General features: G+C 41.5%; 4 protein-coding genes and 1 long non-coding RNA gene across 8 annotated transcripts; 4 read left to right on the top strand and 1 right to left on the bottom strand.

Moving 5' to 3' along the window:
• Positions 1 to 14,042: 14,042 nt before the first annotated feature.
• LOC121295823 lies at positions 14,043 to 19,839 on the top strand. 2 transcript variants are annotated; one of them, XR_005946978.1, is made up of 2 exons: positions 14,043 to 14,417; positions 14,529 to 14,890. XR_005946978.1 is itself a non-coding variant. In XM_041220907.1 (2 exons), exons 1-2 carry the CDS (start codon positions 14,171 to 14,173, stop codon positions 19,048 to 19,050), a joined length of 615 nt encoding a protein of 204 aa, XP_041076841.1. In that variant the 5' UTR covers positions 14,043 to 14,170; the 3' UTR covers positions 19,051 to 19,839. The 2 variants fall into 2 exon arrangements, 1 of the variants encoding a protein (XP_041076841.1); XM_041220907.1 differs by lacking the exon at positions 14,529 to 14,890 and adding an exon at positions 18,683 to 19,839.
• Positions 19,840 to 27,019: 7,180 nt separating this feature from the next.
• LOC121295198 lies at positions 27,020 to 28,545 on the bottom strand. Its single transcript, XR_005946884.1, has 3 exons — positions 28,391 to 28,545; positions 27,479 to 27,509; positions 27,020 to 27,289 (listed from the first exon to the last, which is right to left on the bottom strand). It is a non-coding gene; the product is annotated as an uncharacterized LOC121295198 (long non-coding RNA).
• A 9,044-nt stretch (positions 28,546 to 37,589) lies between these two features.
• Positions 37,590 to 40,210, top strand: si:dkey-243k1.3 (endonuclease domain-containing 1 protein-like). Its single transcript, XM_041220797.1, has 2 exons — positions 37,590 to 37,719; positions 38,746 to 40,210. The coding sequence occupies exons 1-2, from the start codon at positions 37,590 to 37,592 to the stop codon at positions 39,120 to 39,122; spliced, it is 507 nt and encodes a 168-aa protein (XP_041076731.1). The 3' UTR covers positions 39,123 to 40,210.
• An 11,939-nt stretch (positions 40,211 to 52,149) lies between these two features.
• Positions 52,150 to 140,452, top strand: pkd1b (polycystic kidney disease 1b). Of its 2 annotated transcripts, XM_041219816.1 has the most exons (47): positions 52,150 to 53,135; positions 64,473 to 64,544; positions 67,072 to 67,143; positions 68,081 to 68,250; positions 71,641 to 71,936; positions 72,956 to 73,337; positions 89,865 to 90,045; positions 90,684 to 90,889; positions 92,107 to 92,225; positions 93,216 to 93,363; positions 93,909 to 94,159; positions 94,536 to 95,300; positions 97,486 to 97,617; positions 98,482 to 98,657; positions 101,506 to 101,642; positions 103,340 to 106,995; positions 107,774 to 107,923; positions 108,216 to 108,353; positions 109,697 to 109,982; positions 110,539 to 110,761; positions 110,927 to 111,086; positions 114,620 to 114,754; positions 115,366 to 115,510; positions 115,936 to 116,511; positions 117,608 to 117,758; positions 118,426 to 118,678; positions 119,531 to 119,726; positions 120,774 to 120,941; positions 122,343 to 122,486; positions 123,361 to 123,571; positions 123,997 to 124,120; positions 124,256 to 124,405; positions 124,854 to 124,918; positions 125,793 to 125,995; positions 126,763 to 126,880; positions 127,788 to 127,957; positions 128,575 to 128,777; positions 129,657 to 129,851; positions 130,583 to 130,737; positions 131,711 to 131,823; positions 132,275 to 132,401; positions 133,574 to 133,699; positions 133,780 to 133,954; positions 134,808 to 135,095; positions 135,732 to 135,866; positions 136,294 to 136,608; positions 137,159 to 140,452. In XM_041219816.1, exons 1-47 carry the CDS (start codon positions 52,507 to 52,509, stop codon positions 137,906 to 137,908), a joined length of 13,740 nt encoding a protein of 4,579 aa, XP_041075750.1. In that variant the 5' UTR covers positions 52,150 to 52,506; the 3' UTR covers positions 137,909 to 140,452. The 2 variants fall into 2 exon arrangements, with proteins under 2 accessions (XP_041075750.1, XP_041075751.1); XM_041219817.1 differs by lacking the exons at positions 52,150 to 53,135; positions 64,473 to 64,544; positions 67,072 to 67,143; ... (1 more) ...; positions 71,641 to 71,936; positions 72,956 to 73,337 and adding an exon at positions 80,786 to 81,277.
• A 1,632-nt stretch (positions 140,453 to 142,084) lies between these two features.
• spata20 (spermatogenesis associated 20) lies at positions 142,085 to 263,426 on the top strand. Of its 2 annotated transcripts, XM_041220361.1 has the most exons (17): positions 142,344 to 142,430; positions 142,506 to 142,588; positions 150,250 to 150,381; positions 151,646 to 151,710; positions 152,097 to 152,251; positions 152,461 to 152,604; positions 154,204 to 154,405; positions 154,660 to 154,790; positions 155,871 to 155,975; positions 160,119 to 160,193; positions 160,335 to 160,547; positions 164,115 to 164,307; positions 173,465 to 173,633; positions 187,841 to 188,049; positions 209,863 to 210,062; positions 217,372 to 217,452; positions 262,737 to 263,426. In XM_041220361.1, exons 3-17 carry the CDS (start codon positions 150,278 to 150,280, stop codon positions 262,905 to 262,907), a joined length of 2,217 nt encoding a protein of 738 aa, XP_041076295.1. In that variant the 5' UTR covers positions 142,344 to 142,430; positions 142,506 to 142,588; positions 150,250 to 150,277; the 3' UTR covers positions 262,908 to 263,426. The 2 variants fall into 2 exon arrangements, with proteins under 2 accessions (XP_041076294.1, XP_041076295.1); XM_041220360.1 differs by lacking the exon at positions 142,506 to 142,588 and having other exon boundaries at positions 142,085 to 142,430.
• Positions 263,427 to 288,358: the final 24,932 nt, after the last annotated feature.

Here is a 288,358-nt window from a genome sequence, read left to right as displayed (position 1 = left end):
CTGCCAATTGGAGGTGGTGGAGGCAGCTCCTGCTGCTCTGCTCCTGGCGCTGGAAGCAGTGGAGGTGGGAGCAGCGTGTAGTCTCCTGGCGATGGAGGTGGGAGCAGCATGTGGCTTTCCCTCACGTGCAGGGGATTGGTGTGACTCTCCCTCACTTGCAGGGGACTGGTGCAGCTCTTCCTCACATGCAGGGGACTGGTGCGGCTCTTCCTCACATGCAGGGGAATGGTGCAGCTCTTCCTAACTTGCAGGGGGCTGGTGCGGCTCTCCCTCACTTGCAGGGGACGGATGCGGCCCTCCCACTGACGGGGCTTCTCCCACCAATGCTGGACACTTGAGAGCTGACGGCAGGAGGGGACCCTGGAGAGGCAATTGCAGGTACTCCTCCCATGGTGGTGGAGGTGAAAGCAGCAGGCATTCTCCCTTGCTGGTGGAGATGGGAACAGCAGATATTCTTCCTCTGCTAGTGGAGACTTGGGCTGTGGATGCTCTGCATTCCTCTTCTGGGGCTGTGGACACACCAACTCCCCCTTTGTGGGCTGTAGTTGTCTGTGCTCCCCCCATCTGGGTGCTAGATTCAGGCGTAGGATGACTGGGATCCTCATCCTTGGCTCCTTCTGCTTCCTCCTTACCTTTCCCCCTCTCTGCCTCCTTCTCTTCACCTTCCTCTCCCTCTTGGTAGGGACAGTGCACCACCTTGTGCCCGAACTCCCCATAGGCAAGGCACCAGACCACCGAGGAGGTCCTCCAGTTCCTGGCAGCCATCTCTCCAACTCCAGCCTTCCATTTCTTTATTATAGTTTTTTAATTTTATTATTTCTTTTTCTTCTCTCCAAAAACGAACCCCAAAAAATCACTTCAAAAAAACAAACAAAAAACGCACTTTCCCCGGTCTGACTTGGAGGCTGTGGTTTGTCCCATGCAGGACACCATATGTGACAGGATGGTTGCATTGCGCATGTGCGTGGTGATGTCACAGACCAGGAAGAAACGAGACAACACACAGAGACGTAGAGTTTTGGTGAAGCTGAGTGCTTGCTTGCGCACAGCATTTAATAAATGAAAAAACAGATAATAAAAGGTTGAACAAAACAAAATACAGGACACGGCACTGGTAGCCAAAATAAATAGACAAACAAAATGTACAATCACTAAACAAAACAGACACTGACACACAGGGTCGAATCCTAAACTTACAATTTATTTTAATTCTCCTTCTCCACACCCGTTCCTTTGCCCTGAACACACAACCCAGAGTGAGTGAAAACATGCTGCTTTTATGCAGCTGTACCAAGACTCGATTGCTAATCAATCATTCAGTTGGAGTCTCGGTACAACTGCACATGAATTAATGAAGTGCAATTTCCTGTGCTCACATATTATTACATTTTACCTGCACATGAAGTGCTGTGCAATCCTTGTGCCAAATACAAATATACATTTTAAACACTTGTGTACATAACCTATATTATATCCCGTGTACCAACTACCATACACCAACATTAACACACTACATGCAACATAAAACACAGAAATACTCACAGGGGCGGGGCAACATTGCCACAGGCAATTTAAAACAACATAAGAAACTTTACAAACGAGAGGAGGCCATTCGGCCCATCTTGCTCATTTGGATGTTAGTAGCTTATTGATCCCAGAAACTCATCAAGCAGCTTCTTGAAGGATCCCGTGTATCAGCTTCAATAACATTACTGGGAAGTTGCTTCCAGACCCTCACAATTCTCTGTGTAAAAAAGTACCTCCTATTTTCTGTTCTGAATGCCCCTTTGTCTAATCTCCATTTGTGACCTGTTTCTTTTTTCAGCTTGAAAAGGTCAATACCTTTTAGAATTTTGAATGCTTGAATCAGATCGCCGCATAGTCTTCATTGTTCAAGACTGAATAGATTCAATTATTTTAGCCTGCCTGCATATGATATGCCTTTTAAACCCAGAATAATTCTGATCACTCTTCTTTGCACTCTTTCTAAAGCAGCAATATCATTTTTGTAAAGAGGTGATCAGAACTGAACATAATATTTTAGATGAGGTCTTACTAATTCATTGTACAGTTTTAATATTACTTATCTTGATTTAAATTCAACATTTTCACACTATATCCGAGCATCTTGTTGGCATTTTTTTTATAGCTTCCCTACATTGTCTAGATAAAGACATTTCTGAGTCAACATAAACTCCTAGGTCTTTTTCATAGATTCCTTCTTCAATTTCAGTATCTCCCATATGATATTTATAATGCACATTTTTATTTCCTGTGTGCAGTACCTTATCCTTTTCTCTATTAAATGTCATTTGCCATGTGTCTGCCCAGTTCTGAATCTTGTCTAGATCATTTTGAATGACCTTTGCTGCTGCAACAGTGTTTGCCACTCTTTCTATTTTTGTGTCATCTGTGAATTTAATAAGTTTGCTTACTATACCAGAATCTAAGCCATTAATGTAGATTAGGAATAGCAGAGGACCTAATACTGATCCCTGTGGTACACCACTGGTTACCTCGCTCCTTTTTGAGGTTTCTCCTCTAATCAGTACTTTCTGTTTTCTACATGTTAACCACAACCTAATCCATGTACATGCATTTCCTTGAATCCCTACTGCGTTCAGTTTGAGAATTCATCTTTTATGCATGACTTTGTCAAAAGCTTTCTGGAAATCTAAATAAACCATGCCATATGCTTTGCAATTATCCATTGTCGATGCTGCATTGTAACAGGGCGAGCAGCCCTGTACAGTGTTTATTTTAGAACGGGGTCTCCCCCTCTGCCCCTGTGTTATTTGGTATTTGTTTATTGATTTATATTTGTAGTTATAGATGACGGCGAACCGCTGTGTGTTTTGTTTGTTTATTATTTTGTATGACGGCACAGCCGTGCATTTTTGTGTTATTGTTTTAAAAATGTATTTATTATAAATGACGACGGAGCTGTACTTTAGTTTTGTTATTATTTTGCAGCGTGGATGGGAAGCCCCATCCACATTATAAAACTAGTGCAGATGGTGGCCATCTCCCGAATTAGTTACGTGAATAATTAGTTGCTAATAAAGAGATGGTCACCTGTATAAATACCTGCAGCTCTCCAGGTTCGCTGTGGGTGTTCAGAAGTGGAGAAAGGGAAAGAGAAAGGGAAAGGGAGAGGGAGAGGGAGAGGCGAGAGGCGAGAGGCGAGAGGAGAGAGCTAGTTAAAAAGAATATAAGGATCAGTGAAGGCAGCTGCTCAGCCTGACCTTAGCGTTTATTTTTATTTTTGTGTTTGAGATTTGATTTATTTCAAACCTTTATTTTGCTCTGTGAGTAAGTGTTTATTTTTGTTCAAATATTTTGTTTATTTTTGTTTTTTAGTAAAACGGCGCACGCGCCACTGCATCGTACCACTGTTTTGGTTGTGCTTTCTTCTGGTCTGGGTCACCGCAATGCCATTTTCTGCCACATGCATCCTCAAAAAAATCAAGCAGGTTAGTTAGACACAATTTCCCTTTACTAAAACCATGTTGACTGTCTCCCAGAATACTGTTACCATATTGGTAATTTTCCATTTTGGATCAAAAGTCAAGCTTACTGGTCTGTAGTTACCTAGTTCAGTTTTCTTTCCCTTTTTTTGGATCAGTATTACGTTTGCAATTCTCCAGTCTGTCGGTACAACCCCTGTGTCAAGAGACTGTTGCATGATCTTAGTTAGCAGTTTGTAAATAACTTAAATTCTTTGAGTACTATTGGGAGGCTCTCATCTGGCCCAGGGGATTTGTTTATTTTAAGAGTTTCTAGTCCCTTTAACACTTCTGCTTTGGTTGTGCTAAAGTTATTTAAAACTGAATTGGAAAAGGTTGACATGTGGGGCATGTTGTCCATATCCTCCTTTGAAAAGTAATCATTTAATATTTGCTGTTTTTTTTCCTACAGTTATGACTTTGCTATTTGTATTTCTTAGACATTTAATCTCCTCTCTGAATGTTCTCTTGCTGTTATAATATTGGAAAAAATATTTTGGAATTGGTTTTAGCCCCCTTAGCAATGTTCATTTCTATCTCTCTCTTGTCCTTTCTAACTTCCTTTTTGACTTGTATTTGCAGTTCCAAGTACTCTTTTTGTGTACTTTGTTTTTGGTCCCTTTTAAACGATCTGTAAAGTGCCTTTTTTTGCTGAATATTTTTTTTAATTGATCTATTAAACCATTTTGGTAATTTTGTTTTAGATTTAGATTTGTCTACTTTTGGGATGTAATTGTTTTGCGCCTCTAGTACTACATTTTTTAAAAAAACAGCCATCTTTTTTCTGTGGATGTTTTCTCTATTTTACTCCAATCTACTTCTGTTAGTCTCTGTTTCATACCTTCATAGTTTGCCTTTCTAAAATTGTAAACCTTAGCTTTAGTCATTACTTTGTTTTGCCAATAGTTCTCTGACCTCTGTTTTATTTATTCTGTCTTTGTTATTTGAAAAGACTAAATCAAGGCATGCCTCCCCTCTAGTCTGTGCCTTGACAAATTGCGTTAGGAAGCAGTCTTTTGTCATTTCCACCATTTCAGTTTTGTCCGTCGTGCTCCTCACCGAGTTTTCCCATTATATATGAGGGACGTTGAAATTCCCCATTAGTATGGCTTCTCCTTTGCTACACACATTTCTAATGTCATTGAAATTTGGCAGTCTATATTATGCTGCTATTATTATGCCCTTTGATTTTTTGTCCATTATTCTGACCCATATTGTATTGGTGTTGTTTTCTTCATCCAGATTTAACACCTGGGCTTCAAGACTGTTCCTTATGTATAGCGCTACCCCTCCTCCTCTTCCGTCCTGCCTGTCTTTCCTATACAGTGTATACCCACTAATATATTTGTCTCCATCACTCTCAGACAACGAAGTTTCTGTAACACTGCTTCATTCTTCATTAACGGTCCATTGACAGGTGTATTCCTTGCTAAAGTGTGGGAGCACTTCAATTCAGGAGATCCAGTGCGCTCCCCTACAGGTCTATTTGGCATTTCCCAACTTCTCTTTGGCTTGTGTAAAACGCCTTGATACTTCTTTAGGGTTGCTGGGGACCACAGACCTTGTAGCCCATCTTCCCAGACTGGTAACAATAAATGTCATCACTCCATGGTGATGGTCTCCTGTGACAAAGTGGCTGAGTGGGAGCAGGTGCAGGAGTGATGCAGTGCGTGAAAGAAGCAAACAGAGATAATTGTAATCCGGTTTGGACATGTTTTATGTTGGAGATTTCAGGTCAAACAATAATTCCCCAGCAATACACCCCAATGTGTGCAGCACGGGGTATATAACAAGAACAGACAGTCCCAAATAATAAACAATAACCATCTCACAATAATACAAACATGGTCACCAGTCCTGGGTGCATGCAATACTGCTCATGGTGGGTGATACAAGTTTATATTATAATGGTGCAGTGTTGTCTGGTTTAGTGCTGGCCCTTGACAACAGCTCCGGAACTGTGTTAGCTATCTAGTAATGTGCAAGCCAAGACAAGACAATACAAACAAACAAACAAAACACAACACTCACGATTTACTTTCTGTGCTTACTTTTACTGTCCTTCTCGGTTCTACTCACATTAAACCAAAATGAAGGGACTGATTACGATCCTCTGTCCCCTGTTATGCTATCACACATGACCCCTTGGTAAACAAGTGCAACCGGTTCTCCAATCTGAGTCTGCAATGTCGTTTCCCTTCTGGGTCAATACCCTTCCAGGCTGGCTGACTTCCCTTGAACCCTGGGAAAGAACTGTCAGACCAGCCATCCAAGGAACTCTGTTCTCACTGCTTAGTGGCCTCACAGGTTTTGCATTTTCATCATCTGAGCTTCTATATCCTGTAGCTGTTGCATCACCCGCTGCTCGAACGAAGTGCTTTCCTTCTCCCGAATATTGGCTCCCAATGGGTCAGTGGTGGTTATCGGCACTTAAGAGGCCTTGCATACTGCCTCCCCCTCTTCCTCTTCCTGCACTTCCTTTAATAGGTCAGGAAAAGAAGGTAGTTTTTACCACAGCTCCAGGAGACATAAACTGTCTACTAAAAAACATCATATATAACTTCTTTGATTAACTGCGGAGTGTCCCGCCCCTTTGTTTATTTTGTATTATTTCTATTTTTAAAAACCTTGTGAGGATGCGTGACTGATCAGCTACTGATTACACCGTGTAACAATTTTTTTTTTTTGGTTCCTGGGTAGTAAGTGTTTTTTCGTAATTGCTTATGCCTCAAAAGTATAGAAAATGGCTATTATTCCCCACAAACTTTGCTTTTGTGACCAGGACAGTGATATTTTGAAATTTACCTATTTTCCAGAACGTTCCAGATAGATTCAGTGCTGAGTAAACTTGGAGTAACTTCTAGAACTTTCTAGAATTTTCCAGTAATATAAATAACAATATAAATACAGGGGCCTTAAGCCCACCAGTTCAGTTTAGTTCCAGCTGCCTAAGTGGATACATATCTGCATTTTTCTGAGATGGCATCAAGAGGCTGCAATGGTGGCATTCCTGATGGGTCTCCAAGGCGGTTTTACCAAGTTTCCCTGTTATCTTTGCCTTTGAGACAGCAGGGACACCAAGGCGCACTACCACAGGCGGGACTGGCCACAGTGGACCGAGTTCTCTGTGGGGAGGAACAACGTCAAGTCGGAGCCACTGGTGGACCCCCGGAAGGTGCTGATGCCACCACTGCACATCAAATTGGGCCTTATGAAACAATTTGTCAGAGCTCTAGATAAGGAGTCGGCAGCCTTCAAGTACCTTCAAGACTTCTTCCCTAAGCTGTCTGAGGCAAAGGTCAAAGCCGGTGTCTTCGTCGGACCACAGATAAAGAAGATCCTGGAGTGTAATGAATTCCCCAAGAAGCTCACCAGTAAGGAGAAAGCTTGGAACAGCTTTGTTGCAGTAGATCGGGGCTTCCTGGGCAATCACAAGGCCAAAACTATGTGGAGCTGGTTGAGACTCTGGTGAAGAACTACGGCACAATGGGCTGTAGGATGTCCCTCAAAGTCCATATCCTTGATGCTCATCTTGATAAATTCAAGGAGAACATGGGAGCGTACTCGGAGGATCAAGGCGAGCGCTTCCACCAGGATATACTGGACTTTGAATGCCACTACCAAGGACAGTATAACGAGAACATGATGGGAGACTACATTTGGGGGCTGATTTGTGAAAGTGATTTACAGTATAATCGTAAATCTCGAAAAACTACTACTTCTAAATCATTTGTAGTCATTTTTGTATTACTGTAGTATAAATGCATGTTAATTTGGATTCATATGTTATTTTTTTCTGACTTTATGTGAACGAAAAGACACATTCGCCCGTTTTCTCATTGGAAATAGGTAAATTTCAAAATATCACTGTCCTGGTCACAAAAGCAAAGTTTGTGGGGAATAATAGCCATTTTCTATACTTTTGAGGCATAAGCAATTAGGAAATAACACTTACTACCCAGGAACAAAAATTATGTTACATAGTGTTATTTAACTAGCTGACAGTTACGCATCCTTATTAATCTCGTGCAGACTATGGCAGAATATAAAAGCCTGCAGCTGTCTGCGCTCAAGGTTGAGGATTGTCAGAGGAGAGACGTCAGTCTGGAGTAAACAATTGCTATACGTGCTGGCTAAAAACCAGCACAATACTTATTATTTGTTTGTCCGACGCGCCTTTTGTTTTGTGTGTATTTGTGTTTCATCTGTTTATTTTGTTAAATAAATATACTGAGCGCCACGGCTCAGTTTTCACCCTCCAGCAAAAATGTGTTTTGGAGCCTGTTTCTGGGCTGGCGTCACCCCTGCAAAGCCATCCTGTTCACAGGGAGTCATTTCTTTTCTGCTCCTCCATAGGTAGCCACCTTCTGGAGTAACTTCTGCAAGCGTAGGATGAAGTCAGACACTTTTACAAAGTTTTGTTTCAAACCGTTGAACTTAAAGTAGAGGTCTTCTCCAGTGTCAGCAGTGCCATACTTTTTCTCAAGGATCTCTAAATAAGCAGTCACTAGGGCATCAGGGCAACTGACTCTCAGAGCACTGGCCAATTCAGTAGCAGGAGGCTTCAGGCTCTCAACTAGCCGCTTTAGTTTTTCTTGGTCTGAGCACTGCCACTCGGGTAACATCTGAGTTGCATAGTCTAACCAGGAGTCGAAATCATCTTCACCTGCAGGGGTGGGAACAGTTCCACAGGATGGTCGCAGTCTTTTATATGGACTGGTTTCTCAATGAGGGTTTCCGGCATGGAGGTGGTTCCAACAGGTGGAGCAGCTAATCACTGTACATCTTCCACTGTTTAGCCTAAAGATGCAAGGAAGACATGTAATTTAAAATCATTAGAATGGGCTGGAGTTTCAATGCTGGAGCTGCAGTTTCCATCAAAGAGTAGATCAGATTTGAGTAGACGGGTTACAATGAACAAAATCCAAACTGACACATAACTCAGATCATATGATGTTTAATCAGATTGTTATTGTAAGAACCCTTATAATATTTAACCCTTTAGCGCCGGGGCGCTCCAATATCAGTGTTAAACACTGATGAAGCTATCTCTTTTCCAGGATGTCTCACTGCAATAATAAGCCGTGGGTCAATCAAATCAGTCTTTCTGAGTGTGACAAAGAGAGAATGGATTCTTGTTTTAGATCTCCCTTCCGACTAGTGAGGATGTTAGGGAGGAGGAGCAGTCACCCCCAGGGGAGGTGGAAGTGGGCCACCTGGAAAGGGGGCGGAGCCGCGGTGCATAACGTCATCGACCCGGTCAGGAAGCACGGTGGCAATCAGGGATTGGTGGACGGTGGTTGCCCTCGCTGACCAATCGGGACGGGACGGAGTGTACAAATGGGGGCGTGGCCCACGGCTCTGTTCCTTCTGGCAAGGTACTGTGCGTGAGAGAGAGAGCGAGAGAGAAACTGAGAGAGAGAGAGAGAGAAACGAGCAGGGAGTTGAAAGACTGAACGTCTTTGTTGTGGGCTCACCTGCTAACCCATCTCCTTCTGTATTTTCAAGCACTAATGGGACTCTCCGGGAATACATTGGAAGGGCGACAACCCAGAAGTGCTGGATTATTACCCCACATGTTTTCCCGATTCGCGGAGTACAAAGGGAAGACGGACTGTTTTTGTTTGTTTATTTTGGGACTGCAACCCCGTTTTACTTTCTTTTGTCGGGTTACACATTGTTGTGTACCCTGGCTTGCTTATTTGCTTATTGTTATTATTATTTCTTTTGAATGCATTGTTGGTGACCTTGGAAAAGGATAATAAAACCAGGCACATAAACCACTGGAGTCTGTTGTTTTCACCACCACTACGCTCATTCTGCCACATGTGGAGTCAGAAGCGGGAGATGGATCCAGCCACTTTGGAGGCTCTGGACAGCCGGAGGGAGGCTGAGGAACGGAGGAGGGAGGGGCGGTACACAGCTCTCATTGAGAGGGTCGGGATAGGGATGACGTCGGTAGCGGGCTCCGGGATGGTGGCCCCAAAGGCCCGGGCCCAGAAAATGACGACGGAGGATGACCCAGAAGCCTATCTCATGGCGTTTGAGAGGTTAGCCATCACCGCAGCATAGCCCCGGGAGTACTGGGCGAACCAAGTTGGCCCCTGCTAAATTAGGGAGGCACAAGCAACGTACCGGGCCATGACGGACGATGACGCTGCCCAGTACGACCTGGTGAAACAGGCTATCCTCCGTGGCCTTAACATCACGTGAGAGACCCAGCGGGAGTTCCAGCGGCAACCAAACACCCTGCCCAGGGCGATGGCCCAGCAGCTATGCGACCACATGGCACAATGGCTGGACCCTAGCCAGAAAACCGGGGTTCAGATAGGGGAGACCATTGTCATGGAGCAGTTCTGCCATGTGGTCGGGGCTGAAACGCAGGCCTGGATTTGCCGGCACAACCCCACTACCCTGTACCAGGCCGTGGCGTTGGCCGAAAATTGAGGATGCCCGCATGTCCGCCCAGACCACTCTTCTGAACTGCTCCTTACCGAGGGACCACCATCAACAGCCCCCCCGGACCAAGACCTGCCTGACCACCGACCCGTTCGGGCCAACCGGCCCCCTTACCATGGCGGCAGAGGTTGGCCCCGAGCTGGGGTAGAATGGTGTCCTCCGCCCCGCTGTCATACCAACAGCGGGACAAATATGTACCACCCTTGTCCTCTGCCACACCAGTCTGTTTTAGGTGCCAGCAGCCGGGACACATCGTCAGATACTGCCCGGCAGCCATGGATTGCGACGTGGCTGCGTGTCATCTGGCATCGGAGACAGGTAAGAAATGGGGAAATGGTTGGGATGGTCCGTGTATAGTTGATGTAGTGCTGGGGAATGTGAAAACCCACGCATTAGTGGACACAGGGTGTGAGCAAACTTTTATTCAGACAGCTCTCCTCGGCGGTGTGTCGTGGCAGCCACAAGGACAGGTGGCGATCTCCTGTATCCATGGAGACACGGCGACATACCCCACCCTAAAAGTATATCTATCAGTAGGTCCGATAAAGAGCCACCTGGTAGTGGGGGTGGCCGAAAAGTCTGTGGGTCGAGACTGGCCGCAATATAAGGATTTAGTAAAAGTATCGGTAGCCTCGACCATACGTGTAGACATGGCAGACCCCCGGGGAAGGGAAGTAATTGGCACCATTTTCCCTTTCCATGCAGAACTGTTTTCTCCACTTTTTTGTCCTAGGAAAACACAGAAGGAGAGACGGAGGGAAAAGTGGGAAGGCGCATCGATTCAACACGGTTGGGGCCTGACGGGGAAAGTGTCTGGTGGTCCCAAATGACAATCGAAGGGAGTGGGAACTCAGTGTGACCGGGCGGGCGAGGTTACTGGACCCTTGAGGGTGGAGACTGCTCCAGCCCCTGTCAATATCCCGGACGTGTGGGCTTCAAGTGTGGACCTAGTGTGGGAGCAGAACAACGACCCCACACTGGTGCACGCTTGGGAGCAGGTTCGGTCTATTGAGGGTAAGGATGTTGACAGCATCGGGACGCTGGTATATCCCCACTTTATTGTAGAGGGGCACTTATTATAAAGGCTAAATCTAGCCCCGGGCACAGGGCAGCCTGTCAAACAGTTGATGGTTCCCCCGTCCTGTCGGCTAGAGGTCATGAGGCTGGCGCATGATGTCCCCTTTGCAGGACACCTTGGTGTTGACAAGACAAGGGACCGAATACTGGCTAAGGCTAGGCATTAGGAACAAAAAAAATGGTATCCCTGCATGCCAGTTTTGATGACACACTTCAAAAACACATACACAGAAAACGCGTCTACCAACGCATACTTTGAAGTGGACGAGGCAGACAAGCTTGAGAGGAGGCTTGCACTTGGCAGTACTTACATCATTTTATTTATTTGTTTGTTTGTTTGTTTGTTTGTTTGCTTGCTTACAGTGGTGGCCACAATTATTGCATCACCCCATTATTTTTATGATTTCTCTTTATGATAACCATAGTTTGTTTTTCTATAGTTTTTTTTTGTTATTGTTAATTTGCTTTTCGTGGTCATATTGAATTCTATGGGCCTGTGACAAAGACGCCTGTAGTGGGGACGTCAGACCATGAGAAACACACAGTACTGCTAGATGAAATGATAAATGGATGCGCTGCTGCGTGGTTTATTATTATAAAATAAAACAGGACAAAAAAAACAGGACACGGCCCTGGCAGCCAAAACAAAGAGACAAACAAAAACGAACTACACAGACAAACACGGTGAGCTTCTATTAACTATTAACTATTCTTATTACCTCCGTCTCCAATCCCGCTCTCCACTCACCGAACACACAATCATGAGTGAGTGAAAATATGCTGCTTTTATGCAGCTGTACCGAGACTCGATTGCTAATCAATCATTCAATTGGAGTCGTGGTACAACTGCACGTGAATTAATAAAGTGCAATTCCCTGTGCTCACATATTATTACTTTTTACTTGCATGTGAAGTGCTGTGCAATCCTCATGCCTAAATACAAATATACATTTTAAACATTTGTGTTACACAGACCTGTTTATATCCCGTGTACCAATGACTATACACCAACATTAACATACAACGTACAACACAAATACACACAGGGGCGGGCACTTTGCCACAGGGCCTCATTCACTAAACAGTGGTAAATGACCAGAATTACCGCGTTGCAGGAGAAGCCACACTGCGCACAAAAACAAAGCCACAGTCGCTCTATTCACAAAGCTAATGATATGCACAAATAAAGTGAGCTAAATGATTCATTTGCAAATTGTCACATCGCGCTGAATTATGCATGAGGGTTACACACACTTTATTATAGTATATCAGGGCTTTGGAAAGAAAAGTTATGGACTGTTCTGAGTTTGTCATAATGACAGTGACCCAGAGGGACAGACTGACGGATCAAAAGTTTACAGACCAGGAGCTAAAAGTTGCAGCAGAAGTGGTGGGGAATTATGAAAGGCTTTTCGGTGCTGAATCAACGAGAACATTAACTTCAAAAGATTAAGGACAAAATAATGTTTTATAATGATAAAATAATAATGTTTAACTCTGCAAATCAAATAAATATTTGTTTTTTCAACTTGATCTCAATCTGATTTATTTTGTAATATTAATCAAATGTTAGCGAACACTCGCACGGTCAATTAAAAGTTCAATTTTTACATTTCAAAAAGGCGAAATGTCACTTTTTTATGTTAAAGTGATGTTGTTTGATTGACTGCACTCTGTACATTCATTTATTGGACCTTTACAATTTACATACTTGTGTTTATTTTAAAGCTATTTTAAGCATAACCCACTTAAATATCACACCTACATGGTAACTATATAAATATATTAACATAGCTGAAATTGATTTATAGGACAAGAGGCCAACCAGATCCATATACACCTGCCTCGTAATCTTCATATATCCTGGACTGTCTGAGGATGTACAAGTCGTGTGCTGCACCAGGATAGCTGACGACCACATCAATAATCCTCAGTTTCATACAACATTTGTACATTATGGAGTGCTAATGCTTGCTATCATGAAACATATATTTTATATCTTGGGGTGTGACAGTGCCATGTGGGTCAAATCGATAACCACAATACATTTGGGAAAACAGACCCTTTGAAAAGGCCACTTTTATATCATGGAGAGTATCTGTCTCTCTGGGATAATAGATGTAATTCCCAGTGCATTTCAACAGGGCATTCAGTACCTGCTGTAAACACCAGAAAAACGTGGGTTGGGATACACTACCAAGTTTTTGACAGTGTCTGAAAAGACCCAGATGCTAAATGATGTTCCTTGCACAGTAATGTCACTAGACCTGGCGCTGCAAGTCTCCTATCTGTAAGTGGCTCTAGATCAGATTTGATCTCATATAAGGCAAGTATGATCTCTGCTAACTCTGTATCTAGTTATTACCTCCTCCTAACACAGCCCTAGTAACGTCTGCCTGGTCCAAAATCTCCCTGACTTCTTGCTCTCCTGTGCAGATCTTCTGCTTGAATAATTTAATAAAAACAACAGCATTTTTACTTGTATTTTTTATATTAAGGTTAAACATTTTGAAATATTATTTAATAATTATTATGAATTTTGTTATTAAATCTATTTTCCCACACTGAATAGGGTGTGACTTATGTTGTATATATATTATATATATATATATATATATATATATATATATATATATATATATATATATATATATATATATATATATATATATACAACAAAATCCACAACAAAATACATTATATTGTATACAGCTAAATAATGCCTTTCTGTTGGTATATTGGGTTTTAATTTCCGATATAAAGTTGCCAAACTGCAAGTGCTAAAACACAAATATATAATCATTCTGCTTAGGTGTCAAAGGGTTAAACCTGATTACCCTCTCGTCTTAATTCCAACACCCACTTGAAAACAAGACCAGGTTTCTCAATGTAATTCTTCTCATTCGTGAACTTGTCAGATTTGAAGCTAAACTTAGAACGTTATTTGGCAGTGAGCCTAATATCAGAGTTCAAGAAAGTCTTAGAAGGAGGAGTGGCACTGCTGAGCAGAGAAGAAGGCTTAGAAACAAGGATCACTGTTGGTTTTGAAGAATAAAAAGGATTTAAGATATTGCCGTGGCTATATTAATTGGCTAATTTTCTGTCTCCATTCTTTATGTTCAAGCAGGATGCTGGTTTCCATGTCGTTTGGGGTATCCTGTTGCCTCCTGTTGTCTCTTTCCTTGAATCTGGGAGGAGTTCTGTTGGCATCAGGCAATGACAGGCTCTGCCAAGAGGGGGAACAATTGTTGACCAGAGGGGTAAAGAAAGTGGACACTCCAAGTGAATGCATGCTGAAGTGTACACTCCAGACCTACCTGTGGATGACTGGTAGAAGGGACAGAGTGACAGTCCGTCTGCACAAAACAATCCCTGGTAAGGATGGAAATAGTATGCAAGTAAATCAGGTGGCAAACTGATTGTGAAAAGAGGAATGCAATGATGAAACCAAAAGGCACATTAACTTGTATTTCTTTCTTGAAACAGGAATAACAACGTTACACTTGAACGTAATGTCTACTCAAGAAACGTCTGTCTAGATACAAGTTTAAAAACAACTGGCAGCTGGCGAACCGACGAGATAACAATTCAGAATGGGTTAATAAAAGAACAACGAATGAAAATATTAAAATGTCTTATTTGGGTCTCCAAATCACTGTACAGCATGTGTTTAAACTGCTCAACAAGCAGTTCCTGTATACATCTGATGCAGCCATCTCTGCATCAGATGGAAATGATGTTAAATTAAAATGAGCTTTGCTGTTGAATTATTCTTATTTACTCATATTCATGTATTATAAGACATATAGTACTGGGTACAGTGTGAAACACAAGCTGGTTTTCACCTACTCAAGGGGACCCACTCTGACCTCTCATGGAGTGAAAACCCCCTTGTATTCTATATACAGAAAGTCTACACCCCCTTGAACTTTTTTGTTGTGTTGTGACACATTTTGTTGTGTCAGTGCCTCAGAGTTTCATGCATTTAAATGAGGATTTTTCTTCCAAAAAAATTATGTATTAAAAACACAAAACTGAAAGATCATAATTTGATAAGTCTCCACCCCCAGTGAGTTTATACTTGGTGGAAGCACCTTTGGCAGCAATTACAGCTGTGAGTCTGTTGGGATAGGTCTTACCAACTTTGCACACCTAGATGTGGCAATATTTGACGATTCTTCTTTACAAAACTGTTCAAGCTCTGTCAAGTTCCTTGGGGAGCGTTGATGGACGGCAATCTTCAAGTCATGCCACAAGTTTTCGATTTGATTTAGGTCGGGGCTCTGACTAGGCCACTCAAGGACATTTACCTTTTTGTTTCTTAACCACTCCAGTGTAGCTTTGGCTGTGTGCTTTGGGTCATTGTCATGCTGAAAGGTAAACTTCTGACCCAGTTTCAGCTTTTTTGCAGAGGGCTGCAGGTTTTCCTCAAGGACTTATCTGTACTTTGCTCCATTCATTTTCCCTTTTATCCTAACAAGTGCCTCAGTCCCTGCCGATGAGAAACATCCCCATAACATGGTGCTGCCACCACCATGCTTCACAGTAGGGGTGGTGTTCTTTGGGTGATGCGCTGTGTTGGGTTTGCGCCAAACAATGCTTTGCATTTAGACCAAAAAGTTCCATTTTAGTTCCACATTTTTTTGCGACTTCAAATGGGATTCAAGGTGGGCTTTCTTGAGTAATGGCTTCCTTCTTGCCACCCTACCATACAGGCCAGATTTGTGGAGTGCTTGGGATATTGATGTCACATGCACACTTTGACCAGTCTTGGCCATAAAAGCTTGTAGCTATTGCAAAGGTTGCCATTGGCCTCTTGGTAGCCTTTCTGATCAGTCGTCTTCTTGCTCGGTCATCCAGTTTGGAGGGACAGCCTGATCTAGGCAGGGTGTTGGCGGTGCCGTACACCTTCTACTTCTTAATGATCGTCTTGACTGTGCTCCAAGGGATATTCAAGGCCTTTGATATTTTTTATACTCTTCCCCTGATTTGTGCCTTTCAACAACATTGTTCTTTTGAAAGTACCTTGGTGCTCATGGTTGAGTCTTTGCTTTGAAATGCACTACCCAGCAGACGGAATCTACAGGAACTGCTGAATTTATCCTGAAATCATGTGAATCACTACAATTTAATGCAGGTGGAGGCCACTTAACTTGGTGTGTGATTTTGAAGGAAACTGGTTACACCTGAGCTAATTTAGGATTGTTATTACAAGGGGGTTGGAAAATTATCCAACCAAGCTCTGTTTTCAGAATCACATGGCACTATTCATGAAATTTTGACTACAATTTCAAATATATTGAGCCTTCATAGATTTGTAGAGGTTTACATTTTCCACCACATATCTTTTAACCTGTTAATATTTATGACATGGAACTTAGTCATTGTTATAAGTATCTGAAAAAGTATAACATTATTCAAAAGTACCAGAAAAGTGTTATATACTGTACATATCTAAAGACCGTACAAATCTCAAATCTGTACATATTCAAAATTTTACACATCTCAAAATGGTACATATTAAAAACTGTACACATATCAAAACTGTACATGTCTAAAAACTGTACATATTCAAAACTGTACACATCTCAAAACTGTACATATTCAAAACTGTACCTCTTGTATGACAGGTTACATGACAAGCTATGTCACTTAAACCTGCTTCACCATTGGTTGACACCCTTATGACTAATCGGTCTCAGTCAGTCTTGGTCGGCAAGACAGACAGACAGACAGACTGATCACTGAAAAAGATTCAACATGTTCAGTCTTCAAATCTGAAGATATCCTGACTGAAATTTGCATAATCTTGCTTTTAAGGGCACGCACAATGCTAAGATTCATCCAGACTCTGTACGGCCAGTTGAGATGAGATGAGTCGTGATGGCTTGAGTCGGGCTGTGTGCGGATGGCTTAAGAGTCATAATCTAAGAAAATTGTATGTACTTCTAAGATGTTGACTCTGTAACCGCATAGAAATTGTTGATCGCTCACTTCAACAAGCTAGTGGTTCTGCTGGAGCAGTGGGAGGGGGGAGTTTATGAATGTTACACTTCAATTATTGACAATAGACTGCGAAAGCCATGTCATGTTTTAAAAAAATAGTTTTCTTGTTTTGTGAAGTCAGAGTGATATGCAAAAGCAACAGTAGTAAATGTTTGAGATTGAAATTGCAATGTAATATAGAGTGAGATGTAGGTCAGATTGTTAAACTGTGTCACATTTTTAACATGGCATCTATTGGGCATGATGAGATTGGGGTTTCATTAGCCTGTAGAATAATTTAACATACAACCCCTGTTGGTACGAAAATACAAGTCACAAGCCAGTGTTTATTAAATTAATAAGAACAAGGGAACGAGAACTGGGAGCAAATCAAAGACTAAGGCAGCTAATGAACAATGCTATTCATAAACACCAGCGGCCACCACAAAGCCCAATAATAAACACCCCAGATAACCCCCACAATCACACTCCACACTCGTGCTCGCAACATCCGGCCATTCACTAATTGCTCCCTGCTAAGACCCCTTTCCCACCTGGACATAATTGACATTTACCCCTCTCCATTGCCCAAAAAATCAACAATACCCCCAACACAACAGGCCCCCTGCCAAAAAACACCTCCTCCTCCTCCTCCTATTGCATAAGTAAATGTGCTTGCTCTGCACAGAAAATATTACAGGCTACAGTGTGATTATTGAAAACTACAAAATACAGCTAAAACATGTAGCGATCATTGTCATTTTAATCAACATAAATTAAAAAAATGACGTAGAACAACATATCTTTACCAAAAATGCAGTATTTACTAAAGTATAAGTTATATAATTTCCAATCAATACTTTTTACAAATGCTGATAGCTATTTGTGACTTCAACTACTGATACTGAAACTGTAAACGGACGTTAAAAAAGTGTTTCTATATATGATTTTTATTGGTTTATTATTATACTTGTTAAGAAAACCAGAACACTTTAAAAATGACACATCCAAAATTCAGAACATTTCAGACTGACATCTGTCACCATGAATGGTGCGGTTTTCAGATTACTCCAGTTTGTGCCATTCTTCTTTTGATTATCTAATAATTGAATCCAGTCTGGTTAACTTCACAAAACAAGAAAACTATTTAAAAAAACATGGCATGGAGACGAATTGTCATGGAAACGAATTGTCGGGGGGATGGGACGGGATGGGACGGGACGACAAACTGTCGGGGTTCAATTGTCAGAGACAAATTGTCAAGGACCCCCACAAAACTGTACATATCTCAAAACAGGATCACAATGGCTGGAAACTTTATAGTTTAATAAAGAAGCTCAGGGCACAATTAATTTAATTTTTAACAGGGAGCAAATGTATTTTAGGAAAATTTAAATACAAGCAATGAATGAAGAGCAATATTTATTCTTTGATTGGCATGGTATTGATAATCAATCAAAATTAAAATCTACAGTCCTTACTAAAAAATTAAAAGTTAAACAAAAAAATCTTTAAAGAGTTTATCCGCATTGAAATATCTCTAACCCAAAATATCTCTAATGCAATGCACACTGTCCTGTCTCATTGGACAGTCTCAGCAGGAAATTACAATTGCGAGACTGCTGTGTGGTTTTGACACTGCGTCTTCTCCACAGGGAAGGAGGGTGAGCTCTGCTGGTCCTTGCAGCTGGGATGTGGGAAAGGGGTGCTCCTCCAAAAGGCCTTCGTGCTGCTGCCTCTCCGAGATGGGGCGCTGGATTTAACTGCTGCTCTGGAACTGCGCCCCACATTCCCTGCTGAGCCAGATCTCCTGAGCTCTCTCTCTGACCAGGCGGCCCTGAGCCAAGAGTGCGGGCTACGCTTCGACATCACCAAGGCCTTCACTGCCTCCAAGAGCACAGTGCAGTTCTGTGTGGAGCCCCTCCTGAGTGGCCAGCCAGCACCCAGATTCCTCAAAGGGGCCCTCGAGTGCCCGCCTTTCCTGGCCACAGTGTGGCAAAGGCATCACCAGCCCCCAGGCTAGCTAAAAGAAACAGGATGGAAACTGAGCTGCTGCTTTGTTTATGCTTTTTTACATTTTTACATTTAGGGCCATTCATAAAAGTAAAAATTAGAAGGACTGTCCAACAGGGGAGACTCGCTGATGGAATATTACATTTTCAATAAGTGGGGGTGAATCCCTTTGTTGTGAATGCAAGGAAGTGGCAGAAAAACACACCTTTACACAACACCAATTTTAAAGTGATCAAAAAAGACTAAGGGCCTCATTCACTAAACTACGGTAAATGAGCAGAATTACCATGTGGCAGGGGGAAGCCACACCGCTTACTAAGCTAATTATATGCACAAATGGTTCATTTGCAAGTTGTCATAATGCCTGGAATTTAGCACGCAGAATTCAACATGTGGAATTATGCATGAAGTTTACACACACAGCTTGTTATAGCATATAAGAGCGCTCGAAAGAATTGTGTCGTTGTGACAAGTTTGTCACAATGACAGCGACCAAGGAGAATTATGAAAGGCTTTTTGGTGCTGAATCAGAGAGAGCATTAACTTCAATTAAACATTAAGGACAAAATAAATGCACTCCGTAGGAGCAGGGAGGGGGTGTAGTGCCAAATCACAGCATCCTGCAAAACAGTCAAAGCAGAGAAAGTAATTGTTAATTGAACATTTATGCTTAACTCTGCACACTTGCCCCGTAATCTTCATATATCCCGGACTGTCTGAGGATGTACGAGTACATTGTAACATCGGAACTCGAGTCGCTTTGAAACAATCTTTAAAATTGTCATTTAAAATGGTCTGTGTTGGCTGCAAAAAAAGTAACAAGTAGATGAAATAGATTTAAAAAAAAAAAAACCTTGAATGACATATTCAGCAACATTTTTTAGTTTTGTAAACCTTAAAAATGTATGTTGACACAATGAGCGTGTTCCCATAGACTATTTTAATCCCAAAATATTAAACACTGGAGAAACGTTACTGCAAACCTGAATTGACAAAACTGAGGCGTTTGTGTTTGTCTTTATAAAAGACACTTTAGGGAAATACTCTTGTGTGTTAGTGAGTGTGTTAGGCACGGCTCCCGATTTCATTAAAAAAGGCCGCACAAAGGCTTCATCTAATTTTAAACAATCCTGTGACCAGCTTGTTCGGTAATCGTTTAGCCTGAACTTCAAGTTTATTTTTCTCGTATGCAACGTCCCCTTTTCTTAGCTCTGAACGCGATCTTCTGTCGTAATGAATTTAGATTTGTTTATTTGTCAGCTGTCTCCATGTTTTTATGTTAATCATACATTGCAAACTAATGCATCAACAATATCTAAACAACCACTTTAAACTTCACACCTCTGACTCACATGTTACATCATTGTACAGTATGAGGAATTCACCAGGTGGTATTTGCTTGACCCTGTTGTCATAGTAACCACATACAACCACATGTACAGCTACTGTAGTGCTGCTTCTACTTGATAAAAGTATTAAATGAACAGGGGATGTGAAGAGTAATGTAAAATACTATAAGGAAAATACGTTAGGTAGGCACATTTTTCTTTGAAACTCGTGATATCATTAATTTTCTGGGGGCCTACATATAAGTCTAGTACGATCTGTTCTCAATCAGTTCTTACCTCCACCTCACACAGCCCTAGTTGTGTCTGCCTGATCTGAAATACTCTCTCCCTGACTCTCTATGACAAGCCAAATTATCATTTAGAGATATCTCAAATTGCATTTTAAGATATCTTCAAATATTTAAAGATATCTGTAAAACATTTCAAGATATTTCAAATTGAATTCCAGATATCTTTAATTGTGCAGTTTGTAAGATATCTACAACTAATTTGAAGATATCTGTAAATCAATTTGAGATATCTTAAAATGAGAGTTTTAAAGATATCTCTAAACCATTTAGAGATATCTCGAAATAACTTCCTGTTCATTTATAGATATCTCTAAATGATTTAAAGATATCTCAAAATAGCTTCCTGTCCATTTAGAGATATCTCTAAATAACTTCCTGTTCATTTGAAGATATCTTTAAATGGACAGGAAGTCCATTGAAAACACAGAACATTTTCACAGGAAGTCATTTCGAGATATCTTTAAATGGCTTCCTGTTCATTTGAAGATATCTTCAAATGATTTACAGATATCTCTAAATGAACAGAAAGTTATTACGAGATATCTCTAAATGATTTAAAGATATCTCTAAATGAACAGGAAGTTATCTGAAGATATCTTCAAATGATTTACATTTATCTTTAAATGAACAGGACGTTATTTAGAGATATCTGAAAAGTATTTAAAGATATATAAAAAACATTTGGAGATATCTTAAAATGATTTAAAGATATCTAAAAATACATTTTAGATATCTAATTTAAAGCTCCATTTAAAGATATCTGTAAATCATTTTGAGATATCTCCAAATGTACTTTAGATATCTGGAAATGATTTAGAGATATCTTCAAATATTTAAAGATATCTCTAAATAACGTCCTGTTCATTTAAAGATAAATGTAAATCATTTGAAGATATCTTCAAATAACTTCCTGTTCATTTAGAGATATCTTTAAATCATTTAGAGATATCTCGAAATAACTTTCTGTTCGTTTAGAGATATCTGTAAATCATTTGAAGATATCTTCAAATGAACAGGAAGCCATTTCAAGATATCTCGAAATGACTTCCTGTGAAAATGTTCTGTGTTTTCAATGGACTTCCTGTCCATTTAAAGATATCTTCAAATGAACAGGAAGTTATTTTATCTATAAATTAATTTGAGATATCTCTAAATTACAATTTGGCTTGCCATGACTCTCCTTCTTGCTTTCCTGTGCAGCTCTTCTGCTGCTTCTGTGACACCGCCTGGTTTCAATCAGAGGTACTTTTAACACACGCTGAGGCACCTAGTAAAGTTAGTGCCCTTAAATGAATATGGTTTGCATATCAAATACCTCCCTTGCGGTATTTTGTGACTTTGCATATATTTTGGGATTTGCATACATTTCCACACATTAAGATTATTATTAATATATATTATTACATTAAAATGACTCGAATGCTGTACTTTTTCCACACGCTTTTTTCCACACATTAGGTTGCCTGCGACTGGTTAGTGAATACAGCAGGTGTGCAAAGCACGCAGTAAAGGGGCTTACTGTGTGCAAAACACGTTACCGCTGTTTAGCGAATGAAGCTCTTATGTGGCAATAGTGCAAGCTACCAGGCAGTGTGTAAATTGCATGCAGTGTGTCCATGTCTCTATGCATGCCTTAATCTCTGGACTAAATGGAAATGTAATCAAGTGTGCAGCGGTGCCAAAACATGCTCTGATTACTTACAGAGAAGCGCACATTATAACTGCTCAGCTTATCGTTGTTTCGTGGAACTTTTCTTATTTCCTAACAATATTGTTGCTAAGGTTTTAAAATGAATTGTCTTACCTCTGTCACTGCTCCCTTGATCATTGAATGCTACCTGCCCATCACATCTCAATATCTCTGCTAAAAGCCTCACCTGGATGCAGCTGAGCTATGAGTGGGATGGAATTTCCTGACTTTTATGGCTTCAAGCTGCACCGTTGAAGTTAATTGCCATTTTTTGTGAGGAAGTTCCTGACCTTTGTGGCTACAAACTTAAGCCATAAGTGTTATTTAGCAATGAATAAAAGCAATGGTTTGCTTGTGAACTTGGACTTTGTGTATTGTGTGCAAGACTATGAAAAAGGGTTGTTTTATTTCTGTATTTGAATTGCTGTTTTTATTCGTGTATTATTGTTAGTTTATCTTTTTGCTGGGGCCTGTGTATTGAGTTAATATTGTGTGGGTTCAAGCCTTGAATGAGTTGCTGCTACAAATTCTGTGAATTAATTATAAATAATTGATAGAATTCTCAATTAGCACGTTGCCGCTTTGATTCTTATGAATAGATTATAAATAGGGCTTTTGATTTTTGGTTTTAACTGATAAAAAAAACCCTGCGATACAAAAAAGAAAGAAAAACACTGGGAATGGTTACTCAATTCATGTTGACTTGACCCCTTTCCTAGTGAAAAAAATAAATAAAATACCCCCCCAAAAAAACATTCCCGGTGCAGTTGTGCAATGTCCCTCCTTCCTAACTTGTATCTTGCATTGATACATTCTAAATACTTAAAACCACCGAATACTGAGTGGCAGCAAACTCCTATAGTTCTGTTGGAGGGGTGTAACACCGCTCAATTTAAAACGAGATTACAATTAAAAACAGAGCACTGTTCTTGCTCATGAGATTTAAAGATTTATTACAGTTTGATAGTATTTACACGCTCGTGGAATTTAAAACAGAACTGCAAATTGAGGCGAAATGTAAAAAATTCCTTAACACACAAAACCCCAGAAGAATATGTCTGTGACCATAAGGATTTTGTTGTGTAAAACACCAAAGGAAAGTAGGAAAATTGAAGTAGCATCAAATAGTGCTATACATATTGTAACAGAAAAAACTGAAAGTAACCGAAAACAATATATAAAAAAAACGTGAATAGCTAAAAATAAGTACAGAAAAATAAAATTAATAAAACAAAACAAAAAAAACCACGAATCTCTAATTATAAATTACTGATATCATTTGATTAAACTAACATTGCTGCTAAAACCCTATGAATAGTTTCTTAAATACTGGAGGCTCCCAAGTGGCACATCCAGTAAAAGCGCTCTGTGTGCCTGGAGGTCGTCGGTTTGACACCAGGTTATTCCACTGCCGAGCGTTGCCCAAGTGGGGAGGGCACTGTGCATCAGCAACCCCTGTAGGCTGTCCTGGTGGCTGTGGGCTTGCCTGTAAACTACCAATCTAATCCAATATTGATAAAAAGTATTGCTGCTATTTTACCCCAAAAATGACTGATTGCTGCTGAATCAGTTTTTTTTTTTTTTTTTACTTGATGCTTTTTATACTGTTCTGTATTAAACGTTACGGTTTTGACTTTAAGATTTGTGTGGCTTAATTACTGTGGTTTATCTGTGTGACTTTATTTATTTATATTAGTAGTTTATGTTCCCTTGTGTAGATCGGTCACCTTTGTAAATTATATATTGATCTACCTGCACTTTTGACCTCTTGTATTGATTCTTCTGTTTATTTACTGAAGTCAAATTTACTATAATGGTAAAAGTAACTGAATTGAAATACAACTATTAATGAATCCTGAATATTGCAACTATTACTGCACAGTTGTTGTATGTCTTTACTGAATACCCAGTCTTGTGTTTTGGACTTTTTAAAGTATATCTGTTTTCCTGGAGCTTTGCTGTGTTCCCTAGCTACCATAATTTATTCTATTTTGGTCCCTGGGTTTATTAGCCTGGACCTTCCCGGACTATTAAAGGTGTCTCGGGTAAGGTTTGGCTGTAGTATGTTAACCTTGCTCCAACAATAGCAAGCTCCCTTTGATACCAGTGGAACCCTTTATTTAACATTAGCTCTGCGCTCTATACAAGGCAGCTCCATGGTTCTCAAGCCCACTGCCCACCCCACAAACACATACATCCTTGAATTGAACTCACTTCAGCAAAGGCCTGTCAATGAGAGAGAGCTGGACAAGAACAGATTCCATCCTCTTAATCGGTTTTGTGTGTATCTAACTGTCGAGACTTGATTTAAAATCAGTTATCAATAAAAATTTCCACTGGATTGGCTTTGTTTCTTTATGCCAAAGTAGTTGTGTCCATAATTTACAAAGCGATGCCTTTTACACGCACACTTTATTAACAAAAACAAAACAATAGTGTGATAGGGGTTGTGGATAATCCCCTGTCAGAGAGGGAGAGACATGAGAACTGACATGGAAACGCCTTGCTATGGTGTGAGTATAGCAGCAGAATATAACGTGGTATCTCACAGGCAACCACATATCAACACAGCTGACAAAGCAACCCGGGAGGAGGGTCTGACTCCAAACAAAAATACACCTCCTTCATGTGCATGACCTCAGCCTTGCCACACACCATACCCCTCAGAACGGCACCCCAGGTCCACTCGAGATACAACCCCCCTAAATAAATTGTGACATGGCTGGCTAGAATTCTGTTAAAGGGGACCTTGACAAAATGCAGGGATTCAAACTAAAACCCCTGCCCCTGTAGAAGTATATACAATATTTACAAACCATACAAACCTCTCCTCGATTAAATGAATAGACAATTACAAAGACACACAAGTGTTCTGCTGAGTAAACTCAAAGCCCCACTGCTGCCACATCATTGTAATAACACTGTACATTGTGTACCAGCATTCAAGGTCATTTCAATGTTTAATTTGCTGCTGTCACCCCAGAACTGCACTTAAAATCTATTACGACACCACAAACTAGGAACAGGCTTCATATGGTACATTGTGTCACAGGGCCACCAAGTGGAGATGGATGATAGTGCATCTCATTTAGCACCAGTCAATAACATACTAATATTATCTTCCACAGAACAAGAATTGGCGAAAACAACTTTTTTCAAAACATTTTTTCTGTTAAGTTATTGTGAGGGCAGCACAAGACATTTCAACACATCAGAAGAGAATATAATTATTACTGTGAATATTTATTTGCTTAAACTGGTTACATCTGATGCTTCCTGATTGAATCACAAAGGGATGATTATTTAATCATTCCATTACACCAGGAAAGGGCAAGAGAGATGAAGTCCCAGGAACGTGGTATAAAGGGAAGGCAAATCCTACGTTTAGGGAGAGTTCAGTGAAAGCTAATGCCCAGCCTGAACAGGAGGAGTCTGGTGGAAAAGAACAGTCAGTGTGTTTCCGCTGTTTGTTTTGTTTGAACCTTTTATTTGTTGCCCCTGTGGCTTGCTGCATGTTTTTGGTTTTGTTTGTTCCTGTTTGTAAATAACCATGCTTCCTGTGCAGCTCCCTGACCGAGTCTCATTCACAGAGATCACAGGCAAATTAGAAACAGATCACAGACCTTGTATTCACTGTACATCACAAATACAAGGTTGCTGTAGTTAAGATTTTATCTTGTTTTTAAAAGGTCTTTAATGTCTATTCTATTTGTATTAGACTAGTCGGATTTCTTGAAATTAGGGCATATTTAGGAAGCTTGAGGAATTTCTTGTTTCAAGTAACCACTGGGTCTGAACCTGCTGATTTAAAAAATGTATGTTACCAAATTGAATCTTGAGTTTGAAAAACTCTAACCCTGAGTACTAATCACGCATAGTGCATCTTCCAAAATGTCTAATCCAGAGCAGCGGTAGTTTTCATTTGAATGAAGTGGTAAACAAAGCAGCACTCTGATCACAATATCACATGACTTTTAAGAAACAATAGTTTGGCACAAATATGTAAATATAATTTTAAATATTTATATTTCCCTGTTTTAAAACTTTTGAAACTTTCAATTGGAATTCCCATAATAGCAGAATAGACATTGGAGTCTATGTTCTTGTTCATTTCATTATTCTAAAAACCTGGATCCATGTAGAAATATATTAAATGTTAGTAACAATTTTGTATGGTACTTTACAAAAAAATAAATAAAATATATGCATAAGTTAGTGGATAGTGAAACCAGACCGGTACAGGGAAACATAAATTTATATAAGTTGTAAAACAGTGTATGGTCACGTTCTGAGTGAAAATAAGGGTCAGAAATGGATTTCTCCGGTAGTTCCGGAGCTGGCCCCGCGCACTTTCACCTGAGTAAATTCGAGTAAACAATTAGTTTCTGAATATAAATAAGGGTAATGTGTTCTCTGAACTCCCCTAGCAGAAATACAGAAAAATAGACCCATCTCTACTAGTGAGACTCAAACACAGGCATTTAAAAAGCAACAATTATGAAAATGAATAATATATTGTGCTCTAAGCCTCTATGTTTCTAAAGTAGAGATCACAGTGCTCTTAAAGGGCAAGTCGATTAGTCAGGTGAGTTGCAGTTTTAGTGCTAATGTGATTGCTATGATAACACACTACCCATAACCATGTGAAAGTAATGATGCAGCAATAAACTTTATTTATCCTGGTATACACAGAAACAATTCATCAGAATACCAAGGCAGTCTCATTCGAACAATGCATTACATTAAATGCAAAGCCAAGGCCTCTCTGCACTCCCACTCGAGGTCATTTCCTGCAGTTTAATGGGAGCAGCTCTGTCTCATCTTCTCGAATGGTGACTGGGTTGAAGGTGGACTCTTCTGTATTTTGCTGAGAACGGCTCTGCCATAGGGTTGCTTGTACATCTTCAGAACACGCCTCTTCTGTACACATTATATATATATATATATATATATATATAAATATAGATATAGATATAATATATATATAAATTTTAATTGAGTCAAAAGACAGTTTTAACTTCCAGTGAGATATGGGGAATAAATATATACATAAAATGAACCACTTATCAAAACTCACAGGAAGAAACCAAACAAAAAAACAGGAGCTACCTTCAAGACAATCTTCTGACAAAGCTGGTGCCTAAAATGAAAATAAAAAAGAGAGTAAAAAATATGGCACAGCTACAGCACATCCCTGCTTTCCAGAATGATTTTCAACATACTCTCGTTATCCGCACACCCCTGCTTTCCAGAATGATTTTCAATATACTCTCATTATCCTGTTCATTCCTGTGTGAATTCCAAGCCTGACAGATCTGTGGGTGTGCACTGGTAATGTATTCCCCCCTGAAACAGTAAGATTTTATTTGGGAAAACAAACTCACAGTTCCCAGGTGAAAGGTTTTATCGATGCACACCCTTGGATGTCATTTTTATACTGACCTCATTATAGAATGCTCAGAGACGGCCCCACATGTAAAATATACTGGTGACTTTATAAAACATATATCCAGAGGCGCAGAAACAGTAATACATGAGGAGTAAGTACATCTATCATAGGAAACAGTACTACATGATGATTAAGAGCACATATGAAACTAAACTATAGCAAATGTACTATTATGCACATTCAGTGTATAAAGTAATTACAACCACAAACTTTTAAAGAAGTGCAAGCCATTTCCCACAGTTACATAAATGCACTTCCAGTGGTTTTTACAGAGCCTGCTTAGCACTAATCTTGGACTACCTTACCCGAGGTAACATAGATAGTTCAAAACTGGTGCAAATCGGGGTCTGTGAATTTTTTCTAACCTAAACCATGTGCATTAAATGAAATAAAAATTAAACCAAAGACTTTCTCTAGGTCATCCAAGACATGTTAACAGGTTCATATTATCATCAGTGGGTATTTAAATATCCAGTAAGGAAAAACATATCTAACTAAACCCTAAGCAATCATCAAGATTTTATCCCTCAGCTACGCATGGGCAGCCTGGGAGAACAAGCTGTAATACTTACAGATGCTGCTCTTTGCAAAAGCAGGCTCCCAGTAACCAGAACCAGCATCACACGGACACTGAACATGCAGCTCAACTCCACAGGTGCCATTCTTCTGTTGAAGTTACCTTGGGAGACTAAATGGATATCTGCAGCAGGTAGATTTGCTTCTCCTGGGCCAGTGTTGTACAGTGTGGCGACAGACACACATATTTATACTCCAGAGTGCAAGAGCAGCACAGCTCCTCGTGTTTTGTAAATGCAAGGTTTGTTGTGCACACCCTGGATTTAGGACAGTTAATGAAATGACACACCTTGTCATGCTGCTGTGGCTGTTTGTCTTTCCTATCAGTAGAACTTAAATAGTATTACAATCGCTTTATTAACTTCAATACCCCCGGACCTCTTACTGTGGTGTGGTGCAGCTTTTCATTCATAAATGCATTTCTGAAAAAGTAATAAGGGTTGTCAGTTGAGCAGCCTTGTCCTGTGTTGAGCACACCCTTTCTAGTTACAATTTAGCACATACTGGGCTGTATGTCCCTGTGACGGAGAGCGAATGAATCCGAATCAAAAATCTCCCTCTCGACCAGTGAGGGCACTGTACAACAGGAGCTGCGGGCTTCCTATTGAATGGTTGGGCAGTTCATCCCGGGGACAGTCGGGAGCCGGCCATTCAGGAAGAGAGCGGCGTTACGGTACCTGGAGTCACCAACCTAGTACGGTGAGCGAAGTTTCAGTCATGAATTGGAGGAGACATGATTGAACCAGCTATTGGAGGGGGCGGGGCTTAGGGTACTTTAGGGGGACGTGACGCCGTAATCGGCTCCTTTGTTGTGGTTAATGGGAGGAGACAAGGACGGAATCTTGAATGAAGTGTGGGTTCATTGAGGAGTATTGTGTTTGTTTTGCCAGACGGCTGATACGAAGCTGGAGCTGCAGCAAGAAGCCCGGACCTGAACGCGCACGAGCACCAGCACTCAGAGCACCGCACCTGCACCAGAGCACCCAGTTTGGAGACGTGTTTTTGTGTTTATTATTTCAGGACTGCAACCCCTTTGTTTTGTAGCTGGTAATACCCATTGCTGGGTAGAACCAGATTTATTATTCTGGGTCCAGTTTTCACTGGCAATACCCATTGCTAGGTAGAGCCAGCTTTATTATTTGAAACCCGGTTTAAAAAGGGCATTAAAAGAAACCTGAGCGGTAGACTTTGTGTTTGTCCTTTGTTGGAGCACCTCAACTCACCTATACACCAGAGCACTACAAACCACTTTGCCACAGTCCCTTATAAAAGTTTACCACAGTACATTTTCACTGTCATTTTGCAGTTTTCCCCTTATGGATCTATTATGCATCTACCATAGTGTAGCATTCCCAAGTCTCGGTAGCCAAGGAGACACACAGGAGGCAAGAAGACTGCCCCTTGTTATCATTATATTTCAAGCATCAAAAGCATTTATTTTTCAAAAAAACATAAGGTATATAAATGATGGGTATTTACAAAATGTTTTTGGTTTCATTTTAATCACCCGATCATTCATCCTTGACCATGAAATGCTTGAGTAACTGTGACTGAAGCATCTGTACTTAATCACCTAATTAGTGAGACAGCTGATTGGACACTGGATATGGAGTGATTTCAGCTGTTGAATTGCAAGCTTGAACAAAAGCAATAATTACAGAAAAAAAAAAAAAACCATATGCCACGTCTGTCAAGAAAACAGCGCCTTCGTGCAATCGGCTGGAGGCTGGACTAAGGCAGCGTGCTGTAGCTCACCGTCTTGGGTGCTCACAGCCAGCAATTTCAAACCTGGCGAGACGGTATAACCAGACACTATCAATGACAGGCCACAAACTGGGAGACCAAGACTCGCAACATCTGCCCAATATCTACAGATCATTTTGCAACATCTTCATGCTGTCAGTTGTTAATCAGCACTATAAAAAGTCACTGCACCTGCTCTAAAACAGAGTTTGTCATTTTTCGATCACATCTAGTGAATTTTATCCAAATTAGGGATGCAACGAATCCAAGTTTTTGGGATTCGGCCGAATACCGAATCCATTTCAAAAGACTCATCCGAATACCAAATCTACAAAAACTGTCAAGAAAACTGAAGGAAACTGTTGAATGAAAAACAGACTAGCAGCTACTAACAAGGGACGTGCACAATCCAGTTTTTAGCCTTTCAGTTATAGTATTTTTAATACTAAATGGAAATATATCCCTGAATAAGATTTCAGTTTAAAACTTACACAATTTGCAGCTAGCTAGCCCCCTCCCCCCACAATAGAAACATCAAAATACAGAACCGTTTACTTTACATTTACAAGAAAGCACAGCTGCATCTTTGCCGTAACCCACTATTTTTTTTAAAGACTGTTCAACCTGTGTCACCTGATCTGACAGCAGGGCTGCCAACAGGCTCCAGACTCTCAGGACACTAAGGAAAGTCAGGTTTTGTAACTCACCTGTCTAAACGGCAATGTGTTCAGTAAAGTGAGTGTGAATTGTGCGAACTGTCGCTAAATTAACTGAATTGTTTTACTTAGTTGTTACCAAAAACACACACGCCTGCGAAAATCGTTTCCATCAATCACTCAGACCTATACAGCAGCTGATTTGTTTTCTTAGCGGGATTGTGAAGAAAGAAATATTAAACAAATAGAAACTTTATAAAGTTAAATGAAAGAGTGCAGGTGAGTGCAAAGTTATCGATAATAATGGTGTTGTATTATTTTGATAGACATTATTTACTGTATAAAAAAATTCAAGCAATACAATTAATCGTTGTTACGAGGCTCTCCGGAAAGAATCACCACCACAATTAAACAATTAAATACATTTACTAAACTGCTCAAGCAATTCACGCTCACTTTAACGTCGAATACATTGCAGTTTAGAGTTGCAAAAAACCTGACCTGCCTTAGTGTCCTGAACTTCTGGAGCCTGTTGACAACCCTATCTTAGAGTTATGAGGAAAAAACTACCGTGATCAGGGACCTGAATCTCCCTGCGAAATAAAACCCAGGTTGATTTAAATACACCGTGTGCACAATATCAAATAGCCTACGAAGGTTTTAAAAATATTTTAAAAAAACACAGCAGTTCCCAAATAAATCAAGTTGCATTGGCACATTACAATAACATAATTTAATTTACTAACGCGTACTGTTCAACAAAGTCTTGCACATCTGACAGTTATAAAGTTACAAAATATATTTCTGTGCACCGATTACACTATGTAACACAATTTTTGTTCCTGGGTAGCAAGCGTTATTTCCTAATTGCTTATGCCTCAAAAGTATAGAAAATGGCTATTATTCCCCACAAACTTTTCTTTTGTGACCAGGACAGTGATCTTTTCGTTCACATAAAGTCAGAAAAAAACATATGAATCCAAATGAACATATATTTATACTAAAGTAATACAAAAATGACTACAAAAGATTTAGAAGAGAGTAGTTTTTCAGGATTTACGATTATACTGTAAATCACTTTCATGAAATGTAGTCTCCCATCATGTTCTCGTTATACTGTCCTTGGCAGCGTCGTTCAAAGTCCAGTATATCCTGGTGGAAGCGCTCGCCTTGCTCCTCTGAGTACGCTCCCATGTTCTCCTTGAATTTATCAAGATGAGCATCAAGGATATGGACTTTGAGGGACATCCTACAGCCCATTGTGCCGCAGTTCTTCACCAGAGTCTCAACCAGCTCCATATAGTTTTCAGCCTTGTGACTGCCCAGGAAGCCCCGAACCACTGCAACAAAGCTGTTCCAAGCCACTTTCTCCTTACTAGTGAGCTTCTTGGGGAATTCATTGCACTCCAGGATCTTCTTTATCTGTGGTCCGACGAAGACACCGGCTTTGACCTTTGCCTCAGACAACTTAGGGAAGAAGTCTTGAAGGTACTTGAAGGCTGCCGACTCCTTATCTAGAGCTCTGACAAATTGTTTCATAAGGCCCAATTTGATGTGCTGTGGTGGCATCAGCACCTTCCGGGGGTCCACCAGTGGCTCCCATTTGACGTTGTTCCTCCTCACAGAGAACTCGGTCTGCTGTGGCCAGTCCTGCCTGTGGTAGTGCGCCTTGGTGTCCCTGCTGTCCCAAAGGCAAAGATAGCAGGGAAACTTGGTAAAACCGCCTTGGAAACCCATCAGGAATGCCACCATTGCAGCCTCTTGATGCCATCTCAGAAAAATGCAGATATGTATCCACTTAGGCAGCTGGAACAAAACTGAACTGGTGGGCTTAAGGCCCCTGTATTTATACTACTATTTATATTACTGGAAAGTTCTGGAAGTTACTCCAAGTTTACTCAGCACTGAATCTATCTGGAACGTTCTGGAAAATAGGTACATTTCAAAATATCACTGTCCTGGTCACAAAAGCAAAGTTTGGGGGGAATAATAGCCAGTTTCTATACTTTTGAGGCATAAGCAATTAGGAAATAACACTTACTACCCAGGAACCAAAAAAAAAAAATTGTTACATGGTGTTATTATTATTATTATTTATCTCAGTATGATCTCTAGAACACGTTTGACAGACAAAGCAACAAAGCACAAAAGCCTACAACAGTTTGCCGTTACTATACATTACAGGTTTACTGCATAACTTTACTCGATGAAGAGTGTGATGTGCTGTTCCATATGAGGGTATGTTTGCATTCAGCTGCTGTATGACGTGTTTAGTGCGTGCGCCACCAGTAATTTAGAGAGTTAAGAGCTGTGACAGAGTGAGGTATGACACAGGCCCGGTTTTGGGATGGAACCGCATAACACACACACACACACACACACGAACAGTACTTAAATCACAAAGTTAGTCAGATACCCCAAGTTAGTAATACTTAAACTGCTTCCACAAAAATGATCCAAAAACAAGGATGATGTCAATTCAAATGGGTCTCATACCAGCATTTCAAACCTGCAGATTAGTCATAGTTAGCAACAAATAGTGCTTTCCACTGGAGCAACCCAACCAGAAATAAAGCACTGTGGTACTTTAAACAGTGCGTTTCAATCCTAAAAAATACAAATAGTGAATTTTACAGAATATAAATAAAATATCAATTTTAAATACAACACTTCAAACTAGCAAATACTGACTAATAAAAATGGTACAAATAAAAAGCACAATGTAGCTATAAATACAACACTTCAAAACCACAACAAGCAATGAACTACAAACAAAATACTATAAGCAAAACACCATGTACTTTTAAATACTTAATTGCATAAAAACACTCCAATGAACACCATCGCATTCATATAAATCAATGTTTGAATACCTTAATAGAAATCTGGTATTCCATAAAAAAAAGCAGCTGTAAACACACTACTTCACAAGACTACACAATCTTCATCAAGCAGGTATTTCACGTAGATCAAAATACACACTTTAATTTAACTTATTTTTTTAGATTTGTGTTCAGTGTGTTTTTTTTTATTTAGGTAAGTGTTAAGTGTGGGTATTATGTTATTCAAACGGACCGCATGGTGAGGTACAACAAATTATCGAATATGAAAGAAACAGGCTTCTACCCTAATTGGTACGAAGTGATACGAATTGTGTTATAGTCGATGAAATAAAATGTGAAACAACAACTCGAAAATGGCATTACCTGTGAAAACAGTCTTCCGATCTTTTATAAAGTTAATGTTAAAAATATCGTACACTCCGATACACATATGGAATAACCAAGTCGCTTCATATGGCTTTAGTACCACACTGTACATGCCTTCCAGGATCACCGTGTGTCTTTTTTTTATTTTTTGTAGGCCTTGAAATATGTATCCTGAAGGCATGAGTAGTCTATTGTAATGCTTTCACAAGTTATATAGAGTACGGGAAAATGCTGGGCGAATATAGAGGACCTAACACTGTAATCTTGATTCACGACAACCTCTGGTTACGAGCTTTAATTGTATAATAGAGCTTTACTAAGTAGATTGTGATATACCACACAGGAGACTGGAATGGTTGTAGTATTATGCTGGTGTATCCTGAAAGTCTGGTTCCACATCCCTTATTCGTAAACACAAAATCAGACGGCAAATGAAAGGATCGTATTTCGATACACAAGTCGATTGTATAATATATTCACATATTATATTTGTACAGACAAATTCTGTTTAGAGCTCTATTAATCCACCTTTATTCATGTCATGAGCAGTACACTTAGACATCGTAGCATGCACTTAGTAAAATTGTATGTAACATTTGATTAGACTAGTGATCATATGTAGAGTTATAGTCGGAGAGGTTTGAGTCCAAAAAGAACTTCGGGTTTGGCGATTTGATCATAACACTAAGGAGAACTCTAAGGTGGTGGGAGATGGAGCAGGACCCCTTGTGGTTTTCGGAGCCACCATTGGAAGCTGGGGAGAGAGAAGATGAGAGTCGTGTTAGATCTTGTGACGTGCGAGGGACAATCTCAAAAGAGTGCGTCCTGTATGTTATTAAATAGTAATTAATTTGGATTCGTGTAACTGAACATAAGATGGACCGAGGCCGAGGTGTAATGGCCTTGGATATATTCGGCGTCAATTGTTAATAAAGTTCTATTTCAGTGGTCTAAACATTACTGACAATTGTTTTTTAAATATGTTTTGCACTAGATTTCTTGTGTGATAAATAGCCATGTGACTATAAAAAATCGTTACAAATCATTCCACTTAATCTTTTTTGGTTTGGTACCCTTTCAGTCATCAACGACTTTCCGATGGCCTACAAGATAGCAGGGTGCACCATCCGTGATTCTGATTGTAGCACATGTCACGTGTTCGTTATAAGTCCTGTCTTAGTAAGTTTCGGTAGGCCCGTGTGAATGAACAACTGAGCCTGTTGGAGATTCAGACAGAATCATTTACGAAATCGGGCTCAGAAGGTGGTTGAATTGAAGGGTACACTGTACAAATGTGTTTCTTTATTATATCCAAAAGTGCGTTTCCAACAACTTAAAAGCCACCGGATACCTGAGAGGTGAACGGGCGTCTAACCAAAAGAATGTTAAATATCCATCAACCCAACCAGAAATAAAGCACTGTGGTACTTTAAACAGTGCGTTTCAATCCTAAAAAATACAAATAGTGAATTTTACAGAATATAAATAAAATATCAATTTTAAATACAACACTTCAAACTAGCAAATACTGACTAATAAAAATGGTACAAATAAAAAGCACAATGTAGCTATAAATACAACACTTCAAAACCACAACAAGCAATGAACTACAAACAAAATACTATAAGCAAAACACCATGTACTTTTAAATACTTAATTGCATAAAAACACTCCAATGAACACCATCGCATTCATATAAATCAATGTTTGAATACCTTAATAGAAATCTGGTATTCCATAAAAAAAAGCAGCTGTAAACACACTACTTCACAAGACTACACAATCTTCATCAAGCAGGTATTTAAAACCCTGGCCAAGAGTTGTGTATGATTTTATACGGTTTTTTTAAGTTGTTGATCCATACTGTTTTGTTTTTCGTAGGGAGAGATAAGACGAGGCACAAAAAGTCTTCTCGTTCACGTAGATCAAAATAATTAAAAAAAAAAAAAAAAAACTACCGTGTGGTATATGTGAATTTAAACCTAAAAGAGAGAACTAAAATAGAGGCATTAAGACAGTACATTCAAAATCTAAAAATTCGCTCAGTTTATTTTACTTGAGTAAACCGGGCTTTTCACCCAATGTCATGCAAATGTATGGGAAAGGTGGGGGTTCATATGTAAATTAGCTATGTGTAAAGTACTCATGCTGTTTTTGAAGATTACTAGTGAAATTTTGTGAAAAAGTGGTTTCCATATGCAGAGAACTGTAATAAAGCAAAATACCTTGTGTCTGGTTAATTAATCATGTGTTTTACTACTGCCCTTGGTCAAATTGCTTTTCAAATGTCATTAGTGGGGTGAAATGTCATTGTAGTGAATACTGTTTCAACGAATTTATCCTACGACTCATTAATTAAAAATAAAGCTTTATGACAAATTGTGCTTTCAATCCTAGCTGACAGAATTAATTTTTTACTTTAAAAAACCTCCATATTTTACTTTTCTGGTGAGTATCGGAGGTACCGAGACATCGGCGTGTCTCTGTTAGAGATCACCATATAGATTATATATATATTGATATCTATATATATATATATATATATATATATATATATATATATCTATGCTATCTATTATCTAAAGGGCCAGCTGCCTTTTAAGTGCCCACTACCTGTATTTGCACTAGCGTTGTGTTGAATGCTTCCTCAGCAGCTGTCAGCCATCTGGACAGGTAGGGTTTCTAAGCCAGAGTAGTATACGCAGCATCACCTGATCCCCTATATGCTGTATTGCCTGAATGAAAGAGAAATATATATAACGTCTCCGCCGGTTTTCGGCCATGGTGATCTGCAATACGTGTTGGTTAGTTTCATTTTATACCTTTTTTAATTAATGAGTCGTAACATACATTAGTTGAAACAGTATTCATTACTAACGACATGACACCCAACTAATGACATTTGAAAAACAATTTGGGCAAGAGCAGTAAAACACATTATTAACCAGCCAGGCACGAGGTATTTTGCTTTATTAGAGCAGCTTAGATTCACTTGTGTACCAGTTCTCTGCGCATGGAAACCACATTTCCTGATTTCACTAGTAATCTTCAAAAACAGCACGAGTACTTTACTCATAGTTAATTTACATATCATTATTCAGCAGGTTTCATTTAACTTTATAAAGCAAAATTTGTTAATTATATAGGGTGATGCAAAACTTTTGGCTATAACTGTAGACACTTGATTATCTCCATGACTCTTGCTTATCTAAATGTACCAAGGTTTCTAAAATAAAAAAAACAACATTAAAATACAGCAGTACCACATATGAGGTAAAAATCCTATCCTGAATAAGTGGAAGCTCCATGGCTCTTGTGGCTCTGGGGCTCCCTTCTCCTTATTCACTAGGTGGTTTGTACAAACGTCAACAGCAGTGATTGTAGCTTTAACCAGGTGTGAAATGTATTGACCATCACTGCTGTGTGAACCAAGCTGAACTGGGCATATAACGACTACAGCGTGATTTCCAGATATTTCTCAATGTTGGTGTCTACTGCATTATGTTTATCCCATTCCAAGAGTTGTAAATCATGGGATTAATATCAGGATTATATTGCAGCTTGTTAACAACAACTGGCAGGGTGGGATGCAAGATGAATATCGCCTCAGTAAGGAGCACCCCAATGTGTACCTGGGTATGGATCAAGCTCTGAATGAAGATTATAAATCTACAGGCTTTGACCGTGGACACCTTAACCCCAATGGTCACCACGCAGGTGAGAAACACCTTGGAAAGATATTATAATGCAGTGTTATTTAAGGTAAATGAAAGTGTCACAGGTTGTATTAAACTGTGTAACTGTCACTGGTAATTGTTTCACATAACGCCATGTTTTATACAGCAGAAGCACACAGCCCAGAGTTGCAAGTCGGGAGTCGCGGGGTGGGGGGGTGGGGGTTGACTTCCATCCATGGTGGGGTTGAGCCCAAGGCTGTAACAGCATGAAGTATTTATTAAAAAGTTGTCTTGAAACTCACTCCAGTATACCCTGCCTCACTCTTATAAAACCCACTCCAATATACCCTGCCTCACATTTATCAAACTTTCTCCCAGTAAATGCATAGCATAGTGAAAGCATGGTACAGTAAAGGTAAGGATTGTAAAACCCAGAGAAGTAATGTAAAGTGTATAAAAAAAAACACGATAAACCATGGTAGTCTGTGGTATCACCATGGGAAAAGAAAGATTATCATGCAAATTTACCGTGCTTAACTTCAATGAGGGTTCACCCGATAACAACTGAGATAATAATAAAGGCTTTATTGTAGCATGGTGTCTCCTCCCACTGCCACAGCAACCAAAAACAATATACATGTCAAGGCAATGCTATCGGTGTGGCTGTAATGCATGGATCTTATTCACTTTCAGGCAATCCCAGTCTGCAATAGCTGGGGTTATTTACCATGGAGGTAAAATGAACACTGACATTCGTGCTCCTTTTGCATTACCCTTTTGCATTAAGTATTACCCTAATTCAGTGGCTGCCTTAAAAACGTGGGTGTTCTTTACCTGTCAGCACTAACGATTGTCTTTAATTGACCGAAATGTTTGCACTTTTTCACTCCGGCACTGTCTGTCTGGCACTTTTGAGCCTGCACTTCTGTATAAAACAAACAACTCAGTATTTTTGTATAAAACTGGCAATTTAGTGTTCATTTTGCGGATCTAGCATATGACTAAAATGTTTGACCCATTGAGTTCAGCAAAATGAATTGACATGCTCATTCTTTTGCTTTGTCAGGTGACAGCCGGAATGCCACTTTTAGCCTCACTAACATTGTGCCTCAGAATCCAATATTAAACCAGGGGGCGTGGAGACTGTACGAAGAAGAACTCGCCAGGATGTTCAGCTCAGACTGTGCTACAGCCTTTGTTGTGGTTGGGACTGTCCCATCACAAAACAACAAGCTGAAGGATCGTGTGAACATACCGGACTGGGTCTGGAATGCGTACTGCTGTGTTAATAACAACGGGCTGCCACTGAATAGTGGGGCAGTAACATCTTTAAACACAGACCAGAACAAGGTTAACAGGCTTACTTTGAGAGGGCTTCAAATGTTTTTACAGGACCAAATGTACACAGAATCTGTTCACATTTTTACTGATCAATGCATGTGACCCTAGTCTGTGTATGTACTGTACTGTAAAATGCTGGGGCAAAATAAACTTAGATGAACTTAACATGTCCCCTATCTTCTCACAGACTGTTTCTATCTCCCTACAACATACGCTTCCTTCCATGAGAGCCGTGGGGCAGCAAAATGTGCATTGAGTCCTGGAAAATAACAGCACCACATTGACTAAACAGTAAACAGCCCCGCATAGGTCCTTTGCACACTTTCACCCCTAATTTCTGATCGGTTCAGAGCTGTAGATAATAAATGGTGTTTTCCCAGTGACACTGCCAGTGATAGGCAAATTTGAATCTGTACATGGCCTAGCTCAATAATTCGAACAAAACCAGTCTCATTTCCTTTAATAAACATTTTTTTGAAAAGGACCTACCATTTCTTATTTTACAACCTCTCAATGTCTCTGGGGACATTTCTGTCATCTGAACCAGAGATGTTTGGTAAGGCTTGAACATGTAGGGCTGCAAAGCACCTGCCTCGAATTCCTGGTTGTCAGATGCTCGTGTCTGATCAAACTCGGTACACGATAGTTAAAAAAATCTCTAAAAATTCACCGTCGCTCTCCATTGTTTTCCATACAGTAAAATAGAAATACTGCCGGCAGCCTACCACCACTGACATCATCAAAAATCGCCGGGGTTTTGTGTCAGACGAAGTGTTTACACTGTAATGCCTGAATTTCAACACAGACTATAAACATTTAAAATTTGTTTTTACATGTCTTTCTTGGTCAGAATGACTTAAAATAATACAAAGATCACTTTCCATGAATAAAAAGTGGGGGTCCAATTCAATGATTTGTGGTCTTTAATGGTAGTGTATGGTTTATGGATTTTCTAAATGTTTATTACCAGTAAACTAATGGGAGGAGTTTAAAGGTGGCAGATTTATTAGCTATTTTACTTGAAGAACAATCTTGATATTTAAAGTGTTTGTGTTCACTAGAAACTGTAACCCCCTGCTGTTGGAAATTCAGTTCATTCTAAATGAGCTGTTATATTCCTTCAGTGAAACTCTTTGACAATGCTGCAAATCTGATTGCAATTTTGGGACACAGTTTATTAAAAGCTTTGCACTGATCTGATGCTTAAGTTGAAAAAAAATCCTTTCTGTTTAATTTCTGTTATGACAGTCATAATTAATCATTTGTATATAGCTGTGCTTTTACTTAGGTGTAAATTTGTTTGCAACATGTAGTGCTCAGCTGGGAAACCAATGGTCCAGCTTCATCTGAAAGAGCAGCACATTTCTTTTAGACCACTGGTAACGTGGTTGGTCTGTTGAACATTACCCAGTGTATCCAGTGTCCCAGAGCCACTGTCCATTTAGGGTTACCAGACATACCAAGGAAACTGGAAGTTTTCAGCCTTCAGAAAAAGAAAAAATGTTGAATCGTCCTGGTTTTGCTACTGTATTCTCGGTGTGATCAGCGAGTTAACAGCAAAGTAATTTAATAGGTTGTGTTAGTGCCTGTCACAAAGACGGCCTACCAGAAACAGGAAAATAAACAAAGAGCGAGGTGGAGTTTGGTGGAGCTGAACGAATGGCTTCACTCAGCATTTAATGAGTGCTCACATATTAACTAATTTAAATGCACATGAAGTGATGTACAATCCCGTGCCTAAATACAATTATACATTTTTAAACACACGTGAAACACAGACCTGTTTATATCCTGTGTAACAATGCCTATACACCAACATTTAACACACCACACGCAACATATACAGAAAATACACACAGGGGTGGGCATTTTGTCACAGTGCCATTCAAAAATAAATATTTTTTCTGATACAGAGTGGGGAAATGCAATGAAGAGACAAACCAGTCACAACAGAGATAGGTCCAATTCAGGATTTCCAAGGTGAAAAGTCAACCAAGCAGGGAATCAAATTAGTCTCTCACTGATGATGCTGTAGGGGTAAACAAAGGTTAAACAAATATTGTGAGCACACTTGAGAACACTGTGCTCACGCACAGCTGTAAAATAAGCAGATGTGGAAAGAGATTTTTCAACGCAACCAGCTCATGACACAAAGGGGTACACTGGACCTTGTGTGGAACAGAGGTGTGTTCTGTGTCTGGAACAACATTGTAACAAATGCCAAGAAATTGATAGTGTTGCTAGTGTTTAGATATTGTTACTAAAACAGAGTATAAGTAGAGTTCACAAAGTTCAGTTTCACACACACACAGTTAGGTAAGATATATAAGACAGGCACTTGAGAAATCAAGCGAGACAAGCTTACCTGAATTCTCTCCTGATGACAAACCATCTCCATACCTGAGCTATGTCGAGAATTAGGTAACTAATCCTTATCTGATTTCTATTTAAAACAAGGTACCACATTTGTTTTGCTATAGCTGTGTAACTTTTTTTTATATTGCAATCAATAAATAGCAACTTACTAACATTGCAATTTGTATTGTGTGCACTCATTTGCAGGAATCAAATTAATTAATTTCTTTACAATGCAAAAAACCATTCTGGGATTAAATCCCTGAAAGCTCTCTGTCACACTCTGCTGAATAAAGTGTTACATTTACACGCAAAGCACCAAAGCAGGATCACCGCGGGTACCCTGTGATTTCATGCATTACCAGGGCTCTTCCTTATGGGAACCACTGTAGGTCATTTCCAAACTTCCAAAGAAGCAGTTTGGGTGAATCACATGTGATAGGTAGACACAGATTTTCAGATAACTGAATTGGCAGGTTTTAAGGTATATTGACAACAGCTGTTCAGAGGTCCATGTGGGTTTTCCCATATAAACAAAGTATAACCCGACTTTTATGTAATTATGGTACCGGATACTGTAAAATGAGCCTGCCTGCACTCACAATAAATATGAATTCAAAATGAACAGGCAGCACCTGAAATGTTTAACACAATTGAAATACAAAGGTAGTAGATTTTTTCAGATCAGGAAAACAGAAAGAAAAGGGTGTCTTCTACAGATTACATTAACACCACCTACATCTTTAAAACATATGAGGAAGAAAGCTGATTCATTCAAAGAAAATTTGGACAGGCATGTAAATGGTGTTTTTGATAGGTAAAATCCATTAGTCTGAAGAGGGAGAGCAAAGACAACTGAGCACAGTAGGATCGGAAGTATGGATGCACAGCCCTGTACAGCTGGCGCCTCGCTGGAAAAGGTTTCTATCAAATCCAGGAATAAAGGTAGATCACAGCTGCTGCATTGTTCCAATGAAGCTCTCTGGAACTGAGACTGTTTGTGGCTGGGGGCTTCAAGAATCCAAACGAAGCCAATCAACCATATGCCATTCTCAGTGAAGAACTATCCTGCACACACAAATAAACAGTCACCCATGGGCCTCCCCGCCCCCCCCCCCCCCCCCCCCCCCCCTTTCGTTTCAAATGTCAAAATATTGTTTACTTTAACGGTATATTTCATATCAGGTATCTCCCCTTGATGACAGTCTGGATCTGCCCCCTGCCCCATGCCAAAGATGGAGCCCTCTCTGCATCCAAAGTGATTGTGTGCAGACCAGACACTAATGTCTCTGTCTTCTGTCACATCATTCAAGCAGAGTTATGGATGAAATCAGGATGCAGGAAAACACTTACACTTCATATCTATCAACAAGATAAATGAAAAACCTGCAACCTGTCAATTTTTACCTGCGTGTCTTGCCATCACATGTTGGGATGCAGTAATCCCTATATTTCGTATTGGCAAGTCAAAAGCATTGATAGTCAAGGGCCCAAACATGAAAAGAGGCTTATTTCAAGACTTTTACCCCTGATATTTTTCCTGTCAACCTTAGAGAAGTTCAAAATGAGGCAGGGTGTCAGTAGCAGGTCAGTGGCAGAGCTGAGCTATACAGGGTGTCTGTCTGTCTGTACGTTGGCATGTCACCCTTACATGTTCATGTATCTGGAGAACTGTTTCTCTAATTGTCATTAAACTTCACATGGCAAGACCATTCTTTAGTCATTAAGAGTATCCGATTCTGGAGGTATCAGGGGTGCCAGTCTGTCCGTTCATCTGTCTGTGTGTCACATTTTTACATATATATGGATAATTGCTTATCAAATTGGAATGAAACTGAAATATAATTAATTTTCTACCCTATTCTGTGCATACTGATATATGCCATGGCCAACTTTTTCTTCATACTGATAGCTCTTATTGTGAATTTACAGCTATGGCAGGGTGTATGATACTGACACGTGTGTTTACTTCTCTTTCTTCTTTACGAGTCACTGTTAAGTTGCACACTTGTATGCAAACACAGCAATTTATTTCACAAATACTTGAAAAAACAAATACATGTGTGTAGGACACAAAAATAAATTTGATGTGTCTCATGAACAAGTATTTGTAAAGGTACTGTGTCCTGACATAAAGAAACTTCATTCACTAGATGGCGCTGGCTGCTAATCCTATTCAGTCACCATTCTAGTTCAGCCTGTGTCTACTATGGTGAAAGAGAATCTGGAAAGTACAACTCAAGAACCGCTCTGGAACTCATGTTAGCCCTCATAGAAGTTTACAGCCATTTTTCTGGGTCATTTTGTAGTTTGCCCATGATATACTCATGGTTATGCATTTACCATAGTTTCCCATTGTTTGCTATGGGATAGGTTTTTTAATTATGATTGTTTCTCTACTTTACAAAACAAACACATATACTGATGCACAAAAGAATCGCAACACTCTCTCTAATGGATTTAACCAAATATTTTAAACATAGATATCAAACAAAATCATGGAAGATTCCTCCCCACATCACCACACAATAGTCAGCATAACGCTCACCACAACGTCTCCACACATGTTATCTTCCGTGAGGTCTGTAAAGGCAAAACGACATTCATCTGTGAATAAAACACTCTTTCTGCCGCTACCGCAGACGTTTTCTGGCCCACAGAAGACGGCTATTTTGTAGCTATCAATAGTGGCAACATAATGTGACTGACCGCCATTGCTGGAGTGGTTATAGTTTGTTCATAGAAATAGAGTGCCATTTCAAAGTTTTTTTAGTCCTGTGTAGATCATGTTACCATAATAGTAATAACTTAACAAGTGCTTTGCATCGAACACACCATTATTCAGCTCAAGATATTGAAGGACAGGTTTGAAGCACTTTGTTAACAAGTACAGTTGACAGAGGTCTGCATGAATTGAGGTAAGCTGGTTTGTATTCATCTGCATTTTATCAATGGCTTGCTTCAGAATGCCAACACCCCTTAGTGGCTGTTTCTGTTCTACAAGAGAATTGTCAACTGATGGCAAAGGCCAGCAAACGGGTCTGTTGCATATCCTCCATTACAAGTGCTTATGAAGAGCTGAACCTGTGAGAATAATGTTTCAAAGTCGGGGAAATAAGCCTTGGAGGAGACCTTACACAGAACACACCAGTGTTGCTCTCTCCCCGCACTCCCGCGTGGGGCAGGTCAAACCGCTGGCAAGCTCCTCAGACTGTCACCAGGACACGGCTCCGCTGGATGACTAAGGCATCGCCTGCAGGGCACACCAGCAGCAAACAACTGGTCCCACCCTGCAGCCAGAGGGAATGCACGACGTGGCCAGCCCACACACCGGCATCCTAGAAGGCGTTCCCAGGGCCAGCGCCCTAAACAGCCACCCCAAACTGCACCGCCTCAGCCTCAGCAGCCTTAGCAAGGTCCCTGAAGGCTGGCAGCCTCAGACCCCCTTTTCGGCACAACAGCTACAGTACTGGCGCACTTGCACCTCAGACTCCTGGGTGCTCTTCACCGTGCAAAATGGCTACGAGCTTCATTTCCGAATAGAACCTTCTCCCTTTTGAGGTATCACAAATACTTTCATGACAGACCCTCTCCAGGCCTTGGTACTTCAGAAAGAAGTGGCCACCTTGATGTGCAAGTGAGCCATTCGTCTCGTAGACCCCACCTCCCACGGAGAGGGGTACTACTTGAGGTATTTTCTGGTACCCAAAAAAGATGCTGGCTTTCGCCCCATCTGTGCAAAAATACACTTTGAAGGTGTATTTAGCGGCTATGTCTGCATGCCATGCTGCCATAGATTCAATTTCTCCAGGTGCACATTTTTTGGCTACCCAATTTCTTAAAGGGGCTCGGTGATTACGCCCTCCCTGGAGAACTGCTCTCCTCGAATGGAGCCTTAATATTGTACTGGAGGCTCTCATGAAGGCCCTGTTTGAGCCCATACACGCCATAGAGTTGAAGTACCTGTCTATCAGAACAGCCTTCCTCGAGGCTATCACCTCCGCTAAGCGGGTCAGTGAGCTGCAGCTGTCTGTGCAACGCTCCTGCATGCAGATTTGGGAGGATGGCAGCAGGGTGTCTCTGCGCAACAATCCTGCTTTTCTCCTCAAGGTGATCACAGCCTTCCACATGAATCAGTCTGTGGAACTGGTTTCCTAACATCCACCTCTGTTTGCTTCAACAGAGGATGAAATTGAATTTCCTCTGCCCAGTGCGGGCATTGAGATGCTACTTGCATAGGACAAGAGCTCTGTGTCAATCTGACCAGCTCTTCGTCTGTCATGGGACACAGACCCTAGGACAGCCCCTCTCTAAGCAACTTCTGTTGCACTGTATTCTGGACACAGTCTTGACTGTGTATAATGGTGCTGGCTTGCCCCCACCTGGTAGGGTAGCCACACACTACACTAGAAGGTTGGCTACATTTTGGCCCCCCTTCAGAGGGGCCTTGTTTTCTTATATTTGTACTGCCACTAGCTGGGCTACGGCGCATACCTTCTCCAGGTTGTACTGTCTTAACACTAGAATCACCGTGGCAGTCATTTTTGCAATTTTTTGTTTTAAAATGTAATTTTCTCCAATCGTGTAACACATATGGGGCTGTGTGTTCATGCACCTTTCTGTTCCTATGTATTAAATAGTCTCACAAAGCATGAAACGTGGGAGTGCCGAAATAAAGGAGATATATTACATTATACCCAAAAGCCCCGGGAGAGGTCACATTGACGGCCACACAGAAAACAATTGTATTTTGACTATACAGAATAGTATTCTACTTTATTATTTTTATTTACCAGTCCGCAATGCATTTAGTAATCAGATTAGTCTCTACTCTCTGCCTGAGTGAATGACTGACAATCATTTGTTTTCAATCAGCCTTTTGAAAGGCTGGCGTCTGCTTGTCAGCTGTGTTGCTTTGGTCAGTCGATTAGCACCTACCTAAAACTTTTGCACAGTACTGTGTATATATATATATATATATATATATATATATATATATATATATATATATATATATATATATATGTGTGTGTGTGTGTGTGTGTGTGTGTGTGTGTGTGTGTGTGTGTGTGTGTATTTTGTGTTATATCTTGTGTGTTAATGTTGGTGTATAGTCATTGGTACACAGGATATAAACGGGTCTGTGTAACACGAGTGTTTAAAATGTATATTTGTGTTTAGGCACGAGGATTACACAGCACTTCACGTGCAGGTAAAATGTAATAATATGTGAGCACGGGGAATTGCACTTTATTAATTCACTTGCATTTGTACCGCGACTCCAATTGAATGATTGATTAGCAATCGAGTCTCGGTACAGCTGCATAAAAGCTGCATGTTTTCACCCACTCGGGGTTGTGTGTTCGGTGAGTGGAGAACAGGTGTGGAGACGGAGATAATTTTAATAAGAATAATAACATAAAGTAAAATATCAGCTCACCGTGTTTAGTGTTAGTCTGTTTTGTTCATCTCTTTGTTTTGGTGAATGTGTCGTGTCCTGTGTGTTTTTGTTTGTCTTACAACCGTTTATTTTCTAGCTGTATGTTCATTTATTAAATGCTGAGCGAAATCATTCGCTCAGCTACACCAAACAGACCAGAGCAGGGACCTCAGCTTTTTGGAAAAAAAAAAAAAGTCTTTTTGGATTACAAATAAATAAATAAATAAATAATAAAGAAAAGGGGAGAAGTGGGAGAGGAAAGCAGCAGCAATGACTACATGAGGAGGAAAAACTAGGAAACAGAGCCTTTCCCGTCCTCTGAGGAGATGCTAGACTGGGTGTCGGACCCGGGGTGGAGCAGGGAGGACCTCCCACTGGTTGTTGACCTGCTGTAGGCCAGAGATGGGGAACGTTGGGAACGCTGGGAACACCTTTTCTACCCAGTGCCCTTCGTGAACCCGGCAGCCGTGGTGATTAACTACTAGGCTGCCGATATGGGACTGCCCCAGCAGGTTGCATTCCAATGGGAGGAGCCATGCCTACCTGCATCCTCAATAGGCTGAAGGGAGATGACTTGCAGCTCCCATCTCCACCAGCAGAGGAAGAATGCCTGCTGTTTTTGTCACCAGTGTCAGAGGGAGAGGAGCCGTTGCTGCTGTCTCAAGCACCAGAGGGAGAAATCCCACCACTGTCTCCAAAGCAGTAAGGGAGGGAGAGCCGCACCAGTCCCCTGCAAGTGAGGGAGAGTCACACCAATCCCCTGTAATAAGGGTAGACTACACTGGCTGGTCTGATAGAATACTTGGGGCCCATTTCGATTGCGACGTGGTTGCGACAAGGTTGCATGGACGCTGAGGTTGTCGCTGTGTGCGTTTCATAAAGCACGTCACTCAGGTAATTACTCAATAGCAGGGCTGCAAAGGAAAACATTTTCTTTCAAAGACGAAATTGATACAATTCTAGAAATGGCTGGTCAACACAGATTTGTTCTATTAGGCAAGTGGTCTGGAAATTCAACTAATGAAGACAAGTGGCACATAATCACGGACGCAGTAAATGCTTTAGGGGTGGAGCAGAGAAAGGTACCTGAAATACAACAAATTTGATACATCTAGCAAGTAGAATTAAATTAAAAGGGAAAAGGAGAGAAGAAAAAAGACCTCAAATGAGGAGGAACAAAATATCTAAATATAATTGGTAAAGTAGCTGTTGCTGGTATTGAGAGCAAAAATGAATGCCTGCTGGTATCACTTCCCCCACCAGCAGAGGATGAATATATGCTGGTATCACTTCCCCCACCAGCAGAAGATGAATGCCTGCTGGGTCCCTTTCCACCAGCAGAGGATGAATGCCTGCTGGTATCACTTCCCCCACCAGCAAAGGATGAATTCCTACTGGTATCACTTCCCCCACCAGCAGAGGATGAATGCCTGCTGGTATCACTTCCCCCACCAGCTGAGGATGAATGCCTGCTGGTATCACTTCCCCCACTATCACGAGGAGAGGAGCTGGAGCTGCCTCTGCCTCCATCACCATCAGGGGGAGAGGAGCAGGCTGCTGAGGGAAGCACAGGGAAGAACCGTCTGGCTGCAGTGGCCGAGAAGAGGGCCAAGGAACGCACCCCAGCTTGTCCTGACTCCCTGTCTCGCTTCGTCCAAGGATATCTGTCTCGCTTTGCCCAATGATGCCTGCCTCACTTCGCCCAAGGATGTCTGTCTCGCTTCGCCCAATGATGCCTGCCTCACTTCGCCCAAGGATGCCTGCCTCTCTTCGCCCAAGGATGCCTGCCTGGCATTGCCTGGGGTTGCCAGCCGTTCCACATCGCCTGGGGTTGCCAGCCATTCCACATCGCCTGGGGTTGCCAGCCGTTCCGCATCGCCTCGGTTTGCCATCCATTCCGCATCGCCTGAGGTCACTGGAACTGCTTCGCCAGGGGTTGCAGTGAGCTCTGCTTGGCCGCAGGGGTCAGTGTGGCCGGAGCCCCACCAGATGGAGCTGCCGGCTATGAAAAAGGGGGGAGAGGCCAGGAGACCACCTTTCCCCGCAGCAATTTTGGTGCAGTTCTGGGGGCTGGAGTCCCCCCAGAGGGAGCTGCCGGCTATAAAGGGGGGAGAAGTCAGGAGACCACCTTCCCCCGCAGCAATTTCGCTGCTGGAGATCTTGGGGAAGGTCTGGAGACCACCAACCCCAGCAGCTTTTCCGCTTCTGGACTTGCCCCGGCTGAAGGAGTCACTCTGGGAGCTGTCAGCACGTCTCTTGACAGCCGCACCATTGGCAGCATTTCCGCTGTCAGTGCTAGAGCGGGAGGAGAGATTCGCCCCACTGTCAGCATGCCCAGTAGCAGCCTGGCTACTGGCAACATTGTCACCCATCAACCCCTTAAAGTCCCTGTTCTTAGCCCAGGACTTTGAACGAGACTTTGGGGATTTTAAGGGGGGGGGAGGTGGCCATTGAGGGGGGGTATATGTGGCAAAGTTCCCGCCCCTGTGTGTATTTTGTGTTGTATGTTGTGTGTTAATGTTGGTGTATAGTCATTGGTACACGGGATATAAATGAGTCTGTGTAACACGAGTGTTTAAAATTTATGTTTTTATTTAGGCACAAGGATTACTCAGCACTTCACGTGCAGGTAAAATGTAATATGTGAGCACGGGGAATTGCACTTTATTAATTCACATGCAGTTGTACCGCGACTCCAATTGAATGATTGATTAGCAATCGAGTCTCGGTACAACTACATAAAAGCTGCATGTTTTCACCCACTCAGGGTTGTGCGGAGTGGAGAACAGGTGTGGAGACAGAGGTAATATTAATAAGAATAATAACTTAAAGTAAAATATCAGCTCATCGTGTTTAGTGTTAGTCTGTTTTGTTCATCTCTTTGTTTTGGTGAATGTGTCGTGTCCTGTGTGTGTTTTTGTATGTCTTACAACCGTTTATTTTCTGGCTGTCTGTTCATTTTTTAAATGCTGAGTGAAACCATTCGGTCAGCTCCACCAAACTCCAACTCTCTTTTTGTTTATTTCCTGTTTCTTGTTTGACGTCACCCACTCCGGCCGTCTTTGTGACACATACTCAAAAAAAAAAAAAAAAAAATTACATCCGACTGTTTCTCCTTTCGTTATACTAAATACAGATGTCAGAAAAACTGCTGCGGGGCTTCTAGGTATGAGTATATCTTCGGTCCTTCCAGTGTTAATGTGGTAAACACTGCCCTGCATTCATAAGAGGCGAGGGTCCTTGAGGGTATAAGTTCACACCGTTAACCCCTGGGTTAGGCAGTGCTAGTGCGTCCCTCATATGTTGTCGTTCCTTCTCCCACACGATGGCTCTGGTATACATTATCCCATACATAAAGTCATTGGTGGTCATCTTCGAATTGAAAGGGAACGTTCGGTTACTTACCGTAACCCTGGTTCCATGAAAGAGAAGATGACCACCAACCGGGAGGTCGCATTGGTCGACACACGGGTTCGATGGAAAAGGAGAAATGGCTTCCTCAGGATGAGTTATAGAGAGCTCAGCAATACCTACCCAAAGGGGAGGCATATCCCATAAGTAATGTCATTGGTGGTTGTCTTCTCTTTCAGGGAACCATGGGATTACAGTACGTAATCTAACATTTTATTTAGCTACACTGATGATTACAAATTGAAAGGCAAATAGAACATCTGACATGTTTAATTTGAATGGTTTATATAGTGGGCAACAATATTTGTATTATTTTATTATTTATTTTACACTGTCTTATTAATACTGTTAATCTCTTTGTAAAGCAAATAATAAGAAATGCCTGTATGTCTTTTTATAGGGCCTTGTTTTCGCCGAGCATGCACCCAGACACTTTCTACATGTCGGGGTTAAAAAAAAAATAATAATAATAAAAAATCCTCTACTGCAAAATGCTGACATGAGATCCCGAACAAACATCGAAACATTGAATTTTGTGAGCCTGGTGGAAAATACGTGTCAACTGGCTGTTACAATGTCGATACACCCAGCTATACGGCGGCCGAAAGAGGTAAAAAAAAAAAAAGCAAAATACAGTACGGACAAGCTGGAGTGGATAACGGTATATAGGGGGTTGACACAGAGTCCAGGTTTACCCGAACAAGGAAAGAAAAGGAAAACATTTGGAAAGTTCTGAATTCCTCGCGAAAAGGTTTGAGTGCATGAGGGAGAGAATTATACGGGAGAGATCGCTAGCCTACGGTAGTATATACATTTATTTTGATCGTTATTTGGTTATTTTAACAATGTTATTCAGAACAAAAGAGTTGAGGGTTCAATGGGAATAGTCGTGGTATGTCATTGAATTCCAAGAGTACCAATGCTGTGGATAGCATATTCGTAGTAAGCCCGAGTGATGCGAGACCGACCTAGACAGGACATTGCTGGAGAAAAGTTAATATAAGTCAAACTAACCATTAAACTCCCCCTCCCTCGGAGTGAAATGGAAGTTTCATTTCTCGAGATGAGCAAACATTCGCAGCTGCACGAGGACAGAGAGAGAGCTTTCAGGACACCAGGAGGAAGCACTACGCCATCCAGGACTAAACCAAACTCCTACTGACAACTGGACAAGTCCGCAAGCGGTACCCCCGTTGACGCTGGTAACACAATTGAACTGGATTAAAACTGAGATATCAAAGGGAAACAGGAATAACCAAGGGTTTCTAAAAGTAATGTATACAGCTGTGCTTTTGATGTGAACAGAAAAAAAGACGTTATCAAGTTACAAGATAGAAAAGTGGTTTTAAAAATAGCAGCAGCGAGATTCTAATCACTGTGTAACACATTAATAAGCATAATTGCTGGCATTTTAAATAACAGGTTAGTTCCATTAGCTTAATTTAATTAGTTTTGTAGCCTGCATTCATTAATCATGCATTCCTAATTATTTACTTATTATACATTTGTTTAAATTGAGAATACTTCTTCAACAGCAATACTATCTATATATATATATATAATATATATAATATATATTATATATATAAATATATATATATATATAATCTTGCAAATATAATTTTGGAAAATTAACACCATTACATCGCTGCGACGTACCGAACACACGAACTGCTATATATGTCACGACACAGTGCTGTCTAGAATCGGCACCGTCCCTCCTGACGCTGGTCTGACGGTGCCACTCCATGGGAACCCTTGGTCAAATGTCAGCACTGCCGATCCAAATCTTTTCATTACTAATGATCGATATCACTTAGTGAATTGCATATATATATATATATATATATATATATATATATATATATATATATATATATATATATTATAGATTTAAAATTTCCAAGGTTAAGCTTTAGGTATATTTATATTTAATATATTCTTTAATACTGGTACTAGTCAAAGTATTGCATTTAACTATTTATATATTTTATTGTTAAAATGCACAGCTTCCATGAAAATGACAATAATCTCGCCTCATAACATACTTTTAAGTACATTTGTTTGATTCAATCCTATTTAGTCATAGGGTATGAACATTACTTAGCAGCAATTGCTAAACTGATGTTTCACTCAGAAAGCTTCACTTTGCCACCCGCCCTGTTCATTCTCTGATTTGAATCCTGTTAGACTCTATCTCTACTTCAGCATAGTCGTTATTATTGCTCTGCCTGCTGAGAGGGGGCCTTGTTTGTGAAGGGCTTCAGTCCAGAACTCTGGATGATGGTAGACAGCTGTTCTGGAATCAGGGCAAGCCTGCTCCAGCCTTCCTTCCCACTAAAGCACAGAAACACTGGACTGCAGCAGCCTTGGGGCACGCTGGGAGCTTTCAGTGTGCAGGGCAGGACTGAGCTTATCATCTGTGCTCTACTGCTGGCCATAGCGATTGCCCCTGGCCAGACCAATGTTGGAACCGACAGAACAGAAAGGGTGAAATCCAGGCTCCCCAAAATGCTTGAGGATAAGCAACAGGGGCCTGGACTTGGGGGTGCACACCACCACACAGAAGAAAGGAGCACAGTAGGCTGTGGAGATTGTGTGGTTTCTATGGGGAATTATCGGGGTCCCATCATGGAAGGGAGTGTGGAAAGAGGGTCTGCCACAGGACTGGCACAGGACAGGAAGATTCGGAGTGTCTCGGATATAGGTACCAGGAACAGTCCAAAAGGGGACAACCATAGTGATAAGGGGGCGCCATCTTACCCCACAGAAGATCCCAAGAGCCCTCACTCCCCAGGGGTACCCTGCCCACTAGCCTGTGTGTGCAACAGCAGTGCAGTAAACTGCTCTGGAGCAGGCCTGAGGGAGATCCCATCTGCAGGGAGCTGCCCTCCCCACACCACACTGCTGTAAGTCCTGCTGTTCATTCCTCCTTACTCTAGCACTGTGAGAAACTGCTAAATGTTAAAGCATCCTTAAAGTGAGAACATAATTCTATAAATCTTAGCTGTTGTGCATTAACGTTTGTTATATATTGTCTCAAGTGTAGTTTTAAAAGAAATGCACATTAGAGTAAACACATGTTTTTTATTTTAAAAGAAGGTACTGCACATGATAAAAGAAATCTCGGTTTGCAAGCCATGCCTTCTGCTAGTGTTGTACTTCCTTGGTCATCTGGACAGTGAAATTGTCCCCACCCTTTCAAGAGCTTCTATCCTGCCTTTAGCCAACCAGTTGCTTTCCTTACTGGCTTTAAATTCTTTTGCCCAGAAGATGCTGCCGAGGTACAAGTGTACAGACTTGCTGTAAAACTTGGGGATTGAGAACCAATAACCTAATTTAGTGCCATGTGGTAAAGCGTCATGTTTCAAAGGTGCACATTGAGACACATGTTGGTAATCTAAGTACCAGATTTTTGGAATAATTTTTAGCTGTTACCTGTTTAATATCCTGTTATGTGCATTCTATATCATTATTCCAAACCATAATTTGTACTGTTTCTGGGGTGTGGATGCACCTCCCAACCAGCACCTCCTATCTGCAATCTGTCAAAGGCCGTGTATGACAGAAACAGGGAAACGGGGACATGCAGCGTTTATATAGTATACATTTTTTATATATTGTACAGGGATGCTTTTTCTGCTTTTTTGTACATACCCTAAAAAACACATTCATAGGAATAATATATTATTATATAGATATATATATCTATATATAAGATATATATTATATCTATATATATTATATAGATATAAATATATATCAACTTCTATACCTTTTACAGTACATTACTATTCATTAACTTTAACATAAAATACTATTGATACTCAATGGAGTTGCCGAATTCCTTTTTTTTTTTTCTTTTCAATGCATAAACATGGATTTTATGTACTGTTATATATGAAAAAAGACAAATTCTTAGATCTTTTGAAAGATTGATATAAATTATTTAAATTGTATTGCTCAGAACTATAAAACCTATACCCTCAATAAGGGTACAAACTTACAAGAATAAGTACTTTTAAAAACCTTTTTCACATTCTTGTTTTGCGTCAGGATTTCAAATTGAGACGTTTACACAAAAGCGTACTGAATCAGTACAATATCCCTCCAGAGCAATTTAAACAAGACTCACTGCTACCACACTGAATCAGTACCATATCCCTCCTGAGGAATTTAAACAAGTCTCGCTGCTATCACATTGAATCAGTACTATCCCGTATCCCTCCAGATCAATTTAAACAAGACTCACTGCTGCCACACTGAATCAGTACCGTATCCCTCCTAAGGAATTTAAACAAGACTCGCTGCTATCCACCCCTGCTGTAATTTGGACGATTGCCACTTCATCTACTAAAATCCCTTCTACTATTTTTCAAAAAAACAGACCAATACATAGTGTGTGTTGTTTTTAATGCTGCCACTTGGAGGTATTTCACACAGGAGAGTGTCAACAATCTGTCTGAGAAACATTTCATAAATTCCTTTGGGTGTGATTTTTGCCAAGGGCCAGTAGTGGAAGAATTCTCTGTGTGCTGCAGCTACATTTAGCATATCTGCAATAACGCAGACAGAAATGTAAGTAGGTGCAGAGGCATGATTTTGTTTGTTGTTTTAAAGGGGCTTTCTTGGCTAAGTCTGATGCAGTGATATAAAGCGGCAATGCTCTGATTTTATGTCATTTCCTGTATTAAACCCCAGTTAATGCACTCACACTGGCAGACGGCATTAGCAAAGGGGTTATTGCACAGGGCCCAAGTTTCATCAGCTGGAATGCTGGTCCAGACTATTTGCTGTTGGAGACATTTTTGGAGAGTGATCCATCTGACCTACATTATTAAAATTACAGTTTGAATCAATAAAAGAAAACAACAATATTGGTTAGTTTTAAAATGGTAACATTTGCATCTTGAAATAAGAACCCATCAATGACTGGCTTATACATACCATCATATGTGGATAATGCAAACTTTAGTTTTTTGCATCACCTGAACAGTTTGATCACTTTGTATGTTCATAGGCTTCTTCAGACTCCAGTCTTGCACTGTGCACTGAGGCTGGAAACCAGCCAAGATTGACCCTAAATTCAATCTTACATGGTTTTGTTTTGTGCGTTGTACAGTGACTGTCGCGGGTCTGCAGGTTTTAAAGTAAATTTGCTTAATGCTTGGTTTACTTTTGTATTATTAACCCAGTCAAGCCACGTACCTGAGAAAGGGTGTTTCTAGGCAACTTTTTATTTGATTTAGTTTAAAATAACTTTGTCGTACTGGAGGGAGGTTGAGCCCCCTCAGTTGCTCATCTACACCTATTAACTAAAAAGAAATGTTTGCAAACCCCATTGTGCTTACACACACCCACCACTCTGAGCTCAATGCAGCAGATGAAGCTATGAATGGAACATTAAATACATTAAAAAGTTAACATTTAAAAAAAGTACAAAATCAATTGAAAGTTTTAATGGAAAAAAGTTTTAAAATAAAGAACTTGAATGTAAGTCTGTATGTATGAATTCCCGTTTATGGACATTTAGAATGGTCATACATGCAAGTTTGGCAACAATATTGTTTCATTTCATTTCTGAATAATTTAAAAGAAACCCTGCAACTCGCATATCAAAAAATACTTTGTTTAAAATAAATAAATAAATAGAAACCTGATGTGTTTTGGCATAGCATTGCCTTCATCATATGCCAAGCAGAAACTCATCGATTTTTTTTTTTTTTTTTTTTTTTTTTTTATTGTTTTTTAACCAATAATGGAATTTTTGTTACGTGAGTTGCAGGGTTTTATTTCGATATTGTTTTTAACCACAGTTGACTTTTGTGATGTAGCAAAGTTCTTATCTGTTTTCACTTCATTTCAGGTTGAGGGATTGGCTTGATCAACTTATACCTGCTGGGATAAACCACAATTACATTTAGAGCACTTTACAGCACCAGGGAGTCACCCCAGAGTGCATCATTATCCTGAAACGACACTAGCTGGAATGCCGGGTTCTGTAAAATGCTCTCTATCTGTGATTAAGTTAACACTACATGCACGGAACAACATGTCAAACCTTGTAAGGTTAACAGGTTTTATTGTAGCTCTATATACTGAAGTAAGCTTGATGTAACAATCAAAATACATTTTTTTTGTGTGTAGTTTTACTGTGTAGTCAAGTTGAGTAGGTATTGCCAGTTGTAAGAGTATCAGTTTCAAATAACAAAAACTATGATAACTGTGCAGTTATGTTTTAACTGCAAACATTTCCCAAACCATAATTATTGGTTTTGTTATTTGGTTCATTTTTTAAATGTAGAAAATAAATTGCACTCTATAAACAAATGTTTTTGCTAAGGCTGTACCTCCATCAGTGCCATGTGTGCTTGACTTTATAGCACTGGCAACACAAGGGATTTGGAACAAATGTTGTGCAGTACAGTGGTACTGGAATGGTACAGTGCTGGACTACATTGTAGATGTTCATAACATCAATTGTGAAAATGTTCTCACTGACTTTTGTATCATTCCACCAATGGCAGCCTCATCACATTGTAGCTGTCCTTCTGCTACCATTGCTCCGCAGTATAGAACCATTGCTTTGCCAGTGTAGTTCCACTGTCTGTCTGCATTGCCATTGAAGAGCATTTGTGAAGGGTATAGTTAGAATTCTGTGGTACTATTCTACCAGTGGCTGAACCATTATAGCAGACCATGTACTACCAGTGCCCCCTGCAGTATAGTACAATACCGATGCATTGTCATTGCAATATTACTGGCTGCATTTTCATTGAAGACCATTTAGGTAGGGTATGGTTTGAATACTGTGGTACCATTTTACCAATGGCAGCCTCATGGCTGTCCCTGGGATGACACCATTGGCTCTCAGTGCTGTAAATAACCATTGCATTGCCATTGTAGTGCAAACCACAGTTTTGGGTCTTTGTTACCTTTGTGTGATGGATTGCTTTCATTAGCGTCACTGAAATACCTTTATGCGATTGATCCACTACACAGAGAAGGTTAATAAGTACCAGTCTAATGTTGTAGGGCTAAAGGGTTAATCTGCACTGTAAGTAAATATGGATGCTAAAATGTTTAGACTAACAATGCAGGATCTGAAAGTTAGTAGACTTTTCCCAAATGCTCTTCAGTGGCAAGGGCTGTTCTCTAATAGGCAATGGTAGCTCATGCTGCTATTGGTAGAATAGTACCGCAATGCCATTATCAACCAATACACACTGGTAGTAATCCATTTTAATGGTACCATTTTAGTACCAGACAGACATGTTACTACAAAGTAAGGCTTGTATTATTTGTTTCAAATCCATTGTAGTTCTGATATTGAAGTGCTAATATTTTAATGATTTGCGTGTTCTTAATAAATAAGCCAGACCCTGAATGTGTAACATGTGTTAAACATGTATATTATAAATGGTATGTTAAAAAAAAATATTAAGTCAAGTCAAAGCAGACCTGTCAAGTCTCCATCTTATGGCTGGAGATTCCCATCTTTACGTTGAAATATTGGATGTGTTTTTGTATCTCAACTAAAATCTCCTTTGCTGTTAATATTTAACTTTCTCCTCATTGTTAAACAGTGGAGCTGGGGGCTGGGGGCTGGGGACTGTGTAAGACTGAACTTTATTCAAAGGGAAAACTAAAGGCAAATTAAAGATGTTTTTTGCCCTTTTTTCTGAAAGTCAGCCATTGTGATGACCGGTTCATACCAGTTTATAAAAAGGCCAGCTACGTCTTTCTTGTCCATTGTCATATGTTTGAAGTAAGCAAGCCATTCTCTTGATAACTAATTGCCCCTTTTCCATTCTTGTGTTTATCTGAAAAATCCTGTTGAGAGTCCTTAGCCACAGTACTAGTGGGAGAGGAATGCAGGGTTTGTGCTCATGGAATTCTTATAGCTTTGTAAGTGGAGGCTGGTGGGGGTGATTGTTTAATTAGGCCTCATTGCCACGGAGACCAACTTTACCATTGCTATGCAGGCATTTTATCTCCCCCTAAAATTTTTTGGTTGGAGCGAAGGGGGCAGATTTACTTCAGCTTTTGCTCCAGAGCAAAGTGAAATAAAAAATGTTTCAGATCGATGACAATGTCAGTAAAAAGGCTCGTAATATGTTATGTTATTTCAGAATGGATTCCTTTAAGAATGACTATTGTTCCCAAGAATTAGTTTTTTTTTTTATTCATATTGAGTTTTCTCAGTTTCCAGAGGTTTTGTTTAAAGTGATTATTATGTGAATTATAATGCGGTAGTGGAACTCTTTGTTCTCTCTTCCTTATGTCATTTGTAATTTATATACTGTAATAAACTCTTTAAAACAAATGATAAAAATTCTACTCCTATTATAGAATGCCGTTACATAACTAGATGCACTAAGATGGGCCAGTCACAGTACAAACATAGAGCAGTTTGCATTTTTGTTGCGACAATTCACAAAGTATACATTTTGTTGTATGTACTAAGAGAAAATATGCTAATGAAAAGAGCTGCAATATACTAATTTAAATATTTGTTGCATCTTCTTGGCAAGATCTCTAGCATTGAGAGAGTTGTGTGACATTGTTCAAATAAATAACAAGAGTTGAGTTGTGGTTTGCTGTAGCAGAGTGTGCCCAAAGGATAACGTTTATACATGCAAGGGTGCAAGAATCAAAATAACATTGTTTTTGTTAAATATAAGAGCCATCTGTACAATGCATTCTGTTCCCGCTTCATTTTACCTATTTTAATATTGTTATATATAACAAATGGAAGGCAGTTTAATCCCATCAGATTCTATAGTAGGGCTCCCACCTTCACCCCCAAAAAGCTTTTCATAATCATACAGTAGCCCCTCGCTAAACTGGACATTTTTGTCTGATATAAGGAGGTGTCCCATTTAAAAACAATAAAATAAAATCGCACACACATACGTTTATAGTGCCCAGTGCATTTTAAATGTAAATCGTTGCGCTGAAATAACACTATTGTGTTTTGTGTAGGCTACACATTACATTATGTAAAAATATAAATCTGTACAGTACATGTATACAGTATAGTAATACCTAGCGCACTTTCTTTTTACTTTAGCCTGTAGGCTACCGGTAACACAACATAAATCATTATGCTGCATTGTACATATTGGTGTACAATGTGAATTAAAGATTATTTTAAATTGAAACAATGATTTTAGTGAGTTTTTTTTTTTATTATTATTATTTATAACTTGGCCTGCTTATTAGCCTAGACAATTGGTCCTATGCAGAAGCTCAATGGTTAGTGGCACATGTGTTGCAGTCTATTGCACCCAACACTTTAAGGAAACCAGAAATGTCATAGAAATTAGTTTTCAAGGCTTGCAAGTACACCCTGACTTTAGTGAAAATTAGGTACTTGGGTGTTCGTCTCAAAAATGCATTGAGCACAAATGGCAACGCACGAGAAAAAGTAAACTGGGAAATGCCAGCACCAATTGTGACTGTTTAAAACGTGCTTTCAAAAGTTCTTAACAAATTGATGCGACTGTAAGTGTTAAAATTGCCAGCAGCTTTAGTACATCTCAATACAATATTTGAGAACCCTCATTTGCACTATCTTCACCCTATTTTTGCGAATTTATGCAGGTAGCCCATAATTACATATTCATCTAAGGCTGAACCGCAAAGAATAACTGCTGCTGCAAAGCATTCCCTAAAAAGTCGCTAACAGCATTGCGCATGTTTAATACATTTCACCCAGGACTTCTGACTTGTTTGCAACTGATTTACGATTACTGCGACAGCTGCAACACTTGAGTACTTCTACCCTTTGGTGTAAACAGCCATTTAACTTTTAAAACCCTCACATCCAAAAAAAGTCTTTATTTAGTGTTTTTATATTTTATTTTTGTATTTGTTTTGTTTCAGATTTTACATTGATTTTCACAGTATTGATACTGGAAATGCTAAAACCTTGAAACAATTTACCATTTAAACTTGTTAAACTTTAGCAGTTGTAGTAAATACACTGGCAAGTAGTAGTGCCAGGGTAGCGAGGGATTGTTACACACATCCAGCACTAGCATGATTAATAGTATATTAATACATGTAGTTTTGGGTTGGATTTCTGCTGCTGCTGTGTAAATAAATCGATGGCTCCAATTGGCTGAAGCGTGTAAATAAATAAAAGAATACATAAATATCACCCTGAAATCTTCAATAATATTTTAAACATTGAATCAGTTTCAACAATGGAGAAAACTGTAGGCCATCTTTTTAGGCCAGTGTTTTTATTTGCCAGTGCTGGATTGGTTTCTGCTCTGTTTGCAGCAAACTTCCTGCCTATTGTCTGCTCAGACACAGACATGCTGGGCTTCCTTCAGAAAGCTCTGACCTCCTATAAAAGGGTCCAGTTCAGAACTAACAGGGTGTTTTGTGTTGTTTTTACTGCTGACAAGCTAATTGTGATTTTGGAACATATTAACTAGAAACAAGCGAGCGCTTGTAACTTTTTCTCCAAAAAAGAAGTCTTTTTTTTTTTTTAAAGCATCCCTGTGAGGTGAGCTTATATATAATTGTCATTCAACTGCTCATATCTCATAAACCATCTGCCATGCTGACTTCATATTGTCAGTGTTATGGAAACTCAAGAAAATCAAACTGTACTCTTTCACCTAAAATGGCTGCCATATTGGGGTCATGTGACTTTTTGGTTTTGATAAAGACCTAACTCTTTGAGATATAGACTTCATACTCGGTCCACCATAGGGTGACAAGGTAATCGGTGCCACCCCACCCCTATGCTTATAACTCGATGAAATACATGCTTTGAAGACTACAGGAAATGTCCTCTGGAATGAAATATGTTTTTCACGGAAAAAGTCATTTTTATGCTTTTAATGACTGTTGTGGAGTTATTTGACTATTGAATATTATAAATGAATATTAATCCATCAAAACTGACTTTGAAAAAAACATTCTTTAGATAGTTCATGATGTAAAGCTTTGAGTGTGGATTATATTTTTTGTGGTGAATGTTAGAAAATTCCAATAATAACAATTCAGAAAATACATTCTTAAAGGTGTCCCACATATGCTTTTAAAACTATTTAAGTATTCAAGAAGCTTGTTAACTTACTGTACAGTAAATATGAGCTCTGTAGCAGTAACAAGGCTCTATTCACAAAGCTTTAACTCATGCGTTGTTTGAAGCATGGTTTTTAATGGATAAAATCGAGTTTTATACTACTTAGTGTTCTTTATTCATTAATTAAAGCAGAAATAGTCCACAACAGAGTTGGGGTCAATTCACGTTTAAGTTCCAATTCTTTTTAAAATCAATTCCCAATTCCAGTTACAGTTCCCATTCCTTCGAAGGAATTGGAATTCATATTTTAGAGAAATCATAATTGTTGTGATTGTTCAACTGCTTTCATTTGAAGCCAATTTAATTGATTAACAGGGACTTCAATTGAAGTAATTTGTTTCCACTGTGAGATGCTCATTTGAACAGAATGCTGCAAATTGTACTTGTCAATGTGTTGCAATTGATTAAAAGGGAATTGGAACTGGGAATTGATTTTAAAAAGGAATTGGAAAGCAATGGAAATTTAAAAAAAAAAAAAAAGCAATTGATCCCAACCCTGGTCCAGAACTTTTTAGCAATATTAAACTTGATTTTATTCATAAAAGTAGACTTTGAAGAAAATATTGTTTAAATAACTTGTGACTATGATATAAATGGAGCTCATCGTTTGAAAAAAAAAAAAAAAAAAAACTTCCTTTTTTTCCCTGTTTGTTTGACTTTTGCTTTGCTTTCCTGAGCTATAGCAGAACTTGCGGAAATCTTTGTGGTCAGTGCAGGTGCAATAATATTAGAAGATTGACTTTCTTAAATGTGAGAATTTCAGCAAGAATAAAGTAATTCAATTTCCCAGGAGTTCTGGGAAGGAATGCTGGCTTCAAGTCAGAAGACATTATAATCTTAAAATGACACCGTGTGGTTTGAATATACTATGTTTTGGATGTTTTGAAGAAATTCCAAAACATCATTGATAAAAATTTCCATAAAGTTGACAAAAAATCTGAGACACTCATCCATATGAACTATAAATATATCTGGAATGTATTTAATTATATTGAAGATATTGTTTGAACTGGCCCCTAGAATGTATTCTTCAGACATTATGTACACATATCCAGGATATTAAAGCATTCCTGTGGGGTGCTGTTCACAGAACTGGGGGTGACGAGCACTGGAAGTAAGGGACTATGCACAAATTACAAAGCGGGGTCAGCAAAATGTGTAATATTGAAAATAGGGGAGTGACACATAAGGCTTTCACAGCTTTCGTCTTTGGAGACCTGAATCCCGGACTAAAAAAGGAATGGAGTACAACACTCACCATGTACAGTAAATGGGTTGAATTGACTTGAAATCTTGTTCATCTCAGTGTGCTCAAGAAATTGATCTGAAGTGGCAGAGCAAAGTAGCCTGTTACACGAATCTGTGGAGAGCATCTCCTGAACTCATGTGAAAGCAATTGCTGTAAGAATCCCTCAGAATCATTTCAAACATCCTAAAAAGGTAAGGGGACAGAAGCTAAGAAACTAAAGTTTAAAGATACTTACTCTTTAAAGAACCATTTTCTCTGCAGATAAATGACACATAAAAATGTAATAAGGTCCCATTTATCACCAGCAGTAGGGGGTGAGGAGGGAGGGCAGATTGTTTTCTGAATGCTAAGTAATTAAGCAAGCAAAAGTTGAGGAATGTGCTATAATTAGACACCCACACGGGGAGACTTGGAGCTCATAAGCTAAACCTGCACTAGGAGGGGCGGATCTTCTTTACAGTTTAATGATCCCTGACAGGTGGGCTTATCTGTGGAATGTGCTGGAATATGCTATGAGGCCTCAGGATCAGAGTGCTGGAATCCGCTGTGAGGCCTCATCATCACATAGACCCCCACAGTGCTGGAATCTGCTATCAGGCCTCATCATCACATAGACCCCCACAGTGCTGGAATGCTATCAGGCCTCATCATCACATAGACCCCCACAGTGCTGGAATCCGCTGTGAGGCCTCATCATCACATAGACCCCCACAGTGCTGGAATCTGCTATCAGGCCTCATCATCACATAGACCCCCACAGTGCTGGAATCTGCTATCAGGCCTTACCATCATGCAGACCCTCACAGTGCTGGAATCTGATATCAGGTCTTACCATCATGCAGACCCTCACAGTGCTGGAATCCGATATCATGCATTACCATCACCCTGATTTCACATTTTCTTAAGCAAGTCAGCTTGATGAAGGCCATCTGGCTGAAATGTTGCTCTGTTTTTAACTTTGTTCTTTTTAAATAATAAAGAATGGAAATGTGATCTCTGATCTATATTGTGATGAAATTTGGTATTAACATGATTTATTATGTGTTATTGGGAGGGTGTTCTCTGTCTGTTTCTATGCCACACTTATTTTGAGAACACAAAAAGTTATTGCACATTCTGTCAGTCATTCATTTTAATATACCATGACAATAACACCACATGTGCTTGCCTATTGACAGGTCTTAAATACAACTTACCCAATTTTCATCACACTTACCCAAAATTCACCAACAGCTGGGTCAGATTGTCTCAGTGTGGATTTTAGTGTGAATACATCTTTATTAAGCTGATCCATTTGTACGTATCGTGGCCCTTTTTGTCAATATCACATGATGTCTTTATTTTCCCCTGGCTGGTTTTTACGTTAGCCTGGTTGATTTATTGCCGTATTAAGATATGGAACTGTTTACAAAGGACAAAGGATAATTTTTTATTACAGCATTGAAACATGAAATATAAAAAGGCAATTATGAACAAGCACATTGACTATCACACAATACTTCAAACCGTTGGTAGCGCCCCTTAAAAAAAGTATACCGCAGATAATCTTGCAGTTTTCCCATGCTTTTTTCCCCACAGTTATGCTATGATTTTACCAATATTCTTTACCATTCTTCTCTGGGCTTTACAATGCTTACCTATGCATTAGCATGCTTTCCTGATGCTTTATTACACTTACCCCTTTTATAAGGGGTTCTGTATTACATAATTCTGTTAGGCAATTGCTGCAGGCCAGATCTACAATATTGTATCTGGTTCAAGGAATGATTTCTGGTTAAATAAATGTAGTAGCTAGTCTTCATACAGAACACCTTAACATTGGACAATACATGAGACTGTTGTTTATATATAATATAAAAATTGTCCATACTGTCTTCTCTTTAATTATAGGGATCTGTCCAGGAATAAGATCTCTACTGTGATACCACAGCATTTAGCCGGCTTTAAGGATCTGCGGATATTGTAAGTAGTGTTTCTTTAATTCTCATAACCAACTGCATCTCGTCACTTTATTAGGAACTATAGCATGGAGAAATATAACCGCAAGGCACTGGTATGCGAATAAGTTGTGAACCATGTGATCTGGCACGTTGTAGCCTGCTGTATATAAGCACCAGAGCAGCCAGTTATACCAATAAAAACTCAAGGATCATGCTAAGATCAAGAAATGGATTAACGTTTTAAGCAAGATTAAGGAAGGATATACTGCATGCTTGCAAGAAAGGCTGCAAGAATCACACAAGGAATTTGTAAGATTCAAATTTAGAATGTGACTGCAAGTTATGTGTAAGGCATAAATGAAATCCTCCTCCTTATCTCCTTATCTCATGCATGCATAGTTCTTGCATATTATGGTCTTGCATTTCTTGCTTGATCCTAGCGTAGTCCTTGCTTTTTTCTTGATATAAGCAGTGATGTGTTAGTTGGCACTGAAATGCGCATAAACCTTCAAATAAAAAACTGGGGAAGGTAATTTAAGAGCTCTGAGACACGCCCTGGTTTCTGGCTAGTTCTGTCCTGTGATAATGTTGCTCATGCTAATATAAGATAAGAATAGAGATTTAAAGCCTTGGGTAGCACTTTTTTAAAACGGGGAGGGGGTCAGTGATAAGGTAAGAAAAATTGATTCACCTTGAAATCTCTGAAGGTAAACACATGTTGGCCCACAGATTTAGGTGCCCCTCCAAAAAATGTTTTGCTGACTTTTAGAATGCATTTACTAAGTGTTTATGTTTATTAAATGTCATCATTGTGTTAAATATAAATGTATCAGTAATATTGCAGTACAAATTTTCAATGCTATGTTTCTATAGCCACAAACTGTGCAGTCTCTATTTGGTAGGTTTCATTTTTGATATGCTCATGGGAAAACTTGCATTTTTTAATTTATGTGCTGAGATTTTTATATATTTTTGGGGGCCGGGGTTAAACGTGATGGAAAAAGGGGACTTTAATGTAAGAAGTTTGGAGCCTGCTGGTTTAGAAATGAAATCTTTAAACCTGTGGCTATCACTTGCAGTGTGATGGTATTCTACTAAATCAGATTGATACTGCGTGAGCGGTTTAGAGGAGCACAGCTACTACAGTGCCTGACACACTGTAAAAAAGAGGGGAGGCCCTGCACATTGCCATTCCTTGCTAACTGCTGTTCTAAAAGTGAAGACACATGCCAAACAGTAAAGTGTTTGAAAATAATGCAAGATAATGAAGACATTTGTTCTTAAATGCTGTTAATATAGCATTTTTGACAATCATTAAAATGTATGGCACTACAATCTCCAAGGTCTTCAATCTGTCTATGTCACAATTACATTTTAACATGTATTTAGAGAAGCCCTAGTCCAACTGAGATGAAACTAGGTAAGGACATTGTTTAGTGCAGGATATTGAATGCACTGTAGAGTAGATCATAGTAGTTTAGCCTCTCGTGCTGTGGCTGGAGATAATGTGACTTGCAGCTTGTTTATCAGCCAGCAGCATGCAGTAGCAAGGGAGCTTCACGGACATTGAAAGACATCCACCTGTAGCAAGCAAAGACCAGCTGAAATGACCTAGGACTATAAGCAGATTTCTTTATCTACTGTAGTACCACATCTGCTAAAGCATGTGTCCCTTTAAAAACTGCACTTGAGACCTATATAATGAACGGATACGCATGGCAGAGAAAATTCATGTAGTTATTCTGTTTGCCACAGTCATTTTAGCGATTGTTTCAAAGATATAGGTAGAATGAAAACACTCCCTTCTAGTAAATGAAGAGCTTGCTAAGAGGTCTAAACCCCGCTAACACAGAGCTGCACAGGAAGGCTGCCAACAGACACCTTCATTACATTGTGCCCCCCCCCCATGTAATTGTGATGAGCTTTATAAGGGAGTTATTAGCACTAGATTTAGGAGTATCAGTATCCGGGGATATATGGAGGTGCCTGTCCGTCCATACATAACATACTTCTCTGACATTTTTCTTTGTAAAAATGTACCATGTTAAATGTATAGTAAAACATAGTGAAAGCATTGTAAAGCACACAGAGGTACAGTAAAGCATTTTAGGAACATGGCAAACCATAGCAAAACTGGTAAATGCAGAGTATAAGCATGGGAAAAGCATGAGAAAAGTGCCCAATGTACTGTGGTAAACTGTTGTAAAGGGTACAGTGGATGAAGGTAATCTTTCTCATTATACTGATCTCTCTAATTGTGCATTTACAGACGTGGCAGGAGCTGAAATAGGTGTTTTATATTATAAATTAAGATCTGATGAAACTGTGAGAAATGATGGCTCATAATAAGCGTATTCAATCACAAAACAAAGATTCAGGAAGCACTATAAAAGATAATACAAATGGTTGTTTTGCTAACGTTAGAGTCATACTGTGCGTGCTATGCACGAGATAAAATGTGTTGGAATGTTGACAAATCCAGGATATTGATTGGTTGATGTCTTCTATTTGATTTATAATGACTGTCCTTTCAATTTGACTGTTTTCAGAGATTTAAGCAACAACTTGATTGTCACCTTGGAAGAGAAGACATTTAAAGAGCTGACAAGTCTCCACTCAGTGTAAGAATGTTTAAAAACATAAAATAATACATTGTTATGTAAAGTACATATATTTATAATCGTACAATCGAAAGTAGTTTAAATGAAACGCCAACTGCAGATTTTATCAAATATATTGAAGAACAAATGTATATACTTGTATAGTATTTTTTTTTTTTTTTTTTTTTTACTACTATTCCTATTATATAAATGTGTTACAATCAAATATTAAAGACATATATTATTAAGAAACCAAAGAGCTTGTAATCATTTGTCCATTTGTGATGAAACTTGCTAAGGGTATTATTTTTAACAAGCTATTGATAGAATCAGAATCTGGGGTATATAGAGGCTAATAATTTTACATGTTCTAAGGTGCAAGTAAGTCCACGTCTTAGTCTGTTTGACAAATGTTTCAGCAAAAGGCCTTTTTAAAGTCTGGAGGAGCTGTATTATCAGAAACAGCTCTGCCTGGCTTGTGCTTTGCTGCCTGTTCCAGTGTCTGTAAAGTGAAGTCAAACAAACAGGTTGCTAGGTGCTGAGGGCTGATAAAAGAGCAGTAAAAGAGCCCATTTACCACACAAGTAGCTGGGCCCAGTGCAGCACATAGCAACCGCAGTCTCCATGGCAGCAGGAGCCAGATGGTCAGCTGTGGACTTAGATTCAGCCTGCACTTAACATTGCTTGTGAAGACTGAAAGGCAGTAACATCACCAGCAAACAAAGCATTCTTTTAAAGTGTTTGTGAAAACCACTTGAGTTTGACTGCTTACTCGATCATTGCATGTTTCTTTTTAGGGTGCACATTAGCTTCTGCAGTAATAAGCTAACAGCCTAAGCGTAGTAAAATGGGCACAGGTTATGAACCAGCAAAGGTTTTGTATTTTTGGTTAGTTTTGCGGTGCTGTACTTGTGTGAATTCCTCTCTGGTTATGTTTGGGTACTATCCTCTCTCGTAGAAAGCTTGGCTCCAACAGCTACCTCTGTGACTGTGCACTGTCCTGGCTGAAAGACTGGGTCCAGCAGAACGCAGCTCTGGTGCCAGACAGAGAGGAAATTACCTGCAGCCTGCCCGCCAGCCTCTTCAACACCCCCCTCACTGCACTGGACAGCCCAGCTATCCCCTGCGGTCAGTGTCTCTGGCCAGGCTGGCCAGTCAGATGTGCTTGACTGCTGAAGTGCAGGGAAACGGAGAGAGAAGCATGCATAGCTCAGATATTTTACATGTATTTTATATTTTGCCAAAAATGTTACAAAATTACATCTGTAGGAGAGACAGGTACAGCATTATATAAAATACAGAATCACCAATCAGACATAAGAAATAAAGTAAATGAGCGAATAGTTCAACGCTTTATAAAAAAATGAATGACCTACAATTAGTAGTATTAGAAGAAATAAAATGAGATAATGTACAATACAGAAGGGAAAATAAATAAATAGACTTAATACCACAATGCCTGAAGGTTTAAAAAGAAAGGAGTAGTAGATTGTTACATCATTAATTATGTAATAAATGATATCACAAGCACATTCATACATTTAAATATAAATAAGCGAGTGTAGTTACCATGACATCAAAAGCCTAGAAGTACCTCCACTGTTTGTTTTCAAACACACTTTCCCTTGACAGGTATGTTAAACATAGAGAAACATTGAGAGGATGTAGTAGCATACCTGTGGCATCAATACAGCTCTCAAACAAGTCTTCTCCCAAAATTCAGCTGGTACACCAGAGTGTAACCACTAACCTGTCCTCCTGCAACACTGTCTCCAATGGCAGAAATGCCACATTTGTTCTGCATAGTATATTTATGTATGTATTTATTTGACAGGGACAACATACCATTTTTAATATTTATGACATGTCATAAGTTGCATTGCACCCAGATTTAGCTGTGAGCTCAATTGCCTTGGCAGTCCCTGGACAAACGCAAGAACAGAAAATAATACAAATAAAGTAACATTTACAGATGGGAATAATATCGAGCATCAGATAATTGTATAAAAGAAAATTAGGATTTCGCGGACCTGTTTAAACATTAAATAAACCTAAGTAGACGGTATTTCAGAACAATGTAAAGCCTAACAATAGTGGTACTAGCTTCCTTAATAAAACAGAGTGCTGTCATTTGTTAAAGGCAAGCATGCAGCATCCCCCTGCAGTTGACTTGCCCACACACTGAGACTGCACGTTCTGCATCCACTGAATTGGTTGGAAGTTACAGCAAAGTTTTGCAAAGTTATACAGATGTGGAAATCGATTAGAAACAGCCACAAAAATCGTTTACCCAAGGGCATCTGACATAATTTAATAAAGGCAATGTATGCAGCACGTTCGTTGTCATGTTATTTGTCCCATCCAATAATTTATTTTATTAGTACAGAGTCAAAACAAAGAAAACGTGGCATATTCGGGTCTAAAATTCCAACTGCAAAAAAATAAGCAGCAGGTTGAAGCGAGGTGGCTGCGCTAGATGGTTTTGGTAATGATTTAATTTGCCGGCAGGAATACTTTGTCTGGGCTGACTTTCCAGTTTGGTTTCTGAAAGCTGTTTATTTTACATTTTGTTCAGCAGCCTCTGTAGTAGCCTTTTGTTTAATGTTTGATTCTGAAGGTAAATAGCGCGATCGATTGTATTTTCTCCAGACAAATTAAGATATGCAAAACAATGACCTCAATCTGTATGTACAGTTTCTTTTAGGAAATATCTTGACACGATTAATCATTGAAATATACTTTGCTTTTTTTGCTTTGTCGTCCATTTCTACTGTTTTAGCTCTAAAGTTGAAAACTAGATTTTAGCAACCTAAATCAAAATAATGCACCACTTTGTCCCATCCCCTACTACACAGTACAGTCACAGAAAAGCAGTACACACGCACTAATTGTCTGATTACGTCGTTATCATTTTACTAGTAAACAAGAACGTTAACCGCATTGGAGAATTTTTTTGTAAATGCTATTTGTTTGTTTGTTTTTTGCTTAAGTGCAGTGCACATAGGACGGCGAAGGAATAAAAAAGTGTTATCTACAGAAGGAAGATACGTCGTTTGCGTTGTGCAGTAGTTTATTTAAACGGGGTTTCTTTTTTTCTCTCCTTGTCCGGGTATGCATTGACCCCTAAAAGATGTAAATTTCGCGGTGACCCCTCAATTTCATGTTTTCCTCGAAATCCGTATAGTCACGATTTAGGTAGACCCCTAATTATAAACAATTAAGACACACAACTAATGAAACAATACAACACATAACAACATAGAAACGCCTCACTACAGCCCTAAAACAGTCAGTGTTCTTACACTATCGCCGCACACACTGGCAGGGAAGATGAATCCGTAGCAATACTTAATTGCAGGCAGTAGAAACAGGTGGGTGATGGACACAGGTGAAAATAACAACAACAATCTAGGGCTTGTTGTTCCGTTTTTTTTTTTTTTTTTTTTTTTCAAAAATTAATTTCTTGCTTATTTTAAACTATTTTTTATTTTTATGTATATCGTTTTTTTCTAGGCTTTTGCTTTTTATACACTGTATGAAACTATTATTTTCCAAAATTCTTGAACTTTTTTTCTGTCACAATATGTATAGTAAGTCGACAATACTTCAATTGTACCTTCTTTCCTTTGCTGTGTTCTGCAAAGAAATCCTTATGGTCACAGGAATATTCTTCTGGGGTTTTGTGTGTTTAAGTATTTTTTTTACATTTTGCCACAATTTGCAATTCGGTTTTAAATTCCACGAACGTGTAAATACTCCATACCATAGCTATAAATCTTGCAAGCGAGAACAAGGCTCTGTTTCTAATTGTAATCTTGTTTTAAATCTCGCAATCGTGTTACAATCCTCCAATAGAAACTCAGGAATTTGCTGATACTCTGTAGTTGGGGGTGGGGTTTATGTATTCAGAACGAATAGAAGTCAGGAAGGAGGGTCATTGCCCAACTGCACTGGGGAAAGGTTTTTTTTTTGTTGTAGGTTATTTAATTTTCTTTTTTTTCACAGGGAAAGGGATCAAGTCAAGGTGAATTCAGTAACTATTTCCTGCGTTTTTCCGGTGTTTATTGGGTATACACTGATTAAATTTTTTTTGTATCTGTGTTTTATTGGTTTTTATGGGTTAAAACCGGAAATCAGAAGCCCTAAGTATATCTCACTAATGTGTTTCTAACAACCACCAGGGATAGAATGTGGCAAATAAAATGATACTAAGGGAATCTTAACAAGAAAAAGAGTACAGTACTTAAAATGGCGTCAAAAAACTTGCCAGACCCCTTCATTAATGTTGTGTAATCATTATAAAACACAAAACCAATGAATAAAAAGCATTTACTGTGCTGTGCATTACATTATTTTAACATTGAGTATTTCAGGTTTTTAACAAATTACTAACAGCCAATAAATAAGGAGCACATCTTTCTAGAATGCAATGACACTGCAAGATGAACAAATCGGCTCCTGAGTGGCTCAGCATAGTCTTCCTGTGACTGTTATGAGCCTGTCCCTGTGTCCCTGCAGCTGACAGCTACGTGTCCTGTGTTCAGAGGCCTCAGCAGCAGCAGCAGCATGATGCAGTTTTGCTTTACTCTTCTCTGGACGGGCCTCCTCATACTGCAGCCTCCTGCAATGCGCTGTGTCATCGGCGCACTGAGACCCACTGGAGCCTGGACCCCAAGGAGCGCTGCCTGTGTGGCTCCCTGCCTTCCCCCTCCTCCCCCGGGCCTAGAGCACAGGCCTGCAGGGAGGTGTGCTCCAATGCGGTACGGACCTCCGTATGTGGACGCACTGTCATCCTCAAAGCCTTTCCTGTGCAGGTGAGCGAGACCATGGTACGCACACACTGACACACACTGACACACATACTAACACATACACATACCGACACACTGACACACCGACACACACATTAACACATGCTGACACATACACACACCTATATACACTGACACACACTGACACATACACCAACACACACGCTGACGAGTATTGACCCATACACACACTGACACATACTGACACATATACACACTGTCGCACACACACTGACACGTAGTGACACATACACGCGTTAACACACGCACTGACACACACAGACACCAACACACACACTGACACACTGACATACACACATGCTGACACACAAACACGTTGACACACACTGACACACATAATGACACTCACACACGCACACATTAACACTCACTGATGCACACAGACAAACCTATACACACACTCACACACACACACACACTGACACACACACACACTGTAATAAATAAGAAAGCATAGGAAACTTTTTTTTATGTAGTAGCCGCCAATTCTTTTTTTGTTGTTGTTATTTTCTCCCCAATTTAGTAGTGTCCAGTTGTTTTATTTAGCTCACCTCACCGCTACCACCTCTGCGCTGATTCGGGAGGGGCGAAGACGAACACACGCTGTCCTCCGAAACGTGTGCCGTTAGCCGTCCGCTTTTTTACACACTGCAGACTCGCCATGCAGCCACCTAGAGCTACAGCGTCGAAGGACGGCACAGCCCTGGGCAGCTTATAGGCAAGCCCGCAGGCGCCCGGCCAGACCACAGGGGTCGCTGGTGCACTGTGAGCCGAGGACACCCTGGCCGACCTAACCCTCAAACGTAGGAAACAGCAACATGTAAATTCAGAAAACTTAAATACATTACAGTAACTTACTTACATAGCAACTTTCTAATGTTATGATTTTCTTCCAGAAGTGGTAGTATTACCGGTAGGAAAATTGACTTGTATTCAGTTGTGATGAAAACCTGGTTAGGACTTTAATCCAAGAGAGTGTCAGAATGTTGTCTGTTTTTCAGGTAAACTTGGTGTTACACGCCCTCAGGTATCACAGTGTGTGCCAGCCTGTAGAGCTGAGTGCCAGCACAGCCGTGCCAGGCACTGTGTACCAGTGGGAGTTTGGGGACGGCTCCACACCACACAACTCCAGTGATACACGGACACGCTACAAATATGCCCTGCCAGGGACCTATAGGGTGGGGGTGTGGGCACATACAGGGGCCAGCACGCTGTGGCAGAGCCGCCTCATCACCGTGGTCATGCCAGCCGGCCCGGTGGAGCTGGAGTGCCCCCTGCTGGTGGAACAGAGGCACAGCGTGGAAATCTGGATCAACACCGAGAGAGGGACAGAGATGTCAGCTGTGTGGAGCCTGAGGGACAGCGAGGGCACACAGACCATTGGTAAGCTCCAGGCCATGTTGCTGCACCTGTTTTCATTCATCTGGGCTTCTGAAAAGGCTGATGTTCTGAAGTGTGGTGGTTTGAAAAGTGACCTCTAGTGGGATGCTGGAAGATTCATTTACTTACTCACAATTTCCAAAAGGGAAAAATTACAGCATAACAATTTCCAAGTCCCTTCCCATTCTTCTGTACATGGTTTAGTTTTCACTCTGGAGAAGTCCATTTGACCTTCAAACTGTTTTACTTTATATTGTGTCAACATATTCAGGTTATTAGGTATTATTCTTTTTAAATGATGTAAATCTCTGTTTTGAAAGTGCAGGTCGGTGTCAGTTTCATTGAGTATCTGGAGGCTGAACTGTGCTGAGGTTTAGTAAGTAAAACCTTCCTGATGCTTGTTACATCACACGTTATACGCATTCTGTACTGAGAGGGTATATCGTAGGATGAACTGACTTGAAATCCTTATAGAAGTAAGTGGGGAAGTCCATTCCACTCTATAATTTGCAATGTTTACTGGGCACAGCAGAGGGCAACTGCTGAGCTTTGTATAAAAAAAGCTGCCTACAGGCCACTGTAGTGCACTGACATCAGCACTCTGCCCCCTGCCAGTGCTGGTATCAGGCAGCGTCACTACAGTTCGGTCTCTTTTGCTTTCAGCGCTTGATCGGGAAGGAGCCTAAGTAAGTGTCTTCACAACTTTACTTATTATTAAGCTTTGAGAACGTGGTTTCAAAATGAAGCACTGGGAAGCAGGCGGTTACCCCTTGTCTGGATTATTCATTTTTTTGACCGATTCTCAGCTCCCTGAGCTGCGAGTGCGCCCCGCACATCACTGGGCTCGGTTGATTGTCGCGTCCGTCTGCCAAGTTTATTTTCGGTGTGCCGGCTGGCGCTGCCCCCCTTAGTACTCACTGAGTACTATATTCGAGCAGTTTGCCAGTTTTTTTTCTATCTGCTTACTCTTCAAGTTAGCTCACTGTATATTTATTTGAACATTTACTGCTGTTTCTGTTTTTTGTCTCCCTTTAGGTAGAGCAATAAGAACAACACGAGATTGGTGTTTACTGCGCCCCGGTTCTGCAGCAGCGGCTTCACGTGGGGTTAGCTCTGCTCATCCACACATACTTTATCCAGCGCTGAGATTCCAAAATCTCCTAGCCTGATATAGTAGATTATAGTAGATTACCAACTTTGGTGTTACACCACCTCTGTGCAGCAGTATTGGGCCGCGCTCCGTGGGCCGTGCACTCCCGTGCCTGTACATTTTTTGTGCACTGCTGTACCGGCACCGGGCAGTACGCTCCCGTGCACCCCCCCGTGCCTGTGGTATTGGCACTGACCCGTGCACTTCTGTGAACTCCCGTGTCTGTGCATTTGTTGTGCACTGCCATGATAATGGGGCAGCAGCAGCTCATGCTGTGCGGACTACCAGTCACTGCCCCCACTGTGCCGGCCACAGCTCCTGAAGCTACTATGTCCCTTAGCAGACTGGTCCCTCCACCGGTTCCAGTCATGGACCCAGCTCCTGAGGAGGAGCGGGACTATGATGAGGAAGTCCTCTTCCTGGAGGCTTCCGGGGATGGGGAAGACTTATCTCAGCCCTCAGAGTTCCGCTCTTGCGATTCGCTGAGCGAACTGGACCTGGCTTCGAGGCTCTGATAGAGAGAGCTGCTTGTCGTCTAGGGGTGGAATGGCCACAAGACAAGGAGCTCCAGCGCTCCTAGTTCCCTTTAGCCACACCCATTCGGCACAGGGCCTTGCCTCCCTTCCCCGACTTTGTTCGGGAAGTTCAGTCTACATGGGGGAGCCCTGCTTCAGCACCAGGCTTGCTATGCTCCAAGGAGCAGCTACCGCGGGGTTGGCGGATTTTCCCCCTGTGGACTTAGCCATTGCCGCCCTCGTACGGGCTCCCTGTATTGCTCCGACTAAGGACCTACAATGCCTGAACGGACAATGTAGGACTACTGAAGTCCACCTTAAAAAGGCTTACACTGCTTGTGACCAAGCTACCAGGCTGTGTAATGCCTCCAGTCTGTTGATGATGTATCAGTCGACTCTTATTCAGGAGCTTGGTGACACTGTCACGGTTTAGAAGAAACTGTAGTTACAGCAGATGTCTGAGACACTTACTAGACTGGCACAGTTCACTGCGAGGGCAGAGGGCTGGTGTCTGGCAGCCCTAGTGGTTACCAGATGGCAACTGTGGCTCTCCCAGGCCAGGGTCAAGGAGCAGGACAATTCCTCACTTCTAGATGTGTCTATCACTCCAAGCCACAATTTTGGTCCTGCAGTGGAGGAGATGCTGCAGAGGTATTTTATGACCAGGGAGGCATCCAGATAGTATGTCCAGCTTCTCCTGGGCATAGGGGCCTCCAAGCGGGGCCTGTCGCTTCATCGACTCGTCCGGTGCAGCCTGCTCCTAAACAGCAGCCCCAGCCAGCTCTACTGTCAAGGAGGAGAAGCAATTGGCGGGCCAAGGGGGACGGCAATCGCCGGTGACCTACGGGTCCTGTGACTGCGACCCCCATGAGGCCAAAGGCCCGGAACCCCTGAGGGATCTCTGCAGCCTCAATCCCCCTCCCCCCCCCAGTTACTATACTGGAAACTCAGCACCAACGATTGTTGGGTGCTCTGCGGTCTGGTTACAGCCTTCAATTCCAGTTAAAACTCGAAGTCGTCACTCTTCTTTCAAAGTGGGCCATTCGTGAAGTAGACCCGCCCTCTTGCAGGAAAGGTTTCTATTCAAAATACTTCCTAGTACCCAAGAAGGACGACGGGTTCCATCCTATCTTGGACCTGAGGCTTCTGAGTAAACACCTTCAGGTGTTACTTTTCAAGATGCTCACGCACCGCCAAATCGTTCAGGCAATTCGGCTGGACGACTCATTCACCACTGAGGACTTAAAGGATGTGTATTTTCACATCCCTATCAGGCCAGGGCACTGGAAATATCTCTGCTTCGTGTTCCAGGGCAGGTTTTACGAGTACTGCGTACTCCCCTTTGGCCTGTCCCTTGCTTCCCGCACTTTCTCCAAGTGCATGGACGCCATTCTGGTGCCCTTGCGGGTTCAGGACATTCGACTGATGAACTATCTAGACGACTGGCTCGTCTGTGCTTAGTCACGGGAGCAAGCGTTTGAGCATATGCCGTTGGTCAAGGACCATCTTCATCAGCTCAGTCTCAGGTTGAACCTGCAGAAGTGCCGTCTCACGCTGTCCTAACACTTGTATTTCCTAGGCCTCCATCTGTATTCTGTGTCCATGAAGGCGTCACTGACAACTCCGAGAGTTGCTGCAGTAGAGTCTTGCCTCTCTTTTTTCGGGTTGAGAGAGAGAGTGAGCATGGTGCTGTGTCAGCCCATGCTGGGGTTGATGGCTGCCGCATTGCAGGCCCTTCCCTTGGGCCTACTCAGTCAAAGGCCTTTTCAGGCCTGGTTCAACTCGTTCACACTCCACCCGCAACGAGTCTGGAATGGGTTGGGGACCCATGGAGTGTGGACAGGCCATGGGCCTCAGTCCAGATCAATGTCCTGGAACTCAACGCAGTCGTTCTCGGCCTACGGCATTTTCTTCCGATGATTTGGAACAGATTTATGCTAGTTCTGTCCAACAATACCACAGTGGTGTCGTACATAAACCGACAGGGTGGCTTGAGGTCTCTGAGCCTCCACTGCCTGGCAGTGCAGGTGCTACTGTGGGCGCACTCCAAGCTGACTTCTCTGTGAGCAGTCAACCTGCTGGGTCGGATAAATTATGCAGCGGATCTCCTTTCCAGACAAATAAACAGTAAACAATAAATGATGCTAAGTAATACAGTGGTCTGTATTACTTGAATTGTAATCCCCGGGTTTGTCCTGAAATAATAGTCCCGTTTATTGTAGATCCACACAAAACACAAAACACATACACAAGTCCATTAGTGCATGAATTAGTACTCGTGGTGCAAATACGGTTATTTGTGATACAAGTGAGGTGCTGTTCCGGGTTTGTGCTGGCCCTTGGCGACAGCTCTGGAACTTGTTAACCATCAACTAATAACAAGACACAATTGGAGACAAACAAACAATCATTCACGCTATGGATACACAAAACACAGGCCCTTCCGGGATCTTTTCTCTAACCAAAATGAAGGAACAGATTACATTGCTTCATCCCCTACTTATACCATCACTCATGACCACTTGGTAAACGATTTCTTTTCAAATCCGCGGCTGCCACATCATTTCCCTTCCGGGTCGATGAGTTAGTGTACCAGAGCGCCGTCCCTTTTCTAAATGACAGACTTCCTTTTAATCCTAGCAACGAAGTGTCAGGCCAAGCAATCCGGGGTACTCTGTTCCCGTTACTTAGCACCCTCACAGGTTGGGAGGGAGATTTACCACTAAGAATCATTGTCTTTCTGTCACAGGGACCCTTATATATAATATATACTGTCTGATTGCAGTGGAGCTTCCTGAGATTTCTAATTATTGTAAAAATCAATATTGATTTTTATTACAGAGTATTAAAGTATGGTTGATCAGTGGTCTAGCCTTAGAATGTAACTAAATGAAAGATTTGGGGGGTGGGGGGGGATTTTGTCTCTTTTTTTTCATTTTGCTGTTTGGTCTGTAGTTCGGTCCTGTAGTGTCCTGCAAAGGGCGATAGAGACAGGGATTGCTCTACTCAGGGCTATGTCTTATTTAGTCAGTATTCTGAGACAGCTCAGATAGAATTCTGCATTCTTTAGCACGTTATTGAGTGTGCCAGAATCAAGGGGTATCTGTCACTCTAATGTTTTTCCATAGCATGGCTAGAAGAAACTGGGTAAGAAAATCTGGCGGTGTATGGGAGTGTCTGTGGGTGACAATCAATGTTATATAGTGTAGTCACACTGCTCAAACTGTGCGACATTATGGGTCTTCCAATCAGAGACACCTCCTCCCAGCTTATTAATGTGTTATCAATCACACCACAAAGATTGTACTCAGGAAGCACTATTAAACATAGTGAACATTGTTGTTATTTTGTTAACTTTAGAATAGTGATGTGGAGTGCAGTCAGATAGCTATTTTTGTTGTAAAATGAAGAACACATATCCCACCCAGTCAGTCTGTGTGGAAGGAACATACTTGTGATAGGTGTTGCTTATTAGAATATTAGCCCTATTTTCGAAAGGGATTCGTCCCCCTGTAACACTCCCTTAGTGGACGTATGGAACACCACATCTGTTCTAGAGTGTTACAGGGGGGCTGGTTAATGGTTACTCTTGAAGGTTTGACGTGATTCCCACAGGAGTGCTTCTGAGTTTTAAAAAGTCACTAGGATGTGATGACTGAAATTAGAAAATTATTAATAAAAATTATAAATTATAAAAAATTAATAAATTAGAAGAATACAGTAGGGGTGGTAACTTTGATATTTCATAAAGAAGCACTTTAATAACATGCATGATTTGCACTTAGTCTGAATACAATGCTGTGTTTAGGCAGAAAACTACAATGGTTGTAAAAACTCTAATTGTCTATGTTGTAATCAATGATTACCCCTTGGTAGCATAATTTCACAGGGAAGCAATCAAGCTTGCACTGGCCACACTATGTAATCTATGCTGTGCTCTTGCTGTCCCTGATTTATAGTTCAGGGTGTGTTTTCTAATTGCAGTGAAGAGCAGATTTTTTAAAAACACAGTGTCGAAGATGAAAGGATTAAAGTGAGGGGCTTTTGCTGCTGTGAAACAAACAGAAAATGAGGGAGCATCAGTGTCGTTTGAAGAACAGACTTTAAAAGAAGACAGCACACGAGACCAAGAGATAGGGAGAGCGAGAGAAGAGATGCATCGTGAGGGAGAGAGAGAGAAGAGGCATAGAGAGAGGGAGAGAGAAGAGATGCATAGAGAGAAGAGCTGCATAGAGAGAGGAGAGATGCATCAAGAGAGGGAGAGAAGAGATGCATAGAGAAGGAGGGATAGAGAGAAAAGATGCATAGAGAGGGAGAGAGGAGGCATGAGAGAAGAGATGCATAGGGAGAGGGAGAGAATAGATGCATAGAAAGAGGGTGAGCAAGAGAAGAGATGCATAGGGAGAGGGAGAGAGAAGAGGCATAGAGGGAGAGAAGATGCATAGAGAGAGGCCTCGAAAAAAGAAATGTCAAGCCGATGAAAAATGTTTCAAGGGAAGCAAACAAGAGATGAAAGATAAAAAGAACAAGAGGATTAAGGAGGGAGGACGAGAGAACCTGTAACATCACAAATACATTGATAAAGTGACTGAAGAAAAAGAAATACATTTGGAAAGAATTCTGAGAAAATGCAGAAAGAAGAAACAAACAAACCAAATAAAATCAAGAGAAAGAAAGAATTTCAAGAAAGAGTGGATTCTGAACAAAGTTCAAGAAAAAAGCATATGTGAGAGAGAGTGAAACTAGGCTGTCAGGTTTGATGTTATGTTCTGTATTAGAATCTCACAGCCCCCAGGTCACACAGACAATGGGGGCGTCTCTGGTGCTTAAAGAGCTGGTGTTCAGAGTGTTCAGCATGAGGAAACGTCTAGGACAGAGGAGGACGTCTATCAGAGCAGTGAAGACAGAGGAGTGGAGAGTTACGAGGGGAGTGGGGGGGTGTTCAGAGTGGGGAAACGTCTAGGACAGAGGAGGACATCTATCAAAGCAGAGTGAAGACAGGAGTAGAGCGTTACAAGGGAAGTGGGGGGAACATCTCCAGGACAGAGGAGGATGACTATTCATTGAGCCACAAGAGGACAAAAAGAGAGTGGTTCTCAGAGTTTGAACTTTATTGGAGTCAAGCTGCACTGCACACAGGAGCTATGGAAACAACTGGCGGAGTCGCTGTCATCCTGGCACTTTTTAAACACACCCTTTAAACAGAGCGCGCAGTGATGCACCGGCTAGTCCTTCACTATTTAGACTTGAGATTGGAATCACCAGCCCATCTCCATGTTGACATTGCTCAGCTTCACTGTCCAGTGTGGAATCAGATGTCTAATATCCACAATCAGACGGGACCCTCTGATTTATAGGAGCAGATGGAAACCCAGCACAAGATCAGAAGGACTGAGAGTAATGAGAGCTGAGGTCCTGTTGGGTGTGAATGTATGTGTGGATGCAACAGAAATCGTGATCATATTAAATATTACAGTATCGTGAGGCAAATCTCAGCACTTCAAGAATTCTGAGGAAGGCTTTCTTTAATTAAAATATATACAATACATCTCTACATGTTTTATTAAAGGATTTGATGATTATTAACAGGGAATAACAGTTTATTACAATATCATCTTAATGACACGTTATTATTAAATACTGTAATTACAAGGCTTCTAATAAATGGCTTACATGTTCTTATAGTTACAATAGCGTATTATTATTATGATTATTATTATTATTATTATTAGTAGTAGTAGTAGTAGTATTAAGTGAACTGTATAATATTGTTTATATCATCCTTTATAATGCAGTATCTACATTATTGATTTTTAACATGAACGAAAATGTTTCCAATTGTAATTAGTTATAATGAATAATCAATTGTTAATCATGATTAGCTAATTAATTATTAGCTATTAAACATTATGTGTTAATAATTATTTATATATTTACTAAATCTTTGGACGTTAGAAGCCCATGGCTACTAAGGATTAACCCCGCCTACCATTAAAACTACAAGAATGGCGTTGGATTCTTGCCATAAAATCGACTTTATGAATGACTTGATCAACTAACTGTTACAAGTCACAAGTGGGTCTTTTAAAGTACTGTACACTATAGTTGGATATTTCCTTGTAAAACTTCTCTTATGACCTGTTCCTGTGCTCTGGAAGGCACTATTCCACTGCATGTTTCTTCACATCGGGACTAGCATATTCCCACGCCTGTGGATTTGAAAATGGCAACGTGGCTTCAGCTCTGGATCCTCAGCTTTGTGGTGAATGTCATGTGCGGTAAGGTGGCCCTTCAGCATTTCTAATTATTACAGGAGCTGTTGAAATCGTAATTGCGGTGGAGTCGGTCAGCTCTGTGGGGTACGTAGACAGCAGCTTGTCTGTCATAGTTACATTGTTGCCATGTACTGAATGTTCAGAAGCACTGCTGTGATTAGGATGGGATTTGCTTTCCCTGTTCTTGTTGATCTGCTGATGCGTGAGTTCACACAGTTATATTAATAATGGTTATATCTTAGGAAACATTAGCCTGCATTTTATTCTTATCAACTTCAACTGCATAGACATTTGCTGCAATACATTATTGAAAGTACTGCTATTTACAGGGGTTATAGCCAATCATATTTAAGAAAAACTTCCATTCACCATGTCACCAATGCCATTTTGTATGAAGTGCAAGTGTAGCTGGCTAACTGACAGTGAAGCATGGAAGGCAGGCACTGAGAGCTTTCTGTAGCTGGTACAGTAACCGGATAGCATTATGTAGAATAAGAATACAAGCTTGTGTTTCAAAACTGAACCCTGCAGAGTGAATGGAAGTGAGCACAGAGCATTCTAGTGAAAGTATTGCATTCAATTCTCATTGTTTAACCCTTTCATATGTCATGTGTAGAGTGGCACTTGTTGTAATGTCAACTGCATTGAAAATAAAGCCATGGACATTCAGCCAGTCAGTGATGAGAGCTTTGAAACAAAGTTCAGACCAACAAGATGAACTGAAGAAAAAAAAAAAAAAAACCTTGCTGACATAGGCTTAACTTCTAAGATCCGTATTTGCGCTCAGTGGGAGAACCAAGAAAACTTCTCCAGACAGACAATACAGGGACTTTGATAGACACCGGCTTTGTTTTTTATTATTTTCATTTTAGTTTACCAATTTCATTTCAAGGAGACCTGGTCAACAAAAATGACAAAATAATCACAAACAAATACAAACTATTAAAAAATGTAAAGAAAAACAAAGAAAATGCATATATTGATGATGGAAGAATGTGATCAGGTTATTATAGCTGCTACTTAATCCATAGAAAAACAGAAAAAATATGAAATAACATATTAGTTAGAATATATTATCCTTTAATAATTTGTCTCTCATTGGTTTTTACTGGTAATCACTACCTAAAACCAATTTGTGACGTACTATTGTGTAGTTACTATATCCTGACACACACATCCAGTTATCATATCCATGTATATCACACCTCAGAAACATTACACATTTATAACATCTTATTCTTGACTTGAAGTTTCTCGTTTGGTATAACTTGCACTTTCCAATCTATTCGGCTTATCACTGAAAGTCTTTGGTTTTGTCATAGTTTACCTATCCCTCTCTTGTTTTCTTCTCTTTTGTGGTCTCCCCTGGTAAATTTGCATTAAAAAGGTCACACGTTAAAAGCAGCGATTAAAACTTGGCTGGAGTGTTGAAGCCCCTCCCTGGGTTGGCAAGCAGTTGCTTTCTTTGGGCCAGTCTGTCTGCACTGAGTTTGTTCTTTTTAAAGGTGCAGTGCCACACACAGTTCTAATCATACTTTTAAGAAGACTGTTGCATTTTAAGCTCAAAAGCACTTTTTTTTTAGTTTTTGAATTTTGTGACACAGCAAGCTTTCAGATGATAGCTTTCATTGAACCCCTAGCTCCTTAATAAACAAGTTTTTATCCATTATTTTTATACTTTGGGAAAAGGACTTATTTTGTGATGTTTTCACATTTCTTTTTACTGCGTATGAGTTTAATGGGTGCCAGGGATTGATAAGGCTCTGTGTCCGGTTGCCATAGTGAGGTGATATCGTCTCCATTGGCTCAGGTTTAAGTGCGAGTAGGCCTCAGCTGTCACTAGGCAACCTTTCTGTAACATTGAAAACATCAGCTGCCTTTCTTCTTTTTGGAAAAAGCAATTCTAAGAGAAATAACTTCTCTTTAGGTAAACTTAGTTTCCAACGTCATCTCAGCTTGCTTTTGGAAGTAGTTTTGCGTTGATCTTTTTTCATTTGATCAATTTAGTTTATGTATTTAATCATCAAATGGCTACCCTTAACTCACCCCACTAGAGATTTACATTTATGTAGAAAATAGCACATCCAGTTGAGGTGAAACTTGAGAACTTTTTACCACAAGGTATTGAGAGTGTCAGAATCTGTGCATATAGATGTCTGTCCATCCATATGTCAATGACATTTTCATATGTGTGTAGTGTCTGCAGGGCTTAGTGATCTGTTTTGTCATGCTATTGATGGCTCTAATTTTGAATTGAACGTCGCTGCAGTTTTCTTGGTGGAGATCTATTGTGGCACCAACAATCATGCAAACACAACTTGTTTGAGGAATGAGGACCCTTATGCGCAGATCGTGTGTGTCTGTCCATCCTTACCTCCTGTCTGTCTGTCACACTACATGGTGAACGCCGTAACTGCCATGATTATACACCAATCTTAACTAAACTTTTATCCTGCACTCTATATATATATATATATATATATATATTGTAAGGTACCAGGGAGGGGGTTAAAATCCTTCCCTGCTAAAAACCTTGTGAGAATGCACATTTGGGTGTTATGGGGTTTAATTGTGTAATTGTTTTAATGATTTAGTTAATCCTCGGCACCTGATCGTAATTATAAATTAGACAGGTGCAGGGTATTTGAGAGGCAGCCAGACTGATCGGGGCTGCTGAGTGAAGAGCCCGACTGCATGTGTGTCCAGTCGTATTGAAGAGAGTGCTGAGAGAAGCCCGTTTTGGTGTTTGTCAGGTAAACGGCTTAGCCGTCCTGTGGTTTAGTGAGGAACCAGTCTATGTTTAGTCAGAGCTCCAAGAGGGAGCTAGGCGTTTGTTTTGTTTTCATTTCTGTGTTTATTAAAAAGTGCGCGTCAGCGCCGTAAAAGATCAATTTTTGTGTCCTGGGTCTATCTTAAAGGGGCAACGAACTCCGTGAGTGCGAGGATCGTTTTACTTATGGTACCAGAAGTGTGTGTGGGCGGCCCTATGACCCAGTAAAAATGGAAAGCTTAAAGGAATTGATCGCTATGATCAAAAGAAACACGGCTGCTCAGATTGAGCAGAATAAGAGATGGAGATTGGAACTTGGATTGCCAGAGCCAGAGCCGACGGAGCTGGATCTGCTGCTCCAAAAATGGGAGCAGGCAAGACAAGCCCAGCCGCCGCTCCCAGAGCCCAGAGAAGAGGAGCCGCCGCTCCAGAGAAGGGGAGCCGCCGCTCCCAGAGCCCAGAGAGGAGCCGCCGCTCCCAGAGCCCAGAGAAGAGGAGCCGCCGCTCCCAGAGCCCAGAGAAGAGGAGCCGCCGCTCCCAGAGCCCCGCTCCCAGAGCCCAGAGAGGGAGAAGCGATGAACAAAGAGGAGGAGGTGAGGTGCCCACCTCCATCACCCCAGCGAACCAGTCCGGCACTGCCAGTTGCGGTCCCTTGCCCCTTGCTCCTGGACACCCTGCCGGTCTTCCTAGACCTTCCTGCGCTGGACCTGGAGCCCAGGAGTCTGCAACATTGGCCACAGCTTTTCCCCTGGTTCCCTGCTCCGCTCTTCCCGAGCACCCAGACGTCGCTGGGCTGCTGCCAGACGTCGCTGTTGCTCCCCCTGTTCGCTGCTTCGCTCCCCCTGGGTGATCGGACATCGCTGCGCCGGTCCCCAGTGGAAGATCTCTGTCCACTGCTGCATCCTCCTGTTCCCCGGTCGTCACTTCGGTCGGCCCTGTCATCCCGGTGGGGTCCCTTGTCGCCGGTTCAGGGTCCCTTCCCGGAAGTGCCGGAAGGTTCGACCCACCCTCAAGTCCGCCCGTGGAAGAGGGCGGAAATGGACATTTCGGGACTTGAGTGTGGGTGGTTGTGTTTTAGGGGAGGGGGTGGCCTTGGTATGGCCGATCAGTGTTTCACACTTGAGGGGGAGGATGTGTAAGGTACCAGGGAGGGGGTTAAAATCCTTCCCTGCTAAAAACCTTGTGAGAATGCACATTTGGGTGTTATGGGGTTTAATTGTGTAATTGTTTTAATGATTTAGTTAATCCTCGGCACCTGATCGTAATTATAAATTAGACAGGTGCAGGGTATTTGAGAGGCAGCCAGACTGATCGGGGCTGCTGAGTGAAGAGCCCGACTGCGTGTGTGTCCAGTCGTATTGAAGAGAGTGCTGAGAGAAGCCCGTTTTGGTGTTTGTCAGGTAAACGGCTTAGCCGTCCTGTGGTTTAGTGAGGAACCAGTCTATGTTTAGTCAGAGCTCCAAGAGGGAGCTAGGCGTTTGTTTTGTTTTCATTTCTGTGTTTATTAAAAAGTGCGCGTCAGCGCCGTAAAAGATCAATTTTTGTGTCCTGGGTCTATCTTAAAGGGGCAACGAACTCTGTGAGTGCGAGGATCGTTTTACAATATATATATATATATATATATATATATATATATATATATATATATATATATATATATATATATATATATATATATATATATATATATTTTCGTATGAGCTTAACATGCAGCCTACAGCACTCAGTATTCCAGGTGGTCTACCATCCAAGTACTAACCAAGCCAACATTGCTTTGCTTAAGCGTTGCGTGGTAAGTTCGATTTTAAGAGCTTTTAGCCATCAGACACGTTGCCCAGGGATCACTACAAGGAAGTAGCTCTTCTTGACCCCCTTATCCTGCACTGTTAGCATTCTAATAATGTTTCAGATTGCATTTGGCTATATATTATACTCATGTGCTTAACCGTAATGTGTATGAGGACTCTGTTTTATTTACATATTTGAATAATAATACAGCTATGGCCAAAGGTTTTGCATCACCCTATAGAATTAACTAAGTTTGCTTCATAAAGTCGAATTAAACCTGAATAATGTTACATTAACATATTGAATTACATATACTAACAAAAATTGAAAAATGTTTTTTGCGATATCATTTTGTTTGATTACATGATGTTAAATAAAAAATTATGTCCATATATATATATATATATATATATATATATATATATATATATATATAGATATATATATATATATATATATATATATATATATATATATATATATATATATATATATATATATATATATATGAATATATATATATATATATATATATATATATAAATAATATATACAGTGGCTTGCAAAAGTATTCAGACCCCCTGACCAATTTTCTCATATTACCGAATTACAAATGATACATTGAATTTTTGTTCTGTTTTGATATTTTATTTTTAAACACTGAAACTCAGAATCAATTATTGTAAGGTGACACTGGTTTTATGTTGGGAAATATTTTTAAGAAAAATAAAAAACTGAAATATCTTGCTTCCATAATTATTCAACCCCTGTGCTGTGGAAGCTCCCAGTTTGCACCGATGAAAGAAATTGCCCTAACGAGGACACAATTACCTTACCATTGGCCTCCACCTGTGAACCATTAAAGTTGCTGTCACATTTTCTGGATAAAAACCCCACTGTTGAAGGATCATTGGTAAGGCTGTGAATCTCAAGGAAAATGAAGACCAAAGAGCATTCTACAGAAGTTAGAGATAAAGTAATACAAATGCATAGATTAGGGAAATGGTACAAAATAATATCCAAGTGTTTGGATATCCCAGTGAGCACAGTTGGATCAATAATCAGGAAGTGAAAGCTGCATCACACCACCCAGGCACTGCCAAGAAAAGGCCGTCCCTCAAAACTCAGCACTCAGACAAGAAGGAGACTTGTGAGAGAAGCCACAGAGAGGCCAACAATCACTTTGAAGGAGCTACATAGTTCAGTGGCTGGGAGTGGAGTAATGGTGCCCCAGTCAACCATATCAAGAGCTCTGCATAGCACTGGCCTGTATGGGAGGGTGGCAAGAAAGAAGCCGTTACTCAAAAAGTACTATCTGAAAGCACGTCTGGAGTTTGCCAGAAAGCGTGAGAGTGACCCAGTTGCGATGTGGGAAAAGGTTTTGTGGTCAGATGAGACCAAGCTAGAGCTTTTTGGCCAAAACTCAAAGCGCTATGTGTGGCGCAAACCTAATACTGCCCATGCCTCAAGACACACCATCCCTACAGTGAAGTATGGTGGTGGCAGCATCATGCTGTGAGGATGCTTCTCATCAGCAGGGACTGGGCATCTTGTTACAATTGAAGGAAGAATGGATGGAGCAAAATACAGGAAAATACTGCAAGAGAATCTGCTTCAGTACGCTAAAAAACTGAAGCTTCAGAGGAAATTCACCTTTCAGCAGGACAATGATCCCAAGCACAAGGCCAAAGCAACATTGGAGTGGCTCAAGAACAAAAAGGCGAATGTCCTACAGTGGCCCAGTCAAAGTCCTGATCTCAATCCCATTGAGAATCCGTGGCACTATTTGAAAATTGCTATCCACAAGCGTTGTCCAAACAACCTGGAGCAACTCTGCCAAGAAGAATGGGCCAAAATCACTCCGACACTGTGTGCAAAGCTGGTACATACTTACCCCAAAAGACTTAAAGCTGTTATTGCAGTGAAAGGTGGCTCTACCAAATATTAATGTGCAAGCAAGATATTTCAGTTTTTTTATTTTTCTTTAAAATATTTCCCAACATAAAACCAATGTCACCTTACAGTAATTGATTTTAAGTTTAAGTGTTTTAAAACAAAATGTTGAACAGAACGAAATTTCAATAGACCATTTGTAATTCAGTAATATGAGAGAATTGGTCAGGGGTCTGAATACTTTTGCAAGCCACTGTGTATATATATATATATATATATATATATATATATATATATATATATATAAATATACAGTTAATTCTATAGGGTGATGGAACACTTTTGGCCATAGCGATAAAACTACTGTATTTGGATATTAAAACTTACAGCAACTGTATACATTATTTTTTTGTTTCACTCTCATAAAATGGATGTTATGGAGAGTTCATAAAATTAATGAAAAATGAATAGAAAATTGAAGAAATGTTCTTGTCGATTCAACAGTGAAAGGCTTCTCTGAAAGTCTAGTGGTTCAGTGTTGAGCAGACCCCCAGCTACTTTTTCTGACTGCCATGTTGTATGAAACCCTTGTCTTGTCCTGGTATGATTAATATTCTGACATCCTGGAACACTGTTGCCTAGCAACGCTGTGCAAACGCTCCTCTAGGTTTGCATCACTGGGTATTGTTTAGGAGGATTTGTGTCATCTGCAACACAGTGGTTGTGCAAATATAATGGGGGCGTGTATCCGAGACAGAAGAATGAGAAAACATTTTGATCTGTCATGCTGTTAAACCATGTTCTCCCATGGTTTATAAAGATTGCTGCTGCCTTGAAATATTAACTGTATCAGTGTAGCCATTAACCTGTCCCCCAGGAACACTCTGCCTGCACTTACAGCAAAAGTGTTGCAGGTTACTGGTTACACTCTGGTATACCAGCTGTACCTGGAGGTTAGACTGCTGCTGCCTTATAAACCCATGTTGAAATACCTGCTCTATGTGTTTTAAAAGAGCAAAACAAACCCCATTTAAAATTATATATATATATATATATATATATATATATATATATATATATATATATATATATATATATTCTTGCTCCAGAATTCTCTGTTTAGATGCAACTTTGGTAGGATGGTGAATAGGAGCTCTGTAATTAGCGTGCATGGGTGGAAATCCCATGGCATTAAAAATAAGTTTGCCTGTCTGTCGTCTGGGGTGAATTACACCAGCATGCTACATATTGAAAAGGTACTTTTAGTATTCTGCATACCCACATTTGAAAATGAACTGATCATTTGTGGATTATAGTTTGTTCAACATAAGCATCCTATTTGTAAATGTGCTGATTGAAAGTATCTGAGTGTGGGGATTTACTGTATGGAGGCATGCTTATATGACAACCTGACATGGCATATGGTGGTTCATGGTGATCTGCTTCTTCATGACTGCTCTTATTGGGCTGGGACATGCATGGTCCTGACATGTTCTGAGCTCTAACAGAGTTAGATGATGTCACACTTTTCATCCAGCCCCGAAAATACTCCTCTAGCTGCCGTCTGCATGACCTGGAGCTCACAGTATACATTCAGATCTGTGGTTCCATGTGGTGTACAGCTATTATAACAGGGGCATCATCACCCCAGCAGCCGCACAAAGATTGAGAGCAGCACCTGCTTCTGGTTAATGGATTCCCTTGAAAATCACCAGGAAACAAGTTTGTATCTAGCTGTGTAACTGTACAAAGGGTTATCCAAATTGGCTTGACGTTCTACTTCTGCAGTGAGAAAAACAGAGGACAGGTCTGTTCATGATGGCAGTCCTGGCCTACTTCTGGTTAAGATTCCCTTAAAAATAAATAGAAACTAAGTATGTATCTAATAGTGTTACTGTACAAGATTGGATCCATATTGGATTGTTGCTTCTGCCCCTGCAGTGAAAAACAAAGGATTATGTGACCTTGAGCTGGAGCGCCGAGATATCCCACCATCCTTTTATGTCACTTAGTTGACCTGTGTGTCAATGACCCCTCCATGACTTTGCGAGACACAGAGTGTGAAGGATTGATGAGGTTTGGTTAAGTGTGTGGGGTCTGATAATACAAACTTTTTTTGTCTTTCTATTTTTCTGCCAGATGACTCATCCTGCCCTAGAGGGGGGCGGGTCTTCTTGACAAACCTGCACTGCTATTGGCTGAGCCAGACGCAGGAGTCGTGGCAGGCTGCCAGACAGTCTTGTCAGCTGACTCCAGGGGCAGACCTGGTGGTAGTCAGCAGTGCGGAGGTACAGGGCTTCATTCAACAAACCTTTCCAATGTGAGTTTAAACATTTCAGTGTGATGAGATGTCTCAACATCAATGTATTGTTAAAATGCAATGTCCTAAAGATATATTGCATAATAAAACATTTTTGTGATCTGTTTATTATCGTATCACCCCACTAGTGCCATCTCACATGTGCAGTCATTCTCAAAAAATGTTGTCTATTTTGTAGAAATACAGAATGACGGGGTGGGAAGTGTATTGAGATCTTAATATGAGATCACACATTTATGAGATTTAATATTAGATCACACGTTTCAAGGCACAACTGGACCAAGTTTGTCCCAATTGATTTTTCTTCACCTTTAGTTCCAGTCACTGGAATCTGTGGATTATATTTTCAAAGCATTTAGTACAGTTTTTAATGAGCTCCAATTTTATGAGAAAGGTAAAACACTGGCTATTTCTGAAAATTAAAATAAACCCTCTAAGTAGTATAACCCAGTTCTTGTCAGCTCTCTCAATGTGTTTATCATATTGTTACATCAATATGATTCTTTGTCCTTTCAAAAAAATAGTAGCTCATTAAAGAATGGAGGAAACTCTTTGAAAACATGGCCCTGTATGTCTTGGTGCTGACGGCTGTTTGCTTATGCTGCAGCCCCATGTCTCCTCTGTGTGTGTGTATGCAGGGCTGGAGCCATGTGGCTCGGACTCAGTGAGCACAGCAAGGGGGAGCTCAGATGGGTAGATGGGACTCTTCTGGACTCCTTCCAGAACTGGGGCTCTGTGAATCTGGGTCAGAACTGCATCCAGATGGAGAGCAGTACCGGGGGGCAGTGGAGAGGGATGGGATGTGAGAAGAAGAACCTGTTCATCTGTGAGAAAGCTGTGGCAGGTAGGGGAAGGTGCTGTGAGTGGAAAAACCTGTTCATCTGTGAAAGTGAAGCAAAGTGAGCTCTAGATCAAAATACTTGATAAAAGTAAATATGCCATACAGATTTGTTTCTCCTGTGTGGTTTGTCTCGGAGGTTCAAGTTAGAAATCCTAAGTTCTAATTTAATGAGATTTAATGCAAACACTTCACTAATAATGTTATCCTATGTGTGTGCATGCATGTATTGCTTAAGTTGTGTGATCAAGGAGGGTGTTTTCTGAAAAACACTCATGATGCAGACCCCCTTTCATCAGCTTAGGAGAAAACTATAAATGGCAATATATTCAGTTTTGCCCAAACTTTTCCTCAGTGGTGATCCTTGATCCATTTTAAAATAGTAAACATACACTTAATGCTAGTCAATACAACATCTGCATGATGGTAGCTATGCATTCCTCTGTGTGTGTGTGCTATAATGAACCTGATGACTGAGATTCAGCTGTTAGTCACTCCCTCTTGTGTTATATATATATATATATATATATATATATATATATATATATATATATATATATATATATATATATATATATATATATCTTCCCAGAAGTTCTTCACAGTGTGTGTGTGTATTCTTGTGTATGTCTTCACTAGTTACACAGTAAGCACCATACAGTAGACCGTGCCTCAGTTCTTACATATACAATAACTGGTTGTCCAAACTTCCTTAGGGCTTTATTTAGCACAAATTATTCAATGTAACATAATGTCAGAGTATATAGATGCTGTTTGTATGTCTGTCTGCCTTTCTAAAATTGTGCATTATATGCAGAATGTTTTACCCAATTTTGGTGAAACTTGATAAAGACTTAAACACAAATTATTGAGTTTATCATAATTTATAGTTTTTTAAATGTTTTTATTTTTATATTGTGCCTTTCATAGTGGACCACCGTCACAAAGCGCTTTACAAGATACGAGACTAGGGTGTGTGAACTATGCATCAGCTGCAGAGTCAAGAACAAGAACGTCTCACCCAAAAGATGGAGCACAAGGAGGTTAAGTGACGTGCTCAGGGTCACACAGTGATTCAGTGACTGAGCTGTGAAAACATTGTTTTCATCCTATTCCCTCTCATCTCTTCCCCCCCCCCCCCCCCCCCCCCCCCCCCCCCACCCCTCCTCCCCCCTCTCTCCTGTCCCCTGCCCTCTCGCCCCTCGTGCCCCCTCTCTCTGCAGCCCCCCTTCCCAGTGTAGACAGTTTCCTGACGGGAGTGCCTGTGATGTCGGGGATGTACCCAGTGAGGGAGCTCTCTGTCTTGCCTGCTGCTCCGGCCCCAGGGTCGCTGGGCGTTGAGGTAATAATGGAGAGACCATACTGATTTGGCCAAACATGACCTGCTTACTCTGCATTGGTTAAGACAGTCTCCTATCAAATAGACATTCACAATCCATATTTACAGAACGTTTAGCCTGAATTCCATCAAAAAATACAGCCTAGTGTATGGTGATTTACAATCAAACTGTACTGTTTAAATTAAGAGGTTATTTGGGATAGGGGGAAGACAACCAGGAACTGCATAGTCTAAGGCAATCTGTACCAAATCTCCATCAGGATACATTTTTCATAGTGTGCTGAAATATTATTTCAAAACTACACATCTGAGACCTATATAGTGAATGGATGTGCATGGTGCGGATCATATATGGAATTATTTTATTAGCTAAAATCACTTTATAAGCATATTTGTACTTTGAATTGAATTGAGTACATTTACTTTCCACATTTTGAACATGCCCTCCCAAGTGTTTTGTGGTTCAGCAGAGTGTTCCTGTAAGAGGAAAGCAGTGTGTGTGTGCTCAGTGTGTCAGTGCACAGCATGTATGTGCTCTGTGTCAGTGCTGTTCTCTTCAGCAGTGTTCCTGTAAGAGGAAAGCAGTGTGTGTGTGCTCAGTGTATGTGTGCTGAGAGTGTGTGTGTGCTCAGTGTGTCGGTGCTGTTCTCTTCAGCAGAGTGTTCCTGTAAGAGGAAAGCAGTGTGTGTGTGCCCAGCGTGTGTATGCTCAATGTGTGTGTGTGCTCAATGTGTGTGTGTGCTTATTGTGTGTTTGTGTGCTCAGCATGTGTATTTTTAGCGTGTGTGTGCTCAATGTGTATGTGCTCAATGTGTGTGTGCTGTTCTCTTCAGCAGTGTTCCTGTAAGAGGAAAGCAGCGTGTGTGTGCTCTGTGTGTGTGTGCTCTGTGTGTTGGTACTCAGTGTGTCGGTGCTGTTCTCTTCAAGAGAGTGTTCCTGTAAGAGGAAAGCAACGTGTGTGTGCTCAGTGTGTTGATGTTGTTTTCTTCCCAGATGATGGTGTTCCCCGGGTTGTGGTTCAGCCACGCTGGTCAGCTGGTCTCAGTGGAGTTTGTGATCCAGCCCATCAGCCAGCTCACCGAGGCTCGCATCCAGATCCTGAGGCCCTACTGCAGCCCTGCACAGCACCTCGTCCCCCCAGGTAACAATATCCATACCAGAGCTCTCTGAGAACAAGCCAACGGTACCGCCGCCTTTACACATCTCACCCAGGGCTGTGTTGATCTAGAATATCCATCGTCCAATTGTGATGAAAGTTGGTGAAGACTTTCTTCAGAACAAGTCGAGTTTATCATAGTCTGGGGTTATATGGGGATCTGTTTGTCTGTCTGTACGTCACACTTACATCTGGACAATCTTTTAATCAATTATGATGAAACTTAAATCTGGAGGCATTGTCTGTCTGTCCATTTGTTACACTTGCATATTTACATCTATCTGGAGAATCACTAATTCGATTGTGAATGAATCCTGCTCTGGGCAACTTGAGTGCAAACTTCAGCTCATTTTGCAAGGTCAAAAATTGCATTTGTTTTTATACATGTCCCTGAAACGGGGTTAACTAACTTAAATGTAATTTTCCTGAACTTTAAAGAATATTATAGTGGAAAAAGGCCCTCCTGGCTGTGTTCCTCTGTCGTAATGCCTCCTCTCTTGTTTTTGTTCTCTCTTTGCTCTGTCCCTCAGGCTGCTCGTCTTTGCAGAACCCATTTGCCTGTTGCTCTGATGTGCCCCTGTGTAACACCACAGGGGGCTGTGTGGGAGGGCAGCAGTGGTGCCACCTGAGAGAGAGCTGCCTGCCCGTCACCTCCCCCTGCAGCTCCTACAGCCTGCCCCTGCCCTTGCCCCCACGGCACACTGCCACCCCACCTTTCTACTACCTGGTGGCAGAGCTGCCTCTCAGCCTGGCGCCGTGCACAGAGCCCACTCACATCAACGTGAGTACTTGCTGCCTGCCTGCCTACCTGCTCTGTGTATGATTGTCTCTCTGTCTCTCTCTCTCTACCTGCCTGTCTGTCTGTCTAACAGTACCTCTGTCTGCCTGTCTGTCTATCTGTCTCCCTGTGTGCCTACTTGCCTGTTTGTCAAATTGTCTGTCCATCTGGATGCCTGTCTATCTACCTGCCTGCCCGTTTATAAGTCTTTCTGTCGATCTGTTGTTTGCCTGCTTAATTGACTGTCTGTCTGCCTGTCTGTCAGAATGTGGCATTATGTCTCTTTTTCTATTGTATGCTTTTTCTGATTAAACTAGACCTCTATGACTGTTAAAGCCTTAGCTGTCCCTGTTGACCCAGCCCTGTGCTTGTGTTGCAGGTGCTGCTGTCCGCTCAGGAGATCCACGCCTACCCTGACGACATCCTGGCCCTGCAGCATGATGCGGGGCCGGGCTCCCTCTTGCACTGCCCCCCCTCCCCTGGCTCCCCCTGGCGCCAGAGCTTCCTCACCCTGTGGGGGCCAGGCTGGTGGGAGGGGGGGCTGACCGCACTGGAGCCCTCCCTCGACTGGGTGGATGAGGCTGTGTGTGACCTGCGTGTGCTTTACACAGACAGCATGCGGAGCTATGCAGTCTCCCCCCTTCTAAACACAGCCCCCAGCCAGCCTGGCCCCTACACCTACAGCGTAGCGATCAGCAACCCGGTCAGCAGCACAACTGAGAGCTGCACTGTGGAGATCCACAGCAGAGTGGCGGGCCTACAGATCATCCACCCCCAAACCACCAGGGGAAACATCCATCTGCTTCTGAAGCAGCCAGCTCTGGTTGTTATTAAGATCCTGGCTGGCTCCAATGCCACTGCAACCTGGTCTGCCCCAGTCCTGCTCTCTGCAGCCCCTTTCCAACCCTCCTGCCCCCCGGAGGTCCTGGGACAGGCACCCGGCTGCAAGAGGGACACCTCGGACACCTGGTTCTCCTCTGCCCCTGTCCTCCTGGCCTCTCTGTCCTCCCAGCTCCTCAATATCACTGTGTCCAATCAGATCAGCTCTCAGAGTCTGTCAGTGGCACTGCAGTCTCATGAGGCCGTGGGAGGGCTCCGCATGTCTCCCTCTGGTGCCTATAGGATGCTGGTAGACGTGTCACAGGTACAGTACAGTAAGGGCTCATTGTAGTGTTGAAAAATACATAGAAAAAACATATTCACAAAGCATTTAACACTATGCTGTGGCAAAGTGCCCCGCCCCTGTGTGTATTTTGTGTTGTATGTTGTGTGTTAATTTTGGTGTGTAGTCATTGGTGTAACACAAGTGTTTAAAATGTATATTTGTATTTAGGCACAAGGATTGCACAGCACTTACGTGCAAGTAAAATGTAATATGCATGGGGAATTGTACTTTATTAATTCACGTGCAGTTGTACCGCGACTCCAATTGAATGATTGATTAGTAATCGAGTCTCGGTACAGCTGCATAAAAGCAGCATGTTTTCACTCACTTGGGGTGAGTGGAGAACGGGTGTAGAGAGGAGAAAATAATAACGTAAAGTAAATCATAAATTCAGCTCACCATGTTTGTTTTTGTTTGTCTCTTTGTTTTGGCTGCCAGTGCCGTGTCCTGTTTTTGTCCTGTTTTATTTTATAATAATAAACCATGCAGCAGCGCATCCATTTATCATTCCATCTCGCAGTATTGTGTGTTTCTCATGGTCTGACATCCCCACTACAGCCGTCTTTGTCACATATGCTAATATCTTTTTCATCATAATTGTAATGTTTTGATATATTTGTTAATATATCCCTGGTCATAGTTTTGACTAGCTATTGCTGTTTTGCGTCGGTTCTTACCATCAGAATGTCTTCTGAATTCATAACATCAGCTGTTAAAATCCAACCTGTTCAATCAGAAACATTTCATAGGTTCCTGACTCCTCCACCACCAAAGTTCAGCATTTTCATTGGTTCAGAGGGGTGGGAGCAGGTTTATGAATCTGGATGACAAGCCCCTTATGGCAATGATTTCATTGATTATTTTGTTAGCGTAGGGTATTAACCAGTAATAAAGCCTTAAGCAAGAACTCAACATGCTAAGCAACACAACAGCATTTAGACGGACAGCAGATTTCACTGCCTAGGTTATAAAGTCTTCTGTGTGACAATGTCTTATGCAAACCTTGAGTAATAACATAAATATTGATATTGTTACATACCATGTCCCGCCCCTCCGAATCTGTGCCGGAGCGAGCAGGCAGCTAGTCAAAACTGATTTATCACCAGAGGTATGCTAGTAAAAATATTAAAACAATCAAAATTATGTTAAAATATATTGTAGGAACACGTTCAACAAAGCAGAAAACTAGGGGAAGTAAATCTTTGTGTTTTAAACCAGTAACAGTTTAAGCGCTTGTTTAGTTTTTTTTCCGTTACAAAATCTTAGCAAACTTTAGTCCACATCTGTATTCTATGATTCCCTCAGTAAAGATTCATTAGAGGTGGTGTGTAGTGAAAGTATATCACAGCCACATTGTTTTAACCGCTGGGCAAATCCATGATACGGATCTTTCAAATCCATTTGGCGTCGGGTTTAGACACCATTCAATCTGAATGCTTAGATTATTACCCCGGTATGTTTTGTTTTTGTTCACTAAAGTTAAATATAAAAAAGGATACTTTATATCATCATGTTCTGTTATTTAATTTCTTACCTGTTTAATATCCTGTTGTGTGTTCTGTTTGGTTTTCAGCAAAACATGCTTCTGAAAAGACTCCTCAATGCTGATTATGGAAAGGCGGGTAAGCATATCAGCATTGTGCTGTGCACTGAAGCCTGTGACACACTGATATGATTACCTGCCTCCCCACAGTCAACTGTGAGATTATTTTAGAAGCAATTTAAGCATTGCCACTGTAAGGATCTATTAAGAAACAGCAATGGAGAATAAACTGGAATATTAAACAAGAAAGAAAATAAATGTTAAGCAAAAGTAGATATATAAAGTTTACTTTTAAAGGTTACTTTTCAATAACATAATTTTCTATGACGGTACATAGTACACTACACACACATGCACGAAATAAACCGTATTCTCTAATAATTTAACAGGACCTGTAATGTATACTGGACTAAAAGGACACCTAGTTTATGCACTTACTCTTGTACAATGCTATTTTGTTGTTGTGTTGTTGTGACCCTTTACTGGTGGTGTGTTGAGGGCACGTCCTTTTCCACAGATCTGGAAGTTTGACTGCAGTACGATGACACAGGCAGGGATGTGGCTGGTATAGCTTTGCTGTGTGGTATATGAATTCCTCTCCCTGGTTTGTTCGTCTCAAAGGTTTTCTCTGCGGAGGTGAGCAGGGGCTCCTCAGTCACCTTCAGCTGGGTGATCGATGACCTGACAGTCTTTGCATACACAGGGCAGACATACAACGTGGTGTTCAAGAAGCCTGCACAGTACAAACTGAAGGTGAGTTTTCTTAATCCTATATTGACAAATGCTTTTTCAGGCAACTCACTGCTTTTCTATTTAATAGAAGTTTGTCAAAAACACCCTGGATTGTATCAACCTCCTGTTCGTGGTTGTCTAGTGATTGACGCAAGCTAGGGTGATTCTCCAGTGCTGTGGGGTCTGTTCAATTGGTCTAAACAGTGACTCCGGATCTGCTGATAAATTAGGTAGTAAAGTGCCCCAAGTTAAAAGAAACAAACATCCTGTAATTCATATACGTATTTTAGTTCATTGCTGTCTGTAAAAATAAACTCAGACAAGTTAATATTTTAATGATTTAAATGACGGTGGCATTTAGATATGCTACTGTTTAGGCTCACATCTCGGTGCATTCTGGTACTTGTAGTTCAGCATCTCTGACATGCCTTCACCATCCTTTATTACACTGTGTTGTGCTTTTACAATGGGGACATGGGGCCCAATAGTCACTCTATGTATTGGATCAAAAGATATTCCCATTATAAGGATGAAATGTTGTTGCACCTCAGAACTGGTGTATACTGGAATATATGTTGCGATATGACTTGGATTGTTATGTGTTTTTGTGGTGTTGAAACCCAAATCAAGTTTATCAATAGAGGAAAACAGCAAATTAGAAATTAATTTAACATTGGGCAAATATTCTCTTTTTATAAATCATCATAAGTGTTGTTTTTTCAAGAAATGCACCCATTGAAATAAACAAGTCTGACATTTCATTTAGGAGCTTGTGAGAAGTCAGTCTGGAGCAGGAAACTTTGAGAATGGTGCCTTGTTTTGCATGCTCCTGGTTAGGTAGTTCTGCCCCTTCGTTCCTCAGGAAGGTTTCTCTCTTGGTTTCAGGTCACTGCATGGAATCCTGTGAGCTCAGAGTCTCTGTTGGTGCAGCTCACTGCTGACCTCATGAACCCTCTGGCAGACCCCCATTTTCTATCCGTTGCCAAGGTGATGCCTGTCAATACTCTACAGGAGATCATCTTCCGGGTCAAGGTGGACATCTCCATCGATGTTACTCTCAGGTGAGGTCCCAACTTTACTCTTGTCTTGAAAAACACATGTTATAATGAACATGTAAAGTATTTTAAAACTTTAAATCAAGATGGATGATAATTTTTTCAGTGTTCAGTTTCATGAATATCAAACTGTACCCTTTTAAGTAGGGAATATTAACCATTACAAAATGGGTGTTTTCCTTTAAGACACCTGAACCTGAAAACTTTATACCAAAGACACTCGTCAGAGGAGGGTGATGTAATGCTGCTCCGCCCTTGCGAGCATAAATCCACTACTCACCCTGACATTATTGCCATTTTCCTTTTCAGCCTAACCTGATTAAAATCAAAGAGTTTATGTATATCCTCCTGTATATTTTCACGTTCTTTTTTAGCATTGCTTAGGTTATGTATGGAATCGCTAAAATAATTTCTAAAATGTGTTCTACCGTTCGGTCTCTCTAGCCCCACACGTTTTTACAAAAAGCATGGAGGCTATACAAGCCCCGTTGGAATACTCAACTATGTGGATGACTGGCTCATTTGTGCCAAGTCTCCAGCAAAGGTACACAAATATACAGAGCTCATCACCAGCTATCTACATCGGTTGGGCCTGAAGGTAAACCATGCAAAGAGCCGGCTAACACCCACCCATGTAGTGACCTATCTGGGAGTGTGCCTGGATTCAGGATGCATGTTGTCAACTCTGTCAGATGACAGAGTGCTAAAAGTAACCGCCTGCTTGGAGCTGTTTCAGCTCGGCAGGGCACTACCACTTGTGGTCTTCCAGAGGCTTCTGGACTTAATGCCAGCAGCATCAAACACTGGGTCTTTTGCATATGCGCTCTCTGCAGGCTTGGTTCAATCGCATGGCTTGTCCCGACACTGTCTACAGGTACTCTCTTGGTGGAAACAGATGGCCCATCTATGCCTAAGCGTAGCACTGGGCAGCGTCACCAGAAGAAAGGTTGACATCATCACAGACGCATCAAACTGAGGCTGGGGTGGAGTGTGGGAAGGCAGAGGCGTGCAGGGTGTGTGGCAACCTTGTCTAATCTATGCATTTCTGCCACTTGCACTGCTACCACTGTGCTTGGAGAAGGTCTGACAAGACCAGGATGCTCTTAATAGTCCCATACAGGCCCAAGAGAGTTTAGTACTCCCGTCTAATACAGCTCATGAGCAGCTAGCCATTAGAACACCCCAACCCATATAGCGTGCAGCTCTGGGTCTGGCCTCAAAACAGCTGCATTTGAGCTGTCTGGGGTTATAGTCACACTGGGACGTGTTTCAGACGTGGTGTTTGGCTTGTGGTTTCGAACTTGCACTATGGCAGTTATACTGCAATTTTTACAGGACCTTTTTGATGAGGGGAAATCCCCCAGTACCAGCTTGGTGAGCCATGTAAAAATTGATTCAGTGTCCCCAGGAGCTCATTTCCTGTCAGGACAATTTTTGAAAGGCACCCTGCGGCGTATGCCACCGGTAGAGGACTTAGTTCCTCGCTGGTTAAATGTAGTGCTTAATGCAAAATTTCCCTTTGAGCACATGCATTAGCTGGGCTGGAATTTTTGTCTTTCAGGACAGCTTTCTTGCTTGCATTTCACTCACCCGCTTAGCGGAGGTGATTGCAGGCATTCTCTGTTTCGAAAGTCTGTCTATTTTTTTCAGAGGCCAGAACGAAGGTTACACTTCGTACTAACCCGGCTTTTCTGCCGAAAACAATCTCGGCTTTCCACATTAACCAGTTGGTGGAATTGGAGGCTTTCCATCCCCTTCCTTTTGTGGACAGAAATAAAAGCTAGAGGCAGTCAGAACAATTTTTTGTCTGTTATGGAGCTATGAAAATAAATAATTTTAGTTTTGTATTAAACATTTTAATACATCTAAAGTAGATGTGTCACAGGGACAGGCTCTGTCTAAACAACGTCTATCCAAGTGGATAACAGGCGCAATACAGACTGCGTATGAACTTGCCAATCTGCCCCCTCCTGAGAAGCTCACAGGCCATTCCACCAGGGGTCGGGCGACTTTGTGGGCTCTGTTTCAAGGTGCATCGATCCAGGACATATGTAGTGCAGCAGTTTGGGCTTCCACCCATACGTTTGCCATGTTCTATTGACTGAATGTCGTGGGTTTGTACCACAAAGCAGTGTTTGGTTAGCTTTGTAGCTCAGTGTTATATACCATGTCCTTGTGACAGTTAGTTATACTCATAGAACATTAGGGAGAGTCCAGACTAATGTTTTTATTCCAGCTATGCTGGTATTGATTCAGGCACAAGGTGGCTTCAGCTTATCCCTTGTAGCTGTTTGATGTATGATCCATGCCCTTGCAACAGCTTGGGTATACTCACCCATTTTGTAATGGTTACTATTCCCTAGTTGAAAGGGAATGTTAGGTTATTATCATAACCCTGGTTCCCCGATATAGGAATATTAACCATTAACTTTGAGGTCGAGGCGTCCTTGGTTGCAGTTGTCAGAATAAAATGTGGATACTGTCATGGTGAGTAGTGGGTTTATGTGACTTTCCTCTGACCGGTGTCTTATAAAGTTTTAAGGTTCGGGTGATTTAAAGGGGAACATCCATTTTGTAACGGTTAATATTCCTATTTCAGGGAACCAGGGTTATGTTAATAACCCAACATTTTCAATTCATTATTTGAAATAAACACTAAATAACTCAGGAGCATAGGGTAATACATGATCATTTCTTATCAAGCCTACTATCACATTTGAGGCCTGTGCTTTAAACTCAAACCATTTGTTTTCTTCTTTTAAAAATCAAAGGGGTTTTAATAGTGTGTGTGTGTGTGTGTGTGTGTTTTATATTTCTTAGTGTCTTCTTACTCTTTCTCTCTTCCCTTGAGCAGGTGGGATTTTGGTGATGATAGCCCAGTGGTGGATCATGCACTGATCCCCCCATACAAGGCCAGTCTGCCCCAGCCAGACCCCGGGGTCAAGCAGGTCTACCTGCAGGACTCTGCCAGCCACACCTACACTCAGCCTGGTGAGGAATTCAATGCAGCCAGCCAGTAGCAATGTTGACTGCAAAGGTTATGTGAATAGTGATGTTTCACCTCAGTTATTATTGTTAGCTGGTTTAAAACAATCAGAAGTCAGAAATAGCATTACATTTTCCATGTAAATGTGAGGTGGGGTTTGCATGGGCAGGCCACTATACCCTGGTCAGTACAGTACAGTATATGCCATGAATGGAGGAACAAGCAGCTCTTACGAAGGAACATTCTTGATTTGCTTGTTCTTGTCTAGAGAAGAAGATGCTATTTTGTAACAAGTGAATTGTATTTAACCAGGGTTTGTGTGCCTCAGGAAAGCAGCTTAAACAGTGACTCCGCATTGGGCTTCCTTACACCCACCCAGGTTGCCGGTATTCTCCAATATTTCAGCAGCATTTCTGTGTCCAGATCAAGATGAAAAGCTGCTAGGCTTTCATTTTGATTTGGAGTAGCAATTACTTCCTCTATCTGTAAGACTGGAACCAATGAAATTAACATTATTAAAAAATCAGTTGTGGTGTGATAGGACTGAATGAGAAGATTTTAAAATGCAACGCTGGCTTTAACTTCTTGTAAGTAACTTCACAAATTCTTATTTATTCAAGCAAATGTCTTCATAGTGTTACAGCACATTGAGCATACTGGATACAACTCCATGGTACAGAGGATTACAAGGGAGGTCCCCTTTTCATTTGATATTTGTCCACATGGCAAAATGAGACATTAATTTACATATAGCCATTAGCGCACAGCCTATAACTCGGGCTCCTCCAATGCTCTTATGAAAGTTTACCATGGTGAATTTATCATAGTGTTTTTGCACTTTTCCCATGGTTTTACTTTACTTTTCCCATGGTTTCCTACTATTTTAACATGGTTTCACTGTGCTTTACTATACTGGACCATGGGAATACCATAATAAACATTTCTTAGAAACACTTATTATGGTATATCGTGGTATTCCCATGGTCCAGTATAGTAGAGCACAGTGAAAGTATGTTAAAACAGTAGGAAACCTTGGGAAAAGTAAAGTAAAACCATGGGAAACACGAAAATGCTATGATAAATTCACCATGGTAAACTTTCATAAGGGTGGTTACATACTTATTAACATAGGGGCACATATAGGAAAGACAAGCTTATCCTCTAAAAGACAAGCTTAACCCTACAGACTAGCTACAAAAACACATTAGTCCTTGCCCTAGTCTGATCTGATAACATGTGATGCATCCAACAGAATATTCAAGAACATTGCTATGCCAGTAGAGTAACACACCCCAAGCACCTCTGGCCCGAGCAAACGGGATATAGGTACTCATTTCAACTGTGAGTGGAAACCTACCAATACTAATTTTACCTACACCTGGAATGTTGGGATCTGGTCAGATGTCTCTGTTGTCCTCCCTTAAATCATGCTATGGGCTCATCCATATGGAAATATATATCCACTCCCCTCCAACAATAATTAGGAAAAATGAAATATTGCAGAACGACAGGGGGTGGGGCTCTTGATCACTAAACATCTTGTTATCTGTGAAAATGTTTTAATGAGCAATCAGTTCTAGTGCAAAACAACTGGTCGGGGAATTTGTTCTTTATTTTACCCCCATATTTGTATATTTACTTACTGGTCTACTTTTCCATTATACTGAATGTTAGTGAAATCCTTGTTTCTTGTTCTCTTTAGGTGACTACACAGTGCGAGTTCAAGCATTTAACAAGTACAACCACACTGAGCAGAGTGTTCCTGTGAAGGTTCGAAGTCCTCTGACTGCATTGACCCTTTCCTTGAATCCTTACCATCCTCTGGTCAACCAAAGCCTTGAGATAGAGGCAGTTCCTAGTCCCTCTCCCTACGGAATCAGTTACCGCTGGAACTTCAATGATGGCTCCCTCTTTCTGGAGGGACCCAATTCCACAGTGCATCACAGCTTCACAGCAAGCGGCTTGTACAATCTAACAGTAGTGGCCAATAACACATTGAGCTTTGTGACTTCTTGGCTTCTTGTTGTCGTGGGGGAAAGCATTAGCAACCTCCAACTGACTTCTAATGCTCCTAACGAGCTGGGCTCACCCACAGTGGTCAGCGGAACTGTGTCAGCTGGTACTGGACTGACATGGACCTTCGATATGGGCAGTGGACAGGTTTTTACCAACCTCTCTGGCAACTTTGTCTCCTATGTCTACACTGCAGCTGGGAATTACACGATCAACGTGATTGTGCGCAACTCTGTCAGTAGTGCTTCACAGTCTATAAGAGTGGAGATATACAAACTTATGGTACTTGGGATCCTTCCCTTAAGTTGCCAAGTGACTGGGGAAGAAGTCAGTTTCCAGGCTTTGGTGAACAGAAAGGTGAAGGACCTGAAGTTCTATTGGAGCTTTGGGGATGGAAGGCCTCTCTCCATCGTGGAGGGCAATTCTACGGTGATCCACGACTACTCAAGCCCAGGAAGCTACCCTATGAATCTGACAGTCTTCAGCCAGGTTGGCACGGCTTCCTATCAGAGAACCGTCTGCGTGGAAGACATGATAACAGCATTGACACTGAACTCCTCCAGCTCTGCCGTGGCCATAGATGAGGATGTGTGTTTCATTGCTGATATAGTTCCTCACCCAGATGTCCGGCACACTTACCGTTTCATGTGGAACAGTGGAATCGAGAATGAATCGCCCATCAGTGGCCTGAGAGATTTCTGTTATGCCTTTAGAAAAGAGGGAACCTACCAGGTCTCAGTGGAGGCCAGCAATAATGTCAGTAGCCGGAGTGACAGTGTGTTTGTTCATGTGCAAGAGCTTGTTGGGAAGCTTTGGATCAGGCATGATGGAGAAGATCTTGGGGCTTTGACTGTCAACAGGACTTACCAATTCATGGTGGGAACCACTAGTGGCACAAATATTACCTTTAAATGGGATTTTGGTGATGGCTCACCACCAAGTTTAGGGCAGAACTTTTCTCATACCTATAATACTCCAGGAATGTTTACTGTCACTGCAACTGGAGAGAATGCAGTAAGCTGGACAGTGGCCACCATGAAGATTTCTGTCCTGTCGCCTATTTCAGAATTGATTCTAAGCACCAGCCAGACTGCTGCAGAAGTTGGTCAAGCAGTTATAATAATGGCTAAGGTGAACTTTGAAGGGAATGCCCAATTCTATTGGTCAGTAGACCCATCCATCCTCCTGGAAGAAGGAACGTCAACTTTCCGTTATACATTTCCCAAGCCAGGAGTCTACCGAATCTCTGTATTAGCGCAAAATCTGGTGAGCAAACAACGAGCCTCTATCACGATAGAAGTATTTGAGAGGATCCGTGGACTGAAAATCCTCAGCCAGGATTTGATTTCTGGGAGATATGTCCCCACGAAAGCAAACTTATTTTTAACCGCATTTATCACGCACGGTTCCAATGTAAGCTATACATGGACTGTACATTTGGGGGGAACCCATGCATTGAAAAGCAAAGGGGACTCGTTGACATTCCTTCCTAATTCAGCTGGGGATCTGCAGGTGGATCTTAGAGCCAACAACCCCTTGGGAGTGCTGGATGAGAGAATCATGCTGAGGGCTGTGGAGTGTGTTACTGGAGTTAGGGTCCTAACTACAAGAGACAGTGTGGCTGTGGGCAGGCCTATTAACATCTCTGTTAGTGTGGATTCTGGGACAGACTTGCAGTATACCTGGTATACAGGCTCCGATCAGACTCCTCTGTTTTCCAATGTGTCCTTCCTTTCTCATGTCTACAGTTCCATAGGCTCTGTCATCATCAATGTGACTGTCAGCAATGTCCTGGGCTCTAGTGCTGGCTCAACAGAACTAAGGGTCCAGGAGCCTGTGTTTGATTTGAGCTTTCAGGTCCTAGGCACTTTGAAACCATTGTATGTCCCGTCAAATACAACCGTGAGGCTCCATGGCTTCGCGACAAAAGGGACTGATCTACAGTGGGAGTGGCATTTTCCTGGGACAATAGGACCCATCTTTTTGTACAACCAGGAGATTTCCTATTCCTTCAAGGAAGCATCCATGTACCAGGTGTCCCTCAATGCTTCTAATGACGTGAGCTGGAAGGAGGTATCTCACCAAGTTACAGTTCAGGACACCATTCAGGGTTTGGCTCTGGAGGTCAGTCGTTCTACAGTCTGTGAGGAAGACCAGATAGTTTTTAAGATGAGCGTCTTGAAGGGGACCAACATCACCTATTCCTTGAACTTCACCTCCCTGAACCTCTTGGTGGATCTCCAAAACAACATCTATGAGTGTTCTCACCTCCTGGTCGGCCGTCACAATGTCACAGTGAGGGCCGTGAATGACGTGAGCTCCCAGTCTAAATCCCTGGTGGTAGAAGTGGTGGAGAAGATTCGAGGGCTAAAACTAGTCAACAGGTCTCTTCCGGTCCTTGAAGCTCAGAAAGAGGTGAGCTTCCAAGCCCAGGTCGTCAGTGGCTCCCATGTAAGTTACCAGTGGCTGTTCCAGATTCCTGGATACCCAGATTACCCAGCATTGGGCCAAAAGGTCTTCTATACCCCACCAGGTGATGGAAGCCTTACTGTCAACGTGGTGGCCACCAATGCCTTTTGCTCCAATTCCTTAACGGATGCTCTGATGGTGCAGTCTCCTGTCCTGCAGGCTACGCTTGCTACTAATGGTACTGATGTTTTCACCAACCAGACTGTGACCTTCTGGGTAGTCCTAAGAGGAGGGAGCAATTTGCACTATGAGTGGAACTTTGGCGTCTCTGGGAAAGAAGTAATTTACAGAACCAGGAACAACACAGCTGTCCATATCTTTCAAGAAGCAGGGTCCTATTTAGTTGGAGTGAAAGTCTTTAACCAAGTCAGCTTGTCCACTGCCCAGATGCTCATTACAGTCCGGAGTCTGGAGTGCAGTGTCCCTAAAGTTATTCTGATACAGAGGGAGACCAACATCCTGAAGTCTAGGCCCAGCTACTTCGAAGCCAGTGTACATCTGCAAGGCTGCACCACTTATAGGGCTGGCTACTCCTGGGAGGTCTTCATGGGTCCCAGCTGCCTGGAGCAGGATAGGGTTCCCCTAGGGAGTGCTGACGTCTCCACCCCTTTACTGATCCTCCCCAAGCTGACTCTGGACTTGGGCTCCTACTGCCTGAGATTCACAGCCGCTCTGTTGGGCACCCCTTTGCTGCAGCAACAGACTCTGAATATCACAGTGGTGCAGAGTCGACTGGTGGCCCTCATCAGGGGCGGGTCCCACAGGGTCTGGTCAGCTCACGATGACCTCCTATTGGATGGGACTGACTCCCATGACCCTGACACTGGAGTTGGGGAAGAGGATGAGATGGAGTACCAATGGGACTGCGTCATTCAGGTAAGCAAGGCCTTTCCTTCATGGCTCTGTGAGCAACTAAGCAACATTTCAATTTTCTTCTCTTATTAGCACTGGCAACAGCATTACTGTTCTCTAAAAGCATTGCAACCACTTCAGAATGTATTTTCTTACCTCTCAATAGCACTAACAACATAATCGCTCTCAATACAATGCTTTTAAATTAATTTCTTACCTGTATGTTGTGTATAAGTTAATATGTACAGTTGACCCTGACTCATCGATAATATGTCTTCTTATGAGTACTTTGGTTGACAGAATATCATAACTTAGCTTTGCATTTGCTTTGCTGTCCGGTTGCCCACCCAAAATGCTGACGGAAAGACACTCTTATTGCATAAAAGACAGAGACAACAATGCTAGAGACATGTAGATTCCTTTGAGATCCAGTAGATGTAAATGCCATTTGAACATGTTGTTTATTTAACTGTCCCTTATCCACTCATTTTGTGGAGTTCAGAGTTGAGTTTAGAGATTTGTTTTATTTTGACCTGGCAAAGTGCTTTGAACCATTTTGAAAAGCCCAGCCCCTTCACAAAGATGCAGGAATTAATAAAATGTCTTGCATTTCCTCATTCCAGTGATAGTGACATCACTGTAGAAATCCAGAACAATCAGTCAGTTACTCCTGTATCAGATCTAACAAGTACAATGTGGAGTGGACAGTAAATTAGATTGTATGATAGCACTCATTCAACTATGACACTTGAGCAATACATCTGTAGGAAAAATTGACACTCTCTGCTTGATCTCCCTACAGAACATGTCCGCTCCTTCCTGCATTCCCCAGCACCTGGTCAACCACAGTAGCTTGACCCTGTCCAGTGAGAATCTGTTGCCTGAAAGTGTCTACATCTTCACTGTAACTGTCCGCAAAGCAGGGAAGCAATGTGTCTCCACCATGCAGACCGTGAGTCTCTCTTTCTCTCTCTCTGTGTTTTGCATGGTCACCCTTTATGTCAGTTATTTGAGCCTCGGGTTGTGTTGTGTGCACTTTTGCCCTGTTGTCCTGACTACCCTCCTTCAGCCCTTTACTCCTCGTATTCCTAGACTGTATTGTATGTTGTCCAGGGATTAATGGCTTCAACTAATTCACAGCTTTTTGCCAAGAAGATTTGCTGTTTTATAAGAGTGCTCTTATATCAGTAGTTCTTTCTTTCTCTCTCTTTGTTTGTCACCTACAATCTTTTCTTGTCTCTCAGGTGACAATGAAGCCTGGTCAGGTCTTGCCTGTGTCGATAGCGTGCCTCTCTTGCAGTGCCCTTTCCAGCTATGGAGTGAGTCAGAGTGTCCACGTCACCCTGTCCGGATATTGCCCCTCCTGCAGCAGCCGGGCACAGGTATGTTTGTCGCCACTGCCCTTTTACTGCGGTAAAAGTAATGTAAAGAGTAGTAAGGCATGATGAATTCATGGTACAAGTGCATTCCTTATAACGGACTCCAAAGGACCATGAAAATCTGTACTTTATAATGAAGTGCGTAGTAAACAATTCGAAATGCTGTATGTAACTGCGAACAGAAGAGCATTAAATATAAACAATACAAGAAAGCTTAATTGCCAAAGAACAGGAGTTTGGTATTTGTATAAAACACGTCCCTATGGGCCGTACAATGTAATAAGTATTATAATTTTACAAATACATATTTTCATTAAATGCAATTAAAATTGTATACGTTATTTGTTTAAACTGTATAACGGATGTGCAAAAAAACCCATAGAAGACTAAAAGTAAACATCAACTCTTTTTCCTGCCCGACATCACAGATGCTGCTGTGACTGTCATTTACTGTACCAGATGTACCTTATTTGTGCAAAATATCTACCTGTGGAACAGGAAAACTGTACCTAATAAAACGGTACTGCATGTATTAAACTGTACGTATTAAACGCAAAAGACCTGCCTATGGAACAGGAAAAGTGTATGTACTAAACAGTACTGTATGTTACAAATTAGTCTGTTTTAACCAGGGTAATTCCCCATTAAAACCCATGCTATTTGACAGGGACATGTCTCCTCAATACGTTGAAAATGGAACTGCGTTCTAAGAGGATCCGTTACAAGAATTGCACCTGTATAAGTTGAGTGCATCTGTATATGTGGAGTGCACCTGCATAAGTGGATGCATCTGTACGTGCATGGTAAAAGTATAGAATAGTATAGTTTTATATTGGGAGGAGTATTAAAAATGTGATGAATACAGTTACATATACAGTTACATATATATATATTATATATTGTACGGATACTCATATATATATATATATATATATATATATATACATATATATATATATATATATATATATATATATATATATATATATATATATATATATATATATATATAATATATATATATATATATATATATATATATATTTCATACTGCTAAAATTAGTTGTTTCTGATTTTAATCTCAGATTTTTCTCAATAATATAGGAATACTTTTTCTAAAATAATACAAATTAATTAATTATCTGTCTTGAAAGCTACAAAAAAAGAGCCAGCAAGGGAATTCATTTTACTATTACTTTACTATTATTCTTAGTTTTTCTTATCATAGAAACAAGTCCTGAAATAAACCACATTTTCTTAAAAAGAAAGACATTCTTGATAGCTTGAATTAAAGTACAGTGTAGTAATATACATGAATGAAGCGTTACGGGTCTTACTCCCCTCAGTTCCACTGGGAGGCTGTCGTTCGAGGCGGTGAAGAGGTTTTGGATCTGGACAAAGTGAGCACCTCCACGGGCCCCTTTTTCCCTGACCTGGTGGTGAGGCAGGGGGTGCTGAGGGATGGGGTGAACTACACCTTCACCCTGAACGTGGTTGACCCACAGGGGGCTCTGTGGGGCTCTGCCAGCATCACCTTGGTCCCCAATCACCCCCCTAGTGGAGGAACCTGCACACTGCAGCCTGATACTGCCATCTACCTGCTGGAGACTCCTGTCACATCAAACTGCACTGGTACGTACGTACACTGAGTGTACAGGTACACACACTGCCAAAGACAGCACAGCTACACACAAAATTGTTATTGATTATCGTATCATCTGAAATGATCATGTTTTTGAAAGGATCAGCCCCATTGCAAGTGAGATTTTTTATTTATTTATTTATTTATTTATTTATCTTTCTGTAGACAACAGATTTGTCACTAAAGAGATCTGTTTGTACATTTTTAGTTGTTATTTGATATTTGTAGTTTTAAGGTAGTCAGATGTTTAGTTTAGCTTTGTTACTCTTTGAGTAAAAGGCTCTGTGGATCCCTCAGTTTCTTGTATCATGCTGTGTCGAGTACCTGACCGCCCTATCTCTGTTCCGTTTCTTGTATCATGCTGTGTCGAGTGCCTGACCGCCCTGTCTCTGTTCAGTTTCTTGTATCATGCTGTGTCGAGTGCCTGACCACCCTGTCTGTTCAGTTTCTTGTATCACGCTGTGTAGAGTGCCAGACCGCCCTGTCTCTGTTCAGTTTCTTGTATCACGCTGTGTCGAGTGCCAGACCGCCCTGTCTCCATTGCAGGATGGAGGGATGCAGACAGCACCCCCTCTCAGCTCATCTTCAGCATGGTGGCAGAGCTGTGTCTGGAGGGCTGCAGGCAGTGCCATCGCTTCACCCTCTACAGGGGCACCAAGCCCAGCTTCAGCAGCCTGCTTCCCCTGGGACCACCCGGGGCCTTCAGCACCATCACTGTGCTGATCCAGGTGGAGAACTCCCTGGGGGCCAAGACCACCGCATTCAACAGGTCAGAAACACACACCACACACAGACCCCCCCTGTGTTAAACTGACTTTCCTTACCTCTCCTGTTGTTTCCTCTAGTCTCCTCTCCTCTCATTTCTTTATCTCTTCTCTTCTCCTCTTCCACTCTCTCATGTTTTCAACTCTCTCTCTCTTACTCTCTGTTGCAGGACTCTGTCAGTCTCCATGCCTCTGCTGCCCTCAGGTTTCCAGAGCATCACTGATTGGCTGAAGAACAAGAGCCAATCAGAGCTGTGGGGCGTGGTGCAGCAGGGGAACCCCCAGGAAGTGATCCCTTACTCCATCGCTCTGATCAGCGCACTCAACCAGGTGGGGGCACCAGACTGAGGACCAGCCCCAACACAGAACTTTAACACAGAACAGAAACTCAGAGCTTTAGAACATAAAAACATAAGACATATCTGTCAAGATCCCAGGACACTTGACCAGAAGAGGGGGACCAGAAGAGGGGGCATTTAAATATAGATGCTCAGAAACTAAACTAGAATTCAGTATAAGAGTCCTTTAGTATAGCCTTAGAGATGATGGTGTTGAATCAAGGGTGTGGTTTGGGGTGCATGTTGTCATGGGCGTCCACAGAATTAATTCTTGGGGGGGGGGCAAGGTGTTTAAAAGTAGTCTGGTGACATGGTTTTGTATTGCATAATAATTCTTCTAAGCCTCATTTACATTAACAACTCAGACTTAAAAAAAAATCCGATGAAGACCAATACTGTAAATGTGCCTCCATTAGGGTTGCCCGAAGATTTGTAATTTCATTTCATATAGATGCTCAGAAATCGTATCCTGCGAAGGATATAAATTTAAAAAACAAAAACAAAACCCAAAAAACTTTACACGTGTAGCTTTGAGAGAGTAGCTCATACCCAAACAGCAATGAACAGTGTTAACCCTAGCCTCTATATTGACTCTGATTACTAAATTCAGACTAACGAACAACCAGAAATACTGAGTACAATGATTTAATCTAATTAGTAATAAGGTACCTTAGTGGTCTGGGTTTCTTTGCGCTCCTGGTTGTTTGAATGTGTGAGTTCTTTAACGTCGTGCAGCCTTTCTCTCCCTGTAGTCTGCACACTGACTGCACAAGTCCTGCCAAGGAATCTCTGGACAGCCAGCTTGTTATCCTTTTGGTCAGCTTAGTGTGCCTTCCTATAGCTTTCAAAAACATTATATCATCACCTGAATAGATGACTCCTCTGTACTACTGTGTACCACTATCTGAGAGAGTTAAGGTAGGGCTAAGGAAAGGTTTTAAAAATAACTAACAATTTAATTATTTTTGTTTTCTCAACTATTTATTATTTAAATAAAGTAAATTATTAACAATTAATTAAGATTGGGCCATTTTATATGCATTCTGAGACCAAAAAATGGTCAAAGGTCAAATTGCGTTTTAACAAGACCGATATCTATTTAAATATTTATTAACCAATTTTTTGGTCTGAAAAAGATGACTGTACATTGAATTTTGTTTTGTGAACTTTAGCAAAGACATACCTCATTGGTTGTTGCATAAAAATCTTAGATTTATTTATTTTTTTTAAATATATAAATTCATCTTTCTAGCCTATGGCATACAGGCAAAAAGCAATATGGTGACTTTTCGATTTTAAGCTTTAAAACATTTCTTTACATCTATTCTTTTAAACAATACAAAAAATGCATGTCTTCTGGCAAAATATTAAGACACAATGAATTATATGCAGTAAAAATCACTTGTGAGTAAGGGTCAGTCAGCACACAGATTTCCTACAAGAAATCGGTTTTTAGGAATTCAAAAATGTTCTCTATATCTGTGTGCCTCAGTTTTAGAAGTAGTGTTAGCCCATTCAGTCTGTTTACAGCACATTTCGTGTTGACATCATAGCAGGATTTCTGAGAACTGCTTGCTGTGGAGTGATGTTTTTTCATATACGGGATATGATCACTTGATATGATCAATTCCGCTTCCTCTGCTGGTACATGTGCGATCAAGGTTGTTTTTCTAAACAGAATGAGGTTTAAAAACATTTTAAAGCAAACTTTACTTCACTGTGGGCGCTGGCATCTTCTTCAGGCGCGTTGTCAGAACTGCTGTAAATTATACAAAACACAGTGTAAAACATATGCAAATTAGCAGAATGGTAATGATCCGTCACAAACATGTGACCTTTCCTTATCCCTACCTTAAATTAACGTAATATTCTTTTCAGGAGTCATTTACTCTCCAGCATTGTGGCTTTCGTGGTGTTTGACTGTAACACCCCTTTTAAAATGACCCTGACCATTTTTTAATGTATCTTGGTTTCTAAATTAAATCAGAGAAGCTGTTCATTGTGAAAAAATTCATAAAGGAGAGGTGAAAAGTCAGAAGAAAACACTGAAACCAGAAGTGTGTGTGTGTGTGTGTGTGTGTGTGTGTGTGTGTGTATGTTAACGCGTCTCGACACGTAGGAGAGGGAGGATTCTCTTGTCCACTATCCTTGTCCTCTCTAGTAGTCACCTCCTGCCAATTTCCGAGTCCTGTGGGATTGCTCCATTATTAATAGATTTATTGAATATGAAACATATTGGTTTAAAAATGTGTTCTCTCGTCTCCCTGAGGACTCCTTGGCAGATTCCATCGGGCCCTGGGAATTTGTTTATTTTAAGTGCTGCTAGCTGCATTAGTACTTCATTCTTTTCTATAACAAATTCTGGTAACAATGTTTGTGTACATTCTGTTAACCTTGGTATATTGTATAAACCCTTCTTTGGAAATACTTGTACAAAATACTGATTAAGTGCATCTGCAATTTGGTTGTCTTTAGTCACTAAGTTACCACTGCTGTCATGTGAACTACTGACTTCCTCTTTCAGTTTTCTTTTAGAATTAACATATTTAAGAAATCCTTTTGGATTAAGTTTACTTTTTGCCGCAGTTATCTCTCTAATTCTCTTTTCGCTCACCTAGACTGCTTTTTAAGGTCTCTAGCCTCTCTGTAACTCAGAGCTGTAACTCAGAGCTGTAATTCAGTGCTTTAACACAGAGCATTAACACCGAGCTATAACTCAGAGCTGTAACTGAGAGCTGTAACACAGAGCTGTAATTCAGTGCTTTAACACAGATCTTTACTCAGTAATGTAATTTAGAGGGCTTTTAGCTGATGAGATAAGGAGAGAATTAGGGTCTGGATGGTTAATGATATTGAAAGGGAGGAGAGAATTGCACCCTCCAGGTGAAATGACCTACGAAGCGCAGGACCACCTGAAATAAGGCATGCAAACTGAAAGCTTCCTTTAACCTAGGGTGGTACCAGATAGCCATGTTTTAAATGAAAATACATATTGCTATAATATGTTCAAAACTACAAATGTGAGCTCTATATAGGTAATAAAAGCTGCTATAATCCTTTTGAAGAGAGTTTTTCTATTCCAGACCGCAGGCATCATTAACACTTTAATGGACTGCCAAGTTCTGAAAATGAAAGGATGTGATGATGGTTTGTTTGTAGCTCATGGTAACGAAATGCAGATGTGTTTTTTGTGGTGTCTTTAGTTGTTCAGTCACAATGCTGGGTGTTTTAGAATCTCACAGTATATTTCATGAGCCCATTACCTGCTTTCATATCCTCTAAAGCAGCAACAAGCCTTCTGTAAATCATATATACATTTTATTTATCGGGCAGTTAGTAATTTGGCTTTTTCTTTCTAATCTGCCTATATTATTTGGTAGCAAACTTCTGAAAAGACTCCACAAGGCAGATAATGGTGAAGTGACAGGGAGCAGTCTTGTGGCAGTCCGGTATGAACTGTTGATGAGCTATGGTCAGTGGTGTACAGTAATCAAGGGCTTCATGTTGTTTTTTCTCTGTTTTCAGGACAGGAATGTGAGCGAGGAGGAGCTGGGAGACAGAATCTCAATCCGCAGCAACATCACGCGAGCCCTGACCTCACTCAACATCTCCACCATACAGGATGTGGTGCAGCTCAGCGCTGCCCTGGCACAGTGTGTGGTGAGACTCAGACACTAGCCTCCATATAACCACCATCTCATCTTCTCAATAGAGATAGAAACTGTCTTTACCACAGATGCCAACCTCCATATAACCACCATCCCCACCAAACTTGAAGAATTTGAATGTGTTGCATTGAACAGATTGAGCTGGGAGGCCTAAAAAAGACACAATTTGAATAAGCACTTGAATGTTCTGTACTACCATCTCAGAACAATGAGTTATGAATCTGATATGTCAGATCAGTTCATTGTCTTTTATTGTACATTGGGTTGGCAGATTGGAGTTTCACTTTTTACAGTAAGTAAGTTAGTTTCAAACATGACACTGCCTTGTGCCAGCTAAAAAAAAAAGACAAGACCCTAGTGATTTTACAGATGATTTATATGGTTATATCAGCCTGTGTATGTCTTTATGCCAAACGTGTGATTTCTAGAGAACTGCTGATTCACTTGTCATGAGATTTGCTAAGTTTTCAGAATGTGAGCAGATGAAGAGATTTTTTTTGCCATGTTAATCAAGGTAATAATAGATTTGAATATTTGAACTTTATGTGGGCTTGCCATGGTCCTTTATCAAGTGCGTGTGGTTCTCCTCGCTCCTGTCTGCAGGTTGTCCCCCAGGAGTTTGTGTGTGAGGAGTGCCAGCATAGGACCCTTGAGGTCACCCACAAGATGATCTCCATCATCGGAGAGGAGCTGGTGCGGGGCGACGCCACCCCCACCTCCACTGGCACAAACATCCTGCAGATCCTGGGTGAGCCTCCTCTCTAAACCTGGCTTGAGGACCAGCGAGCCCTGTTAGAACTGGCCAGGGAACATTCCTTTTTAAAAAGTCATTTAGTAAGCCCCAGCACCTTTAGATTGTTCTGGACTGGCTGGTGCATTTCGTTCAGACAGAGTTAGAACAGGGATATATGTTAGCATCAGTACTGCTGTCATGAGCCTTGTTAGGTTTACAGGCTAGCCACCTGGTGAGCTTGAGTAAACACCTGCAGGGCTGGCCTTTGTCTTCCAGGGGCCGGTAGCTCACAGGCACCCACTGAACCTTTTGAGCTGCTGTGGGGATTTCTGGTGGTGAGGCAACATAATTGTATGTGGGGATAAAGTTAGTGGACACATGAATGTGCTAAATGTATGATAGAGCTGACATCAATAACATTTTCCTGTTTACTCTTAAAGGTGGCTCGATGGCCGCAGCAGACTACAACAACACAACAGCAGGCCAGAGCTCTGAACTCACAGTGTCAGCCTTCAGCCTCATGTTGGCGCTCATGAGGTCCCTGATGCGCTCGCGGGTCCCCAGGGAGGAGACACTAAGCCTAGGAGTCCCTGAAATCCAGATCCAGGGCCACAGGGCCGACCCCAGCAACCTGCTCTGCACCAGGCTTTCACAAAACTGCAACTTTTACATCCCCCGGGCACTAAGCAGCCAGTTAGAGCAGAGTAGGGAGGTGGTGCAGATCCTGATGCAGATGGAAGTGAACCCCTTTTCACTTAGCCTGCCGCACGCACACCCCATCTCCACCGGCCTTGCTGCCATGGAGTTCACCACTCCCCAGGGCCAGCCCATTCCCATTGCAAACCTGTCCAATGAAAACGCCATTCAGGTGGTCCTGCCGAATCAGGCTGGGGATGAAAGCGGAGCTAGTGACGTCACAATCCCTCCACAGGGCTCGGTCAATTTCACGGTGAAGGCTGTCAACAGCAACCCGGAGGCTGGCCTGTACATTTCCTTCAGATTCACTCTGCCTCCAGGTACAGAGCACACACTGCAACAATATGTTCATTTGTATTGCTTCTGGGTTAAAAGATCAGGTTAAATTTTAACATATTACATATTAACACTTTGGGGTGGGCAACGATATGAAAATTGTATATCGATATCATGCACGTGTTTTGATATTGATATCGATAATTTCAAAGTCTTCCAAAACACAGAAATATAATAGCACAATTGCAATATCAAACATATAGATGTTAACTGATCTTTCCATATGAAACGGTTGGCCAATGGTGCTTGTGCAGCATGCATGCAAATAACATAGCTACCTCTGTGACTATGAAGGGGAGTTACTATGTTTTTTTATTTAAATTGTACCTGTCTTTTTAAAAACGTGTAATAAGTTTCAGCACTGCTCTATTAAACTGTTTCAATTAGCATATACTGTTTGTGTGTCATAATAATTAGTGCATACTCAGTTTATAAAAGTCCATTTGTATTTTTAGCAGTATTAGCAATAAAAAGTATGTCTCAGCAAGCTTACATACATTTCTTTTTTTTAATCCCACGATATCGCTATATGAAAATTATTATCGATATTGAATGATATTGATATCATATCAAAATATTGATATTGGTGCCCATCCCTACTTTTTCCCCTTTAGCATATTGGACAATTGGGTGGAAATCAGGTGGAACAGGGTATATATTTTGTACTTTCTTATATTTTTTATGTTAATATGCTTGAGGCAGGAGCTGCTGTTTAGTTCTAGTTGCCTGGCTAGTTCAGTAACTGTCAGTGCCATCTAGTGCACAGCTGTATATTGCCAGCAGTAGAAAAAGAATGTAATCCTCAGTGTCTGTTCTTTAGATGGCGCTGGCTCTTAGTTCTATAAAAGGCACTGTCTGATATAGCTTGCATTATAAATTTCTATGACAACTGGAAGGAAGTAGAACAAAAAACAGCACCTAAGCTCAGAGTCAAACCACAATAACACATAACATATGAAAGAAAAGTCTGCAAGTTGCTTTATGAATGCCTAATATATAAATGTAGGTCATTGTAAATTGGTGTTCCCTCAATATCCTAACAGCACTGCCTCTTCACGCAGTTGCTTCTCTCTGTTCCAGGTTCGAAGCAGGAGGGGAATGCCGTTGTACGGATCTACATTGACGCGAGACCGGGCCCCAGTGAATCCCAGCACTCTCTGATGGAGGAAGTCTCCCTCTTCCAGCACTCTGATTGGGCCGCTGGGGAACACACTGTCTTCCTGTCCCCCCTGTGAGTCATACAGCCAGTGCCTTGAAGGGGCTCCAGCTACTACAATGCTGTGCACTTCCATTCACTACACAGCTCTCTAATAGGCAGTTTCAAAGAAACACATGTTATAGTAAACAGTACATAGGGTTAGGTTTAACACTGAATAGTTGAATGGTACTCTGCTAATCCCTCACTTCAATTTCAAAGCAGCATGTTTGTGTATGTTTAAAGTGCTACTTGTAACGAACTAACGAAGTTTATACTTTAATAATAAAGTCTTTGTCGAGTGTGCAGTTTCAGATGGACAGTAGTTCAGTTGTGGTTGCAATCCATTACATATTAATGACATTTTATAACTTTGAAAAGTACGTTTAAAAGACTCCAAGCAGTTTTAAAGCAGTTTACAAAACTGTACACAAATTGAGCACCAGTCATTTTATAATTATATATTTTTTAAAGTGGTTAGTAGTCAACTAGTTGTTTTATCCCAATGATTCGCAGTCATTCTACCAGTCACAGACACTACATCAAGTTAAAGACATCTGTTTGCAAGCCAGGAAGAGTCTAGAACAGCTTCATGAATATCAACCTGTAGTGCAGTGAAGGTTCTGTGACTCGTTCTATCAGCTGCATCAGTAATGCCTCTCTCAATTAGTAATGTGAGTGTTTCTCCCCCTGGTGGTGGCAGGTATAACGACACGGTGCGGCAGTTCTTTGTGAATGTGAGCAGCGTCCTATCTGAGGCACAGGTGCAGGCCAGGGTGACTGTATTCTCATCGCTCTGCCAGTTCTTCAGCCTGGAGGAGAAGCTCTGGAGCACGCAGGGCCTGAGCCCCCTGGAGCGGGCCAGCCTCAAGCAGGCACACTGCCTTACCCAGCACCTCACTGTCTTCGGAGCCAGCCTCTTCATCTACCCAGACGCCCTGGTCTTCCTGCCTCCCGTGAGTAACAGCAGACAGAGCCATCCCACCAAGCTTTACACTCCACTGTTAACTCTTATTAGCACTAACAACATTACCACTGCTTCCCTATAAAGGAACACTAACCAACAAACCCATGTTTTACCTTCTGTTAGCATTAGCAACCTGGTCACTGCCCCCCATAAATGAGTGTTAACCAAGGCTTTAGAATGTATTTATTGCTCTCTCATTAGCACTAGCAACATTATCACTGGTCTTACTTTAAAGGAGTACTAACCATAGCTTTAAAAAAACTCTTTCCTACCTCTAATGAGCACTAGCAACCTTATCACTGGTCCTATATACAAAGGAGTCTTAACCAAGGTTTTAAAATACATTTCTTACCTCTTGTTAGCACTAGCATTGCTTGTATTTTCTCTTCATTTTGGATAAACAGGTCTACACAATAAACAGCTGCCTCTGCTGCTTCCTTTTAGCAAATTAGAACATAAGAACATAAGAAAGTTTACAAACAAGAGGAGGCCATTCAGCCCATCTTGCTCGTTTGGTTGTTAGTAGCTTATTGATCCCAGAATCTCATCAAGCAGCTTCTTGAAGGATCCCAGGGTGTCAGCTTCAACAACATTACTGGGGAGTTGATTCCTGCTGTCTGTCACTCAGTTTAACCCTTACGACTCTGCTAAAGGTCTTTTTAATGTCAGCTTGTCAGACATTTCATGTAGGGGTTTGTGAGTTGTTTCTTATTGTAGTTGCCTTTCAGAAAGCAGATCCAGCTAAAGCAGTAGTGAAGAGGTTAGACAGTCTGTATGTGTTGATGGATGCTGTGTGTTGTGTGTCCAGCTCTGAGCTCATTTCCTGTCCACTCTGTTTCAGGCCCAGGGTCCGGTCCACAGCCACGTGGCAGTCATCACCTGCGCTGTCCTACTGGCCATTTACCTGGCTACAGCACTGATAGCACACAAACTGGACGACATTGACGTGACCCACGTGGGAGTCATTCCACTCTGTGGACAGCCTGGCCGATACCACTACAGGGTCATGGTCAAGACCGGCTGGACCAAGGGCTCAGGTCAGTCACTGCTCAACTAGGCTGCTAAAAAGCTGTCCTACTGTGGCATTCTTCTGTGTTGTTCCTGCACTGAAGCAGGCAGACAGGAAGGTGAGAGCTGGAATGGAGGCACAGAGACACAGAAGTGCAGTGAGACACGCCAGCATGGCGCTCAGTATTTGTTAACACACAAAACAAAAAAACAAGCAATAATGTCATGAGATGCTGTCAGCAACGGTAGCGCACAGAGGACGGTACAAGACTGTAAAAAAAACAAACACTAAAAATAAAACACAATACAACAAACTATAAATCACAGGTGCCGTGAAAACAGCAGGCCCTGCACCAGCCCCGATCATAGTGATCGCTATGCTTTTATACTGACGCTCCTCTGATGAGACACGCCCACCTGCCCACTGGAACAGCTGATTGCTTTCAGCTGCTGCTCTGCGCAGACAGTTAATTTTCCCTGGCACAGCGCCACAGCAGTTAAACAGTTAATTAAATTAATCTATTTACAACAATTAACCCAAAAATATACAATATACATATTTCCCATTACCAATGTTCGGTTAAAATTAGCTTCTCATAGTGGCAGTAAAGTACTTAACTTGAAGACACTGTTAGTCGATTACATTGGCTACAAAGGAATGGAGTTGAACAATCACAACAATTATGAATTGATTTTAAAAAGAATTGGAAAGGTAATGGATTTTGAAAAACAGGAATTGCCCCCGACCCTGAGTTTAATATCCTGTTGTGTGTGATCTCTATCATTCTCTAATGCTGTTTCTGCTTAGATCATTATTTACCAAGCGCACTAAATTTAATGTCCTTTTTCATCCTCAAGGGCCGTTCCTTAAAGCTGAATTTCTGAAGTGAGGTGGTTTTAGAAATGACCGTTAATTTATGTCCCCCATACTGTGGCAATCGCAATACAAAATAATAGAGAGAACAGAAACCAGTGGTCTGTAACCACTTCACAGAATCAGCTTTTAGGAGTCATTTCAGAAGCAGGTCTGTGGGGGTTGAGCAATGGGACAGTGACCCCCTGTACCCTGTCTGTAGGCACGAGCGCCCACGTTGGGATCAGCCTGTACGGGCTCAATAAGAGCGGCTCACGGCACCTGGACAAGGATGGGGCCTTCAACAGGAACAGCCTGGATGAGTTCCAGATCGAGACCGACGCCAATCTGGGAGAGATCTGGAAGATCAGGGTGTGGCATGACAACACTGGTGAGTGCTGAAAAATGCCCCCATGAGTGCTTGAAAAGAAAATTGTCCTCACTATTATGGACTTAACACCTAAGATGGGACTCATAGGGAACAGAGACAAATTAAACTAAAAGGCCAGAGAGACTCTGAAACAATCTCTTCACTGTCGGTTGGTTACAGAGACTCATTTTATTCTTTACTGGACCAAATCCAGAAGAAGCTTTTCAATACATCTACTCATACTGTTATTATATATATACAGCTCTGGAAAAAATTGATGTTGGGTGACTTTATGCCACTCCTGGCGCAAAAATTCAAGCTTTGTTTGATGGCTTGTGACCATCCATCTTCCTCTTGATCACATTCCAGAGGTATTCAACGAGGTTCAGGTCTGGAGATTGGGCTGGCCATGACAGGGTCTTGATCTGGTGGTCCTCCATCCACACCTTGATTGACCTGGCTGTGTGGCATGGAGCATTGTCCTGCTGGAAAAACCAATCCTCAGAGTTGGGGAACATTGTCAGAGCAGAAGGAAGCAAGTTTTCTTCCAGGACAACCTTATACTTGGCTTGATTCATGCGCCCTTCACAAAGACAAATCTGCCCGATTCCAGCAGCACCCCCAGATGAGTTCAATTTTCAGCTTTGCCCAACACCTGGTCGTCTAATGGTTAGATGGAGACCTGGAGAGGCCTACAAGCCACAATGTCTCGCACCCACTGTGAAATGTGGTGGAGAATCGGTGATGATCTGGGGGTGCTTCAGCAAGGCTGGAATCAGACAGCTTTGGCATCAATGTGAAAGACTGGTGGAGAGCATGCCAAGAAGCATGAAAGCTGTGCTTGAAAAATCAGGGTTATTTCACCAAATATTGATTTCTGAACTCTTCCTAAGTTAAAACATTAGTATTGTGTTTAAAAATGAATCTGAACTTATTTTCTTTGCATTATTCGAGGTCTGACAACACTGCATCTTTTTTTGTTATTTTGACCAGTTGTCATTTTCTGCAAATAAATGCTCTAAATGACAATATTTTTATTTGGAATTTGGGAGAAATGTTGTCAGTAGTTTATAGAATAAAACAAAAATGTTCATTTTACCCAAACACATACCTATAAATAGTAAAACCAGAGAAACTGATAATTTTGCAGTGGTCTCTTAATTTTTTCCAGAGCTATATATATATATATATATATATATATATATATATATATATATACACACACACACACACACACACACACACACACACACACACACACGTACGTTCTATATTGCTGTACATGTGGTATATTGAATTTCCCACTGCTTGTCATACCAATAAAGATCATTAGAATGTAATTGAATTGAGTGTCCCTGCCCAGCCTCCAGCCTGGTTTTGAAGCCTGCAGCCTGTGTTGTTATCTGGGTGTTGTGCCCTCAGGTTTGGACCCTTCCTGGTACCTGCAGTATGTCATTGTGTGGGACAGACAGACGGACAACATGTACTTCTTCCTGGTAGAGGACTGGCTGTCTGTGGAGAACGAGAGGAACGAAGGCATGGTGGAAAAGGAGGTGCTCGCTGCCTGTGAGGAACTCTTCTGTTTATATACCTCCCCCCAGGGGTGTGTCCCTGGCCACAGGGACGTAATTGAGCCCAGAGTGTTTAATACAGAGGAACATGCTACAGCAATGCAGTTATCACCAGCATACTACAGCTTTTTAAAGTGATTTATTTACCATTGTCTGAAATAATCACTGTAGCACAGGGGGTCAAGAAGAGCTACTTCCTTGTAGTGACCCCTGGGCAACGTCTCTGACGGCAAAAAGCTCTTCAGATCGAACTTACCATGCAATGCTTAAGCAAAGCAATGTTGGGCTTGGTTAGTACTTGGATGGGAGTCCACCTGGGAATACTGAGTGCTGTAGGCTGCATGTTAAGCTCATATATAGTGTAGCACACTGGGTGTTGGGATCTCAGTGTGTCAGCTTCAACAACATTACTGGAGAACCCCTGGTTCTTGTTTCTTTTTTCAGGTCGAAAAAGTCCCCTGGGTTGACATTGTCAATACCTTTTAGAATTTTGAAAGCTTGAATCTGATCGCCACATAGTCTTCTTTGTTTAGGACTGAATAGATTAAATTCCTTTAGCCTGTCTGCATATGACATGCCTTTTAAACCTAGAATAATTCTGGTTGCTCTTCTTTGCCCTCTTTCTAGAGCAGTAATATCCTTTTTGTAGGAAGGTGAACAGAACTTATGTACCAGTAAGCAGTGATTTTAGAACAGGTGTGATTAATTGGTGTCATGCTTTATTTGCAGTTTCATTGTTGAACAATAACAGAACAGCTGATCGCCACAGTAAACAATGGGAGAGCACTGTCGGGCTATTGTTTAAAACAGACTTTATTCCAGGGGGGTCTGTCCTCACATGTTTCCTGTGTTTGCCGTCTGTCTGATAGGCCCTCAGGAGCTACGTGGGTTCTATCGGATTCTGGGTGCCCAGCTGCTGCGGGGGGTGTGGGATGGGCACCTGTGGGTGTCAGTGTGGGAGCGCCCCCCTCGAAGCCGATTCACCCGGGTGCAAAGAGTCACCTGCTGCGCCCTTCTGCTGTACCTCTACCTGGCAGCAGGGGCACTGTGGTACGGGGCGGTGGGGGACAAACACACCAGGTCAGTCAATGTTCTCTACAATTTCAAGAATTTTACCTGTCGTGCAGTTCTGAAAGTAACACATGTACATTAAACATGTAGTTTCATTTTCAAGCATCTGGTACTACACTAAGTTCAAGAAATCTCTGTTTGAAAGTCTTACTTTCAGGTAGATCTGCATTTACTTGGTTACCTGGAGAATTACATTGTTCCCACCCCTTAAATGCCTTCTTTCCTGACATTAACCAACCAGCTGCTTCCCCTATTGACTGGCATACTTTCAGTCAGTAACATTCTCCAAAAGCACTGCTGAGGTGAAATGACCTAGTACCAGATATCACTTCAGATGAGATTTGTAATGGGTAATAATAATAATAATAATAATAATAATAATAATAATAATAATAATAATAATAGTAGCAGCTATGTTCTCTCTCTTCCTGCAGGAGTCGAGTCTCGGCCCATGTGTTTGTAAACGCAGAGACCATCGCTGTGGGGATGACCATCGCTGTCCTGGTGTGTCCGATCTACCTGCTCTTCATTTTCCTCTTCAGGAGAACACGCAGCAAGGTATCCCACCATCTCCTCTCTCTCTCCTCTCCCTCTTCCCTCCTCTCCCTCTCTTCTTCCCTGCACTCCCCTTCCTCCTCTCCACCACCTGTTCTTTCCCCCTCCCCTCTGTAACCACGCTCTCTGTTCTCTCAGGTAACAGTGGAAGACCCAGAGCCCCAGCCTTCAGAACCCCTCACTGTGGAGATGGATGTGTTCATGGAGCACTCTGAGCTGGGAAGCTCCTCTTTCCTGTCTCTGCCAGGGAGGCTGGACTCCATTATGGACGGGGCCTCTGACTCCTCGGTCAGCCTCATATAGCACGGAGACACACAGGCAGACACACTGACAGATATCACACAGACATGCAGACAGACATACAGATATCACACAGACACACAGATGCGTATAACACAAACACATGCTGATACTCGCAGACACTCTCACTTAGACACATATTACACAGACACGCAGGTGTTTACATTTTTCTGGGTGGATACCACTCCTCAATGATTACCAGCCTCTAAGTCCAGCAGTGAATTTAATTTGTACTGGATCACAAATGAATCATGTGAAGGACTGCTACATATTACAATGACTCTGTACTGAAGGGAAACGGTAGCACAAGGGCATCTACACTGGGATGAGACTGTGATTGCTAGAATGGTACAACAGTGGGATCATTTTATATTTTACCATATCACTGTGCAGGGGTTTTGTAAGGGTGTTAATGATGTTGAGTTGTAATCCTCAGGAATCTTTGGGAAGCAAGAAGCTGGAATCGGCCCTGGGCAATCCCACTAAACTGGACAATGAGAGGTAAACCCAAGTCATGCTGGAGTCTTGCTGTTCCAGTATGTATTTGTAACAGGGTTTGTCATCCTCCCTGGCCACCGGAACAGTCAGGGCATCATATATTTTAGTGTTATAGAGGATCAGGATCCAGGGGGCGTGGAGGTGCCCTGTCCGTCTGTGTGATGTCATGGTGAGGATTCTTTAGCACAAGTTATTGAGGATAGCATTGTCTGGCGGGACAGGGTCTGTGTGCATCTGTAAGTCTGCCACTCTTACATTTACATATATGTAGAGAAGTGCTTTTGCCCAGTTGTGATAAATCTGCACATTCTCTAGCACAATATATTAAGAGATTCAGAATCTGTAGTTTCAAATATCATTTTATTATTTTTTATTTGTCTTAGGGTTATGTCTGGATAAACGTATGTGCCAGTGAATATATGTTTCCCCCCGAATATTTCTTCCCTTCAGGAATGAATATTCGTTCCCCCTAGGAACCCATGTTTGGAAATATTGGTTCTCCTTCCAAATATTTTTACTCCCTTATTTTTTATCAGTATTGGGTAGTGCAGTGTTGATGTGTTTGTATTGATCAGTATTGGGTAGTGCAGTGTTGATGTGTGTGTGTGTGTGTTGATCAGTATTGGGTATGCAGTGTTGATGTGTGTGTGTGTTGATCAGTATTGGGTATGCAGTGTTGATGTGTTTGTGTTGATCAGTATTGGGTATGCAGTGTTGATGTGTTTGTGTTGATCAGTATTGGGTAGTGCAGTGTTGATGTGTTTGTGTTGATCACTATTGGGTATGCAGTGTTGATGTGTTTGGGTGGATCAGTATTGGGTAGTGCAGTGTTGCTCGAGTGCCCCGTGGTGAATGCTCCTGCTCCCTGTCCCTGCAGCTTCTTGAAGCATTGGCCCTCCTGCGACAGTATCTTCGATATCCCTGACCTACTCTCTGCAGAGCCTGCTGTGAGCCGCAGTCGAATCCTCAAGAGGAAGAAAGCGGTACTGAAGCTGGGTTTGGAGTCTCCCTCTAGCTCTGAGGATGACCCTCTGTCTTTCTCCTTATCTGGGTCTGAGCGCTACCACCTCACTCTCTCCGGTAAGGAAATACTGCACTCCCACTCTCAGCAAGTCACAGGCTGGATGTCCCAATGTCCTGTCACATGGAGACTGATCAGTATAAATTTAATGACAAAACCTATTAGAAATAAAGGATTGTATATTTAAAGTGTTTCCTCCTTTCTTTGATTAAAACCTAACTTAAATTATTTTATTTTTAAACAATAACCAACTAATTAAGTAATTTGTTTAGATGCTGCTGCCATAAATGTATAAATGTACCTCATTAATACCTGCCAACAGAAAGCATGTACACTTTGAGGTACTGCCTCAATGTTTGGTTCACCGCTGTATTCTTTGAATTTCTTCATTCAGTTCTATTACCAGTGTGTCCAGTAAAAAATAACCCCTTCACAGCTGCATTGCTTTAGCCTCTGTCCATTTCAATGATGCACACCACATGCTATGATAGAAGGGCTTTTTAGTTGGCACAGAGTTGTGCACTACAGACCTTTACAAGCTGTATTCTATGATTCTCTCTCTTGTTCAGTAGAAATTACCCTTTTCACTGCCACATTCTTTATAACCTCTGAACATATTGATACTTTTTTTACATTTCTATTTAAGTTCATAATTTGACGTACCCCATAGATTATTCTTGCTGTGTTTTTGTACATGGAAACTGCATTTTTTAGTTGACCATGAGGTAACTATAATACTGTTTTTCCTCATTTTCTTGGTTTCCTGATCGTACAGGTTCTATTGTGCGTGTTTTATTATATTGTCCAGTTTCTCGCTGTGTTGCAGAGGAAGACCTGATAAAGTCCATCGCTGCAGATGAGAGGGCAGCAAGCAATTCCTCAGGCCGAGTGACCTCAGACAGCGGTCGCTTCTCCCCTCGAGCTGACACTGACCTCTCCGACCTGTGAGTATCCTGACCCAGGGAGCACAATGGCTAGAGCACTGGACTGCAGTGTTAGATTGTCCTGCTGTATCAACCAGAACTATTAAACACTCAATAGTGTTACGCTTAGAAATACTAAAAGAAACTTCATAAGTAACTTTCCGACTTAAAGGCATTGAAAAAGACATCTAGTTGAAACGGTAGTCGTTACATTTCTTTTAGAAGTTCTGAATGTCCTGCAGTAATAATAATTTAGTGTTTAGTCACTGAAACTGAGAATTTTGTCTGAGATTTTTCATTACAAAGTCACTGTTTCAAGGAAGAACAAAATGGTGCACACCCCTAGTGGTAATTTTTATACCAACCTTATTACAGAAATTCCACCTGGTATCCTGCAGTGCAGACACAGTAATACATGATGGTTAATTAGACTAACAATGGGTCAAATATATAATCACACAATAATATGTTGGTTTTGTGCAGTAATGCATGAGTGGTGCAGCCCAAAACCAACAAGACATGTATTGTTGTAATAATAATATTGTCTGACTCTTATGTAGATACAGTACTCTGCATCTTAAAGCATACACAAGTGAATCGCATTTAATAACAAGCCTCTGCCATTATCATTATTAGTAAAAAAAAAAAATAATCAAAATTCAATGGAGGATAAATAATGCATTCAAAATAAAGTCAGTCTTCCCCATTTCTTCTGTTTTTGGTCTGAACCTCATTGTTTGGTTGAATGTCCACGTCTTCTCCGTTGTACTGTGCTTGTTGTAGCTAGCGTGATAATGGAGATTTCCTTACAGTTAGTAAATGTAAACATGCTCCTCTTAATCAATTCAATCCTTGCAGAGGAGCTATGTTGTAATTAGTGTATGTGCTGCAGGGCTGCTGCTCACAGTGTGCGTCTCATCCTGTCTAGGCTGCAAAGCTCGTGCAGTGGCTGGTCAGACTTGGTTGATGAGAGGAAGCAGTACGGAGGTCAGAGGCACAAATCCATCTCCTGCATCTCAGGGTTTACCTCGGCTAGCAGCTTCTTCCCCAGCCCTGAGCCCCCCTCCCACCCTGGCTCTGCCTTCTCCACTCGCATTGGTCAGTAAACTTGAAATAAAAGATTCTGATTCTCAAAAAAAACTGAGGAATTGAAGACTTTATTATTATTTTTTGTTTAAAGATTGAGTTGTGGCCCTCCCGAGTTGCGCATCTGGTAAAGGCGCTCCGCGTGGAGTGCAGGAGGCACCCTATAGCCTAGACCTCACCGGTTTGAGTCCAGGCTATTCCAGTGCCAACCGTGGATGGGAGCTCCCAGGGGGCTGTGCACAATTGACTGAGCACTGCCTGGTGGGGGCTGTGCTTAGGTCAGCCAGGGTGTCCTCAGCTCACCACACACCAGCGACCCCTATAGTCTGGCCGGCGCCTGTGGGCTTGCCTGTAAGCTGCCCTGAGCTGCGTTGTCCTCCGAAGCTGTAGCTCTGAGGTGGCTGCATGGTGAGTCTGTAGTGTGAAAAACAGCAGTTGGCTGACTGCACATGCTTCGGAGGACAGTGTGTGTTCGTCTTTGCCACTCCTGAGTCAGCACGGGGGTGATAGCGGTAAAAAATAATTGGATATTCTAAACTGGGAGAAAAATACAAAAAATAATTGCTGACTACTAAATTTACAAAAAAAAAAAAGGTTGAGTTGTAATCTTGGTTTGTGTGTTTGTGCAGGCGTGTCTCGCCGGCCCCGCCCCTGGCTTCTCCCCCCCTGGGTGCTGACTGCTACCTATCTGCTGGTCCTGGCAGTGCTGGTGGGTTGCGTGGCTCTCACTGTGCTCTACGGCTCCTCGTTCCACAGCCCGGTCCTCCTCATGTGGCTCGTCTCCTTCCTGTCTGCATTCCTCACTTCCGCACTTATCATCGAGCCGGCCAAGGTGAGATCGCAGTGTGCATGTGTCTCTGTATGTATGTGTCTGTGTCTCTGTATGGGTGTGTGTTTGTGTCGGTATCTCTGTGTCTGCATGTGTGTGTCCGGTCTATGTATAGGTGTGTGTGTCTGTGTCTCTGTATGGGTGTGTGTGTTTGTGTCTGTGTCTCTATATGGGGGTGTGTGTGTTTGGATCTGTGTGTGTGTCTGTATGGGTGTGTGTGTGTGTTTGTGTCTGTATCTTTGTGTGTGTGTGTCTGTCTCTTTATGGGTGTGTGTGGGTGTTTGTGTCTGGATCTCTGTATGGGTGTGTGCGTGTGTCTGGATCTGTGTGTGTGCTTATATATGTGTCTGTATGTGTATGTGGGTATGTTGTATTAGTGTTATACTGTACTCTTTCTTTACCTACTCCTTATCATCCAGTACACCTTGGTAAAAGCATAGTAATAGAATAATGACATCATGGTACAAGCTAGCAAGGTATAGAGAAAAGAAGAGTAAAACATTAGACCAGAGAAATGTAAAGTCATAGTTAACCATAGATAGGCACGATGAATGCATTTAGCACAGGACAAAGAACAGAAAACTCCCAGACTGTACTGTGTGTCTGTGGAGTGTACATAAATGTGATGGTGAAGTCATAGTTACTTAGTACAGTCCTGTGATACAGTTGTAATACTGAAATACCATTGGGAGCCTTAAAGAGCAACTTCATATGTGTTTCTGACAGCACTGTCTGTGTTGGGTCTTTTATAAAAGTTTACCTCTCTCTGTCTCTCTCTATCTCTCTCTCTCTCTCTGTGTGCTGCAGGCTCTGTTAAGGGGTATGACTAGTGTGTGTGGAGTCCTCTGACAGCCCCTCTCTCTTTCTCTCTGCGTGCTGCAGGTGGTGCTGCAGGCTCTGTTCCAGGCCCTGGTTCTGAAGGCTGTGGACCCAGACGAGGGAGATACTCTGGTGGAGGAGCCCCTCATTAAGAGGTCCTCGGAGAGGCTTGGTAAGGTTCGCGCTCCCTATGGATATGGGCTGTTGCACGCCAAGGAGGAGGCGCGCAGGGTCCGAGCCCTGCGCCAGCTCATGAAGGTACTGTACACAATGCAGCACTTTCCAAAGCCCATTACACCAGGCTTCTTTACTTTGTTCAACACTTGGTTATGAACCCGTGTGACAAAGTGCCCGCCCCTGTGTATATTATCTGTTATGTGTTGCGTGTGGTGTGTTTAAATGTTGGTGTATAGACATTGGTACACGGGATATAAATGGGTCTGTGTAACACGAGTGTTTAAAAATGTCTATGTGTATTTAGGCACGAGGATTGCACAGCACTTCACGTGCAAGTAAAATGTAGTAATATGTGAGCACAGGGAATTGCACTTTATTAATTCACGTGCTGGGATTCAAGTGAATAATTAATTGGTAATTGAATCCCAGCACAACAGTATATATAGATGCACGTTGTCACATACTCGGGGTTGGGTGTTCGTGAGTGGAGAACGGGATTGGAGACTGAGGTAATAAGTATAATAATAATAATAATAATAATAATAATAACAACAACAACAACAACAACATAAAGTATCTGCTCACCGTGTTTGTCTGCCTAGTCCGTTTTGTTCTGGCGACGTGTGCCGTGTCCTGTGTTTTCTGTTTGTTTAAACCTTTTATTTTGTAATAAACAGCCGCCAACAGGCGTCTTCATTTCATTTCATACTGTCTGTTGTGTATTCCATTCCTCTTCCTGGTTCTGACGCCGCCCACTTCGGCCATCTCTATGACAACCCGTTATAACCCTAACTTGACCTGTCTCCTCCTAGGATTGTATTGTGCACATGCTGTTCCTGTTGGTGGTTCTGGTGGTGAACTACCAGGGTAGTTTCCATGACAACAACGGTAGGCTGTTGCAGGCAGCTGTCAAGCGTTCCCTCCTCTCCACCCCCCGGGAGGGCCGGAACTTCACTGCACTGAGAGGGTAGGCATGGCATACTATGCCCTCTATAGGAGTCGACATACAGTAGAACCTGTGTTGTGTTGTGTTAGTAATGTGTGTGTGGTGTGTTACTAACGTGCATGCTGTTAGTAATGTTTGTGATGTGTTAATAATGTGTGTGCTGTTAGTACTGTGCTGTGTTATTAATGTGTGTGTTGTGTTAGTAACATGTGTGCTGTTAGTAATGTGAGTGCTGTGTTAGTAAGGTGTGTGCTGTGTTAGTAATGTGTGTGCTGTTAGGAATATTTGTGCGGTGTAAGTAATGTTTGTGCGGTGTTAGTAATGTGTGTGCAGTGTTAGTATTTTTTTCTGCTGTGTTAGTAATGTGTGTGCAGTGTTAGTATTTTTTTCTGCTGTGTTAGTAATGTGTGTGCTGTTTTAGTAACGTGTGTCCTGTTTTAGTAATGTGTTCGGTGTTAGTAATGTGTGTGTTGTGTGCAGTGTTATTAATGTGTGTGTTGTGTTAGTAATGTGTGTGCTGGGAGTAATATGTGTGCGTTGTTAGTACTGTGTTTGCTGTGTTAGTAATGTTTGTGCTGTTATTAGTGTGTGTGTTGTGTTACTAATGAGTTTGCTGTTAATGTGTGTGCTGTGTTAGTTATGTGTGCTGTGTTACTATTGTGTGCGCGGTGTTAGTAATGTTTCTGCTGTATTAGTAATGTGTGTGCTGTGAAAGTAATGTGTGTCTGTTGTGTTAGTAATGTGTTTGCGGTGTTATTAATGTGTGTGTGTTAGTAATGTGTGTGCAGTGTTAGTAATACGTGTGCTGTTTTAGTAATGTGTGTGTTGTGTTAGTAATGTCTATGCCATGTTAGTAATGTGTGTGTGCTGTTATTAATGTGTGTTGTGTTAGTAATGTTTGTGCTGTGTTAACTTGTGCTGTTAGTAATGTGTGTGTTGTGTTAGTAATGTGTGTGCTGTGTTAGTAATGTGTGTGTATTGGTTGTGTCCGCAGGGGTGCGGAGGCATGGCTGTGGATGGACTCTTTGCTGGTGCCTCACCTCTACAGGAACCCCAGCCTCAGTCTGGTAGGAGTGCCTCGACTAAGACAGCTCCGCTCACAGGGAGGTATGACACCCTGCCTGGTATTCAAACTTTGACACAAAACATTGGGTGGGATAGAGGGTGGAGGCGAGAAGGGGAGAGAGTGAGATGAAACATGTGGGGACAGATAGAGGGTTAGGGAAGAGAGTGGGTAGGGGGAGGGTGTGGAAGATAATGTAAGGTTAAAGTGGGTTGGGCTGAGAGAGAAGGGTAGGGAGAAGGTGGGTGTAGAGAAAGTGGTTAGAAGTGGAGGGTGCAGGAGCGGATTAACAGACAGGCCCCAGGGCCCCATGAAATCTTAATCCTCCTCTGGGAGGGTGTAGGAGAGAAGGACAGTGGGAGTGGGGGGGATAGGGAGAGACCTACAAGTGCAGAAGTAATCAGGAAGAGGGAGGGGAGAGAGACTAGCACGACGCCACACCCTCACTGTTCTGCCCATCTTTCTTGCCCTGACTTGAGTGTTGTTGGTTCTCAGGGTGTGGTTCTCATGGCAACATAGGCTTGCTCTCTCAGGATCGCTCCCCCACCCCGTACATCACACAAACACGGAGCAACACCAGCTCCAATCAGAGAGTGCTTCACGTGTCACATGACTCTCCAAGGTAAGTGCCAAAAGGATATCCTCAGTGAGTACTGAAGCAGGACTTGACAGAGGTGAAGAGAGAGAGGGTTTTAATTTCTTCCAGTGCAAAAGTTTAAATCATTACAAAGTGCACAGACATCTTACTACTTCCTGTGTGAACAGCCTGTCCAGGTTATTATACTATCAGTATGTAAATGTGCTAAAGAGTGTCTTGGTCAGGTTTCATTAACTGGATAAGCCATTCTGTAGCTTTATGTAAAAATGCACTCAATGTGTTCTAAAGTATGTCCTTAGTGAGTTTCATAACAGTTGGGCAGGGTTATAAGCATATAGACATATTCTACTATCAATAACACAATCTAAGAAATACTTTTATCATGTTTTATCACAATTGGATAGCCGATTCTCTAGTTGCAGTGCTATAACAAGGGTCTTGGGGGGGGGGGGGGGGGGGGGGACGGACGGACACGTACAGGGGACACACACACACACAACATGAGCGTTCTAACCGCAGAGCGTTATAAACAGGGGAGGAGATGGGGGAAACTGCGGGACACAACACACATCTGACTAAAATACAAAATAAAATAACACCCTCTCTATAATGCACATATAATGAAGCAAAAATTTAACTTTCCTTGAATTAACCATGCATAAAGCACAATGTAATCAACACTATATTTTTTACAAAAAATAAAAACCCTTCTCTTGCATGTCGGAGATTATTTTTAGTTTAAAAACTGATAATTAAAGTAGACTGGCTAAACAGTGGTTGTGAGTTCAGTTCGAAGCAACAGGCAAGCAAACCAAGTGCAAGGAGAGCGGGTCAGGAAAGGGGAAGAGGGAATGGGCTCGCCCCAGTTTTGGCTGCAAAAAAGTAAATGCATTAGGAAAGATAACCATGTAATAGGCCTAATGTTTATTTAGTTATAAAACGAATGCTGAATAAGATGTCTGTGTTGTAAAGTGCCAGTGCAGCTTTTCTTCAGTTCGGATACTGTATCAAAAGGGAGAGACGGAAACAGAAGTTAAACTGTAGAGCGCAAAATGCAAAACTCCTAATTTACTTGAAAAGAACCTGCAACTAATTGTTTTGTTATGGGGATGTGGGCGTGGTTAGTAAAGGATGTGTTATCTTGCCTGGTTGCTGTTCCTGTGCAGTGACGGAGATATCTCTGCTTATGTTGGCAGGCTGTGGTACTGGGGGGAGCTGGGGCTCTATTGCAGCGGGGGAGAGGCAGTGGAGCTGGGGAACAGCTCGGAGACAGCCCTGGAGATTCTGAGACGGCTTCACCAGTCATCATGGATCAACAGAATGTGAGCAACTAACCATCACGCACACATAGCACGGATATTTGTTCTTCATTTGACCCCAGCCTTTCTCCCCTCTCTCTCAGGAGCAGGGGGTTGTTTGTAGAGTTCACGCAGTACCACCGGGACACAGGCCTGTTCTTGGTGGTTACCATGGCGCTGGAGCTGCCTCAGTTTGACTGTGCCGTCCCCTCTGTCAGTATCAGAGTCCTCCGCATGCAGCCCTCTGGTTCGGGGGCAGACCTGCTGCTCGTCATGATGGTGAGCATTACAATGACCCTGACATTGCCTTTGCAGGACACCCCCCCATAAGGAGAAAATGCCACCCCAAGCTTGGTCCACTTGAGCTGCAATGACCAACTGTTACAAAAAAAACCCCAAAAAACAATGGAATTGGGCTAAAACTAAAATTGTGGGTGTCAGTTAAGGCCATGAAATACTAGGCCAAGCCTTTTTCAATGTTGAAATGGATAAACTTGTGTGCTGTGACAGTTAGGTGTAAACTTCGCAAAGTACAACTGCATTCACCACTTTTTTTAAAAAAAATTAATGCATTTATTTTTCCAATATTACCTCTTTTTACCACATCGCATTTTGGAATTTGTCTTGCATTTATTCAAGTTCAGCAACAAATGACTGAATTGCTCTGTCCCAAATTACGTCATGTTGGTAATCAGATGCAGAGCTTGATCTAGGAAAAGTAATTTTCTAAATTTATTTAGGGTTAAACATACTTTATTTTGCTTACATTGTACTTTTATAAACAGGATACTGGAGTGGTTGGTTATTTAAACAAATGTAACAGAAAGGGAAAGAGACAACCCTAAAATGAGCAATGTGCTTTGCCCAGGTCCTGCTAAAATGAGCAATGTGCTTTGCCCAAGTCCTGCTAAAATGAGCAATGTGCTTTGCCCAGGTCCTGCTAAAATGAGCAATGTGCTTTGCCCAGGTCCTGCTAAAATGAGCAATGTGCTTTGCCCAGGTCCTGCTAAAACGAGCAATGTGCTTTGCCCAGGTCCTGCTAAAATGAGCAATGTGCTTTGCCCAGGTCCTGCTAAAATGAGCAATGTGCTTTGCTCAGGTCCTGCTAAAACGAGCAATGTGCTTTTCCTAGGTCCTGCTGCTGGTGTTCAGTGTGTGTTTCCTCTGCTCCGAGTTGCTGGCTCTGTCCAGGGAGAGATGGAGCTACCTCAGGCAGGGCCGGCACTACCTGCAGCTGCTGGTCATCCTACTGTGCCTGGGGGTCTGCAGCCTGCACTTCACCTTCCTCTCACTCTCCGCTAGCCAGCTCCGCCACTACCGGCGTCACCGCCACGCCTTCACTGACTTCCACAAGGTGGCGCTCATCGCAGAGGCTGCATCCAACCTGGCAGCCGTCCTGCTCAGCATCCTCACGATCAAGGTACCAGCACTACCTACTGACCAAAACAAAGGGTGCAGGAGATGGGAAAGAAAATCTGCATATAAGACAATTCAGTCATTCAGTTTTCATTCAGTTTCAGGTACTCAGTTAGTGACTAATTATTAAAATATATTTAGCCTACAACTGAGAAGGTTTTTGAGAGCTTTTAAAATGCTAAAAGGGGTCGACAAGCCTAGTCACTCTTTCAAGCACAGCACAGAGAGCAGGGCTGGAGGACACAGTGAGGAACGGAGTGTTATTACTAGGGTTATTATAGTGAGCATGGTGAGTGTATGGAATGGGTTAGCAAGCCGCGTTGTTGCGGAGTCACTGGGATCCTTTAAGACCTGACTTCCAGTTCCGGGTCAATCAGTTACTAGGTAATGGACAAGCATTAATGGGTCGAATGGCCTCCTCTCGTTCAGAACTTCTCTTATGGTCTTATGTACGTCTTATATGATTTCTACTGGGTTGTGACAAAGCATAGTCCTCTCATGCACATGAAGCCCTCTCATGCACATTGGTTAATGAGGATGCATGGCTTATAATGTGTAAAAGCATTAGTATATGTGTAACTGCAGTACATGTATATTAACAGTGTGACTACAGTGTGTTTATGTGTGCTCCTTTCCTCAGATTGTGCGTCAGCTGCGCTTTGTCAGGAAGTGGTCAGTGTTTGGGAAGACCTTCCAGCTAGCAGGACGAGAACTCACCATGGCAACACTCCTGCTGCTGCTGCTCCTGCTCATCTTCGCACAGAGCGGCTGCCTGGTATTGCCACAGCGCCCCCCAGGGCTGACAACCTACCTTTTTATTTTTTTTTTATTCCCCTTTTCATGTTTTGTCGTCTTTTCTCCTTTTTTTTATTTTACTTTCAATTGTTTCCTTATATATGACTGGCAATGCACTACTGTTAACTTGATAGCTCTAATTCCTACTTCTATACTTAAATATTCAATGTTTTTTTCTTTAAAATTGATATTCATGAAACTGTTCTAGACAACTTAATGAATATTATAAAACTCATATGCGAAATCAACCATCAATCATTAACCTTTTATTATAACACAAATCAAAGCAACCATAGCAACCTCAGTCAGACTGCATGAGACATAATCTCATCACAATTAGACACCATACACATGACATGTAATTTAGTTGTTAACACCCCCCCCCCCCCCCCCCCCTTGTTCTACAGCTCTTCTCCTCCACGGTGCAGGAGTTCCGCTCTCTCGGAGGAGCCTGTGTGCTGCTGCTGTCTGCCCTGCGAGGGAGGGTGCGGCTGGGGCAGGTCTCTCAACAGTGGCCCTTGAGCGGGCCGCTGTACCTGCTGAGCTGTGGGGCCTGTCTGTGCTGGGTGCTGGTCCGCCTGTTCGGGGCTGTGCTGATGCGCAGCTACCGGGCCGTGCAGAACGAGATGTACCGGCCCGCCATGGAGCCCCAGGACTACGAGATGGTGGAGTTCTTCATCAAGAGATTCAGACTGTGGATGGGCCTCAGCAGGACCAAGGAGGTACTGACACTGAGAGCGGATAATGGAATTGACGTTGGAGTTTGTTTTTAATAGAAAAAAGTTTGATTAATTTAAAGAACTTAGAAGGAAGAAACGACAGCATTTTCTTTTTTCCATGTCCTCAATAAGCCACCATACAGTTGTGATGGAAGACTTTGTTTAGCACGAGAATAACAATCTGTGGATACAGTGTGCGGAGGTCCCTGTGTGTCTATCCAGACCTACCTCTATCACACATACTGTAGATGGAGCATCTTCGTGATACTCATAGCTTGTGTAAATCTAGCCATAGTTGGGTCTAACAGGAGCTGTTTTTCACCTATCAGAAGCAGGAGGTAATTAAAGACTGGAGTAAATGCTTTGAGAATATACTTCTTATTAGTTGTAACACTTACAATTGATGGATTGTTGCTTTCACACATTATGCACTTTGTAAGGCCTTGATAATTGTGTCCTCCTGCTTCTAATTGTGACCTTTCTGTCTGTGCATGTGTTTTCTGTCTGTGTGTGCTTCTGACTGTCTGTATGTGTGTGTCCATGTCTCCTCCAGTTCCGTCACAAGGTGAAGTTCGAGGGGATGGAGTCCCTGCCCTCCAGATCCTCTCGGGACTCCGCAGTGCTGTGCCCAGATTCGGACACTCTGGAGCTCCCTCGTGCTGACTCGGCCCTCTCATCAGCCTCTGAGGAGTCCAGCGTGGGTGAAGGCCCTCGACTGGACCCGCGCTCGGATCTCTACGATGTCCAGTTCTATCTAGATCGCCTGCTGCCCACGATCAACAGCCTCCTGACCCAGTTCGACCGCGTCAACAAAGTGACTGGCGACCTCTACCAGATAGAAGTTGATCTGCAGAGAGCGCAGAGCAAGATTGCTGAGAAGCGGAGGCAACAGGCCTCCCCTCCTCCTCCTCCTCCTCCCACTGCCTCCCCCGCTGTCCTCCCCCCTCCCCCTTCCCTCTCCTTCTCCTGCAAACCCCTGGAGCTTCCACGCACCTACACCACATTCTCAGAGCCGGCCCTCCCTCGTCCACAGCCCCACCGCAGCCAGGTCTCTGACTCCAGGGATGCAGAGAGCTGCAGGCCCACTCGCATACCCTCCTTAATGGACGCCGGGACCAGGCGAGTCCCAGGACGAAGGGCCTGGCACTCAGGCCCCCCGCTCTCGGCAGACTTCAGTCAGAGACCCCTGCAGGCCCCAGGGGGAGCGGACGGGAGCCGGCCCAAGAGCGAGGAAGGGAAGGGTAGGCAGGGGAACGATCGGGTCCCTGTGAAGAGGAGGGCCTGGCACAACGAGGGCACCTGAGAGAAGGACAAGCTGCTGGGCCACGGGGAAAGTTAGAACACCTGCTGAAGAAACTACTCTGCTTTTGATGACCACAGCAGGGCCTTTTTGAACCACTAATCTTCTCGATTTTTTTAAAAAAAATTTTATTTTTTTTTCTGTGAAATGTTGGACTATTTGCTCCAGTCATTCAGCTGTATTTGATTTTACACCTGGTCGCTATACCTGATCTGCTATTTATCCCTTGTGGGTTGCAGCACTGAAACATTTGAAAAGACAATGTACTAGTTTAGGGTTGTGGTTAGTCAGTTCGGTTATGGAGGCTTCAGTAAAAAAGTACATTACATACGTAGAGAGACATAATACAGCACATAGGAATCCCCTATTTAATTCTGACTTGCTTAGCCAGTTGTGATTGAAACTTGGTCAGGACATTCTTTATCACACATTGTTGAGAGTATCGGGATAATCAGAGGAGCCTGTCTAAGTTGCACTTGCCAGTCTAAGTTGGGGCTGTAGATCATTGTTTGCTATTGTATTTGCAGCTGTAATGGGGTGTATGGTAATACTATACTTGTTTACTGAATGATGTGGTATTAGTAAATCCTGGAGCACTGATATTGCATAAATAATTTTCATTCCTACTGTGTTATTAATGTCACTACTATGCCACTGTTTACCATGCCATGTTTTGATTGAAGATGCTGTACTTTGACTTGTGTCTCATGACTACTGCTTGTGTGTTGCCATGTATTGTTTTTATGTGTTTAGTATCATATCGTTTTGTACCGAGCTATTGTGAGGTCTTTACCATGATCTTAGTACTGCCATTGCCAATGAACTGTGTAGTAATCCTGCTTGTGTTTCCACAGTTACTGGAGCCAGTGTTGAGGGCTGGCATGGTTTAGATCCTTAAAAAGCATGCCCTGTGTGTGACTAACCCAGAGTTATAGGACCAAAGATTTGTATATGTTCTGTTAATAAACCAGCCCAGTCTTTCTGAGGAGGTCTCAGATAGTGTGTTTACTATGAAGTATGTAAATTGTTAACCATCTGCTATATACCTGCACAGGAGGGGTTTCTCAACCCAACTTCAACTGGATGGTCTGAGTACATTCAGAGCATGCACTTTTTTTTTTTACCTGAATTAGGATTCATCTTTTTCTCCAAGCCCCATGATTGTTATTTTTATGTATGTGATAAATTAATTAAATGACATTGTATCCCCAAAAACAAGATTACCATGTAAAATAAGCAGTCATTTTAAACGGTTTCTGCTCTCAGTATATTGGGCACAGAGTCACATTTGTAATGTGTTAGTACTTCCACTCCCTATGGAAACCAAAGTAAAAGCTGGTATTAAAGTGAGTGCATGCTGATCAGGAGCCCAGATTCACTGGGGACAGACAGCTTTGTTTGGAACTATTCCTTGGAGCGGCAGCTCTTCAGGATGAGAAGCAGGAACAGTGACTGTGTAACAGTGACACTAACTGGTGCAACTTGACATGAAACATGAAAGTACTGTAATAGCACGGTATAACAGCATGATAGTACATTATCAGTTTATGTGACTTACCATTGTCTTACCTCAATTGTTACGTCTCTGAGTTTCCTTCTCATACAACTAAGGTCCAATCTTAAAAGTACATCATATTTCATTTTTAATCCCTTTCATATCATGTTATTTTAATTTTTTACAATTCCCTGTTGCTGCTTTTAACCACTGCTTCTGAAAGCTGAATTTGTGACGCTTGGTTATTTGTTAGAAATCACCACTATGGGTGTAGAACAGCTGTATTTGCTGTGAGTTAGTACAAATCCCATTTTCAAAACCACATTAAAAAACTAGAGCAATCAGCACTGAGGTGTGGTAGAGGAGACACAGAACAGGATATTAAACTGATATTCAAATTAATTACTATGAAGACCGTAGAAAATATCTCTTTCAATAAAAGAAACATTTTAAAAAAAGAAAAATAAATAATGAAATACAAGTCAATACGATTTTTAACGTGGAGAAACTAGAATTATTATTATTATTTACATATAAAAATTTTAGTTTGGTGTTGATCTGTCTAGCTGTTTCTAAAGTGTCAGGTGATTATGGATAACAGTTATTTTTTGTTGTCACTTTATAATACTGAACAAGGTCGTTTTATGACGGTTGTTTGCCAATTCGGGTGCCAGATAGGTAATGCTAAACCAACCACAAATATATAAATGCAGATAGCTACAGGAAACAAGAGTTACTGTGAAATGAGAGCTAGCACAAAATGACAGATAGAGTAAAAGTGAAATGTAAATATGCAACTGTAGTTTGAAGAACATGTTATACAGCAAGGCTATGAGTTTATCACGTACTAACTTTAGTAAGACACCTTGCTACCTCAGTGAGAAAGCAAGGACATATTTATTGCATTGGACGGGTTTGTCTGTATTTGTTTTTTTCTTGCTCGTACTGCTTTGGGAATGAACGTTGGGATGTACTGTAAGACAGCGGTAGTCTTTTTATTAATGAATGAAGTTTACTGTTAACAGACTAATAATAAAATATATCAAATACAATAATGGGATTGTCATGTGAGTTAACAGCTGACAGAACTGTTAAAAAGGCACGTTATTCTTTCCAGTTGTGTTCATCATTTATGGAATCTGTTCCAAATCCTATTACTCTGCTGCTGGGTGATAACACCGCACAGTACAGTTTGGATTAACAAGCGTCACAAAGAACCATTGACAGCACAGCGCCAGCTGGCTGTCACCGAGGTGTAAGACTGACAAAGAGGTAATACTAATCTGACTTTAGAAATTAAAATCCAAGATCTTAAGAAAGGGTTGGAGAAAGTGGTCAAAGATTTATTTTTCAAGAAGTCTCTTGTGTTTGAACTACACTGGATTGAGAGATAACAAATTGTACAGATGTGAATACTGTTGGTAGCTGCGCTGATGGAAAGTTGAGGTGAATGTGGGATGTAGTCTTGTGCATTTTGGTGATTGGTTGCAAGGATTTTCTTGTCAATCAAATGATCACATTTTCAGGTGCATTTAGAGTTTCCTGCCTGCTCTTGGCATAGCTTTCCAGCATGGCTGAAAGTGATAGGCAGAACTGCTGGGTGCAATGCTTATTTAAGCAGTGGACACACTTCAGGTGTGCTGTACACACAACGTTATCCAGCCACGTGGACACAAGTCATGTGCGCTCTAATACACACAATGCTATCCAGCCACGTGGACACGAGTCAGGGGTGCACTAATACACACAACGCTATCCAGCCACATGGACACGAGTCAGGGGTGCACTAATACACACAACGCTATCCAGCCACGTGGACACGAGTCAGGGGTGCACTAATACACACAACGCTATCCAGCCACGTGGACACGAGTCAGGGGTGCACTAATACACACAACGCTATCCAGCCACGTGGACACGAGTCAGGGGTGCACTAATACACACAACGCTATCCAGCCACGTGGACACGAGTCGGGGGTGCACTAATACACACAACGCTATCCAGCCACGTGGACAGGAGTCGGGGGTGCACTAATACACACAACGCTATCCAGCCACGTGGACACGAGTCGGGGGTGCACTAATACACACAACGTTATCCAGCCACGTGGACACGAGTCAGGGGTGCTCTACACACAACGTTATCCAGCCATGTGGACCCACGTCAGGTGTGCTCAGAACACAACGTTATCAAGCCACAGGAGGGCAGTACATTTGTCATAAGAACATAAGAACATAAGAAAGTTTACAAACGAGAGGAGGCCATTCGGCCCATCTTGCTCGTTTGGTTGTTAGTAGCTTATTGATCCCAAAATCTCATCAAGCAGCTTCTTGAATGATCCCAGGGTGTCAGCTTCAACAACATTACTGGGGAGTTGATTCCAGACCCTCACAATTCTCTGTGTAAAAAAGTGTCTCATATTTTCTGTTCTGAATGCCCCTTTTTCTAAACTCCATTTGTGACCCCTGGTCCTTGTTTCTTTTTTCAGTCGATTTCATCTAATTATTTGATAAATATATATTTTATATATATATATAACAAGTCTTTAAAATCAGCAGCATTGTTTTCAAATGTATTCAGTATACTCTCGTGTGGCTAAAAAAAAATGAAGAAAAAAACCAATACTCGTTTGCTGCCCTCTGCTGGTAGAGCGGGCATCCTGTGCACAGTTGCAAGTCTGCTTGTTTTTGTTGGAATTTGAGAGGGGCTTTTTTTCATGTGAGACTTGGCAATACTGGTGCTGTGTTACTGGTGACATTGCAAGAAGTTCCGGAGACAGCGTCAGTACAATGTGGCTTAACCGCGGCTGAGAAGAGCACGGAGTTTAAAAGGGCTAGGATGTTTAAACTGCTTGGCAACTGCGGACAGATTATTAATAGCCGAAACCTGACGTCTTGTTTGACAGCTAAGTTTTCAAGATCGACTGCATCCATTTCGAGCAGGAGAAAGCACGCAGACACGCTCCCACCTCATCAGTTTCAGCACAGGCACTCTGCAGGGAACAGCAAGACATTTGAGAATCAAAGCAGGTAAACTGAACATTGTCATCAAAACACCATTGTGAGAGGCTGCAGTGCAAACACGGTAACGTATTTCTGTTTCAGGAAATGCAGTGTCACGAGACTGTGCAGTGCCTTGTGTGATATCGATCCATAACAAGGTCCAGGTTTATTTCAAATACCAATAGGTAAGGTTGCTTGCATGTGAAAAACATCGATTTTGGAATTTGTAATATAATAGATATATCTATATATCTTATATATCTTATTAGATATATATTATATATAAATATCGTATTATAGACTGCGATCAATACAAGATACACGTCCAACGATTTACTGAACATTCTTGACGCTCAATGTTCTATGTGCATGTCTGCTATTTCTTGTTTATTCTGGCGTAGTTTAAATGTTATCTCTGTCCTTTTCGAATATGTTTTGCAACTCGAGAGCATGTCCAGGTTGTTTTCGTGTGGTGCGTGATGGGAATTGTAGTCCTGAAAGGCCGTTGATAGTTGTCCAAGGCGATTTACAGGTGTTACAGGGTCATGCATACTTAATTTTTTAAATACAGTGTAGTTTACAATAATAGTATTAAAATACAATATGAACTAAGATGCAACAAGTTAGGATTACAACAAGTCATATCTACATATTAGTAGTGCTAGGATAGTAATAATAATATAATAATAATCTTTATTTTTTATAGCGCAATTCATACAACATATCTCAAAGCGCTTTACAGTTTAAAACAATACAGTGATATTAATGGACACAAAGCAGGTTACACCTTAAAACAAGGACTTGCAACAAGTTTAGCCCAGAAACAGAGCACACACAGCACCAGCACTGTACAACACATAAACAGCCAGCCCTACACAGACTCAAATGCCATTAAAAAAAAAAAAAAAAAAAAAAAAAAAAAAAGTGACTTAGTTGCTTTTTGAAAATCTTTTATTTTCTGTAGGAAAGCATTCCAGAGTTTGGGTGCATAGCAATGAAGGCCTTATCTCCCATAGACCGAAGCCTAGATTTTGGGATTTTGGCACCGTTAAGAGCCTAGCATCTGCAGATCTCAGGTTTCGCACAGGAGAATATACAGTTAACAAATCAGAGATTACTAGGAGCCAGACCATTCAAGGCCTTATATGTTAACAGTAGTAATAAACTCAATCCTGAACTTAACAGGAAGCCAATACAGAGATGCCAGGATAGGTGTAATATGTACAAAAGATTTAGATCTAGTTAGGACTCGATGCATAATAATAACACATTTAGAGGCACCAGCAAACAATACATTACAGGAGTCGAGCTGGGAGGAGACGAAGGCCTGCACAAGTCTCCCTGCATCAGGTAGAGAGAGAATAGGTCTTAAGCGGGCTATGTTACGCAGATTGAAAAAAGACACCTTTGTAACATTTCGAGCATGAGCTTCGAAAGAAAGGCGAGGATCAAAAATAACACAGAGATTTCTTATTTCTGAACTCTAGGTCTAAGTCTCTAGGCGCCTAATAAGAATGTCATGGTTGACTGTGTCAAATGTGGCACTAAGGTCCAGGAGTACCAAGATAGATAAGGCTTCAGAATCTGCAGCAATGAACAGATCATTTACCACCTTTACAAGAGCTGTTTCTGTACTGTGCAGTGATCTAAATCCAGATTGAAGGGGGTCATACAGATTATGTTGCAATAGGTGATTAGATAATTGGTTAGCTACTGTATGTTCCAGCATTTTTGCCAAAAATGGCAGATTAGATACAGGCCTATAATTATATAATATCTCCAGATCTAAGGTAGGCTTTTTTTTTTAGCAATGGTGTGACTGATGCATATTTAAATGAAGACGGAACTATGCCAGTGCTTAGAGACACATTGACGATCTTAGCAACAACTGAACTAACGGCTGGAAAATTAGCAACAATATTAGATGTTGTAATAGGATCCAGAGAGCTGGTTGTAGGATTCATTTTAGCCATGATTTTCGTCAGGCATGATGGCGTAACCTCAGCAAAGACTCAGAAAAGAGGCCCCATAAATTCTTGTTACAGGTGACAACACACCAGGCATCGATGAATATACAAGCTCTTGTCTAATGTTGTCTATTTTAGTTAGTTAAAATTCCAGGAACTTATTACATTGCTTTATGGAGCCAGAGGGAGTGGACTGACAGTTTGGCAGCAGCATTCGATTTATTGGTGAAAAAAGACACCTAGGATTATCAGAGCCATCCTTGATAAGGCTGGAAAAAAAGGATGATTGTGCCGAATTTAAAGCAGCCTTATAACTGTGTTCATGCTGCCTCCAAACCTGCAAATGGACAGTTAAGCCAGTATCCATCTGCGTTCAAGTTTGCTGTTTTCATGGAATGTAACTGATCATTATACCAGGGGGAGCAGCGAGTATATGAGACCATGCATGTTTTCTCTGGTGCTAAACTGTCAAGAATGTTTATGCATAGTAGTATTGTAAGAGTTTACAATGTCTTCCAATACGTCAGGTTGTTCAGTAAGCAGGGGTGTAGTTAAAACAGCCTCAGTAAAGGCAGTTTGAGTGATTGACTTAATGTTACGATACTTGACTGATACTTCTTTATTTTATTTCACTGATAAAATTAGAAGTAAAATGAAATGCTTGATAGATAAATCCACACATATTCAAGATGAATAGCATGCATCTTGATTAGAGCGCCTTCAAAACAGACTTACAGCTTTTATATATGCAGGGCTCGGGCAAGATTATTATAACCCACTATTTCATTAAACTAAAGGAGAAGAGTCTACAACAGGGGTGTCCAGTGATGGTCCTAGAGGGCCATTCCACTCCAGGTTTAACAGGTAAAATGAGATCATGAACTACTTCACAGTCTGGACAGAAGTTTAATTGGTTCAATTAAGCAATTACAGGGCTCTACATTTAGATTTTTTACTACTGGCCCCTTGGGCCACTGAGGTACTGTTTTTACTGGCCCTGATACAATTTTAACCTTCCCAATAATAAGTACAAAACTGGGCGCATTGTTTTATTCACCGCTGCAAATGTATTGGTGAGCCAGATGTACAATCACTGGTGACAACAGTTTGGTGACATTAAATATGGCAACTAGTCCTAGAATTGTTCAAACGTTATGTTGGCCTGGTGTCCTCGGCTCACCACGCACCCCTGTAATCCGTCCGGGCGCCTGTGGGCTTGACTGTAAGCTGCTCAGAGCTGCGTTGTCCTCTGACACTAGCTCTGAGGTGGCCGCATGGTGGACCTGCAGTGTGAAAAGAAACTGACGGCACACGCTTCGGAAACTGCTTGTGTTTGTCTTCACCACTCCTGCAGGGGTGGTAGCAGTGAGCTAAGCCTAAAAATAATTGGCTATTCCAAATTGGGAGAAAAAAATGATTAAAACAGTTGGTGACCACTAAATAAGAAAAAACAAAATAACAAAAATCGCTTCAATTTTAAATTTTTGCTATATAATTTGAATACTTAATTTAAAGGTTAAATCAATGGGATTTGTTAGGACTTTTATTACTTCTCAATTTACAGTATTCTTTTCCACTATACATTTAATTTAGTCTTGCCAGGCCTTCACCACACAGCACACAGACTCCTGTCCTGGACGCACAGAAACTTGTGTTCCATCAGGGTAGTTCACCTCCCCGGTCTGGACAACAGGGCAACAGACCTCTTGTCCAGAAGAGCGCCAGACAGCTCAGAGTGGAGGCTGCATCCTCAAGTGGTGAAACAGATTTGGGAGAGGTTTCGACTGGCACAGGTCGACCTCTTTGCCCCAGCCGAGTCCACTCGTTGCCCCATATGATTCTCCATGGAGAGAGACTGGGGCCCCCTGGGAGTAGACACGCTAGCTCACCCCTGGCCACAGGTTTGCCAGATGCAGTAGTAGAGACACTACAGACATTACTCATATAAATGGAATGTTTTCCAAAACTGGTGCCTTGCCGAAGGTCACGATCCTGTGACTTGCCCGATTGAGACGATATTAACCTTCTTACAACACTTGTTTGCCGCAGCGTCCACTTTGAAGGTATACCTGGCAGCAATATCAGTGTGCCATGACAAAATTGACTTGGTGTCCCCTGGGTCACATTTCCTGGCAGTGCAATTTCTTAAAGGGGCTCAGAGGCTTCGTCCTCCCATGAAAAGTATGGTCCCCTAGTGGGATCTAGAACTGGTACTGTGGGCCCTTATGGGTCCCCCATTCGAGCCCATGGCGTCAGCAGAACTGCACTCTATTTCATTGAAAGTGGCATTTTTAGTAGCCATTACGTCTGCTTTCACTGGAAGTGACTCGTGGGTGACATTAAGAACAAATCCATTCTTTTTGCCAAAGGTGGTATCCTCATTCAATATTAACCAATCAATGGTTTTGGAAACTTTCAGAACTCCCCCGCATGAGTCAGAGGAGGACCGTGGACAACACACGCTATGCCCAGTTCAGGCTCTGCGCTGTTATTTGGATAGGACGGTGTCCTGGACACAGTCCAACCAGCTGTTTGTCTGCCATGGGTCCCGCTCTAGAGGTCAGGCCCTATTGAAGCAACGTCGAGTGCACTGGGTGACAGATGCAATATGCTTGGTGTATGAACAGACGGACTCCCCGTTACCGGGGGACATTACGGCCCATTCTACCAGGGGCCAGGTAACTTTGTGGGCTTTCCTTCATGGCACCTCCTCTCATGAATTATGCAATGCTGCTACATGGACAGGTACTCAGACATTTGTGCGTTTTTACCACCTTGATGTGACAAACCGAACGAGACCCTCTCTGGGCTCTAGAGTTTTGCAGGCGGCATGCCCTTAGGTGTCACGTGGTCTCTGAAGCTAGCGATGTGGGGCTGTACTGTCGGTAATCTGGAGCCACGACAGCTTTGGTACAGCTTTCCCATTCGGTAATGGTTGTCATTCGAATTGAAAGGGAACGTTAGGTTATTACCATAACACTGGTTCCCTGAAAGAGAACAACAACCATTACCTTTTGAGGTCGTGTCCCCAGCCGACCTCTGTTTTTGAAAGAAAATGGCGATTTGCTACTGTAAGGACGTCCCTCTTCAACAGGAGGAGGGAGGGACTTCCCCCTCACAGCAGGGCCCTGATATGGCAGTGTGGCAGAGCAAAGCTCTGCCCTTTTTAAATTGGCAGGGATGGGGTTAATTTCCCCTACCTGCCTGGGTTTATTATGTTCAGGTGGCCGGGGTTGATTAGTTGATTAGGTTAATTAATGATCAATCAGCACCCAGCCACATGACATAAAAGGAGGCCTCTGCTTCTCATTTGAGAGGAGGGAATTGAGGAAGCAGGTTTGTTTGTTTGTTTGTTTGTTTGTTTGTTTGTTTGTTTGTTTGTTTGTTTGTTGAAAGTTTTGAATCCAGTGAAGGCATTGCCCAGCCTGGAAACCTTATTTTTTTGTAAGTTTTGTTTTTGCTTTATTTGTGTCTAAAGATCTTTGTTTTGCCCTTGTGCACTTTATTTTTGTGGGTTTTTTTATAATAAAATTAGGATTTTTTGAACTGCAGTCTGTCTCTGGGCCTCTTTCCACTCGCCAGCCTGCCACAGGCAGTTTTTTTTTATATATGGTCAGTGATTGACGGTCAGAGAGGCTCTTCCCATTTGGTAATGGTTGTCATTCTCTTTCAGGGAACCAGGGTTATGGTAATAACCTAACGTTTCACACACCATATAAACGAGCTGAGTGCACTTGCAAACTGCATTATGAACACAAACAGACTCGGTTCTGAAAAAAATCTGAATATTCTTTCATGACAGTTTTTAATTTCCGGATGATTAATAATGTGTACAGTAACCAAAGAGAGCCCACATCTCAAATAAAAAGTGGCTAAGCAAAGCCTTTCAATATATGCTATTGTAGTTATTTCAGCCATTTAACACACACATTGGCGTGCTTGTCAGAAAATCAAAGTACTGTATTCAGTATTTGAAAATGTATGGGTACAAATGATACTCGTTTTTTTACAAGCAAACTCGCAACTGAGCTGTTAGCAACGCTAAAAGGTTAATTATAATAGATTTCAAACTATTACTGTGAGACTGGATATGCGGGCAACTAAATGCTGAATTCCCAACAAAAAAGCTGCTGTTTTATCTGCAAGTCTGGTAACTGACATTTGTTTCACTGTCGTCATGAAGCCAGATTAAGTCTTTCTTCCACTCCACTCTATATTTTCGTCTTTTTTTTGATACTTTGTTTCTTTATCATTACACTGTGTAACAAAAAACATTTTTTTTTTTTGTTCCTGGGTAGTAAGTGTTATTTCCTAATTGCTTATGCCTCAAAAGTATAGAACATGGCTATTATTCTCCACAAACTTTGCTTTTGTGACCAGGACAGTGATATTTCAAAATATCACTATTTCCAATGGGAAAAAGGGCAAATGTGTGTCTTTTCGTTCACATAAAGTCAGAAAAAAACAACATATGAATCCAAATTAACATGTATTTATACTAAAGTAATACAAAGATGACTACAAAAGATTTAGAAGTGAGTAGTTTTTCGAGATTTACAATTATACTGTATTTACAAAAGATTTAGAATTGAGTAGTTTTTCGAGATTTACAATTATACTGTATTTACAAAAGATTTAGAAGTGAGTAGTTTTTCGAGATTTACAATTATACTGTATTTACAGTATAATCTTAAATCTCGAAAAACTACTCACTTCTAAATCTTTTGTAGTCATCTTTGTATTACTTTAGTATAAATACATGTTAATTTGGATTCATATGTTGTTTTTTTCTGACTTTATATGAACGAAAAGACACACGTTTGCCTGTTTTCCCATTGGAAATAGTGATATTTTGAAATATCACTGTCCTGGTCACAAAAGCAAAGTTTGTGGGGAATAATAGCCATTTTCTATACTTTTGAGGCATAAGCAATTAGGAAATAACACTTACTACCCAAGAACAAAAATTGTGTTACATAGTGTTATTGATTTAAATACTTTACTTTTGGCTTATTGGTGCATTTGATTGCCAAGTCGAGGTAACGAGTATTACCAACTGTACTTCAGAACGTAGTCTCAGATGCTGCTGACTGTACAACAAATACGACATGCAGTGGGAAAGTTTGGACGAGTTACGCCGTTATCGATGGTATGTTTTTAAAAATTTTTTTTTTTTCCCAGCTTTTTGGCACACTGACCCATTTTCATGTGTTCACAAAACGGAAGCCATGTGGACTATACTATATACATTATACAGTTAAAAAAATGCTACTGGCCCAGTTGGGCCTGGTAACATTCATAACTACCGGCCAAACTGCACTGGCTACCAGCCCCGGGCCACCGGGCCATGGTTAATGTCGAACCCTGAATTAAGAGCCAGTTTGGAAGACCAGGAGTGGAAGGACAAACTTTGACCACCCCTGGTCTACAAGATGTAAATTTTGCCTATAAGTGAAAACTTGATATGATGTGCCCTATTCACTTACAAATATGTTTTCTTTTTTGAAATATATAAGACTGTTTTTATAAATAACAACATTTTCCTAAAAAGTTCCTAGACTCATTTAAAGCGTATTCTTTAAATGAGTCCTGATTTCCAGCGTTGGGAAGTCTAATAGTTTCTTGATTTGGGTTTCGTTGTATTGCTTTCTTTATTTAGTTGTAAAAGGGTAAAGTGTACATTTTAAACTCAGATTTGTAGTGTAAAACAAGAGGGAGGACACACACTGCTGATGAGTAACAAGGAAGCTCAGAGCGACTTCTGTTTATAAATGCAAAGAATAGTTTACCAAGGGAATCAGTAATATGAAACCAACGCCGAATCCTTTGAGATCTCTCCATCCTGGCCGTTCTTCTAACTAGTGTTTTTCTTGTGCCAGGGCTTCTTTTTCGAAAACCATTGCTGCCATGGCAACAGGAGGAGGAAAGGACAGGAAGCCATCCCACACAAACAGGCTGATTGAGGAGAAGTCTCCCTATCTCCTCCAGCACGCCCACAACCCTGTGGACTGGTGAGTCTGAACAGAGCCACTGTACTGTGCTTTATATTGAGCCATTCCAGGTTTTACCATGAATCTGAAATAACAACAACATGCCCAGTGTATGTTGTGTAATTTAGAGCACATACAAACAAGGTATACGTCAAAGTGCTCTGCAGTAGGAGTCTTGTTGAGCTCACAGAATGTAAAATCTGGACTGATTCTTAACTACTCTTCACATACTCTTGTATCCTATATTTTATTTACATTTTAAACCCAAACTGTGTCATGTGTGAATAATACAATTAAGAGATAACGGCATTGCTGAGAACGAGACAGGAGGTTGCAGTTTTAACAGTTTGCGGTTCTATGTCGGGCCAGGTCCGACATTACAATTTTCCTTTTCTAGTCCGATGTTGGACCCTGTCTGACATCATCAAAAAGACGTAAAGCACAGTCATTTTTTCTCCGGAAAAAGCCGAGAAAACCTTTCAGTGGCTGACTGATACCGATAGGAGCCGAGAGAAGCCAAAAAAAAGGGGTGGTTCTGAGAAATACACACAGTCTCTGCACCACAGAGATAACACAGATACAAACAAAGAAGATAGCTGCTTCCTCATCCAGCGATCAAAGAATATCACAGACATTTGCAGAGCTTTTTGAGATGTTATAGTAATAAAATAATGACTTGGATTGCATTATTGGTGATAAAACGAGTTATCAGGAGAGCATTTATCAGTATGCACGACTGTGAAGAGATATGTGAAAAATACAGTGAACAAGGGGAGGAGCGGGTGTGGAGATGCAATACTGTTGATATGCAGAGCCTTTTAAACCTGATTTCCTGTGAAAATACTTTTAAACACCGCGTGTAAAATAAACAGCGCGTGTGAAAGTTAATTGGACCCGACGCCCCTGACAGGCGCTGAATTAAAGGACTGCAAGAGCTTTTCTCACACTTCTGTTTTCTTACAAAGCATCCAAACTAAAGTAATGAAGCACCCCTGTTAAAGCTATATCTGCACAGGACAGACAGCACAACCTGCTGCTCTCAGTCCTGACTTAAACTACCAACCCCAAGCAAAGAGCCAGGAGACTGGCTTTCAGCTCATACAGGTGGCCATCCCCAAACTTGCAATCCATTGGGAATGGCCACATTCCACAAAACACAATGTAAACATTTTTATATGCACACATACTGACACACACATACACAACAGTGAGACTGGAGCAGTCATAGTTTTAAGTTTGTTCATTTTGTTCAGTCTCTTGTTTTTTTTTCTGAATAACCTGTCAGGTTTCCATGGGGACAGGAAGCGTTTGATAAAGCGAAGGCCGAGGATAAACCCATATTTCTGTCAGGTATTATTTTTTTAATTCTTTTTTTTAAATAAAATATTTCATCGTTTTTAAAGTTAGAATTTCATATGTAACATATTGTTATACAAAAACAGCATTGTAAAGCAGAGAGAGGTGTGGTAAAGCATATTAGAAATGGCAAAGCATGGTAAACTAACCTTTGTAGGTTTCCCACAGTAAAAGCCTAGCAAAGTGTAAATCACTGTGGGAGCATGGTAAAGAATCGGAAAGCATTGTACAGCTTATTAAAAAAACATGGCAACCCGAGGTAATGTATGAGAAATGCAAAATGTAACCATGGGAAAAGTGCAAAAATACAGGGCAAATGGTAAATTTGTGTAAGTGTATGGCAGTGAGACGGTTCAGGACCTTCTTTTCTGTCTCCCCAGTGGGGTACTCCACCTGTCACTGGTGCCATGTGATGGAGCACGAGTCCTTCGAGAACACAGACATCGGGAGGATGCTCAGCGACAACTTTGTGTGCATCAAGGTGGACCGCGAGGAGAGACCCGACGTGGATAAAGTGTACATGACCTTTGTGCAGGTGAGAAGGGGCTGTGGAGCTGGGCTCTGCAGGCGACTCATAATGGATACAGCACAGCACAGAGCAAGAGTTGAGCTTTTTAAAGACAGACGATGTCATTTTTAATTAAGTACAAGTGCAAATTAAAATGCATGTTTTTTTTTTGTTTGACTACCACCACTGTTCTATATACTGTCCAGTATTTCTTTGTTTTTGTTGTGTCTCTCTAGGCTACGACAGGAGGAGGCGGCTGGCCTATGAGTGTGTGGCTGACGCCTGATCTGCACCCCTTCATTGGTGGCACCTACTTCCCCCCTGAGGACAGTGCATACAGACCAGGGTTTAAGACAGTCCTGCTCCGGATCACAAAGCAGGTAGGTGCTACAATGGTGTTGTACAATAATGTCATTTTATAGAAATCAGCTGAAATTCTCTAGTGTATTGCCAGCATGGGGAGTCCAGACCCACTCCAGCCTCCTGCACTTTAGCCAACATGACCAAGATTTCAAACAGTACGCATGCATCTCACGCTTGCTACCAAACCAAGACAGGCAGACAAGGGAGCGACCATCAATAGCACAACTAATAACAGATAGCCTTTTTGAAATTATCGAAATATACTTTTTTTTTACCATCTAAAATAAATTTCCACATTTCACTTTTTGCCTACGTGACCTGCTGTAACCATAATTTTGGTTTTCAGAAGCATAACCTGTTTTTGGACTCGTTTCAGCATACTTATTGGAGTCTAGATTTTGAAATTATTTTACATAGCATTTTTAGTTGGTGCATTTGCACCGTGGCTAACTCATTGTATTTTATTTTGTTTGTTTTTAACAGCAGCTCTCCATTTACAGTACTTAATCTAGTAATTAGAAAAGATCACATGGTTTCTTGTTTTCATAGGTATATTATGACCCTGTCACAAATGGGGGTACCCATGTAGAATAGAGAGAAAAGGGTTATAGGGCCTAAAAAGTATGAAAACCACTGGTCAAATACAAAGCCTATCAGCGCCGTTCAACCATCTGCAATGTATAATGTGTCAATGTGTGTATCTCCTGACAGTGCGGTGTGTCTCTGTGTCAGTGTGTGTATCTCCTGACAGTGTTGTGTGTCTCTGTGTCGGTGTGTGCATCTCTTCACAGTGCTGTGGCGCTCTGTGTCAGTGTGTGTATCTCCTGACGGTGCAGTGTATCTCCTGACAGTACTGTGTTTCTGTGTCGGTGTGTGTATCTCCAGACAGTGTTGTGTGTCTCTGTGTCGGTGTGTTGGTATCTCCTGACAATGTTGTGTTTCTCCTTAGTGCTGTGTGCATCTCTGTCAGTGTGTGTATCTCCTGACAGTTATTTGTATCTCCTCACAGTGCTGTGTATCTGTATCTGTGTGTGTATCTCCTCAGTGTCGTGTGTCTCTAGGTCAGTGTGTATATCTCCTGACAGTGATGTGTCAGTGTCAGTGTGTGTATCTCCTGGCAGTGTTGTGTGTCTCTGTGTCAGTGTGTGCATCTCCTGACAGTTCTGTGTTTCTATGTCGGTGTGTGTATCTCTTCACAGTCATGTGTATCTCCTCACAGTGCTGTGTCTCTGTGTCAATGTGTGTATCATCTGACAGTGATATGCGCCTCTGTGTCAGTGTGTATCTTTTCACAGTGCTGTGTGTCTGTCTCAGTGTGTGTCTCTCCTCACAGTGCTGTGTGTCTCTGTCTCAGTGTGTGTATCTCTTGACAATGTTGTGTCTCTCCTCACTTGGTTGGTTGTCTCTCTGTCAGTATGTGTATCTCTGCACAGTGCTGTGTCTCTGTGGCAGTATGCATATGATGTATATTTTCTCATAGTGCTGTGTGTCTCTTTGTCAGTGATGTGTATCTCCTCACAGTGCTGTATGTCTCTGTGTCAGTCTGTGTATCTTCTGACAGTGATGTGTATCTCCTCACAGTGCTATGTGTCTCCTGACTGGCTGTGTCTCTGCAGTGGCAGTCTCATCGCGAGGATCTGGTGTCGAATGGAGAGCGAATCCTGGCTGCTCTCAAGAAGGGCACTTCCATTTCTGCCAGCCCGGGAGAGACTCCTCCTCCTGGCCCCGATGTGGCGGCGCGATGCCTCCAGCAGCTGGCACATGCCTATGAGGAGGTGTATGGTGGCTTCAGCCAGGCGCCCAAGTTCCCCACACCAGGTACTGCAGTGCAATGGCTGACGTGAAAGGCCTAATCACCCATCACTTGTAAACAAATATACATGTACTAACACTGAGTAGCACACAACTATCTCTGGCTGCTTTGTCACTTGCTCCTCCATGCCCTATCTCTCACTCTCTCTCACCCCCACTCCCTCTGTTGCTACCTCACTCCCCCTCATCTTCTCTATTTGCTTTAAACTGGGGTCTGCACAGGCGCTCTCTTTACCCCCTCTCACCCTGTCTCTCCACAGTGAACCTCAGTTTCTTGTTCAGTCACCAGGCCCTGCACAGGAGCTCTGCGGAGGGGGCCCAGGCTCTCCACATGGCCCTGCATACCCTGCGCATGATGGCTCTCGGGGGGATCCACGACCATGTCGCCCAGGTACTTTCACACGCACACTCAATCACACACACTCACACCTGATGCAGACATTCAGACACACAAATTTGAGTAGCTGAAGGTTAAAGGTTAAAGAATACTGGCAAATAAAAGAAATCAGTGCTGACTTTGAAGTGTTTTTTAATGGTAAGAGGTGTGTGGCAAAGTGGTAATTAGTGCGCAAGTGCAGTAATCCAACAGTGAAAGACAGATAACAAAGTACAAGTGAAATGGTTTCTGTTTTATTTAGTAAATCCAAACGTTCTGATGACCAAACAGTAAACAAAAGGAGGGCTGGCAATACACAGCGATGCGTATTGCACAGTGGATAATTATGGGTTGCAGTCCCATAAATAATAACAATAATCCAGTACATACACACAAAACTCAAACACGGTCACAAGTCCAAAGTGAGTGCTGTAGTTCTTGTGGTGAAGTACAAGTTATCCATGATACAATGTGCAGTGTTGTCCGGTTTTAATGTTGGCCTTAAGCGACAGCTCCGGATCGTGTTTGCCGTCTAATCTAATAACAAACAGTTCTATTAAAGATGACACAGACAAAACAAACAAAACACTGAGGGTACTTTTCTCTACACAGGTCCTTTTCGGTTTAGCATAACCATCACAAGGAACAGGTCACCTCACTACGTCCCCTTTATATACCATAAAACATGACCCCTTGGTTAACGAGCGCACCCGAACCTTCTGTTCACATTTGCAACACCGTTAACCTTCTGGGTCAATGATTTAGTGTACCGTAGCTCTGTCCCGTCTAGGGTACTCTGTTCCCTTTACACAGCACCCTCACAGGTCAGGAAGGAAATCTAACACCAATAATCATTTGATGTCTGTTACAAGGTGTCATTTATTTGATGTCTGTCACAAGGTGTCACTTAGAATAAGGTCATTTTTTGCCCACATGTCTAACAGGAAGAGCAGCAATGTTGCAATGGGTTGTAACTATGGGGCCACTCCATGCGATGTATTGCACAGGAACAAAGTACATATCTGCAGGCATGTACTCTATATATTTATTAATGGAAGGGGTATATAGCGTGTTTAATGGATTTCTCCATGGCAGGGTTTTCACCGCTACTCCACTGATGACTCCTGGCACGTTCCCCACTTTGAGAAGATGCTGTATGACCAGGCCCAGCTCTCTGTGGCCTACATCACTGCCTACCAGGTACAGTGTGTCCTTGAGAAGTGGTGCTGAGCCACTAAACCTGCTATTCACTAAAGGAGTACCAAATCCAAGCTGCAGAGTCACTAACTTTGTATTCACTAAACAGTAAATTATTGCAAGTCCATGTAATTGAGGAGATGCAGATATTTCACACACTGTGCTATAGCAGGAATGTGACTTCCTGTGCTGTACCTCAAGCTCGCTGCAGTGAGACCATGTGACCTCCAGCACGGGTGCCAGGATGCAGAAGAATCTTTTAAATCAATATTTCAATAAATATAAATATTTATATCCAAATTTAACAAAAAAAATCTAAATATTTTCTTATCAATAAAAAAATACATATTTAAGAACAATTTAAAAAGGAAGTGCCACACTAAAGCCACCAGGGGGAGCCCTTTTACTATAAATTTAAGCCAAAAAAATATTTACTGCAGGTTTTTAACCTTTCCCTGCAGTGATTCGTTGTGACCACTAGGCGGCACTGCCTCTCAGTACAGATCTTTCCTCGTGAAGCAGGAGGATTTGCACTTTAAACCCAAGCAGCATCATTTTAGGAGTTAATTGAAATGTTTTTCCTATGACATGAACTCATACGAGGTCACAATGTCACAACGAATTGAACTTGTAGGAATTCTACTACATTATATAACCTGATGCATGAATAAGAGCTGGTCATTACACATTCACATGCTCACCACTGTGCTCAGAATGAAGAGCCCAAGCTAACGATTACACAGTCCTATAGATGGAGGGCATTCTCACCACTGTGCTCGGAATGAAGAACCCGAGCTAACGATTACACAGTCTCACGAGGGAGGGCATCCTCACCACTGTGCTCAGAATGAAGAACCCGAGCTAACGATTACACAGTCTCACGAGGGAGGGCATCCTCACCACAGTCTCATGAGGGAGGGCATCCTCACCACTGTGCTCAGGATGAAGAGCTCGAGCTAACGATTACACAGTCTCACGAGGGAGGGCATCCTCACCACTGTGATCAGAATGAAGAACCCGAGCTAATGATTACACAGTCTCACGAGGGAGGGCATCCTCGCCACTGTGCTCAGAATGAAGAGCTTGAGCTAACGATTACACAGTCTCACGAGGGAGGGCATCCTCACAACTGTGCTCAGAATGAAGAGCTTGAGCTAGCGATTACACAGTCTCACGAGGGAGGGCATCCTCACCACTGTGCTCAGAATGAAGAGCTTGAGCTAACGATTACACAGTCTCACGAGGGAGGGCATCCTCACAACTGTGCTCAGAATGAAGAGCTTGAGCTAGCGATTACACAGTCCCACGAGGGAGGGCATCCTCACCACTGGGCTCAGAATGAAGAGCTTGAGCTAACGATTACACAGTCTCACGAGGGAGGGCATCCTCACCACTGTGCTCAGAATGAAGAACCCGAGCTAACGATTACACAGTCCCGTGAGGGAGGGCATCCTCACCACTGTGATCAGAATGAAGAACCCGAGCTAACGATTACACAGTCTCACGAGGGAGGGCATCCTCACCACAGTCTCACGAGGGAGGGCATCCTCACCACTGTGCTCAGAATGAAGAGCTTGAGCTAACGATTACACAGTCCCACGAGGGAGGGCATCCTCACCACTGTGCTCAGAATGAAGAGCTTGAGCTAACGATTACACAGTCCCACGAGGGAGGGCATCCTCACCACTGTGATCAGAATGAAGAACCCGAGCTAACGATTACACAGTCCCACGAGGGAGGGCATCCTCACCACTGTGATCAGAATGAAGAGCTCGAGCTAACGATTACACAGTCTCACGAGGGAGGGCATCCTCACCACTGTGCTCAGAATGAAGAGCTTGAGCTAACGATTACACAGTCCCACGAGGGAGGGCATCCTCACCACTGTGCTCAGAATGAAGAGCTCGAGCTAACGATTACACAGTCCCACGAGGGAGGGCATCCTCACCACTGTGCTCAGAATGAAGAACCCGAGCTAACGATTACACAGTCCCACGAGGGAGGGCATCCTCACCACTGTGCTCAGAATGAAGAACCCGAGCTAACGATTACACAGTCCCACGAGGGAGGGCATCCTCACCACTGTGCTCAGAATGAAGAACCCGAGCTAACGATTACACAGTCCCGTGAGGGAGGGCATCCTCACCACTGTGATCAGAATGAAGAACCCGAGCTAACTATTACACAGTCTCACGAGGGAGGGCATCCTCACCACTGTGCTCAGAATGAAGAGCCCGAGCAGATTGCACAAAAATTACACAGAAGAAATAACATGGTGCATTTAAGAGCCTTCAAATGACCCTTCTGAGTGATTTATTAGAAGGTTTTTTAACATCAATATTTAGTTTTCTTTGTGGAAACAAAACTGTTGTTAACTTAGCACGATGGTAAGTGCTTTGTGAATAGCCTGGACTAGCACTCCTTTACAGGGGGCAGTTACAATGTTGCCTGTGCCAATAATAGGCAAGACATTCAATTTGAATAAGCCTGGACTAGCACTCTATATACACTGAACAAAAATATAAATGGAGCATATAAAGTGTTGGTCCCATGTTTCATGAGCTGAAATAAAAGATCCCAGAAATTTTCCGTACGCACAAAAAGCTTATTTCTCTCAAATTTTGTGCACAAATTTGTTTACATCCCTGTTAGTGAGCACTTCTCCTTTGCCAAGATAATCCATCCACCTGACAAGTGTAGCATATCATGATTAAACAGCATGATCGTTACACAGGTGCACCTTGTTCTGGGGACAGTAAAAGGCCACTCTGAAATGTGCAGTTTTGTCACACAACACAATGCCACAGATGTCTCAAGTTTTGAGGAAGCGTGCAATTGGCATGCTGACTGCAGGAATGTCCTCCAGAGCTGTTGCCAGAGAATTGAATGTTCATTTCTCTACCATAAGCTGCCTCCAACGTCGTTTTAGAGAATTTGGCAGTACGTCCAACCGGCCTCACAACCGCAGACCATGTGTAACCACGCCAGCCCAGGACCTCCACATCCGGCTTCTTCACCTGCGGGAGCATCTCAGACCAACCACTTGGACAGCTGATGAAACTGTGGATTTGCACAACCGAAGAATTCCTGCACAAACTGTCAGAAACCGTCTCAGGGAAGCTCATCTGCGTGCTCGTCGTCCTCACCAGGGTCTTGACCTGACTGCAGTTCGGCGTCATAACCGACTTCAGTGGGCAAATGCTCACTTTCGATGGCCACTGGCACGCTGGAAAAGTGTGCTTTTCACGGATGAATCCCGGTTTCAACTGTACCAGGCAGATGGCAGACAGCGTGTATGGCGTCATGTGGGTGAGCGGTTTGCTGATGTCAACAGTTACAGTTGTGAACAGAGTCCCCCATGGTGGCGGTGGGGTTATGGTATGGGCAGGCATAAGCTACAGAAACGAACACAATTGAATTTTATCGATGGCAATTTGAATACACAGAGATACCGTGACGAGATCCTAAGGCCCATTGTTATGCCATTCATCCGCTGCCATCACCTCATGTTTGAGCATGATAATGCATGGCCCCATGTTGCAAGGATCTGTACACAATTCTTGGAAGCTGAAATTGTCCCAGTTCTTCCATGGCCTGCATACTCACCAGACATGTCACCCATTGAGCATGTTTGGGATGCTCTGGATCGACGTGTACAACAGTGTGTTCCAGTTCCCGCCAATATCCAGCAACTTCGCACAGCCATTGAAAAAGCGTGGGACAACATTTCACAGGCCACAATCAACAGCCTGATCAACTCTATGCGAAGGAGATGTGTCGCGCTACATGAGGCAAATGGTGGTCACACCAGATACTGACTGGTTTTCTGATCCATGCCCTTCCCTTTTTTTTTTTAAGGCATCTGTGACCAACAGATGCATATCTGTATTCCCAGTCATGTGAAATCCATAGATTAGGGTCTAATGAATTTATTTCAATTGACTGATTTCCTTATATGAACTGTAACTGAGTAAAATCTTTGAAATTGTTGCATTTTGCGTTTATGTTTTTGTTCAGTGTAAGTGATAATGTTGGTAGTGCTAATAAGAAGTAAGATTTTAAAGTCGTGGTTAGTCCCTTAAAGTGGGTCAGTGATCATGTTTCTTGTGCTCATAAGAATTAATGTATATACCTTCCACCCCACAGGTGTCAGGGGATGAGTTCTTTGCAGAGGTAGCCAGAGACATTCTGAGCTACGTCTCCCGTGACCTGAGTGACCAGGTAAGCGAAGGGGCCAATTTTACTCTGTGTTATAGTATTTGTACCCAAAACAGCTTGTTTTTAGAAATAAGAAGCCTCACGTTTCCTCGCAGTCGGATGAGGGGTTCTCTCCATATAATACCTCTCTTGCACCCCCTGCAGTCAGGTGGTTTTTACAGCGCAGAGGATGCTGACTCATACCCCACTGCCGAGGCCACGAAGAAGAAAGAGGGGGCTTTCTGCGTGTGGACTGAACAGCAAATCAGAGAGCTGCTCACCCAGCCTGTTACCGAGGCAACCGGTGGAGCCACTCGGGCAGATATCTTCATCCATCACTACGGAGTGAAGGAGCAGGGCAACGTGAGGCCGGAGCAGGTGGGCAGGTCCTTGTACAGCATGTATCTGAATATGAAGCCAGCTGCTTTGACACACATTACTGTGGTGTACTGTGGTGTGGTGTACTTTAAAGGAGATTCAGGGAGTGACTCCGAACATGTATTGAATTACACAGGGTCTTCACAGTTGCAGCAGAGGTGATATTTTAGAGCATTAAATCAAGATAAAAATGTTTTCATTTTCTTCAGCTCTTCTACGACATTTAATTTCACTAACTTTAACTCTAGGCTACTTGCTTACAGTTGCAGTTTTATCTCAATTTATATAAACTTACTGTATATCTCCAAAGATAAAATGTAATCACTGGATGTTCAAAGATAAGTCTCTAGACCAGGGGTGGTCAACCGGTGGCTCTTTTGTGGTCAAAATACGGCTCTTCGAACTTCCCATATTTTTCATTACACAATAAATAAGTATTTGTTTAATGTTCTTTTTTTATATATGTATTATTTTTACAATAAGTCTCCAATAAGTTTTTTTTTTTTTTTTTTTTTTTTAATCACAAGCCAATCCATTTCTTACCTTAGCCAATCAGCAGCGTGGCAGCAACACTTTTTTGTTACATAGCAACTAACTAGCAAATCATATCCACCCTTACTTTACTGTGCAATCGGGACTCGAGTTACAGAAGCTTGGAAACCGTTAACTTTACTTTGAACAGGACCAGCTTCTGTTTTATTCATAATGGCAGAAAAAAATAGTGAATAAGAAAATCTGAAGATGAATATCGAACCTTTTTGCCGGAGTGGGAGAGTAATGTATTTTTTTGTTGAACGCAGTGGAAAACTCCAGTGGTAAACTTGCCAGTGCCTGATTGCATAAAACATGTTATTATTAAGTATTTCACTTAAATGTATTTTTCACTTAGCTAAGGGAAAAAGTTAAGAGTGTTGCACAAAACATCTTTACCGCTCTCCTTAGCTAAGGGAAAACACTTAAGTATGCATGGACTTTATTTAAGATTTCAACCAGCAGGCGAGTAGCTTACTGTACTCTGTAAATCCTGTCTCCATGGCAACATTTGGGCAGTTAAGGAAAACTACAGAATGGCTGATAAAAAAAAAAGAAACCCAAACTGGACAGAGGAGGAAAATCACAATACTTACGGAGGAATATAATAAAAGAACGCAAACAATAACAAACTATGTCCGAATTTGACAAATGCCATGAAGCAGAAGAAATTGGCAGAAATAACAGAATGTGAATGCAAGAAATGTAATGGTAAATCGCAGCATTCACAAGATTAAAAAAAAAAAAAAAGATATATATTCTGATTTCAGAAGAGCATCACAAAAAACAGGTAAATCTACAAAAAATGTACACTAAACATATTTGTTTTAACAATTTGTGTGGCTGTGTTCGCAACAAAAGTGAGAGCAGTATCTTGTATTAAGCAGAATTAACCATTAATCGCACTTAAGATGTTATGCAACTGGCCAAATGTGTTTTTTTTTAAAGTATACATTTGCCGCTGCCGCTGTATTTGAAGAACAGGGAGCATTGCGTGATTTCTTCTTGTCTGGGGTTGTTAATCTGCTTCCAGCATTATACAGATATCCTAAAAGACAGTATTTCGGTCAAATCAATAGTTGGTTATTAATTGCTTGTCATCCATTATATCCAAAGGATTTTCTCTCTGCAAATCCTTCTGCTAAGTGTGGCTCTGTCCTCTTCAATTTCCAAAAATGCTGCCATTCTGTTTTTTCGATTTAAGGGGCCTCAATAGGACAGTTAAGTATTTTCACTTAGTTATCCCCTAAAGTCGTTTTGTGCAACGGTTAACTGACTTAAGGGAAATACTGAAATACAAATATTACTTAAGTAGAACAGTTGGGAAAACTAAGGGGGGAAATTTCACTTAAGGTGTTATACATGCGGGCACTTGCCTTTATGTCGCAGTTCAAATCTTCAAATCTGCAGCATTACTTCACTACATCCCATGCCCGCGTTGACAAAGAATTTCCAAAAGATTCTGAACTTCTTTCTTTAAAAGTTAACGCTAGAACCGCCATGATAGTCTTGCGTTATGTATGTGCTAATTTCCATTTAAATACGGTGTTTCTGCTGTGCAAATGTTCAATATTATATTCATGAATACATCTTTTGAGTTGTATCTAAAAGTTTGTATTTCATTTTCATATTGGAGCTGATTAAAATGTACCCGTCAAAATGACTTCTGTTGGTAAAAAGTAAATGGATAAACAGACGCAAATGTTGACCAAATTTGCCAAACAATCTGAGACCGCGACTCTAGCCTACTCCTAACAAGTGTCCTGGAACACTGCCCGTGTAAAAAAAACCCTACTCCGAAGGTGAGTTTGTGAAAACTTGCCTTAGGGATGTTATTGCTATGCTATATCAAAACAACAATCAACTGCAAAGCAAATTTCAGACCTGCAGCTGTCACATCACACGGTAGAACGTACCTATCTCGATCTAAATAGTGACATTGAACCACAGCTGCATTCAGAACAATGTGCGTAGTAAAGAATGCCAAAAGTCACACCGAGTACAGATCCTGCCTGTATGTGGTATAAGAAAATAAACGATAGTTATCCAAAACTATGCTTTTATATATAGTGAAAATGTATTTGTTTGGATTGCAATATTACGTATGTACTGGAAAAAATAAAGGTCAGCTTCATTTAATAGTGGGTGTGATTGTAATTGCAGTAAATAAGAAAAAATCAGTGAAATGCTAAATTAAGCACTTTTTAAAGTCTGTGGTTCTTTGTCACTGTACATTTTATTTCCTTGGCTCTTGGTCTGTGAAAGGTTGGCCACCCCTGCTCTAAACCATTGATCTGTACTGGGATCCACTAAAAACTATTGACTAAATATGTAAAATCACAAACGAACACAAGACTTAGTATAAATCCATGCACACAGAGTTTCAAGTATGTTAAAACATGGTCTCATATAGCAAGCATCTATATTCATGTTAATGAAGTGATATCTGGTACCGTGCTAGGTTGAAGAAAGCTCCCAGTTTGCATGTTTCACTTCCCAGGTCATTTTACCCGAGCATTGTCTATGGGGTCAAACTGCTTCACCTGTCAATCAATAAAAGAATCAGCTGATTGGTTAATGACAGGAAAGAAGGGGATGGGGACATTCTGAAATGGAGTGCAAGACTACCTGAAACTAAAGTTTGCAAACACAGCATTCTTTAACCTAATGTGGTACCAGATCTGTAATTAAACTGACCTAACCTTAATAGAACACAGGGCACGACTCTGTAGGAGAATGAATTTTATCAGCAAATGTTATTATTGTGTTGATCCCATGCCCCTCTAGAGTTAGTACATCTACAGTCCATGGGAGTCAATGCAAAGTCCTCATGTGTGTGTTCTTTTTGTGTGTCTGTGTCTGTGTATGTGGTGTTGTGTGTGTGTGTGTTGTTGGTGGTGTGTGTTGTTGTTGTTGTTGTTGGTGGTGGTGTGTGTGTGTGTTTGTTGTTGGTGGTGTGTGTTGTTGGTTTGTGGTGGTTTGTGTGTGTGTGTGTGTGTGTGTGTGTGTGTGTGTGTGTGTGTGTGTGTGTTGCAGGACCCTCATGGGGAGCTCGCCGGTCAGAACGTGCTGATTGTCCGTTACTCTCTGGAGGTGACCGCTGCTCGCTTCGACCTGAGCGTGCCACGGCTGAAGGAGATCCTGAGAGGGTGCAGACAGCGCCTCGCGGAGGTCAGACGGGAGCGGCCTGCAGCCCATCTGGACAGCAAGATGATAGCCGCCTGGAACGGTAAGAAGAGGATTCAAAAAGCAAACCCTCGCTGAACTGATACACACCTGCATTTCATTTAGAAATTAACAAAAACCTTTTATTAGAAACTGAAATACTACAATACATTAGAACAGTTCTAACATACTGAAATGAAATAACATCAAGGGAGATGCAATAACGTGGTTACCAAAACAATAACGTGGTTAACTCAAAAAATAGATCAAATTCAGTCAAATTGCGCTTCAATTACAATTGAGGCCACTTCTTTAAAGTCCTGATTGGCAATGAAAAGTCACCTTCAGTATTAAGGCCACCCCTGTATTCAGTATTAAGGCCATCATCAGCAGTCCCAAACAAACCTATATGTCCACATTAAGTTTGATCTTCAATGTCTTGAATAGTGAGGTTTAACTATAAACTATATACAGTGCCGTGAAAAAGTATTTGCCCTCTGTCTGATTTTCTGCATTTTTGCATATTTTTGACACTGAATGTTATCAGATCTTCAACCAAAATCTAATATTAGATAAAAGGGACCCTGAGTGAACAAATAACACAACATTGTGATACTTATTTATTTATTAAAGAAAGTTATGCAATACCGCCATGTATAAAAGTAATTGCCCCCTTAGGCTCAGTAACTGGTTATGCCAACTTTAATAGCAATATCTGCAACCAAACGCTTCCTGTAGTTATTGATCAGTCTCTCACAGCGCCCTGGAGGAATTCTGGCCCACTCCTTCATGCAGAACTACTTCAACTTAGTGACATTTGTGGGGTTTTGAGCATAAACTGCTCGTTTCAGGTCCTGCCACAACATCTCAATGGGATTTATGTCTGGACTTTGACTAGGCTATTCCAAAACTTTAAATTTCTTGTTCTTCAACCTTTCTGATGTAGATTTGCTTGTGTGTTTCGGATCATTGTCTTGCTGCATGACCCAGCTGCGCTTCAGCTTCAGCTATGGACGGATGACCTGACATTCTCCTGTAGAATTCATGATTCCTTCAGTGATGGCAAGTCGTCCAGGTCCTGAAGCAGCAAAGCATCCCCAAATTATGACAATACCACCACCATGCTTGACCGTTGGTATGCGGTACTTACTGTGGAATGCAGTATTTGGTTTTCGCCAGACATAACGGGGCCCATGTTGACCAAAAAGTTCCACTTTTGACTCATCTGTCCATAGAACATTGTTCCTGAACTCTTGAGGATCATCCAGGTGCTTTTTGGTAAACTTGAGACAAGCATTAATGTTCTTCTTAGTGAGCAGTCGTTTCCGCCTTGGTACTCTGCCATGAATCCCATTTTTGTCCAGTGTCTTTCTGATGGTGGAATCATGAACACTGACTTTAGCCGAGGTGAGAGAGGCTGGCAGATCCCTGGATGTTGTTCTAGGGTTCTTTGTGACTTCCTGGACGATTTTACGCCTTGAGATTTTGGCAGGGCGGCCACACCTGGGAAGATTCACTACAGTCCTAAACTTTCTCCATTTGGACAATATGTCTCAGACTGTGGTTTGGTGGAGCCCCAGAGCCTTAGAAATTGCTTTGTAACCCATTCCAGACTGATAGACATCAACAACTTTTTTCCGGAGGTCTTCAGGAATTTCTTTTGATCGTGGCATGATGTGCATCTAGAACCTGTGTGCTAATAACTTCACTCTGATGGTAAGGGCCAAAGTTAGTCAGGTTTATGTTCGGCAGTGCTGGCCCAAATCGGGCCTGATTGTTAACTAAAGTATTCATACAGCTGACCCTAACTATCCCTTTAATTCGGTTGAGTTAACGAGGGGGGGAAATAACTTTTTCACACTTGAAGATTGCATGTTTGATTACTTTGCACACCAAACAAATAAAAGAAGCACCAAACTTTGGTGTCATTTTTCCTCTCAGACTCCCTCTATATACTGCTACAACCCACAAAAAGATCTGATCAAATTCAATGTGAAAAATGTGCAAAAATGCAGAAAATCAGAAAGGTGGTAAATACTTTTTCACTGCACTGTATCTATTGAAAATAATAATGTTTGATTTCCAATGCCATTTTAATTCAGTTTGTATTATCATGTTTCTGTAAATCTACTTTTACCTTCCTTTTAACTTGCTTTGAGCTTGTCTAGAGAAAGTTCTGTTTAGCTCTTGCACTTGGAAACTCCAGACTCAAAGGAAGATCAAAGCAGTGAAAAGGCTGATTTACAGAAAGAATATCAGAATAACAGAAACTAGAAGCACTCAGAAAGATTGCAAACACCATAACACAGTCAGAAAAGAAAAGCCATTGACATGACATTGGAAGCAAATTACTCAGTAAGCAGTTTGTTTCTGACCCCCCACCGGGGCTCTGCTTCCCACTGGCTGTACTCAGTCACCCCCCAACCCCCCGGATATCTCCTTCTCACTGGCCTGTATTCCACGGCACTCAGTCTTTCTGAACTGCAGTGACCACATGGGGCTCATGCTGCTTGTTTCATTCCTGCCAGCGCATTGTAATGTTGGCACACTGCATCTGAAACTCACACACCGCCTGAGACACGGCATTTTGAGAATGCTAATTCAATGCAATTATCTAGTCCTTCTGTGGCTCTCGCATTTGCAACAGAGCCTTGTTCATTAGTTAGCTTCTTTTCTAACGCTTGCTGACTCTGACTCACTTCTGATCATTTTTACAGGTGGGACACAATGTAGCACACTACTGCATTCATTTCCCTTGCTTTTGTGATGGGATTGCAATCATTCTCAGGGGTTCTAGGTTCTGTTCCTCCAATATTGACCTTTGAACTCCCAGCCAACGTATGCTTAACAAGCTCAAAGCCACGTAAAGGCAGGTTTAGAGAACAATTATAATAACTCAGTATTGGAAATACATAACAAGAATGACAGTGCTTCCTTTGTGATTTTATTCCTGTTAGCAGTAATTCATTCACAATGCAACTTTAAACAAGCCGATATTTATACAATGCTTGTGAGTGTAAAACTCCCCCCCCCCTCCCCCCTTTCGCTTATAAATCTTTCATGGCTCTACTGAAAATATTGACAAAAGATGTAATGTTTTATCCATTGATCACCTAGACTGCTGAATTTTTTAAGAGCGTTTCACAGCACTGGGGAGACACCCTGACATTACCCCTGACCGTAAGTGGGGGGTGCAATCCATGGGAAATCTCTGCTGTAAAATGCTCTAAACAAAACACTTGAAGCTTAGCAGGGAACAGGTTGATCAAATGAAACCTTTAGTGTCTAAAGCTTTTAGAACAACTTGGGATGGGTCTGAAATTTCCCCTTAACTAATTAATTTAAATTTCTTCTTAGCTGATTAATTGAAATCTCCTCTTAACTAATGAATTGAAATCTCTTCTTAGCTAACTGACTGAAATCTCCTCTTACCTAATGAATTGGAATCTCCTCTTAGCTAATGAATTGAAATCGCCTCTTAACTAATTTATTGAAATTTCTTCTTAGCTGATGAATTGAAATCTCCTCTTAACTAATTAATTGAAATCTCTTCTTAGCTAATTAATTGTAAAATCTCATCTTACCTAACGAATTGAACTCTCTTCTTAGCTAATGAATTGAAATCGCCTCTTAGCTAATTAATTGAAATCTCTTCTTAGCTGATGAATTGAAATCTCTTAACTAATTAATTGAAATCTCTTCTTAGCTGATGAATTGAAATCTCTTAACTAATTAATTGAAATCTCTTCTTAGCTGATGAATTGAAATCTCTTAACTAATTAATTGAAATCTCTTCTTAGCTAATGCATTGTTCATGTTCCTTAGATTCAGTTTGTGTATCGCAATTCCGGAGACTTTGAAAACACCCCTGTGGTCTCTATAGGGCTCTCAAGCATGTCTTCTCTCTAAGTTTAGCTGGTACACCAGAGTGTAACTACTAACCTGTCCCCCTGCAGCACTCTGCCCAAAGTAGATGAAGACATTCATGATTTGTAAGAAATACAGTATCTGCTTGGTAAAGTATTCCCTCGCCATTTACACTTCCTTTGATTTGATCATAACAGAGTTTGACATTGCATCTCTATTTTGTTAAAGATGCTGGTTGCCCTTGACATCAGTTATGGTTCTTACAATTCTGTTGGTTTTGTTACTTGGTTGATATTGAGTCTGTTGTCACAGTAGGTTTGTTGAAGTCACTAAGAATGAAACACAAAGTCTGAGCCCGAGAAACAATCCCAGCAAATTACTTTCTCCCCTTTTGATCTTTTAAAAGTGAAAAATTGATCATCGTGGTTCTTAATTTAGTGTCCGACAGTGGAAGACGCAATGTGTCTGAGATCAAACACTCTGCAGAATAGACAATTACCCTTGACATGCATAAACTCTGGTTTTTGAAAAAAGAAGAAGAATCCTTTAAACTCTGCCAGTGACAGAAGGTATGCATTTCCGTGGAATTGGTAGCCAAGAGAATGTGAACTTTAAGGGAAGACTTTGTACTGCAATTCAGCCCGGGATGACATAGTGTAGACAATACAGGAAGGGATGTAACTTGATCTGCATTTTTCAGAATCCATCCAACCCTTTTAATATTGCATCAAAGGGACTGAGCAGAAATTGTGACAATGCATCAATAACCTGGCAAAATGAGCCTTAAAATACAGACACGTTTTCATACAATAAATATGAACTCAGATAGCTGTTGCATTGATTACATTCATGTTCTTTAATAGAATCTCTTTTCAGTCTGTAGTCTATTACCAGGACATTGTAACAGTTAAAAACTTGAGAAATATGTTCTATGTGCTATATTGTGCTACCATTTTGTACACTAACTTGCATGTAAATCACCCAATTTTGTTATTTTATGTTATATGGGGTGGAAATAGTTTTACCTCTCAAGTGTGAGTGATATTAACTGGAGTGTGGTAATAACTAAAGTGATATTATAGGGTGCTTGTATTTCCCTTTTCTTATAATCTACAGTGCCTTGCAAAAGTATTCAGGCCCTTCATATGGTGTCCCATTTTTTTAAATTCCAAAATGATGCACACACAATTTTTTTTTTTTTGTTTTCTCATTTTTAATTCTCTCCACACCCGTTCTCCTTTCACCGAACACACAACCCTGAGTGAGTGAAAACATGCTGCTTTTATGCAGCTGTACCAAGACTCAATTGCTAATCATTCAGTTGAAGTCTCGGTACAACTGCACGTGAATTAATAAAGTGCAATTCCCTGTGCTCACTTATTACATTTTACCTGCAACAGAGAAGTGCTATGCAATCCTCGTGCCTAAATACAAATACACATTTTAAATCACTCGCGTTACACAGACCCATTTATATCCCGTGCACCAATAATACCTATACACCAACATTAACACATCACACACAACATATAACACAAAATATACACAGGGTGGGATACATTGTCACATATCCCCCCCCCCCCCTTGTGCGTAGCACACATGGCCTCAATGGCCACCTCCCCCCTTCAGATCCCAAAAGTCTCGCTCAAAGTCCTGTACCAAGAACAGGGACTTTAAGGGGTTCATAGGCGGCAATGTTGCCAGTAGCCAGGCTGCTACTGTCAATGGTGTCAGCAGACATGCTGACAACGGGGCGAGTTTCTCTTCCCGTTGTACCACTGGCAGCGGAAATGCTGCCAACAGTAAGGCTATCGGCAGACGTGCTGACAGCTCCCAGGCTGACTCATTTAGCAGCGGAAAGGCTGCTGGTCTCCAGACCTCCTCCCCCTTCTTCATGGCCGGCACAGTACTCCCTGCAGCAAAGCAGAGCTGATGGCATCCCTAGGCAATGACGAACCAGCCACCCTGGGTGTGGCCCTCTGCTCCACACCCCAGGTGATACAGAGCAGTGGGCCACTCCAGGCGATGTGGAGCGGAGGGCCACCCCAGGCGATGCGGAGCGGCAGGCATCCTTGGGCGAAGCGAGGCAGGCATCTTTGGTGGAAGCGTGGTTGGCATCCCTGGGCGAAGCTAGGCAGGCGTCCTTGGGCGACGAAGTGAAGGCATCCTGGGGCGGTTTCATGCAGGCATCCCTGAGCGATGATGTGAGGGGAGTCGGGACAAGCTAGGGTGTGGGTTTTGGCCCTCTTCGCGGCCATTGCAGCCGGGCAAGGGCTGTGCAAGGGCTGCTGAGGATCGCCAGCATCACGTCCTAGTCCTTCCTCTAGTGGTAGAAGGGGAAGCTGTAGGCAGTCTCCCTCTTGTGGTGGAGTTGGGAGAGGTAAGCAGTCCTCCCACGTTGATGTAGGCGGAACCAGCAGATATTCACCCTCTGCTGGTAGAGGTGGCTGAGGCAGAGGCAGCTCCTGCTGCCCTGCTCCTAGTGGTGGTGGAGGCAGAGGCAACATGTAGTCTCATGACGACGGAGGTTGGAGCAGCATGTAGGTTATATATTTACTTTCTGTTTAGTTTTCTCGTTTTTAATTCTCTCCACACCCATTCTTCTCTCACCAAACACACAAACCACAGTGAGTGAAGACATGCTGCTTTTATGCAGCTGTACCGAGACTCGATTGCTAATCAGTCATTCAATTGGAGTCTCGGTACAACTGCACGTGAATTAGTTAATTGTAATTTCCCGTGCTCACAAATTACATTTTACCTGCACGTGAAGTGCTGTGCAGTGCAATCCTCGTACCTAAATACAGATATACATTTTTAATCACTCGTGTTACACAGACCCATTTATATTCCGTGCACCAATACCTGTACACCAACATTAACACACCACACGCAACACATAACACAAAATACACACTGGGCGGGGCACATTGTCATAGTAAGTCTCTGCCAACTTTGCACAGCGGCTTGGTGCAATTTGTGCCCATTCTTCTTGGCAGATTTGCTCAAGCTACTTGGGGATCGCTTATGAACTGCAGTTTTTAAGTCTTTCCACAGATTCTCAGTAGGATTAGAGTCAGGACTTTGACTGGGCCACTCAAGGACAATCACTTTCTTATTCTTAAGCCATTCCAGTGTAGCTTTGGCCTTTGGTGCTTTGGATCATTGTCCTGCTGAAAGGTGAAATTTTGCCACAGTTTTAAGCCTTTAGCAGACTGAGACAGGTTTTCCTCTAATATTTGCCTGTACTTTGCTCCATCCATTTTTCCTTCAATCCTAACAAGCTTTCCAGTCCCTGCTGAGGAGAAGCATCCCCACAGCATGATGCTGCCACCACCATGCTTCACTGTAGGGATGGTGTTGACTGGGAGATGTGCTGTGTTGGGTCTGCACCAAGCATAACGCTTGGCATTTAGACCAAAAAGTTCCAATTTGATCTCATCTGACCACAACATCTTTTGCCACATTTTTGAAGGATCACTCAGATGCAGTGATCTCCGTGCAGGCTTTGAGATGGCTTATTTTTAGTAATGGCTTCCTTCTTGCCACCCTGCCATACAGGCTACTTTTGTGAAGTGTTCTGGATATTGTTGACTGATGCACATTTTCTCCCATCTCAGCCATTGAACTCTGTAGCTCTTTCAAAGTTGTCGTTGGCCTCATAGTGGCGTCCCTCACCAGTTGCCTCCTTGCCTGGCTGCTCAGTTTGGAGGGATGGCCTGATCTAGGCAGTGTCTGGGTAGTACAATGCAACTTCCATTTCTTGATCATTGAGTAGACTGTGCTTACAGGGATATTCAGAGACTTCAGAGGGATATTTGTACCCTTCTCCTGATCTGTGCCTTTCAATGACTTTATCCCTGACTTGATTTGAAAGCTCCTTGGTCTTCACGGTTGAGTCTTTGCTTGAAATTCCCTACCTGACCAAGGAACCTCAAAGAGACAGGTGTTTTTATTCGGAAATCATGAGAACTACTAATATTGCACACAGACAGAGGCCATTCAAATAATTGTGTGGCTCGTTAAGGCCATTTTGTGCACCTTAATTAATTTAGGTTTGTCACAGCAAAGGGTTTGAATACTTATGCAATCATGACTTTTCCATTTTTTATTTCATATTAATTCTCTATTTACTTATTTCTTTTTGTTTTTGCTTTGAATGTGTGGAGTAGGTTGTGTATATAACACATATTAATTCCTACTTCAAAGTGTCATGATTGCAAGCTTTAAAGCAACAAAATGTGAAAACTGTGAGAGAGTCTGAATACTTTTGCAAGGTACTGTATGTGTTATATCCACTGCAGTGTTTTCTCAGATTATATGAACAGTTTTTGATGCTGTGTGTTTGGAAAGTCGACAGGATTAATATGAGAGACGAGGGCGCTTTGGTGTTGGTGTGTGTGTGTGTGTGTGTGTGTGTGTGTGTGTGTGTGTGTGTGTGTGAAGCTGTGTATGGTGATGGTGTGTGTGTGTGTGTTTGTGAAGCCATGTCTGGTGTGATGTGTGTATGTGTGAAGCTTTGTGTGGTGTGTGTGTGTGTGTGTGTGTGTGTGTGTGTGTGTGTGTGTGTGTGTGTGTGTGTGTGTGTGTGTGCGCGTGTGCGTGAAGCTGTGTCTGGTGATGATGTGTGTGTGTGAAGTTGTGTCTGGTGATTGTGTGTGTGTGTGTGTGCGTGCGCGAAGCTGTGTCTGGTGATGATGTGCTACACGATAGCGCTGTAGTTGCCCTGAGATACACCTCACTACATTACATCCAATGCTGAAACTGAAACAGTTAGCAGATAAACACTTGGACTGTCTGTACACTGCCCTCCCGCAAATACTAAAACAGATTCAATGGAGAACGACTGGGGCGCAGCAGGCTTGGGATAGTGGAGGTGGGCATATGACTGCCTGTCTGTATGTCACACTTAAGTGTTTTGCATATATCTAGAGAACCACTTGTCCGATTGTGATGAAACTTGCTATGAACCTTTGGCTATTGAGTGTATCGATGTCTGGGAGTATTTGGATACTGCTGTCTATCCATCTGTTAAAATTGTAGGACAAGGATTTGGAATCCCAATTAGGGATGTTACATTCTGTTAAATTTCCTAAACATTTTAGCTGATTGGGAATGTTTGTAACCAATCAGGAAAGCCACTAGAAGAAGCTCTCCATTGGAGAGCTGTTACTTTTTTAATGATAGTCTACAAAATGTATATGGTAGTGATTACATGTGGCTCCACTGGTGAAGGGCTGTGTGCTTGTGGCTCACCTGTTGAAGCTCTGTGTGTCTGTGTGCTTGTACCCTGGTGTATCTGTGTTCTTGTGTGTCCCTTGGTGAAACTCTGTATCTTTGTGCTCATGTTTCAGGTCTGATGGTGTCAGGGTTTGCCCGGGTGGGAGCTGTGCTGGGTGAGAAGGTGTTCATTGAGCGAGCGGAGAAGGCAGCGCGCTTCCTCAGGGATCACCTGTTTGACGCAGCCAGTGGGAAGATGCTCCGCTCCTGCTACCGAGGAGAGGAAATGGGGGTAGAGCAAATGTGAGTATGAATCTGTTCAATTATCAATTTTTCACTCCATTATACCCCTTGCAAAAATTATTCCAGAAATTGTACCTTTTATGCAAACATGTATTTTAATTTAAGCATGATCTCTGGTACTACACCTGGTTAAAGAAAGTTCTCAGTTTGCTTACCTTGCCTGAAATCTGTTAGTGCTTCACTTCCTAGATCATTTCATCCCAGCAGTGTCTTCAGGGTGAAAGCATCTTACACCATGTCAGTCAGTAAGGGAAGCAGCTGGTTGGTTACTGACCGGTAAAATGCCCTGTATGAGTGTGGCAAAGTGGCAGTTAGTAGCAGGTGTATAACAGGTGCAGTGCTGGTGCAGTAATCCCAAGAACAAACAGACAACAAAGTACGGGTGAAATGGTTTGTTTAATGGTTATTAATCCATTGATCTGATGACCAACCAACAAATAATAATGAGCTGGCAATACACAGCAATGTTTATTGCACAGTAGTGAAAAGGGTTGCAGTCCCGTAAACAATAAGCTCAGTGCTAACACACACACAAGTGTTGATCCGGTTTTGTGCTGGCCCGTGGCGACAGCTCCGGATTTGTGTTTAGCCCTCTTTGGGTTTTAACAAACACAGACAGTTATTTAAACACGAACAAACAAACAAAACACAAACAAATATTTGTTTGTACACTTTTCTCTGCGTCTCACACGGTCTTTCCAGTTTATAACACAAACCAAGCAAAGGAAAATATTTATGATTCTCCTGCCCCTTTATGCTATCACGCAGGACCCCTTGGCAAGTGGTTGCAGCTGCTACTTCGTTTACCTTTCGGGTCAATACTTTCCTGCAACAGAGTCTCTTCCAGGCTGACCGACTTCCCGACCCTGGAAAAGAACTGTCAGGCCTACAAATAGAGAGTTCTTAAACTAGTGTACTGCCAGATATCCTGTTTTAAAAAGTGCACCTTTGAGACTTATGTAGGGGAAATCAATGGGATGTTTGTATTAGCTACAGTCACTTCCCATGAGGTCTGTTGCCAAATGTTAACTACAACTAACAGTAGCATTTATTGTAGTGCAATGGGTGTCATCCATGTGTCACACCTTTGCATGTATGTACAGAACCACTTGTCCAATTGTCACAACATTTTAAATGTGTCATATACTCTGGGTATATGGATGCTGTTTGTCTTTCTGTATGTCATTTGTAAGTTTTGCATATATCTATAGAACTGCTTGTCCAATTGTCCTATAACTTGCTAATGACCTTTTTAACCACAACTTATTGAGTGTTCATAATCTGGCGGTATATATGGAGGCTGCGTGTCTGTCTGACTGCGACTGTCTGTCACACTTATTTTTAAAAAAATATCTAAAGAACTGCTTGTCTTCTGAAACCTGTTAATGATATCAGGATAGTCCTTAGCAAATGACTGAGTGTTATAATCTGGGAGGGGTGTCTGTATGTCACACTTTCATTTTTAAATCTGTCTAAAGAGCCTCTTATCCTATTGTGATGAAACTTGAAGTGTTGTATTCTGGGGGTACATGGAAGCACCCTGTTTTCCAATTGTACATTTACATGCAGTGGATAGTGGTCATGGCAATCATCTTTTTCATATTAATGATGGTTCGGATTTGGAATTGATTAATCTGTTCCAATACTTGTTGTACGGTAGAGTATTTATTGATTAACTAGAGGGTTAAACTGTTAGGGGAAACTACTAAATGACATCAGCAGTGTGTTTTTGTATTCTATGTTACAGAATTATTTATTTGCATGCCAAATCTCAAATGTATTGTTATTCGACATTGTGCCTGCTATAAAACAGAATACTCAATGAACCCACACATCCTGGGTTATTCTCTGTTCTCTATAATGATGTGTAACAGGGGTTTTAGTACTTACTACTTTTGTTGTGGGTGTCGCTGAATAATGAGAGAGAGATAGAGGGATGCAGTGGACAAAGCCACTCAGGCATCCAGGTTTTATTCATACAAACGTAATTGCAGTGACAGGTGGCCGCCACTAGGGTACCAGCAGTGATAATGCAGGAGGACGTACACAGCCACATTCCCGACATGGATTTGGTTGATGGGTTTAACTCCATCCCTGCCAAACTTAAATTAAAAAATGTTCAACTTTATTTACAAAAACAAAACCCAGCCATATCTAGCACACACTTAATTTCAATATTTTTAAACTTTACGTATACACAACAATACATTATTTACACGTGCAGGGCTTTTGCCCTGCCACATGATGAATAATTTAACACTTTAAATGGTCTGAGATTTTTAAATACAGAATGCAGCACTGTCTGCTATTGACTGTGTAAAATGACATCATCACTGCTGTGGCATCGTCACTTGTGTTTTTTTTGTATCCATAGTGATGAGTGAGCCACTTACCGTGTAGAAAGTCCACTTTTTAGTCTGGAGAGCAGTGGTGGTGGTAGTGGTAAATACTGCTCATCTTTCACTGCTGTTAAGGGGCTCAGAAAAATAGTTATTCAATTTCATAGTTCAAAACCATAGTTTATATTTGTTGTGCTTATTGAAATGTTTGAGTATACAAATGTAAAAACGAAGGGGAACATTTTAAAGTAGTTTATTTATATGCTTATGTTAACTGTGAAATCTTTGATTACAAACTATTTTTATAATGATAGAAAACATTGAAGCATACTTCATGTTGAAACATTTGTTAAATTAGCTGTTTTCTTACTTATGCTTTATACAATGCATTTTCTTTTTTTATCCCTCCCTGTCAGTGGTGGTAAAAAAAAACAAAAAAAAAACACAATCTGTGTGATGTAGAAATCTGCAGGTGGCCAAACAGAATACCTCTGTTCTTGTGTCATTAAAGTCTAAAATTATTACTTTATAACACCAATTGAAACATCGGTCAGATCTGATAACTGAACACTGCTGATTAACTTGTGTTTAACGTTATGGAATTCCCTGATGTTCAGCAATTGACACATGAGCTGTTTCAATAAAAACTTATCCATGCTTCCCACTTGTATCTTCATGCTGGATGGTTTTGACAACGCTGCTGTAAATTTCTGCAGAGGTCCCCTGGTCAAGCAGAAAAATCCTGCAGCCTGCAGGTACATTGTTGAGATGCGTATGTGGTATTGGCAGAGTACTTTGTCTGTTGTGACACAGCTCTATGCAGACTGTCAGAGCTGCTGAGCCGAGCTGACAGGGGAGCCAGCCTGACCAACAGAGCTGCTGAGCCAAGCTGACAGGGAAGCCAGCCTGACCAACAGAGCTGCTTCTGACGGAGCCTGTTTTGGATTTCATTGCAGTGGGGTTAAAGATCGGAGCAGAGGGGGTCTGCACTTCAAGGGAAGGTTTGGTGGCAGAGCAATTGAGTAGAAACGAAGATGTAAAATAATGATTTCCATTACATGAGAGTAGGTGTTAAAGCTTCTTGCTGATATTGGACTCAGCTCTTGCCAAGATAAGCACCAACTAAGACTTATTTTACTGTAAACTAATGTGATCCATCTGCATTTCCTTCCATGGACTGAGCTGAGTAGGATACTCCTCTGGGGTATTCAAGTAGGCATCTTCCATCCTTTGTCTTTCGTCGACTAGCTCACAATACCTTAAGAGGGCTCAACAGCGAGTTTGAACTGAATTCACAACCCTTCCTCCATAACAAAATCAACAGTTTTGCAGAGAATTTCATTTGTTATGTGTCTTGGCAAAAACTTGGCATTCATTACACTAATTAGGATGATTGATCTTTTACCAGCATATGTGACATGAAAAGATAATGCAGCACAAGGTGAGCAATTCTTTGCTCAGATTCAGCTCCTGGAACAGGAGTACAGAATGGAATGAAATAATAGTAGAAATAACCAGTTAGATGTCTGAAATCCTTCTTTTTAGTAGATGTTTAAAATCTGTTCACAGTAGTTAATCCATATTGTAAATTTGCTTTCTTTACATGGCTGATCCTGGTTTTCTTACTTTACTACTGTGATTCTCAACATGCTCCTCGTCACACAGAAGTTGATCCTTTTAACAAAACAGTTGGTATCGTGTGGTTAATGAATCGTTACACCACCATGGATCAGCAAACAGTTGATTCATTGCATTGCCTCTTCACTGAGTCAGTCGCTTTATGGAAGCTTAGGTTTGGAAGATGTCAGAAGCAATTCTTAAGATTGCTTTTACCAGCTAATAAAAGTTGTTGTTTGAAGTTTTTTTTTCTCTAGAATGCTGCCAGATTGACTAATTTATTAGTCTTATGGTATAGGTGTGTGAGTACTTTGGATGGATAAGAGGACAGCAAAGTGAATGCGCAGCTTCCTAATGCAAAGGGTTGCGTAAACTTTTGTGGATATAACTTAGAGGGAATGTATAATATAATGGGCTCCGCGCTCTGAATGAGAAGCGATTCAAACAGAAAACACAGTCTTAACTTTGTGACCCCAGCTCTCGCTCCCCTGAAACGAGGACACGGTTCACTTGAATGCTAAACCTCCTGCTTGTTTCCGCTTCAACTAGTACTGGGACTGCTTAACAATACAGAGTGGCAGTGTTTGTTGCCCATTTTGCCCCTGAACGGTGTGCAGAAGATTTTAATGAGCACTCACAAGAGCAGCAGTGTGCCAATGTGTGTCCCAGTTCTTCAAAATACATTATTATAATTTATAGTGAAGTCCACTTGAAACACTGAACACAGCGCTCTACTCACTCACGATGTAGCTTCCCGTGTCATCTTCTTAGGTTGTTTTTAACCATCATCTTAACTGCAATCCTTTTATCTTAACCCATTACGTGCCAGTGTCCTCATTTGAGACAGGCTACTTTGTCATTTTTTGGAGCATTTTTCAACTGGTATGTACCTGTTCTTTACATTTTCTCTTTAACTGTATTGTTATGATGAGTTACTCTAAATGTCTAAATGTAACTGTTAATTCCCTTCATATGCTTTTATGACGCCTCAATATAAAATTAGAAACTGAAGCCTAAAATTATCCAGGTCCGCACAGAGCAGTGTTTAGAACCACATGGCAACCACGCTGCGTCATCAAGATGGCATGTATTTATTTATTTTAAACTGTGAATTTTCCATAAGTTTTTCAACACCAGACCTCACAGCCAAAGGAAGATTTGAGACTGGAAGCTGCATACGATCATGAAATGGTTAACCCCTCAAGCACTAAAGTTTGTCAAGAGTATGTATTTTTGTGTTTACACTTAAGTGAGATTCTGGTAGTTTCAAACGTGTCACTGTAACAAAGAAATCTTAAGTTCCACAAGCTCCAAGGTAGTGCCACTGGAAGCAAACCCTGTCACATTTTACTCTAGATCTAACCCCAGACATTGCAATATTGAAGAATAATGAATAGGACTATGTGGTACTTTAGCTTTAGCAAAGGTGTTATAAGCAGTGGTCGAATGCATGACAAGTGCAACTTCAAAAATCCAAAATTTGTGGATATCAACATGTTTTGTTTGCTTCTTGTAGGTCTCATCAACATCTATCCAAAATCTTTTTTTTTTGAGTCATTGGTCCCTCCACCCACACCCCCCTAAGAGTGGCCCCTAAGTTTCTTACAGCAATACTAACATTTTAGGACACACATCCCCTACAGGGTAAAGGATTGCGCTGAACTTCAAATAAAACTCACTTGCCCCTCGTCTGGCAACTTGCCAAAAGTGAGTTAGGTGCTCCTGGTATTTTTTATATATTCTTGAAAGCCCTATTCATTATGAGTCAGACAAAGTGCTACACATGATGGTAACGTCTAAGTTGAGCTCAGTGTGATTTTTCTTGTCAGAATCACTTTTTCAGTTTAGGTTGAACTTTGCCAGGTCACAGCTCGAAGGGAACATTTTAAAAATTATTAGCATTTCTAAAGACAGCAGGCCTGAAAACCCCCAGGTGAAATTTTCTAGCAAAGTCTGAGACAGTCGGCAAACAAAATGCTCCTTTTTTGGTTGAGTTGGTGTGGAATGACCCTTCTTTTAATATCTGGTTACCCTTCAATGCGAGCATCAGTAACATTGTCTTCTCTGTAATACAATTTTCAGGTTAAAACTAAATATGTTTGGTGGTAGATGTATTCTTCTATGTCTTTATATTCCTATAAGTATACAAAGAGAAGTACCTTTGTACTTTTAATTTTATTCAACACCAGGATTCAATACTATGATCTCAAGGACCATAAGCTAACACTTCATAGCGATTGAGGTACGCGGAGAGCGTGGATTCTTACCGAGGTGTTGGTGGTGAGATAACTGGCCTGACCTGCACTGAACCTGCACAGCGGCCACAGTGCTGGATCCCCTTGCATTGCGGTGTTATGTGTTTTTATCAGGGATTTTAAAAGAGGAAGCAGCTCTTCCCCTTCCTGGTGTTTGTAGTCACTGTGTGTAGTTCACTTGCAGTTACTGAAGTACAGAGAACTCTGGTGCTTTTTCCTCCGAGTGGAGGGGAACAGGTGTAGCGGTGATGCGATGCAGGAGTGACAGGCAGACAACAGTTTCCAGTGGAAAAGGTGCTTTTATTTATAATCCAGGTCTGGTGACCGTTAAATAATTAATCCCCGGCTATACACAACAATGTGTAAAGCGCGGGGATACCAATAATAGGGCGCAGTCCCGAACAAAACGAACACACGGTCACCAGTCCTGGGTGAGTGCAGACGTGCTTGTGGTGGGTGAAGACACTGTATTTTGTGACGGTTCCGTGCAGTGGTGATCCGGATTGTGCTGACCCTGGTCGACAGCTCCGGATAGGTGAGTTAACTGTCTGGTGGTGCAAAACGCAGACAATTACAAACAAACACAACACGTAATTCTCTGTAACAACGAGAGCGCCTCTCTCGCTCCTTCTCTCTCCGAACATTTACCCAAACGAAGGAAAAGATCAGCGTTACCCTGGCCCGTATCTGTAATCCCGCATGATATCGAGGTAAACAGTTGCAGCTGCCTTATTACTTGCAGCTGCCTCTCGTTTACCTTTCAAATCAATACGGTCTTGCAACAGAGTCTCGCTTCTTTCCAGACTGACCCACTTCCCTGACCCGGAAACGAACTGTCAGGCCAGCCCTTCCAGATACTTCTCCTCTCGTTCTTCGCGCCCTCACAGGTCGGGAGGAAGATTCATCACCAGAACTCATATTTCTGTCACATATCCCACCGCTCAGAGTGGAGCCGAAGGAACACTCGGCTAAATCTACCTTCCCCATTACTCCCCCCTCCCGGGAAAAATAATCCGCATTTTGGTGGTCTTTCCCCGCACGGTGTACCATGTGGTACATGAAGGGCTGCAATGCCAGATACCACCGAGTTATCCGGGCATTGCTGTCCTTCATTGTGCTTAACCACTTGAGTGGGGCGTGGTCTGTGACCAGATCAAATGAGTGTCCCAGCAGGTAGTATCGTAAAGAGTGAGTAGCCCATTTAATGGCCAAACACTCTTTTTCGACTACGGAGTAGTTGCGTTCCCGAGGTAGCATTTTTTACTCAGGTACAATATCGGGTGCTCTACTCCAACTACTTTTTTGGGACAAGACTGCACCCAAACCTACATCTGATGCGTCGGTGTGGAGGATGAATCTCTTGGTGAGTGGGGGCCTGGCAAAGTGTACGCTTAATAGTATCAAACGCCCCCTGACACTCAGCTGACCATTTAATTAAATTTGGAGCACTCTTTTTGGTGAGGTTGACTAACGGGTTAACCACTGTGGCATACTCGGGGATGAAGCGGCGGTAATAACCGGCTAAGCCCAGTAGTGACCTCACCTGAGTCTTGGTTTTGGGGATCGCTGCATCAACCAAAGCCTGGATTTTGGTGACTACAGGTCTCACCCTTCCATTCCCCATTAAAAATCCCAAATATTGAGTCTCTGTTTTGGCAAACGCACATTTCCTCAAGTTAGCTGTCAGCCAGGCTGCCCTTAGAGACTGAAGAACGGCTGTAACCCTAGCCAAATGCTCTCGCCAGGTGGAGCTGTATATCACCACGTCATCAATATACGCTGCTGCATATTCATGATGTGGGTGTAAAACCTGGTCCATCAGTCTCTGAAAGGCAGCGGGCGCACCATGTAGCCCAAACGGCATGGTTTTAAAGTGGAACAGCCCTTCTGGTGTTGAAAATGCGGTTTTCTCTCTGGAGCTGCGGGTTAAAGGGATTTGCCAGTATCCCTTCGTCAGGTCCAGAGTGGAAATAAACCTCGCTTTTCCCAGTCTGTCTAAAAGTTCGTCGACCCGAGGCATGGGATATGCATCGAACTTAGCAATAGCGTTCACCTTTCTGAAATCCACACAGAAGCGGTTGGTGCTGTCTTTCTTAGCCACTATGACGATCGGACTGCACCACTCGCTCCTGGAAGGTTCAATCACCCCAAGCTCGAGCATATCCCATACCTCTTTGCGAACGCCACTTCGCTGACTTTCCGGGATCCGGTACGGTCTCTCTCGCACTGTGACACCTGGTGGAGAGATAATGTCATATTCAACTAAGTTTGTTCTGGCGGGCACGTCAGAAAAAACATCGCTGAACTCCTCAATAAGCTTACGCAGCTCTCTTTGCTGATCCGGAACCAACTGTTCCCCCATTGAAATCGCGCTTGTGCTCGGGGTCTCTGGACAGGGACCTAATCGGGCTGTCTAATTTCATAATTTACTTTCCCTATAGCCCGAATCACCTCATACGGCCCCTGCCATTTAGCACACAGTTTCGATTGTGATGAGGGAAGTAGCAGCATTACCTTGTCCCCTGGTCGAAAGGTTCGAATTCGTGCATTTTTGTTGTAATGCTGATGTTGTCGGTGCTGAGCCGATCTGAGGTTGTCTTGGGCCAAACGACCGACCAAATCCTGGCAATCTTGTAGTAGGAGCACATACTTCACTACATTTTTAGACAAGCCTTTGTGCTCCTCCCACCCCTCCCTCAGCAGGTCGAGAATGCCGCGAGGCTGCCGGCCGTACAGGAGCTCAAAGGGGGAGAACCCCGTTGAACTCTGCGGCACTTCTCTCACCGCAAAAAGGAGGTAGGGAAGAAGCGATGCCCAATATTTCTGCTCCTGTGTTACGAATCGCCTCAGCATCGACTTTAAGGTCTGATTAAAGCGTTCAACCAAACCGTCCGATTGTGGATGATAAACGGACGTCCTGATGGGACGTATTTTTTATATTTTGTACACCTGCTGTAACGTATTGGACAAAAAATTGGCCCCGTGATCAGTCAAAATCTCCTTGGGGATCCCTACTCTAGCCATAATCTGTGCTAACTCGGTGGCTATTGCAGCTGCACTAGTGGACCTCAATGGAACTGCCTCCGGGTATCGCGTTGCATAATCCACCACTACTAATATATGCGTATACCCAGAGTCAGAAGGTAGCAAAGGGCCCATTATGTCCATTACAATGCGCTCGAAAGGAGTGGAAATAATCGGCAGTGGGACCAAAGGGGCGGGGCGCACTTGACCCGGCGCTACTTGCTGGCAGTCTGGGCATGTGACTACATATTTCGACACATCAGTATGAAGACCGAGCCAATAGAATTGAGCCAATATTCGTTCCCTCGTCTTCTCGGCTCCGAGGTGCCCCGCAAAAGGGATATCATGCGCCAGCCTCATGACCTTGGTCCGACAAGACGGGGGAACCAACAATTGTGTTACAGGCTGTCCTTTGCCCACGGCTAGGTTTACCCTATACAGTAATTGCCCCTTTATAGTGAAATGTGGATATACTAGCGCCCCAGCGCCATCAACATCCTTACCTTCAATGGACCGGACATGCCCCCAAGCGTGCACCAGTGATGGGTCGTTCTGTTGGCTCCACACTAGGTCCACGCTTGAGTACCACGGGTCCGGTACACTGAGAGGGGCTGGAATAACCTCTGCCCTAGTCGGTCCAGTAACCTCGCTCTCTCAGTCACACTGCGTTCCCACTCCCTTCGATTGGCGTTTGTTACCATTACAGCACTCTCCCACCAGACCCCAGCCTTGTCTCAAAGACGCTCCCTCCCATTTCGCAGTCCGCTTCTCCTTATTTGTTTTTCTAGGACGGAAAAGAGGGGAAAACATTTCAGGGTGAAAAGGAAACACATCACCAATCTGTTCCTTTTTCTGCCACGTTTACGTGTGTGGCTGAGACTGCCATTGTTTGCATTAATTCTTTGAATTTTGGCCAGTCTCGGCCCAGAATAGTGGCAACCTTTCCGCCACCCCGACTATGAGGTGACGTTTTATCGGTCCTACCGATAAGTATACTTTTAATATGGGGTGTGCCGCCGTGTCTCCATGGATACAGGAGATGGCCACCTGACCTTGTGGCCGCCACTACACACTGCCCAGGAGAGCTGTCCTAATCAAGGTTTGCTCACACCCTGTGTCCACTAATGCGTGGGTTTTCACATTCCCTAAAACCACATTAATCAGACAAGGCCCCTCCCGACCATTTTCCCCACGCTTACCCGCTTCAGGTGCCCAATTGCACGCGGTCACATAACACTCCATGACCTGGCCAGATGTCCCGGCTGGTTGCACCTGAAACAGATAGGAGGGACAGAGGAGGCATAGGTCACAAATCTGTCCCGCTGCTGGTATGGCAATGGGGCAGGGGCAGCAACTCTACCCCAGCTTGGGGCCAACCTTGGTCTCCATGGGGCGGAGGCAAGGGGGCCCAATGGGGTCGGTGCTCTAGGAGGTCTGGGTCCTGGGAACGAAGGTGGTGGTGGTGGTGGTGTTGGAGGAGAGGGAGGGAGGGAGAGGTCGGCTGCTCCGAAAGGCAGGGGCAGACAGTATTCCGACCCGGGTCAGGAAGTCCTCAAAGTCTTCAACCAGTTTGAAAGCCTCCTCCAGGGTGTCGGGGTTGTGGCGCCGTATCCACACCTGGGTCTCGGCGCCGACCACATGGCAGAACTGCTCTATCACAATGGCTTCCCCTGTCTGCTGGGCGGTCTTCTTCCCGGGGGTCAGCCAATGGACCATGTGGTCGCTCAAACGCTCTGCAACCACCCTGGGGTGTGTCTCCGGGTCTTTCCGGTACTCCCTAAACCGTGCCCGGTGGGTCTCCGTGGTTATATTAAGGTGGTGGAGGATAGCCTGCTTGACCAGGTCATAGTCGGTGGCGTGATGGTCATTCATGGCTTGGTAGGCTGCCTGAGCCTCCCCGATCAGGCAGGGTCCCAACTGGCTGGCCCAGAACTCCCGCGGCCAAGCCGCCGCGGTAGCCAGCCGCTCGAACGCCACCAAATACGCCTCCGGGTCATCCTCCGCCGTCATCTTCATTGCCCGTGCCTTCGGGGCCGACATCAGCGGGGTTGTTGAAGGGGTCGTCGCTGCGGCAACGGCCAGCCCTACCCGCTCAATGAGTGCCGTGTAGCGCTTGTCCCTCCTTCTCTCTGCATCGCGTCTGCTCTCCAGCGCCAGTGCGTTGCGGTCCATAAATCCCACTTCTAAAACCACGTGTGGCAAAGTGGCTAGTGGAGGGGAACAGGTGTAGCGGTGATGCGATGCAGGAGTGACAGGCAGACAACAGTTTCCAGTGGGAAAAGGTGCTTTTATTTATAATCCAGGTCTGGTGACCGTTAAATAATTAATCCCCGGCTATACAGAACAATGTGTAAAGCGCGGGGGATAGCAATAATAGGGCACAGTCCTGAACAGAACGAACACACGCTCACCAGTCCTGGGTGAGTGCAGACGTGCTTGTGGTGGGTGAAGACACTGTATTTTGTGACGGTTCCGTGCAGTGGTGATCCGGATTGTGCTGACCCTGGTCGACAGCTGCGGACAGGTGAGTTAACTGTCTGGTGGTGCAGAACGCAGACAATTACAAACAAACACAACAAAACACAACACGTAATTCTCTGTAACAACGAGAGCTCCTCTCTCGCTCCTTCTCTCTCCGAACGTTTACCCAAATGAAGGAAAAGATCAGCGTTACCCTGGCCCGTATATGTAATCCCGCATGATATCGAGGTAAACGTTTGCAGCTGCCTTATTATTTGCAGCTGCCTCTCGTTTACCTTTCAAATCAATACGGTCTTACAACAGAGTCTCGCTTCTATCCAAACTGACCCACTTCCCTGACCCGGAAACGAACTGTCAGGCCAGCCCTTCCAGATACTTCTCCTCTCGTTCTTTAGCGCCCTCACAGGTCGAGAGGAAGATTCATCACCAGAACTCATCTTTCCGTCACAGTAACCCAGATGAGATCAAAGTGTCTTCATAGAAGTAAGACCAGCGCAATCAAACAAGTTTCCTTTAGTTTTGCCAGCAATAAACTGCTGGGACTGGTGATTACGAATATAAAGACAGTGGCTGGTCTAGCCTACATATGTCTATAGAATACAAGTAGAACTGAAGAGCAGCTCAGTAATATAATATATGTGTAATATTTGAGTAATTGCAGCTCAGTAATATAATATATGTGTGATTTTTGAATAATTGCAATAAGAACCGCTCAGAAGGATTGCAAACATCAGAAAACATGAACAGTACAAAAATCAGTTTTGATTTGCTTAGTCTCACCTGCCTTTTTGCCTTTCCCGCTCTGCCTTCCCCTTTTTTGTATTCATTGCTTTATTTTTCCCTTCTTCCCCCTCACTTCTTCCCTCTCTGTCTATCTTGTTACATTGTAGCATGTCATGTATCTTGTACACAACAGTATAACACAGTATTGCCAGAATGCTTTTTAGCGTGTCCCTTCAGGGATCAGAATATATCTCGGGTGGCATGTGTCTAGAGTTTCAGCCTGGATCTCGTGGGGTCTGTCTGCCTCTATTATTACCTGTCAAGATGTAGGTCAAATTTGAGTGTAGTAATTTTCTATATTCCTGGAGATGTAAATATACAGCTTTAGGGAAAAAAAAAGTCTTATGGCTTCCTACCTGAACCAACCAGCAGCTTCCCCTATTGACAGACATACATTCAGTCAGTAACATGCTTTGACCCTAATCTAAAATGACCCAGGAAGTGCAAATGTAACAGATATCCTGAGAATAACCATAGACACTGAGAACTTTCTTTAACCTAAAGTAGCAGGTTAAGATAGTAGATAAAATACATGTTTGCTATACCATGTGTTTCTTTCAAAACTGTTAGATTTGTTAGATTTATGGAATTATTAGCTACAATCACTTTAACAGTAATACTTTAACAAAAGCCTCCCATACCTTGACATACCTATAATAAAGTCTTCAATACTTCAGTGCAAGAATGTGCTGCTTTGAGTCACCTTTACTTGTTTGCGATGTCTGAGCTGTTGGCAGACTTCAGAACCAGTTTCAAATGAGCTCCTGTGGGTCGAGGTGAATATTGTAATGACTGTTTCCTGCAGTGCTGGAACTGCATGCCAGTTAGGTGTTCGTTTATTTTATGGGATTTTCAAAGGGACCACACTGCTGCTTGAACATTAGACCATTACGTGACACAGCAGTCAGCACCATGGACAGCTCTCACTGCCTGTCCTCACTCGACACTACAGTAAGCAAAAAAGGAAATTTACCCAAAAGAATAATAACTCAAACTTTTTATTTAGGGGCTGTAAGTAGTCTTTATTTCTTATTGTTGTTTTACTTTGTATTTGATGTTTTTTCTTTCAGAAAAATAAATTGTTAAATACATTTGAGGGTAAATAGCTTTGAGAATCTATTCAAGCAAATAACCACTTTGGTTTGTGCTTCATACTTCAAATGTACAAAGGTTGTGTCTTTGATCTTCTGAGATGTCATCAATTATCTTATTATTCTGGTTACAGTATTGCCAGATAAGTGCATCTGTTTCCAGCAGTGTGCTTCTGAAAGTAGGGTCTAAAATCTATTTTGTGTCCCATTAGAGTTTACTCCTCCATTAATTTCCATATTTTAGAGGCATATTTTAAAGGTTGGAAAATGCAGAAACAAATTTGAGTTTGAACTTTGTTAAAAAAAAGTTGAAATCTTAATGCTCACCAAGACTGTTTAAAATGCTTTTATTATATTTTTATAATTTACATTGTGGCCTTTGCGGCCACAGAGGAAGTTGTGACAATTTTGTGACAATGTTTTCTAGTCTCTCTCTCTCTCTCTCGCTCTCTCTCTCTCGGTGACTGACTCCTTCTCTCTCTCTCTCTCTCGCTGTGACTGACTCCTTTTCTCCGTTAGAAAATTTCATCCCCCAGTGCCTGTCTAACCCCCTGGTTTGTTGAGGGCTGAGGTGGGTTTTGTCCCCATAGTAACCCAGCTTCCTGTTGTCTCCTCAGCTCAAAGCCTATCAGCGGGTTCTTGGATGACTACGCCTTTGTGATTGGCGCTCTGCTGGACCTGTACGAAGCCTCGCTGGATGCTGGCTGGCTGGAGTGGGCAGAGACTCTGCAGGATAGGCAGGACCAGCTCTTCTGGGATGATCAGGGCAGCGGCTACTTCAGCAGCGAGGCCACTGACCGCTCTGTGCTGCTGAGACTCAAAGAAGGTAGCACAGCACGTATAGTGCCAACCAAGGCCACTCTCCCACCTCATATTAGCACTAATATTATCATTATCCCAATGATAATATTACTCTTACCTCTTATTGATACTAGCAACATTATCACTGCCTGCCTTTAAAAGTGTGATAACCAAGGTTTTAAAATCTATTGTATTACCTCTTATTGGGAGCAAGCAACTGGTCCTTTTTTCTTCTGTGGAATATCTTTCTGTTTTTTGCTTGTATTTTACAGTTCAGTTAGGAATATGCAGATATTTCAAAGACAATGTTAAAGTTCTAGCTGAAAGGTAAACCAGGAAAATAATTCCAGTGATTGAGCTGCCGTCTGACCATGTGAGCTACAGCTAAGGAACCAGGATGCAGTGGTCTGTCTTTAGTGTTGTATTTGAAATATTTGTACATCATTGTAACAGTTTATTATCTGGGGAGCCAGGAAAATATTTACTGTCTACCACAATTATCAATTCTGACAAAACCATCACTAGGACCTAATAGTAAAACCAAGTTCATATTACACCCTATTTTGCTCCAACTTGAACACCAGGATATCACAGTTACATAATTATAGAGCCAGCTTAATTAGTGAACGAGAAAATGGAGGAAGGAAGTGGATATGGCACTGTAACATTTATTGCACAGGTCCCCAAACACCAAACAGCCATAAGACCTGTTATTTACAGCAAACACCATAGTCTCTTAACAGTTCAGTGGGATAATAAAGTGCCGACTAATTTGCATTCAGCAAGGTTTCACAAAACGTGGATTTTATCCTGCAACGTTTTACTTTAGCGTAACAACAACAAAATCCACAGCTTTCAATCAAAAGTGCCAGAGTCATGATAGTATAATCCGAAGCAGAAATCAAACTCTTTCAAAGTTTTCTTCTACAGCCCAGAGTCCAGTCTTCATCCCACTCAGCTTCTACTGCAGCTCGCAAAACCGTTTAGTCTCGGCAGCGCCTGCGAAGGAAAACAATATTCCAAAGCATTAATCCCAAAAATGAAAGTAGCTATAAAAACTTCTAGTATGTATCGCCATTCTCTTTAAACTTTGTTAGTTTGGTTTTAAATAAGTAAGAAACACAACCTCTGCTATCACTCAGACGTGCCCCTGCCAAGCTTGTTTGAATCTTTGATTTTCCGCCCCTGCTCGAACGTCATCCCTTACACTCTGACTACCCTCTGCTTGTGGATCCAAATATAAAGGGACGTAGCATGCGGGGCACAGTCATAAATTAACACAACAAAAACTACACCTGCATCCGTTGTAGCATTCTACATATATGACTCTTCAGCATCCCACAATGTAGCATACTACCTCATAGATTTTAGTGAATAATCTTTATTTATGAAGGTGATTGTCAAGAAAACATTTGAGGAATTGCTGACCTTCATATCACATGCAGCATGAAATGTATTCTACTTTGTCCCCAGCATTTGAATAATGCTGGGGAGGGTCAACGAACATATCCATGTGATGTAAACAATCCAATACATTACTGAGCTAATGTGTAAAAAAGGACTTGTAGGATTTTTGGTCTGAGGATCTCACCCTAAACTTGAAAACCCATGTCGCCACATTTGCCCCACTGTAGTTAGTTTTGCGATTAAGAGTCAACAAAGTAAAAATAAAAACATATTTTTTAGTTTTTTATTGGTATTGAATTGTAATGTTTATACTTGTATTGCATGTTGTCACGTCTGTTGCTTTTTGCAGATTTTCACGTACTCTTTTTATTCGGTCTTATTTATTTTCTATTTACTCTGCACACACTCTTAACTCAGGGGAGACGTCAGGAGGACAGAGATATTATAAACTCCTAGTGGTTTATGTTCGAGCACTGGACGAGCTGTAAGTAAGTCCATATGACCTCTATTTAATCGGAAAGAAAGACACTCAAGACTCATTCATTTTAAGTTTTACGAATCAGAGCAATACTGTTTCGGTTTATGAAAATACTTTTAATATTGGAAAGGTAGGTTGATCAGACCACCAAATTCCAATACACGCGGTCTACAAGCACCCACTTCTATATTTCAGTTTCATTCCATATAACACTCTCTTAAAACCAAATCTAGTCTGGAATCAGTCTGGTGGAGATCTGCAAGTGATGGAACACTTCACCCTGTCAAGCAAAGGTCTTGATTGCGGTGCCCGTTTGCGAAAAGTGTGAGTTTTTATAGGATTCGTCTCCATAGGAATACATGGAGAATCTTTATCAAGTCCAATTCTTATCTCTTTGGCACACAACAGCCTAAAAATTTAGAGCCTTGTGTCAGCAATTTTTCAAGATATGACACCTGGTCTACACATCCGATCATGATCTCACCAGCTCATCTCTCGACCCCTCCTCTATCTAAAAGGTTAGGTGAAACAAAGAAAATAATATTATTTTGAATATATGAGTGTTGTTTGAAATATATACAACACTATTAGTTATGATTATATTGATTATATGTATTAATGTCTAATAATATATTCCCTCATGCCATTCTATTCTTCAAATTAGTTTTCCTTCTCTCTTTACAGGCGTGTGCTTAACAGATATTATAGGGAACTTCCATCTTATGTTTTTTCTAATATAGGATAGGAAGACGATAAAAGGTTTTTCTAATGAGGAAATATTTTCTAATAGGGGGAAAACGGAACGACTTTTTGTGGATCCTTCGCACCCAGATAGAGATGAGAACGAGGAAAGTTTCTCTTCATGGATAATCTATTTGTTTTTTATTTAAGTGTAAGATTGTAATGTCTCTGTCCTATGAGTTTCCTAATAGCACGAATTCAGCTGAACTGCGGACGACCTCCTATTTTTTTTCAGCGGCATACAAACCAGCTAAAACCGGTTCGCTAGCTGTGCACTTAGCTTTCCAATTTCCAGCGATAATCAAGGTTTTTTCCAATTTTTCTATGGTGAGAAGACTGTTTGATAAGAGAACTCCGCTCTTCATGCCAACTATCCCTTCACTTTCTGGCACGACTTTAAGACAGGCTCACAGCAAGTTATAAAGTTTTTACTTTCTTAAAACCCATTGTGACGGAAAGACGAGTTCTGGTGATGAATCTTCCTCCCGACCTGTGAGGGCGCTAAAGAACGAGAGGAGAAGTATCTGGAAGGGCTGGCCTGACAGTTAGTTTCCGGGTCAGGGAAGTGGGTCAGCCTGGAAAGAAGCGCGACTCTGTTGTAAGACCGTATTGATTTGAAAGGTAAACGAGAAGCAGCTGCAAGTAATAAGGCAGCTGCAACCGTTTACCTAGATATCATGCAGGATTAGATATAGGGGCCAGGGTAACGCTGATCTTTTCCTTCGTTTGGGTAAACGTTCGGAGAGAGAAGGAGCGAGAGAGGAGCTCTCGTTGTTACAGAGAATTACGTGTTGTGTTTGTTTGTAATTGTCTGCGTTTTGCACCACCAGACAGTTAACTCACCTATCCGGAGCTGTCGACCAGGGTCAGCACAATCCGGATCACCACTGCACGGAACCGTCACAAAATACAGTGTCTTCACCCACCACAAGCACGTCTGCACTCACCCAGGACTGGTGACCGTGTGTTCGTTCTGTTCGGGACTGTGCCCTATTATTGGTATCCCCGCGCTTTACACATTGTTGTGTATAGCCAGGGATTTATTATTTAACGGTCACCAGACCTGGATTATAAATAAAAGCACCTTTTCACTGGAAACTGTTGTCTGCCTGTCACTCCTGCATCGCATCACCGCTATACCTGTTCCCCTCCACTAGCCACTTTGCCACACGTGGTGTCAGAAGTGGGATTATGGACCGCAATGCGCTGGCGGAGCTGCTGCAGGTGCTGGAGAGCAGATGTGACGAAGAGGAGAGAAGGAGGGAGGAGCGCTACACGGCGCTCATTGAACGGGTAGGGCTGGCTGTTGCTGCAGCGACGACCCCGACCACAACACCGGTGATGTCGCCCCCGAAGACACGGGCGATGAAGATGTCGGCAGAGGATGACCCGGAGGCGTAATTAGTGGCGTTCGAGCAGCTGTCTACCACGGCGGCTTGGACGCGGGAGTTCTGGGCCAGCCAGGTGGGACCCTGTCTGATCGGGGAGGCTCAGGCAGCCTACAAAGCCCTGAGTGACCATCACGCCACCGATTACGACCTGGTCAAGCAGGCTATTCTCCGCCGCCTAAACATCACTACCGAGACCCACCGGGCGCGGTTTAGGGAGTACCGGAGGGCCCCGGAGACACGCCCCAGGGTGGTTGCAGAGCGGTTGTGCGACCACATGGTGCATTGGCTGACCCCCGGGAAGAAGACCACCCAGCAGGTGGGGGAAGCCATTGTGATAGAGCAGTTCTGCCATGTGGTCGGCGCCGAAACCCAGGTGTGGATACGGCGCCACAACCCCGACACCCTGGAGGAGGCTGTCAAACTGGTGGAAGACTTCGAGGACTCCCTGACTTCCGCCTGGGTCGGAATCCTGTCCGCCCCTGCACTTCGGAGCAGCCGACCTCTCCCTCCCTCTCCTCCAACACCACCACCCCCCTCGTTCCCAGGACCCAGACCTCTTATAGCACTGACCCCATTGGGCCCCCTTGCCTTCCCCCCATGGAGACCAAGGGTGGCCCCCAGCTGGGGTAGAGGTGCTGCCCGTGCCCCGTTGTCATACCAGCAGCGGGACAGATTTCTGACCTATGCCCCCTTTGTCCCTCCTATCTGTTTTAGGTGCAACCAGCCGGGACATCTGGCCAGGTCATGCCCCGCTGCCATGGAGTGTGACGTGGTCGCGTGCAATTGGGCACCTGAAGCGGGTAAGCGTGGGGAAAATGGTCGGGAGGGGCCTTGTCTGATTGACGTTGTTTTAGGAAATGTGAAAACCCATGCGTTAGTGGACACAGGGTGTGAGCAAACCTTGATTAGGACAGCTCTCTTGGGCGGTGTGTCGTGGCGGCCACAAGGTCAGGTGGCCATCTCCTGTATCCATGGAGACACGGCGGCATACCCCAGACTAAAAGTATAATTATCGGTAGGACCGATAAAACGTCACCTCGTAGTCGGGGTGGCGGAAAGGTTGCCGCACCCAGTTATTCTGGGCAGAGACTGGCCAAAATTCAAAGAATTAGTGCAAATAATGGCAGTCTCAGCCACACACGTAAACGTGGCAGAAAAAAAAAAAAAGGAACAGATTGGTGATGTGTTTCCTTTTCACCCCGAAATGTTTTCCCCTCTTTTCCGTCCTAGAAAAACAAATAAGGAGAGACGGACCGCGAAATGGGAGGGAGCGTCTTTGAGACAAGGCTGGGGTCTGGTGGGAGAGTGCTGTAATGGTAACAAACGCCAGTCGAAGGGAGTGGGAACGCAGTGTGACCGAGAGGGCGAGGTTACTGGACCGACTAGGGCAGAGGTTATTCCAGCCCCTCTCAATGTACCGGACCCGTGGTACTCAAGCGCGGACCTAGTGTGGGGCCAACAGAACGACCCGTCACTGGTGCACGCTTGGGGTCAGGTCCGGTCCATTGAAGGTAAGGATGTTGATGGCACTGGGGTGCTAGTATATCCACATTTCAGTATAAAGGGGCAATTACTGTATAGGGTAAACCTAGCCGCGGGCACAGGACAGCCTGTAACACAATTGTTGGTTCCCCCGTCTTGTCGGACCGAGGTCATGAGGCTGGCGCATGATATCCCTTTTGCGGGGCACCTCGGAGCCGAGAAGACGAGGGAACGGATATTGGCTCGATTCTATTGGCTCGGTCTTCATACTGATGTGTCGAAATATGTAGCCACATGCCCAGACTGCCAGCGAGTAGCGCCGGGTCGAGTGCACCCCGCCCCTTTGGTCCCACTGCCCATTATTTCCACTCCTTTCGAGCGCATTGCAATGGACATAATGGGCCCTTTGCTACCTTCTGACTCTGGGTATACGCATATATTAGTAGTGGTGGATTATGCAACGCGATACCCGGAGGCAGTTCCATTGAGGTCCACTAGTGCAGCTGCAATAGCCACCGAATTAGCGCAGATTATGGCTAGAGTAGGGATCCCCAAGGAGATTTTGACTGATCACGGGACCAATTTTTTGTCCAATACGTTACAGCAGGTGTACAAAATATTAAAAATACGTCCCATCAGGACGTCCGTTTATCATCCACAATCGGACGGTTTGGTTGAACGCTTTAATCAGACCTTAAAGTCGATGCTGAGGCGATTCGTAACACAGGAGCAGAAACATTGGGCATCGCTTCTTCCCTACCTCCTTTTTGCGGTGAGAGAAGTGCCGCAGAGTTCAACGGGGTTCTCCCCCTTTGAGCTCCTGTACGGCCGGCAGCCTCGCGGCATTCTCGACCTGCTGAGGGAGGGGTGGGAGGAGCACAAAGGCTCGTCCAAAAATGTAGTGAAGTATGTGCTCCTACTACGAGATCGCCTGGATTTGGTCGGTCGTTTGGCCCAAGACAACCTCAGATCGGCTCAGCACCGACAACAGCAGCATTACAACAAAAATGCACGGATTCGAACCTTTCGACCAGGGGACAAGGTAATGCTGCTACTTCCCTCATCAGAATCGAAACTGTGTGCTAAATGGCAGGGGCCGTATGAGGTGATTCGGGCTATAGGGAAAGTAAATTATGAAATTAGACAGCCCGATCGCCGAAATGAACGTGAAATTTATCATGTCAATTTGTTAAAGCCCTGGCAGGCAAGGGAGGTCTTATTTATAGCCCCAGGCAATATGGAGGATGATTTAGGTCCCTGTCCAGAGACCCCGAGCACAAGAGCGATTTCTATGGGGGAACAATTGGTTCCGGATCAGCAAAGAGAGCTGCGTAAGCTTATTGAGGAGTTCAGCGATGTTTTTTCTGACGTGCCCGGCAGAACAAACTTAGTTGAATATGACATTATCACTCCACCAGGTGTCACAGTGCGAGAGAGACCATACCGGATCCCGGAAAGTCGGCGAAGTGGCGTTCGCAAAGAGGTATGGGATATGCTCGAGCTTGGGGTGATTGAACCTTCCAGGAGCGAGTGGTGCAGTCCGATCGTCATAGTGGCTAAGAAAGACGGCACCAACCGCTTCTGTGTGGATTTCAGAAAGGTGAACGCTATTGCTAAGTTCGATGCATATCCCATGCCTCGGGTCGACGAACTTTTAGACAGACTGGGAAAAGCGAGGTTTATTTCCACTCTGGACCTGACGAAGGGATACTGGCAAATCCCTTTAACCCGCAGCTCCAGAGAGAAAACCGCATTTTCAACACCAGAAGGGCTGTTCCACTTTAAAACCATGCCGTTTGGGCTACATGGTGCGCCCGCTGCCTTTCAGAGACTGATGGACTAGGTTTTACACCCACATCATGAATATGCAGCAGCGTATATTGATGACGTGGTGATATACAGCTCCACCTGGCGAGAGCATTTGGCTAGGGTTACAGCCGTTCTTCAGTCTCTAAGGGCAGCCCGGCTGACAGCTAACTTGAGAAAATGTGCGTTTGCCAAAACAGAGACTCAATATTTGGGATTTTTAATGGGGAATGGAAGGGTGAGACCTGTAGTCACCAAAATCCAGGCTTTGGTTGATGCAGCGATCCCCAAAACCAAGACTCAGGTGAGGTCACTACTGGGCTTAGCCGGTTATTACCGCCGCTTCATCCCCGAGTATGCCATAGTGGTTAACCCGTTACTCGACCTCACCAAAAAGAGTGCTCCAAATTTAATTAAATGGTCAGCTGAGTGTCAGGGGGCGTTTGATACTATTAAGCGTACACTTTGCCAGGGCCCCACACTTATCACCAAGAGATTCATCCTCCACACCGACGCATCAGATGTAGGTTTGGGTGCAGTCTTGTCCCAAAAAAGTAGTTGGAGTAGAGCACCCGATATTGTACCTGAGTAAAAAATGCTACCTCGGGAACGCAACTACTCCGTAGTCGAAAAAGAGTGTTTAGCCATTAAATGGGCTACTCACTCTTTACGATACTACTTGCTGGGACACTCATTTGATCTGGTCACAGACCACGCCCCACTCAAGTGTTTAAGCACAGTGAAGGACAGCAATGCCCGGATAACTCGGTGGTATCTGGCATTGCAGTCCTTCATGTACCACATGGTACACCGTGCAGGGAAAGACCACCAAAATGTGGATTATTTTTCCCGGGAGGGGGGAGTAATGGGGAAGGTAGATTTAGCCGAGTGTTCCTTCGGCTCCACTCTGAGCGGTGGGATATGTGACGGAAAGATGAGTTCTGGTGATGAATCTTCCTCCCGACCTGTGAGAAGTTTCTGGAAGGGCTGGCCTGACAGTTCGTTTCCGGTTCAGGGAAGTCGGTTAGCCTGGAAAAAAGCGAGACTCCGTTGTAAGACCGTATTGATTTGAAAGGTAAACGAGAAGCAGCTGCAAGTAATAAGGCAGCTGCAACCATTTACCTAGATATCATGCAGGATTACATATAGGGGCCAGGGTAATGCTGATCTTTTCCTTCGTTTGGGTAAATGTTTGGAGAGAGAAGGAGCGAGAGAGGAGCTCTCGTTGTTACAGAGAATTACGTGTTGTGTTTGTTTGTAATTGTCTGCGTTTTGCACCACCAGACAGTTAACTCACCTATCCGGAGCTGTCGACCAGGGTCAGCACAATCCGGATCACCACTGCACGGAACCGTCACGAAATACAGTGTCTTCACCCACCACAAGCACGTCTGCACTCACCCAGGACTGGTGACCGTGTGTTCGTTCTGTTCGGGACTGTGCCCTATGATTGGTATCCCCGCGCTTTACACATTGTTGTGTATAGCCGGGGATTTATTATTTAACGGTCACCAGACCTGGATTATAAATAAAAGCACCTTTTCCCACTGGAAACTGTTGTCTGCCTGTCACTCCTGCATCTCATCACCGCTATACCTGTTCCCCTCCACTAGCCACTTTGCCACACCCATCTTCTATTCTTTTTCTTAAAATTACTTTTTTATATTTCAATATCATAGTAAGCACATCAGGTATTTCATTCCATTCATCTTCCCCATTCCCCAACTTATTAATGTAGGATAAGAAGAGATGAACTAAGAGAAACCCCATAGTTGTTTAAATGTGAACTTTTCCTGATGAGAAACAGTTTTATACATTTTATCATAACAGGCAGTGTTAAGCATATGGTCTTACACGCACAAATAGTTTTTAGTAAAAAGCAAGCATATTAAACCTTATTTCAACATTTATTTTCTTAGGCTAAAAAGGGTGCTGTAGAGACTTGGCATTCAATTTTGGAAATCAAGCCCATCTTGATAAGGAATTGCCTAAAAACTGGCCACTTGTATCAAACTATACCAGTTTCTACTGCATGATTTTATATAAAGAAAATACATAAGTTTCACAATTACTGACTAAAACAGCATTAAGCATTACTTTTGATTACACGCTTACATAATTTTCCAAACTAAAGATTATACAAACAGTACAAAGGATTATAACAGGTATTATTGCATTAATACATTTCATTTTAAATAGGCACAAAGTCAAGGGTTTCATCTCGCTCCCAGCAAGACTCCACTTCGGTCTCAGGTTCAACTCGGGCAGGCTCAGCGAACACGACAATAGGCTCTCGAATCCATCGTCTCGCATCACAGGTGTGAGTCGCCATGGCCTTGACTTTGTACCTACAAGACACTTGTACATGCTTAGTAGGGACACCTTCCTCACATTCTAATTTTCCCAGATGCGCCCATTTTACTAAGTGACCTTTTCACAACCCATGCATTCAATCCTCTTAATATCTTTTTGGGTTTACATTTAAATGAGAGAGAGAAACACCTACAGAATCATTGCATTCAAACAAGATTCTACAGTGTTTAGCCAAGTGACTGCATGTCAAAGTCTGAGCCCAGTCACTGATGACTTGCTTTGGCACATATTACATACACAATTAATAAGAGGATTATGTTTTAATTTATGTGTCAGGGTTAGTTCTGCACCATGTACAATAGTTCTGGATCTGTATACATTGTTACTATACATTTCTTTCTGTTCACATAGAGACACTTTAGAAGGGATGCCATTCATCCAGAATACAGTAGGGGGCCAAAACTCACTGTTTTTCATATTTTCTGGTATCCAATTACTGTTCTGCCTCACATCATCAGTGGGCAAACTCAATCCAACTGAATCTGAATCAGTTGATGAACCACGAGCCTTAGCTACTGAGATTCTCCATACAAAAGGATTCAATGTTTTACTGACCAGCCTAGCTGATTCAGCGTTACTTGCGACAATTTGTTATTTATCATCTCTGGATGCTTTACAATACATTGAGCTCCCTGTGATTAAATACATAAAATTTACAGTAAATACAAAAATACATCTGTGGAAGGGTGGTGGGCAATTCACTGACACAGAGACAGAACTTTATTTGTAATGCCGCTCAGGTGCACTGATTTATGTTTGGCCAGAGAAGGCACTGTTGTCCATGACCTGAATACTGGCAACAGCAAACAGGACCACAGGGTTACTAACGCTGTTATCCAGTCCAGTGCACATACAGGTGCACAAAAATAATAATGAAAACAAAAAGGCGAAAGAAAAAGGGAAAATAAAACACAGTAATAAAACTACAAAATAAAGGTGCTGCACTCGGCAATGTTACCCCGACCATCGCTGTCCACACGGCCCAGGTCTCCGTCCTACGCTCACCTGTTCCCTTAACCTGCTTGTACTGTTCAGGGTTCTGCCCAAATTGTTCCCCGCGCCTAAAAATGATTTTTCTTTTTCTTTAATTTGTCGTAGTGCTCGGTCCGGCAGCAGAGCTTCCGCCAGCTGGCTCGTTTCGACTTATAGGGGCAGACTGAGGGAACAACAGAGCGTTATCTTGTAGGGTCAGCAATCCCCCAAAGCCTGTCTGTCAGCCACTCGGAGAGAGGGAAAGCCAGCACACCCTCTTCCCCACCTCTCTGTATCACTGCCATAACTGACAGGTGGATCTGCGAGGCTGCTGCCCACTTCCTGCAGTACCCCACATGCGTCAAACAGTCAGCACAGATCTCCCGTTACAACACCAAATATGGTTTAGTTATGATATGTAATGGCAATTAAACCATATATATGCTTGTGTGTACGTATAATACGATTTACATATTTAGCCGTAGCTCAGTTATTTGTAACATTGAGAAACATGATCCAAATTTGAGTACATTTGACTTTTGTCTCTTTTTACAGACACACAACCAATAGTGCCGTAGTTGTATATTTTTTAACATGTATTATGTGACAGCAGAAAAAAAAAATTGTAAAAGAGTTCCTGAAGGTATCCAAAGAATCTGACAACATCCTGTGATGATTTTGCATATCTTAAATAACCAAAATCAATATGTGCGACCCAGAAGGAACATAAACAGCTCAGGTATTTTTTTGTAGCAGTCGAGGTTGAACACCTTGTCTTTTGCCGGGTGTCAGGGTCCAATATAAATCCGTTATATATCGAGGGCCATAGAAAAACAAATAGGCTAATAACAAATATTGTACAACCATTCCCTCGTGTTATTGGGGGCGTCAGGTGTAATACGTGTGTATATGATAAGAGTATGATAGCAATGCTTTGTTTCTATTTGTTTGGTATATTTTTATTTGTGGTGTGCAGTACGAAATAAAACAAACAGTAATTCTAAGTGAAATTGTCTATGTATATTGCAGCTAAGGCATGCACAGTTAGACTGTAAAAATAGGCAGCCAACTCCAGCACTGCGGAATAGCCAAATCTGCAGTAGAGTGAGAGGTGATATAATGAGGGGTGGGTGTATTTGCCCCTTGTCATAAGACTGACCTCTACAGTCATCAAATGTAATATTGAGCTCTTCAGGCTTTTCTAGAATTGCATTTGACAAATGCAATTCAACTGCAACTACTCTAAGTATCACAGACATCTGTTCCTGATGGCTAACATCGGGGGTGCAGTCAAAAATGATTGAATAGCATTTTGACTCCTTCACTGTCACTATTTTTGGAAACAGTTTTTTGCTGACTGCATCAAACAATTCATCCTGAATGTCTTTCCCTAAATGAGTATGGGGCTTACCCCTTTGAACACGCCATACATGCTGTTCCGCTAGTGGGTCACAATTAGCAAGCAATTCCATTTCTTTCGTTTCCATTGTTTGACATGTATACGTTTTTTGAGCCAGAAGAACCACAGAAAGCAAGATTTCTCTAAAGTGTGATATCTTAAATGATCGGTGAATCAACGGTTATCTTTTCCCTTGGAGAAAGCAAAATTTGGGCTGACTTTAAATGGTCCTCTGTAAACAAACTCTAACCTTAGTGATTCTGAAAAGGTTGGGGCCATTCAGCAGGATCCAGTGGTACAGCAGCTAACGGTATATCATCATCAACTTGGTGGTCACAGACTGAAGTCTGTCCTTCATCCACTTCAGCAACTGAACCAACAGCTGGTGCAGTGTGATCTCATACATCTTTATCAGGATTGCTGGCTGAGCCTGGAGTGCTGGTATGTTCTTCAACTGCATTACTAGTGGCAGTATTAGGGATCGGTTCTTCAACAGAATATCCTTTGGAAATAAACAAGCATTGCACCTGTGAAAATGAAATCCCAATTTCATTACATTGGCGTAATTAGGTATTCTATAAATGTTTTCTTTATTACACTTTAATGTACAATGCCTATAGAAAGTCTACACCCCCTTTCAAAATATTCACCTTCTGTTGCCTTATAGCCTGGAATTAAAATACATTCAAATATGTATTTTTTTGCATTTTTGCAATTCATGTAACTTGTCAGCTCTGTTTGAAATAAAATTAAAGGGACCAGAATTAGGCTCAGGCAAGATATGAAGGTAAAAGTAAAGATTGTTTTGCAAGTAACAGCTTTTTCTTTATTTAATTATGAAACCAAATCAGCTAAATTTGTCACTTGATTAAAAATAAAACCCCAAATCTTCTAGCCCTAGTTGTGTGTGTGTGTGTGTGTTCGCATTCTTTCGCCATTTTATGTCACGTACAGGTGCATGATGGCACTATCGTATGACTTTCCACGTTCCCGATCCTTGAGATTGACTTAAAGATTATCGTAATCACACACCACACATGCGTAATGCGGACCGATTACTAATTTGTCGCACCTACGATTTCAACTCGATGTAATTACTTTTATTATTATACTTTATTAGTGTAGATTAAATATGCACGTCTGCGTCGCTTTCCATTCTGTGTGTCCATTGAACGCAAGACAAAATATTTTTCCGTCCAATTGATTTACAGTGGCTTGCGAAAGTATTGACCCCCCCCCTTGGCATTTTTCCTATTTTGTTGCCTTACAACCTGGAATTAAAATAGATTTTTATTTAGATTTCATGTAATGGACATACACAAAATAGTCCAAATTGGTGAAGTGAAATGAAAAAAATAACTTGTTTAAAAAAATTCAAAAAAATAAATAACGGAAAAGTGGTGCGTGCATATGTATTCACCCCCTTTGCTATTAAGCCTCTAAATAAGATCTGGTGCAACCAATTAACTTCAGAAGTCACATAATTAGTTAGATAAAGTCCACCTGTGTGCAATCTAAGTGTCACATGATCTGTCACATGATCTCTGTATATATACACCTGTTCTAAAAGGCCCCAGAGTCTGCAACACCACTAAGCAAGGGGCACCACCAAGCAAGCGGCACCATGAAGACCAAGGAGCTCTCCAAACAGGTCAGGGACAAAGTTTTGGAGAAGTACAGATCAGGGTTGGGTTATAAAAAAATATCCAAAACTTTGAACATCCCACGGAGCACCATTAAAGCCATTATTAAAAAATGGAAAGAATATGGCACCACAACAAACCTGGCAAGAGAGGGCCGCCCACCAAAACTCACGGACCAGGCAAGGAGGGCATTAATCAGAGAGGCAACAAAGAGACCAAAGATAACCCTGAAGGAGCTGCAAAGCTCCACAGCAGAGATTGGAGTATCTGTCCATAGGACCACTTTAAGCCGTACACTCCACAGAGCTGGGCTTTACGGAAGAGTGGCCAGAAAAAAGCCATTGCTTAAAGAAAAAAATAAGCAAACATGTTTGGTGTTCGCCAAAAGACATGTGGGAGACTCCCCAAACATATGGAAGAAAGTAATCTGGTCAGATGAGACTAAAATTGAGCTTTTTGGCCATCAAGGGAAACGCTATGTCTGGCGCAAACCCAACACCTCTCATCACCCTGAGAACACCATCCCCACAGTGAAGCATGGTGGTGGCAGCATCATGCTGTGGGGATGTTTTTCTTCGGCAGGGACGGGGAAACTGGTCAGAATTGAAGGAATGATGGATGGCGCTAAATACAGGGAAATTCTTGAGGGAAACCTGTTTCAGTCTTCCAGAGATTTGAGACTGGGACGGAGGTTCACCTTCCAGCAGGACAATGACCCTAAGCATACTGCTAAAGCAACACTCGAGTGGTTTAAGGGGAAACATTTAAATGTCTTGGAATGGCCTAGTCAAAGCCCAGACCTCAGTCCAATTGAGAATCTGTGGTATGACTTAAAGATTGCTGTACACCAGCGGAACCCATCCAACTTGAAGGAGCTGGAACAGTTTTGCCTTATAGATACATACCCCAAGAGACTAGCAGCTATAATTGCTGCAAAAGGTGGCTCTACAAAGTATTGACTTTGGGGGGGGTGAATACTTATGCATGCTCAAGTTTTCTGATTTTTTGTCTTATTTCTTATTTGTTTCACAATAAAAAATATTTTGCATCTTCAAAGTGGTAGGCATGTTGTGTAAATCAAATGATACAAAACCCAAAAAAATCCATTTTAATTCCAGGTTGTGAGGCAACAAAATAGGAAAAATGCCAATGGGGTCAATACTTTCGCAAGTCACTGTATTTTGCGTTTAGGTCTCAATTTTGCGTTAACACGACCTTTGCATTTTTTTTTTTTTTTTTAACACAATACAACAATAATAATAATAATAATACAAAAACAATATAAATAAATATAGAGGCGGGCGTACCCCTTCACACACCCCCCCCCCCCCCCCCCCCCTCTTGTGTGAGATGTGAGATACACATGGCCTCAATGGCCACCTCCCCCTTAATGTCCCAAAAGTATCTATTATTGTCCTTGCACAAGAACAGAGGCAACAATGGGGCCACGGGCAGTGGCAACAATAAATCCCTAGGAGTCAGCAGCAAAGGTCCCCCAGGTGATGGGAACTGGCCTCCTGGCTGAGGAGGCAGCGACATCATGCCTCCTGGTGCAGCAACAGCAGCTCTGGTTGCTGTTGTGGCGGCCATGGTGTGAGACCTTCCAGCAGTGGCCACGCTGGCAGCGGAAAGGCTGATAGTGGTGAAAGGCCCTCCTCCAGTGGCCACGCTGGCTGCGGCAACAACAAATTCCTGGGGGTCAGCAGCAAAGGACCCCCTGGTGATGACGAACAGACATCCCCTGGTGGTGATGAACAGGCAGCGCCAGGCTGTGACGAACAGGCAACCCTGGAAGGTGCGGGACAGACAACCCTGGGAGGTGTGGCATCCTCGGGCGGTGCAGAACAGGGCAGGAGCTGACATTCGAGAGGCGATGACAGGCGGTGACACTCGGGAGGCGATGACAGGCGGTGACACTCGGGAGGCGATGGCAGGCGGTGACATTCGGGAGGCGATGGCAGGCGGTGACACTCGGGAGGCGATGGCAGGCGGTGACACTCGGGAGGCGATGGCAGGCGGTGACACTCGGGAGGCGATGGCAGGAGCTGACACTCGGGAGGCGATGGCAGGTGGTGACACTCGGGAGGCGATGGCAGGCGGTGACACTCGGGAGGCGATGGCAGGAGCTGACACTCGGGAGGCGATGGCAGGCGGTGGCACTCGGGAGGCGATGGCAGGCGGTGACACTCGGGAGGCTATGGCAGGAGCTGGCACTCGGGAGGCTATGGCAGGAGCTGACACTCGGGAGGCGATGGCAGGAGCTGACACTCGGGAGGCGATGGCAGGCGGTGACACTCGGGAGGCGATGGCAGGAGCTGACACTCGGGAGGCGATGGCAGGCGATGACACTCGGGAGGCGATGGCAGGAGCTGACACTCGGGAGGCGATGGCAGGCGGTGACACTCGGGAGGCGATGGCAGGCGGTGACACTCGGGAGGCGATGGCAGGCGGTGACACTCAGGAGGCGATGGCAGGAGCTGACACTCGGGAGGTGATGGCAGGAGCTGACATTTGGGAGGCGATGGCAACTCTGGAGCCCCTGGCCAAGGAGGCGGCGGCAACAGTTGAGCCTCTAGCTTTTGCCACGCTCCCCTCAGCAGCACATGCAGCGGCTGCTGAGGTCGGCATGGCTGGTCCCCCATCTTGGGTGTCGAGAGATGGGTTCCACTCCTCTGTGCAATGGGCACTCTGGCTCTCTACTTCTGGGCAATGGATGCTTGGCCTCCCCCCCCTTGAGCTCTGGATGCTCTGCCTTCTCTCTCTTGGGCTCTGGATGATATGCCTTCTGTGATTGATGGCAGTGACAGATTTAACCCCATCCCTGCCAACCTTACATTCCCACACACACACTATTTCCAACATTGCCTCCCCCCTTGTGCACCGCACACATGGCCACAAATGGCCACCTCCCCCTTTAAAAGACAAAATCCCTCCCCCTTGTCCGATTTTCTCCCTCCGGATTCTTTCCGGAACTGGCCTCCTGGCTGAGGAGGCGGTGACATCATGCCTCCTGGTGCAGCAACAGCAGCTCTGGTTGCTGTTGTGGCGGCCATGGTGTGAGACCTTCCAGCAGTGGCCACGCTGGCAGCGGAAAGGCTGATAGTGGTGAAAGGCCCTCCTCCAGTGGCCACGCTGGCTGCGGCAACAACAAATTCCTGGGGGTCAGCAGCAAAGGACCCCCTGGTGATGACGAACAGACATCCCTGGTGGTGATGAACAGGCAGCGCCAGGCTGCGACAAACAGGCAACCCTGGAAGGTGCGGGACAGACAACCCCGGGAGGTGTGGCATCCTCGGGCGGTGCAGAACAGGGCAGGAGCTGACATTCGAGAGGCGATGACAGGCGGTGACACTCAGGAGGCGATGACAGGCGGTGACACTCGGGAGGCGATGGCAGGCGGTGACATTCGGGAGGCGAAGGATTGCTGAGCCAGTAGTTCCCGCCACCTCTGCAGCCAGCTATTCATGAGTGCCCTGCGCCGCCACCCCTGCAGGAGTGCCCCACGCTGCTGCCTGTGTCGCCGCTGGCAGAGTCACCAGTGCCGAAAGGCCACATGCTGCTGACCGTGTCACCACTGCCGGATGGCAACATGCCGCTGCCAGCTTTGCCATCGCTGGAGGGCTCAGCGCAGGTGGCACTGCCAGAAGGCTCAGCACCGCTACAAGCGTTGGGGCCACACTTTATGGCACCTCCTCATTGAAGCCCAAGGATCACCAAGGGGGTTAAACGGGCACCCTTGACAGAAGGCCCAGCACTACCATGGCCAAAAGAGGAGGCGAAGGGACCACTTCCACCACTTCAGGATGGAGAGAACCGACAAGGGAGGGAGGGTTGGTGTTTTAAGGGGGAAGGTGGCCGATTGCGGCTATGTGTGCGCTGCACAAGGGAGGAGGTGTGTGGCAGTGTGTGTGTGGGAATGTAAGGATGGAGGGGTGGAGTTAAATCTCTTCCTGTCAGTAATCACAGGTGTGGCTATTCCCCAATTAGGTAATTGATACTGATTGAGGAGTGGCCACATGTATACGTGTATTTGTTTGTTGGAAGGAGTTATTCTTTTGTTTAAACCTTTTATTTTGGCCCTTGTGCCGTGTTTATTTGGTTCCTCTTTTTATGTTTGTTTTTGCTAAATTGCATAAATCGGTTAGTTGCATAGCATGCAGCTGGTCCTGTTTTTTGGTACATTTTCTATGATTGTCTGATACAGTTAAATGCATTTCGGCTAAATGCATAATTCACTTAATTATATGAAGCTGCCCATGTCCCAGAGTGTGCATTTTAATTTGGATAATTGCATATTGCATAATGCAAGGAGTTGTACTCGACTGGAGGACTCAGTCGGGATGCAATCGAGTGTCATTCTAGTTGCTACGTGGTACAGCCAATTACAAAGCAGCAATGTTACAGATTGACACTGCACTGTCCACGTATGCTGTCAACGGTCTGTTGCTATGCGCGGCTTGTCAACATTGTATTGCTATGTGCGTCTTCAGCTCCAGTGGCTTTGAACTAGAAGAAAACATTAGACTGTCAGCATGACAGCGGGAAAAGCCGGCAAGAAAGACAGTTTGCAATCACCTGTTTATCAGATCAGTCGGTCGAATACTGTGCAAACTTCCATCAAATATGTTTTTTGCTACATTGTAGTCACAAGAGCGGTAGTAAGGTACTGCACACAACTGTTCTTTAACTATAACTTGTATGTTCAACTGTACTGTACTGTGTTACAATAACTTAGTTTATGCTGGTTGTTATATACTGTACATTATTTTACATTATTTTACATTTCATATCGTGCGTTGCCAGAGAATAGTGTTGTTTGCATTGAGCGTATAATGTATTTCAAGTTGTTTTTTTCTATGAACTTGTTCAGTATTTTAAGTTGCTTGTAATAAAATGTAAGGAGAAAATAAAGTTATGAATCTGATCAAAAAGAGTCACACATACATGTACATATAGACCTATTGTCATTGTATTCCCTCACTCCGGTTATGTGCATGACCTCACACCGGTCCAAAGCCCATGCAGTTATGTGGAGTCGACTGTGTGTGTGTGTGTGCATGTGTATGTATATATCACTGACAAAAAAACAAACAAGCTGACTGAATAGTAGAAACTGTTTACAGCTTCAGTATGGTCCTGCTCAATGAACTTGTTGCATATTTAAAACTCATTATATGTGTGTCTATTATGGACTATGATTTGTTATGCAGTCTTGTCAAACCCATTAAAAACCTTGATTCGAAAGAGCCATATATAGCTCTGCTTTAGATTATATCAATATGACATTGTTACGTGGTAGTAAAATGCATATATCAAATTGGAATGTTTTATTTGTGTCTTTAATTGGTGCGGTTCTGTTGTGGATCTGAGTAGTTTATTTCAGTGAGGGGGCAGCAAAATCAAATGCTTCCCTACAATCAATATTTTAAATATTTACTATCTATATTTCTCAGTCTGCACATTATTGAGTACCAATCAATACCAATCTGACAGTGTGATTGTAAAATAGAACCTTGTGATCAAACCAGCTAACACAGTCGTATTTTACCTGTGATTATTTGTCTTTCCTCCTTATAACCAACAGATAAAAAACATTTCACTCTGCTTGTTTCGATAGAAATGTGTCATCACTGCATCGAGAAAGAATCACATCTCCCAGTTGATACCGCGGTAGATAATTCAGGGGTAGATGTACTAACGTGATGTGGCTGTCTGAAGTCGCAAACCGGTTTCAAACAGGTCGGAAGTCTAAGGTGAAATGTACTAAACAAGCACATTGCTGTTAGCGACTTTTTAGGGAATGCTTTACGGCAGCAGTTTTGCTTTACATATAATTATGGGCGGTCCTGCTTAAATTCACAAAAAAAAAGGGGGTGGAGATAGTGCAAATGAGGGTTCTCAAATATTATAATGAGATGTGCTAAAGCTGCTGACAACTGCCACACTTACAGTTGCATCAATTTGTTAAGAACTTTTGAAAGCATGTTTTAAACAGCCGCAATTGTTGCTGGCATTTCCCAGTCTACTTTTTCTTGTGTGTTGCCAGTTGTGCATTTTTGGGGCGAACAGCCAAATACCTATTTTCCCCCTAAAAGCAGAGTGTACTTACAAGCCTTGAAAACAAATTTCTATGACATTTCTGGTTTCCCCAACATGCTGGGAGCAATAGACTGCACACATGTGCCGCTAACCCCTTCAGCTCATTCTGAACATCTGTATAGGAATAGTTTGTAATTGTGCACAATTTAGCACTGTACCACTGACTTACTTAAATAAAAACTGATTATTATGATTTATACATTTAAAATATATTGAGCACTTTACGACTCTGTTGCATTATTATCCTGCTTCGACTATATGATATCGGTACAGCATTAATTAAAGCTGTGAAATGATGAGGAGCCTAACTTAAGGCGATCGTATTTCTGGCTAGGACTACCACATACACACCTGCACACACTGAAGTTTGAAAAAATGTCGAACGAATCTTGCAGTACTAGAGTATATTGCGGCTTTTTTTATTAACATATTGTCTCTTAGTGCATACAACAAAATGTATTCTTTGCGAATTGTTGCAGTAGAAATGCAAATGGCAGTATGTTTGCACTGCTACTGGCCCATCTTAGCACATCTACCCCTCAGTGATTAATTAGGATATGATTTCGTCATGGTAAAAGTGTGTAAAAATCACACCACATTCACGGCTAAAATGGTCATGGCTACAAAGACTTATATTTATTAATGCAGCATACTGCATATTGTAATAGTTGTGCTAAATAAACATCCATGTAATATATTTAACTTGTATTTAAAGTGTTTTCTTTTAACACAAGCTCCCTGTCAAAAGTAAACAGTATTATTTTATTTGTCAGATCTTTTTCAAACAACTGTAACAGAGCATGTACACCTTATACTTTGAATAAGTATTTCTTATCCGAAAACAATTATCTGAACTCTGAAATTACATTTTTTAAATAAATGTTCTGATCGTAAACTGAAAATTTTACAACAATGTCCTTTTCATTAATGTCTATTTAAACACAGCTGTGGTAGTACAAGATGTATATTAAGAGTTCACTTTTGATGCTCCGTCTGTCATCCCTGAGCACATTATTTAAAGATTTGAAGGATCGCTCTGCATCTACCCAGTTGACAGGTTCTGTTAAGCACCGCAGGGGAACTGCTGCCAGAACTGCAAATCTGGGTTTCCTGCTTCTCCAAAACTGTGAGACATCCTCCGTTTACGTTCTACAGTATCAGGGGTATGCAGCGTGTATCTCCTGCACAAAAGGCTTTGGATAATTTTGAAAAATTTGTGTCTCCTGTAAAGCTACTCTCTGTCTTGTCTAGTAGAATTGACCCTTTTTGGTGCCACATTGTTTTTAACCTCTGGACATATCGATGATACGTTTTAAAATTTCTGTTTAATAATATACCGCTTACATTATGCTACTCTGTTTATTGTTATACCTGCTTTGTTTCTGTTGAGCATCAGGTAACTATAATAGACTGTCTCTCTGTCATATCGCCTCATTTTCTTCTTGTTTCCTGAGGTTACTTTAAGTTAAGGTACAGGTTATATTGTATGTGTTATATTATATTGACCAGTCTCTCACTGTTTTGTGATTGTATTTTCACTGCCCTAGTGCTTAATGTGTTTTTTTCTGTAATTCACTTATTCACCTGGCTTTGTGAACTTGACAGTCTGAAGCTTGATTATATATAGAGATCATTCCAGACACTTCACGGTACCGACACAGCTGTGGAAATTACAGTTGGACACCACTAGTGGTCATTTTGCTAACCTTCAGAAAGATGAAATTTCCTGTGGTAAATAATGACATTAGTAGTAAGCCTGGTAAATAATAAATATAGAGAATGGTAGAGAACATGCAAGCACCCATTTAAGACTATTTTACCATAATATATTTAGCTTGTTTATTTCTGTTTTGGAAAGCTCATTTTTAATATGAACCGGGTTTATAAAACCTGTATGTTTGTATGAGGATTTGAGGACGTTGTGATTGTAGGTGTCATGATGATACTGACCCGTATGTATGTATGAGGATTTGAACTGAAGATCTTTGAGGACGTTTTGATTGTAGGTGTCATGCTGATACTGATAGGTTTCTCGTCTTTCTCCCAGACCAGGACGGTGCTGAGCCGAGTGCAAACTCTGTGTCTGCGCTAAGCCTCCTGAGACTGTCCCACTACACCGGCCGAAGGGAGTGGGCCGAGCGATCCAGACACATCCTCGCCGCCTTCTCAGACCGGCTTATCAAGATTCCTATTGCACTGCCAGAGATGGTCCGGGCCCTGACAGCACAGTACCACTCACTCAAACAGGTACAGCACAGCACAGTGCCACTCAAACAGGTATAGCACAGCACAGTACCACTCAAACAGGTACAGCACAGCACAGTATCACTCAAACAGGTACAGCACAGCACAGTATCACTCAAACAGGTACAGCACAGCACAACCACTCACTCAAACAGGTACAGCACAGCACAACCACTCACTCAAACAGGTACAGCACAGCACAACCACTCACTCAAACAGGTACAGGACATCACATAACCACTCACTCAAACAGGTACAGGACATCACAGCACAGAACCACTCACTCAAACAGGTACGGTATAGCACAGCACAGTACCACTCACTCAAACAGGTTGTCATGCATATTTACTTTGTAGATCTAGGATTTATGTCACAGCTGTTTCCTTGCCAATTACCATTAAAGAAAAAACCCATTATAGCTCATAATGTAATTATTAATAATATACACAATACCTCAGTAAGAACTAGAGATTCTGGCTTAATTATCCCTAAATTCATGATGAAAAGATTAACAATTAATATTATGTATGTTTAAGTACTTCAATCAATCATAGAAACCTAACAATCCAAATTATTATTAGATTTATTCATATTCTCAAAGGAAGAAGAATACAGGTTAGGCTTCATAGTTAAAAACATATGTATAAAGAAGAAACAAACTAAAACATTCAAGGAAAAGTAATACATTGTTAAATGTTCATAGTTGAATACTTGATGTGCTCTCTGGTCATAAAGTTCTGCATTAGTGAAGCAGTCTTTAGCAGTTCATCATGCATTGTTCGGTTCAGTCACGCATTATGTATACATGTACGCATGTACAGCACAGCACAGTACCACTCACACATTCAGGTACAGCACAGCACAGTACAACATAGTACCACTGACTCAAATAGGTACAGCACAGCACAACACACTACCACTCACTCAAATAGGTACAGCACAGTACCACTGACTCAAACAGGTACAGCACAGCACAGCACAGTATCACTCACTCAAACAGGTACAGCACAGCACAGTACCACTCACTCAAACAGGTACAGCACAGCACAGCACAGTACCATTCACTCAAACAGGTACAGCATAGTGCAGCACAGTAGCACTCATTCAAACAGGTACAGCACAGCACAGTACAACACAGTACCACTCACTCAAACAGATACAGCATAGTTTCACTCACTCAAATAGGTACAGCACAGCACAGCACAGTGCCACTCCCTCAAAAAGGTACAGCACAGTACAACACCGTATCACTCTCACAGGTACAGCACATTACCACTCACTCAAACAGGTACAGCACAACACAGTACCAAACAGGTACAGCACAGTACAGCATTACACAATACCACACACTCAAACAGGTACAGCATAGCACAGCACAGCCAGCATAACACAGTACCACACACTCAAACAGGTACAGCACAGCATAGCTTAACCCTTTGCGGGATGATGTCGGACCAGGTCCGACATCATCAAAAAGATGTCAAGCACAGGTCCCTAGTGATCAGGAAATGATTTATCTGTATGCACTACTGTGAAGACATATGTGATAAATACAGCGAAAAAGTAGTGAGGCAGGGCTGGAGATGCAGTACTGAGTGTCTTGTTGATATGCCTTTTAAACACTGTTTACTGTGAATAAAATTACTTTTTAAACAGCGCGTGTAAAATAAACAGCTTGTATGAAAATAAATTGGACCTGACATGCCTGACAGGCACTGAATAAATGGATCGCAAAGGGTTAACACACTAAAGTGTTGTTTTTCCTTACAGTAGCTTGTCATCAGTTTATGGAAAATAAAATTGGTAAACCCATATGTGAAGGCTTAAACAGTCAAAGTATCACTTCAAAGGGACTGAAGTGACAATAAGCAGAGCTGACTTTATCAAGCCTTCACTGGCAAAATACTGTAAGCATTAAACACAGAAGTGCTGAGACACCAGCTGGGCCTGTTTTGCTGTAAAACTTGAAATACAGTACTAGTTATAGGACTAGGTATTGCATTGATTACAATAGAGCTTAATAATAAAAACAATATGCAGTCTACTATACTGTGTGTATGTACAACACATTTTAATAATTGCAATCATGAGGTGCTGTAAACATACACACACACACACACTGCAGTCTTGTGAAAGCCATACTTTATATGTTGAAGCATTTAGTACTGTGCAGCAACTACCTTACATGTAAACCTTCTAATCTTATGCTTTCCATACACGATATAAATTAGAATCAGTTATATGTCTGATAATGTGGGTGATAGTAACCAAAGTGATATTATCAAGAGTTGTCCCTGTTGACTCTCATTATATTCTGGCCAGGACATTTCAATGTGGTTATAATAAGTGGGGGGGACAGGAAGAGAGAGTGATAAGCAGGTTGACTTTATAATAGACAAGCCATTTGAGAAAGAGTACATCTGTAGGCACCAGTACGAACAATTTAGAAAATCAGCTAGCCTGCCATCGCAAGACAATTCGGTTTCCACTGTCCGAGGATTCATAGTGATGGCCAATCCCATTAACATGCTGTCTGAAGTACAAGCACAGCTTTTCCAGCTGCAGGCTCAGTTTGTGCAGTTCAGAGTTGCTGAAGTAGCTCTCTACTCAATGTATTGCAAGAAATGTATTGTGACAAGTACATTGAGGGGAGTGAAGCCCCCCTCCATGACCCCTCAGTTCTGTATTGTGTTGCAAGGTTTCTGTGGCAGCAGGTGAGCTTGTTAAAGTAGTTTTCAGAGAGTGGAGCCTGGCAGCACACCAATAACTGTGGAGGCACTGTAGCGGATAAATAGAGAGCTCTTCATAAGCCTTGATGTTCTGACAATTCCCTGTGTTGTAAATGTCAGTCTCTTTTTGTTGTCTTTATTTTTTACCTGTGTTCCTGTTTCCTGATTCAGTGTCTTTTAAAGGCTTTATGTACCAAAGCAACTTTTCTTCCCTCTCATTAGCATCGTTCTCTTTTAATACACACAGCAGACCCTGTCTCTTCTGGCATAAATAGAGGATACACCGTGAAGGTTCAGGAGAGTGCTGGGATAGCTGAATAAGCCCAGAGAGATCGAATGGATTGGTTACAGCCATCCTCATGCGTGAAACAAGCACAGCCCTCTCTGAACATTCACGTAAAAGTATAATAGTTACAAAAGAAAGTGTGTCTAACCCTAAATTAAAGAGCTGAATTCAGAGAATTAGTTTCCTTAGACCAAGCTCTGCATCTGCTTACCAACGCACTGCATTTTGAACAGTGCATTTTACCCTTTCATTCTGCTGTTGAATTTGAATTTCAAAATGTGATCCGGTGTCAAAAAAAAAAAAAAGATCTGAAAAATGGAAATATCATATTGGAGCCTCCAAATTATTGTATTTCACAAAAAAAACAAAAAACATAACATGCTAAAAATTTAAGAAAACGCGACTAAATGTTTTTTCATCCTTAATATGATCATATTGCTGTAAATAGCTGTTAACCTTGAGTTTATGTATGATAAACAAATACTATGCAAAGTAATACATGTATTCAACATATTTGTATAATGCTAAATGTAGTTAGATAGAATTATAGTGGAGTGATCTAAATGAAGTATTATATCTATTAGATATAATAGATCTGTATGATGTATTGACTATACATAACAGGAAAGAAAAGTACACTAAATGGGTGTCAACATGTTTGCAGCAATAGTATACGTTTGGGAGACAGTGCAAGAAAGATCTGAGCCACTTCCTTGCTCCCAGGCAAAATATCTCTCTCTAAACTCTTTATTTGTATTGCATTCACCAGTCAACCTGGGTGTTTGTATAATAACATTACTATTGCCTAAATAAAATAAAATACAACTGTAATACAAAGGCTACATGTCCCACTCCTTGCGATAGCACTGCGGCCGTTGTTTTGCTTTTGTGGTTGATGTCGACTCCTCCTCTTACTTGCTTTTCTACACAGGGGTACCTGGATAATCCACCTCACTCTCAGTCCTCCTCACTGGTCATTATTCCACCCTTTAAACTTCCAAATATGACTTAAAATAATGGAGAAAATAATGCCATACCGTCACACGCAGCTGTAGAAGCACAGTCACGCTCACAAACACGTTTAAACATGCCTCTGCCCATGAGTGATGGCAGAAAGACAACCAACAAATCACTGAAAATCTACAATTTTTTTTTGGTATGTATTTTTAAGGAGCCCATATACCTTAACAAATCAGTATTTGCAAAACAGTGGTCACAGACACGTTTTCCAAAAGTAATAACGTCATTACAGACATGGATTTTTGGCTTCCAATACGTGTCAAGAAATGTTTGTTCGAATATTGGGTATAATTCAGTCACCTGTTGTAATGAAGTGTTTTTTTGAGTTGACTTGTGAAACCCGTTTGTTTTGTAATTTTAATGCAATAACAGACAGATACTTCCAGATAATCAACAGCAAAGTGAAAGAGTTGGATGTAAAACATCTATCAATTTGAACCCTTGTGTATTCTTTGAATGTGATTATTCACTTATATACAACACTGTATAATCTAGCCCCTCACAAACCGGCATTCTGTATAGTGTGACATGTTTGTGTCCTAAACCAAATCCCTGTTTAATTAATGGTGCGATCCCCTCTACTTCTCAAAACCTATTTTGTAATTCCAGTATAAACAAATGTTGGTTCTCTCGAATATTTGTACCCCAGGGGAACAAATATTTGTTCCCACAAGTGGACAAATATGGGGGAACAAATATTCAGGGGACCATATATTCTTTGATACCGGCATGATTTGTAAATCTTGTCTAAAGTGTATGTAAATCTCAATGTGCCCAGGGGTACATCTGCAGAAAAATCCTTCTTTTCATAATTAATAAAGTAAAATTAAAATCCAGCGTTACTGGATTAGGTCTAGACTTACTGATTTACTGAACATGTCTTTCATGGAGAATCTAAAACAAGTGGAAAGCGTCTGTGTTACAAATAGTCATATCTTAATGTTCTTTGGTGTCCCTTTATATTGGCATTATTTTCCAGTAAGGACCTTGTGGGCGTTGTGCTGTGAGTCACTTTCCTGATTTGCTGTTGGCCATGAAACTCAGCTTGTCTGCTTACCCTCTAGAGGTTCAGTTGAATATTATCATGTGACTCAGCAAAGCCTCTGCCTTTACCACAAACCTGTTGCACGGGGCTTCAGTGATATTTCAATAAAAAAACATGTCTGCTCAAAATGAATGCTTTACTCAAAATGGAAGTTCAGTAGCAGCATACCCCCTACCCTCTCTCCCTCTCTAGCATGCTCTCTATCTCTTTTGTGTGCTCTCTGTCTCTCTCTTTATCTCTCTCTCTTTATCTTTCTCTAATGAGCTCTCTATCTCTTTTGTGTACTCTCTCTCCCCCAGCCTGTTAGGGAAGTCCCAACTGAGAAGGTTTCTCAGTCCAGCAAAGCTCCTGCTTGACAGATGAAGAGTTTTACACCATTGCAGCTCAGTGCACAGGGGAGTCATGGCAGATAGCTCTGTTTATTTCATTTGTTTGGCGCTTTTTGCCTGCCAGCATGGGGATCACCACCTATTAACTTACTATTAATTACAAAAAAATACACCTATTTAACATTTACAGTCTGTTGTATTAACTTACAGGGGTTGCTTGAAGGTGTAAGGTTAAATGACCAGCCTGTATTAATAAATGCTCTATGTTTTATTTAAAACTAGCCTGTGTTTTTTAGTATAATGCTAAAAGTTGGTTGCCATGGATACAACTAAGTAGATTTCAAGTAATTGTCATTCACAATAAACTTTTGTTACCATGGCTACAACAAACTGTTTATAAAAACAAACAGCTTCAGCACTGTAGCAACAACAATGCAGTCAAACATGCTTGATGTCACTCCTGGTAATGTCACCCTCCACTTATTATCCCCACATTGAAGTGGTGCAGCCACAATGTCACTGGTGCCTTTGTACCTGTCACATTTAACAACTGATTTCCACTCTACTTAATATCATTTGGGAAATAGAAGCATACAATTGGAAGGCTTACATGTAAGCAGTGATCAAATGTCCTGAATATAAGGTATGGTAGAACAACCTGAAAGAACTATACAATGTATAAATGTTACAGCTTTATTATTATTACTGTGCACAGGAAATTGTGTTTAAGTCCTAATAGGGCATTTAATGCTCTTTTTGACAGGTTTTTGGTGAAATCAACTTTTGGTAATAAAGTCAGCTGATCTTATTGTCACAATTTGTGCTTCTCGTTAAAATGGTATGAAAAGGGCAAACACAAATTGGCTATTGTTTAAACACTGAAAATGACTGATTTCTGGTAAAGTCAAACTCAGAGCAGAATCAGCACGTTCATAGGTCTCCAGTGTGCAGTTGTGAAAAAAACAGAACATGACACCTGGTGCTACTTTAGGTTAGGTTTGTTTCTCAGCTTTATTCTCAGGATATCTGTTACACCTCAACTTCTGGGTAATTTCATGAAAACATGTCTGTCAACAGGGAAAACATCCTAATGACAGAATCAATAGAAGTCAAACTCAGAGCAGGACTGTCTGCTTTTTTTAATTTTTTTTTTATTAAGAACGAGGCTATATTATAGCTAGAACTGGAGGACACCTTGTGTATATGAGACAACAATCTCCCTCACTAGTGTAACTAGCCCAGTAATCAGTGCTTAACAATAACCTGAGTGTACTGTGTCCCTCGGATATACCACACAGCTGCAAAAACTCAATTCACTTCTGTAAAGTTCCACATACATGAGTCTCACAAAGCTTTAACTCTGGAGCTGTTTAAAACATATTTTGTTTAGTCTATTTTATGAATAAAATAAAGTTTGATATTTATGAAACTGTTCTTTCCTGTTGTTAATGAAACAGCTAATAGTCTAGAAAAGTTTCAGGAATCCCAACCTTGATTTTACATACATAACTCCTGAGTCAAAGTTTGTAAATAGAGCCCACAGTACTGCATTCCTCAATACTGATACTGATACCAACACTAACGCATTAAAGATCTGTAGAAAGTGGGAAAGCCTTAAGTGCCAGCTCACTTTGACCCTGGATCATCGAGGTGAAAGGTGTGTTAATCTCTCACCGCTCCAAATCTAAGCAGAGGACTCACGGCTCACCTCTCACCTCTCGCCTCTCAGATGGGGTCCCACGAGCTGATATAACAAGACAGGGAGCTGGAAAGGGCAGCCACGCCAGACAGGCAGCTGTCGGCTCACAGCTTCATTAGACACAGTCCCTGTCAAACCAAGTGACCTTTGATCTCTCTCTCTCTCTCTCTCTCCCTCCCTCCCTCCCTCCCTCTCACTGGACAGGTTGTTATTGCTGGCCAGCCTCACTCCCAGGACACCCGGCAGCTGATCAGCTGTGTCAACTCGCATTTTGTGCCCAACAAGGTAGGTCCCAGCCTGGTGATATTTCTGTATGGCACGAACAGCTCTGCAGTGTCAGTTAAACACAAGCCTGATTAAAAAGAAAAGTCTTTAACTTAACCTTCAAAATATGAATTGGAATTACACTCTGCCCTGTGGCTCTTTAGTGCAGAAACTTCTTGAAAGCATTTAAAGAAATATCTTTGTAATATATACAGTTTTCTAATTAAGCAATAGAACCAGAAGAAGAGGGCTTTATCGTCCCGCCTCGTGCCTTCGGTTTGGGACATTTAACAGCACGAGATTTTTTGCTTTGTGGGTATTTCCAATAGCCTAAATAATACCTCAATACTAAAAAATATTCTAGTTACATGGAGCAGTTCCTCAGTTCAGGTATACAAAAGCAAACATGGTTTATAAAACATAAAAGAATAAAAGCACAGCTAACGTTTTATTTTTTAATTAGGATTTGTGTGCAGGTTTGTGCGTTTGTGTAAGATTCAGTATTTAAGTTACCATTAGGTCCTAAAATGCATTAGCGAAATAAAATAAAATTTAGTAATTAACAAAGTTAACACTGATCCTTCTGTTTGTTCAGTAACTTGAGCACTCTGTGTGTGTTTATAAAGTTTATTCAAAGCCTCCTTCCTAGCTTTGTTATAGAAGAGAGCACTGTCCTGTTGTTACTGTGATATGCTGAAATAAAGCTGATGAAGGTATTCAGGCTGCATCCAGTTTATTTGCTATACTAAATTTAATTAGATAGATTGAGCATATAGGGCAGCGAGGAAGCAGACTTCTTTTTTGCCTACATTGACACATAACATTCAGAGGCTGTGTACTAGAACTGAGATTTTCTTTCATCAAGCAGGAAAGATAATAGCAGGATTTAAATTATTCAATTTGTAAATCATTCAATGTGCGTGTGGACAGATCTACATATAGTTCCCTCAGTACCCAAAACTGTGAAATTGAGAGTCTGGACCCAGTCTTGTGATTTTCACAGCGTACATCTTCTAATTATAACCTTGCAGCTTCACCTTGTCAGTCAGCTGCTGTTACCAGTGATTGACTTGGAGATGCTGTGCACACAGCCATGGCACAGAGTGATGTGCCCTGCAATCCGACCTGCACAGCTGCACTGTATTTGCATGTGAGTGCTGTAATAGCTTGAATTGATTGTGTTCACATAGAAATGCACACTCGATAACTATTCTTATATTGTACATAGTGAACGAGTAAACCCTGTATAAAATTTCCCATAATAAAAGCATAGGAAAGTGCGTAAAGCCCGGGGAGCTATGGTACTGTAAAGCAAAATAAAAATAAAAACAACATGGCAAACTATATGGTAAATGCATAGTATACCCATATAAAAATTTACCGTGCTAAACTTTTTAGAAAGGAACTTATTTTTCACCAGTATATTTATTTTTTGTCAACATCACTAGACATTCTGCTTCTTCTCTCATGTGAAACAAGTGTCTTCTGTCTCATTTGCACTGCCTGGTGCTCGTAGCTACGGCTGCCCGTGGCAACAACGCAGGGTGTTTCCACACCTCACCCAAGAGGCTGAGCGTGGCCATCTGGTCAGGGTTTGTATCTCATACTCAGTGTAGCCAAACTGGCTGCAAAAGATGTGTGTCCTCATATAGCCCGGAGGCGCAGTAGAGAAGAAACCGACAGGAAAATTGCTACCATTGTGGCAGATTTTTTTTCATATAGGTAATGCACGCATATCACATTTTTTAAAATTGCTTTTCTTTAAGCTTTATTTTATTCACCGAAAGCAGAGAACTTTGTTAAATTTGAATAATGTTCATCTTGCTTCGGCACACAAGACAAAAGTCTGAAGTCGCTTTTTTTTTTTATTCATGGTAAACACAACGACAAAACCTGGCTGTTTGTTTGGCTGTGCTGTGCTTAACCAGATTTTTTTAAATTTGTAATGAGTCTGTGGCTAAGTGTATTTGTTACACCAGTTGGAAAAATGCACTGAAACTCTTTTGTTTGGGTGGCGAGCCGCAGGCAGCCGAAGCCTGTAGTGCCAGGCAGTGGAAACGAGGCACTAGTGTCCCCTGTCACGGGTGTCCATGCAGAACTAGAGCTGCCATTATCATGAAAAAGTAGATCTTCATCATGAGACCTGTGTAAATGTAAAACTGTAAGTGTAGAATCCATGCGAATCTACCGGTTCATCCATATATCCCTAGTTTTATATATGCTCAATCCAAGTTTGATCGCTATTGGATAATTGGCAATTCTTTATATATAATAAAAGTGTGACCTATACCTGTCATTCAGTGCATAGAACATAAAACACAAAAAAGTAAAAAAAAAAAAAAAAAAAAAAGTTAATACGTCATGTTTCGCACAGTTTGAGCAGACAGAACCCAAACTGCACAGCTGTACATCTCCTCTAACAATGCGGGACACCCTGCGCTCAACACAGTGGATTCACTCTTGTTGTGGACAAGCGGGAAAACATTATAACATTAGGACTGCACTGAAAATCCCTTGGCATGCAAAGATTAAATCAGATCCAGCCAGGTGTGCTGCCACTCTCGCGTGCGGGACCCGGCTTGATGTATGTGTTGTCATGTCGCTATCCAGTAAACACATTGGGTCTGAGTAATTACTAGAGGCCTGAAACTCCCATTTCTCAGGGTGTTGTAGTGCCTTCGCCCTCCTTGTGTATTGATGTGCAAGAGGCTCTGGATACCGCTTCAGGTATATGAAGGCTTTGTTAAAATTATCTTATAGAGCCATTCGCTGAAATTGATGTTCAGTGGAAATCCTGGTTGATTAGTTTACTTTTCAATAAAAATCTCGAAGTGGGTGTTTGAACCAATTTTCTTAGTCAGGGTTTAATAACGTGTAGTAGAATTTGTTTTACCAAGTAAAATGCAATGAAAATGTTAATAAACTAAATACATCATGGTGAAATTATATGAAGAAGAAAATGAGTGTTGTTTTCTTTGGGCCTTTGTGGAATTGTGTCTGCAGTTTGCGGTGATGCGATTTATTCTCTTTCTATATTCAAATTAAAGGTGATAACCAAGGTGTTTAAAACTTTTCAGACCTCCATTACCAGAACAACCTTCTCTCAGGCTTTATAGCCCCCTTTTGGTACTTTGTCTAAACACTTTCCAATAACATCATCATTTTCAGGGGCCTCATTCAAAAAATGATCATTGACCATGTCTGTCCCCGCCATCCTGTCCCATTCTACCTGGCAAACAAGGTAACAGCCTTGATTTTTTTTTGGACTCTTGTAAACTGGGGATAGCACTTTATCTTCAAAGCTGAATCTGAAAGGTAACTGAAGTTTCCCATTCTTCTCCAATTGCCTGTACTACAATATGGTTTGACAGTGATTATATAATTTACAATGCTTTAGCATCATAGATTATCCAGACAACTACCACAAGTAGTATCCCCGATATTAACTGTAGTCATGTATACTAATGCAGCAGGCATTTGATTTGATTAAATCATTGCCTCAAATTACAATCTCTGTCGGATTTTCAAACCCCTCCCCCCTGCACACTCTCCCACAACCCCCACCTACTGAAAGGGTAATATCCTGCCTCCATGGCAACAGAATAAGGCTAAACCAGTCAGAACCAGGATAGGGAATTGAAGTGTGGAGTACAGTTTTACAGGGTTGAAATTGAAAAAATTGTCAACATGGAGGGGCCGGATAGCACTGGATTGATTCAAGTCTGCAAGCTCTTTAAATGCTGCTATAAGCACACATGACCATTCCTCAGTGAGTACTGACTCTGGGAAGTTGTACTGGTCTAGTCCGTTGGGGGTGGCAATCTGCAGTCTTGTCTGTTGGGTGTGGCAATCTGCAGTCTAGTCTGTTGGGGGTAGCAATCTGTAGTATAGTCTATTGTGCAGAATGGTTCATTGGGAAAGTGCATTCCTCACAAAAACGCCTGCCAGGGGAGTTTGTGGCCCTTTCTTCTTTTATTTGTTTGTTCTTATTTACGGTTAATTTCACACAAGGACACTTTTCACATAATAGTGTAAGTTTCATGGAAATCTGATGAAAGTAGTGTGCTCTATACCACAGGACAAAATACATTAGTACTCTCTCTCTGCTCTCTCTCTGCTCTGATCTCTCTTTGCTCTCTGCTCTGATCTCTCACTGCTCTCTGTTGTGCTGGCTCTGCTGTCTCTCTGCTCTGATCTCTCTCTCTCTGCTCTGATCTCTCTCTGCTCTCTACTCTTCTCTCTGCTGTGCTCTCCGCTGTGATCTCTGCTCTCTGCTCCGATCTCTCTGCTCTCTCTGCTCTGATCTCTCTTGCTCTCTGCTCTGATCTCTCACTGCTCTCTGCTGTGGTCTCTCTGCTCGCTCTCTGCTCTGATCTCTCTCTCTGCTGGGATGTTATTTGCTTAATTAACGCATGAGCCACACGTGTGCGTGTGCGTGTGCGTGTGTGTGTGTGTGTGTGTGTTACTTCATAGAAAACAATACAGGCGTATCAGCAGTTATGGAAGTTTATGATTAGTTACTAAGTTGGAACACACACAGTTATTTATTTTTTAAAAAGTCTGTCGCTACACCTCATTGGTTCAGCGTGAATCATGGATGTAGAAGCAGGACTGGCCAAAAGGAGATTGCAGGAAGTTATCTTAGATTCCAAACAGTAAGTGAACTAAAGGCAACTTTGCAGAAACAGCAGCCATTTTTATCAAACCAGTGAATAAAAGGAAATACTGTAACATGTGCCTCTTTCCAAGTTGCACACATTCTATGACAGCATTTACAGAAGGTGGCTTGGTAAAGGGCACAGTGACTACCATGGCCGAATTGTTATTCAAAGACTTCAAAAAACAGGTCATTAATAATGTCTGCTACAACTGACGTGCAACTGGGAGCTAAAGCTGTAGCTAGGAGAATATCAGCATTCTCTGAAGATGCCTTTGAATAGTTAGACCGGGATTTATGTTATTGTCAGTGGTTTTCAGTACAGTGTGAAGAATCTTTCGGCTCGAGGGACACTGCTCAACTGGTTGTATTTGTTCAAATGGTGTTTGAGGACTTTAGCATGAAAGAAGAGTTTTTGACATTATCAGAGGGCTAGATATCTATAATGAGGTTTAAAATGATTTTGCTAGAAAGAACATACCGTTTGAAATTCTTTTGTCAGTAACAATAGCTGGAGCCCCTGCAATGACTGGATGTCACGTGGGCTTCACAGCATTTTGTAAGACAGACCCTGATTTCCCTCGTTTCCCTCAACTACCAACAGGCACTTTGCAGCAAAGTAATGAGACTTGACCACGTTATGACTCCTGTTGTAAAAATAGTTAACTCAATTCATGCTAGAGCTCTACAACACTGTCAGTTTAAAACACTACTCAATTAAGTTTCCGCTTAGTGTGGCGATCTTTTGCTTCACTCTGAAATAAGGTGGCTTAACAGAGGGAGAATACTGCGCCAATTTCTTTCTCGTGTGTCAGAAATTAAAACTTTCTTGGAGTCAAGAAATGAAAGTTGTGCACAGTTGACTGACAGTTTGTGGCTGCTTGACTTGGCACTTTTAGCTGATGTCACAGAAATTTAACAACCTGAACTGTGAATTTCAAGGAAAACAGAAAACAGTTGCAGACATGATTAGTGCTTTGAAGGCTTTCAAATAAAGAATCCAGCATTTTCCAATTGTGCAGATACGTTGAAGGGGAATGAAGCCGTGCAGAACTTTTGGACCCCAGTAAATACTGCGATCACTTGACCAGACACAGTAAATACTGCAATCTCTTGACCAGACACAGTAAAAACTGTAATCACTTGACCAGACACAGTAAATATTGCGATATCTTGACCAGACACAGTAAATACTGCAATCTCTTGACCAGACATAGTAAATACTGCAATCAGTTGACCAGACAAAGTAAATACTGTGATCTCGTGACCAGATCCAGTAAATACTGTGATCTGTTGGCCAGATTGAGGCTAGAATTTAATGACACATTTCATGATTTTCAGCAGCTGGAACCTTGTGTAATGTTTACTTCAAATCCCTTGATGGATGTGGATGTAAGTGACATTTCTGAACAAGTGGGGTCATTGTTTAATCTGGATTGTGTTGAACTGGAAATGGAGAGTCTTAATCTTCAAAACGATATTCAGTTGAAAACAAGATACCCAGTGAATGACTTTAGTGGACAAGGACAAGCACACAGATCTCTACACAGCAGTAATGAAACCTTATTTGGTTCCACTTATGTATGTGAATCTGCCTTTTCAGACATGAACTTTATCAAATCAAAATTCTGAACCCGCCTGAATGACTCCATCAGGGTTGCACTTTCTAATTACAAGCCAGATTTTGCTAGTCTGGTAGACAGCATGCAGTATTAAGTCTCATATTGAAATCTAGGTAAGAATAACATTTTTCTTTATTTTGAGCTTGGCGTTCTTTGAGGAGTAGCTCGCAAATGTTTTTGCAAATCAGAAGTAGCTCTTCATAGTAAAAAGGTTGGAGACCCCTGGTGCAATGTGACCGGAGTCACAGTACAAAGAAAGTCTAGTACAGTACGAACTCTGGCACTTGCAGGAATTATAAGATTATGAAATGTGATTTAAAGCCCTTTAAAATCAGAAACTCCCCAGCATTAAGCTCTTTCACTGTAGATTGTGATAAAATTCTGGCCTTGTCCATACACTTCAAAGCAAACAAGGCCTAATCTGGGATTAAAAAGATAACATTGAGGTCAGAATGAGATACAAACTGACTGCTGTTGCTGGTCTCTCAGGCTTTAGATTGATAGAGAAGATTGGGAGCTGGCTGTCAGTGTCGTGTCAGGAAATACCAGAACCACTAGCCCAGGAACATAGCAAGATATTGGCTTGTCTTTGTGGCGGTTCAAAGACTTATGAGTTTGTGAGTAGGGTGTATTTTTTTCACAGAAAAAAAAAAAAAATCTTATGCCCCTGCATTTCACAGTCTAAAAATAGGTATTTCAAGACATTTCACAAGTAAAACTAATATTTATTAAAGCAGAAAAAAATATCCATGTTCAAAATGGATCATTTTCTCAAGAGTTGTTATACAACAAATGTAGCCAAATACTGAATTGCAGTATTTGTGGGGTTTTTTTTATGTCTGCCTTTTAAAGACATTCTATTTTCGCCATCCAGTCGCCATCCAGTGAATTATCAAAAAATAAATAAAAACATAAATTCATGTAAAAATAACAACAGACACGTGAAATGTGCCCTCCTTGTACTGGACAGAGTGATCTTTAGCAGAAATATGTTTTTCATTCGAGGCATTTTAAAGAAATCGTGCAGCTCTGTGCAGTGTGTTCAATCATTTACCTGAAGCAAACTAACCCGGCTGCCAGGTTCCTAAATGATGTGGAACAGGTGGCCTGTCAATAAGGAAAACATTTGCTGTATTTATTTTTAAGTGATAAAATATATGTATATTAAGTTCTACAATTAACGTACATTTTTTTAACTCGTGTTAATCACACTCATCTGTCTTGACCCTCTTAGCATTCCCTGCATCACCAATTTAATACACTCAAGCGCATGCAACACAATGAGTGCAGTCAGCGTATGCATAGCAAGTTATAGAACTGCATTATGGAGCAAAGTACTAAAAGTGAAGGACTTTATTTTTAAAAAACTTTCTGACATATCTACTGTCAAAATGAAACTTTCAGTATCACCAACGTAGGCTGCATCTACTCTGAAGCAGCACCTGCAGTTAAGACCAAGTACACTTTTAGAAATTCAGGATTGCTCAATCCCATGAATTAAGCTAAGTATAATAATATAACCAATATACAGTAGAGAGTCAATTATCCGATCCTTGATCAACCGTACTGTCTAATCAACCGAACGCACCTGTAGTCACATGATGACTATAGTCACAATTACTGGAAGCCTGTAAATTCAGCTCCCGAATCCTGATTGTATTAAGGAAATACTGATTCTGTTTTTACTCTGAATTTTCCCTTGTTTTGTTAATTGTGCTACTGTGCTGCACTTAGTAACTAGGCAACCAACCCCTGCCGCTGAAATTAAAACCACAAGATTTGAAATTCGCTTTAATGATAACAGCCACTGTCTGCAGCTACTCGACTCAACATGACAGAGAGAAATGAAAAAACGACTTATTTACTGTGACAAAGGAGACAGAGGTGACATTCAGTATGTACCTTCAGTTCTACAATTAACTGGAACGTGTTTGTTATTTGTTTTATAAAAACTGCAAAAGAGGACGCATCATTTTCAGTTGTTATTTTTTTGAACAAATGCGGTTTCTTGATTAAACATCATGAAAAAAAAAAAACTGTACTCCAGTTTATCTGTTTTCACTCTGCTTACTTAACAATCCTCTTGTTGTGTGACTAACAGAAAAAAAATTCTTAAATTCAGGTGTTAATAAGATAAGGGAACAGTTTGTTTTTGTAAATGGCAAAAGTTTTACCAGGATCTCATCTGTCTGACCGCATTTTTATTTTATTTTTTTATAGACACATTTGCATGCCAGGCTTTAAATTGTTGCAGTTAAGCAAATGAAAACAGTCCCCTCATTCTTGAATCAGTAAGGGATGGATATCATATCTATGTTATTGAGCAGTTAAGAACTTTTCTTTTGTTCATTTCAACTGTACATTGTTAAGTTTGGTATGTGGTACGCTTAATAACATTATTTCATTACCTTAACTGTAGGTGTTATTGTTTTACTGAATTGCATTAATTTAATGATTTGTAAAGTTTGTAATTTTGTATGCTTAATGTGATAGAAGGGGTAAGTAGCTATATATCATCAGTAGGTACTTGTGTATGTTAACTTTAGTCTACACATTACTAAAGGTACAGTAATTGTTATTAATACCTGTTCGATTATCCATAAAACTCAATTATGTGAACTAGTGTTGGTCCCAAGTAGTTTGTGTAATTTTGACTCTCTACTGTGTGTATGTATGTACAGCGTGTGTGTGTGTATATATATATATATATATATATATATATATATATATATATATATATATATATATATATATCCATTGTGATTTAGCAGTTGGTTCAAACAATTTAAGAGCAAATGCTGGAGTTTTTCTGTATGTGTAAATAAATATAAAACTATATTAATCCAGAAATAAGACAACATGTTTTTAATGCTGTTTTTTTAAATAATAATAATAATAATAATAATAATAATAATAATAATAATAATAATAATAATAATAAATAATAATAATGCAATACAAATGTAACTTATATAGCGCTGTTCATGCAAGTATTCCAGTTTTACAAAAGAAATATAAAAAGGGCCAGTGTCTAATATATAATCCAGCTACAAATAAACAGACCCAAACAAATAAGTTTTCAAGCAGGATTTAAAAGTTTTAAGGATTAATTTGTGTTAGCATTCCTGATATGAATGGGAAGCAAGTTCTAAAGACGAGGGCCATTATAACTAAATACCCTGGCTCCAACAGAGTTCAAACAAATTTTACGGACTGTCAGAAGATTAGTATTTTCCGATCTGAGGGAACGACCAGGGACATATGGGGTCAGCAGATCATGAAGAGATGAAGGTCCAAGACCATGTAAGGCCTTATAGGGAGGAGGAGGAAGAAGAAGAAGAAGAAGAAGAAGAAGAAGAAGAAGAAGAAGAAGAAGAAGAAGAAGAAGAAGAAGAGCATCAGTAATAAAACAAACTTGAATGACATTGTGATGAAATGCCCGCCCCTGTGTGTATCTTCTGTTATATGTTGCGTGTGGTGTGTTAAATGTTGGAGATTACCGTCCCCCGCAGCAGTTTCGCTGCCGGAGATCGTGGGGGAGGTCAGGAGACCTGCTTCCACTGCAGCACTTTCGCTGCCGGAAGTACTGTGGTCGGAGCCCCACCAAGGGGAGCTGCCAGCTACGAAGAAGGGAGGAGATCAGGAGACCACCCCCCAAGCAGCCTTTCTGCTGCCAGGACTACCCTGGCTGGAGGAGCCAGAAGAAGACGAAGAAGAAGAAGAAGAAGAGCATCAGTAATTAAACAGACTTGAATGACATTGTGACGAAGTGCCCGCCCCTGTGTGTATCTTCTGTTATATGTTGCGTGTGGTGTGTTAAATGTTGGTGTGCAGGCATTGGTACACGGGATATAAACGGGTCTGTGTTTCACGTGCATTTCAAGTATTTAATATGTGAGCACGAGGTTGCACATAATTAATTCACGTGCTGGGATTCAAGTGAATAATTAACTGGTAATTGAATCCCATCACAACAGTATATATAGATGCACGTTTTACTCACTCTGGGTTTTTTGGGTGTTTGGTGAGTAGGGAATGGAAGAGAGAGAAGGAGAAACCAAGTTGCAGTTTGATATCAATTGCTATTACGTGCTGGTGGGACCAGCATGATACTTGTTTATTTAACTCACCATGTTTGTTAGTGTGTCTATCTGCTCACTGTTTGTTAAGTGTTAGTTCGTTTTTGTTTGTCTATTTATTTTGGCGTAATGTGCCGTGTCCTGTCTTCTGTTTCTTTAAACCTTTTATTTTCAATAAACCGGTGCCAGCAAGCGTCTTCATCATTTCACCTCATCTGTCCTGTCTCTGTGTATTCATTTCCTGGTTCTGACGTCACCACTCAGCCGTCTTTGTGACAGACATGGATGCAGTAATTGTGTCAGTTAAATATGCGCTTAAAACCAAGATTAACTAAGATTAAATGTTTTAATCGCAAGATTAATCAGGATAACATTTTAAAATCTTTTGACAGCCGACAACGATGATAATTATTATTAGATAAGATTTACTGAAAAAAATGGTTTGAGTGGAAGTCTTTCTGAATGTCTTTTCGAAATTTAGAAAGATTTCTAGTCGAAAACATTTGTCATTGAAGTTTCTTTTACTATTTCTAAATGTAGCACTATTGTTTTATAGTTAAGGATGATGTCTTTTAATTCCTGGACTAGTGTCAGCTGTTGTGGTTTATGCTAAGTTAATATGTTGTGTGTTTTACATTATCAAAAGAGAAGTGATTTCACGGCCTACACACCGTGACATATGTTACACAATTAGAGACCCCCCCCACCACCACCAGCACGTGTGTTATATATAAAAAACACATCTATTTTTAAAAGCGTATGGGCGAAGGACACCTTTAAAATGTTTAAACTGGGATTCTTGCACTCAGGGAGGGAAGGGATTTAGGGAAGGAAAGCAGATTTTTCTCTGCCAATCAACAGACCAACCACTGATACAGATCACCAGGTCGATCTGCAGTCAGGGTTTAATCAGCTGAGGAGATCTTTAACGAGCACCGTGGGGTAGCATCTTCATCCACCCAGGAGAGAGCAGGCACTGCAGTCCCCTGTGAGGGACTGTGAGCTGGAGGCACCTGCTGAGACTCTGCATGCTTCCAGCCAAAAGACAGGAATAGAGTTATTAGAATGCTGAAGTCGGGCGCCGTGGTTACGATGGCAGGGAGTTATTAGAATGCTGAAGTCAGGTGCCACGTTTACGATGGAAGGTAGTTATTAGAATGCTGAAGTCAGGCGCCACGGTTACCAGATTTGCTATTTGAGTTCCAAGAGAAAGTGAAATAACAGCAGAACAGGACAATGGGAGCCATGACCACACCACCACCGTAAAGCTAAACAAAAAGGGTTGCTTTGGTGAAACCAGGCCTGCTGTATTTGTCATGGGTGAGGCTTGGCAAAAAGAAACAGGAGGCGAGATGTTTTTGCTTTGTATTGTAAACAACGTAAAAAATGTACATACAGTGCCTATAGGAAGTATTTACCCCCTTCGTACGTTTTCACAATTTGTTGTGTTACAAATCTTGATTCATTTAAATGGGATTTTTTCCCCTTTGATTAACACAACCTACTCAACACTTTCAATGTGTGAAAAAATGGGAGGAGGGAGGGGGTGAAAAAACAAATCAATTAGATAAGTGCTATGACACTCCTAAATAAACTCAGGTGCAATCAGTTGCCTTCAAATTTCACACAATTAGTTAAATGGTGTCTTATCTGTGTGCAATAAAAGTGGTTGCATGATTTCAGATTAAATACACCTGTCTCTGTAAGGTCCCACATTTGGGAAGTGCATTCAAATCAAAGATACTACCATGAAGACCAGTGAGTTTTCAAAACAACTCCAGAATAAAGTTGTGGAAAGGCACAGATCAGGGGAGGGGTATAAAAAGATTTCAAAGGCATTGCGTATTCCTTGGAGCACGGTCAAGTCAATCGTTAAGAAATGGAAAGTATACGGCACCACCCAGAATCTGCTTAGAGCAGGCCGTCCTCCCAAACTGAGCAGCTGGGTAAGAAGGGCATTGGTCAGAGAAGCCACCAAGAGGCCAATGACAACTCGGAAAGATCTACAGTGTTCCATGGCTGAGATGGGAGAAACTGTCCATGTGTCAACAATAGCTGAGGTACTCCACAAATCTGGCCTGTATGAAAGAGTGGCAAGAAGGAAGCCATTTCTGAAAAAAGCCCATGTAAAATCCTGCTTGGAATTTGCAGAAAGGCATGTGGGAGACTCTGAAAAGATGTGGCAAAAGATTATGTGGTCCGATGAAACAAAAATGGAACTAACTGGCCTAAATGTAAAGCATTATGTCTGGTGCAAACCCAACACGGCACATCTGCCAGATAACACCATCCCTACTGTGAAGCGTGGTGGTAGCAGCATCATGTTATGGGGATGCTTTTCATCGGCAGAGACTGGGATGCTTGTCAAGGTAGAGGGCAAAATAGATGGAGCTAAATACAGGCAAATCCTTGAGGGAAAACCTGCTTCAGCCTCCAAAAGACCTAAGACTGGGACGTAGGCCAATGACCCCAAGCACACAGCCAAAGCGATATTGGAGTGGCTTAAAAACAAGAAAGTGAATGTCCTAGAGTAGCCCAGTCAAAGCCCAGACTTGAATCTGATTGAGAATCTGTGGCAAGACTTGAAGATTGCTGTCCACCAACGATCCCTGTCCAACTTGACATAGCTTGAACAATTTTGTGAAGAAGAATGGGTGAATATTGCACGATCCAGATATGCACACTTGGTAGAGACTTACCCCAAAAGACTTGCAGCTATAATTGCTGCCAAAGGTGGTTCTACCAATTATTGACTCAGAGGGATGAATACTTATCTAACCAAGGCATCTCAGTTTTTTGCATTAACTGTTTCACAAGAAAAAATTATCTTGCCTCGTCAAAGTGTTGAGTAGGTTGTGTAAATCAAAAGGAAAAAATCCCATTTAAATGCATCAAGATTTCAGGTTTTAATACAACAAACTGTGGAAACGTCCAAGGGGCGTGAATACTTTCTATAGACACTGTATGTCATGATAATTCACAGAGCTGGTTAATTTACTGTTAGACTTGTCACACTGAATTGTCCAGACTGTAAACTAGACTGTGTAAATATCACTGTTTTCAATCATTCATATTTTTTTAGATTTGTACTGTATCTAGTTAAGTACTGTACCTTTCCTGTCATGATTAGTAACACAATTCTCAACCATAATTTACTGTGAGTATGTGACTGCACTTATATTTTTAAAACAGCACATGTACTGAAGGTCATGGCTACTGATTTTGCCTTGATGGTTGGATGAATGTTATTTACATAATTTAATTTCTGTTCTTTGACATTAAAGATAAAATATGGGTGGTGTGACTTTAATATGTTCATGTGGCAAAGTGACTGCTGATAGTGAACAGGTGCAGAGGTGATGCAGTGCAGGAATAATCACAGGCAGACAATTATAATCCAGTTTAGAAAAGGGGTGTTTTATTTTGTAATTCCCAGTCTTGCGACCAAACAATAAACCTCCTGCAATACACACCAATGTGTAAAGCACGGAGGGAAATGATATAAATGGTTTTGCAAACCAAATAATAACACACGTTATCCACCCCACAACAACTCAATACACGGTCACCAGTCCGGGTGCGTGCTGTAGTGCTCATGGTGGGTGATAATAATTTTAAACTGGGTAAAGTGCAATGTTCATCCGGTTCTGTGCTAGCCCTAGACGACAGCTTCGGATACATGTTTAGCCGTCTTGTGATACACAAACACAGACAGTTACTAAACAGACATGAACAAACAAACAAAACATGAATATTTTCACTATGTCTCTCACGGTCCTTCCAGTTTCTCACACAAAATCAAGCGAAGGAAAAGATTTACGATTCACCGTCCCCTTTATGCTGTCACGCATGACCCCTTGGTAAATGATTGCAGCTGTCTCTGTTGCCTGCAGCTGCTACATCATTTACCGTCCGGGTCAATACGTTCCTGCAACGGAGCCTCTCCTTCTTCCAGGCTGACCGAATTCCTGGCCCGGGGAAAGAACTGTCAAGCCAACCCGTCCAAGACTTCCCCTTTCGCTACTTAGCACCCTCACAGGTTGGGAGGGAGATTTACATCCAGAAATCATTATATTTCTGTCACAGTGGTTCATAGTAAAAATAATTTATATACATTTTTTTTATATGGGGTTCATATGTAAACCAGTGGATGTACATTTTTTATAAAGTAGTAGTTTTAATCTATTTCATGCTGCCACCTTTATTTTTTGGTCTTGAAATTAGGGATAAATAAAACAAGTACTTTATTGTTATAACTGACTCTGTCCAAACCCCTAGGGGATCAAAATAACTAGATCATAATAATAATAATAATAATAATAATACTAAAATAATAATATAATATAATTCATATAATAATATCTTTCGGATAGTAAGTATAAACAAATCTATGATTGTAGTAAATCGATACCTGGGATTTTCTTATATATTTTTAAATTGCAGATATTTTTAAAAAAAAAATCTGTAGTTTTCATGAATGTGCTGGGGCCCTACAATAATAATAACTGAAACAAGTACTTTATTGTCTACACAAATTTTTGTTTTAACTGACCCCGACTCGAATGTTAAATTCCGACATAACATCAATTGCTCTATAATATGGCCGCGCGACCAACAGAACACTTCCTTAACGATTTTCGGATAGAGAAGTATAAACAAATCTATGGAAGTATGTAGTAAATCGATCACGACCAATCTCACACTCTGTCTCCTAACCAGTTGTTATAAAACATTTGTTACCATAAATGATTGGGAATATTGGAATTTCAGCATAGGTGCAGCAAGGCAGGCCAGCTGAGAGAATTCGAATACTGAGCTTAACATTTTCATCAGTTCTTATTTATGTTTGGGGTTAGGAGAATGTAGTGCAGCTTTACCTTGGCCTGTCTTTCTGCATCTATGCCCTCATTTCTGTGTTTAAGATTTTCAGTTTTGTTTAAAATTTGGATTCTATCAGTTATAACTTACAACTTTTACGGTAACTGAAAGTAAAATGTGTACCTTGTACTTTTAAAAACATTTTTTTTTTACCATTTACAGCTCTCAGTAAACAATCACTCCATAGGACAAAACAGCTTTTTCTTGGCTACCAGTAACATACCCTGTCTATAGGGTGGAGATACCTTCTGAAGGACTAGAATAGATATGATCACAGTGTGCCGTGAGAGCACTGAATCCTGTCTATAGGGTGGAGAGACCTTCTGAAGGACTAGAATGGATATGATGACAGTGTGCCGTGAGAGCACTGAATCCTGTCTATAGGGTGGAGATACCTTCTGAAGGACTAGAATAGATATGATCACAGTGTGCCGTGAGAGCACTGAATCCCTATGTGCAATTGAACCTTTTTATTATATTTTTGTAATAAAGAATCTCAGTCCACTCAAAAGCAATTAACTGCAACTTAAAGGGAATGAGAAATTCATATCCCTTTTCTCATCCCTGTTAGACTGTTTGTTTTTTAAAACCCTTTTCTTTGCAAGGGTCAAATTAAGAATTGCTGTCAGTTCAAAAACAATTTGCACCTAAATGGAGAATACAGCTTCTATCAGCAACTGTTCCCCTCCCTACAGTCAAGCACTGCATCCTGACATGAGAAGCAGGGTGATCTAGAGTCAGGCTTTAGGGGTCTAGAGTTCTAATGAAGACACCTTCCAAACCTGGTCTTCCTCAGATCTCTCCAAAGCTATTTTTAAAGCAGTGCATTTGTCTAGACAGGTACTTCTTCTGACACAATCACAATAATAAGGAAATGGTTAGACAGCAGCAGCATGAAAGGGAGGGGGGTGGAGTCACAAACCTTCAACCCAATTACTGGCTTTTATGTCCAGAGAAGAGTCCTCAGATATTTGTGTCCAGTGTCTGTCAAGTTGTGACAGGGAGGTATTGACCGGAGAACAGATAGCTGGAGCAAGCTGGCCTCACTACTGGCCCAGAAAGTTTTTCTATTGTTGTTTAGTTTCTTCTGACTCGTACTATGGGATTTATTTTTTTTATGTTTCTGTTTTAAGAAAGTTAAACTGACTGGTTTGACTGGTGCCTTTCTTATTCACTTCACTGTGCTTTGCTTCTAGTTTTAGTTTTTGCTTCTTTTATTCATGCTAATCCCAAAGCATCTAAACCAAGCTCTCTAAATTACACCAGAGGAACGAGGAGTCCTTATTTAATGAAACATCAGTCATTACTGATACTTAATTCATATATCCACACCTCATTGTTTCACCAATTTACTTCAAGTTTACAAATCAGATTCTCTTCTTTCTCTCTCTCTCCCCCCCCCCCCCCCCCCCCCCCCCCACTGTTTCTGTTGTTAGTTTGGATAGAGGATTTGACTGATCCATTTTGCAGGATGATGGCAAAGGGCCCTCATTGGTGAATCAGGACTGTAATTAACTGATAAGAAACCAGGACTTACAGGCGATCAATGGCGAGGCTGCCTTTGCAAAGAATAACTACAGCGAGTACAGTGGAATCCTCAAAGGAACGATAGTGCATACTTAATGATATTCAAATAATCCTGAAAGCTTCATTCATTTTGAATTTATGAATTTCTTTAGACAATGGAAGGGCCATTTAGCCATGAAATGGCATTCTCTAGGTGGAAATGTTTTAATGCTGTTCTTAATTTAATTTCAATTATTTTATCATCTGTTTGTCTTTTGGGCTGCAGATGTCGAAGTGGCACTTAATGATCCTCTATAAGATTAATGTTTAGTGAAATACTGAAAGCAAGGTTAGGTTCTGAGAAAAAGGCAAGGTTAAAATTGCTCTTTTAAATTATTTGAATTTTGCAGTGTTTCATCCTTGAAAATATACTGGCAAATATGACATGAATGAGGTAAAACACAGTCTTAAAAGAGCAGCTTGTGAGAACTTAGTCAGAACTGTGGCGCAAGTAGGGGGGCGTGTCCTCTGGGCTGCGTGTTCTGTGTGTGTGTGTGTGTCTGTGTGTGCAGGGCTAGAAGCCTTCACATGAAGGCCTGTGCCCGAGAGGGGAAATAACTACAGTGCCTATAGAAAGTATTCACCCCCCTTGGGCGTTTTCACAGTTTGTTGTGTTACAACCTGAAATCTTGATGCATTTAAATGGGATTTTTTTCCCTTTGATTTACTCAACCTACTCAACACTTTCAATGTGTGAAAAAATGGGGGGGGGGGGGGGGGGGGGGGTACAACGTTCCATGGCTGATATGGAAGAAACTGTCCGTGTGTCAACATTATCTGAGGTGAGTGGCAAGAAGTAAGCAAAAACATGTAAAATCCCATTTGGAATTTGCAAAAAGGCAGGTGGGAGACTTTGAAAAGATGTGGTAAAAGATTCTGTGGTCCAGTGAAACAAAAATTGAACTATTTGGCCTAAATACAAAGCGTTATGTCTGGCACAAACCTAACACAGATCATCACCCAGGTAACACCATCCCTACTGTGAAGCATGGTGGTGGCAGCATCATGCTATGGCAGTGGTATTCAAACTTTTTTTACATGAGCCCCCCTTTTAAATTTCCATAACTTTATATATATGTACTAACCACAGCACACTCAAACTCAAAGCTCATCACAAAATAACTTCAGATAAACTACATTTAGGTTTAAAACCTATGGGGTATAAACTTACCAATTAAATGATAAGGATGTGCTTGTTTCTGTTTTTCTGGTGAAAATGTCAGTTTGTGGAGAAATTGTCAAAATGGAAAGTCTGAGGTTGTCTTCTACTTCAAGTCTCGATCGGTATTTTGTCTTTAGCACAGCCAATGCCTCAGCGAGAAACGCTTGTGTAATCCAGTCATTATGGGGTGCAACGCTTTCTGGAAAATATTCTAGACTGGCTACGAGGGAGGTTAAATGATTCCTGATGGGATCAACAATGCTGGATTTCAATGAGTGATAGCGTCACTCAGAAATGAGAATGGGATGCTCCCGGCCTCAATCTTTGTTTTCCACAGTTCAACCTTACTTTTGAACTCAGCGATTTTGCGGGTCGAGTCGAACATTGTGCTTTCGGCAACTTCCAGTGAAACATGCAATGAGTTTATTTTATCAAAAATATCAGCAAGGTAGGCTAGAAGTGTTAGGCAGCAGGGATCACACAGAGTGTCTGCGTTGCTGTACTTACATCGTTTCTCAGTTCGTAAAAGCACTACAACACCTTTCCTTGGGACAGCCATGTAACCTCGGTGTGCATTAACAGGGCTGGTGCTCAGCTTCCATGTCTGCACAAATGGCTGCAAACAAGCATGATTTTGTAGGCAGTGCCTTAATAAAGTTCACTATTTTTAAAGCAGCACTGAGTTCTTGCTCCATATTTCGAGTTGCAAGAGCTTCACCTGTGTAATGCAGTGGTTCCACAACACATGGGGTGCAATATCAAGCCTTTCGCTTTCAGACCTCCGCTCACCCCTGCATTAGAAAGGGCTCCATCAGTGCAGATTGTAAAGCATCCTTCCCACTTCAGTTGGTTGTCATCAAAGAAGTTGTGGAGGATGTTGAACGATTCGGGTCCAGTCGCACGCCCTTTTATTGATTTGCAGAATAAAAAGTCTTCACAGATAAAACTTTCATGAATGCACCTCACATAAGCAATTAAATCAGCCTCCTTTGTCACGCTAGTTGCTTCATCCAATTGGACTGTGAATTCAGAGGCTTGCAATCGTGTAATAAGTTGCTGTGGCAAAGTGCCCTTCCCCTGGGCTATTTATTTGTGTTGTATGTTACGTGTAGAGTGTTAATGTTGGTGTATAGTCATTGGTACACAGGATATAAATGGGTCTGTGCAACACAAGTGTTTAAAATGTATATTTGTATTTAGGCACGAGGATTGCACAGCACTTCACGTGCAGGTAAAATGTAATAATATGTGAGCACAGGGAATTGCAGTTTTATTAATTAGGTAACAAAAATAATAATAGTTAAAATATCAGCTCACTGTGTTTGTCTGTGTAGTCTGTTTTGTTTGTTTCTTTATTTTGGGGAAAGTGCTGTGTCCTGTGTTTTTGTTTGTCTTTGCAACCTTTTATTTCCTGTATGTTAATTATTAAATGCTGAGTGAAAGCAATCGCTCAGCTTCAACAAACTCCACCTCTCTGTTGTTTATTTCCTGGTTTCTGTTTCTGGTCTGATGTCACCCACAACAGCCGTCTTCGTGACAGTTACTCATGGATATTCTCTGACATATCTGAGATTTGAAGACCGACCATGGTGTCGGACAGAGGAATCATTTTCAGTTTTTCAGCTGCGCTGTCACCGATCATGGTGCTGCATATGTAAATCGCAGCCAGGAGCATAAGTTTTTCTCCGATACAGTAAGGCTTCTTTGTTTTTGCACTGTGATAGGAGACTTGATATGAGTCTTTCAAAGCACTTGCTGGAGTGTATGCAGTATTTTTATTGTGCTTTTTTGTTGATTTCTTGTAATTTGCATTTGAAAAAACTACAAGACTGGCATGTTTAGTTTCTAAATGGTGTTTTAATTTTGTTGGCTTCAAACTGTTATTCGCCAGAGTTGCTGCACACACAACACAGTGAGGCCTTACTTTTCCACTTACTGTAATGGAAGTAAATCCAAAATTCAAGTATTCTTCATCATACTTTTTTGTCTTTGTCGATCTTTTACCTGGATCAAATGCAGTAGATTCAGGCTTCACTTTGGTACAGTGCCTTTCAAGATCAGGAATCGATCCTTTTTCGCAGCCAGCTAACGTTAGCTTTCTCCTGTTAACAGCCTCCCGGTCTCCCGCTAGTATGCCCTGTGCAAACGCAACAGACAGAAAATGGGTTTACATGCATGTAATCCGGGAAACGGAAAACAATAAATTATTAAAATGTGAAAGAAATACTATGGCAATTATGCAATAATGGATTTAATTTATTTTGAGGTGTTTTTAAATTGGTTCAGTATTGTCCCATAGGGATATATTATTATTACAAATGTAGACAGAAATTATTCAGATCAGGCCGTCCCTCCAAACTGGATGACCGAGCAAGGAGACTGATCAGAGAGGCTACCAAGAGGCCAATGGCAACTTTGAAGAGCTACAGGCTTTTATGGCCAAGACTGGTCAAAGTGTGCATCTGACAACAATATCCCAAGCACTCCACAAATGTGGCCTGTATGGTAGGATGGCAAGAAGGAAGCCATTACTCAAGAAAGCTTACCTTGAGTCCCGTTTGAAGTATGTAAAAAAACACTCAGGAGATTCTGTAGCCATGTGTCAAAAAGTTTTGTGGTCTGATGAAGCTAAAATGGAACTTTTTCACATAAATGCAAAGCGTTATGTTTGGTGCAAACCCAACACAGCGCATCACCGAAAACCATCCCTACTGTGAAGCGTGGTGGTGGCAGCCTCATGTTATGGGGATGTTTCTCATAGGAAGGTCGGCCAGGGTGTCCTCGGCTCACAGCGCATCGGCGACCCCTGTAGTCTGGCCAGGCGCCTGCGGGCTTACCTATTAGCTGCCTGAGAGCTGCGTTATCCTCCTACGCTGTAGCTCCTAGGTTGTTGTATGGTGAATTTGCAGTGAATAAAGAACAGCACACGCTTCGGAGGACAGCGTATGTTCGTCTTCGCCGCTCCTGAGTCAAGAGCAGGGGTGGTAGTGGTGAGCTGAGCCTAAATAAAAATTGGGCGTGTCAAATTGGGAGAAAATAACAAAAATAATTGGTAACGACTAAATTTTAAAAAAAAAAGGAAAAAAAAAAAAAGAAGTCAAATATTGCCATATCTAGGCGTGCAAAGTTGGTAGAGACCTACCCCAACATACTCACAGCTGTAATTGCTGCCAAAGGTGCTTCCACCAAGTATTAACTCAGGGGGTGGAGACTTATCCAATTATGATCTTTCAGTTTTATATTTTTAATATATATATTTTTTTCTCAATAAAAACTTTTTTTCCCTTTAACAGTGTGGAGTATGGTGTGTAGATAAGTGGAAAAAAAAATCATCATTTAAATGCATGAAACTCTGAGGCACTGACACAACAAAATGTGGAAAAAGTTCAAGGTAGTGTAGACTTTCTATAGGCACTGTATATATCAAATTATCTGGCTGATACAAGCTGCCATTACATCATTTGAACGCAGAGCAGCAGGCATGTAGACAGCACAGGGTTAAGGGAACATGACACTAGATTCTCATAATGGGCTGTACCAGCGATATATACTGAAATACAGGCAGTTCGTCAATTAAATCATGGGGACTCCAGTCCCAGAATGAGCTGCCAGCTTGTGATGAGATTATCTGTCAACTTCAGCTGGGCTCGGTCTCAACCGTCTCTTATATCTGCACTCCTTGCAACTACTTTGTGTCTTAAAGATGCACAATGTTAAAACATTTTACACACCATTTTGTTGGTATGAAGATTCAAATGATGTTTTCTTCCACACGTAGCTGCCTGCTACAGACATGCTAAATCATCCCAGAGGATCTTTTATATTAATCAGCACCTGAACCACCTACAGCACAACAGTGTATTGCCCGCTAAACAAAACAAAGCTTGATTCACAGTAGATGATCACTAGATGACTCTGGCTGTTACTCAAAACAGTATTCGCTTTAAAATATTTGTCCTCATAATGTAGAACCCGGTTCTTCTGGCTCAGTGTATGAGACCTAATCCACTGAGCCTCCACAATTCCAGCTTTACCAGACAGATGCATACTTCTACAACTCTGTTTTGGTTAAGACTGCATTTTTAATGACACTCTACTGTTGACGTATTTCCTTAATTAGCAATCGTTAACAGATCTTTAATAAAAGACTTCATTAGCCATATTTAACAAATCTTTAATGAAAGCTCATTATTCTCTGCCATTGTCCAGTCTGTCATCGTCACGTTTGAGAGGCCCAATTAAACACCATGTCAGTAAAACCGAATGTATACATTAACTTTCCCTACTACATCTGTTTTCAAGCTGCTTATGCAGAAAACTCACAGGGAGCCATTTTATATTTTTAACAACAGTAACATGCAGTAGCAGTATACCAGTGTGTAGCAGTATACTAGTGTGTAGCAGTATATACCAGTGTGTAGAAGTATATCACTTGTATTTTCTACCTTTTGTCTGCATTGATAGAAGGACAGTAAGGTGTTTTGTATAAAAAAATTATGCATATATAAAGCCCTACATCAAATGTTTTAGATTTATTCCAGTTTGTGCTCCTTTTGACTGTTGAAGAAGGCTTTAAAATCAAATTCTTACACACAGTATTATTAGCGATAGCAGCATTATCACTGCCCCTCTTAACAGAGTTCTAACCAAGGCTTTCAATGCCATTTTACCTCTTCTCAGCACAAACATTATCACTGGCCCTCCCTTTTTTTTACAGAAAACTAAAATGTTGACAGATGAAAGATGACCGGTGGTCAGGTGTCTCAGGCTGAGAAGATGGATTTAAACACATTAGTTATATCTATTAAACAGCCACTCCAGGGAAAGCACAGCTCCGGCAGCCAGCTTTTGTGTTACCGAGGGCCTATAGGCTAAACTAGAAAGAAAGTGCACTAGGTATTCATTTGACTTTACTTTTGTACTGTATACTTTATAGGACTACTGTACAGATTTATATTTTTGCGTGATGTAAAGTTTAAAGAAAACGCATTCATGTCATTTAAGTGCAATTATTTATACTTATAAAATAAACTGAGCACTATACTTTTTATTTATTTATTTATTTTTAAACTGGACACCTGCTTTGAAAAATTAAAATAAAGTTCTAACCCTCTCTAAAATAGTTGAAAAGGGGTTCACCAAACTGTAAACTTCATTGACTGAATCATGGTAATTGCTGCAGAACCCCAAGCAGTACTTACTAGAAACGATGTACTTTACCTTTGCTGTACACAGCGCAGTGATATATTTTTTAACATTTTAAACATACACCTGATTGTTCTGATATTAGTATTTACTCATCAATCACCAGGGGAATACATCTTTTACTCAAAAGCATTCGCCAGGAGAAAGAGAATTTCACTTATACGCTTTACAGTGTATCCAGATCGCACTCCCTTGATACACACACCACTCATTTTGATGAGAGCACCAGCATATTGCTGAGGTACGGACAACACAGGATACAGCAGATGGAAAGGAAAAAGTGTTTATCGTGTAACAAAACATTACTCCAGAGAGCAGTAGATACTGAGCAGTGTCTGAGTATCTGTCGGTGCCTCTGTATAGTGTGTTGTGGGTTTGCTAGGGGTTAGAGCTCAGAGCATTATCTGCTGGTCCTCACAGTGTTAAGCACATTGGCACATATGGAAATAATTGGTGCTCATTGCTAATGCACCCCAGAGATGAAGGAATCACTTTGAAATTCAATCAGTTCAGCACATCAGCGACCAAAGATAGCCAGGAGGAATTACTGTTAGTAACGCAGTGAGAAACAAACAAAAAAAAAAAAACACTGAAAAAACTGGCTACACATTTAATTAAGTTTTATTACCATATAATTGTAGAATCTTCCACTAATTAAGATATATTAATGGTTAATACTAATTACCATGAAAGAGAGGATTTGCCTGTGGTCACAGAATAATTTAACCCTTAGGAAGCCATGTCTGTGTAATCAGCAGCAGTTTATTTTAAGCAGTAAGGATGAGATGGTATAAAATTTGCACGGTATGTTAAAAAAAATACCATGGTAACCTTACTATCATGGTATACAGTACATCATGCAAGTTATCAAATAAAGGCTTAAACAATGAGAAAGGCTAATGTAAATATCTTCAATTAGTGTAATTTTTAGCTGATGGTAAATAGAATTGGGAATTATTGCTTAAAACACAAACATGTACCACAGGTTATTATTTAAGAGCAGAGATGAGTTGTTTATTTTTTCAACTGGATAAATAAAATATGTATACCAAAAGAAAATGTATTTTAATACTAAAACGTGTTATTGGATTTATAGCTACACGTCACAACATTGCACAAGTAAGCTTCCAATGATTATTACATATGTGGAGTTTGTAAAAAAATATTTCTTCTCTTACCTAAGAAAATTAGAATACTGTTATAACTTGTTTAAACAAAACTATGTTGATAACAAGTAGGCTATCTTGCTGCAGTCACGGGTCTGTGCTAATTTTAATTGAGACATTGGTGTGTTCTTATAGCACAGATTTCTGCAGATTCTGCACAGCCCTGCGCAGCTTTGAAATGTTACTACGGGAGGCTGGCTGCGGCTGTGAACCAAAGGGACGATGCAAAGATCATGAGTGACCTGCTAATCGTAATGCAAATAACCACTAAAACTACTGCTGCCACCTTGTTAGCGGGAGCGAACAACATTTTATCATTATACAATGAAGCCGTAAAAAGCCTTGTCAACGCTATAGTGAATAAATAAATACATTTTTTAAACACACATAATGTACTAGGTCTGTGATCAGTGATGTATCAATTTACAATAAAGTTAATGTTAATGAATTACATTAGACTGACTGTTGATAATCCAAACAAATGTAAACATAGCATGTTGAAAATGTGCACTGTGCTGCAAGGTTTGGAGAAGGCATTTCTCTAAAAGCTGCGTGTGACGTCAGAAAGACAGCAGCCAAGAGCAGCCGACGCAGCAAGCTCTGGGTAACAGAACGCAGCAATTGAAACGTGTATTCTGTGTCGTTGACAGTTTCCTTCAAAACCATTATCAAAATACAGTATAAGTTCACAAAAAGATCTTCCTCAGACACTTTGCAAAGGCTTCAAGTATCATTGCTTGATTTAGAAGAAGCATGTTTGCAGTTGAAAAATGTGTTAACCTTTGTATAAAGGAATTACGATAATTGCGGTGTAGAATAAAAGGAACGGTATTAATACCGGTATGTACCTAAACCACGGTAAAACTGAAAACCAGTATACTGACCCATTCCTAGTAAGCAGGTTGGTATGCTGTATGTATCTGTTAAGTGGCAAATCATATAAGTGCGAACAGATCTAGCTTTGAATAACCTTTTCATATTTGACTGGATCTCGAATCTTTCTTTCTAGTCCAACACCAGAATGTTCCAAATTCCACCTTGTTGCCAAAAAGATGCTGAGGTGAACATCAATGTTCCTAGTCTCTAGCCCAGACTATTTGTCTCCAGTTCTGAACCCAGTAGAATTTTGACTGATCAAGCTGATGGTAATGAAAAGAGGACCAGGGCAGCTGACACTGATCTCCTGAGAAGAAAAAAACTTTTATTGAGAGGAATGGTAGTTCCTCATACAAGTTAGAAAAACTTGTTGGAAACTACCATGAGGCTCTGTACAGCTCCAAGAGTTTTGCTATTTTCACAGTGTTGCAGCGGCAAAACTAAATCACTTAGAATTACCATCTGTACCAGTCATTGTAAATTGGCTGAGTGTTGGCCCAAGGCGACAACTTCGGATTCGTGCTTAGCTGTCTAGTGATTTCAAAAAGACACAGACAGTTACTAAACACACAAACAAACAAAACACTCACAAACTCTTTTCTTATTTCAAGGTAGAATCTCCCGATCCTTCCTGTTCCTCGTATTTCAAACCAAGCGAAGGATAAGATTAGCGTTTCTGTGGCCCCTTTTATTCTATCCTGCGTGACCCCTTGGTAAACGATTCCAGCTGCGTCTGTTGCTTGCAGCTGCTACCTCGTTCACCTTCCAGGTCAATACGTTTCTGCAACAGAGTCTCGCTTCCTTCCATGATGACCGACTTCCCGACCTCGGAAACAAACTGTCAGGCCAGCCCGTCCAGACACTTCTCCTTTCTCTATTAGAGATTTACAACCAGAGCTCACTGTATTTCTGCCCCATCAGCGGTCACTTCAAATTCACTTACCTTGCATTCTCATTTGCATTCGTTGCCATTATTGGTCTTGTTCATCATCTTCATTGTTGCAAATATATTGCTTCATGATCTTTCTCGTATTCTTGTATGTATGGGCTAAATGTCTGTCCATGTGTGCCCTGATCTGCCTGTGCCTTACCTGCATGTTGCCTGTGTCTCCCATTCCCTGTCTGTCTTTCTCTCTGTAGTAGTGCTTGTAAGGATAACCAAGAACACTTCAGTCTGTGTTGAGCACTTTCCTTGGCACATATGTGTCTCAGCATCTTTATTCTGGTTAAACCCAGCTGATAAGGGAATGAGCATTTCAATGTAAAGTGGAGCGATAAAGTGAAGTGATGAAAAAAAGAAGCCAAGTTAGAAGCAACAATTATGTAAATGTTGGGCCCCAGCAGCCCTGATTCTTCCCCCAATTTAGAATGTCCAATTATTTTTTCCCTTCACCGCAGCACTTTCCCACACAGCTCAGGAGAACGGAAGGTTTAGTGGACGTTCTCCGATCCCATGACCGAGCCGGCTTTCTCTTCTACACCCAGTGACTCGAGAGCGGATGTCAGCAAGAGCCAGTGCTATGCTCCCTTCAGAATCCCCAATACAGACTGGCGACTTCACATAGCCAGGCTCCCCTGAGCTCCCCTGACTGTATGACTCACTCTGCACACCATGCAGCCCTATTTTTACCAGGGGAGACACTCAGGGACCCCTGACTGTATGACTCACCCTGCACACCACGCATCTCTGCTTTTACCAGGGGAGACACTCGGGGACCCCTGCGCTCCCCTGACTGTATGACTCACCCTGCACACCACACGGACGTGCTTTTTCCAGGGGAGACACTCGGTTACTCCTGTGCTCCCCTGACTGTATGACTCACTCTGCACACCACATGACCATGCTTTTACCAGGGGAGACACTCAGGGGACCACCCTGATGGTGGTGTTCTAAATATTATGGTTACTTTGGACTAATGGTAAAAAAATGTAGCTTTTCATTGATTGTTAATTACATGAATAATTGAGTGTAACAGTACATTCAAACAGTAAATGATTGGTCTTAAACCACTGAGTGTCAGTAATTTAATCATGGGCTGCATTGTACACATTCCTTTGTTATAATAGCCAAACAAGTACACTGCAAATATATCTGAATTTAATTGCACTCATTTGTTGCGTAATTCATCTTGTTTTTCTTATTCAAAGTATTTGCGTGCAACTCCTAGTTAAATTCCTGCATGCCACTTTCAACTAAACATCCTCATCTGCCTCTGCTTCACTGATTTCAATTGCCATGTTTCAGCAATTTTGAAAGTGGAAGTGTTTTGAAGTGTTGCGACTGTTTTCGATGAGCAATTGGTGTTGTCGGTATTTTTGATGCCAGTGCTTTGGTGCCATTTGCATACCAGCTGTATTGTGCTGAACGCAGTTAATGGCTCCCAGACGATGGGATAGCGTGAGAGTCCACATCCATGAGATTCTCATTGTGTACGATGCGCACAATGGGATCATGCTAGCAACTCAGCTTTGATCAGAGGGCAAGAACAATGGCTTTTAAAATTTGCTAAACCTTTTGACTGCCAAACAAATATCATGTCTGTGTACCTGCTGTGCTAAAAATATAACACATTGTTCTATTAAGATCTTTGTTAAAGAGTTTTAGAAACACACATCATTATTATCTTAATACAATCTAGGAGCTAACACTCCAGTGCAATGACAACATATAGATTTGGACATAACTACAATCTGGAGTAACTGGGGAGTTCAGGAAAGTGTACGTTGCCAGTTTTAGAAACAACACTGTCAGATCCTGATGGCTTACTCATAAGTTTGGTTGCCAATGACAGTGTAAGAAAGGTGATTTCTAATGTGTGTTTGTGGAGTGGTAGTCTCTCAGCAAAGATGGTATTGCAGGGACAGAGACTCAGACACAGAAATCTTAAGAAAACACTCATGACAAAATATAAGGTTCTACAAAAACTCACAAAATGTGAACAAACAGATAGCACAGCACAGAACATGAATACAGAACATAGCTCTCCACCTCTATCACCAACATCAATCCTAATCAAAACCCTCCAACTCTATCACCAACATCAATCCTAATCAAAACCCTCCACCTCTATCAGCAACATCAATCATAACCCGAACCCTCCACATCTATCAGCAACATCAATCCTAATCAAAACCTTCCACCTCTATCATCAACATCAATCCTAACCCGAACCCTCCACCTCTATCAGCAACATCAATCATAACCCGATCCCTCCACCTCTATCACCAACATCAATCCTAATCATAACCCTCCACCTCTATCAGCAACATCAATCCTAATCAAAACCCTCCACCTCTATCAGCAACATCAATCCTAAACAAAAGCCTCCACCTCTATCACCAACATCAATCCTAATCAAAACCCTCCACCTCTATCACCAACATCAATCCTAACCCGAACCCTCCACCTCTATCATCAACATCAATCCTAATCAAAACCCTCCACCTCTATCAGCAACATCAATCCTAATCAAAACCCTCCACCTCTATCAGCAACATCAATCCTAATCAAAACCCTCCACCTCTATCAGCAACATCAATCCTAACCCGAACCCTCCACCTCTATCACCAACATCAATCCTAACCCGAACCCTCCACCTCTATCAGCAACATCAATCCTAACCCGAACCCTCCACCTCTATCAGCAACATCAATCCTAATCAAAACCCTCCACCTCTATCACCAACATCAATCCTAACCCGAACCCTCCACCTCTATCATCAACATCAATCCTAACCGAAACCCTCCACCTCTATCACCAACATCAATCCTAATCAAAACCCTCCACCTCTATCAGCAACATCAATCCTTACCCGAACCCTCCACCTCTATCAGCAACATCAATCCTAACCCGAACCCTCCACCTCTATCAGCAACATCAATCCTAATCAAAACCCTCCACCTCTATCACCAACATCAATCCTAATCAAAACCCTCCACCTCTGTCACCAACATCAATCCTAATCAAAACCCTCCACCTCTATCAGCAACATCAATCCTAACCCGAACCCTCCACCTCTATCATCAACATCAATCCAAATCAAAACCCTCCACCTATATCAGCAACATCAATCCAAATCAAAACCCTCCACCTCTATCACCAAGATCAATCCTAATCAAAACCCTCCACCTCTATCATCAACATCAATCCAAATCAAAACCCTCCACCTATATCAGCAACATCAATCCTAATCAAAACCCTCAACCTCTATCACCAACATCAATCCTAATCAAAACGCTCCACCTCTATCAGCAACATCAATCCTAATCAAAACCCTCCACCTCTATCAGCAACATCAATCCTAACACGAACCCTCCACATCTATCAGCAACATCAATCCTAATCAAAATCCTCCACCTCTATCAGCAACATCAATCCTAATCAAAACCCTCCACCTCTATCTCCAACATCAATCCTAATCAAAACCCTCCACCTCTATCACCAACATCAATCCTAACCCGAACCCTCCAACTCTATCATCAACATCAATCCTAATCAAAACCCTCCACCTCTATCAGCAACATCAATCCTAACCCGAACCCTCCACCTCTATCAGCAGCATCAATCCTAATCAAAACCATCCACCTCTATCAGCAACATCAATCCTAATCAAAACTCTCCACCTCTATCAGCAACATCAATCCTAATGAAAACCCTCCACCTCTATCACCAACATCAATCCTAACCCAAACCCTTTACCTCTATCAGCAACATCAATCCTAATCAAAACCCTCCACCTCTATCACCAAAATCAATCCTAACTACCACCCATGAACACTTATTTTATACACCCTTAACTAATGATTTAATCATTTTTTCAGTTCATTGCTCCAGCCAAGTTCCCATGTGTTTTTGCAGGGAGGATTTTAACTCTCTTTCTGCCACCCAATATTGCTCCCACACACATACCCGTGTACCAGCAGGGCCTTTGCCCTGCCACATCCACATACCTCCCCCTTTTCTGCGCAGCACTAGGGATGTGATGGTATAAAATTGACGGTATGGTAACCATCAAAAAATATATCATGGTTATTGTCATACCACGGTATAATGTCATTTTTTTTTGTAATCCTTTTTTTAAACGGCTAGTTAAAGAAATACACTTTGGTCAAGTCATTTTTTAACCAAAAAAAACACTTTAAAGTTTTAAAACAAATCTTAATGTTAAATTGCTGTAGTTAAATTTCTGCTACAAAACTTGTTGAGAAATTAAAAAGTGTCCATCAATTTGAAAAACTAATTATTACAGCAGAATGTCTGTATTTAATTATACCACAATAATGAGCTGGTCTGGCTTTGAAATGTCTATTTGCAAATGAAAAAGGTGCTATACATTGCACAATAAATCAAATTACAAATACATTTGCACACACCTAACATACATAGTGGAATATTGAATGTATAAATAAATAAAAAATAAGTTAATGCATTTACAGTTATTTTAACAAGAAGGAAGTTCTCTAGTCAGTGTCATGTTAACAGCAACACGACTGCATACTTATTTTATTACAGCATCTGAGTTAAACGGAAGAGAAACAGCAAGGCGGACATGTTGCAGATATGAAGAGTTACAGTTTAAACCAGCAGTGTTTATTAGGCAGTCAGACATGGTCTAGATCTGCATAAAAGAAAATTCTCAATTCAAATGTCCTCTTGTGGAGGTATTTAACCACAATGCATACTGTATGTTCTACTTTGTAAAGATTATAATGATTCTACTAAAAACAAGTTTAAAAATGTTCATTTTCCAATGACATTTGGCAGCTTACTTAAATAATATACGTAATAATAAAGTTGTGTACTTACTGTTCATAAACCACTTCTCTCATGTGATTTTTAAAGAAAATATTTAGTGGTAGAAAGGTATAATCCTTATGCAGCTCTATTTTCTTTTTGATGCAGTATCAATACGGTAGGATCTTGGCAAAACCAAACATGCAACACAGTTGTTTTGTTTAGCACTGGGACAACTTACACAGCTTCAATTAAAACGTATTCTACAAACATCACACAATTTGTAAATGGCAGTATAGAAACTACCATGCAAATGAAACCACTGCATGAATGAGGCATGAAATAAATAAAAACATGCATTATTATACTTTCTTCAAATTAGTGTTCAAACTATTTTCTTGGCGGCATCTGCTGTTTACACAAAATCTCACCCGAAGTTTATGCTGTACTGTAATCCTAGAGTTTATGCACGTGCTGCTGGACCCCTGAGTATATCAGCTACTACTGCTACGAAAACAGTCAAATATTTTTATTCTCAATTTTCTTTTAAATGTGGCTTTCTATAAGTTAGAGATTCATTTTTAAGATTTGCCATCCGACATCACAGTTAGTGAAAGCATAATACAGTAAATGTCGTCTCTCGCAGCAGGTGCTGATATGACCAGCGATAATTTGAAACCACGAATGCCCGTCCTTGCATAGTATTGCTTAGTGCCAACTGCTTGAAATGCTAAATGCCAGCACCCGCAAGGCAATTGGCTGAAACAGTTGCTGCATCACTGTCTTGCCCATTCATAAACTAAAATTATCGGGAAACAAACAAACAAAATCCCAAAATGCCAGTTTTAAAACCGTGGCAGTTTATACCATGGTTTACTGTAAAACCGGTACACCGTGACATGCCCAGTAGCACATATGGCCGCCACCTGCCATTTCCCCCACTAAAACACAACCCCCCTACCCTCATGTCCATTTTCCCCACATGGATCCTTGGGGGTGGGTTGGTGATCAGGGCTGTTGAGGAGTTCTCACCTCCTTCTTCTACCGGGGTGTCCTCACCGCTAGCAGCAATGAGGGGCACTCCAGTAGTGGAAATGCTGGCAGCAACACGGGCAACAGCATGGGGCACTCAAGCAGTGGCAACGCTGGCAGCAGCACGGGGCACTGCAGCAGTGGCAATGCTGGCAGTAGCCACGCCGGCAGTGGAAATGTTTGATTATAGATATTGCAGTTATTTATTTAAAAAATCTACCTGCTTGCCAGGCGCTTAGTGAGCTCAGACAGACATCTGCAAGGCTGGCAGAGGCCAGTAGCTCGCTATCCTCGCTCAAGTTCCAATGTAAAAGAGGAAGCTGGCTCGGCCATGGGATCCCCACTGAAGCTTCAGTTCTACTGAGCTGTGTGGGGAATTGCTGTGGTAAGGAGAAAAATACATTTGACAGTCTAAGAAACAATTGAGGGTAAAATAATTTAACACTCCAAAAAAAAAAAAATAAAAAAAAAAAACTGATGTGTCATTGATAAATATCTTTTTCACTAACTTACTTTATATGTATAATCCATTCAATCTGATATGACACTCTCTCCAGGGGATGCTTGGTATTTGTTCACAAAAGCTCCCTTTTATTACTGGTTGTTGTGATTGCCTTGCTAGCTACCACTCGAGCAGACACTGTCAATGACTGAGATCCGAGCCCCAGCTCACCCCCTCCGGCAGAGTCAGTGTGGGTAAGTGTTGTGTAGTGAGTGATACTCCTGCAGAGTCAGTGTGGGTAAGTGCAGTGTAGTGAGTGTGAGTCCTGCAGAGTCAGTGTTGGTAAGTGCTGTGTAGTGCGTATGAGTCCTGCAGAGTCAGTGTGGGTAAGTGCTGTGTAGCGAGTGTGAGTCCTGCAGAGTCAGTGTGGGTAAGTGCTGTGTAGTGAGTGATAGTCCTGCAGAGTCAGTGTTGGTAAGTGCTGTGTAGTGCGTATGAGTCCTGAAGAGTCAGTGTGGGTAAGTGCTGTGTAGCGAGTGTGAGTCCTGCAGAGTCAGTGTGGGTAAGTGCTGTGTAGTGAGTGTGAGATTAATGTGTCTCAGCAGCAAAGCAGAAGTGTATTAAATCAGAGCATATTAGCATCGTTTTAAGGATTATCCGCTTAATTATTTGAATGTCAAGTTTCCAGTTGTAATCTGGCTCTTTATTAAGATGTACAGCCTCATTTGTTTTCATTTTGTTCAGCTTGACTATGCATTTAAAAGCAAGAGGCTTGTAGCAGTTCAGACATGTTTCGTTTTAGCTGTTTGTCTCTAAAACTCCCGAAAACAAAATTTTGGAAACACCTGTGTCTAGCACTGTCAATAGAGTGTAGGGCTAACGATGGCAGAAGGCGGCACTGAACTTATGTGATGAGTTTGCAAGCTGTTTAAATTGCTACATTAATATCAAAGAAACATGTGCCAACCAGGTGAGTTTGCTGCTCAGGTGCTTGCTAGAGGGTCTCTCTAGGGTAATTGTTTGTCTTAATTATTTGTTATTTATTGATTTGGCAGACGCCTTTATCCAGTGAAAACATGTCTTATTTGCCAAATAATATCTGTTTGTTTTGGATTGCAGAGTACTAAACCAGACCCAACGCGGTCACAAAATAAGTTAGTGATGTGAAGATAGACTGTGCTACTCTGCAGCAGTTTGTCCCCTTTTTGTCAATATTTTCTTGTGAATCTGTGTAATATGGGTTTTACACAAGAAAATTGTTCTTTACGCTCCTCATGTCTGTAGTACATCATCCTGGAATATTGTGTGTGTGTGTGTGTGTGAATATTGTGTGTGTGTGTGTGTATATATATATATATATATATATATATATATATATATATATATATATATATATATATATATGATCATTTTAAACTTGTAATACAACCTTGCAACCATTGTAATTTTACACAGTAATATTACATTTTCAAATGGTTTTCCAATATTAATACTGTGCATTTTTTAATTATTATTGTTCTACTTAGAGTTTAAGATGGTTTTCCATGTTTTTAATATGCTTCACCATACCTCTTTGTTCTTTCCAATGCCTACCTACAGTATGCTTTACCGTGCTTTCACTGTACTTTATTACACTTTACTGTGTGTGTCTCAGGGATACTTTGGTTTTGTTCACGGACAGTCATTCCTGGTTTGTATTAAAACTGAACATGATTGTATGACAGCACAGCTTTAGATAGAAACATATAGGTTTCTTATTATTCTAGAATCACTACTAGGGGGGGTTATCTTTAGTCTGCTCTTCTCAGATCCAAGGCTTTAAAAACACATGTGATTATAGCGTCTAAAGGTTAATGGTTCTGGTTGATTGTGAGTAATGATGCATAGTGGATGGTCCACAGTGCTAACAGAGGCATGTGAGGAGGTCTCAGTAGATGACACTCTGATTTTCAGTCTCAGACAGTCACCAGGGTGGAAATTGAAGACGAGATATCTCACTCAGCAATTCCACATTTCGGAACTATTTTACAATTATTTGAAAGGGAACCACATGCGGCCAGTACAGCCTGTACAGTGGTTCTCAAAAAGTATTCACCCCCCCTTGGACTTTTCCACATTTTATTGTGTTACAACATGGAATCAAAATGGATTTAATTCGGAGTTTTTGCCACTGATCAACACAAAAAAGTCCATAATTTCAAAGTGAAAAATAAAGTCTACAAATTGTTCTAAATTATTTACAAATATAAAACAGAAAATGACTTAATTGCATAAGTATTCACCCCCTTGAGTCAATATTTGTTAGCGGCACCTTTGGCAGCAATTACAGCCATGAGTCTATTTGGATAAGTCTCTACCAGCTTTGCACATCTGGACACTGCAATTTTTGCCCATTCTTCTTTGCAAAATTGCTCAAGCTCCGTCAAGTTGGATGGGAACCTTTGGTGAACAGCGATTTTCAACTCTTTCCACATATTCTCAATTGGATTGAGGTCTGGGCTTTGATTGGGCCACTCCAGGACATAGACCTTTTTGTTTTTAAGCCACTCCAGTGTGGCTTTAGCTGTCATTGTCCTGCTGGAAGATTAATCTTCTCCCGAGTCCCAGGCCTCTTGCAGACTTCAGCAGGTTTTTCTCCAGGATTTCATTCATTTTGCCCTATATCTTCACAAGCTTTCCAGGCCCTAATGCAGAGAAGCATCCCCATAGCATGATGCTGCCACCACCATGCTTCACGGTAGGAATGGTGTTCTCAAGATGGATCGGGACCTTTGGTGAACAGCAATTTTCAACTCTTTCCACATATTCTTAATTGGATTAAGGTCTGGGCTTTGATTGAGCCACTCCAGGACATTGACCTTTTTGTTTTTAAGCCACTCCAGTGTGGCTTTAGCTGTCATTGTCCTGCTGGAAGATGAATCTTCTCCCAAGTCCCAGGTCTCTTGCAGACTTCAGCAGGACTTCCTCCAGGATTTCATCCATTTTGCCGTATATCTTCACAAGCTTTCCAGGCCCTAATGCAGAGAAGCATCCCCATAGCATGATGCTGCCACCACCATGCTTCACGGTAGGGATGGTGTTCTCAGGATGATGTGCGGTGTTAGGCTTGCGCCAAACATAGTGCTTAGCGTTGAGGTCAAAACTCTCTATTTTGGTCTCATCAGACCATAGAATCTTCTTCCACTTGGTCTCAGAGTCTCCCAGATGCTTTCTGGCAAACTCTAGCCGAGATTTGATGCAAGTTTTTTTCAACAATGGCTTTCCTTTTGCCACTGTCCGATAAACGCCAGTTTTGTGAAGCACCCGGGCTATTGTTGCTGTATGCACAGTGTCTCCCAGCTCAGCCGTGGAAGACTGTAACTCCTTTACAGTTGCCATAGGCCTCTTGATGGCCTCCCTGACTAGTGCCATTCTCACCCGGATACTCAGTTTTTGAGGATGGCCTGTTCTAGACAGATTCACAGTTGTGCCATATTCTCTCCATTTTTTAACAATGGACTTTACTGTGCTCTGGGGGATATTCAATGCCTTGGAAATGTTCTTATATCCTACCCCTGATGGGTGCTTTTGAAGAACCTTATTCTGGATTTGCTTTGAATGTTCCTTCATCTTCATGATGTAGTTTTTGTTAGGAAATGTACTAACCAACTGTGGGACTTCCCAGAGACAGGTATATTTAACCTGAAATCATGTGAAACACCTTAATTGCACACCAGTGGACTCCATTCAACTAATTATGTTACTTATAAAGACAATTGGTTGCACCAGAGCTTATTTAGGTGTGTGTAGCTGGGGGAGATCTGTGCTGACTCTGCTGGCGTGTTCACAGTGCTGCAGGAAGAGGGCGGCAGTTGTCCAACAACCGCCTGTGAGTCATGGCAGTGACACGGGGAGGTGGGAAAATGGGTGTGTGGACTTTCCCCCTCTCTGAATGGCTGAGAGGCAAGTCTTGGGAGATTGGTAGCCTTATAAAAAAATGCTCTACTGTTTCCTCAGGTCTGCCCTTTTAAACGCGCCGAGAGTGCGGAAGTGCTGGTCCACGACCGAGAACCAGTCGGAGAGAACGGAATGGAGGTTCAGAGCGAGACAGTGAGGGCGGGGAACCCTTGGGCAGACCCCTTAAAAGTATAGCTGAGCAGGCTAGTTAGCCGGCAGCGTAGGACGGTGATCCGGGTCACACGGGCAGCAGCAACCGGGATATTGCTGCAGAGTGCAGCACGTTTTCTTTATAGTTTTGTTACTGTTTTATTTTCCCTGTTTCTTTGTGCCTTCTGTTTTGAATTATTGTTTTGAAGCACCTGCAAGGGCGCCGGTATTGTGTACCCTCGCTTGGTATGCCCGTGGTTCTGTTTACCATCGTTGGTAAATCAGACCACGGACCCACAGCGCCATCTGCGGGCTAAAAAGAAATAAGGCACCCTTCAAAATAAAACTGGGCACCTGTGTGGTGTTTTCAAGTACACCTGTCTGTCTCCTGGTCAGTGAATTACCCACAACCCTTCCACAATGTGTCATAGCAAAGGGGGTGAATATTTATGCAATCAATTATTTTCTGTTTTATAGTTGTAATTAATTTAGAACAATTTGTAGATTTTATTTTTCACTTTGAAATTATGGACTTTTTTTGTGTTGATCAGTGGAAAAAACTCCTAATTAAATCCATTTTGATTCCATGTTGTAACACAATAAAATGTGTAAAAGTCCAAGGGGGGGGAGTACTTTTGAGAACCACTGTATGTGTTGTGGCATAAAGTCTACCAGCCTCTGGAATTCTGCAGGAGGGATGCGGCACCATTCTTCCACGAGAAAGTAACTCAGCTCACTCCTGGTTGATGGAGGTGGAAAACGCTGTCTCAGGTGTCGTTGCAGAATATCCCATAAATGCTCTATTGGGTTCAGATCTGGTGACTGAGAATGCCGTGACATATGGATAACATCAGTGTTATGCTCATCAAACGAATGGGCGACCACACATGCTCTGTGGATGGGGGCACTGTCATACTGGAAGACACCCCACCCCCCACCCCGGCAGGAAAGAAATGCTGCAACATGGGGTGAAAATGATCACTCAGTACTATTAAGTAGCAATTAGCATTGACCTTGCCTTCTAAGGGAATGAATGCACCCAAACCATGCCGGGAAAATGCGCCCCACAACATTACGGAACCACCAGAACCCTTCACTGTTGGAACCAAGAACTCAGGGCTGTAGAGTTCTTTAGGTTGGCGCCACACGTGCACTTGTCCATTTGTCGAGAACATGGTGAGGGATGATTCATCATACCATATTATATTTCTCCACTGCTCAGTAGTCATTGCCAAATCAACAGTTTGTGCACTGCAACCCGACTATTGTATCCCGCACTGTGGAGTTCTCGGCGGACCGTTTTTGATGAAACTGGCTGCTCGCGCCCCAGGTTGAAATTTGCAGTCAATTGATCTGCAGTTGCTCACCTGTTTTGCCTTGAACTTTGAATTAATGCACGGATATCACGATCCAGGAGTATGTGCTTCCGCCCACTGTTGCCCTTTGCTGATGATGGCTTTCCCTTGGAGTTCCATGCCGACATCACCTTAGACACCGTTGCTCATGAAACATCAGCAAGTTGTCTCACTGAAGCTCCTGCCAAACACGCGCCAACAATCACCCCTCTTTCAAAGTCACTGAGGTCTCCTCTTGCAGCCATGCTAGCCATAATTATAGGCAACCAGGCCTGTCCAGCATTTTTATACATGACCCTAAGCATGCTGGGATGTTATTTGCTTAATTAACACATGAGCCACACCTGTGTGGAAGCCCTTGCTTTTCAATATATGCCATGAAAAAGTATTTGCCCTCTGCCTGATTTTCTGCATTTTTGCATATTTTTGACACTGAATGTTATCAGATCTTCAACCAAAATCTAATGTTAGATAAAACATACCCTGACTGAATAAATAACATAAAATGTTGATACTTATTACATTTATTTATTAAAGAAAGTTATGCAACACCCAATGCCGTGTGAAAAAGTAATCACCCCCTTCGACACAATAACTGGTTCCGCCACCTTTAGCAGCAATTCTCCTGTAGTTATTGTTCAGTCTCTCACAGCACCGTGGAGGAATTTTGGCCCACTCCTTCATGCAAAACTGCTTCAACTCAGTGACATTTGTGGGTTTTCGAGCATAAACTGCTCGTTTTAGGTCCTGCGACAACATCTCAATGGGGTTTAGGTTTGGACTTTGACTAGGCCATTCCAAAACTTTCAATTTCTTGTTCTTCAACCATTCTGATGTAGACTTGCTTGTGTGTTTTGGATCATTATCTTGCTGCATGACCCAGCTGCACTTCAGCTTCAGCTCACGGACGAATGGCATGACATTTTCCTGTAGAATTTTCTGATACAGAGCAGAAATCTTGGTTTCTTCAATAATGGCAAGTCGTCCAGGTCCTGAAGCAGCAAAGCATCCTCAAATCATGACACTATCACCACCATGCTTGACCGTTGGTATGAGGTTCTTACTGTGGAATGCAGTATTTGGTTTTTGCCAGACATAACGGGGCCCATGTTGGTCAAAAAGTTCCACTTTTGACTAATCTGTCCATAGAACATTGTTCCAGAACTCTTGAGGACCGCCCAGGTGTTTTTTGGCAAACGTGAGGCAGGCATTCATATTCTTCTTAGTGAACAGCGGTTTCTGCCTTGCTACTGTGCCATTAATCCCATTTTTGCCCAGTGTGTTTCTGATGGTGGTGTCATGAACACTGACCTTAGCCAAGGCGAGAGAGGCCTGCAGATCCCTGGATGTTGTTCTAGGGTTGTTTGTTGTTGTTCTAGGGTTCTTTGTGACTTCCTGGATGATTTTACACCTTGCTCTTGGAGAGATTTTGGCAGGATGGCCACTCCTGGGAATATTCACTACAGTCCCAAACTTTCTCAATTTAGACAATATGGCTCTGACTGTGGTTTGGTGGAGTCCCAGAGCCTTAGAAATGGCATTGTAACCCTTTCCAGACTGATATCTACCACCACCTTTTTTCGGAGGTCTTCAGGAATTTCTTTTGATCGTGGCATGATGTGCCTCTAGAATGTGTGTGCTGACAACTTCATTCTGATGGTAAGGGCCAAAGTTAGTCAGATTTATATTGGGCAGGGCTGGCCCAAATCAGGCCTGATTGTTAACCAAAGTATTCAAACAGCTGACCCTAATTATCCCTTTAATTGGGTTGAGTTAACTAGGGGGGCAATAACTTTTTTCACACCTGAAGATTGCATGTTTGATTACCTTGCACACCAAACAAATGAAAGAAGGACCAAACGTTGGTGTCATTTTTTTTTTCTCTTAGACTCCCTCTACATCCTAATACAACCCACAAAAAGATCTGATCAAATTCAATGTGAAAAATGTGCAAAAATGCAGAAAATCAGACAGTTGGCAAATACTTTTTCACGGCACTGTATATATCTTTTATACAGGAAAAGGTCAGATCTACAAAATGATGCTAATGCATATTATGTAAGATGCATTTGGTCAGTATATTTGAGAGCTTTAATTATTGAAACATTAGGGGAGTCAGTAAAATATTGAGATGTCGTTTCAAGTAATGAAAAGGTTAAAAGTTAAAGCTGTGTCAATAGAGCCGAGTTTGAATGCTAATGATAGTACTTATCCTTAAACTTTTTCTTAGTAAAGGCATAAGAAATAAATCATGGAAGTGTCTCTGTCGCACTGTTCTGTTGTGTCTAAGTGTTGAATTGCATTCCACCACTCTGTGCCTGCATTGCAGGGTAGAGAGAGGGAATAGACTGTGACACTCGCAGATGACATGCGGAACAGCTCCAAGGAGTACACTTTAGTAATTAGGGATTTTTGAACACTTTAGTAATTAGGGATTTTTAAGGAATCTGCCCTTTGGCAAGAGCCTGCAGTGTGATTCCAAAACTGCCTTTACAGGAGGGGAGCATCAAAGCATCTGCATACGTTTTTTTTTTTGTTTTTTGGTGCAATGAGATGAATTAAACGTTAACTAGAAAAATACTGGGGGCCCTTTTTTTGTATAGGTTTTGTATAGATTTTCAGAGAAGAAGACATCCTTTTTAAATTTACAAACTAGCAAGCAACTTTTCAGAACGATGACTGAACTGCTACCTCTGGCAAAAAAAAATTCAGAAAATGTTTACTTCCTTTAATGTTCTATAAATAGATTATCGGAGACCCAGATAAAGATTTATTGTTTACTGCTTTAATGATTAATGTTCACTTCCTGCCTGTGTTAAAGGTAATATGATTCTACTTCCTGGCCGCACCATGGAACCTGAGTGTGGCACCTTGTTTCCATGCACCACTCAACCCGGGTTGAAAACCCTGCTACCCCTGATACTGCCTTTCCATGTTCATTCAGCTGACCCACACTGGCTGCCAATCCCAGCGGCCCCTGATTTTTTTTTTCTGATTCTTTCACAAAACTGGCTAAAGCAGGATGGGTGAAAGCACATTACAACACTGACCAATCAAGTGGCGAGTGGGTGAGCAGGTTTCTCCAAGCTTTAATATTCTTGTATCATTTTTTTTTTAAAGAAAAGCTCCAAAGAATTTTTAGGATTATCAGAGGCAAAGTTATAGCGTCCATCCTTTTGATTTTGTAAACAAATGAAAATGACATTAGCCACAAGGTATGCTGGGAAATAACTGACAACATCTATCAAAAACTCTCATTGAGTCTTTTCACTCAACTTGGGTAGACTGTTAATAGGGGCTCAGGAGGAATGTATGAGAACCCAAATCAGATCGGTCCAACCATCAATACACTCATGGAAACAATGTCCCATTACCTGCAACACAGGAAGGAAGTGAATTAACAGCAGAAATTAACTCTTGGTAGTTTTATACTGCTACAGTATTTCTAACAGAAAATGTTTCTCTTGTTCTTTCTTTTTTTTTTTTTTGTTTTTTTTTTAATAATGCTGTGGTCGGGCTCCTCTCAAGCCAGTGAGAGCTGTGAAAGTGTTTTTAATATAACGCTGTGGTCGGAGAATCGGGCTCCACTCAAGCCAATGATTGCTGTGAAACTGTTTTTAAAGCCTTGGTTCCCTTTCAAATACATAATGTAACCATTACCAAATGGCATTTACCTCCTAAAGACCCAAAAGCCATAACCTACCTCAAAGATGCCTATTTCCACATCTCCATTATAGCAGCACCCAGAAAGCACTTTCAGGGAACAGCGTACGAGTTCCGGGTCTTGCCATTTGGCCTCTCTCTAGCTCCCTGTGCCTTTTCAAAGTGCATGTTGGCCCCATTGAGACTCAAAGGCGTCAGAGTACTAATTATCTGGATGACTGGCTCATTTGCGCCCAGTCTCCAGAACAGGCATAAGCCCACAAGGAACTTGTCACTGGCCACCTTCAGCGGTTGGGCATAACGGTGAATCATGCGAAGAGCGAGCTCACGCCTTCTCAGACAGCCTCCTGTCTAGGATTGTGCTTGCTCTGTTGGACGACAGAGTGCAGAGAATTACTGCCTATTTAGAGCTATTTCAGCTCAACAGAGCGCTCACGGTTGTGACATTCCAGAAACTTGATGATAGCAGCTTCTCTGACCCTACCTTTGGGTCTCCTGCACATGCGCCCTCTGCAGGCTTGTCCTTGTTGTTCACCAGCAGCGTTTTTCAGTCCGCGTTGAACCGAGACTGCCTATGACATTGTCTCTGCACTGTCTAAAGCACTCTTTTGGTGGAAACAGCCTGCCAATCAACCTGGACAGTGTCACCAGAAGGGAGGTCGTCACCACAAATGTGTCCAGCCTGGACAATATGATGCCTGCCTCGGGGGTTCGACCCCACGATCTGTCCCATGGCAGTTGTGCTGCAATTTTTGCAGGACCTGTTTGACGAGGGGAAATCACCCTTTACATTAAAGGTCTATCTGACAGCTATTTCAGCTTGCCATGTCAAAATTGACTTGTATTGATTTTTGAAAGGAGCTTGATGGCTTCAGCTGCCTATGAGGGATATTGTTCCTTGCTGGAGGCTTAACTAGAGGTGTTGTTTAAGAACGGGTGATTTCATTTATTGGTTTGTGATCTAAAATATGTTGTTTTGTTTATTATTGTACAGTTAAATGTGGTCTGGCAGAGGCGATGGTAGCAGCTTGTCTCTGTCAGTCATGTCGTGAGAATGTGTGGTTGGCAACAAATTAAGAGTTACTGTCGACCACGCAGATATTAAAAACTGCAGAATGTTACCATCTGGAAGGAGGAACGAGACAGACAGGACAAATTGAAAGAAACGAAAGAGAAAGTAAAATACACAGCTCTGTGTAGCTCCTCCCCCCCCGAGGCATGGTAGCTGTGTTTACATTTTACACCCCTGTGGAAAGGTGGTGGGCAATTCACTGACACAGAGACACAGAACTTTATTTGTAATGCCGCTCAGGCTCACTGATTTACTGGCAACAGTAAACAGGACCATGTGTTACCAATGCTGGCATACAGTCCAGTTGCACATGTAAGTGCTCAAAAATAATAATGAAAACAAAGGTGAAAGAAAAAGGGAAAAACACTATAACAAAACTATGAATAAAAGTTGCTGCACTTGCAGCACTCCCCCACCATCGATACCCATACGGCTTGGGTCTTCAGCCTGTGCTTTGCTATTCCCCTGCTTTACTCTTTCGGGTTGCCCAAGGTTTCCCCGCGACCTACACACGTCCCGATTTGGGTACGTAATTACAATTATTTTCGTGGTTTCGTTTTTTGTGTTCGGCTGTCCTCCTCAGTCTTGTTTGTTTCTCCAGTCCCTTACGACCAGGGCCATCACAATGATTCTTCCTAGATGGTCAGGGCTGAGGAATCACAAAGCACAGTTTACATAGGTCAGACACCTCCCAAGGCCCGCCTCCCTACGACTCAGAGAGGGAGAGAACACATCCTCACCCAACCTCTCTGTGTCAACGTCGTGATCAACAGTTGGATCTTGCAGGGCTCCCGACGCCTCCCACAGGATCATGCATACATCAGATAGCCAGCACAAGTCTTGCCTTGTTACACCCCCATAAACTTTTCTTCCGGTCAGGTAGCAGCCCTCTGCACCAAACACATTGTCTGGATTCACCTGTTTATTTTCACTGGAGGGATTAAGATGTCATTCAAGTTGCAATTACTCAGTGCAAAGAAAGGGACAGAGTGTCATCATTCATTATTATATAGCCCGAGTGTAGTTCTCTTACACTGTCAAAGCGGCAGTATTTAAATCAGAGTTCGGTTGAGGTGAGCCAGTAAATCTTGAAATCTACAAAACACATCTGCTCTTCTTCCCAGAAGCACTAGGCTTTAGTGGTTTTTTATTTTTTATTTCCAGTCTTTCTGAAAATCTCCAAAGGATTGCAGGTTTTCTTACGTAGCCTTGCAGGCACTGGGTATCGCCGATAGAGGAAAACAAGAGAGTACCAACACATAATAGTGTGTTGAATGTGACTGGAATTATTTTTTAGTCTTAGATTTGGGGTGCAGCTTGGATTCTTATTTTTGAGTAAATACAGTAATTCCACTGTGATGAACACTTTAATCGGGGCTTGCACCCTTTAAGACAACGTGAAGATGAGAGAAGAAAGCAGCATATAATAGTGTTTGATCATTACTTCATCTCTTTATTATTACTGTAACTCTGTATATTCTTTTGAAGATGTATGTAACCTAATTCCGAGTCCCTGAAATAAACCAGGATTTATTTATTGCATAGTTTCCTATGTTTATTCTACTTGAGGAAAATATCCATCTCACAAATTCTTCACACCACATAACAACAAAGAATTTGCTGAAACTTAATGAGCATGTACTCAAATTAATATAACAAGCTGAATGTACAGTGTGGAAAGTAACCTTAACTGTTTGCAGTCCATTTATTCGGCGCTTGTTAGGTCCAATTTATGATTTTATAATTTATTTTTCACCGTAAAACAGGTGTAAAAAGCATTGAATCGCAAAAGGACACTCAGTACTGTATCTACAGCCAAGCCCCACCCCTAGTTCGCTGTATTTTTCACATACTTCTTTATAGATGTGCATACTGATAAATCCTCTCCTGATCACTCGTTTTATCACCAAACTCCTCAATAATGCGATCCAAGTCATTATTTTATTACTGTAACATCTCAAAAAGCTCTGTAAATGTCTGTGATATTCTTTGAGTGCTGGATGCAGAAGCAGCTATCTCCTTTATTATGTCCTTGTTATCTCTTTAGTGCATGGGGCTATGAGATGACGCCCTTTTTTCGGTTTCATTCAGCTCCTATTGGTCTCACTCGGCCATTGAAATGTTTTCTCTGCTTTTTCCGGAGACAAAACGACTAGAGACCTGTGCTTTACGTCTTTTTGACAGGGTCTGACTTCGGACTGAAAAGGGAAAATTGTAATGTCGGACCTGGTCCAACATAGGGCCGCAAAGAGTTAAAGAAATGTATATTTAAAAAAATATTTGTCTTGAATTAGCGCTTTTGATTTCTGCAGACTAAACAGAGAATGTGTTTTAGATTTGTGTTAGCGGAGTATTTACAATGCCAAGCTAAAAGAAGCCATGCTGCACCAGTGGAAACCAAAGTGGCAGCAGCACTCCGATTCTGCAAATAGTAACTTGCAAAAGGAAGTGTGCAATTAGCTGGCAAAGCCAGCCTTCGTTATCAAGGGATGATCGAGCAGATGTCTGAAGCTCTTGAGAAAAGAGCAGAATAATATGTTTTACACACACACAACTACAACAAGTTAAAGGAAAAGAAAGATTATAGCAGGTGGCAGTCAGAAGTTTAAATGAATGTCTGGAGGTTTAATCAAATAGTGCCAAAGAAGTGCTGCAGTTCATTTGCATGAATCCCCCTAACCCTGATTTGCGCCTCTCCTCCTTTCTGCAGGTGTTATTGCTGGCGGATGACAATACTGACAGCTTCCTGTACCAACGCCTGCCTGTCCTCACCTCCATGACTCCACAGGGGGGCAAAGCCACAGCCTTCATCTGCAAGAACTTCACCTGCTCCCTGCCAGTCACCTCCCCCGAGGAGCTCCGGAAATTGCTGATGGAGTGAGGGACAGGGAGACCGGGCCAGTTAACACTTTAAGGATCCATTATGAACCATCAATAGTGCATCTAAACTTGTTATATGAATGCATTGATTCATATAACACGTTTATTCATTTTATAACATGTTCATAATGGATCCTTAAAGTGTTACCCGGAAGAGTCCTTTCACAAGGCCCCCAATATTTGACCATGATTGATAATAATAATAATTAGTGTTTCAAAGATAATCGCAATTCACTAATGACACAGCATGGCTTCTTTTAGTTTGGCATTGTAAATACTGTGCTAATTCTTGACAAATCTGAAATGCATTCTCTGTTTAGTCTATAGTTATCTATTATTGATGATTCCTTAATAATTGTAATTATTAGTAGTGGAATATATATTTGAACAAACACTGCTTGAAATGTATTCTGTGGCAAAATGACTTTGTGTGTATTGGTTCATATACCTGAACTTCTATAAAAAAGAAGGAAGCCAATGCATAATGATGACTGAAATAAATAACCACCACTGTACCGTACAGAGCAGTGTTTCTGTCCTTGACTGGGTACCAGGTTTATTTTACGCCAGAGAGATTGTACAGATTCCCAGCACTAGTAATAACAGGCAACAAATACAGCATTGATGAACTACCATTACTTAACATGAAGCTTACACTATTGGGCCACTAAAATGCCATTGTAATAAACAGGGGTTTAATGATACACTGATGTCACTATACATGAGGATATGCAGCTTGCGATATGATATGTATCATGATAAATGGTCCTGATAGGCCATATGTGTGTGTGGCAGGCTGTCGAGTAGATAGAGGCCCAGAGACACAGACTGCAGTTCAAAAAAATTGACTTATTATAAATAAACACAAAAATAAAAGGGCACAAGGGCCAAAACAAAGGGATTGAAATACAAAAAGAAAGACAAAAAGCAAAAACTACAGAATAAAGGTTTCCAGGCTGGGCAATGCCTTCACTGGATTTAGAAAAATTCAGCAAACCAAACAACAAACACCAACCTACTTCCTCAGCTCCCTCCCCCTAATGGGAAGCAGAGGCCTCCTTTTATGTCAGGTGGCTGGGCGCTGATTGATCATTAATTAAGTTAATCATTTAATCAACTAATCAACCCCAGCCACCTGAACATAATAAACCCAGGCAGGTAGGGGAAATTAACCCCATCCCTGCCAATTTCTAAACAGCAGAGCTTTGCTCTGCCATAGTGTGATTCATAATAAAATCAAATTATCATTTAATGATGGACTTTTTTGTTAAAAGACAACAATTCTATGAATTTGGGAGAGTATGTATCCATACCCACTAGAAAACATACTTATTCTTCATCCAAGATCCATTTAGTGAACTACAGTGAGCTGTGTTGTGCTCTTGGTTTTACATCACAGTGCAAATGATACAGAACTCCATTACAATACAATATATCATGTAAAGAAAGGATCATGATTCACTGAAACAGAATGAGATGTTATGCCCTGAGTAATAAACCTCTACTGCTTGTTAATGGTTTTTAAAACCATTAATAGAACTAATAGTCATAGCACTGTAAAGGTAGAGGAAAGAACGAAAGGTATCGTCCAATATAGAAGGTGAATTTATACCACCCGTAGGAGTGTACAGTATATTCAGCACGCTGGCACAAATAAAGTAGTATCCAAAGACGAGCATGGCACTTTTTTTTTTTTTTTTTTTTTGTAAATTTTGTTGCCAATTAATTTTATTTTCTCCCAATTTAATGGCAATTATTATTTTAGGCTTGGGTCACTGCTACCACCCCTGTGCTGATTCGGGAGTGGTGAAGAAGAACACATGCTGTCCTCTGAAGTGTGTGCTGTCAGCCGACACACTGTAGATTCACCATGCAGCCGCCCAGGAGCTACAGCATAGGAGGACAATGCAGCTCCCGGACAGCTAACAGGCAAGCCCACAGATGCCCGGCCAGACTACAGGAGTCGCTGGTGCGCGGTGAGCCGAGGACACCCTGGCTGACCTAGACCCCCCCCCTGAGAAGCTCAGCCAATTGAGCGCTGCCTCCTGGGAACTCCCATCCACGGTCAGCTGTGGAATAGCCCAGACTCGAGCTGGCGATGTCCAGGCCATAGGGCACATCCTACATTCATGCAGAGCACCTTTACTGGATGCGCCACTTGGGAGCCCCCAAGCATGGCACTTCTAAAATAAAATGCCCTGTAGTCTTAAAAAGAGATGCAAATAAAGTATGCTCTCTACACGCCAGAGGGACAACCTTTCAGCTGGAGAGGAGATCCCAATGTAAGGCTGCCTCGTTCAGCAAGTGGAGAGGAACTCAGACCCCCATCAATGGACATCCACATGACTTCTGTGCGTGCTGATCTCAAATTATCTGACTGGATTATATTTTTTGCTTTGCTGTGAAAACAACTTCCACGTCGATTCAATTTCTTGTAAGAACTTTGAACATGCTCAATCACATACAAATTATTTGAACAATCGTCACATCCAGATTCACTCCGATGCAGTTACTGTAATTGGTTAACAGACTGGCACTGAGTCACTGATTGGTTAACAGACTTGCACTAACATGGTCAGCTTGACAAGAATACAAATAAAAGATGACGCCTGTTTTACTATGTGTGGTTTAATTTTTAAAAGGTTGCGGTTGGGGCGACAATGATAGGGAGGAAAGAAGAGTCTGGATGAGATTGTAAATTATAGTAAAAAGCCCAAAGAAAACCTGACTTTGAAGATTTAGCATTTTCATTTTCTCCCCAGTTTGTATGGGCCAATTGACAAACAGTGAAGGCAGCAACACATTTAGCAAAGCGGACATAGCTGGTGCCATTTTAATACATCAGATACATTGCTCATGAAAGACACTTGATATGCTTCGAGGTCCACCAGCTGAAAGATGGTTCCTCTGGGGCACAGAAGCTGTGCTTTATTTCCATCTCATTTTTAGACTAGGGTTATTTTGTTTTGTGAGCCATGTTACAAAAGAACATGGGAAAAGTTTGGGAACAAGAAGAGGATGTGCAAGGCTATTCCATGCATGTATAAAACATACTTCCTACTGGCTGTTTTGACATTACTCTGCTTCCATGTATGCCCTTTCTAATTCTGCTTTCTGCTAAATGTGATGGAGTGACTTGGGTTGACTTTATCTATACCATTTTGGATTTTATAAACTTTAGTTTAGTTCTCTCATTTTTCTAGTTTGAAGAGATTTAATTCTGCCTAATGTTAAATATCCAGCCGTCGACCTGGCTCTTTAACTCTTTTTACTCAGGCAGTGTGAGAGACAGCCCTGCTTTGGAAAGAGGAGATTCAGGCCTTTAAAACAAGATCCTACTTGTGTACTTGTGATGACCATATTAGGAGATAGCCTTGAATACAAATGTTTTGGAATGTTGCTGCTGTGCTGAAGACCGACCTACTTAGTGCAGTAAACAAACATTTTCTTTACAAAATAAGAGAAATGGCGTCATTGAAGGCACAAGGATCTATAGTCCACAAGCCCAGAGTCTGTTTGGGGTTATGTTGCCATGGTCGCAACCTTGCTGAATATTCAAGCCACAGTGAACAGCCCCATCTTGTATCAAATGATCAGGGTACCTGGGACTAATTATTTAAATGTTTTTTTTTTTTCCTTTTTATTTCTTTTTGTTGTTGTGAAAAGAACGGCTTGTGGTGACTTTAGACCCGGGAGAGACAGGACACAGTTTGATGAGTGAATGCACTGTTGCAAGGTTTGATAATAAATAAACAAAACAAAAGGCACGATGGCCAAAACAAACAGACATGGAACAAAACAAGTGTCGTGCTGGTATAGATCCAACACGCGTAGCAATTGTTATTATGATTTTAGTTTCCTCCTGACTCTTCTTTCGCACCAACCCTGTATCACCTGTGACCACCCTATTTATACACCCATGGCTGGAGCCCTAATTAATCATTGAATCACTTATTCAATTCTCGGTTCGAGCTACATCCCCCTGTGTTTCTGAAGGAAGGATTCTAACCTCCTCCCTGTCACCCACTATTCCACACACACATAAACAAACACCCCGAGCTCACTTACCAACATACCTTTTTAATCTGCACATGAAGTGATTGTACAGTCCCCGTGCCTAAATACAAATATACATTTTGAATCATCTGTGCTACATAACCCACACTCCATGCACCAATACATATATACATTAACATACAGCATAAAACACAAAATACGCATAGGGGCTGGGACATCTAATTCCTTTTTTAAATTCAATTTGTTAAAAAAAATTTAATAAAATGTCCATGTCCCCTACATGTTGAAGTTTCATTTGAGCTGGCCAAGCTAAAATATTTATTACAAACAATAAATAATGTTTTCTTTTTTTTTTTTTTTTTATAAAAATCATCCCTCTTTTTATATGGTTTTTGTTATCTGCATTGAACGGGGTGACATTTATCTGTAACCTTTATAGTCAGAGTGTTACAGCCACACATCTAACAACAGTAAAAAAAAAAGAAATTAGCTGGGACCCTAAAGGATTGTCCTGTCCTTATACAGTATTGCATGCTATTGTGTCCTGGGATCATCCTAGTTGCCCTTCTTCACCTTTTCAAGTGTAGTGATGTGACCAAAACTGCACACAGTATTCTAGGTGGGGTCTAAAACTGGCATTTTAGTTTTAGCATATTGCAATAATACACCACTAAGGGTGGCTTAACTTAACCTTCTATTGTAGACAGTACCTTTCTTTATTTCCTGTACCATTACAGTGCTATCACATGTTTTTATGACAGCAATAACAGTTTATTACATGACATTTTAGTAAATTGATTTTTATAAATTGGTCCTTAAGCTAAACCAAATGGAAATGGAAAGAGACAGACAGGTATTGCGGTTTTAAGTTATATGACTGGAATTTTTTTTTTTTTTTAAGAAAGAAGCTATCAGTTGCAGGTTACTGTACATTTACCGTTTGTTTTGTATTATTTATTTATTTATTTTTAAGTTTGCGTGGAGATGGCTTATAGCAAACCGCATAGTAACACTGAGTATTTGTAGCCTAATTAATCTCGTTTACGTTTGCTTACTTTTAAAGTAAAACATTTCCCCATGTTTAAAGCAGTTTGCATGTTGTTTTTGTTCACTAACCTATTTATAGATGTGTAAATGCCTTTTCTATACCCCAGTCCACAGACGGTCAGATAAGTCACATTGTACTGTATTAGTTGGTACTGTACTGTTTTGATGCTTTTTGCCTGCTTAAACATGAAACTCAACATAATGTTTTTATAGCGTAAGTCATGAATGGAAAATAGGGCAATACAATCTCTACCCCTAGTCTTGCTGTAACTGATTAGATTTTTACAATATATATATATATATATATATATATATATATATATATATATATATATATATATATATATATATATATATATATCCCTTTAAAGACTAAAAAAGCAAACATTTGAGCAGATGCCTTTATCAGCATGAAACTATTTGACTGGGTGTATTATGGTTTTACATCACAATTTACAAGCTTAGGAGCCTAGGACTGTGCAAAGTTAACAGGCACCATTTAACTAAACCTGAATTGTTTTTATTGTGTACCTAAAATACAGTATAATACCTAATTAATCTCAATTTACGTTTGAACTTTTAGATATAATAATATACCGTTGGGGGACAAAAAGCAACATTTGAGCAGCTCCTTTATCATACTAACCGATTTGACTGGGTTATTACTACATCAAATTTATAAAATTTCCCCATGTTTAAAGCAGTTTGCGTGTTGTTTTTGTTCACTAACCTATTTATAGATGTGTAAATGCCTTTTCTATACCCCAGTCCACAGACGGTCAGATAAGTCACATTGTACTGTATTAGTTGGTACTGTACTGTTTTGATGCTTTTTGCCTGCTTAAACATGAAACTCAACATAATGTTTTTATAGCGTAAGTCATGAATGGAAAATAGGGCAGTTATCATAGAGATGGGGATCAGAAGTCTTGCTGTAACTAATTTTAGATTTTTACAACTATATATATATATGATATATAATTATATTATAATATATAATATAGATAATATATATATATATTATATATAGTATGGGAAGATAAGTATATATCATACCCTTTCTCAAAAAAGCAAACATTTGAGCAGATGCCTTTATCAGCATGAAACTATTTGACTGGGTGTATTATGGTTTTACATCACAATTTACAAGCTTAGGAGCCTAGGACTGTGCAAAGTTAACAGGCACCATTTAACTAAACCTGAATTGTTTTTATTGTGTACCTAAAATACAGTATAAGTCACAGCTAAGCCAAATGTGTTCAAATAAACTGTAAAACAAAGGTTCTTGAAGCACTGAACTCTCTTTTTTAGTCCCAAAAACAAGCCAATACTAATACTGAAGCATTGATCACAATTGTTAGAATTAGGGCTGCCAAACGAATAAAAAATGATCTTGAGTCTCAGTTTTAATCACATATTTTTAATTGGTAGAATAACTTCCATCCATCTTAATCAACCCTCTTATCACAATACAGACCCTGCGTTGTTCTTCAGTTAGACGTGATCACATTGCATTGCAGGAAGTGAGTTCCACTATGGGAAGAAGATCAGACAGATGTAAAAAGGGTGTCATTAATCTGTGTTTAAATGAATCTTCAAAAAAATGAACATGCTAATTAAAGAACTTAATTGGAATTAACTGACTGCCCAGCAGTTTTCATTCAATTATTTTGAAGAAGCCTGAAACCTTGTTTTATTTTATATAGTGCCAATTAGGGACACCATCTGGATAACAAAGGAAGGTGTCACGGGAGGGAGAGCTTTTTGAGTAGGGTGTGCTACACATGGCAGTGGGTTCTCGTTTTATGCTCAAGGGAGGTTCATGTAATTTAATATTACATTTGTTTTACCACGGTTGCAGAGGTTGCAAAAAATACAGCTGCACATATCCCAGTGGTCATTTTCTTGCTCTTAGGAGTCTTTTCAGAAGTTATTGAAAAAAGAAATTGATTTAGTGTGCCTGGTAAATAGTGATCTGAAGAAACAGCAGTAGATCATTATACAGAACGCACTTTAGAGGAAATGAAACAGCAGCTCTTTATTACCTGTTGCTTGGGGAAGGTTCGGAAGTAAAACTAGTACAATAGAGTCTGAGAGAAGCAGTCCAAGCAGCATTGTTTCTAATCCTGTCGATATCAATTCCCTCTAAACAAGCACTGCCCTAGGCCTGTGAGCGAGGGGGGTGCATGTGATGACAATCTGTTGCCCTGGTAATTACTGTGAGCTCTTGTGTTTGGCTGTTGCTTCTCCTTCAACCACCTCCGTGCACACTACTCTTACTTAATGCACAGGCCAATTGCACTTCAGTGTCTGCAGGGTTTTTAATCACTTGTTTCACCTTTTCGATCCCACAGTAAATTGATTTACCCCCTGCTGTGCAACACGCTATATTAAATTGTTGATGTAGTCTAAAAGACAAGCCAGAACAGTGAAAATCTGTAGATTTTGAACAGTAATTATTTTTTGACTGATGAGGACTCCATAATTCACAATAATGCATGCTATTCTGGCATTCTGTCTGGCTGCCTGTAGATTTCTGATCCCCCCTATGTCATTGGAGCCACACTTGACCGCAGTTAGACTTAAGCACCATTTAGACCCCATGTAGACCAGAATATTTGATGCATTCTTACTGGCCACCCATGTCAATATTTTTAGAACAGTCAGTATACTGCATCATGCTGCTAATAGTCCAGTGCTATGACATCACCACAGGGCAGTACACTATGGTGTTGGGTCTAGTACAGAGATGTCATAGCTGCTATGAATGGAATGAAATGACATCACCACTCAATGTCATTTCACTGTGTGACATCATTGCTTGTTAAACAACCTTGACTATACCGCTCTCATCAGGAAGGGATAATTAAACAACTGCATTATATAAAGCAGAATTGCATTTGTAATCAAGGTTATAAGGAGCATCTCAATAAATGTTTGTATATTCTGACATTTCAATAAGAATTTTCCATCTTAAAAATATAACTTTGCTCTGGAACAGAAAGTAATTTCCACCCAAAAAAGCTTTGTTTTCGGAGCCCCTTAGAGCAGTGAAAGATGAATAATACTTACCTATTCAACAAACTACCAGCCACTGCTCCCTTGCTAAGACTAAAGTGTGGAGCTTTCACATGGTAATTGGCTCAGAGTCGTGAATATGGTCAAAACAAGTGTTATGCCATTCCATTCAGCCAATAGACAGTGCTTTAATCAAGTACTGAACCCAAAGAAGAGGGCAGTTACATGTCCTGAGCCAAAGTCGATGGTAACATAACAAGATGGTAAACGACTCTTAGAGGCTCTATTGCTATTAGAAAATGGCTGTGGTAAAAAAACTGACATTTAAAGTTTTTCTATGTGGTTTTTTGTGGTTTTATACAGCATTAGTTTTAATTGTTAATGAATACACATGTTTTCCTTATTAGTCCATGGGTAGTGCGGTTTGCTCTGAATTCCATGAGTGGCCTGGTACCCTTCAAGCTTCATTATCCCAGTTGAAATGGTTAATTCTGAGCCCATTACAGTATCTCTCCTCTTTCTCTATATCTTTGTGTCTGATTGTGGCAGGGTAGACAAAGTGAGGAGAGTCAGAAAGTGCAGCAAATAAAATAATTTTAATTAAATAATAATCAACACACAAAACAAAAGGGCACGATGGGCAAATAAAAAGACACACAAAACAATCTAAACAATAACTAATAAACAACTAACAAAAACACTGCTAACATACTCTCACTCACTGCTACCAAACAGGTCCTCTCTCACAAACACTCACCAACTAACACTCTCAACCATTCTCCTTTAATACAGGTGTCTGTACTAATTGATTAATTAACACCTCATTAGTCCAGGCACATTCCACGCATTCCTCACACAAACTCATTTACTCACAGATCCACCCTGCAGACTCATTCACATCCACTCTAAACAACACAAAAACACATAAAGACAGGCTGCACCCTGTCACACACCTCCCACCATGTGCACAACACAACATTGCCTAAATGGCCACCTCCCCCCTAAACACCCAAAGTTTCTTCTCAAAGTCCGGGGGGAAGAACAGAGGCTTCACTTGGCCCAATTCAGCTACATCCCTGGGCAGACGGCAGGCAGGTGGTATCCCCGAGCGGTGCGGGCGTGGCATCCACGGACGAGGCAGTTCCAGCGACCCCAGGCGAAGCAGCTCCGACGACCCCAGGCAAAGCCGCACTGGTGACCCCAGGTGACAGCAGCAGCAGGGCCACGGGAGGTGACGGCAGCAGCAGGGCCACGGGAGGTGACGGCAGCAGCAGGGCCACGGGAGGTGACGGCAGCAGCAGGGCCACGGGAGGTGACGGCCATTGAGACGGCAGCGGGAGCTCCCCTCGTACCCTGTAACTGGTGGCTGCACAGGCAACCCCAGGAAATGCAGGGCCACAGGCAACCCCAGGCGATGCAGAGCCACAGGTCGAAGTGAGGCAGGCATCCATGGATGGTGACGTGAAGGCTTCCCCAGGCGGTGACGTGAAGGCATCCCCAGGCAATTGCAAATTCAGCTGCAGCTCCTCTCCCTCGGGTTGTGGATGTAGCTCCAGCTTCTCTGGTGGTGGAGGTGGGAGCGGCAAGCAGTCCTCCCATGACAGTGGAGACGGAACAAGCAGGTATTTACCCTCTGCTGATGGAGGTGGCGGAGGCACAGGCAGCTCCTGCTGTTCTGCTCCTGCCGGTAAAGGTGGCGGAGGCAGAGGCAGCTTTTACTGCTCTCCTGGTGGTGGAAGCAATGGAGGTGGAAGCAACATGTAGTCTCCTGGCGACGAAGGTAGGAGCAGCATGTAGTCCCCCTGTTGCAGGAGAGAGGTGCAGCTCTCCCTCACCTGCAGTTGACTGGTGCAGCTTGAAAGTGCAGCAATTAGTCTGACAATGAAACATTGTTGAATGAAACATTTTCTTTTTTCTTGCTAAGCTGCAGTGCTACTATGTTTTAAAATTGTTCTGCCTAAAAAAATGTTATGGCAACAGCCTCTCCCAAGTTATTTGCATTTGATGAAATTCAGAATTAACAATAACAGTTGTTGTGTATGTTGTGTTACAAAAAGTGAAAGAGAAAGGTACATTTTACTAATAATTCTGTTCAAGTGTTTAAGATGTGTTCTGGGAACTAAAATTGGAAATATGAGTAAATGTACTATTTCTGTGCCAGCTGTCCTACTCAAGCAGCCTTTAGGACTAGAAACATTTCATTGTCCAGTGCCAATACTCCAATTGTATAAAATTGAATTAATCTGAATAAGGACGTTTGCCACATTCCATGCTTGCCATACAAAACTCGCTTGAGTCATGAAATCAGCTTCTTTACTGCATGCCGAAAGCAGGATCTGCCTCCAGTCTGATCCAGGAGGATAGTCATGTGAAAATGTGTTGTGATTCGTTTCGCAATGACGTTTGAGGTTGCTCGCCTTGTTGTAGGCTACTGCGTGTAAGCGTTGTGTTGCAGATGAGACACAGGTTTACCACTGTTTTCAGTGAAAGCAAACTCTTCCCCCCAGTCTGGTTTAAAGCCTCATACTTTTGTTTATTCCTGGTGGAGGGTTTGCTCAATGCCATTGTCTCCACGAAACAAATGAGCACTTAATTCAAAATTATTAAATTCTTTCAACTGCACATCCGGCTTCAAAATATGCTTTCGCCAGCGAACGGTATCAAAAGTCAATAAGTGACGAACCCTTCCAATGAACATGCAGGCCAGTGTTTCCAAATTAGCGATTTTGTCGCTAGATCTAGCAACTTTTGGGTTTCCCTAGTGACAAAAACATTGTCAAAGTGAGTAGCGACAAATCTAGCACCTTTCACTGCCGGCAATAGGGATTTTCGGACAAAGAAGTCTCCAGATTGTATCATCATTATATAAGTCACACACAGATCAATACACCATGCTTCTCTCGTCCTGAAGTAGTACAGTGGTGGTGTTCTTCATGTAGTGCAGATTTCCAGTGTTCTGCACAAATCTGCACAGTTCTGGACATAATCGCAGAGAAGCGCGTTCTTCGAGGTCTGCTGCATAATGTCACTCAACTCCACCCGCAGAAATCTGTGCAGATCCCAGCGCAGGCTGTACAGCTTTGAAAAGTTGCGGCAGAGCTGGTTGCTGGTTGTTGAACCAAAGAGGTCACGAGTGACCTGCTAATCATAATGGAAATAATTACTACAACTGCTGCCCCCTTGTTAGCGGAAGCGAATGACATCAGTTATTTAAACAAACAATGAACTAAATCAATGATAAGTGATGTATAGGGTTACAATAAAATCAATTACATCAGACTAACTATGTATATGTAGATAATCCAGACAAATATAAATAGGACATTTAAAAATGATCAACCATGATTTATACATTTTATATTGTTTATAATGGTGTTTACTCTGGTTAAGCAAATCCAAGAGAACTGATAAATTGTCTAGTGACTTTAGAATGTCTAAATAGTGAAATCTAGTGGCTTTGTATGGTTTCTCTGGCGATTTCCTGCTATCTGGAGTTGGCAACAAAGAAACGAGACAGAAAAGAGAAGAAAGAATATCACAAATGAATACAAAGAACACAAATAATAAACTCATTGTGTTTATTTTTACTTTCTCTTTTTGTTTTTGTTTATTATTCTTTCTTCATTTCATTTGAGACTCAAAGTGTGCTTCACCCAGCATTTCAGCGGGAGCCACACTTGAACTGCAAAAGAGCTGCGGTTTGGCCACCTCTGGCATGTGGATGTGCCACCTCAAGTAGGGTATTATTTTAAAGCTTGAGCATTTCTCTTCAACACAAAGTAGATTGTAGAGTGGCACAAGTAGGCATTCACAGGTTATGTCGTGAGATATACACACACACACACACACACACACACACTTTTTTTCCTGCATATTAGAGCGCATTGTGAGGGCTTTGTCACGTCAAGCTGGGTGTGATGTTGAAGGTTAAGCAATTGTGGGTTTTAGAACAACAAAGACGAATGCATTTTAAAACTGCTTAAAAGTAGGATTAAAAACCACCATTCAGCCAACAGTTATTTCATAATTGAAATACATTGTAATTAATTCACTGTTGAGCGCTATTGAAAAACATACTTTTGTGATACAGTGCCAATAAAGCTGTCCTAACCAAGGCTTCAACCTCATTCTCTTCTCTTATGATTTATTCATTCATAGATTTGCTTTTTAAAGAGGTAAAAAGTTCAATTTGCATTTTAATTTAATTCCTTTTGAAAATTGAAATATTCATTTTTTTTTTTAATATTTCTGTTAGCCTTTTTTTTGGACCTGACATGATGTTAACAGTTTAAATCCTGACCCTCTGTTTGTTACTTGTTTTGTAAAATGAACGGCATATTTCTTTTTGGTGTTAAGACCTTGAAAAATCTCAACAGGAATAAAAGTTACTGAGTCTTTGAATGCAATCTAAACATTTGGGTAGGTAGTTGTTTCACATCTGAATTATATTTGGGATAGTCTTAGCAGTCGGTTGAGTAAACCCTGAAATTACCCCTCGTTAAACAGACAGTAAGTGGAAATGTTATTTTTTCTCGTTGACAAAGATTTTGTCGATGGGGTTTGGAGCCCACCTTGTGTGAACTCTGCAGCCTGTGTCAGTTGTGACATGTTTCTGCTGCAGAGGTTGAATTGCCCACCAGGGGGAACCCACTAGTTCAAGAGATAGAGATAGGCTCCCCTGGTGGCTAATTTAACTCTTGCACCTCCTAGTCGTAATTTTTTTTTTTGTTTTGCACATTTGTTGTGTGAAATGAACCCCCCTCAGTAATGTTAGAAGCTTAGAAGGTTGACTTATTTAAGGAGGCTGAAACCCACCTTGTAAGTGACTTAATGTTTTCATGAAAATGAAATGGTACGAATCGTGCTTTTAGATGAGTAGGCAGCAATGTTCTCACTTTCTCTTCAAAGCAATAATTGAAAAATGATGTTGCTTCGCTCCTATATCTCCTGACAATTTTTTTTTTTTAATGTTGCTTAGCAACCAGTAGTGTCATAAAATATTTCAGAGTAGTCAGAGATCAATCATTTCTGGAGATTTCCCAGCCAGCCACTGCCTCACTCCTTACAAATTAAAAAGTATCTATTAAAAATGTATTCACCAGGATCAAATCCTTTGATATGCAGTGGCTGTTTCAAACCCCTTATAATTTCGGTAAATTCAAACTCGGAGATAAGTAGCATGTAAAAGCAGCCTGTCGTGACCTACATCCACTTTATGTAAGTCTGACATATGCTACACTGCCATTACAGAGTCTGTCCCCCATCAGTGAGATGAGAGAATATTAAAAGCTCTAAAGTCACAAATATAGATGAGCTCGGCTCTTTTGCATTGTGGTTAAGATGCTTGCTCGAGATACGCAGGGTGGCCGGTTCGCACCCAACCTCCGCCCTGATAGAAATTCATATACCCTCAGCTTGTGCCAGTGTATGCGCAGATCACATTTCATCACTGTTGATTATGTGCTTCTCTAGACATACATAAACATTTAGTACAATACAATGGGACCTCCATATACCCCCATATTCTGAATGCCAATTTTATCACAAGCGGTTCTTCTTGTATATGCAAAACTGAAAAACGGTTGGTTGGACAAACATACACTCCAAGATTATGACACATTCCATAATATTTTTAGATATATTATATGCAAAACTCTACAAAAGTTTTAACTGCATTGCAATAAAGTGTTATTCAGTGATAACAATTAGCAATCTGTAATAACATGTTTTATAAATGAGCATTTTATGCTGCCGTGCTAAATACAACACTACCTTTAGACACTCAGGCACCCCCACATAACACTCTATTAACATCTCTGAGCGGTTTACAACCAAATACCAAGAAATAAATATACCCGTTAGCAGCTGGAAAGTTTCAGGAGCGGATCTATTTAAAAGCTACACGTGGCGTTCAAGGTGTGTCACTCTGCACAGTTTGAACTTCGGTTTTGCTTCAAAATTCCACTTACAGTACAATGAACATACAAACTAAACTGTGGTTTTCATAACAGTCCCTCAGTAATTACTATTACATTGTGCTAAAATGTGATGCCTGCCAGTGCTGTAAACACAGGATCTAGCTTATGATTGCCTCTCTGATGTTTTTGCTGCATCCTCTTGGCAGGAGCTTAGTTAATACCTTTGTCCAGGCAGGCTGTGTGTTTGAGATTGATATGGTGAAGCTGCAGGTCCTCTCATTCAGCAACTCCGTGAGACAGCCGCTAATTCATTGTGTGATGTGTGCATTGTCAGGGAGTCTCAACCAATGTGTTCCTAAGCTTCCAGCAATCGATTTGAGACAGGAGGTTTCAATATTTTAAGGCTTCATATTTCATTATTTTCAGGCTTTTTTGATTTGCAGTGTGTGTACTTGAGTATGATAAAGTGAATGTATGTGTATCTGTAAATGTGTGGAGGTCTGTCTGTGTGTGTATTGCATCTGCCTGTGCATGTGTGTGTAGTATCTGTGTCTATGTGCATGTGTGTGTGTGTGTGTATCTGTCTGTGCGTATCATTTACAACATTTAGCCAACATTTCACAAGTTAATTTAAGCCAAAGAAATTACATGTACTTCTAGGTGTGATGCAAAACTGTCACAGGAAGTTAATGTCAATGAAAGCCCTGTTAAAGAGTAATTAGATTCAAATAAACCATGCTTGTGAATGAAGTGCTAGGGATTACTGATACTGTGCCCAAGGGCTATTATATATATTTAACGTGTTAATAAGATCTTTTCTATGAAGTAATTATTTTATTTTGTGAATGTAATGAGGGACAAATGCACTGTCTTTAGTAAGAAGAGCTTCCTCTCACATTTGGATTACTGTAAAGAATATTTTGACAGCCGTTTTGAAGCAGTATGTTTTTGTGACAGTGTCAGAGGGTGTTCAGGTCAGGACTTTGCTGCCTCTTTCTTTTGGTGTGGGGAGAAAGCACATAGTTCTAGGATCCTAATACTGCCAACTTAAAACAACTTTCTGAGGGTAACTTTTAAGAGCTTAAAGAAAAAAAAAATTCTTGTTGGCAGTGTTTTAACATGATTTACGCTTTATAATAATCTTTATATAGTGCCTTTCATAGTGGACCACTATCACAAAATGCTTTACAGGCTATGAGACTAGGGTCTGTGAACTATGCAACAGTTGCAGAGTCACTTACAACATCTCACTCAAAAGATGGAGCACAAGATTAGAACTGGGGACCTCCTGATTACAAGTCTGTTTTTTTAACCAATGGACCACACAGCCTGCTATGATGACTTTATATAAAAGCTGAAGACACTTCAGTCTGTTCTTTTAAATGTAATTTCATGAACAGACCACAATAAAAGGTAAGCGGTACAATGAAACAGTTATTGAGATGTAATGATTTAAACCCTATCTGCAAATACACAGGGTAAAACTTTACATTGAGTGTCTCTAATTACTGTGTATCTACATAGTAGTTACTTAGTAAATACACAAGTACTTACACATAATTACAATGTTATTATGCATAGTTACAATGTGCATAATGTATACATTTTGTTGCTGATAAAACCCTAATCCTAACCCTAACCCTAACCCTAATCCTAATCCTAACCCTAACTCTAACTCTAAACCTAACCCTAACCCCCTAGCCCTAACCCTTTTTCTGGTACAATTATGTACTTACATATATCATGCAAAATGATTTCACGTTAAATACATTGTAACTGTAATTATGTGTAAGTACACATGTATATACTATATAACTACTATATAAGTACACAGTATTTAGATACGCTTACAGAGAAAGTAGTGGGGTTCTGAAAAATATAGCATTGCATGTCCCCACGTGTTACAAGTGTTTAAATAACATATTTGTCATCTTTTTATTGTTAACCTCTTGACGACTTTTTTCACTTATAATTTTAAAGTCTATTTCAAAGCTCTTATCAAAATGTTAGCTGTAGTGCAAGGATTATTGCCCACACTGTCAAACAGGAAACACAGCAATGACGATCCTGCAGTGATTCAGAGGACAGATCTCAAACCCCAGTGCACTAGAGTGGCCATTCTGAAAAAAGCTTTGACACTTTGAAGTGTAAGAAGTTGTCAGGATGGTAACAATGAAAAGAAAAAAATACAAGTACATTATTTAAACAGTTGAAACGTTGTATTTGTTGGAATCCAGCCACTTACTCTTTATTGTAAAGTACCATGCACGGTTTAGTAACAAAACACATTCAAGGTAGAATGGAAAGATTGAAGAATATTGATTATTCTCTTCAGCAGAAGTGCTGCCATGCACTCTGGGTTCCAGTTCTGATCTGGTTTCTGGGATTTTTGCATCAGCAATGTGAGACTGAAGATTAGAGTAAGAGGCTAACATGATCATTAGTTTCACCTTCTACACGTGTGTGAGCTGCTGACAATGGCATTTTAACACCCTCATTGAGTTAATGGCTGGTCTTAATGAGATGTATTGAGTATATATATAAACACAAAGGTGACATTAATACGAACCAAACAATTTTAAGAGCATTCTTTGAGATTCAATACTAAATGTTACAAACAAATGAAAACAGCAGACCCAGTTCCATTCTTCAGATCCCATCAGCAATGAACTCATCTCGCTCATTACAAAAGTGGAAAATGATTGTGAATCACTAAACTATAACTTACCAGGAAAGATGAAGATAAAAATAGATTTTTTCATCTACAATTATTTGTTGGGTAATTGATTCTTGTATTATTGTACTGTATTAGCAAGCTTTATTTAGAAAGTAGAACCGGAGATCTGGTGTAGAGAGAAACACAGTAAAAATTTTAAAGTATGCAGCAGATCTGGATAATATGTGTGAGTGATACATTCAGGGGAGCGCAGGTTAGTGTCCTGGCTGTGTGAAGTCGCTGGTCTTCTCTGGGGGTATGTCATACATTCAGGGGAGCTCACGTTAGCGTCCTGGCTGTGTGAAGTCACTGGTCTTCTCTGGGGATATGATTCATACATTCAGGGGAGCGCAGGTTAGCGTCCTGGCTGTGTGAAGTCACTGGTCTTCTCTGGGGATATGATTCATACATTCAGGGGAGCGCAGGTTAGCGCCCTGGCTGTGTGAATTCGCTGGTCTTCTCTGGGGGTATGTCATACATTCAGGGGAGCGCAGGTTAGTGTCCTGGCTGTGTGAAGTCGCTGGTCTTCTCTGGGGGTATGTCATACATTCAGGGAAGCACGGATTAGCGTCCTGGCTGTGTGAAGTTGCTGGTCTTCTCTGGGGGTATGTCATACATTCAGGGGAGCACAGGTTAGTGTCCTGGCTGTGTGAAGTTGCTGGTCTTCTCTGGGGATATGATTCGTACATTCAGGGGAGTCCAGGTTAGCGTCTTGGCTGTGTGAAGTTGCTGGTCTTCTCTGGGGATATGATTCGTACATTCAGGGGAGTCCAGGTTAGCGTCTTGGCTGTGTGAAGTTGCTGGTCTTCTCTGGGGATATGATTCATACATTCAGGGGAGTATTGGCCAATTTAAATTGGGATGAAAAAATCGGGGGTAAAATAATTGGGCAGAAACAGATCAATGAACCCAACCGCAGGTGTATTGATGGGGCTCTAATTGATTGATGGCTAAATCAGCAAGATTGTGATTGAGTGAATCAGTCTGTGGGCTCAGATTGGGTCTGTCAGTTTGTTGCCTCACTGGTCAGCATTTCACAATCTTTGTATTATACTTACAATATCCGATATTAAAGTCTGTGTACACTTACTGTCGGCTAGCACTGGCTTTTACTTCATCAAAATGCAATATGGCCAGTGATACAGCACTGTAACTTTTAACTGCGTTCAGTAGACATATCAGTAGACTACTTACACGGTTCAGAATTTTGTGACATGCTTATTCCTGCCACTTCCTGTTTGTTCTTAACTCAGGGGCATCTCTTGGGATAGATAGAGGAGTTAACACTAGAACGACGAAGGTGGTCATTTTGACCGCTTTTGGAATTTAAATTTAAATTGCGGTACCGGTATTTAAGATATGGAGCTGTGCTTTCATGACTTTCCTATATATATATATATATATATATATATATATATATATATATATATATATATATATATATATATATATATATATATATACTAATTACCCTGTCAAAGAAACAATAGCGTAGCTGCAAAAATGAGGGAGATAAAATACTGTCACAGCTATTCTGACCAGGAGCGGTCAAATTGACCAATACATATAAAATTAATTATAACAATCAAATGTTGCTGTATTATTTGTATTTATCAGTCGGGACTTGCTGCCATGTATTGAAGTTTGATTATATCAGTCTGCATTCTTCAAGTGAGCGGTTGTGACAGAAATAGAATGATTCTTGGTGGTAAATCTACCTCCCGACCTGTGAGGGCATTAGTAAAGGGAGAGGAGTACCCTGGATTAGATGACTGGAAAGGAGGCAGAACTCCAGTGTACTAACTCATTGACCTGGAAGGGAAACAATGTGGCAGCTGCAGACTGGAGGAGCGGCTGCAATCGTTTACCAAGGGGTCATGAGTGACGGTACAAATAGGGAACGGAGCAACGTGATCTGTTCCTTCATTAATGGTTAAGGAACGACCCAGGATTTTTAATGGGGAATGGAAGGGTGAAACCCATTGTCACCAAAATCCAGGCTTTGGTAGATGCGGCAATCCCCAAAACAAAGACTCAGGTGAGGTCGCTATTGGGGTTAGCTGGTTATTACTGCCGCTTTATCCCAGAGTATGCTACAGTGGTTATCCCCTCATTACTGCCTGTCTCTTCATTGCGCACCACATCACTCCTACACCTGTGCCCTGTGAACCACTTTGCCACAGTGGTCTTCTGACATTTCTATTGTTTCAATGAGCCTCCTGATAGCCCATCAATCAGCCTTGACAGCTCACGGTTCCCGGCTGTCTGTCTGTGTGATAGGCTATCATCTATGTTTTAGATGCACTCTGGTTACTATATAAGTCACTTGTTCTTCTAAGAAATTCATTGTTACCCCAATACACATTGAAATGTAATCACGGAAGACGCATGACAGCAAAGCAGTGTTTGGAATTATTGCAAAGTTTACCAAAAAACGATTCTGTTGTAGCAGACGGACAATGACGAATCTGACTCTGAAGCAGACTAGGTTTGCAAAGATGAATCTGCCAGCAGCAGTGACAGTGAGGAGGATGCCAGCGAAGTGCCAGGGCCAAGTGCACGAAGAGGGCGCAGGAGATCCAGTGGGAGAAGAAGCAATCCTGTGGCAGCCCCTGCAAGGATGCCAGCCACTTCACCTGCATCAGCCCCTGCACCTGATCCAGCCGCTACTTCACCAGACTCCAGCAGTAGAGGCTCAAGAGGCTTGTAATGATGGCACTGTTTGGAACACTATAAATCCTGGTGTTGAAGCTGCAGGTGGAAGGAGTGAACATAGTAATCTGAGAGAAGTTCCAGGGCTCATGACATAGGCAAACTAGCGTTCTGAGATACTTCATGTAGGAAGTATTGATATGATACCATGCACAGTATCATGATATTCAATACTATCGCAATACTTTTAATCTTATGTCCATTGCATGTTAAATAGCTGCCACATTTCTTTTTTTGCAAGTGCAAAGTGCATAAGAGGCTAATACACAGTTAATAATGCTACAGCATGGTGGAACACTTGCTGTTTATATATATATATATATATATATATATATATATATATATATATATATATATATATATATATATATATATTCTGCTGAAAACAAATTCCATCATATTTAAAGGTCATTGCCACTGACTATAAAATGTAAAAGTGGTAAGACACCATTTTCTTTATTTTTTCCATCTAAAGGAGAACTCTGGTGTTTCGGTCAGCTTCAAATACTCCAATTGCAATTAATCCCTTAATTCTTATATATAACAAAATAACACAGAAATACTTTCCTTGAAGCAGACTTTTTATAACTAGGCCAGATGTTTTACATACAGGGGTATCTTAGAAGTGCTAAAACAAATGTGAGCAAGGAAGGAAAAAATGAAGCACCGTTGTGAAAGCTGATTTACACAGTGACTTCAAGAAATGGCTTGACAAGGTTCTTGCTTGGATCAATAAACAACAAAAATGAGCAAGATGGACCAAGTGGACCTCCTCTTGTTTGTAACATAAAAAAACTTTAAAAAGTCACATACAACATCTACACTGTTCGAATCTTTTAGAAAGTAAAACACGACAATGCATCAGATCAGTCCAGCTTTCAATGGGTTTCCTTCTCCCCTTGAGATGTGGGACCAGCCCCCAAACTAGGGATATGCCTGAGTACGAGTACAAACAAGTATTCATGTTCATAGTACGTAATATACAAGTAATTTTCCTTTTACTTGTTATTCTGAATATATATTGTGAACTGTGATCCACGTAATTGTAGGATCGCTGGCTGAGTGTAGAATGTGTTGACGGAATGACAAGATAAAAGGTGTACAAAACAATGGTTGGTTTTATTTTCTTTTCAACAGTGTTCAAATAAACAAAATACAAAATAAAAACTTGCCCGGAGTTTAGGGCCCTAAATTAAACTTTCTTCTTTTCTCCCCCAGGGCCTATCTAGGGCTGTACTTGTCCCATAAACTTAAAGGGTACATAAGGACCTTTTTATTTTATTGTGTTACATCTTCTACTGCTACAACTGTTTACGTAAGGTGTGTGTATTGTTTACATTTTTTTTTTACATTTTGACCACTTTTTAAAACTTTTAAATTGCATTCCCTGCCTCATGTACCCGCATGGACTGCTCAGAACTACATTTCCCTTCATCCTCCTGCTCACTGGTAAAAACAACTCAATTACATATGTGAGCAGGAGGATTCAGTTTAAAAAAGTGGTCAAAATGTAAAAATAAAAAAATAAGTAGCAACACATTGGAACATGTAACACTATAAAATAAAATGTACCCTTAAAACAAACAGTTATTAACACAAACATACTTTTTAACACAGGCCAGAGTTTGTCTCAATGTCAGATTGGATCCTCAGACCTGGAGTTACAAAATGAGATGAGTACCATTCCACATTGTTATGAACTCTGTGTTTGCTTTTAGTTAATTGTTTTCTTTCTTTTATAGATTTCCTGGAACATCCACCAGAGGGCGCTGCAGAATGGGAACTTGCAGGTAAGTAGTGGTAGTACTCATCCAGTGTTGCCACACTGGGATCATTTGGGTACTGCACTGTGGACAGCTCACTGTTGTCCCTTCTGGAGGAACAAACACATTACTGTTGCCAGGGTGATAGTTGAAACATTCACACATTCACAATTCCAAGTAGACTTGTGAACTTGTAATCCAGTTATTTTCTAGATCTTGACTCCCCCTCCTGGAACACGGTGGAAACCCAGCCTGCTTTGGCACACGTGGGTAGTAAAAGCAAACATTCTTTTTAAAACTCTGACTTAAAATAAATGTTTTTGATTTAACAACGTTGGTCTCAGAGTGGTTAACCCTTTACGGTTCATTTATTCAGTGCTTGTCACGCGCGTCAGGTCCAATTTATTCACACACGCTGTTTAAAATATTTTTTTTCAGAGTAAAACAGGTTTAAAAGGCATTGAATCGCAAAAGGACATTCGGTACTGTAGCTCCAGCCAAGCCCCACCCCTTGTTTGCTGTATTTTTCACATACCTCTGGTAGCAGAGTGTCACTGCGTGCAAACCCTGCTTTTCTCCCAAAGATAGTTACAACCTTCCAGATGAATCAGTCTGTGGAACTGGAGTCCTTTCATCCTCCACCGTTTGCTTCGGAGGAGGATAGGAAGTTGAACCTTCTCTGCCCAGTTCGGGCATTGAGATATTATGTGAATAGCACGAGAGCGTTGCTTCAGTCTGACCAGCTCTTCGTCTGCCTTGGAACACAGACCCTGGGACATCCCCTTTCTGGGCAGGTCGCAGAGGTGTGGCTACGTCATGGGCCCTCTTTCGAGGTGCCTCCATGGCTGAGATTTGTGATGCGGCTAGCTGGGCTACCCCCCATACTTTTTCCAGGTTATATCGTCTGAATGTGATAGATCCCTCATTGCCCTCTGTGGGCACTAGGGTCCTCGAGGTTGCACAATTGACCCGCTGACCTTGGTCAGGCAGGGTTAAACATTCCTCATATGCTGCCATTCTTTTCTCCCTCATGACGGCTCTGGTACATGTTTTTCGAATTGAAAGGGAATGTTAGTTTACCTACCGTAAACCTGGTTCCCTGAAAGAGAAGATGGCCACCAACCGCAAGGTCACATTAGTCAACATCACGGTTTCGTCTCGAAAAGAGAGTGAACCTTCCCTGCATGACGGTTATATACCCTGGGTAGGCGGGACCGAGGGGGTCACTGAGGGGAGGGGGCCTATCGACAGCTTTGAGAGAAAGAGCTCAGTGACAACTACCAATAGGCAGGCGTATATCCCATAACAATGTTTTGGTGGCCATCTTCTCTTTCAGCGAATCAGGTTTACGTTAGGTAAATTAATGTTTATCCACTTTTCTTAACTCTGTCTCTATTCTTTCTTTGTATCCTCTTTTTTTAAGATTTGTTTTTAATACATGTCTTTGTTTTACATAGTCACTTTCTCTTGAGCATATTATTCGCATTCTTATTCCTAGCCCCTTTGGGATTGCCCTTTTAGTGTGTATTGGATGTGCAGAGGACATGTGTAAATACTGGTACATGTAAGTAGGTTTATAGAAGAGCTCAGTCTCAACTGAACCTTCTTCAAGTTTTACTACAGTATATAAAAATTATATTTCTTTTCTTGTCTATCAAAGGTGCATCTTAATATTACTGTGTATTTCATTTGCCATTTTATGAAACTGGAAAAAGAGATTCTTCTCCACTTGTCCAAACCCCAAAAATATCATCTACAAACCGAATATATTGTAAAGGTTCTCTTTCTGATTTTCTAAGTAATTCTTCTTCCCATTTCCCCATGTATGTACTGGCAAAATGCATTCCTAATTTAGATCCTGTTGCTATACCATCGTTTTGTTTGTCAACAAATTAAAAATAACTCTTTTCTAAAACTATGTTGATCATGTTCAGCACCTCTGCTGTTTGTATTGATTTATCTAGTCTATTATCTAATGCTTTTTGACAAGCTTATAAAGTTTCTTTACGAGGGACACTTGGATACAAGGATTTTACATCCATGCAAAATAAAATTGTATTCTCTGTAAGGTTGTGCTTTAGTGATTCAAGACTTTAATATATATATATATACACACACACACACACACACACACATACAGTGTATATATATATATATATATATATATATATATATATATAATATATATATATAATGATATATATATACATACACACACCCACATACAGTGTATATATATATATATATATATATATATATATATTATATATATATATCTATATATAGGCTTCTTTTGATTTTTTTGTTTTTGTGATCTTCCCTTTCTCTCAGATGAACAGTCATGTTGTGTGTGTCTTTGTGTGTTGTGTTTGTTTCTGTCCTTGATTACCTGAACCAAAGTAATCTCATCCTTTTCAAGGAGGCGTTTTTAATGGGCGTGTTTCTTTTAATTTTCCTTGTTATTTTATTTGAGATCAGGTGTATGATTTCATTTTTTATTAATAGTACTAGTTCAGGTATAAACACAGAAAACACTTAAGCTACATGCCTGTGAAAATAACTAATAAATCTACTTTTAATTTACTTTCCACATATAAACTATTGTCTGTTTTTGAAGAAGACATTTTTTATGGCAAAGATATGTTCCATGAGTTGTATGCATTGTATACTTAGCTGATCTCTTCATACTTTACCACGTACCTTATACAAGCACTCCCCAATCTCAATCATCCCAAACCCCTAAGAAGCACCCACGACCCCCTTGCTAAATTCCCCCCCTGGCTAATTCCGACTTAAATCCCTGTCAAATTCCTGCGAATAGTTGGATTCCCGAGGCCTGGGTTAGGGTTGAAAGTGAACCACCAATAACAGGCACAGAGAAGGTTAAAGAGGCTTTTCATGTAACGTCTCAGCCGAATGCCCAGGCCATGCCTTCTAAATAATATTTCTGTGTTGGGTTAACACCAGAGCCCAACCTCTACTGATCAGTGAGAGAGGCTGTGTTCAGTAAAGTACTCCCCAGAGACCACCTGAAGAGGAGAGCTCTCAGCCTGATGAATACTTAAGAAGTGATTGCACTTCAAGAGCCTCTCACTCACTGATGTGCCAGACCATTGCTAGGCCTTGCAGACAGCAGAATGTGAGCTGGGTACTGTAGGCACTGCTTTCCTAGCAGCATGAATGTATTTATACTACAAACTTCACTACTATCGCAATACTTTTAATCTTATGTCCATTGCATGTTAAATAGCTGCCACATTTCTTTTTTTGCAAGTGCAAAGTGCATAAGAGGCTAATACACAGTTAATAATGCTACAGCATGGTGGAACACTTGCTGTTATATATATATATATATATATATATATATATATATATATATATAATATATATATATATATATTCTGCTGAAAACAAATTCCATCATATTTAAAGGTCATTGCCACTGACTATAAAATGTAAAAGTGGTAAGACACCATTTTCTTTATTTTTTCCATCTAAAGGAGAACTCTGGTGTTTCGGTCAGCTTCAAATACTCCAATTGCAATTAATCTCTTAATTCTTATATATAACAAAATAACACAGAAATACTTTCCTTGAAGCAGACTTTTTATAACTAGGCCAGATGTTTTACATACAGGGGTATCTTAGAAGTGCTCTAAAAATGTGAGCAAGGAATGAAAAAATGAAGCACTGTTGTGGAAGCTGATTTACACAGTTACTTCAAGAAATGGCTTGATTAGGTTCTTGCTTGGATCAATAAACAACAAAAATGAGCAAGATGGACCAAGTGGACCTCCTCTTGTTTGTAACATAAAAAAACTTTAAAAAGTCACATACAACATCTACACTGTTCGAATCTTTTAGAAAGTAAAACACGACAATGCATCAGATCAGTTCAGCTTTCAATGGGTTTCCTTCTCCCCTTGAGATGTGGGACCAGCCCCCAAACTAGGGATATGCCTGAGTACGAGTACAAACAAGTATTCATGTTCATAGTATGTAATATACAAGTAATTTTCCTTTTACTTGTTATTCTGAATATATATTGTGAACTGTGATCCACGTAATTGTAGGATCGCTGGCTGAGTGTAGAATGTGTTGACGGAATGACAAGATAAAAGGTGTACAAAACAATGGTTGGTTTTATTTTCTTTTCAACAGTGTTCAAATAAACAAAATACAAAATAAAAACTTGCCTGGAGTTTAGGGCCCTAAATTAAACTTTCTTCTTTTCTCCCCCAGGGCCTATCTAGGGCTGTAC

Source organism: Polyodon spathula, chromosome 20, assembly GCF_017654505.1.
Source record: "Polyodon spathula isolate WHYD16114869_AA chromosome 20, ASM1765450v1, whole genome shotgun sequence".
In the NCBI taxonomy this organism is placed as follows: domain Eukaryota; kingdom Metazoa; phylum Chordata; class Actinopteri; order Acipenseriformes; family Polyodontidae; genus Polyodon; species Polyodon spathula.
The sequence above is the reverse complement of the archived record's forward strand: the minus strand, read 5'-3'. Positions and strand labels throughout refer to the sequence as shown.

Excerpts from the sequence above, each read along its gene's own strand:
- pkd1b (XM_041219816.1), top strand. The coding sequence starts at position 52,507 with ATGATGGTAGACAGCTGTTCTGGAATCAGGGCAAGCCTGCTCCAGCCT. Across the intron at positions 53,136-64,472 it reads CCTCCCCACACCACACTGCT|GGATCTGTCCAGGAATAAGA; the intron begins GTAAGTCCTGCT and ends CTTTAATTATAG. Across the intron at positions 127,958-128,574 it reads TGCCTTCTCCACTCGCATTG|GCGTGTCTCGCCGGCCCCGC; the intron begins GTCAGTAAACTT and ends GTGTTTGTGCAG.
- spata20 (XM_041220360.1), top strand. The coding sequence starts at position 142,240 with ATGTTTAAACTGCTTGGCAACTGCGGACAGATTATTAATAGCCGAAAC. Across the intron at positions 150,382-151,645 it reads GCCCACAACCCTGTGGACTG|GTTTCCATGGGGACAGGAAG; the intron begins GTGAGTCTGAAC and ends ATAACCTGTCAG. Across the intron at positions 155,976-160,118 it reads CCTACATCACTGCCTACCAG|GTGTCAGGGGATGAGTTCTT; the intron begins GTACAGTGTGTC and ends TCCACCCCACAG.
- LOC121295823 (XM_041220907.1), top strand. The coding sequence starts at position 14,171 with ATGCTGGTTTCCATGTCGTTTGGGGTATCCTGTTGCCTCCTGTTGTCT. Across the intron at positions 14,418-18,682 it reads TCTGCACAAAACAATCCCTG|GGAAGGAGGGTGAGCTCTGC; the intron begins GTAAGGATGGAA and ends TCTTCTCCACAG.
- si:dkey-243k1.3 (XM_041220797.1), top strand. The coding sequence starts at position 37,590 with ATGCAAGATGAATATCGCCTCAGTAAGGAGCACCCCAATGTGTACCTG. Across the intron at positions 37,720-38,745 it reads CCCCAATGGTCACCACGCAG|GTGACAGCCGGAATGCCACT; the intron begins GTGAGAAACACC and ends TTGCTTTGTCAG.